Source organism: Callospermophilus lateralis, chromosome 3 (genome assembly GCF_048772815.1).
Source record: "Callospermophilus lateralis isolate mCalLat2 chromosome 3, mCalLat2.hap1, whole genome shotgun sequence".
In the NCBI taxonomy this organism is placed as follows: domain Eukaryota; kingdom Metazoa; phylum Chordata; class Mammalia; order Rodentia; family Sciuridae; genus Callospermophilus; species Callospermophilus lateralis.
In genome coordinates, this window is record NC_135307.1 from 61,439,651 (window position 1) to 61,643,900 (window position 204,250).

General features: G+C 42.2%; 1 protein-coding gene across 6 annotated transcripts; it reads left to right on the plus strand.

Annotated features, from left to right (window-relative positions):
* Window positions 1–77,576: 77,576 nt before the first annotated feature.
* On the plus strand, window positions 77,577–194,962 carry Slc8a3 (solute carrier family 8 member A3). Of its 6 annotated transcripts, none has more exons than XM_076850292.2 (7): window positions 77,577–79,400; window positions 175,645–175,751; window positions 183,187–183,204; window positions 187,198–187,322; window positions 187,867–187,966; window positions 189,681–189,956; window positions 192,948–194,962. In XM_076850292.2, exons 1-7 carry the CDS (start codon window positions 77,614–77,616, stop codon window positions 193,322–193,324), a joined length of 2,790 nt encoding a protein of 929 aa, XP_076706407.1. In that variant the 5' UTR covers window positions 77,577–77,613; the 3' UTR covers window positions 193,325–194,962. The 6 variants fall into 6 exon arrangements, with proteins under 6 accessions (XP_076706407.1, XP_076706409.1, XP_076706408.1 ...); XM_076850294.2 differs by having other exon boundaries at window positions 189,684–189,956; XM_076850293.2 differs by lacking the exon at window positions 175,645–175,751 and adding an exon at window positions 178,143–178,246.
* The last annotated feature ends 9,288 nt before the right edge of the window (window positions 194,963–204,250 follow it).

A 204,250-nucleotide genomic window follows, 5' to 3' on the forward strand; every position in this document is an offset into this window, starting at 1 on the left:
AAGATGAAAAAGAAAAAAGAAAAAAGAAAAAAAAAAGCCTTGGAATCAGCCATCCCTAAGTTGGACTACAAACAAATTTCTGTATTTGCTCTGTGAACTTAGGCAAGTTGTTGACTTTTGCAATCCTCAGTTTTCTACATTTTGGATTAAGCTTTGGAACAGGAATTAGGCCTTGCAAGTCGAAGTTCAATTGTACTGACAAGGCCAAATATAAAGGCCACTTCATTTCAAACACAAAACAGTGGTACTTTCAGAAGGATTATAAGCCTTACCTTAAGTGTCCAGTTGTTGGCACAACTGGAGTCAAGGTATACAGAAAGTGTTCAATTCAATATTCTTAAACTCCTCAGGACTTTTTGAGAGCATGAACTCAAGTAATGAGTTTTTTCCCAGGTAGGAATCTTAGGTGAAAAACAGCATATTATTGTACATAGCATAATAACAGTCACATCTTCATGTTAGACTATTTCCTTTGATAAATATTAGTAATCTTTACACAATGACATACAGAGAGAGTTTTAAAGTAACAGGTATATGCTAATAATTTTCTTATTTCCTTCTCTGATAAGTCTATTTGGAAAAAATGGATTTTCTAGTTCAGTTTCTTTCTACTCATTTCCTCAATTTCCTCAGTTAATATTATCAGTGACTCATCACTTTCTAAGTATTTTGCTCATGTTCCATCTGACTGTATTATAGTATGTGCTACCAATGTCACTTCCTGCTTTGTGAAAACCTCTGTCCTATAAAAACTGTTGTGCATCCATTGTTTTGCTAGCTTGCAGCTCTTTCTCGTTTTCATTTATGATTTTCTTTGTCCATTAACTTGTATTTTTCAGTACTCTATCCTAGGTACTTCTGATTCCACATGTATAATAACCAAACTTGGTTTCTTTTCCAAGTCCTTTATTCTTTATATCTTGCAGACACTACTGCCTAAAGTCTTAATCTGTGTCTCAAATGTCTCTGTAATGCCTATTTATTTTCCCCACTCACTCAGGCATGTCTGATCTACTCAGATCTTCATATTTTCTACTCAGTGGGTGGGAGTATTATAATAAACAGGGGCCAGAATTATCTTGAGGCAAATTTATGCACATATTTAGTTCCTAGGCTGGCACCTAATCATGGCCTCTCCAAGTGGCTTAGGCTCCTCTTAATGTTCTGGGTTTCCAGAGGAAGCATTCTGGGAAGTAATATCTAGATACTGAGTACTATATGAACCAAGTGAAAGCTTCTTTTTCTTTTTATTTATTTGTTTAAAAAATTTTTACCTGGTCTCAGAAATAATCAAGTTCATTTCTGCTGTTTTCTTTTACAAGCAAACCGTTAAGACTAGCTAAACCCAGATTTGGAAGGGAATTAAGACTCCATCTCTTAGGTTGGTGTGGTGATGCATGCCTGTAACCCCAGTGACTTGGGAGGCTGAGGCAAGAGGATCACAAGTTTGAGGCCATCCTCAGCAACTTAGCAAGGCCCTAAGCAACTTAGTGAGACCATTTTAAAATAAAAAAGGCTAGGGATATAGTTTATTGGTAAAGTATACCATTCAATCCCCAGTACAAAAAAAGAAAAAAAAAAGAAGAAGAAAAAGAAAAAATACTCATTTTTTGATGGCAGAATGGCACAGTCACCTAGCATAAGAGAAAATGGGATAGAAGATAATTTTGGAAAATACTATCTGCCACATATGTACATATGTGAGAAAATATTTGCATGTGTACATGTGGTGTACATGTGTGTTGTGTTTACACATAGAAAGATATTGTTTTTCCAAAAACCAACAATATTTGTAAATTAGTTTCAATTTCATATCTCTGCTGTTTCATAGGAATCAAGGTTTTCCCATATCAATGGTATTTCCTTTTCCTCTTCTCATTATTTTTTATAGTAGCCTACATATCAGCTATACCCCAACATAAAGACAGAGCAAATCACTGCAGGCAAAATAGCATTTGCCACTTTAAATACTTGTTAACAGTAGGTCTACTCAGCTCTTACCCTAGCAAGTGAATCTTTGAAAAAAGAAAAGTAATCTGGCTTTTCCAACTTTAACAACTAATCAGAAGATAGAACATAGCATGTCTCCTGTCTTTCTGTAATTTTGATGATACATGTAATATCAATTTATTGGCATTTCCCTGGTGTCCATTAACAGATTGCCAGTCCTTTATAAAAAGCACCCTGTTTCCTGAATTCCAACTAATAATTTTTCTATCATGCCAATATTGCTTTTCACCATTGGAAGAACATGACTATCATATAGTTGAATTTTATATTGATAGCCACATAAGATTTTTTATGTAACAAAGATTTTGGAATTGCTCTGGTGGTCTCCTAGTGTGGGACATAGGGCCAGAGAGAGAAGGTCCCTCATATTCTAGTTAACCTGAGTTTGCTATAAAGTAATTAAGAGAAAGTTTCAACTAAAGAATGGAATTCCTGATTCTTCCCACCTCTCAGTTAACCCTTCTTTCTACTGGCAACTACAACCCAAGACATACACATGTACCTTAGTATACCCTCAGCCCGCAGTGCTTCCCATATTCTGTGTCCCTTTGTTTTGCAGTATCTATGTACCACCTTACTTTATTAATTTTCAATTGCTACATCAATAAATTACCATAAACTTAGTGGTTTGAAACAACACATTATTTTACATTCTGGAAGTCAGATGTCTGACATGGGTGTCGCTGGGCTAAAGTCAAGGTATTCCCACACCTGTGCTCCTTTCAGGAGGATCTATTGGAGAATCCATTTTCTTGCCTTTTCTAGTTTCTCATTCATTATCTCGTGGCTCTCTTCTATCTTCAAGGGCATTAATGGCAGGTTGGATTGTTCTCACATCTACTCTGATCTCCACTTTTGTCTCCTTTTTCCACTTTAAAGGACCCTTGTGATAACATTGGGCCCACCGAGATAGTCCAGGACAATCTTCCTGTTTTAAGGTCAGTCATTAAGAACCTTAATTCTGCTTATGCCTCCAATCCCAGGGACTCACACTTTCAATCCCAGTGACTCAGGAGGCTGAGGCAGGAGAATAGCAAGTTCAAAAGCCAGCCTCAGCAGTTTAGCAAAGCCCTACCCAACTCAGCGAGATCCTACCTCTAAATAAAAAAATGGCCTGAGGATGTTGCCCAGTGGTTAAGCACCCTTAGGTTTAATCCCAGTACCAAAAACAAAACAAAGAAATTCTTAATTCCATCTTCAGGTTTAATTCTTTTTTGGCCATGTAAAATAACATGTTTGCTTTCCAGAGATATTTATGTTGCATGTTATATTTTATGTTATATATTGCATATATAATACATGTTATATATATTATATATTTACATTAATGGTATATATTAGCAGGACACGGTGGCGCACTCCTGTAATCCCAGCAGCTGGGGAGGCTAAGGCAGGAGGATCACAAATTCAAAGATAGCCTCAGCAAAAGCAAGTCCCTTAAGCAACTCAGTGAGACCCAGGAAACTGTTATTTTGCCTGCAGTGGTTTGTTCTAAAATACAAAATAAGGCTGGGCATTTGGCTCAGTGGTTGAGTGCCCCTGAGTTCAGCCCCCAGTACCTCCCATCAAAATAGCATATATTATATGTTTTTTATATTATATATATATATGTATATACATTTATTCACTAAATACATAAATAACAATATAAAACCATCTATAAGTTACCACTTAAACCTTAGATTCTCTTCAAATTCAATAATATCCAAATATTATTTATGTTTATGTGGTGCTGAGGATTGAATCCAGTGCCTCACACATGCTAGGCAAGTGCTCTATCACTGAGCTACAACCCTAGCAAATAATATTCTCTACAAATTATGTTGACAAAGACTAAAGTGTCTGATAATATGTAGAGTTAATGAAAATGTGCAAAAATATACATACTTATTCACTATTGGTATTAATTTGATATCAATTTAATAAATATCAAAATTTAAGACTATCCTTTTTGACTTAATATTTCCATCTCTGTAAATATCCAAATGTTCTTTACAATACTGTTTGTAATTTTTTTGAAGAAAAAAGAAGATAATCTGTACATGACTATAAAAATAACTCTGGAGTATATATATTGTGATATGTCTGTGTTAGAATAGTACCCATTCCCTTAAAAAAATGTATAAGCAGCCAAGTGTGGAGGCACATGCCGATAATCTGAGCAGCTCAGAAGGCTGAGGCAGGAGAATCACAGGTTTGAAGCCAACCTCAGCAACTTACCAAGGCTGTAAACAACCTAGTGAGACCCTGTCTCAGAATAAAAAATAAAAAGGGCTGAGGATGTGGCTCAGTGGTTAAAGAGTTTCTGGATTCAATCCCTGGAACAACAACAACAACAACAAAAAGTATAAGTAGAAGACTTCTAATCCTGGACAAAATGAAATATCCCCATTTCTGCCTACTATTTCCTCTTACAACTAAAAAATCTCTAGACATAATACAACAGACAGATGTAGGAAGACCCTGGAAGGTTCAAAGAAGGAAGACTACTTAGAGACTTCATAAAACGGACTGGTCTCTGAATAATATTTCCTTTGCTTCTTATTGTTTGTAGATCTTTAGATAAATAGCAAAGTGAGTTTTCATAAAAGAAAAAGGTCCTCAGGGATAAGTGGCAAAATCAGTCATCCTCAGGCCTCTTCAGATTTACTCCTTAGTTTTGGAGTTGATGCATTTATGAACAGATTAAAAACCTGGCTGAAAAACCAGATGACAGTCTTTGGGGAATTCCAGGCTTCTGAAGAAACATTCTTATTATAAAACTATGTCTGTGAAATTAGATGAGAAATACAATCATTTTAATTAACAATTCTCTGGTTCTACTTGAAAGGCATTGACAAAATGGCTGGTAAGACACTTGGCCCACATAGTAACTACTGAAAACATCCTTTTGTAAGTAGTAGAGTCTGAATGGCTCAGCAGATAATGACAGAGAAGGAGCACGGAGATTTTTGAAAAGAAAGGTATGTAGACTGGATCATGGTCTTCTTAAGCAGGGTATCCAGGGCAAGGAAAAAATGGGCTCACAGTACAATCTGTCTCTGGATCATTTTGTTTTCTTGTATCATCTATTCCTTGGACATGTTAAGATTCACTTTGTAATGAATCTAGAAACCCAGTTCCCAGTTCTACAGGATTTCTACTTCACTTTTTAACATTGAGAATAGATTAAATTCCCATTATCAATTCCTTCACAGAAGCAGCCTTCTCCAAAATTTATTATACCCTTATCCTGCCCTCCCTTTTTTTGCTTTCCCAGTTCTTCCTTCCATTCCTTTTCCTTTCGGTTCTGTTTAGCAGCCCAGGATTTCCACTTTGCCCAGGAGCAGATTTAACATCAATGCTTATTTTGGTGATATAAACTGCAGTGTCTGGGCCTACTGCCCATGGGCATCTGTGTCTGTCCATGACCACTTGTGGAACTTGGATTACTTCTGGATTTATAATCCCCATAATTGGCTCTTCAGCTTTCCCAGATTCTGTGAGCAGTTTAAAGTACCCAGGATCGATTCCATCTTGAAAGCAAGAAGTTAGACTGATAAAAACATTTATAAAGCATCTTTTTTTTTTTTTTTTGGAAGAGAGAGTGAGAGAGGAGAGAGAGAGAGAGAGAGAATTTTTTGATATTTATTTTTTAGTTATCGGCGGACACAACATCTTTGTTTGTACGTGGTGCTGAGAATCGAACCCGGGCCGCACGCATACCAGGCGAGCGCGCTACCACTTGAGCCACATCCCCAGCCCTATAAAGCATCTTACTGGTGTAACAAAAATGAACAAGACACAGGCCTTCCCAGGAAGGGATCTATAGTGGAGTTGGAGAAACTGGCAAGAAATGACTATAGGACTTCCACTGTCAATAGGAGATAGAGTAGGTAATGCAAATCAAATTCTTAAGAAAACTAAAAAATTAGGTAAAATTTGAATTAAAAATCTGCTTGAAGGCTACAGATACAATGAACTAGAGAATTTAAGTATCAGGTTGAGAATATAGAAAAGGAATCCCAAGAGTTGAGTGTGGAGTTTTATATTAATTTCTCCTGGAAGTGTGTCCAGTTTTGGAAGAGCGGTGCCTGAGATATTGAGAGATTGAGCAGCACTTATGACTTTGTTGCAGGTTCAAGGTGAGAAGAAAAAGTTGGGAACCCACCACAAGGAGAACATAGTAAACTATCAGGGCTTTTGATTGGAAGGCCAGAGAACTGCACATTCCTTCATGTATAATGTTATGCCACATAATGACATTTCAGTCAGTGACCTACTACATATATGATGGTGATCAGATTATAATGGAGCTGAAAAATTTCTACCTCCTAGTGAAATCATAGCTGTCAAATATTGTGGTGCAGCATACTAGTAACATGTTTATAAATAAACCTGGCCAATCAGATAAAAGCATAGCACATATGGGTATGTATACTACATAATACTTGATAATGATAATAAATGACCATGTTACTAGTTTGTATTTGCTATACTATACTTTTTATCATTAGAGTCTACTCCTACTTATTAAAAAAAATAGTTAACTCTAAAAGAGTATATTGTTCTATTCTGACAGTAGCCTTATAGATCTTTTGTCTTCCAGGTCTTTGGTTTGTATCAAAAGACCATGTTGAGTAGTTGACTTATATCACCTAGGTTTGTGTAAGTGCACCATGATGAAACAGTTAGTGATGGATTTCCCTGAATATATCACATCTTTAAGGTGCACATGACTGTATTTCCTGTGTATTAATTAGGTGGTTACTAAGTATTGGGCATTGAGCTGGGTCTCAGAACCACCGAAAATCAGACACATTTCATGCCCTCAAGGAACTGTCTTGAGGTGAAAGCACATGTATAAAGCAGTCAGTGAAACTGAACATTGTGAAACTGAACATTGTAGGGATGTGAAAGACATTAATTAGAACATGGCATAGGGAGTGCAGAGGAGGAAGTAGTTGGTTCTCTTGGGAGTTAACTTTGAAAAGGAGTAGTATTACTTTTAGAAGGTTATTTGGACAGACTTTCAGGAAGAGCAACAGTATGAACTAAGCTTAGGAGCCAAAAGTCTGTTGTGTTGGGAACTTTATTGTGACTAGCTCTTTATGGTATATTAGTAAATGGCAGACAATAGATACAAAGTGCAAAATCTATTCTTAAGATGACAACCTGGAATCAGGGTTTAGCTTAATGGTAGAATGCTTGCCTAACATGCAAGGGCACTACAGAATAAATTTTAAAATAACAAGGTGACAATCTGAATAAATATATGCTACAAAGAGGCATAAGTTAAAAAAAATCAGGATTAAAAACAATCCCACACAAAGTTTATCATGGAATGACATCATGCATGCATGTCAAGGAAATGAAATTTTTCAAGGAGAATGTGTCCACCTGTATCCCATGCTCTGAGACTATGTGAGAAGAGACAGCAGAGTGATTGTTGAATTTTGCATCATGAAGGTCATCAGGAACTTTCCTAGTCATGTCAAAGGAGGATCATGTGTTTTAAATCAGCCTCAATAGTTTAGTGAGGCCTTGGGCAACTTAGTGAGACCGTGTGTCAAAATAAAAAATAAAAAGAGCTGGGGATATAGTTTAGTGGTTAAGCACCCTGGGTTAAAACCCTGGTACCAAAATATAAAAAATAAAATTGAATTATTAAATAAATTACTATAAAGCATTTAAATATCTTAGTGTATGTAAAGAGCTAGAATACCTCTTGACACGAGTGTTTATTAAAAAGTAATTACTACTTACTTTTTAATTATAGTAAGTAATTATTATAACTATGCTAACCTGATTATTATTCATTAAACCAGATGTTGAGTTCAGCCTCTTTTTTCTTTCTTTCCACTCAAAACAGCCTTACTCTGTAGGGTGTGTGTCTAGAAGACTTTATTAAAGATTAGGGAAATAAAGGAATTTTCATTTCATTTGTGCCAACAATGTATAATTTCAGGATATATAATCCTGTTCCTAAAAGTTCCTCAGACATTTCCAGATTGAATTTACTCTCCTCTTATTCTCCATTCTCCATTTTTAATCTTTATGAATGCAAAATAATTTTGCTTTTTCTCCACCTTTAGCTCTATTAAACTCTGTTCTCAGTCTCATCGTATATTCATTTTAGTCAGCTTTTTATGACCAGAATCCCCCAACAAGAACAACTTAGAGGAGAAAACTTTATTTTGGCTCACAGTTTCAGAGGTTTGGTCCACAATAAATCAACTCCACAGCTCTGGGCCCAAGGTGAGGAAGAACATCATGGAAGAAGATTGTGGCAAAGGAAGGAAACTCAGGACAGGCAGTCAGGAAGCAGAAGAGCTACACTTAGGAACTTAATAACCCCAAACTTATGACACCAGTGACCTACTTCCTCTAGCCACCCCCTGCCTACTGTTAATCAATATTAGTGGATTAATCCATTTATTATGTTAAAGCTCTCATAACCTAATAATTTCACCTCTGAACATTCTTGTATTGTTCTACACTCAAAATTTTAAAGGATACTTCATATCTAAACTATAATATACTTGTTCATCAAGAATTTTCTTAAGCCTCAGTATTTCCTCCTGCATATATCATGCAGTAAATGGATAATTTCTAGTAGGTCTTCCAAATTCTTGACTATTAAAGTATGTTGGAAGCAATCTGATTAATTATTTTATCATTTGAACCATCACTATGACTGTGTTTTGGTTTTTTTTTTTAATAAATCCACATTTTCACACCTCAGGCTGCAAAAGTAATGCAAAAGACTGAACCCTTAAAGAGCAGAAATTGAATCCTTTACATCTTTATGTCCACATTGGTAGCTAGCAAGTGACTCAAACATTGATGGGGGAGGGGCTGGGGATATGGCTCAATGTTTGTCTCGCATGCAAAAGCCCTGGGTTCAATCCCCAGCACTACAGAAAAACAAAAATCAAAAAGTTGATGGGGTACTGGGTGCAGTGGTGCACGCCTATAATCCCAGAGGCTCAGTAGGCTGAGGCAGGAGGATTGTGAGTACAAAGCAAGCCTCAGCAAAAGTGAGGCCCTAAGCAACTTAGTGAGACCCTGTCTCTAAATAAAATACAAAATAGGGCTGGGGATGTGGCTCAGTGGCAGAAAACTTGCCTAGTATGCACAAGGCTCCAGGTTCAATCCCAACATCACAAAAAAAAAAAAAAGAAGAAGAAAATTGATAGATGCCGGGCAAGGTGGTGCACAAGACATGTAATCCCATCGACTCAGGAGGCTGAGGCAGGATGATCATAATTTCAAGGTCAGCCTAAGCAATTTAACAAGACCCTAAGTAACTTAGTGAGATCCTATCTCAAAATAAAAAGGGATTGGGATGTATGTGGCTTAGTGGTAAACTGCCCCTGGGTTCAATTCCTAGTACCAAAAAAATTTAAAATTTGGGTCAAATGGTGGTTCCATTCCTAGTTTTTTGAGGAATCTCCATACTACTTTCCAGAATGGTTGCACCAATTTTGCAGTCCCTCCAACAATGTATGAGTGTACCTTTTCCCCCACATCCTCACCAACATTTATTGTTACTTGTATTCTTGATAATTGCCATCCTGACTGATGTGAGATGAAAACTCAATATAGTTTTAATTTGCATTTCTCTAATTGCTAGAGATGTTGAATTTTTTTCATATATTTGTTGACCATTTGTATTTCTTCTTTTGAGAATTGACTGTTATGTTCCTTTGCCCATTTATTGATTGGGTTATTTGTGTCTTCAGTGTTAAGTTTTTTGTGTTCTTTGTATATCCTGGAAATTAACACCGTATCTGAGGTGTGGGTGGCAAAGATTTACTCCCATTCTGTAGACCCTCTCTTCAGGTTCCTCCTGATTGTTTCCTTTGCTGTGAAGAATCTTTTTAGTTTGATGCCATCCATTTATTGATTTAAAATTTTTTACTTATTGCCCTTTAGGAATCTTGTAAGGAAGTCAGTTCCTGAGCTGACATGTTGGAGTGTTGGGCCTACATTTTCTTCTAATAATTGCAGGGTTTCTGATCTAATTCCTAGTCTTTGATCCACTTTGAATTGAGTTTTGTGCAGGGTGAGAGATAGGGGTTAAATTTCTTTATATTACATAAGAATTTGCAGTTTTCCCGGCACCGTTTGTTGAAGATATATATATATATATATATATATATATATATATATATATATATATATATATATATATATATATATCCAAAGGACTTAAAATCATCATACTACAGTGACACAGCCACATCAAAGTTTATAGCAGCTCAATTCCCATTAGCTAAGCTATGAAGCCAAACTAGGTGCCCTTCAACAAATGAATGAAAAAGAAAACATGGTATATATACATCAGGAAGTATCACTCAGCCATTAAGAATATGACTATGATATTTGGTAGTAAATGGATGGATCTAGAGACTATCATGCCAGATGAAATAAGCCACTCCCCAAAATCCGAAGGTCAGATGCTTTTTGCTGATATGTGGATGCTAAACCACAAGAAGTGGGTGGTGAAATTCAGTAGATTAATCAAAGGGGAATGAAGTGAAGGGAAGGGAGATAGGAAAAGGAAAGACAGTGGAATGAATCTGACATGAAAATGACATACATGTACATTTTCCTATGTACATATATAGATACACAGTGAATACCACCGTTGTGTATAACCACAAGAATGGGGTTCTGATTAGAATAAAAAATATATTCATCTATATCAAAATGGATTCTACTGTCATGTATAACTAAAAAGAACCAATAAAAAAAAACTTGGTGGATACTTGTAATTTATTGTCTATATCTTTTCAGTAGGAATGAAAACCCCACCTTCTGGGAGAAGGCTTCAAAAATGGCGTTCATTTACAATTAGTGGTTTTAGAGATATATAGAATTCTTCAATTTCCATGATGGTACAGTATGGGCTCAGCTGGATAATAGTGTGGCCTGAATGACATCTATTTCATAGCATAATCCTATAAAATTTCAAAATCATAATAATTATAATTCTTTTCCCTCCACAGGACTTGATATCTGACTTTATGTTGTTATAATAATCCCTCTTTTATTACTGAGATTCTATTGTGTATATATGCCACATTTTTTTTATTCATTCTTCTACTGAAGGGCATCTAGGTTTGTTCCACAGTTTAGATGTTGTGAATTGTGCTGCTATAAACATTGATGTGTCTGTGACCCTGTAGTGTGCTGTGTTTAAGTCCTTTGGGTATAGACTGAGGAAAGGGATAGCTGGATCAAATAGTGGTTCCATTCCCAATTTTCCAAGGAATCTCCATACTGCTTTCCATATTGGCTGCACCAATTTGCAGTCCCACCAGCAGTGTATGAGTGTGCCTTTTCCCCAAATCCTCGCCAACACTAATTGTTGTTTGTCTTCATAATAGCTGCCATTCTGACTGGCGCGAGATGATATCTTAGAGTAGTTTTTATTTGTATTTCTCTAATTGCTAGAGATTATGAGCCTTTTTTTCATATGTTTGTTAGTTGATTGTATATGATCTTCTGAGAAGTGTCTGTTCAGGTCCTTGGCCCATTTATTAATTCGGTTATTTGTTTTTTTGGCGTTTAGCTTTTTGAGTTCTTTATGTATCCTAGAGATTAGTGTTCTATCTAATATATGAGGGGCAAAAATTACTCCCAAGACGTAGGCTCTCTCTTCACCTCACAGATTATTTATTTTGCTGAGAAGAAACTTTTTAGTTTGAATCCATCCCATTTATTGATTCTTGATTTTAATTCTTGTACCACAGGAATCCTATTAAGGAAGTTGGGGCCTAAACCCACATGATGGAGATTTGCAGGTAAATGGATGGAGTTAGAGAAGATAATGCTAAGTGAAGTTAGCCAGTCACAAAAAAAAAAAATGCCAAATGTTTTCTCTGATATAAGGAGGCTGATTCATAGTGGGGTAGGGAGGGGGAGCATGGGAGGAATAGACGAACTCTAGATAGGACAGAGGGATAGAGGGGAAGGGAGGGGTATGGGGTTAGAAATGATGGTGGAATGTGATGGACATCATTATCCAAAATACATGTGTAAAGACATGAATTGGTATGAATATACTTTGTAAACAACCAGAGATATGAAAAATTTGTGCTCTATATGTATAATATTAATTGTAATACATTCTGCTGTCATATATAAATAAACAAAATTAATTTAAAAATTCAAAAATAAAAAAATAATCCCTCTTGACATTTGATTTCTTATGTGTAGTAGTATATTCAATTTTCTATCATATTTAACAATTTCACTGCACTGATTCCTTTAGTGGGGTATTCCTGGAAGAAAAAAAATGAGAGAAGTGGTTTCTAAAAGGGAAAGGTGATATTCTCTTTTCTGTGGACATATTATTTCCAAAATGGGAGATGCCTCCTTTGTTTCTGACACAATTAAAAGATATATTTTTTATTTTATTACAAATATATATTATTTTATTACAAATATATATTATTTTTATTATATATAAATAATTGTGTGTATATATATATATATATATATATATATATATATATATTTGTAATAAAGAATCTCTTTATTTAGTGCTGAGGATTGAACACGGGGGTGCTTTACCACTGAGCTACATCCTTAGCCCTTTTTATTTTTTATTTTGAGTCATGGTCTTACTGAATTGCCTAGTGCCTGACTAATTTGCTGAGGCTGGCTTTGAATTTGCAACCCTCCTGCCTCAGTCTCCTGAGCTGCTGGGATTACAGATGTGCACCACAGCACCCAGCTTGATTTTATTTTTTGATGTTTGATTCTGATAGCTTTTAAATATCACCTTTTCTTCCTCCCCTTCTAACCCACATATGGGCAAGCTGATAAGAAAACCAAGGTGATCTCTTTTTGGTACTAGCCTGGAAATTCAAACAATACATGGAACCCTAAAACTAATCCCGCTTCCTAGTCACCATAAAAACCCTGAGCCAACTTTCTTTCTGTGCTTTCTCAAGCCATTTTGTAGCCTGCTTGGGAGATATTCTGTTCTCTTCAGAAAGCCTCATTTTGCACATAATAAATCTTTTTATCCCCGTGTGTTTGTGTGTGTGTGTGTGTGTGTGTGTGTGTGTGTGTGTATGTGAGAGAGAGAGAGAGAGAGAGGGAGAGAACACATCAAAACCAGATTTTGAGTTGGGAGTCCAGAGAGAGAGAGAGAGAGAGAGAGAGACCATCAAAACCAGATTTTGAGTTGGGGGTCCATACTGACTCTGCAAAGTGTTCACAACAGTTTTATTAAATATTTAGTAAATACAAAGGAATGTTCATTTGTTTAAGATAATAAAGTAGTTGTTTTGGTCTGTTCCTTCTACAATAAAATACCTTAGACTAGGTAATTTATAAACAACAGGAAATTATTTTGCACAGTAACAGAGTCTGGAGAGTCCAACATTGAGTTGCTGTCTGATGAAGAAGGCTCCTTGCCTCCTAGATGGCTCTTTGTTGCTGATTCCTTATGTGGTGGTCAGGACAAAAGCTGTGTCTTATCACAGAGATGTCATGGAGATGGCAGAAAAGATGAAAGGGCCAGGCAGCTCTCTGAAACCTCTTTTTTACAAGGATATTAATCCCATTCATGAGGACATAGTTCTTAATACTTCCCAAAGGCCCTACCTCTTAATACTACCACAATGGGAATTAAGCGTCAATGTATGGACTTGGAGGGACTAAGCAGTAACAATAAGCAAATAGCCTCAGACCTATCACCTGGACTAGGACATAGAATGTTACAAATATATTTTAAGTGCTTACCCTACCTGAATTAATCTTCCATCCCACCTCATCAAAATATTGTCTGAATTTTTATTATTTATTTACTCACTCCTCGTGCATTTCTAAATTGTATATCTCTTTTATATGTTTATAGACTTCATATAAATGAAATCATACTGTATATGCTGTTTTGGGGGGATTTTTTTCTTCCCAGCATTATATTTGAAAGTCATTCATGTTGATTTATGTAGGTTCATGTAGTCATTTTCTCTTCTATATTATATGTCCATTGTCTACAAGTAATTTATAGATTTTCCAAGTTTCTCTAGCATTCGTGTCCAAGAGTATAATTTCTAGACCATATGGCATACATAGCTAACTATTTGATCAAATAGATTTTTAAAGGAGCTGTAAAACTTCACATTCCAGTTTCATATCTAATCATTCGGATAAAGAGTTTTCCCAGTATCATTCATTGTAGCATTCTGAACCCACTGATCCTAAATATCACCTTTGTCCTAAATCAAGTTTGCAGATATATGGGATCTGTTTCTGAGTCTCTGTCCTGATGTTTATTAGTCTGTTTTCATTTGTCTACAAGTGCAAAGTACTTGTGCAAAAACTTATAATACAGCTTAGTTATAGGCCTTGATTAAGACTCCCACTTGATTCTTTTTCTTTGGGAGTATCCTAGCTTGATCTTGTTATTCTATAGCAATTTTAGAACAACGTGTTGAGCCAGTGACCAAAAAGTATACTGATTAAGGTTTCAGTTAGGATTGGATTAAATCTATAAGTCAATTTGAGAACTGGCATCTTGGTAGTATTGATTCTGCCTATATGTAAACACAGCATAACTCTCCACTCACAGAAATCTTAAAGAGTTACACTTTTCTCTAGGAAAGGCTTGCACATTTTTTGTTAGATTTTTTTCCTAACTACTTATTTTAGTCAGCTTTTTAATGGCTGTGACTAAAAGACCTGGCCAGAACAATTTTAGAGGAAAAAAGTTTATTTGAGGGCTCATGGTTTCAGAGGCCCTAGTCCATATAAGTCCAGCTGCATTCCTAGGGGCTCGAGGTGAGGCTGAACATCATGGTGGAAGAGTGGCAGAGGGATGCCACTCACATGATGATCAGAAAGCAGAGGGCTATCTCCACTTGCCAGATAAAAATATATACCCCAAAGCCATGCCCCCAATGCCCATCTCCTCCAGCTATACCCTACCCACCTTCAGTTACCACTCAGTAAATCCCTATCTGGATTAATTCATTGATTGGGTTAAGACTCTCGCAACCCAATCATTTTTCCTCTGAACCTTCTTGTACACATGAGATTTGGGGGGACTTCACATCCAAACCATAATACTACCTTATTTTTATATGCTATTGTAAATGTAATCTTGTTTTTGAGTGAGATTTTTAATGTTATTAATGCACTATAGTTCTACATAATGTGGGGATTTTCTTTTTACATAATCATACATACATGAAACGTAATTGGCTCCACTTAAGTATCCAATACATCCTCTTTTTTCCTTTTCATCTCTTCCTTTTTCCCATACCTCTACTCTATTCTCTTCTATTTATTTACAGGTTTTTTTTTAAAAATCATTGCTTTATAGGTATGTGTGTATGTGTGTATATATATATATATATATATATATATATATATATATATATATGAAGTTGAAGTTCATTGTTGTATGTTCATGTAAGTAGATAGCATTGGTCAATTTTTGTTCCATCAGTCATCTCTTTTCACATCACTCCTCCTGCTCCTTCAGTCCCCTTCCTCTGTTCCATTGGTCTCCCTTCTATTTTCATGGGATTCCCTCCCACATTTTTCCCCCCTTATTTTGTTCTAGCTTCCATATATGAGAGAACCTTCAATCCTTGACTTCCTGAGTCTGGCCAATTTCACTAAGCATAATGTTCTCCAGTTCCATCAATTTACAAGCAAATGCCATAATTTCATTCTTCTTTATGCCTGAGTAATAGTCCATTGTGTATATGTACCACGTTTTCATCTGTTAAAGGGCACCTAAGTTGGTTCCATAACTTGGCTAATGTGAATTCACTGCCTTAAGAGATTTTTTTGAAAATAATTAAAATAATATAACTGAATACAGCATAAGATTATTAGCCAAACATTTAAGAACTAAAAAGGATGAACATTTTAATGAAATATTATGCTTATAAAAATAACTCCAAATCAAGCCTGGATGAATGAATTATCATATCAGTAAAAGGACTATCTGCTACCATTATAAAGAACTACATGATTAATAATGTACTTTCATTATATTCACCATCATTATTACCTTCTTACCTCCTCCTCCTTCCACTGATCCCCTTCTCATATTAATCCCCCTTCTACTTTCACATTGTCTATTTCCCTCCTATATTCTGCATATGACGGAACATGTGATACTTATCTGAGTCTGGCTTATTTAACATGATGATCATCAGTTCCATTCATTTTCCTGTGAATGACATGGTTTCATTCTTCTTGATGACTGAATAATACTCCAATGTGTTACACATATGTGTGCATGTGTGTGTGTATGTGTGTGCACATGTACAATATTTTCTGTATCCATTTCATCCATTGATGGGCATCTGGGCTGATTCCATAACCTGGCTATTGTGAATAGTGCCATGATAAACATGGATATATAGGTATCACTTTTGTATGCTAACTTCATTTCCTTCAGGTATATACCCATGAGTGGCATAGCTAGATCAGAAAGTAGTTCTATTTTAAGTTTTTTGAGAAACCTGTGTATTGTTTTTCATACTGATTATATTAGTTTGCATTCCCACCACCAGTGTATGGGTTCCTTTTTCTCTATACCCTCATCAGCATTTATTGTTTGTTTATTTGTTTGTTTTCTTTATAATAGCCACTCTGGGATGAGATGGGATCTCAATGTAGCTTCTGATTCACATTTTCCTGATAGCTAAAGATGTTGAGCATTTTTTTCATAAATTATTGGCCATTTATTGATTAGATTACTTATTCTTTTGGTGTACAATTTTTTGTCTTTTTAATATTCCAAATATTAATCCTCTGTCAAATGAGCAGTTATCAAAGATTTTTTTCATTCATTTCATTTTTTTCATTCATTTCATTTTTTTCATTAGATTGTCTCTTCACTGAATTGATTGGTTCTTTTGAAATCCTGTTCATCAGTTCTTGCTATTATTTCCTCAGCTTTTGGAGTCCTGATCAAGAAACATTGCCTATGCCAATATCTTAAAGTTTTTACTAAGTTTTCCTCCAGTAGTTTCAAAGTTTTGGATTTTACATGAAGATCTTTGATCCATTTTGAGTTGATTTTTGTATAGGGTGTGAGAGAGGGATCTAGTTTCAATCTTCTAAATGCATATTCTTCATACATATTCAGTTTTCCCACATCATTTATTGAAGAAGCTGTCTCTTCTTCAACATGTTTTTTTCTCCTCTGCTGAGAATCCCATGGCTGTAGATGCATGGATTTATTCCTTGGTCCTCTATTCTGTTTCATTGGTCTACATGTCTATTTTTATGTCATATTACAGTGTCTTGATAGTGATAGTTTGCAATTGGATGTTGTGATGCCTTCAGCATTGTTCTTTTTGCTCAGGATTGCTTTGACTCTTCAGGTTCTTCTGTGCCTCCATATGAATTTTAGGATTATTTTTTCTAGTTCTGTGAATAATGTCTTTGGTATTTTTATGGGGATTGCACTGAATCTGTAGATTACTTTGGGTATCATGGCCTCTTAACTTTCCTAATCCATGAACACGGGAGGTCCATGAACATCTTCTAGTGTCTTCTATTGCTTTTTTCAGTGTTTATAATTTTCATTGTACAGGTCTTTCATTTCTTTGGATAGGTTTATTCTTAGGTATTTTATATTTTTTGTGATTACTGTGAATGAGATTGTTTTCCTGATTTCTTTCTCAGCAAGTTCATTCTAGATATATAGAAAAGCTACTGGTTTTTCTATGTTGATTTTGTATCCTGCTGGTTTGCTAAATTTGTCAATTCTAAGAGACTTTTAGTGGACTCTTTAGGGTTTTCTGGGTAACAAATCATATGATCTGCAAACAGGGATAAATACTTCCTTCTTTCCTATTTGTATCCCTTCTATTTCTTTCTCTTGCTTGATTGCTCTGGCTAAAGCCTCCAGTACTATATTAAATGACAATGGTGAGAGTGGATACCTTTGAATCATTCCTGACTTTAGAGGAAATGCTTTCAGCTTCCCTGTTGTTTGCTATAAGTTCATTGTGCATATCCTTTATTATGTTGAAGTATAATCCTAGTTCACCTAGTTTATTCTGGTTTCTGTCATAAAGCAATGTTGAATTTTATTAAAGGATTTTTCTCCATCAATTGATAGGATCATGTGGTTTTTATCCTTGATTCTATTTACAAAGTGATTTACATTTATTAATTAATATATATTGAACCAACCTTGCATCCACAGAATGAAACCTACTTGATCATGTTGTATGATATTTTTAATATGATGTTGAATTTGATTTTCAGGTATTTTATTTAGGATTTTTGCCTCTATGTTCATCAAGAATATTAGTGTTTTGTTTGTTTTATCAAGTTTTGGTAACAGGGCTAATACTGGCCTAGTAGAAAGTTTGGAAGACTTCCTTCCCTTTCTGTTTCATAGTATAGTTTGAAAATTGTTGGTATTTGATCTTCTTTAAAAGTCTGGTAGAATTCAGTAGTGAGTCTTTCTAGTCTTGGGCTTTTTTGGGTGGAGGAGACTTTTTATTACTGCTTCAACCTCAATGCTTGTTATTCCATCTACTTACGTTTTTATCTTCTCTGGGTCCAATTTTGGTAGGCCAGAAATATATCTATTTCTTGTATATTTTCTAATTTATTGGCATACAATTTTTCAAAATATTCCCTAATTGTCTTCTGGATTTCAGTGGTATCTGTGGTAATATCCCCTTTTCATGTCTAATTATTTTAGTTGAGTCTTTTTTTTTCCTTCTTTTGATTGGGTTGGCTAAGGGCTTTTCAATTTTGTTGGTCTTTACAAAGAACCAACTTTTAGCTTCATTGATCCTTGGGGTTTGATCCCCAGTACTGCATAAATAAATAAAATATTAAAAACTTACCTGGAATTTTAAATTGTTTTGCTGCACATGTAATCTACCATAGTTACTACAAATGTAAGTCTAGTTTCTATTTCTTATCATTTATTTTGCTATTTTTAAATAGGCACACTAGAAGGACCCTTAAGGAGGTGATATTTACTCCATAGAGCTTTAAATTACACTAAGCCTATTCAAGAATCACTGATTTTGATTCCATAAGTAGAATCTTTAGTACTTCCAATTCCAGGCAATGACCTTGACCCTCTTTTGACGCATTTTCTTCTTGAATCCTACTTGAATCCAGATTATACTCTGAATCTGACCTTTGCCTTTATTTCTCATTTGAAATCCAAAATTGACCACTTAGACTTGAATACAAATTTGGCTGTGGTGAGTTTTTATATGTGGATATTAATATTTGCCTTTGCTCATATCACTGTTCTTTCTGCTTTTTATCGCCACAACTGACATACCACCTGATCAGATCCTACACCAAGCATCCTCTTATGTTTTTAGCCACCTGACTTTTGCCATGAAAAAGCCTATCCCACTCAAAAATTGGAGAGAAATCAGAAAGATGATTACCATCAATTTCATCTGATAATAATCAAAATTTGGTATTCAGAGTAAAATATATTCTAAAAATGCTTGTGTTGGGCTTCGACTGTAGCTCAGAGGTAGAGCGCTTGCCTAGCACGTGTGAGGCACTGGGTTCAATCCTCAGCACCACATCAAAAACACCCAAAATAAAGGTCTTTTAAAAATGCTGTTTTTTACTGTTAGCAATATTGATATTAATGTTAAGGCATTTTATTATTATTACTGTGTGCCAGGTATTGATCTAACAGCATCACATTCAACAAGTGCTCTGTACTACTCAACCTACACTACTTCTTCATAGACTTCTATTTGCACAGATGTTCCATGCTTTAGTGTTGCAGCTATGTCAGAGCTCCACACATGGCACCTGGTTGCAAGAAACACCTTGTCTTTGAGTGGGCATTTTCATCTCCAAAAAAATTTCATGGAGGCAAGAATGCAGTGCTCTTATTGGCTGGGCTTATGCTGTGTGACAACTGCTGAGGCCAGGAAAGAATTTAGCTTAATGCAAGTCAAAAACCTGAGTAGAGCAGGTCATGGTACTCTTATCAGAATAAAAAGGTACAGGATAAACAAAAACAAATGTTCACTGCAATTTCTCACTGCCCTTTAGACAAAGTCCCAAAGGGTTTAGTATAAAATGTGTCCTCACCCTAAAAGCCACTACTTTTTAAACTTTTTCTGAGACCTTTAAATAATTGATGAAGTCCATCAATGTCCTCTATTCGTTGCAGTTTAGACAGCCTGGTGCAAGACATTTGAGTCTTGACACCAGTTCCTTGTAAACCTAGAAGAATTCCTACCTTTCCCGAGGCACAATTCCTATTCCTTGGGATTTGCCATTCTCTGGCCTGCCACAGAGTTCTGGAGGCCTAAACATCTGTGAGTAGAAAGAAGAAAGGCAAACCAGCAATTGATTGTATAGCCCAAGGGGATGAGATTCATTTCACCAGTCCTACCACACGGGGGCAAAAGGGAGCAAGAGGGGAGACACACATGACTTTTCTGGTATCCCAGAATTTGACAAAATATTAGCAACTTCTTAAGATTGATGAACAATGGATAGTAAAAAGGGAGAGTGGAAGAAGGGGATCAAGGTTTTCTTTTTTACTTCAAAATACATTTTTCTAAGCATAGGGGATAATATAATGCATAGTAATTTATGTTTTACTTTAGTATATTTCCCAGGTCTTTACATATTTCATAGCATGTAATTTGTTAATCACTAGATAAATTTCTAGTCAAAAGATATACTATCTTTCATCAAAACACTATATTTGGACAGTTTAGGTATTTCCAGGTTTTCTATATTGTAATTAACTTATATAGAGTTTTATCTGTACCCAAAGCCTTAGTTATTGCTTCTCTATAGTTGGAAATTCTGGATGAAAATGTATATTTTGAGGGCTGGGGTTGTGGCTCAGTGACAGAACATTTACCTAGCATGTGGAAGGCACTGGGTTTAATTCTCAGCACCTCATATAAATAAAGTCCATTGACAACTAAAAAAAAATATTTTAAAAAATCTATATTGTGTGTGTGTGTGTGTGTGTGTGTGTGTGTGTGTGACTGGGGATTGAACCCAGGTCCTTGCGCATGATAAGCAAGTGTTCTACCATTGAACTACATCCTGAACCCATGAATATAAATCTTTAAGAAGAAATACTACTAGATTCTTCAAGAAATATGTTTGAATTTTTACTCCACGAGCAACATATTAGTTGCTTATTTCTTTACCATGACAACACATGGTGATTTTTAACCTTTGACAATTTGACTCTCTGTTTACTCATATTTCTTAAATTGTAATGAGGTTGAATATTTTAATTCATGTAATTGTTTTTTATTTGTTTGGCTTTTGTGGTGCCAGATTAAACCCAGGGACTTGTGTATGTGAGGCAAGCACTATATCAACTGAGCTATAGCCCAGCCCTTTTATTTCTTCTTTAAATTTCTACCAGTAGCCTTTATTTATCCAGAAACACTTTTTCTGGATCATTTTAATCTAGTTTGGATATTTAGCATCCCTCTCACCCCCAGGACAGGAAAACACTAGCAAAGAGGAATTAGTTCATTATGTTTTTGAAAAAGTACTTCTGTTTCTTAAAAGTACATTTTGTTTAAGTTATTTTCCCCCTCCTCATAATCTCCCTGGCTCTCTTTATTTTCCCCTTCCCACAACTCCCCCTGTAAAAACTTTGCAAACATTTAGGTCAGACCCATTGAGAGTTCTCACAACAGGAAATTGAGCCCAGCACTCCATTACACCTGACAAAGCATCCTTTTCTAACCTTTCCGTGTTTGTGATGAACAGACTTTCATTTGCTTTCCTGTGCAACCTGTTTTGATGAATTTCACTTCAAGTTAATTTTACTATCATTGTATCCATCATATTAAAATGGCACTTAGGAACTGGGTGAGGAAGTGAGGAAGAGAAAAATAGAAGAGTAAGCAGAAAGAAAAGAAGGTAAGGTAGGAGCCCTGATGCTTAGGAAAAAAATTATCTAGACTGCATTAAATTAGACTCTATTATTTAGGGATCAAATAGGAGTGTTCCTATTTGATCCCTAAATAATTAGGGAGTGTTATTTCTGGAGTGTTTAACAACAGAGTTGATTCTATTATATGACTAGTGCCCTTAGGCAAATAGTAGAAACAAAGGCAAATCTCTTTTGCAGGAATGTGACATCAACCAAGCCCTAAAGATTCCAAGTAAAATAAACAGCTCTAAGGTAAACAAATTATAGGGCCAAAATAAGGCAAAGTGAGAACCAAAGAAAAAAGGGTAGCATCAGACACAAGAATATTGAAATATTCCAATTGTCAAATATTCACATTGATAGATTATAAAATGAATAATATGTTTAAAGACATTTTTGAAAGCTTAGACTAAAGAGTTTAAAGAGATCACTAAGGTTTAGAGAACAGCCAGCTAAAACTTCTAGAGATAAAAATATATATAATAATTAGACTTAAAACCTCAGTGGAACAAATAAGAACACTTGAGAGAATCAGTGAACTGAAAGGTCTATTCAAAGAAATTATCTAGAATGCAAATTATCTAGGAAAACATCAAATGGAAAAATAAAAGAAATATTAAGAGACAAGGAGGTTGGAGTGACAAAAGCTAAAAACAAATTAATAAACTAAGTATACAATTTAAGAAATCACAAAAAGGGACTGGGGTTGTGGCTCAGTGGTAGAGCATTCGCCTAGCACGTGGTGAGGCACTGGATTCCATCCTCAGCACGCCATAAAGTAAAATAAAGACATTGTGTCCACCTGTAACTAAAAAGAATAAATAAATATTTTTAAAAAAGGAATTGCAGAGCAAACCCAAAGAAAGAAGGAATGGGGGAAAATAATAAATCCATATAAAACTGAGAAACCCATTAAAGGTAAAAATATTTCTTCAAGAAGACAAATGAAATTGGTAACTCTAGCCAAGGATTCAGGGAGAATGAACAAACCATATGAGAAATAGAATTATAATTCCAGAGATCAGAAAACAATAAAATGAAAGCTTCATTAGCAGAAATAAGTTCTAATGGTCTTATGCTCAATAGGGTGACTATAGTTTGCAACAATTTATTCTACATTTTATTTAAAGAAGTTCAAGAGAGGAGTTCAGAGACTCCCAATACAAAGAAATGATGTTTAAGGACATGAAAGTGCTAATTACCTAATTTGATCTTTACTTACTGTATACATGTATGAGATTGTCACAGTGTACCCTATAAATATGCACAATTATTATGTGTCATAAAAACTTTAAAAAGCACCAAGTTTGAAAACTTGAACGAATTTAATAAACTCTAGAAAATTTAATTTACCAAAACTGACTGACAATTAAACAGAAAACGTGAATAGTTTTGCAAATGATAAAACTGAACAAGTAGGTAACTTCTGGTTCAGATGATATAAACTTGGTTCTCTCTGACCCTTCCCACTGTATGTCCTACAAATGACATAAGAAGCAACCAAAGGAGAACTCAAAAAGGCAGTAGAAAGAAGGCGAAATGATTTGGGATCCCAGTATATGATGGCAGGGTATTTTACATGCCATTCACCCAAGAGAAGGCGGCAACCCAGGTTCAGTGTTTCCCAACCCCCAAGCTAGCAAGAAAAGGCAGCCTAGATAGATTCATTCCCTGAGTCCTATCCCACCCTCACCCCCTCTGTATCAAAGAAGAAAATAGCACCAGGTGGGCCTGGCATCATTAACAAAAGTCCTGCTAACAATTAGTGGCAAGAAAAGCCCTTTTGTTTTTGGACCTGGGATCCACTTCCCTCATAAGGAATGGATAAGAAGCGCTGATTCACTGGACCCCACCACCACAAGCATCTCATGCAAGGAAGCCCTTTGTCGGTGTAGGCCTGAGCTTTTTCTCCCCCACCCCGTGACACTGAGTTGGCTAGGCCCCAGGCAGTGATCAACAGAGGGACCCCTACTACAACAAGCTGCTCAGCCTAGAAAACTCCTTTGTCCCTGAGGAACTGAGACTCCTATGTTCCCAATGGGGTCTTGATGGCCCAAGTGGAAGAAATCTTTTTTGCCCCCTTTATCACTGACAAGTGAGAGCCCCCATGGAAACAAAGTAACAAAGCCTCTGAAAACTAATCTGCCATATAAATTGCAGCCCACAATGTCATATATAAATAAGGGAGATGCCTCTGAAAATGAGATAACAGTAGACAAAATTTCTAGGATACAATAAAAAAAAATTAACCAGCATAGCAAAAATCAAGGTAATCACCAACTTGAACAACAACAACAAAAAGAATCATCTAATACCAACATGAAAATGAATCAGATGTTGGAATTATCTGCCAATTATTTTTTATGAGGTTATCATAAAATGCTTCAACCATCAACTCTAAATTCTCTTCAAATCAAAAAGGAAAATCTCAGCAAAAAAATTTAAAAAAATAGAAGTTAAAAAAAAACAGATGGAAGTTATAGATATGAAAACTATGCTAAAAGAATTTTTTAAGCTGCTGGATAGACTCAGTAGAAGTGGTTTGTTAGAGAGTAGAAACAGTGAACTTGAGCACGAAACAATAGAATGTACAGAGTAGGGCTGGGGATGTGGCTCAAGCGGTAGCGCACTCGCCTGGCATGCGTGCGGCCCGGGTTTGATCCTCAGCACCACATACAAACAAAGATGTTGTGTCCGCCAAAAACTAAAAAATAAATATTAAAATTCTCTCTCTCTCTGTCACTCTCTCTTTAAAAAAAAAAAAAAGAATTTACAGAGAATTGAACAACAGAGATAAAATAGACCTTAAAAAAATTATCAAGCCTCAGGGACTCAGGGGAGTGTGGAATAATACTAACATTTGTAACATCAGACTCTTGGAATAACCAGAGAAGGTGGGAATGCAAGAAATAATAGCTGAAAATTCTGCAAATTTGGCAAAACACAAACCTACAAATTCAAGAAGGCAAGAAAATTTCAAGCAGGAAAAAAATCCAAAGAAGTCTACTCTAACATTCTACATAATTAATTTCTGGAAACTAAATCAAAAGAAAAATATCTTAAAAATAACTAGTGAGGAATAATGCATTTCTATAAGGCAACACTAATTTGAATGACAATAGATTTTTCACCAGTAAACATGAAGTTCAGGAGGAAGTGACACATTTTTCAAGTAATGACAGAAAAGAACTATCCATGAATTTTATATTCTGTGATGCTATCCTTCAGGAGTGGAGAAAAAATAAAGACAAAGAAAGAAAAGTCTACAAGAGTTTGTAGCCAGCAAACTTAAATACAGGCTAAAATAATTTTTTGAGGGGGAGATACTTGGGATTGAAATCAGGGGCACTTGACCCCCAAGCCACATCCCCAGCCCATTTTGTATTGTATTTAGAGACGGGGTCTCACTGAGTTGCCCAGCACCTCACTTTTTTTTTTTTTTTTGCTAAGGCTGGCTTTGAACTTGCAATCCTCCTGTCTCAGCCTCCGTGAGCCGCTGGGATTACAGGTGTGCACCAGGGTACCCGGCTAAAAGAAATTCTTGAAGGAAAGAATAAAAGGAATTTCACAGCAACCGCTATGATAACTATACAAAGAGATACATTCAAAAACACTATAACTAAGTCAAGATGAAATCCTAAAGAACCTTCAAGTCACCCACACAAAGGCAAGAAAAGAGAAACAAAGAATGAGAACTAAGGGAACAAACAGAAGCAAATAATCAAATGGCAAATTTAAGCAGCAACAATTATTTCTTTCAATGTAAAAGATCTACATATTCCAGTCAAAAGAGAGATAAACGGAGTGGATTAATAAGCCTGCTATATACAAGAAACTCACTTCAAGTCAAATGAAATGGGTAGGCTGAATATAAAAGAACTGAAAAAGATTTACCATACAAATGTTTATTTTTTTTTAAAAAAAAAAAAAGGCAGAAATGGCAACATTCATAGCTGTCAAAGTAGATTTCAGAGCAAAGAATATTCCTAGAGACAAAGAGGAACATTATATAATGATAAAGAATAAATCCACTAGGAAGATGTTAGTTTCCTAGGCCAGCTGTACCAAAGTTCCACAAACTAGTTAGTACAAGCAATAGAAATTTATTGTCTCTCAGTTCTGGAGACTAGAAATCTAAAATTAAGGTGTCAGCAAGGCCATACTTGCCCCAGAAACCTGTAGGAAAGAATCTTTCCTTTTTTAAATTCTAGTTTCTGGTGTTTGCTAGCAATTCTTGGTATTCCTTAGCTTGTAGATGCATCATTCCAGTTTTTCTCTGTTGTTACAAGATGGTCTTCTCCCTCTGTGTCTAAATTTCTCTTCTTTTAAATTCATCATAATTGATAAGACTTCATCATGATCTGATTACATATAGTTCCAAATGCAGTCATTTTCACAAATACTAGGAATTAAGATTTCAACATACCATTTGGAGGGAACACAATTCAACCCTTAACAGAAAATATAAATATCCTAAATGTGTATGTGTTGGAGCAAAGAACTTCAAAGTACATGAAACAAAAACTGATCTAGTTGAAAGGAGAAGTACACAAACCACAATTACAGTTGGGGGCTTCGCACCTCCCTTTCAGAAGGAGATAGAGCTACTAAGTAGAATATCAACAGAATATAGTAAATCTAACATAGAAGCTGAGCGCAGTGGCACCAGGCCTGTAATCCTAGTGGCTTGGGAGGCTGAGACGGGAGGAGTTCAAAGTCAGCCTCGGCAATGGCAGGACACTAAGCAACTCAGACCTGATTCTAAATAAAATACAAAACAGGCTTGGGGATATGGCTCTGTAATTGAGTGCCCTTGAGATCAGTCCCTGGTACCCACCCCCCCAAAATTTTTATTCAAAAGGGACAGAATATAGATGGTGTCATGTCACTTTATGTGCCATAAAGTGGATAGTTAAAAAAAAAAAGTCTACAACTTTATGGTCAAAAACTTAGTAACTAAGAAAGACTAATTCCTTAAAAACCATAAACTACCACAGCTAAACCAAAATAAAATGGATAATCTTAAGTATCATAACAGTTAGAAAATTTGAATATGTAATTAAGAAGATCCCTTGCAAAATAAATATACAGGTTTATATAGTCTGAAATGAGAATTCTACCAAACGTTTAAAGAATAATTAACATCAGTTTAACACAATCTCTTCCAGAAAATGGAAGAGGAAGGAGTACTTCCTAACTCATTTTATGAGGCCATTAGTATCCTGAGATCAAAACTAAACACAAAATGAGAAAAATACAGACATCTCTCCAAAATGTACATACAAAAACCCTCTACAAAATATTAACAAATAAATCCCCCAAATGTATAAAAGTAATTACAACCAAGTGGGATTTATTCCAAATACTCAAGGTTAGATCAATATTTGAAAGTAATAAATGTAATCCCCCACATCATCAAAATAAAGAACAAAATTTATGTGATCATATCAGTTGACCAGAAAAGTAATGACAAAATCCAACACACATTCACGATAAGCACTCTCAGCAAGTTAGTCAGTTTTGCATTTAGGGCCAGGCAAAGGGTTACTATACTTCACACCAAAAGCATGATATCTAAAATACCTCAGTTAAAATTGAAAGTTTCGTTCTACCAAAGACCATATGAAGAATACGTAAAGACAAGTTATAGACTGGGAGACAATATTCACAAACCACGTATCCATCAAGAACTAGTATCTAGAAGATATAAAGTACTCTCAAAACTAAAAAGAAAAAGTGTCAAACAGTCCAACCAGAAAATAGACGAAAGACACGAAGAAACATTGATTGAAGAGGATAAATATATTTCAAATAAACACATAAAAAAAGATGCTCAACATTTCTGCCATCAGGGAATGCAAATAAAAGACACAATAAGATACTACTATGTACCTATTAGTATGGCAAAATTTTTTAAAAAAAGTGACACAACAAGTACTGGCAAGGATACAGAGAATTGGAATCACTCATATGTTGCAGATTGAAATTTAAATGGTAAAGTTATTCTGGTAGACAGTTTGGCAGTTTCTTTAAAAATTAGATTAAAAATTAAATGTGCAACCACTGTACAACCCAATAATTGTACTTTTTCTCTGATGGGGACACTATCTTCTCTATTGGGTAAAGGCTACATGGTATCTTTCTGTATTATTTTCTATAACTACTTGTGAATCTACAATTAATCTCAATGGAAATTTCAGTTAAAATGTGAATAAGTAGTTAAAACTCATGCAAAAATTAATTAGCTAAAGAGAAAATAAGCTTCGATGGCTTTGTAAGATAATTACCCTACCTATCAAGAAATAGATCGTTCCAATCATATACAAACTCTTCCAGAAATGTTTAAAAAGGAAAACACTCTCAACTTATTTCAAGAGAATGTTCTAATCATGATACTTAAACCTAAGAAGGAAAATACAAGAAAGAAAAGTGTCACTTGCAATAATGAACATGTATTTTAAAACTGTAAGCAAAATATTAGCATGCTGAATTTTAGCAATGAAGAAAAAGATAGTTCATTTTAACTCAATTGAATTTATTACAGTAATGCAGTGTTTTATCAACATTTGAAAATCAGCTGTTAGAATTTACTGATTAGCAAATTAAAGAATAAAGACCATAAAATGAAAAAGGGTGGGAAATAAATAAAACTGTCTAATTTACAAATGACATCATTTTCTTTGTAGAAAAAACAAAATAACTTAATTTTTTGGGTTAAGAGCGTTTAACAAGATAAAAATCCTGTTAGATAAACAATACATAAAATAATTGTATTTTTATATGACAAAAAGAAACAGTACAAATAATATTTACAGGAATATAAAAATTTAGAAAAAGCCAACAAAAGGCACCCAAGACCTTCAATGAGAAAATCATTAATCTTTAATGAGTTAGTTATTTAAATAAGAGAGAGACCATGTTCATGGATCAGAAGCCAATATTGTAAAGATACCAATTCTCTCCCAAACTTTAATTATTTAATGTAATTCCTAATAAAATCCTAACCAATGTCTTGTTGACATTAAAGATAATTCTAAAATGTCTAAAAAAAAAGAACAAAGATGCAAGAATAGTCAAGACGCTCTTGAGAAAAAGAAAAAAATAACTCAAGATGAGAGGAATTCCTACTAGGCTAGAAGAGTCTCTGGGAACCTTTTGTAATTAAGGGTGGTGTGCTACTGTTGATGAAGATGTAAACAAGTAGTCTAACAAGCCTGGAAAAAGGCCCACACAAACACTCAAACTTAGCATAGTAGGTTAATGGAAAAAGGATAATTTTTTTTTGATAAATAATACTGAGACAATTGATAATCTATATGGAGAAAATGAAATAAAATTACACCCATACCTTACAATATAAGCAAAACTAATATCTACTGGGTGGATAACAAAAATCTGAATGTCAAGACAACTCCATAAAAGTGTTTAAAGGCAGTATCAAATGCCTTTCTCACTCCGGGATCTTTATACCTGCTGGGCCTTGCATCCAGCATGGTCTGCTATCCCCCTCTGTCTGCTTCTCTCAATTCACCCTTCAGATTTCAGCTCACATGTTACTTCCTCAGAAAAGTCTTCCTTGATTACCAGGCTTACTCCGATTCCTCTGCTATAAATGTCCAAAGGTCATCCTTCTTTTTCTATTTTTAATGCTTTGGTTTCAGATATACTTTACATAAAGTGAACAGATCTTAAGTGTACAGTCTGATGGATGTTTACTTGGGCAAGTGCCTGTACAGCCCCTACTCAGTTCAGTTCATACAACATGCTTCTCCCAGGTTGAAGCAAGTGCTTCCTCCTTATTGTCAAATAAAAGGAGTGGCAGTGAGAACTAGGTGCCAGTTTTTGCTAATTGGTCCTGGAGGGGAGAAAAAAGCCTATTTCTACAACTCAAAGCAACTTCTATTTCATAAATTATGTCACTTTCTGAACTCTATTTTCTGAGCAAGTGTGTGTATGTCTATTTTTGATATGAGTTTCATTCTGATTTCATTATGTGAACTTTTAATGTATTCTTATATATGATTCTGAAGTTCCCCCTTCATGCACTTATTCATTATTAGCATTTTCTTTTGAAAATATTGTTTTCATCAATTTTTTTCCTTCTAAATGACTTTTAAAATAACTTTATCAAGTAGCCTTAAAATCATGAAACATGCTAGGAACATGCCATACCTATCATTGGTTTAAGTTTTTCATTTATGTCTTTGGTGGCAGAAACTGCTATGAGAATTATAGTTGCTAGAATGTGGATTAAGTTGATGTATGGGATTGATTACTTAATTAATGATGTATTGATTTTATCCTATAAAGTCTTCCCATTCAATGTCCTTCCATTTAAAACCTTTTATGCTCATTTTGCCATTTGCTGCAACAAAAATGGAGATTAAAAAACAACAGCAACAACAACAACACAGCAACTTTGGAAGTCATATATTGAAGATGGAGAAGCCAAAAGATGGAAATAATCTTGAGCCCTTGAATCTCATTGAAGGAGTACTGCCAACTGATCTGAGATACTCATTTTAACTGTATGTGAGAAAGAAATAAACTTTCAGTGGGCAAAACCGCTGAAATTTTGAGGCTGTGTATTATAACAGTTATCAGTTTATGACTAATGCATCCTTTAGGAGATTCTCTAGTTTTCTTATTCATCAAAACTATGCTATTTTAGTTGGGCATGTTGTTGCATGCCTATAATCCAAGCAGCTTGGGAGGCTGAAGCAGGAGGATCATGAATTCAAAGCAAGCCTCAGCAAAGGGGAGGCACTAAGTAACTCAGTGAGACCCTGTTTCTTATAAAATACAAAATAGATCTGGGGATGTGGCTCAGTGGTTGAGCGAGTACCCTTGTGTTTAATCCCTGGTACAAAAAAAAAAATAAAAAACCTATGTTATTTTAATTTATTTTACATTATATGCTAATTTAACTATATTAATTATAGTAATATGACAATGTGCAAAAACTAAAGAATTAGGAAAAGTAAAATCACTGTAATTTTATCCATTTAATGATAACCATGTTTAATATTTGATTTCTGCATTTTCAGTTGTCTATCAATTGATCACTCAATCTTGGAGATTTGCCATATTGTAATGAACAAATCAGTTTAAGGAAAACAATCAATAGAGTTAAAAAAAAAAACCTACAGAGTGGGTGAAAGTATTTGCAAACTATTCATCTTAAAAGAGATTAATATCCAGTGGGTTAGTCATCTTTTCATTACTATGACCAAAAACAACTTATGAAAACAAAAAGTATATTTGGGGCATACAATTTCAGAGGTCTCAGTTCATGATCAGCTGACTCCATTGCTTTGGGCCTGATGTTACGCAGAACCTCATGGTATAGGGTATGGCACAGGAATGCTGCTCAACTCTTGGAAGCCAGGAAGCAAAGAGAGCAAGAGAGGAGCCAGGGGCATACAGTCCAAGGGCATGCCTGTAATGACTTACTCCAGCCATGTTCTACCTACCTACAGTTACTACCCAGTAGTCCATTCAAATTATTAGTCCATCCAATTGATTAATCCTTTGATGAGGTTTCAGAGCTAATCTAATCATTCACCTCCGAACATTCCCACATTAACACATGAGCTTTTGGGGGGACAATAAGGGTCCAAGTCATAACATCCAGAATATATAATGAACTCAAAGAACTTAACACAAAAATATTAAATACTAAAATAGGCCAAAGATTTGAGTAGAAATTTCTCAAAAATAATACATATGGTTAATGAGTGTATTTTTTAAAAGCCTAATGTCACTAATCAATAAGGAAATTAAAAAAAAAAAAAAAAAAAAAAAAAAAACAGTGATCACCTCAGCCCAGTTAGAAAGCCTATCCTCAAAATATCTAATGCTACTGAGGATGTGGAGGAGGGAAAACTCTTAAACACTGCTGGTGGAAATATAAATTAGTACATTCATTATTGAAAAATGTATGAAGATAACTAAAAATATAACTACTATCTGATCTGGTAATCCCACTACTAGGTAAATATCCAAAGGAATTATATCAAAGAGATACCTGCCCTTTCATGTTTATTGCAGATTACTCATAATATCCAAGATAATGTATTAACCAAAGTGCCCAGAATGGATAAGGAAAATATCACACACACACACACACACACACACACACACACACACATCACACAATGAAATATTTTTAGCCATAAAAGAATGATATCTTGCAGGGTGTGGTGGCATATGCCTGTAATCCCAGCAGCTCAGGAGATTGAAACGGGAGATTGCAAGTTCAAAGCCAGCCTCAGCAATTTAACAAGACCCTATGCAACTTAGCGAGATCCCATCTCTTTAAATAAAAAATATAGAAGGGCTGGAGATGTAGCTCAATGTTTAAGCACCCCGGGGTTCAATCCCTGATACAAAAAAAAAAAAAAGACATTATTTGCAGTAACATAGATAGAACCAGAAGTCAAGTCATTCTATCAAGTGAAATAAAAAATCAGTCTCATAGAAGAATAGAGATGAATAGTGGTCACCAGGTGCCACAGTCTGGCTGGGCACAAAATCACGAGCCACTCACAGCTTTGTAGATTCAAACAGCAATTCTTTATTCCCGATCTCACACCGGCACTCTACACACGTTCTGGGGAAATCCACGTTCTGGGCCAAGTTCCACGTTCTGGATCCCAAAAACTCTCTGAATCCCGCGAGAACTCAACGGGAACTCCAGGAGCGGGCACTCCTGAGGCAGCAGGATATGCCCTATTCCCAGCAGGGTACACCTTAAACCTGGAACCGCCCTAAACCCAAGGAGAGCCCTAAACCCTGATCTGCCCTAAACCCGGATCCGCCCTGGTCCTTGAGCAAGGTCACCTTACATGCAATGTCACTGCAAAATGTCCAAGGCAAGTCCATTTCTACGAGTCCTTCCTCTAAGCAACATGGGGTATGCTGGCAAGGAAATTGTCATACCTACTTGGCTAATGGCTCTCAGCAACCAGGGACTGGAGAGGAAACAAGAGGAAGAAAGAAGTCAGATAAGGGCCACCAAACTACTTGGGAATCAATCTAACAAAAGAGGTAAAGGACTTTTACATGAAAACTATAAAATGCTAAAGAAAGAAATTGAAGACTTTATGGTAAGATCACCCATGTTCTTGGATAGGCAGAATTAATATTGTTAAAATGGCTATACTAGAGCCTGCCCGCTTGCCCTGCTGCACTGCGGCCTAGAGTTCTGGAGGCAGAGCCATGCCACGCCAATGCTCAGAGACATCCCGCACTGGGGTTCCTTATTCACCAAAGTGTGGCTTCACAGCCCAACTTCAGGAAACATACAGGCTTGAGACTACCACCACCAGGAAACTGGGATATTGCAGCTTCTATCAAGAGACAAAAATAAGGACCTGGTAAGAAATCACCAAGGTCCTTGTGGCCTGGCTGCACCAGGGATGCTAACAGTTATCCTGTTGCTGAAGTAACAGGGAGTCTTGCATAGGGTTGTCTATCTCTTGTTTCTCCTACTAACAGCCAACTTCCTATGATTATCCTCTCACTAGTCATATAATCTCCATATTCTCACATCCTACCTCATAAACATCTCAGCCAACCCCCTATTCCTCCCTTCCACTATCAAAAACTATAAACCATTACACAACCCTATTGATTATATGGTTGAAGATAACCAAACTCACATTTCTGTTTATAATGACAAAACTGTAAATGTAAAAACAGAAGCTAACTGATATATGGCTGCACGTTAGGTACATTGAGTGCTATATTGATCTCTCCCTTAAAAGTGAGCTATTGGTAACCTGTAGGCACACTGTAAGACAATAGGAAAGAAGCATAAAATGATTTAGGAATTAAAGAATGCCTTAAGTGAGCAGATTCAGGCAAAAATCAATCACTCCAACCAAGAGGTAAGAGAGCAAATACAGGTTGCAAGAGATTACTTAAGGAAAGAGAGATACTGATTTTAAAAAACAAGCAAAAATCCTTGAAATGAAAGAAACAATAATCTAATTTAAAAACCCAATACTAGCATCACCAAAAGACTAGACCACGTGGAAGACAGAACCTCAGACAATGAAGACAAACTATACAATCTTGAAAAATAAAGTTGACCTCACAGTAAAGATGGTAAGAAACAACAAACAGAACATCCAAGAATTATGGGATACCATCAAAAGACCGAATTTAAGATTTATTGGGATAGAGGAAGGTTCAGAAACTCAAACCAAAGGAATGCACAATCTCTTCGATAAAATAATATCAAAATTTCCCAAGCATGAAGAATGAATGGAAAAATCAAATAAAAGAGGTCTATAGGACACCAAATGTACAAAATTACATCAGATCTACACTAAGACACATTATAATGAAAATGCTAGCATACAGAATAAGGATAGAATTTTAAAGGCTTCAAGAAAGAAAAATCAGTTTCTTTAAGGTCTATAAGGGAAGACCAATTCAGATCTCAGCAGATTTTTCACCCCAGACTCTCAAAGCTAGGAGATACTGGAACGACATACACCAAGCTCTAAAAGATAATGGATGCCAACCAAGAATCTTATATCCAGCAAAATTAAGCTTCAAATTTGATGATGAAATAAAAAACTTCCATAATAAACAAAAGCTAAAAGAATTTACAGCAAGAAATCCTGCACTACAGAACATTCTTGGCAATGAAAAACAACAATGAAAATCTGCAAAGAGAAGAATGATAATAAAAGAAGAAACCAAGTGAAGCTAAATACTAAAAATAAACAAAAATGACCAGTAATACAAATCATATCTCAATAATAACCCTAAATGTTAATGGTTTAAACTCACCAATCAAAAGACATAGGCTGGATTTAAAAAAAAAAAAAAAAAGACCCAATAATATGCTGCCTTCAAGAGACTCATCTCATAGGAAAAGATGCCCACAGACTAAAGGTGAAAGGTTAGGATAAAATATCACATGGCCTACATAAGCAAGCAAGGGTTCCCATCCTCATATCAAATAAAGTAGACTTCAAGCCAAAGTTAATCAAAAGGAATAAAGATGGCCATTTTATACTGTTTAACAGAACCATTCATCAATAAGACATAACAGTTATAAATATATATGGCCCAAACAATGGAGATCTAAGTTCATCAATCAAACTCTTCTCAAGTTTAAGAGTCAAATAGATCACAACACAATAATTCTGGTTGTCTTTAACATACTTGTTTCACCAATAGATAGATCTACCAAACAAAAGCTAAACAAAGAAACTATAGAACTCAAAAATACAATAAATAACTTAGAGTTAACTGACATATATAGAGTAAATCATCCATCAACAAGCAAATACACTTTCTTCTTAGCAGCACATGGATCTTTCTACAAAATAGACCATAAGTTATGCCACATAGCAAATCTTAGTAAATACAGAAAAGTAGAGATACAACCCTACATTCTATCAGACCGCAATGGAATGAAATTAGAAATCAATGATAAAATAAAAAATAAAAGCTACTCCAACACCTGGAGACAAATAATATGCTATTGAATGAACAATGGGTTGTAAAAGATATCAAGGAGGAGATTAAAAAATTCTTAGAAGTAAATGAGAACACTGATACAATATATTGAAGTCTCTGGGACACTATAAAGGCAGTGCTAAGAGGAAAGTTAATTGCAGGGAGTTCATTCCTTCAAAGAAAAAAAAGTCAACAAATAAGTGACCTAATATTACATCTCAAAGCCAAAAAGAGAATAACAAATCAACATCAAAAGCAGTAGAACACAGGAAACAATTAAAATTAGAGCTGAAATCAATGAAATTGAAACAAAAGAAACAATTGAAAAAATTAACAAAACAAAAATTGGTTCTTTGAAAAAATAAATAAAATTGATAAACCACATAGTTCTTGAAACACTGTCCAGAGCAATTAGACAGATGAAAGAAATTAAAGGGATACACATAGGAAAAGAAGAACTCAAATTATCACTATTTGCTTATGATATGATTCTATATCTAGCAGACTCAAAATATTCCACCAGAAATCTCCTAGAACTAATAAATGAATTCAGCAAAGTAGCTGGATATAATATCAACACCCATAAATCAAAGGCATTTCTGTGCATCAGTGACAAATCCACTGAAAATGAAATTAGGAAAACTACCCCATTTATAATAGCCTCAAAAAAATACTTGGGAATAAATTTAACAAAAGAGGTGAAAGACCTCTACAATGTAAACTACAACACTCTAAAGAAAGAAGTCAAAGAAGACCTTAGAAGATGGAAAGATCTACCTTGCTCTTGGATAGGCAGAATTAATATTATCAAAATGACCATACTACCAAAAGCACTGAACAGATTCAATACAATCCCAATCAAGATCCCAATGGCATTCCTTATAGAAATAGAAAAAGTAGTCATGAAATTCATCTGGAAAAATAAGAGACCCAGAATAGCTAAAGCAATTCTTAGCAAGAAGAATGAAGCTGGTGGCATTACTATTCCAGACCTAAAGCTACACTACAGAGCAATAGTAACTACAATAACATGATATTGGCACCAAAATAGACCTATAGACCAATGGTACAGAATAGAGGACATACAGTCTAACCCACTTAACTTCAGTTATTTTATATTAGACAAAGGTGCCAAAACGTACATTGGAGAAAAGATAGCCTCTTCAACAAATGGTGCTAGGAAAACTGGAAATCCACATGTAACTAAATGAAATTAAACCTCTATCTCTCACCATGCACAAAACTCAACTCAAAGTGGATCAACAACCTAGGAATTAAACCAGAAACCTTGTACCTAATAGAAGAAAAAGTAGGCCCAAATCTCCATCATGTCAGATTAGGCCCCAACTTCCTTAATAAAACTCCTGTAACGCAATAAATGGGATGGATTCAAACTAAAAAGCTTCTTTTCAGCAAAAGAAACAATCAGTTAAGTGAATAGAGAGCCTATAGAATGGGAGCAAATCTTTACCCCAAGCACATCAGAAAGAGCACTAATCTCTAGGGTATATAAAGCACTCAAAAACATTAACACCAGAAAACCAAATAACCCAATCAATATACAGGCCAAGGAATTAAACAGACACTTCTCAGAAGAAGATAAACAATCAATCAACAAATATATGAAAAAATGTTCAACATCTCTAGCAATTAGAGAAATGCAAATCAAAACTACTCTAAGATTTCATTTCACTCCAATGGCAGCTATTATGAAGACAAACAGCAATAACTGTTTGCAAGGATGTGGGGAAAAGGCACACTCATACATTGCTGGTGGGACTGCAAATTGGTGCAGCCAATATGGAAAGCAGTACGGAGATTCCTTGGAAAAATTGGAATGGAACCACCAATTGTCCCAGCTATCCCACTCCTCAGTTTATACCCAAAGGACTTAACAACAGCATACTACAGGGACACAGCCATATCAATGTTAGTAGCAGCAGAATTCATAATAGCTAAACTGTGGAGCCAACCCAGATGCCATTCAGTAGATAAATGGATAGGGAAACTTTGGTATGTATACACAATGGAACATTACTCAGCATTAAAAGAAAATAAAATCATGGCATTTGCAGGTAAATGGATGAAGTTGGAGAATATAATGCTAAGTGAAGCAAGCCAATCCCCCCAAACCAAAGGCTGAATGTTTTCTTTGATATGAGGATGCAGATGGGTTAGGGTTAGGGTTAGGGTGTTGGGGGTGGATCATGGGAGGAATGGAGGAACTTTGAATAGGGCAAAGGGGAGGGAGAGGAAAGGAGGAGGCAAAGGGGTAGCAATGATATTGGAATGAGTTAGACATCATTACCCTAAGTACATGGTGTGAAAATACTTTGTGTACAACCAGTGTCTTGAAAAATTTTGCTCTATTCTGTCATCAAGTATAACAAATCTGGATAAATAAATAGATGGCTATACTACCAAAAGCACTATACAGATTTAATGCAATTCCCATTAGAATTTCAATGATGTTCTTCATAGAAATAGAAAAAGCATCCATGAAATTCATCTGGAAAAATAAGAGGCCCAGAATAGCTAAAGCTATTCTTAGTGAGAAAAGCAAAGCAGGAGGCATCACAATATCAGACTTTAAATTATAGTCCAGAGCTACAGTAACAAAAAAAGCAAGGTATTGGCACCAAAACAGGCATGAAGATGAATTGAATAGAATAGAAGACACAGAGACAAACCCTCATACCTACAGTTATCTGATATTAGACAAAGACACCATAAACATACATTGGAGAATAGTTTCTTCACCAGAAGGTACTGGGAAACCTAGAAATCCTTATGTAGTAGAAAGAAATTTAACTGCTATCTCTCACCCTGCACAAAACTCAACTCAAAGTGTATCAAAGACCTGGGAATTAGACCAGAAACCCTGCAACTACTAAAAGAAAATGTAGGCCCAACACTCCAACATACTGGCTCAGGAGCTGACTTCCTTAATAATTCTCCTAAAGTACAAGAAGCAAAATGAAAAATCAATAAATGGGATGGCATCAAACTAAAAAGCTTCTTCATAGCAAAAGGAACAATCAAGAGCATGAAAACAGAGCCTACAGAACTGGAGTAAATCTTTGCCACCCACACCTCAGGTAAGGTGTTAATTTCCAGGATACACAAAGAACACAAAAAGCTTAACACCAAAAAAACAAATACCCCAATCAACAAATGGGCAAAGAAACTAACTAGATAATTCTCAAAAGAAGAAATACAAATGGTCAATAAACATATGAAAAAACATTCAACCTCTATTAGAAAAATGAAAATTAAAACTACGCTGAGATTTCATCTCCCTCCAGTCAGAACGGCAATTATCAAGAATACAACCTGAATCTGATATAACTTTCCCTTGTACATAAACGAATACACCACAGTGATTGTCACCATCATATACATCCATAAGACTGGGATCCTAAGTAGAATATAATATATTCCATTCTTACGTAATTATATAAAAATGAATTCTACTGTCATTTGTAACTAAAAAGAACCTATGAAAAAATTAATTAAAAATAGAGGAAAGAATAGCAGAGTAGACAAAGGGGATTGAAGAGGAGCAACAGGGATAGGATAGGGGAAAAATAGTGGAATGAATCTGACCAAAGTTTTGTATGTACACACATGAATATTCCACAGTAAATCTCAACTCAGTGAATTTTGAAACATTACCAAAAAAAAAAATAGAGTTAGAGTGGAGAAATCAATTCTGGTTTCCTATAGCACAGTAGGGTAACTATTGTCTACAACAATCTGTGATACATTTCAAAAAGACTAAAAAAGTAGGAAATGGCCCTACACTTAGAAATGATTAGTGGTTGATGTTTGAGGAGACAAAAATGCTTATTGCCCTGATTTTATTGTTATATATTATATAATATGTAAATCAGTTACCATTTATTAAGTTCCCACTTTCCCATGCAGTAGAGTTGCCAGATTTAGAAAATAAAAATATAGGATTCCTAGGTCAACTTGAATTACAAATAATTAATGAATACTTTAGATATATATGTCTCACACCATATTTGTGATGTACTGATTATATTTTAAAATGGTATAACTATAAAGAACTAAAGATTGTTTGTTGTTTATTTGAAATTGAAATCTAACTGGATCTCCTAAATTTTATTTGTTAATCCTATCATGAGAGGCTTAACGGCGCTCAAACTCTGCCTCATTGTTTTCTGTTTTATGCATTAGGAAACAGATTCTGCCATGTGTGGAGCACAAGCCTGTAATCCCAGCCACTCAGAGGAATGAGGCAGGAGGACTGCAAGTTCGAGGCCTCTGCAACTTATTGAGACCCTCTTTCAAAATAAAAAGGTAGCACAGTGGTAGAGAGACCCTGGGTTCAATTCTCAGGAACACAACAAAAGAAAGAAAAAAACAGACAAGTCCAGTATGGTCTTTCCCTGCTGTTCATCTGCCCACTCCTATCTTCCTTGCTAATGGTCCTCATAAAAAAGCCTAACTAAACCTTTTTATGTAGCTTGTTAGAGAATCCTAGGCAATAAATAAAAAAGGGCTAAAAGCTCTCCGGAGCCCCTCACCTGCCTCCCTGTGGTAAAATGAGAGAACTCTGGGCATCTCTGTGTCCCCAAACCCAGATTCAACTTCCCAAGACCCTAATGGACACTTCTGTGCCCCAGGCATCACACTAAATGCTTTATATGCACAATCTCAGTTTATTGGCTAAAGTGACCAACCATCCTGGTTTGTCCAATACTGTCCTGGTCTAGTACTTTAAGTCCTGGTCCTAGGAAAACTTTCCCCAGGGGGAAAAAGAAAAAGTCCAAGTTTTCATAATGGTTATAAAGTTTTGAGTGAGAATACAAAATTCATACAATGTCCCAAAAAACAAAGGATAGAAACAACAGTGCTTTTTTTTTTTTTTTAATACCAGGGTTGCTTAACCGCTGAGCCACACCACTAGCCTTTTTTTATATTTTATTTAGAGACAGGGTCTCTCTAAGTTGCTCAGGGCCTCTCTAAGAGGCTGAGGCTGGCTTTCAACTCTCGATCCTTCTGCTTCAGTCTCCCAAACCACTGGGATTACAGGTGTGCACCACGATGCCCAGCACAACATTGCTTTTCATGTCAAATGGATGCATCATAAATTATCTTTTATAACCACTGTCACTGATCTCCGTTTGTCCATGATGTCAGCAACCACAGTGGATCGTGCAGTGTTGCATCACTCCAAGGGACGCAGCTTAAATGTACTGCTTTAGAACTAGAGAGGGGAGAAGTTATCATGATAGGACAGTCACATTGATCTGGCAGTACTGGGCCCACCTTCCTCCATCACAGAAGTTGCTGGACAGGATGTGCATTTCCAGTTTATCCGGTTCCCTTCTTCCTTTGCCTTACATCATGCAAGTTTCACTCACGGACATGGACATTAGACATATTTTCAAGAGGTGGCAGGCCACCATGGTTAATAACATGCCTCTGGAGCCTGGCTGGATTCAAATCCCAGCTCTACTACTTAGTGGCTGTATAATATTGGACACATGACTTCACCTCTCTGTGCATGGATTGCTTCATTTTGTGAAATTGAGCTAAAGGTAGGACTTTTTTGTAGGATTTTTATTTTTAGGATTTAAAGTAATACTTCAAGCAAACCCTTATTACACTTCTTGGTATTTATAAGTGTTTCCTATTATAATTACTTCCTGTTACAGTGCAGTCTCTTCAGTTCGAACCCCTTGCTACAACGGAAACTCCATTCCTCCCTCCTCAGGGGAATGGCCTCAGCCAGCCAGATCAGATCACCATGGCCTGGCAGCTGTGCCTTCTGCGCTACTCTGTCCTAAATAATTTCACACACGGTCATCAATCATCCAGCCCGTGTTGAACTAAGCCAGGGCCAGTCCAATTATTTTTTATAGTCTATATTCATAAGGGAAGAGCCTTCCTGCAGTTCTCAGTTTCTCAGGTCCCAATATCCTGTGCATAATTAATCACAAAGGAACACCAATAGCTTCACACACAAAAAAGAAACACTTGGCCAGGCGGTACTCTCTAAATTCACACAAGCAAGCAGCAAGATTCTAAAACTGAACCTATTGGCTTGTACTGCAGTTATTACAATGTTAATGGTGCCTTCAGAAAGTTAGATCTTCTACTAATTGGTCACCCTACATATGTATCCTTTAGGACAGGGTACCTGCAAGAAAGAGTGAGTTAAACCATAAGAAATACTCTTTTTTTCCCAAGGAAGATTTCTGAAGTAGGCTGTTCCAGAGTTTATTGGCAACTTTGAAAAGTGATCAAGAGTCTAGATACTTTTCACCCTTCAACTCCAGCATGCTTAGCTTGCTGACTTTCCTGCACATGCTTGTTACCTCATTGTCACAAGATGGCTGCCACAGCTCTAGTCATTAGGTCTTCACACTACCTTCAAAGATGAGAAAAGGCAAACAAAAGAAAAACCACTTTCCTACTCATCAGGAAGAAAAAAAAAATTCCTAGGCTTTCTTCTAAGCCCATGGTGGGAGCTGAATCACACAGTCATCTCTAATTGAAAAGTAAGTATCTGTCAAGGACGAATTAAGATTTCTATGACTGGTTAGGCCAATCACAATTTATGTTATGCAGCCTTTTCATTCTTCCCTTTTTTTGTGCCTTTTGTGGATGTTTGCTGTTGCTGTGGTCAAGGCAAAAGAAAGGGAAAATGGCTGTTAGGCAGTTAACAGAGCCTGCTACTCATATGATGCCATACCTCATACCATCCTCTGAGCTCTGATAAGCATCAAAGGGCAGTAAAGTTACCTGGATGCTGTGATTAAGGTGAGTCAAGAAGTGAGTTAGATCTGTGTTTTAGCTCCTGCTTTAGACTTGGCCACAGAATGGAAAAGATAACAAAGACACCAAAATTGTAGGAATGTGAATGCCAATTAAAATCTATAAAGTTGACTCACTACAAACACCATTAAGAGACTTTCCCTGGGCAAAAATAAGGAGGAGTCAACTGAAGTTGTGGTTCCAATCAGGTGATGAAGAGTAAATCTCTGAAAAAGATAAAGTCTTTGCCAAAGACAGCTCCCTTATCTCTAAAGGCAAAGAATCAGTCAATTCCCTGGTTAGGAAGATCAACTTAGTAGGTCTGAAGTCAGGATGCCTGGGCCATGATGGAAGTCAAAAAAAATTTAAATGCCATTTGTGTGATTGTATATTAAGCTTGTTCTTTAGAATGAATTATACACGGAAACAAGTCTAACTGACATCCACATGCCAAATACGATAACTTGATCTGAGACCCAGTCCCCAGGTTTCTGCAGGCCCCTTATGATTAATGCCTTATAAATTGGGGGGACTGCCATGATCATAACACAATGGTGTTTACCCCACAAAACAGACTTTTGCCAACTCCAGCTTCTCCCTGCATTATTTTCCTTGGTGCCACTAGAGCCCAGAGGCCAGTATGTGGGATTAAAAGGTAATGTCCATGGAAAGGGATTACTAGGTATATTATTCAGCTTTTATCGCTACAATGAAATATGACAATCCACTTTTGAAGGAAAGAGGTTTATCTGTCTCACACTTCTGGAGGTTGAAAGTCCAAAGAGCATGGTGCAGCCTTGGCTGTGTGCCCTGATGGCTCAGACAAAAATGGTAAGACCGCACATGGGAGCGAGAAAAAGATAATATCTGGACCCGGGAGTAGAAATGCGGTGTGACCGGGCTTGCCCCTTTTATAACTCTCTCAGGAGAATTCAAGGTGTCTCACTTGAGAACTACTTTCCAAGGGCACTCCCCCAATGACCTAAGGAACTCTCGATAGGCTCCACCTCTCAAAGACTCCACAGCCCCTCCCAATAGTACCACCCTGGGGACCAAACCTCCAACACATGAATTTTCCGGTAACACAACTAAACCACATCCAAACCACAGCACTATATAATCCAGCTACCAAATGACACCAGGTATATGCAAAAAAATATGTGTATAATTAAGTATAATTACAAATCTTAATAATAAGTATCTCCAGGTGTGGGTATTTGGATGATTTTTCTTTCTAATTTCCTACATGTCTAAGTTCTCAACAACAAATATGCACTAGTTTCATAATTAGGTAAAAATCATTAGTTTTTGGTTTTTTTTTCTTTCTCTTTTTCTTTTTTTCTAAATCCGTGTCATAGAAGCAGATGCTATTTAACAGCTGGCCTGAGCCCCATCTTAGGAAGGAGCAAATCTTTCAAGAGCTGTTTTCTTTTCATCAAGTAGTGCCTTTCTCTCTGGGCAAAAGGAAGAGTAATCAATGGATCAACACCAGAAGTTTTGTGATGATTTCCTCTGGGAGAGACTGCCTAGGAGCCTGAAGTCTGTTCTGTCTGGCCTGATGCTGCTCCTGGGCCACTGGGGACTTTAGCAGATTAATCACTGTGCTCCTGAACCTCCAGGTTCATTGACAATTATTATGTGTTAAGCAAAAATTTAAAAAAAATCTTTTTAAATCACCATGCCATTCGAGACTTTGCTGTGTGGGTTCTATTGCCTTCCAAACTGCCAGCAAACAAGTAATCAGCCGAGTACCTTGCAGGTAGACAGCTCAGCCCCTGTGAAGGGAAACAGCCTTCCATCAGGGAGAGGAGGAAGCAGGTGCTATCTTAAAAGAATCCAGAGAAGATAGAAGCCAGCTAAAAAATCTTAGGATTGCAGGCTGACTTCACCAGCACGTCTCCCTCCTTTACCCCCATTCCACTCTCTGTGGTGGCTGAGGCTGCAGCCAAGATGGCTGCTTCTTATACCCTGGACAGAGTCCCCGGGCCTCTGCCCTTACGCCTGCTCATGGCTCACTGCCTCATTTCTTTCCAATCACTGCTCAAATGTCACCTCCTTTGACAGACTTTCTGTCTTACTCAGTTAGGGCTGCTATCACAAGAGAACCACCGACTGGTTGGTTTAAACTACAGATAAATATTCCTCATAGTTCTGAAGGCTGGGAAGTCCAAAATCAAAGTGCTGGCCTGTGCAGTTCCTGGTGAGGCTCTCTTCCTGGTTTTCAGGGGATTGCCTTCTTGCTGTGTCCTCACATGAAGAGGAGTAAAAAAATAAAAATAAAAAATAAATAAAAGCTTGGTCCCTTCATTTCCTTAATATAAAGGCACAAATTCATCAATTTTTTTCCATGGAGGGTCCATCCCGTGTCCTCATTCAAACCTGATTACCTCCTGAAAGCCAAACCTAGAGGATTAAGTCTTTCATACGTGAGTTTGCCAGGTGTGGGGAACAGGAGGGGAGACATTCCACAGAAGTTCTCTGATATTCCAACTAAATTGCCACCAGAACAGTTACTCTCTAACCCTCACCTAGCTTGATTTTCTTCATACCACTTATTTTCATCTGAAGTTTTGTGAAAATAGACCCTAGTTCACTTGCTTATTCTCCCTCTCCTTCTCCATTATAATGGAAACACAATGGAAGCAGGAACTTTCTCGTACTGGCTGATGTATCCCAGCATGTGCAGCATGGCCATGTTCAGTCAAGCACTCACTGGAAAAGTGAACACCCTCCCTCCCTCACCTCACTCCTGAAGAGGATTTTGCGGCAGCTTTACTGCCCCTCACCCCTGTGAGGTCTCTCAGGTGAATCAAGGGGCAATCAGAGTGAACCTGGAGTTTTGAATACCTCCCTTTGCCTCTCTCCCTGTGCCAAAGAGCCTTTCTTTGTCTCACTTTCTTTTATTCTTGTCCAGTTCCCATCTTTCATCATCTCCTCTGGGGATTCATTCCATTAGAGCCTGAGCCTTTTTCTGAGTGTCCCTGAGGAGGGCTATTCTCCGAGTTCTTCATCACAACCAACCTGTGTTCTCCAGGGCGGACCTAGGCCCCTGGACCTCAGAGACTGTCACTGGGGTCTGAGGGCACTTCTGTGGGCTTTGTTCATCCCTAACATGTCCCATGGCTCTACGACAACTTTTTCTCCATAAAAAGGGAAAAGGCTGTCCTGCATTGAGACCGCTTACCACTCTTTTTCAACGAATAAAGGATACCAGAAACCGCCAAACTCCTACAGAAAGAACAGCCCTGAGCTGGAACTCAGCCAGGAGCTCTGCTCTGAACACTTCCACTAGCCACAGGCCCCTAAGCAAAGCACTTAATTATGTGTGGGTCCCTGTTTCCTCGTCTGTCAAAATGGAAAACATCATTATCAGTTTTTAAGGAGATTCTATCTACAGATATAATTTAGTAACATGCTATATAAACATTAGACACAGGTATTTTTTTAAGTAAAATTTCATGCCAGATCAGAAGCAATTTGCATCTTTCAGCTATATTCTGAGAACTTACTGACTTAATATTGAAAGTCAGAAGGGGTAATCCCAGCTTCAGAGGCTGTCAGATAGACACTAGGCCAGCAGAGCCTTAGTAGATGGAGTAGGAGCCTCACCCTCTGACTCTCCACTGAATTGGTTTGGCACAATCTAAGGAGATTATTTATTTCCCACTGGCACCTCTCTGACAATGGTGCTGCAGGTTCTGCCTTCCCAATATTACTGCTTTCCCCAGCTTCTGTCACTCTTCCTACCTAACCTAAATGAGGTCCCCTGGGGCTCTGTAGAGACAGCTGCCTGTATGTGGGGCTGCCCAAAACCAGCATCAGAGGCACTGGTCACAGCACGGGCCACTTGGGATCACCAGGAGCTTATCTAGTAAACATCCAAAGAGAGAAGGAAAACCATTTTTAGCCTTAAAAATTTCAACGATTTTAAGGACTGGACTTTAACTAAAAAAGAAAATCTAAAGAAGGAAAAGGACACAGAATACACCAAGAAAATAAGAAGCGGAAGTCACCGGGACAGCGAAGATATTTAGCAAATAAATTTAAGAGGGAAAAATATATAATAAAGTTAGTTTAATGATAAATTTTTAGTATAATTTTTGATAACAGTATAAGAGTGAATTCTGTAAATAATGATGTGTTTAAGGGTGTGTTTAAGGGAAGAAAGAATTTTCGGGCTCTAGTTGGTCTTTAGAACCCTGCAAGGGATCCACAAGGGGCATTGTTGGCCAGTTCCTGAGTGGTAACAATTTATGTCTAGGGCAGGTGGGCAAAGCATGCTTCCTCCATATTGAGAATAAAGTCCTGCTTCCTGGGAAAGGAGGAGAGGGAGGAGGAGGGGGAAGGGATGGGGAGGGGGGAAAAAGTAGGGAAGGAACTGATCACCCTGGGGTTGGGCCATCCCAGGGAGATGCTCCTGGCTGAAAACACAATTCTTTCTTCCTTCCCTTTTCCTTTTTTTTTTTTTTTTTGTACCAGGGATTGAACCCAGCGGTGCTTAACCATTAAGTAGGATGTTGCTCTAAACTAAAGTAAGTATTTTTTATTTTGAGACAGGGTCTTGCTAAGTTGCTTAGGGCTTGATAAGTTGCTGAAGCTGGCTTTGAACTTGTGATCCCCCTGCCTCAGCCTCTTGAGTTGTTTGGATTCCAGGTGTGCACCACCACAACTGGCCCTTTTCCTCTTAACTAGCAGAGACAGAAACTAAAAAAGGCAGCTAAAAGTCTAAAACAAAAGAAAAGAAAAGATTTGCCACTTTATGAGTCAAGTTCAAAGTAGGATGGAGGGGAGAAAAATATTAAGCACCTAGCAAAAGATCAGGTCTACAAAACATAATGCTTGCCCTAGATTTCTTATTGATTTATAGACAGAACCCTAAGTTCAGGGAAGAAAAAATGTAATTAAATACATTATATTTATGTATATATTTTAATATAGATTAAATAAATGAATTATGTACATGTATGTATATATGATAGTATTAAATTAAAATGAATTTCTATATTTTGATTCAATTGGATATCCAAAATCTATATGCTAAAGAATTTATAAAAGATTTTTTAAAGGATACTTATAGACTTTTATGTCTCTACAACATAGATGCTCACTTAACTTTAACATTTGCTAAAATGCACTCATGGACAAAATTCATAGACACAATAGAGGGGCTCAAATTATACTTACACCTAATAATCTCACTAAATCTAAACCTTTTGCTCCTATAATCTTGAGGTGACAACTAAAATATAAGCTAAAAACAAAAGGTATGTAGGTCTCACATTAACTGTAGCCTTTCCCCAAATTTTCTGTGGTCACATTACTCATGGCTAAAAAAGATCCTAAGTTAAGCATAGGTACGCCAATCAATAATATGTTTAACTAAAGTAACTCTTTAGTTGATAAAATGGGAGTCCATGAGCCTCAAATAGTTAGTATGGCCTAAAGAAAATTAAAATAGAGCCTTTAAGGATTAAAACTTTGTCAAAGCCTAACTAACAAAAGGCTTTTTTTTTCCCCACTGCTTCTTCATTTAGCAATTATATTTTGCTTTTTCTCAAATCTGGAAAAAATAAAGGGCACCTCGTGGATTATTACAGCCTTTGCTGTGTTCCCATTCATCAAGGACACCATGCCCAGCACCCAATATTATTAAAATTACTTATTCTATCCAACAATTTGTAAATATTTTGCTCTTGTAGATTTGGCTAACGTGTTCTGTTCAGTGCCTACCTCAGCAGCCTCTCAACAATCTGCCCCTATCTCTGAAGGGACACAATACACTATTTCCTTAAAGCCTTAAAAAGAAAGAAAGAAGAAAGTAAGAGAGGGAGTGGGAATAAAAAAGGAAAGTTTCTTTCATAGTAAAGGCTTTGACAACCTCTTCCATGCCTCTTGGGATCTCTGGACCACTTCTGATGGCCTTTAGTAGCCCCAGGGCATCATAGGAAAAAAAAAAAAAAACCCAAAACGTTGCCCCTTTCAACCTCTGGCTCTATACCCTTATTAACAATAGGTGGCTGGCTGTCTCCTGGGCTCTCTTGGAAGTAGAAACTCTCACGTCCCTGAGCCTGTGAACTTCCATACTCAGCTGCCCATTATTCATTGGGTCAAGGAAATGACATTGACCTGGCCCGTGATCTCATTGCTGGAGATGATATTGCCTCAGACAACATGGCTCCAACTCAAAACATTGCCACTGCAGATGACTTCGCCGTTGGTGCTGGAGGCAACTCTGGAGGCAACTCCACTCTTCACACTAAAGTCTCCAGTTTTCCCCGCACAGCTGCAGAAGTGTCCCTGAGACAGCACAGAGTCAAGCCTAGCCCTTTGGTATGTTCCACTTACAGGAGGAAGTGATTTCCCCCATTCTCAATCCCTTGCCAGAAGCCAGCATGCTGGAGGAGGTCAGCCCTTCACCATCTGGGGAGCCCATGGGGATTAACCAAGTACCCTGTAATAGAAGCTCATGGACTATACAAATGGCACTGCTGAGCATCGTAAGTGAGGGAGCTTAATGAAATATTGTTGCTTTCAATCCTTTAGCCAGGATATTCTTAATAAAGGACCAGACTCTCAAAACAATATGTGGTCAAACTTCAGGTATTCACACTAACCCTGGAAGCCCTGGTCAACAAATGGTCCCATCTTCATGTTTATTATAAACTATTGGGTCATTACCTAAACTTGTCCCCCTCCAGGTAAAAACATTGGGACTCTCTTGCCTCATGAATCCCCAAAATATAAATCAAAATCATTCGTGTCTCCGCATATTCTAAGTACAAAATAAAAGGCCTGGCTCGGACACTCCTAATTTCCTTCAGAGTTACAGACGTTCCTGCTTGTAACCAAGACACATATTTCACTTCTTTAAATACTTGAAAAAGGCATTCAATGAAACTTTCACATCTCTAATAGGCCCCAGATGATTCGTTTAATTAAAGACATAACGATCTCTTCAAACAACTCCTCAAATTCCAGCCCAGCAAATAAGCCCCTAAATAAGTTTCTGTTTTGCCCCAGGTCTTAACCTACTTTTTGTAAATCTTCCACCTTGTCCTCATCCCAAAAGGGCTGGAGGCCAAATCCAAGGCACATACCCTCTTGGGACTCACTAATCATAAATTGTCCCATAGTCCACACAGCTGCTCATCTGATCCAAGACTCATTTAAAACTAAAATTCCACTAGAAAATCAAACAAAAACCAAAAGTCCAACCAGGTGTAGCAGTACAGGACAGTATTCTGTTGACTGTTGGTCTTCCTAGTGGTTTGGGTACTTCCACTGGTTTACAGTCTGGCAGTCCACATCAACTCAAGTGCATACCCACTAAAAAGGGATACCCTGGTCTCGCATCCCATACAACATCAATCTAGCCAGCCGCAGATGACCTTGCCTCAGAGGACATTGGCCAACCCAAAACCTCACCTTTGGAGATGACATCTCCTCTAGTACTGGAGACTCTCCACTCCTTACATCAACGCCTCCACCCCGTGATGCCCAGAGACTGCCTCTCCTAAGACACAAAAGAGACACAAGACATTTTTTGCTTTTCTTCCTGAACTTGTCTGTTCAGCCCATGTTCCTGGTATATTTCTTCTCTGCTGAAATGTGTACCCTACACTTCCATATACCTCCATACCTAAAGGAAATTCTGATGCAAGTTACTCCAATTAATGGAGAGTACTGCTTTCCCAAGGAGGCACCCGTCCTGTGTCCATCAACCTCTTGACACTCTAGGGAGAGGCCCACCTATTCCCTGATGCCTTCTCCTGTTACCCTGCTCCGGCTTTCTATGTCCTATTACCCTGCCATGCGTCTCTGAACACGATCACCATAACTACTCAAACTACAATTGCCTTACAATTGAAAATATTATTTCTTCCATCACTCGGAATATAACTTATATAAATATAAGTTTTAGCCAAAATAATAAAAAAGAAACAATCTGTATAAATGCTGAGGCACCAAGGGGCGAACTATAGTGAATTCTTATAATTTTATGTTGTCTTGGCATCCAAGTCGGACTTTCTCATACCAAAACAGGGCTCAATTATACTTGACACTGTTTCCGTTTTACCTCCTCCCAATTCCTCAATGTGGTTGATCCATTTATCTGCCTTATATAGTAACCTCCTGGTAACATCCCACCCTGCTGTGGGACATATACACACAAGTTTCTTGCCTTACCCCTCTAACACCCACAAAATAGACAGACTACACAGACGCTGCAGTGACCACTTCTCAGAGTGTCCCTATGCAACACATCTTCTCAGTTTAAACCCACCCATTAGAACTCTTTGCATGAAAGCCACTCAGGTGACACCCAGTACTCCAGTAAAGTGAACCTATCAGTTCATTTCCACCTCTCTCACACCCATTCTCCACCTGCTGGTTGAGCACACTGCAGTCTCTAGACTTCTATTGGTCTCAGTAGGCACCTCTTGTTAAAAAAATTGAATAAAGTGACTAGATACAAAACTGGATACATCTTATTATGATATGAAGAAAATGAGATACCTAGATGGGGTGACAATTTTCTATGATAAAATGTTATGGTATCATGAAAATGTCTACACTTTCTAAATTAATTATATATTTAATAAAACTTCATCCAGAATTCTAGTTTGTGTTTTTACACAGTATAAAATAATTTCCAGGATCAATAGGAGAATAGCTGAGAGTAGTCAATAGATTTTTACAAAAAGATAAAAATAAATGATTTCCACTTCTAGCTATGGCTTGAAAATAACAAAAGCTTCAGAGACAACCTGAGGGATGAAACCCATGAGGGAGAGCGGGCACTTAGATGTGAGCTAAAATTCTTTAGTGCCTTTCTTCTTGAGTCATCTGCAGATTCACAATCTGTGGTCTACTGAAAAGGTAGGCAGAATGCAGCAAGTGAGAAACTGAGAAATTAAAGCTGGGTGTAGTGGTGCACACCTGTAATCCTAGAGCTCCAGAGGCTTAGTCAGGAAGATCGCAAGTTCAAAGCCAGCCTCAGTAATTTAGCAAGGCCCTAAGCAACTTAGCTAGAACCTGTCTCTAAATAAAATATAAAAAAGGGGCTCAGTGGTTAAGTGCCCAGGGTTCAATATCTGGTACAATAAATAAAAAAAGAAAGGAAGGAAGGAAGGAAGGAAGGAAAGGAGGGAGAGAGAGAAAGAAAATGAAGAAAAAACAAATGAGAAATTAAATAGAATTTGAAGTACTCTAATCTATGTGGAGACAACAACAACAAAAAAGGAGTTCCTGACTCGGTGTGGAAGAAAACCTTGGGACATAAGGTACAAATAGACCAATCCTCACTAAACCTGGATCACAGTCTCTAATAAGCTTTAATACATATTGAATTAGGATAATTTATCTCTGTCCTAATAGTCCACTCAAGAAAAGTCCTCTCTAGAAAAGCTAACTTTATCCAAAGACTCAAATTAATTATAGAATTTTTCTCAAATAATATTAGCAGTCCATTAAAAAATTACCAGGCACTCAGGAAAGAAGAAAATATATATATAAAATAATGCATATTATATATATATATATATATATATATATATATATATATATATATATATATATATATATAGAGAGAGAGAGAGAGAGAGAGAGAGAGAGAGAGAGAGAGAAATATGGAGGGAGGGGGAGAGAGAAAAAAAAAGGAATGGTAAATCAAACCCCATGAAATAATAATGACAGAAATAATAGAATATAAGAAATAATAAAATAAGCTACAATCATACATTAGATAAAAATCATCAGAATTAAAAGTTTCTTTGAATTTCTTAAAAAGATGATTTTGACTGATGGGTTTGTTGCTCAGTGGTAGAGCACTTGCCTAGCATGTGTGAGGTACTGGGTTCAATTCTCAGCACTGCATATAAATAAATGAAAGATCCATCAACATTAAAAAATGGTCATTACCCTAAGTACATATATGAAGACCCGAATGGTGTGAATATACTTTATATACAACCAGAGATACAAAAAATTTTCCTCTATATGTGTAAAATGAACTGTAATGCATTCTGCTGTCATATATAACAAATTAGAATAAACAATTTTAGGGCTGTGGATGTGGCTCAAGCGGTAGCACGCTCGCCTGGCATGCGTGCGGCCCGGGTTCGATCCTCAGCACCACATACAGACAAAGATGTTGTGTCCGCCGAATACTAAAAAATAAATATTAAAAAATTCTCTCTCATTCTCTCTCTCACTCTCCCCTCTCTCTTTAAAAAAAATTCTCTCTCTCTCTCTCTCTCTCTCTCTCTCAAAAAAAAGAATAAACAATTTTAAAAAGATGATTTTAAATCTTAGCAAGACTGATCAAGAAAAGAAAAATGACATACATTATTCATATAAAAAATTTAAATAGGGCTGGGGATAAGGCCCTAGGTTTAATCCCCAGAATCACACACACACATTACACATACACACACACAAAAAAAAATTAAATAAAGAAAAAATAGAATTCTGAAAGTGCTGATTTAATAGAAAGTAAAAACATTAAAGACCCTATCATGTTATTTTACCAAAAAAATTGAAAGTATACATTTGATACATGAAGTGAACAAATTCCTAGAAAAATACAATTTGACATACTGAAACATGAAAAAATAGAAAAACTGCATGTATTTGAAGATTAATTTAAATTTCAATGTGATAACCAGAATAATGGTTCCCCAAAGATGTCCATAACCTAATACCTTGAACCTGTGGATATTGTCACCTTACAAGGCAAAAGACCTTGCAGAGGTGCTTAGGGACCTCAAAATAAGAGATCATCTTGGATTATCCAGGCAGGTCCACTGTATTCACATGGGTCCTTAAAAGTGGAGAGCCTTCTCCACTCTGTACTCAGAAGATGTGACTAGAGAAGAATGGTCAGGGAGATGCAATGCTACTGAGGAAGGGAACCATGAGTCAAGTGCCTTTAGAAGCCAAGAATGACAAAGAAAAGGACTTTCCAAAAAGAAACATATTGTTGCCAATACCTTGGTTTTAGCCTAGCGAGATCTGTGGGGGATTTTCAACCTACCCAATAGTCTGATAATGAAATTGGGTTGTTTTAAACTACTCTAGTTGTGGTGATTTGTTGCGAACTAAAACTAATACAAATGATTAAAGAAATTGAATCCCTACTTTAAAAATCTTTCTACACAGAATCTCTAATTCCAGATTGGCTTCCCTACTAAAGTTATGCAAATTCCTCCAGAAAACAAAGAAATATGTCTCAACTCTCTTGATAAAGCCCGAACACCCTGACACCAAAGTCTGACAAAGACATTTTAAGAACAGAAAATTATAGATCAACCTGTATCCTGAATCTATATACAGAAATCCTTAATAAAGAACACACAAACAAAATTCAAGATACACATCAAAGGATAATACAACACAACCAACAAGACTTTGTTCCAGGAATATAGAATTTCCAACATTAGAAAATGAATCCTTATAATGTGTTATTTTAACAGATTAAGAAAAAATGCATACAATTCTTTCAATGATGCAAAGAAATTGATAATATTCAACACACATTTTCAACTAAAAACAAAGGAAATCTTAAAAAATTAGGAAAGGGCTGGGGATGTGGCTCAAGCGGTAGCCTGCTCGCCTGGCATGCGTGCGGCCCGGTTCGATCCTCAGCACTACATACAAACAAAGATGTTGTGTCCGCCGAAAACTAGAAAATAAATATTAAAATTCTTTCTCCCCCCCCCCTCTCGTGCTTTAAAAAAAAAAAAAAGAAATTAGGAAAAAAGGGAATTTCCTTAATCTGATAAGATGTTGTCCAAAGAGCATAAAGCTCACATCATTTTTTGTTTATTTGTTTTTGTTTTTGTTTATTGGTACCACGGGCACTTAACTACTGAGCCACATCCTCAGCCATTTTTATTTTTATTTTTATTTTTGGGACAAGGTCTCACTAAGTTCCTTAGGGCCTTGCTAAATTCTAAAGGCTGGCTTTGAATCTGCTATCCTCCTGCCTCAGCCTCCCAAGCCACTGGGATTACTGCACCGCCACACCTGGCTCACATATTTAATGGGAAAATATTGAAAGTGTTTCCACTGAGATCAAGAGAGAAACAGAGATACCTGCTATGCCCACTTCCATTTGTCACTGTATTGAAATCCTAGCCCATGCAAAAATAAAAGATTTGAAAGGAAGAAACTTGTAAGCATAGTTATATATTGGGGTGGGGGGAGTCTACAAATGAACTTTCAGAATTAAAAGCAAATTTAATAATGTTACCATATACAAAATCATTATTCAAATGTCAATTTTATTTTTACCATAAGAAAAACAGTTTAACATAAAATTTTGTATAACTAGAACAAAAAAAGAAGAAGAACCCATTTACCTGCATCATTCAACTCAAATTCCCAGAAATAAGACTAAAGAAATATGTGCAATGGGGCTGGGGATGTGGCTCAAGCGGTATCGCGCTCGCCTGGCATGCGTGTGGCTCAGGTTCGATCCTCAGCACCACATACATATAAAGATGTTGTGTCCGCCAAAAACTAAAAAATAAATAAATAAATATTTAAAAAAAAGAAATATGTGCAAGAACTGTACATTGAAACTTTTAGGAAAGCACTGGGAGAAATGAAAGAACTAAAGAAATTCTATGTTCATGGATCAGAAGACTCAATATTGTAAAGATTGACATTGACAATTCATTCCAAGTGGACAATAAATGTAATGCAATCTTAATGAAATTCTCAGCAGGAATTTTTGTGAATACTGACTAAATTCTAAAATTTATGCATAATTGCCAAAGGCCAAAAATAACCAAAATACTCATAAAGAACAAAGCAAAAATATTCATAGATATCAAGATGTTTTGTTATAATTGTTAAAATGGTATGATATGGGAAGTCTGAGGCAGGAGGACCACGAGTTCAAAGCCAGCAATGTCAAGGCATTTAGATACTCAGTGAGATGCTGTCTCTAAATAAAATACAAAATAGGGTTGGAGATGTGTCTCAGTGGTTGAGTGCCCCTGAGTTCAATCCCCCATATAAAAAAAAAGCATGATATAGACACAAAAGTAGGAAAATAACTGATAAAATATAGAGTTCATAATAGATATATACATATATGAACACTTGATTTATATCAAAGGTGACATTGTAAGTGAAATGATTTCATTTTGATAGATTAGACCTATCTTCAATTATTTGTGTATTCATATGGAAAAAGCAAAATTCTGCTTTACATTAAGTTAAAAAAAACTCAATTCTAGAAGGATTACACGTTTAATTAAAACTTTTTTAAAAATAAAACTCTAAAAGATAACACAGAAAAATATCTTCATGACCTTGGGTTAACAAAGGAAAAAGAAACAGAAAGCAATTAGGATGAAAAAGAAAATCAAATAAATGGATTACATTAAAAGTAAGAATTTCAGTTTCATGCAAAGATAATACAGGGAATGAGAAAGAAAGATTGGGGAAGATATTTGCAATGCATGTAATGATAGAAGACTCATTCAGAATAGGTAAAGAGTCCCAACACATCAATCAGAAAAAGAGACAATCTCACAGAAAAATGAAGCTACATCCGTGAACAAAGGAGGATATCTAAAAGCCAATGTATACATCAAAAAGTTTTCACTTCAATAGTTATTAGGAAAATGCAAATTAAAGTTCAATAAACACCACTGAAATGAATAAAATTAAGTAGACTGACGTTAACATAAATGTGACAAAATAATGCTAGGGAACAGGGGTTTAAATAAGTACAAATAACAGGAAACTGTCATTACCAATCAATGATGCATATTCACAACCCAACAAACCAGCCAGTCTATTCCTAGATACATACCCAAGAGAAGTGAGTAGTTTTCATGGCAGCATATGGAAAAGGATTAAAAAATTGGAAACAATTTAGATATATAAAGAGCAGAATTAAAATTTACAAAGTTTCAGTTAGATAGGCAGAATATGTTCTGGCATTTGATTGCACAGCATGGTGACCACAGTCAATAATAATCTGTACTGCATATCTCAAAAGAGCTAACAGGGAGGCGTTTTAAATGTTATCACAACAAAGAAATGACAAATGTTTGAGATGATAGATATGTTAATTAACCTGATTGATCTCTCCATAATGTATACATGTACTGAAACATCATATGTACCCTGTAAATATATAAAATTATTTGCCAATTAAAAAAATAAAATCAAAGTTTTTCAAGTTGTGTATTCCTTCAGTGGAAACTGTAATTAAGAATAAACAGTTGCTGCTATATGCAAAAACATGAACGAACCCTACAAAAGTCACATGCAGAAAGAATCCAGACACAATAGTTTATTCTATATGTTTCCATGAGACTAATGTAGGATTTTAGAAATCATGAGAGCAGTTCCCTTTAGATAGGAGGAGAAAGGATGGGGAGAAACATGAGGGATCCCTGAATACTGGTAATATTTATTGTTTTGGGTGACGATTAAATACTAGACATTTACTTTGTGAAAAAATCTTTGACCTTAAATTGAGGATTTGTGCATGTTTCTGTATGTAAACAATTTTGCTAAAGGCAAAAAATAATTGACAAAAGTTTGATGTGCAAGTTACAACGAAGTTAAAAATAATACAATGTATAGGAAAGAATCATACCTCAATAAACTACCCTGTTATCAAACTGCTTATTAAACATTCATCTCCCATACAGAGCTTCTCCAGGACTTACTTTAAAGATGAGTTTGATTTTCTGCTCTTGCCTCTTCTTAACTGTGGTCAGATTGTACAGTTCAAGGGCTGTGGCATCCTGGCAACTTAGGCTGCCTGTGAGCAGCAGGGCTATGCCTTGTGCCAGTTGCCAGTGATGGTTGGGGTCAGGTCTATTCCTTGGGAAGTGCCCAAGGTCCCAGTTTTGCAGAGGCAGCAACTTGTGGAGTTCTGGGGTTTGGTAGTAAATAATGGGGCATAACCAAGAAGCTTCATGGCCCTTTCCTACAATCCATCCCATCTGCCCTGTTGCATGCTGCTTAGCCTCTGGAGAAAGAAGGGCATTTGATAGCCCAAAACTATTCACCTCATAGCCAGAAAGTGAAGGAAAGAGACAGAAAGAAGGGTATTTCCTCTTCAAGGGCATGTCCTCAAGGGCATGTCCTCAATGACCTAGAGGCTTCCCTTTAGGCACCGCCTCTTAAAGATTTACCCACCTCCCAATAGTGCTTTCCTGAGGAGCAGGGCTTTACCACTTCAGATCCAAAGTATAGCGCTCATCAATATAAACATTTTAAACAGGTGTAGGCTACGAATGTAGCTCAGTGATAGAGTGCTTGCCTAGCATATGTGAAGCCCTGGATTCAACCCCCACTACTGAAAAAAAATGGTGAATTTTATTGCATGTAAATTGTGCCTCAATAACGTTGATCTAAAGAGAAAAAGAAAATCACCAGAAATCATGCCATTCGGTGATAATCATTGCCATGTGGTGTTTTCATACTGCCGGGGCATAAACACACACACACACACACACACACACACACACAGTCACACACACACAATCACACTCCATGTTCTATTTTCTTCTCTTTCAATAATATATCAGAAAAACCTTTCTATGCTAATACATAGAATGCTGAATCAGCACATAATGGTGTAGTACACTACACCATTATGTCAATGTAACATGATTTACTCTACCTATTTTCTGTTGGAAAATTAAGATGTTTCTAATTTTTCACTATTATGAATGCTTCCATGAATATCCTCATAACTAAATGCTTACACTTATCCCTAATTATTGCCATAGAATAAATTTCTGCCAGTAAAATTAAGGAGTCACATGGACTCACATTTTTTAAGGAATGATTAATCTTTCCAAATTGCCTTCCCATAGCAGTTTTCATGCCCACCAGCCATCTCTTGGTCTAAACTACAATCCAGTCAGCTGTGGTGCTCCATGGGAAGAGACACAGGTAAATCCCAATAAGAAATAGGTATTGAAATCCTATGGTCAGGAGTTCCTGAAATCTTACTAAGTCAGTGTCTCAGCCATAACTTAATGCAAGGCCCATAAAGTTTCAGAGTACTCCTAACAGGGCACATCCAAGACCCAAACTCAGGACAAAAGCCACTATATGACTTGCTAGGGCAACACTGAGTCAAGGAATCAGAAATGAACTCACTTCATCCCAAGTCCAGAGGCTCTCTAGTCCTGTACCTGCTTTGCTCCTTTGGGGAATCAAACTTTGTTGGAAAGCAGCCCCTCTGGGGAGCCTAGGATCCTGGAAATTACATGTATAGATTGTGGTTTCACCACTGTTGTGTGTCAGCACAGCCCCAGCTAGTTCCAGCTTTTTCCCATCCTGATTCTGCTGCATGTGGCTTTGGGATGCTTATTTAACCTCTCTAAGCCTCAACTGAAAAATGGGAAATAGAAGTTGTACCTATCTCACAGTCTTCAGAGGATGGCATGAGATAATAAACCAATTTTACTAGCACCACCCCTGGCTCCAAGGAGAGGCTTATATTTGGTAAGTATTATTATTGTTTATTGGTTCCATCATCCTTGTCTTCAGGCAGCAGAAGGCTGCAAAAACAACCACTGGCCTTTATATTAATATCTGTCCCCACCATCCTGGTGTTCATACAAAAGGCCACCCACTGTGCTCATTTTAGAGCTGTCTAATGCCATGATAAGCTCAGGACACGAAACTCCATTCTTAGGAGAGGCCTGCCCACCCCTCCTGCCTCCAGGACCACGCCTGACAAATATAGCAGAAATTACAGGCATCTGATTTAAGGCTATGTGTGTACACTTCACCCTAGCCAAGCCCCAAACCTTACTTCTGAGGCTGCATCAAAGAAGCATCTCTCCTCCAGTCTCCAGGCCCAAAGCAAGCCGCAATTTGGGAGGCAGCCCCCTCTTATTTTTAGCCTTAAAAAAAAAAAAAAAAAAAGCCAAAAGCCAACATACCAGCGCTCACTCAAGCGTCTCTCACAAGCTGTTGTTTGACTTGGGTTGAGAAAATGACAGGCTGAGTTCTGCACCAACAAGAGAAGAAAAAAAAACGGGGGAGAAAAGAGTTTTATTTTCCCTCCACTGCTAACCTCCGTCCCCCTCAACTCCTCCCCTAGGCCTGGGTGGACCCTGCCTGGGTAATCGTCCCCTGCTATATTTAAAAACCACAGATGTGTTCGGTGGAGACTTAATTTCGGAATTGCAGGCGGCGTCTCCTGAGGACAAGGGGAAAGCCAGAGCCGCGCGCCCGCCTGCTGCCTGGAGCTCCCAACTCCCGGGAATCCAGGTCAGGACGCGCCGATGTCTTGGAAGCGCCGCCGGCCCAGAGGCGCTGGACGCCAGGCTCCAATGGTTGGATGGGTGGGCGGGGTAGGGGTTCCGTCTGCGTTTGGTATTCCGGGGCTCTCTAGACGCGAGGTGCAGGCTCGATGTCCCCAATTCTGGCCGGGAAGTGATCTGAAAGTCTCCCTTCTGCGCACCAGGCTGAATATGCGCGGCTTGTCATTCGGTGCGGCTCTCTCTCCCAGCTGATAGGGTGACGTTCGCTTTGGAGGCTTGGAGATTGGCTTTTTGATTTGGCTTCTTGCGGCAGCTTAATGGGCAAAGCTCTCGGCTCGCCCAGAAACCAGCCCCTCCGCTCGTCCCCTCTGCGCTCAGCGAGGCCGAGACGTCTCCCGCGGTGACGGCGTTAGAGTCGGAGAGCCGGCGCGCTCCCAGTCCCGGGAAAGCCCGGCGACGCGACTGAGAGCCTGAGCCGGGTCCCTCGGAGCCGCCAGGGCGCGCCGGGCTGCTAGCCTTGCAGCCCCTCCCAGCAGGGATCCCCCGCCGGCGGCGGCCGGGACTCCGGGCCTCTCCCGCGCTGGGCGACCCGCGTCGGGGTTTTCCTGGTTGCTCGGTTCGGCGTGGAGCGCCCCCTCCTCTGTCCCCTCGCCCTGGCCTCAGCCCCGCTCCCTCCCAGTCCTCGCGCTCCAGATGCGCTGCCCCGCAGCTCCCTGACAGCTGCGAGTCCACGAGCCCCTGCGGGCGGGCGACTGAGGTGGCGGCGGACTGACATGCCCCGGACGCGGCTGCGGCCGGCGGGCAGCCCGCGGGGGCGATGAGCCGCTGCGGCCGGTAAGAAGCCCGGTGGCGGGGGCATCGCGCATCTTCCTTACCCTCTTCGCTTGCCCACTTGGCTCTAGAGGCCGAGAGGAAACGGTGAGTAATGGGGTGAGCCTCCTGCCCTTCCCCCTCAGCGGGCGACCGAGGCAGGGGAGACCGAGGCTGGGAGGCTTGGGATGCCCCAAGAAGGACCGTGGCCGTGATTAATTAATTATGGTAATTAAGCTATTTCTTATGATCATTCATAGGTATTGCCTTCTTGTGGGTTTGCTGCCAGCAGAAGTCTGTGTGTGTGGATGGTGTATGTGTGTGTGTGGGGGTGCCCTGGAAAGTATACGTCGCGTATGCGGTGTTGGAGAGGGAGGTCTGTCAGAGTGAGTGTCTACTGGGGTGCTGGGAGAAATGCCTGGGAATGCATGGACAGTCCAGTCGCGGGCTTGCTGGGTAGTGGCGAGTGCTCAGCTCATTGGGGAAATCGCTGTGTTGCGTGTTGTATGCATGTGTGTATCGCTTGTGCCAGGGCGTGTTGGGCTCTGGGGGATGAATGCCCACCGGATTTGGGGGCTAGAAGCAGAGCGCATTATTCACTCGGCGCGCGCCCGCGTGCACACAGGCACGCACGCGCGCATCCCAACCTCGGGACTCCACCGCCGCGGGTCGGGAACTGCAGCCCCAGCTCACCCTCCCACCGCCGCCAAAGGGGCGGGCGACAAGGAGGGGTTCTCCAGTCCTTGACTTTCCAGACTGGGGTGGTCTGGGCGATCCGGGCTGTGTAGAGAGAAGCGAAGTATATGATAACTAAGCCCCCTCCCCATTCTCTCCCTCCCCCCCCCCCCGACACACACACACACACACACACACACACACACACACGCCCGCATTTAGAGGTGAGCGCTGCTCGTGCAGACCCTGGCTGACCTGCCCCGAGGACCCAAGCCTTTGGGGGAGATGATGAAAGCTATTTGCTCCAGGAAAAAACGCAGTTTTTCGTCTGAATTTATTGTGTTTTATTTTTAACCATGGAGGGAGGGGGGGTTAAATAAAACAAACGCCTTTAATGCAGTGCCATAAATTTACCCGCTCGCTTCTGCCCGCCTCCTTTCCCCCTTTCCCTGTCTCTCTCTCTTTTTTTTTTCCCCTTTCTCTTTTGGCGATTAAAACACAAACCCCTGAACGTGGTGCTAAGGTTTCCCAGGCAGAAAGACTGAAATTGAGTGCAATTTATCAGAAACGCAGGCTGCAGCTGGGAGCCAGGTGCTCAGCTCCTGGGTGGTCAAGAAAGCCCTGAAGCGGGGGAGGGTGTGGGTACGTGATAGGAACACATCCGGCCTTCTGGTGCCGGCACCAAAAGGGAAGCCTCGGGCCTCCAGCGACCTGGTGACTTGCAGCCGCCTGTGATTAATCTTCCACAGCTGTTGTGCCCCGTCCACTTGAGCTCAGCTCTTGTTTACCTCGGGTTTTCAAATATAGCTGCTGCGCCATGCTCTTCCTGAAATAGGGTGATCAGTTCACTGTGTATGGGCGCTTGGCCTCCAGCCGGCCCTTTCTTTTGCTGGCTTCCCCAACTGCATCCAACTTTGAGAGGAAGCTGGCCCTTCACTCCTTGCAGTTTTCCAAATGAGGATGGTTGATGGTCAGAGCTTGTGGTGACCAGATGTGGGCTCCTCAGCCCAATCCTTCATCCCAATCTACAGTTTCCATAGTAGTTAGTTTTAACACAGTCCACTCCCTAGTCTTTTTCTTTAAATAAGTATAGATATTTGGTTGAGAAGAAACAGAAAGAACCTATAGAACTGGATTTGGTCGCAGTGGTCCTTCTTTAACTTGATGGAGATGGGAAGGCCATTCAGTTTCCTCTACCTGGAATGCTTACTTAAGTTCTCCCAACACCCCCAATGTGCTCCTACACACCCTCCAGCTCTCAGCCACTTCTCCAAGGAAGCCTTCCATGCCTTCTCTGACTAGACCAGGTTCCCTTATTTCATACACCCATAACCTATTACTTTGAAGTAATTTAAAGATGCACATTAAATTTGTTTATGATTGAGTAATGCTGGGCACAGCTCTAGACAATAAGCTCCACCAGGACAGGAAGGATGGCTGGTGTTTTTTCACATTATATCCCCAGCGCCTATCTCTGTGCCTGGCATACAGTAGACACTCAGTAAACATTGGTTGAATTAATAAATCTGAAAGGACAAGTTACAGCTTCCTCTCTCTGCTCCTGCTCCTCTGATCTCCACTTGTACTGCTCTCCACAGCCTCCTGCCCAGAAAAGGGAGTCATATGGGATCAAACTGATCCTGTCAAAAAAAAGTCCCTTTCTCCTGTGCCCCTCCGTAGGCTGGGACCCCAAAGTATTTGCCCTGGCCCCAGTCTGCTCCTTTGTAAGGCAATTCCTTATGTAGTCTCTGAACACAATTATTGGTATTGACCATGAGCACTCATTGACGGCCTTGTGCCCTGGCCTGCATGATCCATCCAGTGATTGCCCACAATCTGGATTTGAAGAATGTGTCACACATCTTGACTTCTCTTCAAACCATTAGAAGAGAGGAAAAACTTTTTTCACTCAAGTCTGGTTGTTTTCAGTATTTGGTGAGATTCAGAAATACACTGGACTCCAAAAGAGAAAGCTTTCATTTATTTGATCAGCCAGCCATTTATTTAAGGAATATTCAACAGCCACCTACCTGCCAGCTTGTGTTAGTAAGGTGCAGAGGCAAGTAAAATAGAATGGCCCCTTTCCTCATACACATAGATTCCAGCAGGGATAACCAACCAGTGAACAGGCAGTTGCCCTAGAAAGTGATTGCTCTCTCTGGAGGGTAAATCACAGGTCAGTGGAAACGCACAGGAAGAACACCCCTCCATAGGGCTTTAAGGATTTTAAGGACTTGTAGGAACAGCTAAGCCCAGAGAGGAAGGAAGGAGGTGAAAGCTGGAAGGGGAGGGCAGGGAAGGTAAGAAAGTATTGAGTGAAAAGAGGAATATGCAAAGGCTATCGTAGAGGAGACTTTTCCCAAATGGATGCAGGCAGAGTATAATGTGTGTGTGTGTGTGTGTGTGTGTGTGTGTGTGTGTGTGTATGGGGGTGGGGGTGAGTCTGGAGAAGCCATAGGTCAAATTTGAAGGGCTTTTACTCCATGCTAAGGATTTTCACCTAGTTTCCAGTGGGAACGGTCAGATTTGCATTTTAGATAGTATGCTGAAATTGGCTGAAACTGGAGTGTAGGAGGAAAGGGAGGCAGAGAAGGAAGAGGCTGTTTTAGATACTCCCGAATGTGGTCCTGGCAGCTTGTGAGGGAGGCTCTCTGTCTGCTTTAGTGTATGAACCAGAGATGCCTTTTTAGAAAGTTCCATTAATTTTCTTTAATGAGGTCGGTTTATGTTTGGTTGCTCATTTGCTTTTGGAATGGGCATTCTAAACCTAATACTGGTCAGGGTATTTTAGAGGAAAGGAAGAAGGCTATAGGAGGCATACAGTACACTAAGCAGCAGAGCAAAGCAAGCTCCCCAAGATTGGAGATGGAGAGGTCTCGGAGGCCTGGGAAAGACCCCAGGAAGGAGCCTGGAAGGGAAAGAAAGGTTTAGGTCCTTTGACACATCCATAGAGATCACAGAGCAAGACATCTAAATAAGAAGAATCACATGCGTATGTAAATGGATTTCAAAAAATAATATGGAGGGCGAATAAAGGCTAATTCCAGAATCATGTACTCAGGGTATATAGTGAGTCATGGCTACTATGAACACTGTCCTATTTCATCCTAGATATAGCTTGGAATAGGCCACGTAGCACTTATTGCCTTGATATTTGGATTGACCCATAGGGCTTCCCTGGTTGTATGCAAGAATGCTTGGTCATGTGGGGACTGGATCCGGAAGTGGGACTGGAAACTGAAAACCTGCTCTGGCTCCCATGTACTACTTTCCAAGTCACTTGAGAGGAGAGGATCTCAAAGTCCTAGAGAATGAGGCAGATAGTACAGAGCTTGATCAGTACTCTTTCTTTGCACCCTGACTTTTCCCACTTGATTTCTTATTCTTCTCTAACCTCAGAGTAGAAAATTCCTCTCCTCCTGCCCAGTGCCCAGGGAGCCACCTTTAGACTTTGCTTAGACTCTCTCTTATCGAAGTTTCTTGCTCCTTAACTCAGCATAGCAATATTATTTGTGTGTTTACTCCTTGTCACCTACTCTGTTGGAAAGTACTACACATGGGTTTTTCCCCATTCAGTCCTTGCCATAGCTGCATGAAGTAGTAACTATCATTATTACACTGTTCAAAATGGCTCTCTACCATCTTCCCAACTTCAACCTCTCACTCTTTCAAGTCTTTTTGGCCACTGCTGCAAAATTTACTTCCTAAAACACCCTCCTAAGCTCTTCATTTTCCTACACAAAAATCTGAGAAGGACACCCCATTTTTCCATATCCTCCTATTCAAGTTCCTGTGTTCTGGCTCCCCACTCCACATGTATCCATGGGGTCACCTGTGTAAAGTTGTCCTTTCTTCTCCTATGCCTTGGTTCATAGTTTACCTGCCCCTGAGGATCATACCTGCCTCCAACATTCTATTCAATTACTCTTCCTGTTGGGGAGGCTTCACCAAGTTCTCCTTTCTCCTCTGATTCTTGAGAACACAGCATCTGTTTGTCATGAGTTCCTTACACTTTCTGAAATGTAGGGGTTTTGTTCTGGCTTTTCTGCCTGTGGCTTGCCTCCCGCTCCTGGGTCGGCACTTCTCTCTCCCCCTCCCTGTCCCATGCGGCCTGAAACACAGTAGATGTTCAATGAAAAGTGAAGGAGTGAGCAAACCACCTTGCTCTCGAGGCAGGTGAAACAAGGTTGAGGAAGGGGATCCCTGCAATTTAACATAAAAGAAGCAAGCAATGGAGTAACAAATCAAGCCAGGAACAGGCAACATGTGATAATAGGAGAAGCATGGAGCTGGTGGTAAGAAGGTTAGGTTCTAGTTGTTATTCCTTCTGACAAGCACAGAAAAGAGCTGTCTCTATCCTCTGGGTCTTGGATTCCTTGTCCATTAAAAGAGTTTGGATTCGATGTGTTGACTGATAAGCTCCTCCCTGACCTGACAGCTTTGTATTCTGTGAGTTCTATTTCATAGCATATAGATTGCCTCCTGCTAAGAATACCTGAAGTGCTATAAATCTTTCCAGCTTTAACTCGAAGCCCCTAGTGTGTCTGCTTTCATGCTGGTTAAGTCAAAGGTCAGCTGCCAGTCAACTTGGCTATCTGAATGTTTGGACTTCTAGTCCCCCTGAGCTGGGTTGAATGTGCTCTGATGCCCTAGATTGGTACCAGTGTGTAGTCCCAAACAGGACCACCCCACCCTCCACCGGGCCCATGCTCCAGCCATCTTGTCTCATGCAAACCATTGATCTAGTTCAACCACTCTGCCCATCCCGGACCACATCTCCACATCACTGTCTCCCTAGTGAGACAGGAAGAACCATCTTGAGCCTTTGCCTTTCAGTCCCTCAGAAGGAACTAATAGGGAAATCAGCTTCAAGGGGAATCCTGAGGTGTTGAGGACTGAGCACAGCTGCAAAGACTGAAGTTGATCAGCAGGGAGTCTGAGAATCCATTCCTAGCTCTTCTTGTGAAAGGGGTACCTAGAGCACCCCTCGAGTTGATTGTATGAGAGAATCCTCCAGCCACGTCTGTTAGAGATGATTTTGACTACTTGCCAGACTCCATTTGTTCTTCATTCAAGCAATGAAATGATTTAATTTTGTATTTCAACATTTAAAAAATTAAGATAAATTAAATGTATTAAAATAAATCAAGCTTTGGGGCTGGGATTGTGGCTCAGCGGTAGAGTGCTTGCCTAGCACGTGTGAGGCCCTGGGTTGGATCCTCAGCACCATATAAAAATAAATAAATAAAATAAAGATATTGTGTCCAGTTACAACTAAAAAAAATAAATATTAAAAAATAAATAAATCAGGCTTCTGGAGAATGGTCTGGGGACAATGGACATACAGGAGGCTGATTACCAGCTTCACTCAATGGCTTAGCAACAGGGCAGAAGGATGTTAGCCCTCTCTCCATGAGCAACCTCAAAAAATAGAGTCAAGGTGATTGTCTCTGGGAAGCAATAAAAGGCAGGAATGAGGTCTGCCTCAGGCTGCCGGGTCTTCTCACTTCTCTGAACTCAGTCCTGTGGTCTGTTTAATTCCTGATCCAATACATGTCTGCAGCCCTGGTGGAAGGAGGCCTCTGGCAGTCAGAGTTTGGTTCTGGCTCTATACTTCACTGGCATCAAAACCCTTGGTGATTAACAGAGCCTCAATTTATTTGTACGATCATCCTCACAAGATGATCTGTATGACCTGTATCTGAATGATCATCCTTATAAGGAGGACTCAGTGAGATCAGGTGTGCAAGGAGACTTTTGTAAACTCTTGGTGCATCATAGTGCTTAATCTCTGTTTAACAGATTGATGCAGTGTAGATGCTGATTATCACTGTGGTGTACTCTGGAGGAGAAGGCAGGTGCTGATGAAGGCAGGGTAGAGGAAAGAACTGTTGACAAATAGACTCATGAGTTTTGCTCCAACACCATATGCATATGTTGGTTCTTCTGAATGAATAAAAACTACCTGCTCTCTGAGATCTTTAACTGTAACTGTGTACTTTTCTACCCCAATGCTTGCTGGGAAGTTTGAAGTCTCCCCACACATATGCCTCTTTCCCAAATCACTTAATCTTGCAGAATTATAATTCATTCATTCGTTCAGCAAATACCTATTGAGCACTCATTCTGCCAGGTTTTAGTCAAGGCCCTGAGAATCCTGTGGTGAACAGAAAGAGCAAGTTTCCGCTAGGGTGGGATTTATTTTCCTTGGTAAACCAGCAAACCAATAAACAAGAGCAATGATGACTTCAACAAGCAAAGAAACAAAAATGATTTTTCATAGCACATAAAGAAAATGGAAAGTGGTATGACAAAGGGGGTCACCTTTAGATAAGATAGATGGTATAAAAGCTTCTCACAAAAGGTGGCAGTTGAGACCTGAATGAAATTAAAAAGTGACTTATGTGGATATTTAGAGTAAGGCTATTTCAAGCAAAGGAACTAATAAATGCAAAGGCAAGCTCATGCTAGGCCTCTTCTAGAAACTTCAGAGAACTTTATCTTAGCTGACAGGATTGTGGATGGCAAAACAAAGTGGTAGGACAGCCAGGCATGGTGACACATGCCTGTAATCCTAGCAGCTGGGAGAGGCTGAGGCAGGAGGATCACGAGTTCAAAGTCAACTTCAGCAACTTAGTGAGGTCCTAAGCAACTTACTGAGACCCTGTCTCTAAATAAAATATAAAATGGCTGGGGATGTGGCTCAGTGGTTAAACACCCCTGGGTACAAAAATACCAAAGTGGTAGGACATAAAATCATCAAGTGAGAAGTTAGAAGTGAAGTCAGCCAGGGGTGGGAGGAGCTTCAGGAAGAGAGAATACACAAATAATGGCATGAACTATCTGGTTTATATTTTAAAAAGATATTTCTGGATGTTTTGTGGGTGGGTGGGGGGTGTAGATTAGAAGAGATGGGGCAGAATTGTTAGTTATTGCAAGTAGTTCAGATGAGAGAAATAATATTGAAACTCCAGTAGCTAGAACAGAGTGTGACACTTTTTTTTTTTTTTTTTTTTTTAAAGTTCACCTTCAATGAATTTATAGCTGTGGTGGGCACATAGTAAATGCTGAACAAATACTTTTTCTCCATGAATCTATGAACAGAATAAGGCTTTCTTCTGGCCACTCTAGGTTTTGAGTTAGGATCAACACTCTGGATATTTTGAAGATAGTTTTAAATTTTTCTAGCTGATGTGCTCCAAGGGTTCCTTTCCTTCTGCATGAAACTACATTCCCATTTGAGACAGAAGATGTTCCACTTTACCACTTCCTTGACGTTCTCGGTCAGTGTGATTAAGTCCCCCCAACCTTTGGCTCATATTTAGATACTGATCTGGTGAACTCTTCTGAGTTCATCCAGATACGGACCTGCCTTGCCAGTGTATCTCCAGAGCTTATTACGGTCTGGGTTGCTGAAACAACAAATGGCCACCACTTGAACTAGACAGAAGCACTCTGGTACCTCAGATGAATCTGGGGACTTCCTGCCTCACCTCCCAGAGAGCACAGAACTCTCATTGGTCTTATTTAGCCCACAGTTTAGGAAAGTCCTAAAGCTAAGCAGGTGTGTAAGTTGCATGGTTTGGGGTTGATTTCTCCCACACCTGTTTATTCGAGCCTTCGCATCTCCAGGTCAGGAGGAACTTTCCAGGGCCCATGGAATAGAGAAGGTGCCCGATGTATTTTGGTGCTTGCTAGGCCTCTTCATTTTCGTCTTTGGTGTGTATTGATCTTCATATTAGATTGTTTTTACTTTGGGTAGCTCTGAGCTTCCCATCTTCCCCAGCAGCCCTGCTCTCACTTGCTGGGTTCTTCCTACCTCTCACCCCAGGGCAAGTCTGAACCAGGTCTTTCTACACTCCAGTTTGCCCTGCTTTTGTCCATCCATCCAGTTTGCACACTGTCCTCATTGTGGTTTGCCTTTCCAAAAAGAAGAAGCATTGACCTTGTTCCTCCTGTGATTAAAAACGTTCAGCTGTATTGCTCCATATTCCCTCTGAGATTGCCCAAAATTCCTTGGTCAGGTATACAAGGCCTTTTACCAGCAATTCCTCACCCATTTCTGCAGCTCCTGTCAGGTGCCCTCTGGCCACATCACTTGTCCTTCTCTAAACACATGCTGCTGGTTCAGGCTTCCACATCCTCTGGAATAGGCCTCCTTTTGCTTTTGTTCATTCTTCAAGTCTCAGATCCAGGATTACCTGGTTTGTGGAGCTGGTCCTGATGATCTCAGGCTGTGCTAAACCTTCTTTCCTGGAGCTCTCTTGGGACATTGTATATGCTTCCAAATCTAATACTTGTTTTGTCCTAATTATTCAGTTTTCTGTCATTGTTCCCCAGTGAAATGTATGTTCTTCAGGGCGGATTATATTTTGTTCTTATTACTCAAATTCAAAAAACCTGCTCACAGCATCCCTGACAGATGGTTCTCCAAACTCCGCTTGAACACTGCCAACGGTGGGAGAAATCACTGGATATTATCCCTTCTATTTTTGCACATTCATTCAATAAATATATACTGAGCCTCTACTATATGCCAGACACTGATTTAGGCACTGGGAAGACAGAAATATCAGATAAAAATTCCTACTCTCTTGGAACTTATGCTTTTTGAGCATGTGGGCCAAAACAAAAATGAGTTTGGAACAAATCAGAGTAACTGTCTCATGATAATTCAGGGAAAGTCATCGTGTGACACAAAGCTGAGTTTTAAACAAATGCATGCATGTATGAATGAATGAGCGAGTGAGCAAAGAGGCCCTAAGAAAATGTGGAGAAGTTGACCTAAGTTGACATCACTGAAAGGGAAAATAACTAGAAACATATCTTGCTGAAAATGGATGAGTAGCATCACTTTCCTATGAAGATAAGAATTAACTCTGTGTCTTTTATGTTTCTTCAGTAGACGTGTAAGCCAAGCAATCAGCAAATTTAGGGAGAGACAAAGGGAAAACCTGCTTTTGTGGGTGAAAGAACCGATGCCGCTATATTTCGCATGGTATGAAGTAAGCAAGAGTCCAGGAGGAGGGGCTTTTGTCTAGTAAATAGGAAGACCTTGCTTGTGCATCAACTCATAGTTCTCCAAAAGTCCTTCTCTCAGTCCAGAAAAAGTTCCTAATGGTTGGAATCCCTAAAATGCAGATGACATGCTATGCTCCTTGTCCAATTTTTGCCCAGGATTCTCAACCCTAGTTATATCTTAGAATCAACTAAGGAACTTTTAAAAACATTAATATCTAGTGGGAATGGTGGCACATGCCTATAATCCCTGTGACGAGGGAGCTGAGGCAAGAGGCGCCCAAGTTCAAGGTCAGCCTTAGCAATAAATAAATAAAAAAGGGCTGGAGATGTCGCACAGTGGTGAAGGGGCCCTGGGTTCACGCTCCAGTATCAAAAAACAAACAAACAAAACACTATAAATGTCTAGCTTTACTCCCAGAGATCCCAAATCTTATATCTAAAGTAGAATTCAGATGACTATAATTTTTCTGATATACAGCCCCCCGCTATGGTTTTAGTTCCTTAAGTTGGGGGATGACTAGATATAGATCCATCGGCAGGAAAAACAGAACTTAAGCTGAGAAAAGCCTCCTCTCTTCCTCTTCCTAGGTCTTCGCCCACTCAGTGTTTATGGTACCCCAGATGAGTCAAGGCCTTGCAGAGGTCAAGATCCTCTGGCTCCTACAAGTCTGGCAGGCTTCAGAGCATCTTTGAATCATAGAAGTTTTGAGGGAGAAAGGAGATCAGAGTTCAAGTTCAACCTCTTAACCTTATCAATAGAGTTTCAGTGAGCGTGACTAGTCATTGTTACAAAAAATAAAAAAAAAAAATTCTTCCCTACAATGAGTTGAAATCCGTCTTGGAGTCTTCTGGAAGAATGAGGAAGATGAGCTTTTAAACAGATAAACCCATGATTCTGTGACAAGTACTTCTGTGGTGGTCAGAGTCTGAGAGAAACTCAAAGGAGGAAATGACTCGTTTTGAAAGTAGAGGAGGGGACATTGTCAAGGAAGCCTTCCTAGAAGGGATAGAGCTTTCTGGGGCCTTAGGTTCCTACCCTAATCATCCACCATCCCTTTCATCCCGTGGGATTTAGAAGCAAACTTTGACATTTGACATACCAAGTTTCACAGCCCAGCTGTGCCGCTTGCTCAGTCGGTAGACCTCAGGTGAACTGTCAGTCTCTGAGCCCCAGTCTCCTCATTTCTAGAACAGATAACAATATCTGTCTCACTCTGACCACAGGAGGCATGCCTAGTGCGGTGCTGGCCACAGAGCAGGGACTCCATGAATACATGTGATCATTGATGTTGTCATCCTTTTTTCTTTTTTTTTTTTTTTTTAAATCTTTGGTTCATGTGAAGCATGAGAGACTGAGCCTGCTGGTGACCTGGTCTGTTTATGAGGCTTCATCTTAGAGGAGGCAAGAATATGTCAGATGCATGTAATCAGAGAATCAGGAACAGTGTAATATCACTTCACGTACCGGAAGATTCTCCACCTTATAAAGCCCTCCTGCATTAGAGCCACTCACCCACATGGTCTGAAGAAGTTCTGGAGCCACCAGCTTGAGTACTTAGAGAAGAACAAGAAAAAGGTATTAATTACTTCTCAGAACGTAATTGTAATGGATCGTTCCTGTAATTACTGGTTTGTCTTCATCCCTCATCAGAAGATAAGCTTTACTGAATAAGGTTGAGGATGAGGTGTAGCTCATTCATGGTGGTACCCCCAATCGCTAGCATCGTGTTTGGTCCCTAAATGAGCAAAAAACCATTTCTTAAAAACTGGATTTGAATCAAGAGGCTTTTGGTAAATACAGAATGTTGGCTGTCCTTGACCTTCTCTAGACCCCCTACTTCCTACCACCTTCTCTTAGCTTACTCACTGAGACACAACTAAGAAGAAAGTTCTTGCTTCCTGCTTTCAGATCCAAGGCTTTACTTTCAGATCCAGCAGCTTGATGCTGCTTTAGAGTGCAGTCTCCAAGCTTGTGGGAAGGTCTCCACCCCCAGAAAGACTCACTCTGCTCTCCTGAGACCTTGCTCAACCGGGTCCCCAAGCCCAGGGTGCATACCCAGCCCAGTGGTTCATACCTGTGTTCAGACACAGACTATTGGAATTTCAATGCTACCTTTCTATGTGGCCTCTACTTGTGATCTTGGGCTGTGATCTGCCATCTATAAAATGGGTATGATAATGATCGCGCATGGTGGTGCACTCCTATAATACCAACTTCTTGGGAGGCTGAGGCAGGAGGATCACAAGTTCTAGGCCAGATTCCAGTCTCAGCAACTTAATGACACCCTGTCTCAAAATAAAAAAGGGTTGAGGATGTATCTCAGTGGTAGAGCACTCCTTAGTTCAATCCCCAGTACTGCCAAAAAAAAAAAAAAGATGATATTTCCTCCTTCCCTGTGGAGATCCAGAACAATAATAATGCAGGAAAAACACTTAGCATTGTTATATCTTCTTCCTTGAATCCAAGTTCCTTTGCGACAATCAAGCTACCTAAGCAGCTGTGGTCACATCCTTCCTATTCTTGAGAGGGTAGGGAGTTGACCTCCTGTGTGTTTCTTGGGGAGTATTGCCCTGGGGAGAAGGACTCTGCCCTGACTCTCCCCACTGTAGGCAGAGGAAGTTCGGAGGCGCTGCAGTGTGCTTAGAGCGGGGACGTGTCAGAGCCAGGACAGCCTGGCTGCTGCACCTAAAACTTTAATGTAAATCGGCTGTGACGCCTGTGCAGGGCCCCAGATTTAGAAGCAGAGAAGGACGACTCTACCCAGGCTGGTGACAGGCCCGGAGCAGTGTTCCCATTGGAGAAAGTGGAGGGCGTAGCAGTAGGGAGAATTTCTCAGTCTGGCCTGGTGGCCCTGTTTTATTAATGATCTGGAAGAGCAGAGGAACAGTGACTTTAATTAAATTTGCCAGTGATATTAAAAGATGTCAGGAGCCACTGCTGAGGACACAGACACCTTGCAGATGGCCCTGGGGGGGCGTTAGGAAAATAATCTAGGAAAGAGACAAGAGGTCACGGGCTCGGTCAGTGCATCCGTTTGGCTAAGGGAGAGGAGTGTGACATGCGGGCAGCGAGTTGTCCCATGCAGCATACACCCTGGGCCTCCTTATCTGCATCCGCTCTGTGTGCAATAGGTTTCTAACTGATCTTCTGTTCCAGTCTTGTCCTCCTTATAGCCGTCCTGAGTCTTTAGCGAAATTGGTTTTTCTGAAATATAAATCGGACCATGTCATTTCCTGTTTCAAATCCCATCATTGGCTTTTCTCTGCCCTTGAGATCAAATCCCATCTTCTCAGCCGGGCGCAGAAGACCTGCCATGAATCGTGTCTCCCCAGTGTCCAGCCTCATCTGCTGACCCCCCTGCCTCACGCTGAATTCCCTGTAATCCCGTGCACATCCCCTGCACACGGGGCCTCTTTTGTGTCTCCGTGTCCTTTCTGTTCGGGCTGTTCTCTTTGACTCAAATGCCCTTCCCACTTTCCTTTTTTCTTTTCTGACTAAAGCTCACTCAAGCTTGAAGACTCATTTCAGGGATCACCTCCTTCAGAATGCCTCCCCGAATCCCCACATTAGCTCAGCGCCCTCCTCGGACCCCCACAGCCTTCTGCCTGCCTCCACTTTTTGTAGTAAAATTGTCTCCGCCCCTGCTCGATGGTGCCTCTGTGGGCAAACACTATATCTCATTTTTCTTTTTACCCACGACATCGAGGACCAGGCCTGGCAAATCACAGGCTTTTGTCAAACTGAGCTGATGAAAAGAATATTCAGTTGGGAGACTGCAGCAGGCAGCCAGGACAGCCCCAGGAAGCCTGGGGACTGTGCGACTTTATCAAGTGGCTAGTCTCTCCTATGGGGAGTGTGGGACAGGCACATTGCTCCTAAGCCCACATCAGGCTGGTAAGCCGATGGATGTTCTATAACCAAATGAGATAATTTGGGGAAATTGAGTGATCAGATCCATGTGTTTTATGTCAACTGTGTGAGAGTTTGGGCTTTACTACTTCCTGGCCTTATATATTTTGAGTAAAATGACTTGACTAAGACTCACTCTTTCAAAATGGGAACATAGGGATAAAGATATTGCTAATCTCACAGGGTTGTGAAGAAAATTAAAATTTGCATTGTGTGCACAATAAATGCTAATGTATGTTCATTACTATTGTTAATATCTGTTATTTGGAGGAGTCATATCCCTGAGTCTGGGTTCCAGAGAAACTAATGAGACCCTCAGGAGTTTGTCTCAATTGGTAAGTAATGGCACACACAGAAAAAAGACCACAGGTGCCCATCAGAGCTGTGTCCTCCCCCTCTGACAATCTCAGCCAGAAGCCATTCCCTGGCAGGGCCGGAAAGCACCATGAGGCTATCAAAGAGCATTTTTCACCTTCAATTCCAAACTCCAGGGCAAGTATTTACTAGACACGCCTTACCTTCTTGCCTCGTTTTCTTTCCATTCATTCCTTTGGTTCAGTTGTTTTCGCAGGGAACTGGCCTCTGATACTGACCAGAGCATAGCATAAACCTTATAAAACCCGTCAAAGTGTCTGTGAAGTCCAGGGAGAACAAAGCCACAATCCTTCTTAATCCTCCTGGTGCATAAGATAAACAGGAGTCCATGCCCCCTGTTACCCAGGATAACTCTACCACACAGGTTCTGTGTCCTTTTTCTCCAGAAGGGCAACCCTCCTCCCTCACCTGTGGATACCCCACTCCCTTGGGGGGTACCACCTCCTGTCACCATGTTGGCTCTTGATGGAAGAGCCGCTCCAGCGGTGCCCACCCTCTGTCTCCTCCTGCAAGGGGCTTATCAGAATCCACAGAGTGTCAGGTTTTCACAGATCAAGGCAAGAAGCCAGGATCTTTGTTTATCCACACTTCCCCGGTGTGAATGAGTGTCAGACTTTGAATTGGGTGTGTGGGGGCGGAGTCTCTGCACTCATCACAGGTTGCAAGAGCTCTCTCAGTGGGTGCTGAACATCTTTGTCCAACCTGCTCTTCTGCAGTCCTCATGACCTCTTGTCCTCTGAGTGAGGTCAAAGGCAGAGGCCCCAAGCACATGTTGTGATGACCCCCAGTACCTGGACTGATGGGGAATGTGATCCTCAGCACTTGGATGCCACTCTGGGGAACATGAAACCAAGTTAATCCGCAGCTCTCTGGAAGGAAGCCTTTAGGGTTGTAGGATGTACCCTGGTGATCTGGGTCCCAGGGGGAATTTCTCTCTGAGCACAAGCTTTGGGAATTTATAGATGTCCTCCACAGCCTCTAAATCTCTAGTCAGGATTTGTCTCTGAGTTCTCTCTCTTTATTTCCAAAGCAAATGATCATAATTTAATCATAAAATGGCTACAAAGAAGGTGATGTCTTAGGAAACTTCCTTGATGGCTACCTTTATTCATTCCAAAAGTGTACATTTACAGAGCACCTACTAAATACCTAGGACACCACGATAAGCTGAAGAGATACAGCCTTATGTATTGCTCTTATTTACAGCTTTATGAATGGCTAAAACACTGATCATCTAAACACGAAGAATAAACAATAAACATGTAATTTCCATGTTTTGAAAGTGCCTTACAGAAAGGGCAAACAGTAAAATGAGAGAACCTAACAAAGGGAGTTGACCATTTTTTAGGGGTGACGAAAAGGTTGTTTTTTTTTCTTTCTTTCTTTTTAAGAGCATGACTTCAGCCGGGACCTAAAACATTATTAAGAGTTGGGGGTGCAAAGAAGAAACACTCACCTCAGGCAGGAATAAGGGCACATGCAAAGATCCTGAGGTGGCGAGTAACACCATGTCATTCAGGGGTAGAAATGAAGAGCATTGTTGAAATGTAGTAAGACGCAGAGGATGGGGTGGGAGGAGGAGAAAGGAGGTAGTTTCTACAATCCTTTGCAAATCAAGGTTAGGAATCTGGTCTTTGTATCAAGAGCAAGAGAAAACTATGAAAGAGCTTCAAATAAGGGAAGGATATATATAAGTTTGGATTTTTGGGGGGTTTTTTGGGTACCGAGGATTGAACCCAGGGGCACTTAACCACTGAGCCACATCCTCAGCCCTTTTTTATATTTTATTTAGAGACAAGGTCTTGCTGAGTTGCTTAAGGCCTCACTAAGTTGCTGAGGCTGTAGCTTGCAATCCTCCTGCCTCGTCGGCCTCCTGAGCCACTGGGATTATAGGCATGCACCACTGTGTTGGTGATTTTTTTTTAAAAGATTGTTATGGCTGTATGGGGACAGGAGAATCAAGACTCTGCTCTCTAGCAAGAGCTGGAGTGCTGGGTGCAGTTGGGAGGCTACTGGAGTAGATTCATTCCATGAGGAATGACGGTAGCTTGGGCAGTAATGGTGGCAGGAGAGTTGGAGGGAGAATTGATAAGATTTAGTCCTGGGTTGGGTAAAGAGGCAGGAGGGTCAGGAAGGCTTTCAGAATAACACCTGTCATCTAGCATGAGTAACTGGGTAAATGGAGGTGCTATTTTCAGAGATGGGAAACACTGGCCAAAGAAGCATATACAGAGGACAAGGACTTTGAATCCCTTAAGCTGCTGCACAAATGGACATCAGCATTACTCTGCTACTAGAAGGATCCCTACATGAATGTAGCAGAGGGCGGAAATGAATAGGTTGCTTTATTTATTTTTTTTTACGCTTTTGCATGGTCATTTTTATTCTTATTCCATCTCAATGAGGCAGTGAGTGGAAAGACTAAGAGGTGTTTCAACTGGGTTTCTTCCTGTTCTTCAGAACTCATGCTCACCTTTTAGGGGTTTGAGGCCAACAGATGAGGTTGCATTTCACCCCAAAATCTTGTCTCCATTTTTATAAAAGACTTACTTGAGAGCCATTTGCATGTTTTATTAATAACAATTTCTACTATGGGTCTCTTTCCATCTTTGGCTTTGGAACTTGAGTGGCTGATTGATCTTTCCCTTCCTGTAACAGGCTTCCTAACCTGTTCTTAAGTGTGTTCCACTGGAGGGTCCAGAGCTGCTGTGAACTCTACCTGGGCACACTTGACACAGCCTCGGTTTAGTGTGGTGCAGGTAGCGTTAACTAGGTGTTGACTTTCTTGGTTTTACAGGAGATCTCAGAATGATAGCTTGTCTCCAGAAGTTTTGCATTTGGGGAAGGATTTTTTTTTTAACCCAAGAGGGTTCAATTACACTTAAAGCAAGGTATTGTACGTTGGGAGACCTTTCAGTTCAGTAGTTACTCTTGCAAACCCATGTAAAGCAGGAGTCTTCAGTATGATGACAACAGAGAAAATAAGGCTAAAAGCTCTAGAAGTACAAAGATTCAGGTCGTGGGCACTCTATTTTAAGTGGAGTCTAGATCATTGGGGAGATAGGATTAGAAGGTTACTGCCTAGCTTCCCATCACCAATATTCCCGGCTATTTCAAACCATTCTTCAACTGAGTCTCCCGCCAGATGGTTCCGAGGACAGAGCAGCTATTTGTGCCTCCCATTGACATCTATTTTTCCAAGTGAGAGACTGCCCCATATGTCAGTGCAATATGTCGCCGGAGGTGAAGCATCCGTTTGTGTTGGTGGGAGCCTTCCACTTGCTGCCCCCTTTTCCTCATGCCTTTTCATGCCTCTCTGATCTTTCCTAGGTCTCTGGCCTGTCAGGAGGACCATTGGTGCTGCGGTGGAAGCTAGCGTCTAAGTCTCGTGTATGGCGTGGTTAAGGTTGCAGCCTCTCACCTCTGCCTTCCTCCATTTTGGGCTAGTTACTTTTATGCTCTTCCTGAATGGTCTTCGGGCAGAGGCTGGTGGCTCAGGAGATGCGCCCAGCACAGGGCAGAACAATGAGTCCTGTTCAGGGTCATCGGACTGCAAGGAAGGCGTCATCCTCCCAATCTGGTATCCAGAGAACCCTTCCCTGGGGGACAAGATTGCTAGGGTCATTGTCTATTTCGTGGCCCTGATATACATGTTCCTTGGGGTGTCCATCATTGCCGACCGCTTCATGGCATCTATTGAAGTCATCACCTCCCAAGAGAGGGAGGTGACCATTAAAAAGCCCAATGGGGAGACCAGCACCACTACCATCCGGGTCTGGAATGAAACTGTCTCCAACCTGACCCTTATGGCCCTCGGTTCTTCTGCTCCTGAGATTCTCCTCTCTTTAATTGAGGTGTGTGGCCACGGGTTCATTGCTGGTGATCTGGGACCTTCTACCATTGTAGGCAGTGCGGCCTTCAACATGTTCATCATCATTGGCATCTGCGTCTACGTGATCCCCGATGGAGAGACACGCAAGATCAAGCACCTAAGGGTCTTCTTTGTCACTGCTGCCTGGAGTATCTTTGCCTACATCTGGCTCTATATGATCCTGGCAGTCTTCTCTCCTGGTGTGGTCCAGGTTTGGGAAGGCCTCCTTACTCTCTTCTTCTTTCCAGTCTGTGTCCTTCTGGCCTGGGTGGCAGATAAACGACTGCTATTCTATAAATATATGCACAAAAAGTACCGCACAGATAAACACCGAGGAATTATCATAGAGACCGAGGGTGACCACCCCAAGGGCATTGAAATGGATGGGAAAATGATGAATTCCCACTTCTTAGATGGGACCCTGGTGCCCCTGGAAGGGAAGGAAGTGGATGAGTCCCGCCGGGAGATGATCCGGATTCTCAAGGATCTGAAACAAAAACACCCAGAGAAGGACTTAGACCAGCTGGTGGAGATGGCCAATTACTACGCTCTTTCCCACCAACAGAAGAGCCGCGCCTTCTACCGGATCCAAGCCACCCGCATGATGACCGGTGCAGGCAACATCCTGAAGAAACATGCCGCAGAGCAGGCCAAGAAGAGCTCTAGCATGAGCGAGGTGCACACCGAGGAGCCCGAGGACTTTGTCTCCAAGGTCTTCTTTGACCCCTGTTCCTACCAATGCCTGGAGAACTGTGGGGCCGTGCTCCTGACAGTGGTCAGGAAGGGAGGAGACATGTCCAAGACCATGTATGTGGACTACAAAACGGAGGACGGCTCTGCCAACGCGGGGGCTGACTACGAGTTCACAGAGGGCACTGTGGTTCTGAAACCAGGAGAGACCCAAAAGGAGTTCTCCGTGGGCATCATTGACGATGACATTTTTGAGGAGGATGAACACTTCTTTGTGAGGCTGAGCAATGTCCGCATCGAAGAGGAGCAGCCCGAGGAGGGGATGCCGCCGCCGGCCATCCTCAACAGTCTTCCCCTGCCTCGGGCTGTCCTAGCGTCCCCTTGTGTGGCCACAGTCACTATCTTAGACGATGATCATGCGGGCATCTTCACTTTTGAATGTGATACCATTCATGTCAGTGAAAGCATTGGTGTTATGGAAGTCAAGGTTCTGCGGACATCAGGGGCCCGGGGCACAGTCATCGTCCCTTTTAGGACAGTAGAAGGGACGGCCAAGGGTGGTGGTGAGGACTTTGAAGACACGTATGGGGAGCTGGAATTCAAGAATGATGAGACAGTGTAAGTACTTTCTTTTTCTTTTTTTTTTTTTTTTGGTATTCCAGTCCTCCCCAGCCCTCCCTTGCCATCTCTTTCTGTCCTTCTGCACCCTTCAAAACTCTTCCTTGTATTTGTGTTAATGTCAAACTTTGGTTCCATCACAGGTGTGCAGGAGCAGCCAACACTACTGAACAGGTCCTGCTTCCCAATTCTCCTTTGGTTTTCTCACTTTGTTTCTGGGCCAGGGATCCTGTGATAGGATCTAAAGGACACAGAAAGTTTTGTCTTCTTGAAACTCAAAATGATGGCTGATGGGGGAATAGGATGAAAGAAGTTTTGTAATATCAGATTTTAGAGAATTCTTGTGACTAGCAAGAGCGAGGAAACTGCTTGGGCCTCCCCTTCCTCCTCTTTTCATACAAAGGACTTATGAGCTTTGAAGCCAATCCCATACCCTTCTGGGACAGCAATAGCCCAATCAGAATAGTCTGAAAGAGGGGGGGGGACCAGCGATGGCTGTTGTATTGCACAGGCAGATTTCAGGCACTTCTCCTTCAATTTGGAAATTGAAAAATTGATTGAAACTTGGCAGAGTCTCTTTAAATGTCCATAGCCAATTTTATGGAGCAAGGCTTGCCCAGCCAGGTGAGATGAATCAATATGGCTTTGGTATTAGTGGTATCTTGGAGAAGCAGAGTTCCCATGCCTGCAAACTGCCTGTCTCTAGTCTCAGGTCTAAGCTCCAAATTCTGGCTATGCAGTGAAGGAGAAGAGACGCCTCTTAATAATTGTGGGAGAAAGCACATCTTCTGTATTCATCTCGTTTCATAAGCTAGAACTCTCCTGGAGTAATCCTCTGGTTACTGCCCCATCCAGTTCTTCAGAAGCTGTAGACACTATACTTCTGTTGTGGTGACTACCCTAAGGTCTCTGCTCATTGAACCTTCTCACAGATTGGTCATTCTGTCCTTTTCTCAGATGGATATCTTCAAAGAAGAAAGCAGAGTGGCTTTGCCTAAGATTTGCAGCTTTCTGATAGGGTGGACCTTCTGGGGAGGCCTAGAAAGATGGAGATGAGAAAACAGGAAACCTGTCTCTGAATTCCTGCTCCTGTGCACAAAAAATAAACAATAGCAGGAATTGAGGTGAAGAATAAAAGGGGGGGGATTTCAGACTGCCCCAAGAACCTGTGAATTATACTTTCAGTGGGAAATGAAACCATGCAACAATTAGGAGGGAGGGAAGCAACTCATAGAAAAGGGGAATCCATAGATCCCAGGGAAAGGTGTTTGTAGAACTGCTGCTTCCCAGGTCCAGTCTTGGGACAGTACTCCAAAAGAGTTGGGTTCTGTTGGAAAATAAGCTGAAAGACCCGGGAAACTCTACCCCTGTCCTCAATCTTTTCCTAATAACGTGACTTTGGCAAGTCATTTAGTAACTCTGGAACTAAACCTTCTCCTATTCAAAGTGGGAATAAAGATACTTTCCTTGCCTGGAAGTAGGGTCAGATTCTTTTGCAGTTCCTTCCAGCTCAAGGATTTTCTGAACCCTGGACACAAATGCTCTGTGTAGGTCGTATTTGCATGAGCCAAAAAATGGAGCAGGGGATATTGTCTTCTGAAAGGATATAGCCATTGACAAATTGATTTATTAGAGCTCTGTTTAGTCATTTTGCTGGGAAGGATAATCATTTGTTAGCATAAGTAAAAACCTGTGCCTTCCAGAGAATACTATCCATTTATATATGCTCTGGGGAGAGTGTTCATACATATAAATGAAGCCCAGGCCCTTGCTGGGAAGACAAACTTCATGAAATTTCACACATTTATGGCAATGTTGGTATGTAATAGTTTATTGTCAGGCATCAAATATCATCAAGCCTACAGAATATGCCCTAATTCTATGAACTCATAGTTTCTCTGATTTAGTACCTATCTCCCAATGGCATGGAAGGGTAGTTTATGAGGGATCACAGGGTTAGATCCCAATTTCCTCATTCTAGTAATAATCAATTATTTACCTAGAATCTCTGGATATGACTAAACCTTCCTCCAACTTATTTATGTTTGATTATATAATATCTTGGGGCAAATGAGTCCATGAACATTACTTCTGGGTGACATTTGTTCCAAATGGTGTCAACCTCTTGTCCACGTAGTCCAGGTTTGGGTAAGCAAATCTACATTCTTAATATTCATTTCATTATTTTTAAAAATTTCTGTGTGGTTTGATCCTTTCAGGTTTCTTGAAAAAAAAAAAAACCTGCTAGTCACTACCCAGAAGATCTTTTAACATGAGAGATAATACAATAATACAATGTAGCAAAAGAAGTACTAAGTACTAAGTACTCTGGGTTAGAAATCTGGCAATGCTGCTGACTTGACCATGTGGTCTGGGGAAATTTTTTTAACCTATGAGGTCATTTCCTTATGGGTAAAATGGGGATGATGATCTCTCTCTTGTAGGGCCATTAAAACTACCATATACCTGGTACAAGGTATGTGCTCGGTAAACACAGCCTTAATACTAACATTGATGAATTAGCAATATTCTTCAGAAGAGGTCACAAGGTGATCAGGTTACTTGTATCTCTGTGCAACCCTAATTAATGAGCATGCTGGTTTTCTGGTTACTATGAAGAGTCCTCACCTAAACTCATAAATGGTCAGAGCCAGAAAGGATTAGAATATCTTTTAGGGTTATGCTTCTTAAATGCTAATGTGCTTATCAGTCACCCAGGGATCTCCATAAGGTACAGATTATAATTCAGAAGGTCTAGGGTAGGGTTTAAGATTGTGCTTTTCTGACAAGCTCCTGATGCTGCTGGTCCCTGTTTGGAATGAAAAGACTATAAAAGCTCCTGACCAAACCATGAGACCCAGGAAAGAAAGTGGCTTTTCAAATGGCTTGCTTAATTGAATCATGAATGCTTTTCCTCCAGTTCCAACTTTCAACCCCAGATTTGCAAGAACACAGCTCTTACTAAGGCCCTGCTAATTGCAATACCAATCTGGGAACTGAAATTGAAACCTTCAGGATACTTGTACAGAAGCTGCGTGATACTGGAAACAATCTTGCTCTCTAACCCCTCCCTCTTTCTGGAGCTTTATTTGCCTACCAAGCTTGGGCTAGGCATTTTCACTTTTGCCTTCACCTTAGTCTTCCAGATAGAATCAAGTTATAGGCAGGCTCGTGGTCTATCAGTAACACTGGAGCCATCAATAATATTGAATTAATTTGCTTGGTTAAAGGCTTTACTTCTTAAAGTTGTCCTAAACAGCATGATAGGACAGAAAAGAATGAACTTTGGAATCTGATAAATAGATGTGAACCCCTCACTCAGGAGTTGTGTTAACTTTGAAGTAGTTCACTTCACCTGTCTGAATCCCAGACTTTTTTGCTGGAATAATAGAATAATATCTATCCTGGCAGGGAGTGATAACTAAATCCGGTGGCTGGGGAATATAGCTCACTGGTAGAGTACTTGCTTGGTGTGCACAAGGCTCTGAAAAAGAGTATCAAATAGAAATAGGAAAAAATGCCCCTTGAGCACAGTGATTCCCCATAGAAGGTGCTCAACAAACACTTATTCAACAAATACTTATTAAATATTTGCTATGTACTGGATACATGCCTTGGCACAAGGGATAAATTAATGAGTGAGACAAGCTAGCTCTTCATCTCTGAAGGATTTTACTCTCAGGAGGAGGGACTCCAGGTATATACACCAATCTAAACATGGAAGAAGGACATAGTTGAGGCAGATTCAATTAAAGAGGAACAAGAGTTCTGCTGTGTGTGTGACACCACTGTAGTGTCTAAAGTAACCTTCATTAAGAATGTAGAAGTGAAGGGGGAGGAGCAGGGGTGTATACACGATTAACATACACCCAGGTCACAATAAGCCCTTAACATTTGCAAGTGACACTGTTGACATCTTCACGATCTAGACGAATCCCTGCTTTTGTGAATGTCACTATAACTCATGGAGATATGAGTTTTGCCTGCATGGTAATTTCCCTCATTAAGCAAGTGACTGGCTCTTCTATCCCAGGCTCACAGCACGCCTCTGCAAAATAATCCATTATTGCAGCTCATGGACCTTTGGGGTCTCTGGGAATAGTCAAAGGCACAGATGTCAGCTATGCAAATGCCAAGATCTACTGCAATTAAATCGCATGGGCTTCCTTCAGAGAAGCACTCAGTATTGGCTGTGCTGCACATTTTCCAACCAAATCAAGAAAAGCTGGCAGGTATCTGACCTCCCATTTGACAAATTATGAGGCTGAGATTTAGAAAGGAAACGTGACTTGTCCAATATCAGCTAGATAGGAGAGGAAGTCAAAGTTGGAAAGAACTTTAGCATTTGCTGCATATGTACCTTTATTGGTTTGGACTTCTCCACTTTATTTTTGTTCACTAAAGTGTTAACTTCAGAAAGACTATTGCAATTCAGGGGTGGAAGGAAAAATACATACTCTAGAAGAGCAAATCAAGGAGTATCATATGACTAGTGGTTTTTAAAAAAAATTTTTTTAGTTGTCAGTGGAACCTTATTATTTGTTTGTTTATTTGTTTGTTTATGTGTGGCCCTAAGAATTGAACCCAGTGCCTCACATGTGCTAGGCAAGTGCTCTACCACTGAGCTGTAACCTCAGTCCATGACTACTGTTTTAACTAATAATAATAATATATTATGGAGTGTTTTTAATCTCTTTGTGCACTTAGAGGTTGTTTGGGATTCAGTGAGTCCACAGATTTTTTTTTTTAAGTCTTAATTTTCTCTTGAGTCCTCTGGTTCTGAAGGTCAAAGTTTCCTTATTCACTCACAAAGATGAAGGCAAGGGATGTTTGAACAAAGTGAGGCAGGTGAGTGAGGAGAAGCTTCCTGGTTGTCTAACCTGCATCAACTTCCCAGATGTGTTGCATGAGGCAGGAATACTCATTCCTTCTCTGTTGGTTATGCCCCATCAGCTTCATAAGGAAGGTATCAGAGGTTGAGCTGTGGTCTCCAACTTATTCAGGATGTTGTTTTATTATTGTTGTTTCTAAAGAGAAACTAAGCTTCACTCCCAGAATCTAAGCCTGAAGTCCTGGCGGAAAGCCCATAGCATATAATTGATTGTTGAAGAAAGAGAGCTTCTTGATCTGCAAATTGAACAAGGTCTTGATATTTAAATTCTGCACAGTGTAGAAGCATTTGCCAGAGTCAAATGCTTTGAGGATTTTGCTATATAACTATAAAGGAAAGCACCAGGTAAAGATTAGGTAAATACTAGACATGACAGTTACCACTCACATGAATTAAATTCTCATGGCTACCACCTACTGGATACCCAATTAAGAAGTTACCCATCAGTAGAGAAAAATTTAAAGTTGAAAGTGGAGCTACTTATTATGGAAAATTTTGTTATTATGAAAAATTTTGTTTTTCTGAAAACTTTTAATGATGGCTAGATATGGGCATCTATTAAGATCAACCGTTGATTTGACACCAACATCCTTAACCTCCCTAGCTGCAGGTAAGCGTGCAGAGGCCCAATTTAGCTTATCTGCCCTTGCCTAAACCCTTTCAGTTACCATTCAGTGGGTTGGATTCCTAAGAACCAGTGAGTTTTCATCCAGACAGAATTCTGTAGCAGGTTCTTGAGTTGGTACTTTCAAAATAAATGGCATCTGATTGTATCTTAATACTCCAAATATGGCAGAATACGACAGTAAAATAATTTATGGATTATGAATGACTACAACTGCCATTTTAGTATTCCATTTTTTCTCCAGACCTTTTGGCCTTGATTTATTGACCTTTTGAATTTCTCCTTGTGTTTGCCACATGACCTTCACTGACCCCACTACCATCTCTGACCTTCTTTTTTTAGATTCTGTTCATGCAGGAGGTACTCTACCACCACCATATGGGCTAATCATGACTCTGACTGCAAGTATTCATGTTCATTTACTTTATTCCCCTGCTGGTACCTTACTTTCTGCTCATACGCTATTTTCTTGCGCTCACTTTCTTTTGGAAACAGTCTCGGCTGCAGCAGTCGCTGGAGAGTGTCTGCTGTGGTCTCCGCTCCTCCCTCACTCAGGGCCTTCCTCCTCAAGGCCTTTGGCCACATCTGCTCCTCTAACACGATCCGGTTCCCAACTTTCCCTTCCTTCTCACTACTGGCCTCTGCACTTGGGTTGCCTTCTGTCCCCTGACTGATCTAGGCCTTCTTTGAGTGATCAAGAAGGAGCCAGGAAAGTATCCCTCAAGAAAGCCTGTCCTTTGCACAGCAAGAGCCAGCTTCACGATAGCACCTAGAAGATGGATATCTCCCAGGAAACAAGCCACTCCCAGTGGCGCTCCATTTTCCTCCATCATCAAGCATTTGCCTGACCCTGTGGTGATAGAAAGATTTAATTGCCAGATCCACCACAGGCTGGGACTAGCAGCGGAAAGCCGCAGAGGACAGAGGCAGCTCTGGGGACTGCCTTCTCTCTCCAGTGCGCTCCCTCCTGGGCCACATGGCCTCTGTCTCCTGGCTTTTCTCTGTGAACTTCTCCTTTAGCTTCTAGCTTGTAGTGTTAACTCACAAACCAAGTTCTCTTTCCATATGTGCTTTCAGCCCTTGTCTGGAAAGTTCTTTCTAGTTTTCTAGCTCATATTCTCAAAAGAAGGAGTCTAATTTTTTTTTTTTTCCCCAATTTGGTCACATCAAAGTCCACTGGCCAGACATGCGTTGGTCACTCTGTTGGCTGTCAAATACTTCTTCCTCCCACCCCACCCCAGCTCATCTACGTAACGGAGTGATAGAAAATGAAGTTGCTGTGAGAATTCCAAGATAAGCTATTTAAGCAGTTGTACCTAAGCACACTGGTGGGCAATGTCACTTTTGAAAGGAGTCTCAGGTGACACAGGCACCTGTCTCCCCTGAACCTGCACAGGTATGTAAGGTTTATAGAGCACTGGTTTTATAGTGGTCTGTGCTGGGACAGTAGGCTGAAAGAATAGAAGCCCCAGATCTGCCACATGCGTCACATTGCCTACAGACTCCACAGCCAGGATTAAAATGGCCTCTGCCCAGATCAACAGTGATGCTGAGTGGCATGAATCTCAAGGCTACCAGGGTCATCCCTTCCCCTTTACTCTTTGCTGGTCTGTCCTCTCCAGGACACTAGCGTCAGCAGATAATCTGCTCTCATTTTCAGGTGTGCTATTTGGGTACTGAGTCACGTTCAAAACCTCTTCCTGGGTTTGGGTTTCCAGAGCAGCCTGTGTTCCAGACGAAGACAGAACGCTTCCCTGACTCTCACGCCTGCCAAGGACAGAGTGATAGCTCTCCTGTAGCCTCTCCCTCTCTCCCCCTCCTCTGCTGGACAGCTGATCATCTGGACTCAGCTGGAGCCAGCAGGCACCCCCTCTTTATCCTAGGAGCTACAATTTGAGGCCTTTCCAGGAATTCCCTGAAGTCAGAGTACTCTTCTCTATAGGTTGCACTGTGTGTGACTCTATCAGGTGTCCATATCTTAGGACCCAGGACTGGGGTGGAAAATAAGACTCTCCTTTTATGTCAGCTCCATTCAATGAGTAGTGGCTAGCTGGGGAAACATGGTGGAGAGGATCTGTGAGGCTGTATCTGGGCTCAGTGGGAGACTTGAGATGGGAAGGTCAAATGTCTGCCAACCCTAGTGTTGGGACTAGAGGTAGAAAGAACTTCATTCAGTGGAGAAACTAGGAGGCTCTATTTCATTGGATGTGTCAGTATGAAATAGCTACTATCTCACCAATCCTGGGCCAATCCTCATACCAGAAAAACCTCTTTGAATCACTCCTGACTTTATCCTACGTCACACAGAACCTTCTTTATTCCCTAGATGAATCCACAGGGACGTACATTCCCTTTGGACACATGAAGCAGATAATTTTCTTATCTGATTAGAATCTTCCTTAGCCCCCTTCTAACCTACTGGGTTTCATAAACTAGATCAATGGTTCCCAAACCACTCCTATTACAGGTCATTTTCATTATCTGCCCCTTCCTGGGGAACCTGTGTTTTAGATTATTAGCTAATAATTAATGATTTCCATTTTTCTTGTACGATATAACAAAAGATAACTAGTGTTACCATGATGAATTAATAAAATTCTAACCAAAGCAGAGAGAAGTGACATCTTAATTAACCTTTGTGGACTGTTGAAAGAATATATACTATCTAATCTATTGGGGGGGCATTGAAGAAAGAGTAAAATAAATACAGCCAAGAGCTGACTGTCAGAGAAACTAACTGGTATAAAAAGCTTTGAAAGTACTGGTCATAATTGTATAAAGTTGTTTTGATGAGGCTAATCCTGTAGGGAAATCAGAATGTTCTGGAGAGAATGGGCACAGTGTTTGTTACAATTGGTATTCAAACCTTTGAGAAAGCTTACTATTATTGCTGTTATTTTCTTACATAATAAGACTTATAATATTTATATGAAACATAAATTTCTACTTTTAAAAGTATAAAGATTTTGTTATAATATTGGGGTTACTATCAGCACTTTGTCCAGCTTAGGTCACAGAGTCTAAGAAATACAAAATAATTGACCCCAGAACACAGGACTTTTAAGATGAAGTATACCTCCTCTGATTCTAATTGCACATTCTTTTTACCAAGTTACATGTGTCAGCTTTGGGATAAGGTCATGAAGCTAAAAACAGCAGTTTCCTTTTTTTTTTTTTTTTTTCATGCAGAAGAAGCTCAGAGTGCATCCCACATTTCTTTCTTAATAGCAAGAGTTGGCTTCTCTCATTTTAATTCAGGGACAACTGAGCCCAGGGAATTCAGAAAAGGTCAAATAAACTTAACGCCCAGCCCAGAAGTCTGTATCCATCACCCTTGACTGCTGGCTCAGACCCTCCCTTGCCAGAGCCAGTCCACAGAAGATCCTAGGTGTGCCGCTTCTTCTCCAGGAGCTGCCAACAGATGTTGCTGTGGCTGCTGTGTGGGAAAGGGGTGAGGCTGGCTTAGGACCATGCGGTCAGATTCAGGGGGCTTCTCTGATGCTATACCCATGGTGTCTGAAGGCAGCCAGGGGTAGGGGTTAGAGGGATGATGATAATGGAGAGCAGGGGGTCTCTGCTGCTGTCCCAGGAGAGCCCAAGCCAGCTCTCCACATCAGCGGGGCCAGAAGCAACAGGAGAGTAGAGAAGGTGTGTGTGTGGGAGGGTGTCTACCACTCAGTGTGCAAAATCAGACCTTTGGGGAGCGCATACTATGGGCTGAGCACAGTGAGAAGAGACACAGTCCCTGAGGGGCAAGACCAGTATGTGTGATAGTTGCTATAGAAGAAGGAACCAATGAGGATTGTGTTCACACAGAGGCAAACCTCCTCCTGCCTTTTGTTGGGGATGCAGTTTGACGTCATCATGGTGATTCACAGGAACCGTCTCCTCCAGTCCAAGCAGAAGGACTTGTTAAGACAAACGACCAGTCGGAATACACACCTGTATTCCCAGCAACTCAGGAGGCTGAGGTGGGAGGATCACAAGTTTGAGGCCAGCCTGGGCAACTTAGAAAGACCCTGTCTCAAAATAGAAATTTAAAAAGGGGCTTGGGATGTAGCTCAGCTGTAGAGTGCCCCTGGGTTTAATCACAAGTTCTGCCAAAAAAAAAAAAAAAAAAAAAAAGGAGGAGAAGGAGGAGGAAAGGAGGGGAAGGATGGCTAATGGCTTTGGCTTGAGTGGCACACAAAGATATAAGTAGAAGGTGGCCTCAGGAGTAAATGGTCCCCAGCCAGGCCACCCCAATGGTCCTCATACCAATACAGCATCCAGTTCTACCCCTCTGAATAGTGGGATGCCTCACACACAAGAGAGCTACAGTTACTGTCTGATGCATGAAAGAACAGTGAGTGAGTGAATTCCTGGCACTTCTCTGCCTGTCTACCACCTCCAGGTTGCATCAAGCATAGGGAGATCTAAGATTCAGTCATGCCTCTCAGATATCAGGACTAGAAAGGGCATACCATTCTCTCTACTCTGTCCCTTCCTCGTCTCCTTCCCCAGTTTCAGAGAGACCCACACAGCCCTCTGTGCATTGGCATCCCTGAGCCTCTGCACAGCCCAACCCCTGACTAGCACCAGTGCTTTAGAGGGGCTGTTCCCGTGCAGCTGGGCTACCTCTGAGCCTGGGCTGCCTTTGATGCTCAGGAGACACTCTGGAATTCAATTAAGCGTTTCCTCCAGGGAGCATGTAATTATGTCCTATCTGCGCCTTGTAATGACAGCCCCCTGCCACTGCACAGGGAGCTGCCCCGCTCAGCTGCCCAGAACCTTTCCCTGGGAGGGAACTAATCTGCTTAGCCCAGATTGGACACAGTTCTGTGCAGCACTTCCCCGAATGCCTCTGAAATGAGTCTGCACTAGCAGAACAGGCCTGTCTTGCAGGAACCAAGTGTCCCCTCAGTCCCGCTGTGCTCTTGGCCAGGAGCTGCTCTGTCCAGGGTTGTCCTTTATGTGTGAGAGGCCGAGAGAGCGGGAGAGTTCTACTCTCTTCTCGTGGCATATTCCCAGGGACATCCATCCCTCCTGGGAGTTGGGAAGGAGAGAAAGAAGATTGAAGGCTTTGCCTGTGTTCTGTTAGCTTGGGGATTATGTACTCATTTCTGTAGCTACTATAACAAATTACCACAAACTTGGTGGGTTAAGACAACTGAAATTTATTATCTCAAGTTTGAAAGCTGGAAATCAGACTAGCTGGGCACCGTGGCACTCACCTGTATTCCCAGCAACTCAGGAGGCCGAGGTGGGAGGATCACGAGTTTAAGGCCAGCCTGGGCAACTGTGTAAGGTTGATTGAGTCATCCACAGCATTTGGTCTGAGTAGTTCATGTGCTGAATTTGGGAGGGAGGGGTGCCTTCTCTGTCGTAAGCTGTGAGGAAAGTTGCCTTCGTTCTCTGTGTGATTCTCTTTGCTTGATTCCTGTGCAACTTTTGGGTGCATGGGGTGTGCCCCAGTCTGCTGTGACACTGCTCAGGGGTTCCTCTCCCCCACCACACTGGGAAACACAGCCCCAGGTTTATTTGACTCTTCTTCTTGAGAAACCCAAAAGGTTTTCTTACCATGAGGTAGGCTCTGCCCCAAATCCCTAAGTCAAACCGTACCATATAGAATAGTATCTGTTCTTCCCAAATTCACATTCATGACAACCTCAGAATGTGGCCTTATTTGGAAGTAGGGACCTTGCATATATAATTATTTATGATAAGGTTACACTGGATTAGGGGAGGCCTTATATCCTGTGGCTAGTGTCCTTATAAGAATGTCACGTGAAGATGCAGAGGGAGAGGGGGTCATGTGACAGCAGACAAAGATGGAAGTGATATAGCCAAGGGACCTCAAGGATTGCCAGACACTGGGAGAGAGGTGTGGAACAGATTTTCCCTCAGAATTTCTAGAAGGAATTGACCCTTCCACGGTCTTGATTTCTGATTTCCTAGCTTTTAAACTTGAGACAATAAATTTCAGTTGCCTTAACCCACCAAGTTTGTGATATAGCTTCATGATCCCTGCCCAACACTTCCTCCACACTTCACTGTGTGAGTTGGGACCTCACAGTTATGGTCCCTAAGGTCTGAGGGGGGAAAGAGCTTCCTGGGGGGTTTGTTGTCCCTCAGGACATGGATTCTTGACCCTCAAGGCAGGAGGAGGCCAGAGCTCATTGTTATATAGGTCTCTAATTGCAAACCTCTTCAATTCCTGTTTGCAAATAGATGCAGGTCCCCTCCCCCCCCACCACAAAATGAAATATTCAACCTTCTCTAAGTCACACATCAGGGTCAGTTTAGTCACTTTGATACAGCTGCTATAATGGCCTCCACTGCCATCATGCCACCTCCTCAGTCCTGGTGTCTTCACAGTTTTTAAACAACTGCCAGCTGCTCCTGCCTGAGCCCTAGGACCTGCGTTCTCATTTCTGCTCTTCCACCCTTCCAAACAGCTACTCTCTGGGCTACTGAACACAACCTCCGACAGTGAAGTTCAGATCTTTCACCTTGTGAGTGGGAAGATAAAATAAGGCCTCTTCTCTAAAGCCCCTCTCTCTTGGGAGGAGGGGGCATACCAGGGTTTGAACTCAGGGGTACTCCACTGAACGACATCCCCAGCCCTATTTTGTATTTTATTCAAAGTCAGGATCTCACTGAATTACTCAGCACCTCACATTGCTGAGGCTGGCTTTGAACTCACGATCCTCCTGTCTCAGCCTCTGGCTGCTGGGATTACAGGCCTGCGCCACCATGCCCGGTCAAAGCCCTTCTCTTTTTGCAGTTCCCAGTGCTGTGCAACTGATCTTGAACCTCGGGTGTTACCTGCTTGCCCTGAATCACAGATACGTTACCTCCTTTCCTCTGCAAAGGGAGGCAGGCCTGGCTGGGGTACAACTGAAAACGCCACGGGCAATCTAGGGGCAACTGAGGCCTCAGCCAGCCTATGATGAAAGGAGGGCATTCCTGAGAGGTGGGTAGGGGTGCTGATTGAGCATCGTGGATCCAGGAAAATTTTGCTTTATTGTCATAGTGAACTCACCAATAACAGAAGTCTAAAAGCAACTATGTGGATTGAAGCCCATATAAACGTAGGCGTTAATAGAGCAGCAGGATTAAGTGCATGGACCTTCTGTCTGAAAGAAGGAGGTGGAGTCCCAGTTCGGCTTCTTCTTGGTGGTGACCTAACCTTTCACTTGACTGGCTTGCACAGTGTGGCTACTGACGGTGCCTAACTCAGGGTTGTGGTGAAGCCTGAATACAATCATACAGTAGAAAACAACACAGCGTTTTGTCTTGGTTACTCATCGGGGTATGATATGCTAGGTATCAGTTAAGTCACTGGTAGAATCTCAGTTGTATCCCAGCCGTTCTGACCTGCCTAGACCAGCGATCGCTCTTGTTTCCCCATCAGTAATTGGATTCCCTCCTTATCCCCAAGGTTAGCTTTTAGGAAGGGACAGATGATCTAAAGATAGAAAGTCAAAGAATATTGTCTAGAGGGAGGTGGAGCAAAATGTCATCATTGGGGTTTTCTTTGACAATGTCAGGGAACATGACAGGCTGTTCCCTAAGGAGAGAGCAGCAGCCCCAGGCCAGGGCACAAGGTGACCTTGAGACTGAGTCCTCTGCATCCTGATACGGGATTTATCTGGCTTGCTTGGGAGATAATGAGAAAGTAAGAAGGAATACAGAGAGGGAAGGAGAATAAAAGGAGAGAGAGGAAGAAAGACTGGGAGGGAGGATGGGCAAAGTCTTCTCATCTCAACGATAATTACATGTGAAATCACTTGCCAGTGGGACTCTGGGGCTGGAAAAGCTACAATAATTACAGGACAAGCTCCAGAGAGCTCCCGGGCATGTCTCTGAGCAGCACCCAGGCAGTGTGGAGACCTGTCTCATTGAACCTACCTCTCAGGCCCTATGGTGGGTACACCTTCCACCTCAGAGCCCATCCATAACCAAGAGGATTCCACAGATCTACTATGGCTTCTGAGTGGAGTCACACTGATGGGCTTGTGTGTTGCAGACCTTCAGATGGAGAGGCCTGCTCTTGATGGCTAAGGGGTCCTCAGCAAGACCCTCAACCCTCTCATTGCTCTGCTGATTGGGAAGGGGGTTGGCCTCCCTCATGCACCCCCAAAGAGGAGGTTCCCTCACTAAAGAATTTATTTATCTTTCCCATCTGATTCTAGTTTTCAATAAGACAGGGGCATATGCCTTTCCTTTTCATTTTTATATTTGGAGAAGACTCACTCTTGCCTTCATCTTACCTAAGGAAGACAGTTTCCTATTGTCTTACAAAGTGTCAAATAATAATATTGCCATTCATTTAGTACTTACAGTGTGCCAGGTACTATAGCAAGAGAGTGACATATTATTTATGAACCTTACCCTAAGCCTGCAATGGAGGAACAACTTCCCAGCCCTGAGCACTCTGCCTGGGCTTCCCCTTTCACAGCACGGTCTGTCACAACATTGAAAACTGTAATTTGAAGGTTAGGTTTGGGTTTCATAGCTGTTCATCCTTCCCATGGTTGTGCAGAGCCCTTACCTGTAGCTTCCCGTGTTTGGAACTTAAAAGCAATCACTGACAAGGGTCCTCCTGGCTCTCAACACCTAGTTGTTGGATTTAGCATTGATGGTGGCCCCCTCACCTCTCTTCCCACTGAAGAAGTCCTTCCCTGCAGAACGCTTGGCTTCTGCCCTGCTGCTGGCCACTGACTTGGCCCTGGTCTAACTGCTGGGTAAAACTCGTCCCTGCACATGCTGGTTAAGTCATATGTGATTGCTATTTTTGAACATCAAAAACATAATCACATTGGCAATTTTGTGTGGTTTGTCCAACACTAGGTCCCAGTGTTCTATGAACTCTGCTGCCCCCAAACCCCACAGGCTATTCCGTAAACCAGAGGAGTTAAAATACTTGCTCACACCCACCTCTCCTTCATCAGAGAGGCCCCCCACCTTTCCCACTGGACACAGTTGCTGCCACCTCCCAAGGCCAGAAATTCCCTTTGTGTCAGTCCTTGGCTGTTATATCTGAGTGTCTTCCATTTCCCTTTCCTCAAAAGAAAAAAAAAATGATTCCCTTCCACCTTCACCACCCCTGTGCCAACCAACAAGCAAGGAAGCAAACAGACAACAAACAAAATGTGGTATTATGTGGTATGAAGGGAAAGAACATCAGTTTTGGAGGCGGGTGGACTTGCCACTTCTCAGCTGCATGTTTTGGTTTTCTATTGCTGTGTTACTAATTGCCGTGAATGAGACGATTTCTTTTCAGTCAATTTCCATAAATCAGTAGCCTGGGCATAACTTAGCTGTGGTTAAGGTGTTGGCTGGGCATGTTCTCCTATCTCAGTCTTGGAGGGTCCTTTTCCAATCTCAGGTGGTTGTTAACTAATTTCCTTGCAGATATAGGACTCATGGTTTGCTTTTTTATGGCCAGTCGGAGAGAAAATCTCTCACTTCTTTTAAATGGTTCATCTGATTAGTCCAGGCCTATTCAGGAGGTTTTCCTGAAAAACCAAGGCTTAAAAGTCATCTAGTAAGGAAACCTAATATCTGCAAAATTCCCTCACCTTTGCCATGTAACATAATCATGACATATAATCATGATCATGTTTGTAAGTCTCACTCTCACTTGAAGGAGAAGACTGATTAGACAGAGCATGGGCAGGGGAGGAGGTGAAAGAATCTCAGGGCCACATTAAGATTCTGTCTCCCATGCTGTGTGACCTAGGGTAAATTGGTTAATGTCTCTGAGATCCATTTTCCTTACCTGGACAGAAATGGGCAATAAGACCAGCCATTTAAGGCGATTACAAAGACTGAATGATATAATGTTGCAAAAGTCTAGCAGATAGTAGAAACAAGTCATGTTGGTCCGTTTTCTATTACTATAACAAAATACCTGAGGCAGACTATTAAGAAAAGACATTTATTTAGCTCACAGTTCACAGGCTGAAAGTGCAAGATGAGCTAGCCCTATTGGTTAAGCCTCTGGCAAGGGTCCAACACTAGAGATGGCAACATGGTAGGAATGTGTGGGGGAGGAAAGGTTCACATCACAAGACAGGAAGTGAGAGAGCGATTCAAGGGTCAGGATCAGGTTTTATTACAACTTGCTTTCAAGAAAACTTGGGGGTCCTAGGAGAGCTGTCTTGTTCCTTCTGAGGGTAGCTTCTTCAATAATTTCCCAGTAAATTCTATATCTCATTTATTCTCCCCCCTGCCACCCATCTCCACCACTGCTTATATTGCCACACTGGGGACCAAGCCTCCAGTGTGACCTCTGGGAGGACACAGCCAACTATATCCAAACCATGATGTGTAACAATTTTCTATCTCTTCTTCCTGTTACTATTCACCTATCCTCTAGACTCAGTGGTTTGAAATATAATACCATTTCAAGTAGCCAAGATTATGCCAAAAAGTACCGTGATTGGTAGTTATATTCCACAAAGTTATTTGGAAACACTGAGTCAGGGAGGACTGAAGCACTCTTCCTGGGAGAAATATAGGGCTAGGTCCTTGTGAGCTTCTGGCTGCAACATTTTTATCAACTGCTCAAGTTATTATCAACTGCTCCTATCTTGTCTTCTGTATGTTTCTGTTTAAAGACATTCCGTTTAATATGTATTGTTGATTTATTAACTTTTATACTCATGTGTAACCACACAATAACTCATTCCTGAGTGAAGCTTATCAAACACACGTGTTTTCTCTTACTGTTCATCACAGACGTTTTGCCCTTGGAAATGCTAGCTAGAACTTTAGCACAATACTTGAAAGATCATCTTAAACAAGAAAATCATCAACAAAAGAAACAAAAATGTGAAAAGCATGGCATTAAATAGACTCCAAAAGGACACTTCTTTATAGAAGAGCTAAAGCAAGAAGTTGGAGCATTGCCTTGGTTTTGATCTGGAACGCCTCCCAAAGGCTCATGTACTTAAAGACTTGGATTCCAATGCAGCAACACCCAGCTATAGATAACTATCTGTGCTACTGGGAGGTGGGATGTAGTTGGAGGAAGTAGGTCAACTGGAATGTGGCCTGGAAGGGTTTGTTTTTTCTCAGTCACTTCCTCTCCCTGTTTCTGCTTCTCAACTGCCATGAGCTGAGTATCTTTCCTCCACCATTCTCTTTCTCTAACATGTTCTACCTCACCTTAGGCCCAAAGTAGTGGAGTCAACCAGTCATAGACTGAAACTTCTGAAATCTTGAGCCAGAATAAATCTTTCCTCTTCTAAGTTGTTCTGGTCAGGTAGTTCAATCACAGTAATGAAAAGATAAGTAGCACAAAAATTTGGTATTGAGAAGTAGTGTTGTGGATGGGACTACACCTGACCACGTGGTTCAGAAGCCTTTAGAACTGGTTTGTAGGAGGAATTGTCAAAGTTTGGAGATTAAAGTTAGAGAAACCTTAGGATGTTGTAAGTGGAGCTTAATGGATGATTCTAGTATGAACTTGGAAGACCAGAATGCTAATAGAACTGTGGAAAGTAAAGACTGGGCTCATGAGGTTTCGGATGGGAATGAGGACTCTTTGAGGAATTGGACTAAAGGCCATTCATGTTGCATTGTGAAGTTCTTCACATTTAGTTCATGCCCTGAGATTTTGTGTGAGACTGAATTTAAAGGCAATGGACAAACTAATTTAGTGGAGAAAGTTTCAAAGCAGCATACCATTCAGGAAGTGGGTATTGCTGTCAGCATTTAGCCAGGCTTACAGTGAGAATTTGGAGCAAAAAAAAATAGTAAAAATATTTGAAAAACTTGGAGTTTGGCCAGAAAAGTGCATGTAAAATTGGAGTCTAGGAAGAGGTGGTTGCTAAACAGATGAGTGCCATTAAAGAGAAACTAAGGACTTTGTATTCAGACAATAGGAAAGATGCCTTGAGGACATCTCAGGATTGGCCAGACCCCACCCATTTCAGGCTCAAGGGTATAAAAGTGAAAACTCATTTAAGAGACTTGGCTTTGAAAAGAGAGTGTTGGAGCACTCTGCTCCCACAGGGCAATGTAGGAAGTTGTTTCCCCTGGACTGATTTCACCAGGCTCCATCATCCAGGTACCCAGAAACCACTGCAACTGTGGTTCAGGGACTTGGCTACTTCTTCTGCTGGTGGCAGACTGTGGCATCATCTGCATCGTACTGGTTTTGCAAGCATGAAGAATGCAAGAGTTATGGGGCCATGGAGAATTCCACCAGACTTTAAAGAAAAGACTTGGAGGCCAGGCAGTATGTGGCAGGGTTGGAATCCTGTGGGCATCCCATGATAGGGTGATGTGTAAAGTTGTGAGGGTAAGGACAAAGTTGCAATAGAGACCCCAGAAATTTAGAGATGCCAGGAACATGGAATGTCTGCAGAGGAAAGGTGCAGGCAGCAAGTAGAGCCAACCCTCCCCAAAAGATCATGTAGGCTGCAGCCAGCAAGGCCATAAGGGCAAGGCTGCCCCAGCCCTTTGGGATCCACATCTCCCTACCATATGCACCAGATGATAGACATGGAGCTACTGGACTTGTTTACTGAGCTGGATTTCAGTCTTGCTTTAGTCCTACCCCTTCTTTATATGCCCCCAATTCCTCCTTTTGGAATGTGAATGTTTGCTGTGGGCCATTGTATATTGAAAGCACATAACTTACTTTTTCATTGATACAGGGGATTATAGCTAAAAGATTGCCTTGAGTTCTAGAGGAGATATTGGACTTGGACCTTTGAACAATCTAGAAGTGTTAAGACTGAAGAGACTCTTGTAGACAAACTAAAGGCATTTTGCACTGTGAGATAGGCATGAGCTTTGGGAGCCAGGGTGGAATATTATTGTTTTGATCTGAAATGTTCCCCACTTAAAGCCTTGGTCCCCAATGCAGCAATATCCAAAGGCAAGACTTTTGGAAAGTGATTAGATCATGAGAGCTCTGGCCTTATCAGTGGATGAATCCATTGATTGCTGAGTGGGAGGTGGGACCTAGTTGGAAGAAATAGGTCATAGTGGGCATGCCATGGAAGGGTTTATCTCTTCTTGAACCCTTCCTCTCTTTTTCTCTGCTTTCCAGCTGCCATGAACTAAGTAGCTTTCCTTTGCCACATCCTTCCACCATGATGTTCTGCTTTACTGAGGTCCAAAGCAATGGATCTGGCTGGCCATGGACTGAGTCCTTGAAACCTTGAGCAAGAATAAATCTTTCCTCCTCTAAATTGTTCTTTTTAGGTATTTTAGTCACAGTGATGAAAAGCTAACCAACACAATTGACTTCAGGTAGGAACATGCAGTCAGGTCACTTAAAGTTTATAAATGTGTAAAAATAGTTGTTTTTCCTCCCTTAAATCTGTGTGTGTGTGTGTGTGTGTGTGTGCGTGCATGCGCACATGTGTGCATGTGTGTGTATGTATGTGCCGCAGTCTGGCTGGGCACAATTCAGGAGTCACTTATCAAGCAGAAATGAACTTTATTTTTTGAATGCACCCTTCACTGTAAGCATGGTCAAATCCATTACCAACTTGAACATGACACCAGCAGATTGGGCTAATATGTGTAAAGCTGTGCTAAATGAAGGACAATACCTGTTATGGAAGGTTGCCAATGAGGAATTTTGCAAGGAGACGGCTAGGTGAAATGCAGCAGCTGGTTATCCTCAGAGAAATTTAGATATGTTGTTAGGAAAGGGACCTTATGAGGGTCAGCAGCAACAAATTGCATATGATCCTGCCATATATTCACAAATTGCTGCAGATGCAGTTAGGGCATGGAAGACTTTACAAGGACATGGAGGTTTACAAGGTCAATTATCTAAGGTAATACAAGGAGCTAATGAACCTTATGCTGAATTTGTAGATAGGCTTATTCAAACAGCTACCAGAGTTTTGGGGAATACAGAACAAGCTAGACAAATAATAAAACAATGTCAAAATTGTGTGACCTTTTTACCACAAGTTAATCTTGGAGTCAATCCTAGAGGATTGATACCTAACCATATTTGGCAGATGGACGTCAACACTTGCCAGAATTTGGAAAATTAAAATATTTGCATGTTACGGTTGATACTTCTTCCGGATTTTTGATGGGCTCCCTTCATGTCCGAGAAAAAACTAATTATAGCTCATTGCTTACAAAATTTTGCTACTGTGGGCATTCCAAAACAGTTAAAAACCGATAATGGTCCTGGTTATACTTCTACCTCTTTTAAACAATTTTGCTCATCATTTGGCATTACTCATATAACAGAAATCCCATACAATCCACAGGGACAAGGCATAGTTGAAAGAGCTCATCAAACTATTAAAATGTACTTATTAAAGCAAAAAGAGGGAATTGGGAAGGAGTATATATATTCCCCATATGGGCCACCAAATGCCGCAGTCTGGCTGGGTACAATTCAGGAGCCACTTATCAAGCAGAAATGAACTTTATTTTTTGAACACACACGCCACACCACACGAGCTCTTCAGGAATTCCCTCAGAGCCCAACTGCCACCACCAGCTTCCCACAAGCCTCTCAACCCCCGCCCCCACTCCTCCTGCTCTTGAGGTTGATTGGCTGGGTCACGTGGGTGGAGCCAAAAAAATCCCCCAGTGAGCAGCTCCGTGGTCTGAAAGGGCGGGGAAACAGCCCAGTGAGCATCACAGCAGAGGAGCCAATAAGCTGGCAGCTGGAAGTTTGCTGGGGCCACTGTGAGCCAATCATCAGCTGGCAGCTGGAAGTTTGCTGGCAACTGGAAGTTTGCTGGGGCCCCTTGGGCTGTGGCTCTCAACATGTATGTGTGTATGTTTTCCAGTGAATGGAGAAGCTAGAGCAAGGACCTTTTCCCATGATGGGCCTCTTTGGAGACCAATCATTCCCTCAATACATTGTGCAACTCTTTTTTTTAGAGAGAGAGAGAGAATTTTTTATTTTTTATTTATTTTTATTTATATATTTTTAAATATTTATTTATTTTTTAGTTTTCGGCACACACAACATATTTGTATGTGGTGCTGAGGATCAAACCCAGGCCACACACATGCCAGGCGAGCGCGCTACCGCTTGAGCCACATCCCCAGCCCCAACTCTTTTAAGTGCCATTTAAAAGGGGAAACTGTGCCTCACCAATAAAAAGCCTCATGTGTCTGTTTTTCAATATAAGAGAGAAAATGTGCTGGGGCACCCTTTTGAAGACAGGGACACAGCACCTCCAGCTCACTGCAGACCCAGATTTCTGCCAAAGGTAATTTGGCTTGAACTTTTCAGCCATGGCACTGTCCACAGGACAGATTTTTCACTGACTGGAATGGGAAGATGTCCTCAGCAGCCACTGCACGTAGCAGAATGCTGAAGGGCAACGCACTAGCAGCTAGAGCTGTGATTTTTTCTTCCTTTCCTCTGCCTGGGGGGAAGCAACCGGTCTGGTCTGGCCGAGGCTTTGAAACTCATTCACCAAGTTCCAGAAGACATTTATCCAGAACCTCCTCACATTCTGACACGTTGGGACAAGCTGTCTCTGGGCCTTCTCTCTGGGCCTGCCTTCCTTCTGCTCATCTGCTTTACAACCAGCATCCCTGAGCCCCTATCTTTGAGCCTTCTCATTAGTGGCATTGGGAACTTTTCCCCTCCCCAGATCATTAGAGCTGAGCAGAAGCAGCAGCTGTGTGCTGGTGTGTAGAAGCCAGAGGGCCCCAAATGGGGCTGGTTTCAGTGTTGGGGACAGAGTGGAGTCAGGGGCAGGTGAGTTCATTTGTTTCTTTTGTGTGTCCCCTTCTTCCCCCACACACTTTTACTACACCAAAGGAAAACAGAAAACAGCGATGTGTTTGACAGCATTGCTATCTTTGGGTTCCAAACCTGTCATCTGTGGGGAGCCCTCCTATATAATCATTTGGCAAAACAGAGCAGAATCCTGTGCTTTGTAGCTGATACAGCAAGGCAGCATCTCTAGTGAGGGGGCTGGGGAATCTATTTCCTTTCCTAAAAAATTAAATAGCAAAGCTGATTCCATATTTAGGAAGTACACTTAGGTGCAGGTGTGGGCGTACAGGCACCAACCAAACGCAGCTGGCACCACTGTTCTCAGCAGTGATGTATCGAATTTAATAATGGAGGTATATGACATTTAGAGTGACTTAGGGACTTTGTGTAAAATGCATATGTGAAGGACTTGGAAGTGGATGAGGAAGGCCACCCCCGCCCCCATATTTTTTCAATACTGAAACCAAATAGTCAAGCATTCACAAGAAGAAAAAAAAAAAGTTGAAAGGGGTTTACTGTACGAATTTCTGTGCTTCCTATGAACCACGTCTTATCATAAGAACTATGCTTTTTCATTTCACACCCAGTCAGCAAATATGATCTGTGAGTAAATTCAGGGCAGAGGCCTAAAAGGGGTCACCAAATGTGTTCATTTAACAAAGTCCAACCAAGCACCTGCCCGTGCCAGCACCATGCCTTTGCTGTCACGTGAAGATTAATGGAAGAGAGTGCCAGGCCTGAAAGCGCTTGCAGTTTATCAGGAGACATCAAGTGAGTGAGCCAACAAAATGACGCTGCCATCGTAGATAGAGTCCCCACATTCCCAGAGTTGGCAGACTCCTTAAGAAGGTAAAACATAAACCTACGAGACCAAAAATAACCATTGAAACAATAACAGAGGAACGCAGTTGACCACTAAAAATATAGACTGTAGAGACTATAACAATTCATTTAAAGAGATCATGATGAACTGGGAGCCATCCAAGAGACTTCCTTTTGGAAGTACTTTAGGAGCCAAATATTGAAGGGTGAGTTACTTTTGTTTCTTACTTCTCATTAAAAAAAAAAAAAAAAAAAAGTATTTGTGTCAAATGGAAGTGAATGAGAAGAGGCTGTGGAACAGATGGGGGGAAAGATTTTCTGGTATAAGAATCCAACCCTTTAGGCCTGAATTTATTCTTCTAGCCCACTTTGTTTGGGTCCTTCCTATGTACTAAGCACTTCGCTGTACAGTGGGGCTATGCAGAGGAATCAGACACAGCCCTAGTCCTGTGCAGCTCAGAGTCCAGCAGGAGAAACACACTGATAGAGAAATAGGATGAGGTAAGCACTGTAGGAGGGGGTGATCATGGCCCTGGCGGACACACAAGAGGGCGTGACTAACTGACGGGGGAGGGAAAGCAAGAGGAAGAGGAAGCACAGGTGAAGGGGAAGGATTGGCAGATTCGCCCAGGATAAGCAAGCACTGGGATTCTTGTCACCAACAATAGGCAGCCATTGGCCTGGATCTGCACATCCCAGGGACAGTAGCTCCCTCTTCAGAGAGAACACTGAGGTCAGCCAGGAGAAGAGAAGGCTGATACAGGAAAGGTCCCTTGGTCGTGGAGACATGAGGAAATAGCAGGGACAGCTCTCTGGGAGAGTAATATTTCTAAAATGATAGGATTTCACCTCTGGTAGTAGACAGTAGCTGATTTTTAGTATTCAATAAGACTAGAGATTATCTCCTTGATGTCTCCTCCAAAGCCTCACCTTTCTTCTGAGGACAGCATGTTTTGTTGACAAGTATGAAAGGTTAGATGAAGGATTCACAAACTCTTTTGTCCTGTCAAAGAAGTTCATTGATTGAGGCATATGTTCACACTGCATTTATGAACTGCTGCTTTGGAGTCCTGCGTCTGCTACCATATGCGGGAACTAAGCTCTACAGCCAGAGTTTTTAAATCTCCACACTGTCATTTATTAGCTCCACTTTGGCAAATCACCTAACCCATTAGCACTGGAACACAGGGGTTAGATTATGCTTTAGAGACAAATTTCAAGGATCTGACTCTTTCATTTGCTAGCTAGGTGGCTTTGAGCAATATTTTAACCTAGCTGTGCCTCCTCTTCTGCCCACACAGTGCGTGCACGTGTCTACGTGTAGCTTGGCAGTAAGGTCTAAATGGGTTAAATGTGTTAATACAACTCAAACGTTATCCATGCAATGGTAAGCTTTTGATAAATGTTCATTAAAGCCAACCAACACACAAACTTCATAGCCAGGATTAATGGAGGGAGTCCATGAGAGAATGTATTTAAAGCACCTGGCACCATGCCTAACACAGAGTAAGTGCTCAATAAATCAGTTGTTGTTATGATCAGTGTTATCATCATCCTATTCTTCATAGACTTGAAGTTTTTCTAGCTGTTTAACAGAGAGAGGTTCTATCAGAAGCACTTGTTGATTTAACTGAGCCTCTACTGTGTATGTGTGGCTTGATTGTTATGAAGCATTCAGAGAGGTGCGAGTTTTTCCTGCCCTTGGATAGCATATAGTCCAGTTTGGGGAGATGCAATCAATTGGAGGGGGGACCTGTGGATAATCAGAGTAGTTTGTAGTCAATTCCCAATGCTGAACATAGAACGTTCTTCAAGATTTCTCTGATGCTGTAGGAGGTCCAGGGATAAGGGTACACCTTGAACCAGGTCTTTAAGAAAAGGGGTGAAAGAATTAGTAATTAATTAATGCACATCTACGTCACTTATTAGACCATAAGCAAAAGTATTATCAAATCCTCACTATACTGTGTTAGTAGTTACTCCCTCCATTTTATAGAGGAGGAAAGTAAATTTCAGACACTTTGGGTTATTTGCCCAGATCCCAAAGTGTGAGGTAGTACAAAACAGAACCTGGAGTTGGTGCCCAGAGGAGAATGTGGAAGCCTTGTTCTGTAGGAGTTAAGAACAAGGATGACCACTCCTGTGTGGTTTTTGGCAAGTTATTTTATTCTTGAACCCTCAGTTTCCTCATCTGTCTCTATATATATGTGTCTTGTAGGGCTATCTGTATGCAGTGGTATTATGTATGTGAAACTAGTTCATTAGGCAGACTGTACTCAGGGGGTCTAACAATGGGACAGCTTTATTTTTCTCTATTCACTGTCTCCAGAAGTCTTATGTTGACTTTCCCTCCCTCTCCAGAATTAAGTTCATACCTTAATGACATATTGGGCAGGACCTGTGATATACTGGCAAGTTTTTTGTTAAAATCATTCTGCCTGCTTAGTTCAAATCACCAACCTCAAAACTTATTTGAAACTCCCTCTTCGGATGTTAACCAGGTTCACAACTCCACAGATTTGCAGGCACATAAGAAACTTCAAGTCTGATCCAGTGCCTGATTTCTCCTCCTCCTCCTCACACCTCCCCCACCGTCCTTGAAGTAGCACGAAGGGGAATGGTCTGGCTCTGCGACACCACTTCCTTCTGGAGTGAAACTTCTAATTTGGGGGGGTTAGGGAGTGGGAATGAGAGAAATGTCTGGGGCTGCCACTCACTCTGTCTTCTACCCTCTGTGCACAGCTTCACCACAGCCCCTGGTCACTGCAGACCCTCTCAGAGGGAGATAAACATGGTTTCCTTAGGTCGGTTCATGCCTCCATCCCTTCTCCTATGGGTCACCACCTTCTTGGTCTAGCAGTTTCCTGGGAGGCCTCAGGGCTTCTCCCCACCCTCCAGCCTTTATGCTCTGCTCTGTAGAGCTAGGGGAATCTTGGGTTCCTCTCTCATACTCTCTGAGATCCATGCTGGGGCCAAGGGAGGGTCTTCAGCCTGCTCTGCAGGCACTTGACCTACCGCCTCTCCTCACCCATCCAGCCAGGCCTCCCGCTGGGCAAGAGGCTGCAGCCTTGAATCCCCATGATCTCATGTGCTCCCAAGCCTTGATGGAGCTCATACCAGCAGCCTTAGGGATTCTTCACTCTGCCCATTTTGATGGCGGCAGGAAAGGAAGCATGCAAAGTACCAGCTGGGAGAGAATACCAGTGTCCCCTTTTTAGAGGTACCCCAATCTAAATCCTGGTGGCCCCTTCACCAGATTTGGTAGAGGTGAGAGGAGGCATGTCTCTCTTTTTCCTTGTAAAAGGGGAGGGAAAGCTCAAAAGATCCCCACTGGTCAACAAGTCAGGCATCCCTGCCTTTCTCCTCTGTTTTATAGACTAGAAAGGGAACTGCTGGAGCAATGACTGGGGGGTGGCACAGCCAGTTCAGTGCCTTTTGCTAAGTCCTGAGAGAGGTGTCTGTCCTCAGCTGCTGGCTGCTGTCTTAAGTCTGGGGAGACTTAAGGCCTGTTTGCCTTAGCTCTGCATGCCAATTGCCAATGCTGGGAGAGCAGGAATGTTCCATCCAACGCCCTGTTAAATATGTAATACATATTAGCACAGTGCCTGGCACCGGGCAGGTGTTTCCTAAGTGCTAGCCAGTGAGAGGCCTGCTATATTATTTTCCTTTTTGCTTTGCCACCAAGGTGGCTAAGACCATGTGCTTATCCCCAAATAGCAAGATAAATAGAAGACTGAGACTGTGGTCCTCTCTGCCCTGTGTCCTTATCCCACCCAGGAGTCTGGAAGGCAGAGCTAGACATGCTCACTCCACAAACGTTTACTGAAGTCTACTTTTGTCAAGCGCCATAGAGCCATAGAGGCCATTTTTTCCAAACTCTGCATCAAGGCACATGGCTACTTAACTTTAAAGTACAGAAACCGAGGAGAGAGAAGATTGTTGTAAGTCGAACTCTAAGTCCTCACCTTCCAGGCACTTCAAGTTGATGCAGACAGAAGTCTGAATCGGGATTCAAAGTGCCTGATGCAGGTGAGGGGACCAGGGGGCTGTACTATGAGCTCAGAGCAGGAGGAAACCACTGGCTCAAAGAAGGACCAGCCACCTCTAAGCTGCTTTGTAACCTGGTGGGAATCACACATAATCATTCACTTGTTCTTTCCGTCATCCAGACAAGATGTCTTGAGCCCCTGTTAAGTGTGAAGCGCTCTTCTACATACTGAAGGTGCAGCCAGGAACAAAGCAGATAACATTCTTGCCCCATGGAACTTACATTCTGGTGACTGAAGCCCCATTCTCAGTGGCTGTTCTCCAGCAATCTTGATGCTAGGAGCTCCAGAGTTATGCAGATCCTTGGCATGCCAGCCACCCAGTCATGCAAGGTCAGAGTGCATCCATTGGTAGTAGCAGCAGGGACACCAACTCCCCTGCTGCCTTCCTTCTGAAAGCAAGAACTCAGGGAAATCTCCATCCACTTCCCCTAACTAAGGAGCACCAGGCAAGGCTGCTAGAGGGGAGGGATTGAGGGGAGTGGTGGATTGAGGGGATGTGGAAGTGAATCCTTGCCTGACACAGAGAAGCAGAAGATTTGCTTAAAAGGACAAGCCCTCCACCATTCTCCCCTAAGAAGGTGAATCAACATCACATTTTCCCCCACTCAGGGTCAAATTGGCAAGATTTTGATTTCAAAAACAAACAGAAAATCCACCCACTTCCAAATCAGGCTGATGGGTTGGTGGGTTTTGGGTTTTGGATTTTTTTTTTTTTTTTTTTGGTGCAGATCATTTTATTTGGCATCTAACCTTGAACAAGGGGTTGAGGCATAGAGTTTATATTGAAAATTCATCCACCTCTGGGCGGATGGTACAAAGAAGCACCTTGGCGTTTTCAGAACAGAAGTCATAATTATGTCTTAATACCTACTAAGTCAATAACCACAAAGCTGAGTTTTCACAAATTATGAATTAGGAGACCACTGCTCATTTTACAGATTGGCTTACCACAGGATTCTTTTTAGGTGGCCAGTTCCCTCAGTATTTTTAAAACATAATTTGGTTTATAAAAAAAAATGATATATAAACAAGATTTTAAAAATATATTCTCAGCATGAATTAACAACAACAACAAAAAAGTATGAGCCTTAAGTCTTAGAGGATGGTTTCTAATTCTATTCCTGATTCCTACCGGGTGTGTTATCACCTGCATTGATTGGTCCTTTTGTGTTTCATAGCAGGTGTTCCTGTCTGTTGCTGTCCCTCTTTCCATAAAGGAGATACAGCAGGGTGTATTTCAAGTGTAGCATTCATCCTCCATTCCTTTGCTCATTCAGGTCATCAGCATTGAGTACCTCCTATGGGCCAATCACTGTGACAAATGCCAAGGGTATTTGGGGAGCAAACTCTTTCCAGAGAGTGACTGTGAGCTTGACATAGAGCCATCTCACCCCATGCCCTTATGCCGTTTGCCTCCTAGTAGAAGAGTAAAATAAACAGAGAGCTAAAAAAAATTACACAATTTTAGGGTGTATTGGGGGCTGTGAGGGAGCTAAACGGATGTAGATATGATGGTCTGGAAGTGGTGACATTTAAAGCAAAACCAAAAAAAAAAAAAAAGATGAGAAGATGTCAACAACATGAAGAGCTAAAAGAACAATGTTCTATGGAAAAGGACAAGTCCGTGCAGCATCCTTGAAGGTCATGTGGTCTTATTGTGTTCTAGAACCCAAAGAAAAGCCAGTTGAGTGAGGCAGTAGGCAGAAGCCTCAGCACACAGGCTCTTAGAAGCCACGAGGATTAGTTTCCTCGGGCGACCATTACATAAACTGGGTGGCTTAAGCAACAGAACTATATTGTCTCTTCACTTGGAAAGCCAGACATCTGAAATCAAGGTGTTGGTAGGCCCAAGAACACTTTGCAACTTCTAGAGGAATCCTCCCTTGCCTCTTCCAGCTTTTGGTGGTTGCTGGCAATCCTCGGCATTCTGTGGCTTGCGACTGTGTAACTCCAGTCTCTGTGGCATTCTGTCTGTGGGTCTGTCTTCATGTAGCCATCTTTTTATAAGGACATCAGTCATATTGAATTAAAGGCCCACCCTATTTCAGTATAACCTCATCTTAATGATATCAGCAACAACCCTATTTCCAAATAAGATACATTCCAAGGTATCGGGGTTAGAACATCAGCTAATGAAGTGCAGTAGGATGTGTTCAGCCCATAACACTGTGAAAGGAGTTTGAACTTTGTTCTACATGCAAGTTCTGAGTGTCCTAAGCAGGTAGATGGCATGAAGTCATGAATGTTCTAAAGGCTGCCGTGTGGGGATGGCCTTTGGGTGGTGAGGATGGAAGTTGGTGAGTGGTAAGTGATTTGTGACAGGCCAGCTCAGATGTAGGGTGATGTTGATTGGACGAAGGCTGCAGCAGTTTGGAGTTTGGACATCTTTCATAGGAAGAATGACAAAACATTTCAGGAAAAGGAAGGACTCTGGGGGTGTTGTCTAGGCCTTTTACTTTAATTATGAGATTAGACAAGGTGCCACTTACCTTGTTGGGGGAACCTTGGAAAGGATCAGGTTTGGGGCTGGGAGTGGTGATAATGGGGAAGGAATGGAAAAACTCAGAGATGAAAATTAGAAGTACTCCTTTCCCATCACCACCTTCTTGCTTTCATCTGAAATATCATACATAAATTAGCATTCCTTTTTTGAAATGTTCAATCCCTTGTGCAGATACATCCTTGTAGAGGAAACAGTCACCAGAGCACCTTTTCTCAAAACAGCCAGTGCTTGGGAGATGAGGCAAAGTAGCACATGGGACATCAGAAAAAATGTGGTTAGGACAGACAGAAAATTAGGTCCCTGGCAGGACATCCTGGGTGTCATGGTTTTTCCATAGACTGGCTGTGGGTGAGAGCTTAATTTAATTCTGTCAGAGCTGGAGCAGGACCAACACCCAAGAGCAAGTCGCTCAAGGCGCCCAAATAAGAGGGTTAGAGGGTAGTGATTTCTCTCCACAGAGACCAGCTGGAAATGAAACGGGGAGCTTGGGGGGCACAGAAGCTGTGCTGAGAGGAATGCAGGGAACTGGGAAACAGGCTTGGAGGAAACCTAGGCTTACAGCTGAGGCTCTTTTTTAGACCTGTTCCCTGAGCCTCACTGACCACCATAGCTCCCTCCTGACATCCCATCTTCCTCCACATTCCTGGCCATGGCTCTCCCACACCCCAGAATTTTGCTTCTTCCAGAGCTGAGTTATCACCTCAGCAACCCCTTCAGCCTTTATTTCCATTGTCCTCCCCTTTCCTCCCCTGTCAGGCCAAGTGAGTTTGGGCATTTGGGATAATAACTTTCAAGACTGACATCCTGGCTCTGTCAATCCGCACGGTGTGACCCCACCGGTCTCTCCCATACATTTTGGTATGGATAATTGATGGATTTTGTGGAAAGACAAGCTCAATTTATCAGCTCCCCTGCAGCCTTAGGGTACCTTGTTCTGAATAGGATATTACCACTGAAGAGTGTGGTAGACTGAGCCTGTGCCTAGGTCAGAAAGGGTCCCTGGCCCTGCTATAATTTTCAACGGGTGACAGTGAAGGCAGCGGTGGCTGCAGGGCTTACCATTTTTGGATAGACCACCAGAGATGCTGTTGTCAGGACCACTTGTCCAGCCCACAGGCACATTACCTGAATCCTATTTGATTGTCTTTCTTCTCCACAACCCTGCGCCACCCCCCCCACCCTTCATTTTTTGGCTTGAACAATGTAAAGGTCATTGCATTATTAATACTGACCAAGCTTACCTTGGTTTTATTAAGGAAAAGGAAGAACGTTTCCTTTTTCTTGGTATAACTTAAAAAAAAAAAATCTGTTTGGTTTGGGAGACTGGAGGACAGGTCTGTAGCTGGAGGAAGGGAAGGTTTCTTAACTAATGTTTCCTTGGTTTCTATTGAGTATTTAACTGGCAGTAAATTAGAATCAGAAGACAACAGCCGGTGGTAAGCAGAGACGCCAAGGATGTTGCCACGGGCAGGCGAGCAGAGAGGTGAATTGGTGGCTGGCACCACAAAAGGGATTTGAAGCTCTCTTTCTGTCATTCAGTGAATCCACAGACGCCTAAGAGTGGGCTGTGAGCACCTGAGCTCCTGCATCCACCAGCTGAGATCACCTTTCTCAATGCTGACAAACACCCTCTTATTCACAGAGACCAGCAAAGCAAAGAGCTGAATTTATCTAGTTAATCTAGATGCCTACCCCTCTTTTAATACCAGTTGTCAGGATCATCACCTCAAATGGGTGACCTGAAATACAATTGGAAAATGGGACAACGGGCTTCCTGTTTCCTCCATGCATGCCTCTGAGCTACTTAGGGCAGCCAGAGTTCCACTCACCTGGCCACACGGCACACACACAATGATTTTCTTGTGGCTAGAAGCCTGAACACCTCAATTCTAGTTCCAGCTTGGCCACAGATTCCCTGTGTGCCTGGCAAATAGGTTTCTTATTTTTAAAGCACTAACATAGCATGATTCTCAAGAATAAACTAATATATATATATATATATATTGCAAGGGACGGGTTCTCAAATATTTCAGTGAAGTTTGCCACATTTCCGGACTTTCCTTACTTCTTTGATGGAGGGTTCTCATATCTTGGTTTGGTTTCCTCTCTCCTGATCTAACATGAAGAACTCACTCACCAAACCAAGATGAGCTAATTCTTCCTTTTTTTATTTTTTAGAACCAGGCATTGAACCCAAGGGTGCTTAACCACTGAGACACATCCCCAGCCCTTTTTATTTTTGAAACAGGGTCTCACCAAGTTGCTCAGGGCCTAAGTTGCTGAGGAAGCCTCTAACTTGCTATCCTCCTGCCTTAGCCACCTAAGCCTTTGGGGTTACAGGTATGTACCATCACACCTGGCCTAATTCTTCCATTTTTAATCAATTTCAGGCAGAAATCACAGAAAGAGCCAAGTGATCCAGGCTGTAGCTCCAACTCCACTGTGAGTTACATGTGTGAATTTTATATGTCAGCCTTTCTGGTCTTCAGTGTCTTCCTTGGTGAGATCAGGGGGCAGCCTGGACGAACGCTAATCACTCTTCTCCAGCCCCCTCCCATGAATGTCGGCTCATTCAGGAACTTTCCTGTGAGGATTAATACCTGAGATGTCTCTCCTATTTAAAGGCAGCCTTGACCCACCTCAACTCTCTTCTGTGTGACCTGTCCTGTGTGCCCCATTGTTTCCATCTATTCAGTTGTTCTCTCACTGTACCTATTGAAGCATAGCTCCGAACTTCCTCAGGCTAAGAATAAAAACTATGCCCTGGCCCAGCCGCATGCCAAGGAACCTGCACCTGATGTGTTCTCTGGCCAGCACAGCCCAGCTAAATCTACACATGGGTATCACCTAGCTTTTGTTTTTATAGTTGTAATTGCTTCTGTAACCAGCAGAGAAAGAATCTAGCTGCTTCTCCTTAGTTTGATCAAACTGCATATTTTTTTTTTATTTTTTGATTTTTTGGTTCTAGGGATTGAACCCAGGAGCACTCAACCACTGAGCCACATCCCCAGCCCTTTTTTTGTATTTTATTTAGAGACAGGGTCTCACTGAGTTGCTCAGGGCCTCGCTGAGTTGCTGAGGCTGGCTTTGAACTCGTGATCCTTCTACCTCAGCCTCCCAAGCCACTGTGATTACAGGCATGTGCCACTGCATCTGGCTTATTTTTTCTTTTTACATTGTTTGTTTATTTCTTATGGGGCACATGGCAAAAATCTGTCCAGAAAGTTTCTCTGGTTTGGCTACAGGTAACGCTATAACTTCTGAACTATCCTGTGATCCCCCTACGTTGATTTTTCTGAAGCCCCTGAACTTCCACCTGATTTTCAAACACATAGTGTCTTGCTAAACAGTTATAAACTCTGTCACATTCTGTAAACTGACACATTTCCCTCCTTCAGATGAAATCCAGGAAATCATCATTTCTCCCGGTGTCAGGAAGAGGAATCAGGACTACTTGAACAGCACAACTTGACACTATTAGGGCCACTGTCTGAATTTGTTCTGTCTTGTCCTGTCTGTCCCTTTCTTCAGCTTCATTTATTGGGCATCTCCTACATATGCCCCCAAACACTAGCTTTTATTATATTAAGCTCGCTGATGATGAAACAGACTTGGAGGTAGCTGTAGCCAACCCTGTCTGACTCAAACATGGCAGAAGCTCCGCCCTCTGTGCCTCCCTCCTACATCATTTCGACTTCTCCCCTCTCCCACCTCCTATTCTTATCTACTCCTCAGTGTCTCTGTGTCCCCCGCCCCCTTCTCTTTATTCCTCAGCCCCGTGCTGTCTGACCTCTACTCTGAGATCATCCAAGGCTTCTCTGCTGCACTGGGCACTGTTTCTCTCTGGCCTTCCTGAAGTGTCCTACTCCCACGCACTACAGAGTAGAGCATCTCCTTGGCTCTTCTTATTCTGCATCTGTCTCTTTCACTGGTGGCTTTTTCTCCATCCTACCCCATGAATGTTGGTGTCATGGGATCCCACCTTTGGGCGCCAGATTCCTTGCTATACAGTCTCCTTGATTATTTTCACCCACTCGAGTATTGTTCACAACTTCCATATTGACAAGATCCAAATCTCCATCTTTCCCACATGCCCAGGGCCTGCTGGATGTATCTACCTGACTGTGTCACAGGCATCTCAAACTCAGCCAGTGCAGGTCTCCTTCCTATGGAACAGAATCTCTCTTATTTGGTAGCATAACATTTTGCACAGTCACCAAAGCCAGTAACTTGGGGTTCTTTCAGGCTACCCTTCCTTTGCTCTGATTCTAATCCACCTCACATCCTTATTCCCAACAAAATTTTCTCAGATATGTTCCAAATCCATTCCCTTCTTTCCACCTACTTATCACTACCCTGTACCTTCATCTCTATTCTTTTTTTTTTTTTTTTTTTGTCCCAGGGATTGAACTCAGGGGCATTCAACCACTGAGCCACTTCCCCAGCCCTATTTCGTATTTTATTTAGAGACAGGGTCTCACTGAGTTGCTTAGCACCTCACTGTTGCTGGGGCTGGCTTTGAACTCTCAATCCTCCTGTCTCAGCCTCCTAAGCTGCTAGGATTCCAGATGAGTGCCAGGGCTCCTAGCTTCATCTCCATTCTTTTAGATTGCAATAGTTTCTTAAATGGCCTCTGTCTCTTGCCTGTCCCCTTCATATCCATCTTCACATGCCACCAAAGTAAACTTTGCTCCAAAGTGAACTTTGAGGAATTCAGTGGCTCCTTATCATCAACAGAACAGAACATAAGCTCTTCATCTTGGAGAACAATGTCCTCTATGGCTTGGGCCATCCGTCCACTTTGCCAGTCTCATTATTCTTCATCTCAGCCTCACACTTTATGCTTTAGCAGCACATCACAGCCCATGTCCATGACCTATCTGTTTCTGGTCTGTGTGTCTTGTACTGTGTGTTTTAATGCCTTGTATACTCTCCTCTTGTTCTTTGCTCAGAAACTTCTACCTAGCCTTATAAACTCATCTGAAGGTCATCTCCTCTAGGAAGTCTACACACACACACACACACACACACACACACGTAACAGGCTGCTTTAGGACTTGTTTCCTGATCTTCCTTAAAATATTTTACTTAGACCAATGTCATTCCATTCACATTACATCCTAACTCTGTTTATGTGTCTGTCATCCCTATCAGAGTATGAGGGTATATTCATTCAGCCTTGATGCATGCTCCAATACCTGAAACACAGCAGGCACTAAATAAATTTTCAGAGGATAAATGAATGGGGGCACCAGGTACAGAACACAATTTCAACTTATCTTCTAGATATGGTTTTCTTTTCCTCTCTCCTAACATTTGTTGTCTCATCAAAATTGACCCAAACATCTGAGAAAACTTGACCATGCAGGTTTTGAGAGCTAGCCTAGAGAAGAAGGGAGCTAGAAGACACCCTCGGGCATAGAAACATATGCCATCTGTCTTTCAGTGGATAACACTTCTGGATCTTAAGGTCTCTCAGTTCAGGATACATAAATGAGAGTCCACCAATAGACAGCTTCTTCAAGGTGAGATTAGTCAAGGGCAGAAGATAATAATAATAGCGTATCACCTTCGTATGAAGTAGTTACTGTGTGCCAGCCACTGTTTCAAGCATGTTGTGTAGTTAATAACAACCCAGTGTCTAAGGTTTTTTTTTTCCTTCCGCTTTTGCAGACAAGTAAACTGAGGTACAGGGATTATATAGCTTGCTCATGATGTTCAAGTGTTTAGATAGCATACAGGGCTGAGAAGACCAGTTCCCAGGTTGGATTCTCATGGGCCAATTAACCTCACCTCATTTAGGACTGTATGGCAACTTTAGAAAGTTGACAGCAAGAGAAGGGAAGAATTGGCTTTTTCGAGCACATACTATGTTTCAAGAACTGCCTTACTGTTTTTATAAAGATTGTCTTATTTGTCTTAATAGTTGATAAGATGGATGCTCCTATTTTACAAATGAAGAAACTGAGGCTCAGAGAAGCTGAGTGAGCTGTCTGAGATTGCCTCGGAAGTCACAGGCCTAGGATGCAGGCCTGTCTGATTGTGTTGATGTTGCTCTACAGTCAGGCCTCAGGCAGGGCAGGGCTAGTACATGGGGACAGGACAGGGGACATACTACCCAGCTCCAGCAAACACAGTTCCATGCAGGAGCCCCAGAGAAGGTGGCTACATTGGTCAAGATGCACTTGCAAGTACTGTAGCAATAAACTCTGAAACATCACAGGCTTAACACAATAGCTTTATATCTCATTCACAGGAATACAAAGCCATGTCACTCTCCTTCATCTCATGACTACTCTGCTTGGAATGGATGAACTCCAAGATCACCACAGTGTAGGGCAGAGAGAGAGAGAAAGAGGAAGGAGCCGGGGGAAGCCACATAGACTCTTAAGTGCTTCAGCCTTGAAATAACAACATATTGCACTTTTTTTTTTTTTTTTTGGTACCAGAGATTGAATTTGGGGGCACTCCACCACTGAGCCACATCCCGAGCCCTATTTTGTATTTAGAGACAGGGTCTCACTGAGTTGCTTAGCACCTTGCTGTTGCTAAGACTAATTTTGAACTCGTGATCCTCCTGCCTCAGCCTCCTGAGCTGCTGGGATTATACCCAGCTCATTGCACTTCTATCTAAGTCTGTCATCCAATGCCAGTCACCTGACCCCTTCCAAGGGAGGCTGGGATATGTAATGGAGTGCTGTCTCTGTCACCTTGGCATCTGTCTCCTAGCCCAGGAGCTTCCTGTTCACATATTCTTCAAAGATGTTGATAGTATGCTTCAGGTCTGCGGATGTGCCTCTAAATCTTTCCAATACTGTTCTCAGAGCTCCATCCTTCTTTATGAAAGGGAATTCTGTGTTGAGGAAAGACTAGAAAGTTCTTAGCAGAGCAAATGGACAGTTGCCCTGTGCCCTCTGGGTCTGAGAGCTGTGAAATTCAACTCTATCCCTTTGCCCTCCCAGGAGATAAAAATCCACTGCTACAGATCCCACCTCGCCAGCTCCTCATCTGCCAGAGGCAGGAAAGAGTAGGCCTGAGGCTGCACGGGGGAGATTGAGATGGGTGGAAATGAGGATGGGGGACGCCAGGGGCTCTCTCTGTGCTGCTACGTCAGGCTCCTCAGCAGAAAGCAATCCTTTTTTTTTTTTTTTTTTATTAAGGCATGGTGCCTCTTTCAAAATAATTTACAGCACACAACCAAGCCTGCTGTGCAGCATTACAATCTGTCATTAAAACTCTATCCCTCTTGCCAGAGTAAATGAGCCATTTACAGCCAGGGCGCCAAGATGGACTGTTGTTATTTTTTCTGCCTTTGCATTATGAGTGTTCATGGCTCTCCCCAGACCAGCCCCTGGGGATTCCCAGAGGAGTTCTCCTGCCATGCAGGTCAATTTCCCAAGCTTGAGTGTGGTTTCCTGGGTACTGTTATTCCCCTTGCATAGAACTGCAGGAAAGCTGACTTGGGTTCCCCCAAAGTGCATGGTGATCCTGAAAATGATCACTTGTACCTGCTTGTGCCTTCTCTCTCCCTCCCCCCCCTTATGCATGCATGCACAAGTGTACAATGCGCATGCACGGGACGAAAGCAAACCTGGGAAACCCAGCATCTCCACACTTCCCAGTTATGAGCATTGCACCGCCACAGGGGATGGGGACATGTCAATGATCAGGTGAACTTCAGGTGGGTTGAGTATCATATAAGGAAGGTTATTAAATCTCCTCTAAAACACACGCATACACAGGCTTAGTAGGTAATAGCCAAATGTTTAGGGCATAAAGTTCTTTCCCATAATCTTTTAGATCTCAGAATTGCAGCCCCTGGTGCTGTTCTGGAATGTCTGAGCCAGAAGAAGCAAAGGAAAATAAAATAAGTAAGTTGGTCAAATATTCATTGACCAACTCCTCATACACACACCAGCCTGGCAGGCACATAAAAGGTGCTTGATAAGTGTCTTTTTTAATTGATCTTTGCATGAAAGACTAGGTTTTTCCCTCAAGGAGTTTGCAGTTTAATTTCACTGGAAGCACATGCCTTCCTATCTCTGCCTTCTAAAGTCCAACTGTCTTTCAAGGCCACTGAGCCAAATTCTTTTTTTTCTAAATAAGGCTGCTGAATCTGTGGCAATATCTCTCCCATCTAATAATTTCTGATTTACTTGAATACATAACTGTCTTCCTCACTGGCATGTGAACATATCAGATTTCTCCTTGAAGCTCCTTTAGTACCTGACATAAAATACCCAACAAATGAATTAAAACTTTCATGAAGCTTACTCAACACTCTGTTTTGTGAAACACAGACCCAAAGTTCTCTAAACTATAATTAAGGATAATAACAACAATACCCACATAGGATCACTGATGGTATTAAGTGAGATAATGTATGTAAAATTCTTAGCACAGACATCTGTCTCACAGGATAGTAGCTACTATTGTCATAGTACCCTCTGAGGCACCCTCAGCATTATTTATCTTTCCTTTGCTCTATAGGAGTCCAGATCAGAATAAGCAGATTCCAAGATAACATGTTTTCTGTGGTAGCTTTTCTGGGAGGATAAATACAGTTATTCTGGTTCATCTCAGGCTTTTTTGCATTCCTTTCCTCCAATTAGGCAATAAGTATGGCTTTCTCAAGCTTAAGAAGCGTACAATCTAAGATGGAATTGAGTGTAGTAGGGAATTACGTTTAAATCTACCCTACACAGAAAAAACATGTCTTCCCAAGGTATGGCCTAGGGTATCGGATTTATGCATTGGTATCAAGGCCCAGAGCCCAAGCCAATAATGAGGCCTACTTCAAACACGAGCTTTTCAACTGGTAGGGGAGAAAAAGTTTTCTATCCACACCTATCATGGAAGTACAAGGTACAAAGACAGGAGAGAAGATTGCTTCGTGGAGAGGAAACATGTTAAAAGAGGCCACCCTCTCCATCTTCTCCAGGTTTCTCCTGGTTTTTCTTTCCCTAACATCCTATCATAGTCTTAAATAATCATCATGCCATCAAGTTAATTTGGAAATGTTAAAGTGCCACCCCTCTGGAAGAATATGTGGATGGGAGATGCTTCATTGAAGAAGAAGTAAGGGCTTTATCAAGGTAGAACAAGAGGAAGGACGTCTCTGATAAGTAGGGCTTTATCAAAGTAGAACAAGAGGAAGGACATTTCTGGTCAAGATAAGGAAGTATATGGCCTATGGAGACAGGGGCGAATCGTAAAATGTGGTAGGAACAGGACAGAGAGGGAAGGAACTTCAGAATCTGACCAAACCTAGAGAGCCTGGATCGGCAGGCTGAGGGGAACGACTTGCTAGAGGCAGTAAAACAACCCAGAAGTTTTTGAGCAAAGGAATGACATCAGAGATCCGTGTTTGGGAAGTTAGTCTGGCACCAATATGGAGGAGGGTAAGCGGCAGACGGAGGGAACCCAAGGAAGAAGGCCCAAATTGTCATATTGGGCTGGGGATGTGGCTCAAGTGGTAGCGCGCTTGCCTGGCGTGTGAGGGGCACTGGGTTTGATCCTCAGCACCACATAAAAATAAAATAAAGATGTTGTGTCCATCGAAAACTGAAAAATAAATATTTAAAAAATTCTCTCTCTCTCTCTCTTTAAAAAAGAAATTGTCATAGTTTTGCCAGTGAGAGATGGGGATGGATTATGTCCATTGAAAGGAACAGGGAAGTAGAGAAGAAGGCATTCTATGATGAGAAATAGATCTGGAGAATGAATGGCACCGTGGAGGGAAAGTGAAAGGAAAAGATTGAAGACGACTCCCTGATTTCAATCCAGCACAACGGGATGGATGGAATTGCCCTTAAATAGGAAGGAGAATCTAAGATGGGTAATAAGTTAGTATTTTGGGGTCAATGATGATTCCACTTGGGACATTTATTTTTGAGATAATAATGGCAATTAGAAATACCCTTGAAGTTCAGGATGGGATATGGGTGAGAGATCCAGATTAAAAAGTCATCAAAATGTTATAGAAGCAATGGGGAGAGATGAGATCACCCAAGGGGAGAATTCAAATCAAAAGAAAAAGCCAAAGGCTAAGCTTGTGGTGTCCTCTCTCCTCACAGTACTCTTCAGTCCTGGGCACAAACCCTCAGAGGGTTGTAAAGATAACTACCTAGTGTTTGACCATGCACAAGTCCCCTCTCTAGAAGGGCCTAATTTCTGCATCTGTATCATCAGGAGTTCGACAGGATGGTCCACATTCTGTGAAGCTGTTTAGACAGCATGTAACAAACTGGCTGCTTTCAGGTGGGGACATTCTGAGATGGAACTAAGCAAAGAAAGTCCAGCACAAGGAAGACACTTTCTGGTGCTGGTCCCAGGTAGGCAGAACTCAGCTACCTGAGTTGCCCACTGCATTACATCACTAGCCTTCAGCTAATTATAGCTCACACTCAACAAATTATTAAAGCTGAGAGCTAACTGTTTGGAGATGACCAAAGAACACTGGTATTAAAGCTTGGATCTTAAATGTCCCCAAAGCCTCATACATCAAAGTCTTGTTCTTCAGTATTGGAGGTAGTAGAAACTTTAAAGAAGTTAAAACTTTAAAGAAGTTCCAAAGTTATTGGAACCCAATAAGAAGTCTTTAGGTCATTGCAGGTATGTCCTGGAAGGGAATTGTGAGACTCCATGTCTTCCCCTTTTTCTCTTTTACTTCCTGGCTATGAGGTGACAGTTTTGCCCTGCCATGCACTCCTGTCATGATATGCCTTCAGATAGGCAAAGAATGAAACCTCTAGACCTGTGAACCAAAACTTTTCTCTTCATAAGTTGATTATGTCCCTTATTTATTATAGTAATGGAAAACTCACCAACACAATTGTTCTACAAGATGGTCAATAAGCCATTAAGTAAGAAGTTGGGCAGGTTCAAAATGTCTACCTGCTCAGCACACAAGACCCAAGTTTGACCTTTGTCAAGCCTGGACTCACCCAGTCCTCTATAGATCTTGTGTCTGCATCACCCTGACTCTGTTTTCAAGTGACAGAACATTTAGCTCTCAATTTTAAGTGCTTCCAAGTGGTGTACTTTCTCCCACCCCACCCCAAACTTCTCGGCCTCCTTCTAGTCTAATTTGCAAGTAAATTACGTAGGAATGATTTTGGGAGCCTTTACTAGGGGAATAGAAGGCAGACATGGTGGGAAGGGTAGAAGATGCTTTTGTTACTTCCTGCTGTGCTCAACAATTATAAGACATTGTGGGAGTCCTTGCCAGGGGCAGGGAATTGGCCATAGCCTGAATAAACTTGATAGTAAGTTTGGGATGATATCAACACTTAAGTCAAAGAGAACTACCTGGGAATGGAGGGGGGAACATGGACCTTTTCCTTCCCTGGGTGCCACGTGAATACTCTTATTTGTCAGGGCCTATATTTAGTTCTAAATTGTGTGTGTGTGTGTGTGTGTGTGTGTGTAATGTGTTAATTTTCTTTCTTCAGTTGTATTCCAAGCTCCTCAGAACAAAATTTTGCATTCGTTTGTATTCTCCCCACAGCCCCTTGCATGTTCTAAGCAATAACAGGAATTCATTAAGTCTTTGATTTCAAGCAGCTCCCAATTTTTTATTGTAGGAGGAGCCTCGAAGGCAGCAGTCTGATTTTGAGAGAATTCTTGGGTCTTTTCTTAAAACACATTTCATAAATGTGAGAAAATGAAGCTGCATATTTAAGAACGGGCTGGGAGGGGCTTCATGACTTCCTACTCAAGTCACTCCTTATTTATCATCCTTTGATTGGCTGAAGAAACAATACTTCCAATGGTTAGAGCTGGCTGGAAAAAAAAAGGCAAAAAAAATAAAATATATTTCTTCTAATTCTTGAAACATCTAATAAAAATCTTTGGATCCTCCAGGGCTGAACTCTGCTGGTAGAAATACTTCAAGAAAAAATAATAGAATATTGTTAGAACTTACAGCACCCTAGAAATAAAGCAGAACAACTTTATTTTCTAAAAGGTAAAATGGAAACCCAGTGAAGTTAAGTGGTCTATTCATGATAATATAGTTGGCTATTCCGTAAAACCAGGATGTCTGAGATTCATTGCCTTTTCCTTTCTTTCTTTCTTTTTTTTTTTTTTGTGGGGGGTGGGGAATTGGAGATTGAACTCAGGGGCACTCGACCACTGAGCCATATCCCCAGCCCTATTGTATTTTATTAAAGACAGGGTCTCACTGAATTGCTTAGCGCCTCACTAAATTGCTGAGCCTGGCTTTGAACTCTTGATCCTCCTGCTTCCATCTCCTGAGCCACTGGGATTACAGATGTGAGCCACTGGGCCAAACGAATTTTTTTTTTTTTTTTTTTTAGTTGTCAAAGGACGTTTCTTTCTTTCTTTCTTTTTTTTTTAATATTTATTTTTTTTTAGTTATCGGCGGACACAACATCTTTGTATGTGGTGCTGAGGATCGAACCCAGGCCGCATGCATGCCAGATGAGCGCGCTACTGCTTGAGCCACATCCCCAGCCCCAAAGGGCGTTTCTTTCTTTCTTTCTTTCTTTTTTTTTTTTTTGCAGTGCTGAGAATCTAACCCACACATACTAGGCAGTGCTCTACCACTGAGCTACAGTGCCAGTCCACTGGCTTTTTCTTAAAGCAATGTTCTCAACCTTGGAGAGATTCAAAAACTACTAGTGCCAGATCTATCCCAGATCAATTAAATCAGAACCTATGGGACTCAGACATTAATGCTTTTAAACAAAACACAACAACAAAACTCCCTAGGGTTGACAACTACTGCTCTGTCCTGTAGGATCTCTGCTCAAAATGAGTTTAGGACATTTTAGAGAGCAATTTACAAATATTTATTGAGTACCTACTGTGTGCAAGGTGTTAGGCTATATAGAAATTAGTTCGGGGGAGAAGGTAAGGTCTAGGTTTCAAGCTAATAAAAGAAACACAAGAAAAGATAAAGGAAAGGCATCTTCTTCCAATACTCACTCCATCCTCTTGATAATGGCAGACGTTAGTAATTCATATTTGTTGTCCTTTTCCTTTGAACTAAATATGATCTTATAAATGTTTTCAACCCTGGGCTCCAGGCAGATGTTATCTTTTGGTCTCTTGGTACCCACTTGCTGTTCTTAAGACAGGCCATACACATGTGACTGGAGTTGAATGAATGAATAGGGGAATGATGTAGTTTAGATTGGGAATATCTCTCAAAATCCCGTGTTCAAGGTTTACTCTCCAAAGTGGTGCAGTTGGGAGATGGTGGAGCCTTTAAGGGGTGGGGCCTAGTGGGAGGTCTTCTGGTCATTGGGGATATAGCCTTGAAGAGGATGGTGGGACCCCAGCCTCTTCCTCTTTCTCTTTTTCACATCATAGCCATGAGGCAATTGGTTTTACTCTACCATGAGCTTCTGCATTGATGTGCCCAGAGAAATTGGGCCAGTTGATCATAGACTGAAACTTCCAAAAAAATGTGATCCAAAATGGAACTTTTCTTATTGTAAGTTGATTTTTCTCAGGCATTAGTTATAGTAATGGAAAACTGATTAACACATAAAGTAATAAGAGCTAAAGCAAGAAAGACAGGTTTGCAGGACATCAAGGCAGGTCTTGTCTGTCAGGCAGTGATTTCAAATTTTATTCTGAAGGCAATCAAGAGCTATTGAAGTTTTTTTTTCCCACAAGAGACTATAAATAAGATTAACCTGGTTACTGTAAAGGATAAAGAGATTGAAGTGAGGACAGTTGCATAGTTGAATCATCAGAAGATGAGGTGACAAAAACCTGAATATGAGCACACAGAACCACAGTGGGAAATGGGGACAACCTGAGGCATTGAAAGAGAAGAATTCACAGGACTTCATGATGGATTGAGCAACATATTAGAGAAGAGACAGAGAGAAGTCAAATGACTGCTAGGTTTGGGGATGAGATGAGAGAAAGAGAGGCAAGTGGAGTCGCTAAATTTAGTGAATAGAGAATTAACTTGGGGTATCCAGACCTTCTCCTCGGGGAAAACTGTTCTGAAGTGGCATGATCAGCACACCTGGGCTCAGGTAACTAGTTCCACCATTGATGTACTGACTGAAACGGAATAGGCCAGCCCTTTGATTTGTCTCGGTTGCCTCTTCTTTGAAACGGGGAGGATGATACCAATAGTCTTATCCCAGGGTTATTTGGGGGATTAAACGAGACAAGTGTGGCAGGGCTTTGTAATCAGTAACACACCATGTGCAATTGGTTAATTATGGTTTCTTCTGGCTCCTCCTGGTGGATGTCTGCTGGCCCTGGGGAAGAGAGCCTGGGAAGGAGGCCAAGCCTGGAGATGGAGACTTGAAAATATTTTATGTGGAAAAGATAATTAAAGTTGGGAATTGTGAAGATCTCTTAAATAGATGTCCAAAAGAGAATGGAGATCACACAAACAGGACTGTTGGATAACACCACCCTTGAAAACATTTTTCCATGATAAAAGGGAAAAAAGAACCCACATAATCTCCTACCATCAAACACACTGTTAACATTTTATTGTATTTCTCTATGCCATATTCTTTGTTCTTACCATAAGTAATTATTTCTTAAGGAAGAATATGCAAAGGAGAGAGTAAATAAGATTTTTTTTTAATTTTTTTTTAAATAACCATAGAGGGTGAACATTATACATTTTTTAGAGAAGTGAGAATAGAAATCAGTCTCCTATAAGTGGGAAATTTATAAAGGTCATTCTAAACTTTAATTTTTTTGCTACATTTATTAAATACCCATTATGTCCCTGGGCTAAATGTTAACCGTGCAGTATATGATATAATATGCCCCCCAATCCTGTGAGGTAGATATTATTGTGACCCATTTTACAGATGAAGAAACTGAGACTCTGAGGTTTAGTGGCCTGGCCCAGTTACAGAGCCAGGAAGTGGCAGAGCCAGGAAGTGGCAGAGCCAGGAAGTGGCAGAGCCAGGAAGTGGCAGAGCCAGGAAGTGGCAGAGCCAGGAAGTGGCAGAGCCAGGAAAGGCCAAATCCTTCTGACATCAGAGCTCCTGCTGTTCACTGCCATACCATCAGAGGTCTTCCTCCTGTCCTTGGCCTAGGAAAGCTGGAGCACTTCAACAGGGATGGTTGGGGGACACGCCCCTGGCAGTGTGTCTGAGTCAGCAACAGCTGGGAGTGGGCTGAGGAATGAGTCTCTGTGAAACAGAGCAAAAGAAAAAAAATGGGTCAGGAGGCAATGATCATTGCTAATCTTCATTTGAATGTGTAGTGTGGGGCGGGGCAATAAAAAATCCCAAAGTCACATAGAAGAGACTCTGGCTCCTTCAGACTAGGGGTGTCCAGTCATCTTATCCTGGTGGGAGAGGAATAGAGTGTAGCAGTGGAGAGGAAGAAGCTCTCCTCTTCTCTATGAGTCTGAGCCCTTAAAAAAAGAACCCTATTCCATAATGATTTGGAATGAACCTTGGACCGTAGCCCCTTTTCTTGCCAACTGGATAATACTATGAAAGAAAGATGCTATGAGGTCAGGGGCTGTAGGACCCCTCCCAGCCCCTGCAGGAATCTGAAGAGCCCACAAGATTGCTTTTTTAGGACTTCCTGCCTCTTTGGAGAGAAAGCCCTCTCCCCAGCTCTGTTCCAAGGCAGCCTCCTGCAGAGCATCCTCAGCATTGCTGGCTGTTCCTATGGCAACAGAGTAAGGGGCTTTTTGTTTTCCTCAGAAGGTTGAATCTTTTCAAACAGAAGGTAGCTGTTGACTCTTCCCCACAATCCACTCTCCTGCCCCTTGTCTTATGCATTTTTAAGTTGTGCATCTTAAAACATTAGTGGGAGAGGTACAGAAATGGAAACTGAGGCTGAAGGGCAGAAGGAGGCACTAGTCCAGAGGTACCTGGACTGATCAGAGCTGAGGATGTTAGTCCTGGTTAGAGATTTGTAAGACTCTGGAGGGAGCATCAAGAGTCTCCCAGCTCAATAACATCCACGAAAGAAATGCAGAGGTTTCCGAAGTGAGAGATCTGGGTTGCCCTGCCATGGAAAACACCAGGCCTCTCCCTGGAGCACAGAGGAGCGGTGCTTTTCCAAAGCTCCCTTCCTTTCCAAGGCCATGACAGCATGACTGGCATAGGAATCCTGAACTTGACCTACTCTCAGGTGAGCTGTTTAATATCTCTGGGCCTCAAAATTAGGGAGTATATGATATGGGCTCTCTTTAGGGTCTAAAGTGCAGTATTTTTGAGAGTCGAAAAGGGGTGAAACAAAAACAAAAAAAAAATTAGGCCTTTTCTGAATTGTGGCCATGTTGCAGATTCCAGGATGAGCACATTTCTTAGAGTTTTCTTGGTCTTGTGAAGTGGTCCTTCTCTTCTTCCTCCTCTATTTTACGTCAAGGTAAGTGAAGCCTTTAAGTGGCTGCATGGGCAGAGAACACTGCATAAAGACCACTTTCATCACGCCGGACTCCAGGACAGGCAAATCCTCTCTAGACCACGAGTGTCTTGGGGTCAGAGGCCACCTCTTAAAGATCTTTGAACCTCCAGCAGCCAGAATAGTGCTCAATAAATGTTCGTTGAATGAGTGAACTCTTAAAAATCCCAAACCATTAGAGCTGAAGGATGCTCTCAGATCCTTCTGGCCCTCATTTTACAGATGAGGAAGCAAAGACTCAAGACATTATGCAGCTTGGCCAAGGGCATGCAGCTGCAGGCAGAGGGAGGGCCATGGCCCCGCCGTCACCCTTCTGTAATGGCTCTAATGCTTTTGCCATTCTTGCATGAGATGTTACAGGAACATACCACCAGGGCTGAAATCATTTAGCATCTTCTTACCACTCATCAGGAAAGCTGTGTCAGCCCCTAGGGGGGACAGAGATAGCCTGGCCTCTGCCTCTTTGTCCTCTACCATTAAAATAGAGAGGAACAAAAGTCTTGAGACTTTTGTTGGCTCAAATACACACCTTTCCCACCTTCAGACTGAGAAGTTGTGGCCAGGAGTCATATGCGCTAGCATCTCTAATTTTCTCTTTTGCTTTCTCAACATATGTTCTATTTTCAGAATAATTGCAATTGTATGTTAGTCGGGGCATCTCATGCTACAGGAGCATTGTGGTTTCCATGGAGAAGGGACAGGTGGAGTAAGAAGGTTTAGAATTGTCTAGTTTGAACAAATTCATTGTGTTTTAGGGTACAGAGACGGTCTATCACCCAGTACCTGGCCCTGAGTGATGAGGGCCGGTGAATCCTAGCCTAGAGTGTGAGAACTCACTAAAAGGGTGGTGTGAGGTGGGGGCTTTGAATTGGTTGATTTGTATATGAGAGGTGCATGTATAGGACGTCCTTTACTATCTGTAGAAATTGGCTAGCCCTGGGAGGGGCAATCCATCCAGGGACAGCATGGGCTCAGATGTCAAAGTATCAGAAAATAATGTTTTAAAAAAGATTCATTCATACCCACAAGAGGTCTCATTTATGTGTAGTTAAGAGCAAAGGAAGAGAGTTGCTAGTTGGCGTGGGTTACTCAGGTTCCCCAGAAATCAATTCTGAGATGGAGATTTGCATGAAGGGAAGTTAATGGTCTAGCCAAGTTCCTAAGGAGTTCCTAAGGCACCCCGCCTCCCGTACCTGAGGAGGAAGTGAAGGAACCGACAGGGTGCAGGAGGGGCTAGACAGCATGCCAGTCACACACTGGCCTTGGCTAATCCTGCTCCACAGGGAGCTGCAGAGCCCAGAGGGCCCTTCAGAAATGTCCCCAAATGGGACAAAGAGTGAGACCTGTCACTGGATGCGGGTTTCCTGTCCTGGGAAAAGCCTTTCCCGCCTCCTGTAGTGTCCACTACTGCTGGGCCAGTCTCCCTGCTCCTCATGTGGAGGCTCAGGAGCAATAACAGTCTTTGAACTCTCTATACCCGGAGTACCCTACGAGGGGAAATTGGTCACCAATACTCAGCAGCTGGAGGAAGGAATCTGGCAGTCCTGAAGGGGGAACTGGGTGGCACACCTCCGCAGGCACTAGAGTTGGGACAGAGATTCAATCTCAGAAATTATGCCTGATAATTTTTAATTTTTTTTTTTAATAAGCTGTGTGGTAAGACATCCCAATTTGCTGCTAGGAAGAAGTCACCAAACCAAACTGGCTTATTCGTGTTGAAAAATCCGTGAATCGCATTCAGATTTTTTTTTGACAATTCTGTTCAGATAAAATTTATCTATTGGCATGCTTGTGGTATAGCAGTATTGTTGCTAAAAATTCCATGAAGAGAATCCAATCCATAGCATTTTCTTTCTCGTGAATTTGTTTTGAAAGGCAGAAGTTCATCTTAGGCCTCCTCTGGATTTCTAAGGGAGCATCAGCCTCTTCTTTAAAATGAAGCAACAGCCCTACCAGAAAGGGTGGCTGGAGTTCCCCTTTTGTGAGAGGAAGACTTAGTGGAAATACTTGTTTGGGAGCCACAGGTAAAAGCAGACCACTGCTTTCTTTGTCTTCCTGTACCTGTAAATCACAGGCTCATAGGTTCACCTGGGAAGTGGTGATGAAGTAGTGACGTGTCTCTCCACCTGGAAAGGCCTGGGTCAGCTGATCTTCTTGGGAACATGGCCCACTGTGTGGCATTAGCCACCTGCCACTACCTCTGGGAAGCTCCACACTTTATAAAGTCCTCAATCTGCTCTTCCTGCTGGGTTCCAATCCCCCTGACCCCATCCCACAAACAAGTGTTTTGAGTGCTCATTAATTTTCTTAGTATGCACCAAATGTGCGTGTGGCATCTGATTCTTTCCTGGTCTCTGGAAAATTATTTTTGAGAGATTGGAGAAGGGTCCAGAAGATCCAAGTACCATGTATAATCCCCAAGCTTCCACTACGCAGACTGTGTCAAAGTTTCCAAGTCCGGCTCCACTCTTTGACCTTTCAGCAGGACTTGCTGTTGGGGAGCCCTGCTTCTCTTTCTTGACATTATTCCTGTTGTCAAATAAATATAAGCCTGGGCATTCTTTTGGGAAACTTAGACCTGACACTGGAAGATGTCTGATATATGCTTTGTTAAAGGAGTCGAGCTGGGGGAGGGTCTGGGAAATGCTTTGCAAGTGGAAAAGGCCCCTGCTTCTTCCCTTCTAAACCTGGGAAAGAAGATTTTCATGAAACTCTACAGTGTGAGGGCTGCAAGGCACTAAGATGTCACCTGGTCAACCCCAACGTTTTGTAGATCTGAAGCCAAAAGGTTTCACAACCTGCACATGTCACAGTTCACAGAGTTGCTAAGTGGAAAAGCCAGGAGTAGAAACTGAAGCCCACCTGACCACTCGCTGTGTGCTCAGCCAGCAAGTCGCTCCTCTTCATTTGTACCACCTGTCATTGTGTTCCCTCCAGGAGCCTTTCCCGCCTCCTGTGGTGCCCACTGCTGCTGGGCCAGTCTCCCTGCTCCTCATGTGCAGGCTCAAGAGCAAAAACAGCAACTTGTGCGCATCAGTACCTCCTGCATGCCTGGAATGGTGCCAAATGCTTCCCATGAGTTAACTGTATTTATTTCTTAGAGTAACTTTGTAAAGGAAGAGCCATTGTTGCACCTATTTTGCAGAAGGGCAAACCGAGGCAGTGGGGTTCAAACCAAAATATACAGCACATCATCTCAGATAAGTAGCCATCACTGAAAAGGCTTATATCTGGATTCATCTTTGGAAAAAAAAAATGTTTTTAGTGCCTTATCAGAGGAAGGGGTGTTTCTCAAATGTTGGAGGTGGGAGAGTCGGGAAAGAGATGGCATAGCCTGAAGGCTGGTAGGAGGAAAGCTCATTGGACATGGAGTTAAGTGTCCTGGGGTCTGGTCCTGACCGCCACTGCCTTTCTGAGGGTTTCCTGTAAGTCACGTAGGGAGAGGGAGATAGACAAGATGATCTTTAAGTGTTCACAGAGCAAAGCCTTTTAGAACCTGTGATCCTTTATCCTTCAAGTCATCTCTGTGGAGGGAATTCCTGGTCACATCTCCAGCCATCAGCTCCACCTGGGTCTGCGAAGTCCACTTTGCATCCATCCTGCCTGGTCCTGATGCATAGGGAGATGCCGAGCAAGGAGGCACTGCCTCCTGGACTCTTTGGAGCACCCCCACCCCCACCCCACCTTCAACACACACACACACACACACCTCAGTGCACACGCACTCCAGCTCAGGTAAGAAGCATCTGCATGTCTGAGTTCTCAGAGCATCTGCAGATTCCCAGCAGGGATCTGGCGTTCCTCTCAGGCCGCCCAGCCCCAGCAAACACCCGACTGGGTTGTGCTTGGTATGATAATACGCTCAGTTGAGAGGTTATGTAATTGCAGAGTTGATGATGATCTCCAGGCCAATTTTGAGTCAAAGCTATTTTTAATGGAATTGCCAGAGGATGGTAGGAATGGGGGCAGGGAGAAGAGGTGTTTAGAGAGTACTTTTTTAAGAGCCAATAAATCTTTGAAAATTTTAGCCTTTGCATTTCCAAACCTGAATTTTCCACCAGTGGTGGGGTGGGGGGTGGAGAATTCCAATTAAAACAGCAGGTGTAAGGAGGAGCTAAGTTCACTTTTTGTTTTGGATGGTGTTGCATATAGTGAAAAGATGACTGGGCCAAGAATCAAGAGACCGGAATCTATTCCCAGCATAGCCCAAAGCTCTCAGTGTGTCCTTGAGCAAGTAACATTCCCTATCAGTTTCATCAGCTGTAAATGAGAAGGTTGAACTAAATGAGCCCAATGTCCCTTCCAGCTCTAAAATCCTAGTTGAGCCTCCTGTGTCGGCAGTGCTAAAGGCCAGCACCGTGAGATGTCATGTAGTCCACAAAGAGCTGGGTCCCTCCTGTTTAAAATTCTCCCCTCCATTCAAGGCTTCTCAGTTACCTCTATTGATCCTAAGAAAGAACTTAGGGCTTTATTTTACAAACTTTCTAAGGGGAAAGGTACCTACCTTTCAGGTTATGAATGTCATCTAAGAAGGGCATGTCTTGAATTATTCCCAGCACTGGAAGTTCATGAGGCTTATTCTCAAATCTTCAGAGAAAATCCCACACACACATAAGCAATTCCAGAGAAATAAAAAGTCCCCTATGTCATGGTGGGGTGAGGCGGCTGAATTCTGATTTGACTCTGAATTTGCTATCGCTGCACAAGATAGGCAAGTGAGTTCATGAAACAATGACAGGACAGTGACTTAAAGCTTTAAAATATGTTGCTTCCTCTAGCACAGATGTGGCTCTCTGGACCAATTTTCAGCGATGCTGGCTCTGTCTGAGCATGTTGAATTAGCCTGTGGTTATAGTGTAAACAATTTAGTGATTCACCTCGTTTTTACTCTCCCTTTCCCTTTGGCAGGATCATTTTCTGCATGGTGAGGGGTCAGCATTAAGGCAGAATGGCTAAATAACAGCTTTTTCTGGAACACAGATGACTTAATGAATAAAATAAGATAAAAGGAAAAAGAGGAGAGTTTTTGGCTTCAGTGCAGCTGATCAATGTCATTCCACTTCCCCGCACACTGCTCACGCCAGCCACTGCACTGGGAGTCCAGTTCTAGACACGGACCACCCTTCTAAGCTTAAGTCCCCATTGGGCACAAAGATCAGGGTGCCTTGTTGAGTGGCATCCCACGAAAGTTCATGTCCACCCAGCACCTCGGAATATAACCTTATTTAGAAATAAAGTTTTTATAGATGTAATAAGTTAATGTGAAGTCATATCAGAGTAGAGTGGGACCTAAATTCCTTTTTGGTACCCAGGGACTGAACCCAGGTGTGCTTTACCACTGAGCTATGTCCCCAACCCTTTTTGTTTTTATTTATTTATTTATTTTTTAATTTTGAGAAAGGGTCTCACCAAGTTGCTTAGAGCCTTGTTAAGCTGCTAAGGCTGGCTTCAATTTTACAATCCTCCTGCCTCAGCCTCCTGAGCCACTGGGATTACACAGGCCACAGCTCCTGGAGTGGGACCTGAATTCTACTAATTGTAGTCTTTATAAGAAGAGGAAAACACACAGACACACACAGAGACAAGGGAGGTGGCCACATGAGGACAAAGGCAAAGACTGGAACAATGGCTGGGTGTGGTCACGCATGCCTATAATCAATCCCAGCTTCTCGGGAGGCTGAGGCAGGAGGATCTCAAGTTCAAAGCCAGGCTCAGCAACATATGGAGGCCCTAAGCAACTTAGCAAGATCCTGTCTCAAGATATAAAAATAAAAAGGGCTGGGATGTGGCTCAGTGATTCAGTGCCCCTGGGTTCAATATCTGGTGCCAAAATAAGAAAGAAAGAAAAGAAAAGAAGAAAAGACTAGTCTACAAGCCAAGGAACACCAGATATTGCCCTAAACCATCAGAAGCCAGGAAAGGCAAGGAAGGGTCCTCCCCTACAGCCTTCAGAGAGAGCATGGCACTACAGGCACCTTCATTTCAGACTTCTGGCCTCCAGAACTGTGAGGGAACACATTTCTGTCACCTCTTTTTTTCATGGTAGCCTTAGGAAACTCGTCCAATTAAGATGGAGAGGTGTCTAGGACACACATGAGAACAAATAGCAATAGCCAGAAACCCCCAGCCTGGGCTTGTCCACTGCCCCCCGCTCTTCATCCATGTCCAGGCTTTGAGACAACAGGAAGTGGTGAAGCAGGATGATTGTCTCCCCCACACATGCTCTCCCCAGTCACGGGCGTGTGGTGACCCTTCCACTCTTCCCTTGCTAATGCCCTATCCCAGCCCCTCAGTGACTGTTCCAGACCTTTATTCCCTTTCTCAAGGTCCCGAGCCTACTCCTCCCTCCCTGCCTGCAATATATGACGTGTTCTCAAACATGGATGCAATTGATTTTCTGGCCTTACTTCAGAACACCCCCACACCCGCTGTGTCTGATGAGGGCAAGAACGAGGCGCTTGCTTACCTGAACAGGTGCCCTAGATCCAACCCTCTCTGCAACCTCAGGAGCCTGCTCTGCCAGCTCGTCTCACCTAGCGGCCGTCTCAGTCTCTCCCCTACCTGCTTCTCTCCCCATTCTCAGCAGGCCCCCTGTCTCTTAAAACCAAACTGCAAATGCATTCATCAAACCACCTCTTGATCTTTCCCTTTCCTTTCTAATTTCTTTACAGCACTGTTAACCATCTCTTCTTCCACTCCAGAAAACACTTAGAGACACACTTCTGCCCTCACCCCCAACTGAGATGCTCTCTCAAAAGCCACCAGACACTTTCCAAATCAACAAGCCCCATGATCTTCTCTCCTAACATTAAAGGTATTTCAGACATCTTAGTCATTGTAAGCATCACACAGAATCTCACAACTGAACATAAAACTTTCTAGTTTTTGCAATTTGCCTTTCATACAGGTGTTATTTGCATGGGGGTATCATGGCTTTGACGTACTCTGTGGCATTTATCACACTTGACCACTCTGCTCTTGAAACTCTTGCACCACTTAGTCCCTGGTTTCCCTCCTGCCCCTCTGCTCCTTCTTTCTCTGGCTCCTCTTCCTGACCCTCTATCTGTTCTCATTCTACTAACCTCATTGGCTCACCTCATTGCTTGGATAATCTCAGTTAACACCTGCCTACCAATGGCTCTGTTTCCTATTCTTGGTCTAGACCTGCCTGCTCATCTTCTGACTGCCACCCTGATGTGCAACAGAAACCTCACTCTCAGTATTCCTAAAGTTGGATTTGTTATCTCTCCCCCCAACATACTCCTCTTGTTCTCTGTCCTCAGCCTCTTCACCCACCCTCCTGAGTCATCTCAGGCTCTCTGTTCACCATCTCCCACTTTGACCCCCTCTTTCTCTGTGCTCCTGCACAGAAGTACACAGCCACACTACTTTCTACTCTGAAGCCATTTTTTTGTTCTTTCATCTCTACTACTCCTCAAATCTAGTAGATGATTTAATTTTGAGAGTCTAACCCCATGCTATCCCTCAAAATGTAATTGTTGGGTGTTTTTAAAGGCCTAGTACCACCAGAGAGGCCCTCATTACATTCTATCTAAATAATTGCCCGTGAATTACTAACTAGTCTTCGGACCTGAGTTTCCCTCTGAGTCAATGTCAACTTACATGATAGGAAAATATTTAAAATGCTGCTTGAAGTCTGAGTTGCAGGAGTGTGACTCAATTCTACTAAAAAGTGGGGGAGATATTCTGTAGCAGAAGACTCAGGCTGCACCTCCTCTCCTGCTCAGATGCCCGGCATTCCTGATGACTTCAGCCTGCTTCCTTTGCCCGCGGCCTCCTCCCTCCCTGGAGCACTACCTGTCAAAATCCAGGACCTACTTCAAAATTTATCCCAAATCATCTTTGCCGTCCTTGCCACAGTAACCTTACCCTATTTTGAATAGAGTTTCACATTCCTAAGATGTTTTCACTTTCACTTTCCCAACAGAGCCTCACAATAACCTGAACCTGGGAAGAGCAAGAGTTCCTTGGTCCTTTGGCAATGTAGACACCAAGGTCAGAAAAGAGTAGGGGGCTAGCCAGCAAATGACTGCCTTTGGACCCCTCTGCCTGGGTCTCTTGCCTCCCGCCATGTTCTGCCTCCTGTTGTGATTATTTCCACATCCTTACCTATTGGAACTTGCTTATGATAATAAGTAAGAAGAGGAGGTTTGCCTCTCTATGATATTGGATGGTTTAAAAAATACTTTCAAATGAAGCCTGGCCCTTAATCCTCAAGATAATCATCACTTAAGAATCATTATCCCCATTTTGATATACAGGTGTGTTCCTTGGGCTAAATTCCCTTGTGATAGTTAAAACAGTGCCACATCCATCAGGTGAACGTTGTGTTTGTGGACCGTCACAGCCGCTTGAAAATCAGACACTTGAAAATGTCACCTGCAGAAGAGTGAGGACAGATTGAGTCTCCATACTATAAAACTAAAACTGGTCAGTGGATATTAGAGGATGAGTGTTGTGGACTTGATATAGAAGCAACTGGAGAACGCTCAGAGCATCCCAACCCTGTCTCAGGATGTGGTGAGCCCTTTGTTTTTACAGCAGGGCTATTGTAGGGGTGGTTTCTGTGTGGAAGAGACACGGAGCAGGGCGGGGGGTGGCTACAGAGGAGATATTCTTTAATTATTCCTTGATTTTAAATATTTGCTAAGAAGGCTTTATGTGACAGTGAATGTGTTCCACGATTAAGATGCAGTGGTAAGAAAAACAGTCCTTCTCCTTAAGGAATTTTCAGCTTAGTGGGAAAAACTGGTTTAAATAGCAAAATACATGTAAATGGTAATAGGTGAAAAGTGCTGTAGGTGACACAAAGGGTGTTAAGATTGAGAAAGATGAATGAACCTTAGACTGCAAGGGCCTCTTGACGAGGAAGCACTTAGGGTGAAACATGGAAGGAGTAGCAGTGGCAGTTAGTGGGGAAAGAGCAACCCAGGCAGAGAGAACCTCAGAGGCCCAAGGCAGAGAAACGCCTGGTGAAGAAATGTCAATGAAGGCCAGGGTGGCAGGACAATGGCCAGAGTGGAGAGGCAGGGAGGGCCTTGTAGGCCTCACCGAGAAGCTCAGACTATCTTCTCAGCACAATTGGAAACGTGGAAGATTTAAGATAGGTCTGCCTTCTAGAATAATATTATGGCTTTTGGAAAGCTAATTTATCTAAGGATGGCAGAGTCTTAAATAAACTCTTGTACACTTGGACCACACCACCATGAGCAGCAGCTGCTCTAATTCAGAGCCGGTCCTCCTGCCAAGCGCTGGGTGGACAAAGCTCTGATTCATAAAGCAGCCATTTTTCTCAAGGAGGAACCCAGGAACAATCCAACTGGAGAGGTACCTGAGTCTAGGAGGAGACAAGGCAGCAATAGAAGTCAGCCTGCTGGGACAGGGGCATCTTGAAGGTGAAAAGAGGGAAAGGGGTGCGGAGGCCTCTTCCCCAACCCACAGGGCAGGCTGAGTCGGGTCACACAGAGAAACCTGTGTTCCCTGTTTCCTCTCAATGGCCGGAGGGAACTGGGACGAGAGTCTCAGGAATAACTCCGGCTGCTCCTCTAGTTGTTCAGTGAATTGGGGCAAGGAGGCTCTACTTTGTTCCTGGCTCTACGGGGCACTCAGGGCACTGGGATATGGCAGTAAATGACACAGGCAAAATCCTGGCTATGAGGAAGCATACATTTCAGTGGGCATGAGGGAGTTGAAAGCCAGCCTTGTAGGAAGTCAGCATGAACACATCCAAAAGAAGAAAGACAAAGGACGGACACATCCATGGATGCCAAACATCTATCAGAGGCAAGAGAGAGGAATTTTAGGACCTGCCCTGAATAATAAAGGGGGACTTTTGGAAAGGAAGATAGAGAAGAAGGACAAGGGAAATTATCTGGCTGGCAAAATTTATTTGCTATGATAAATCATTCATTCATTCTCCTTCTCCCTGCCACCCACCTCTCACCTCCTTCTCTCCTCCAAACCCCAATTTAAAAGGCTTTCCAGGGAGCTGCTGCTAGAGTCACTTCTGACATAAGGTACAGAAAGAAAGACTTCTGTCCTGGGTTTGTAGAATTCCCATGTCTCATCCGTGAAGGCAGCTTAAATAAAAGGCTGAGCCGTGGCCCTCTGGGCTGCTGTGATTGTGTGGGGACGCCCCTGGACAGTACTGGCATGAATTAATCTACTGCAGCATCTCTCCATGTCTGGAGGTTGGCTTCTCCTGGAAATCTCCCAAGGCTGTGTGCACAGGGCAAGCCAACTGTCTCCTCACTCAGAGGCTGAAATGCCTCCGGTGCCCTTGTGATAGGATCTGATGTATAGATTCGTGTCTACAAGCACACAGTGGACTGCTGGCAACGTTTATTACAACCTGAATGTGAACTGTACTATTCTGTTCAAGCATTCTGATAAAAAAAAAAAAAAAATTATCAACCATAGTAGATCTTTAAGGAACCTGATTCCACCATGACCAACTAGTTATCATGTTTTCCTATTCCTGTTTCACCTTTATTTTCTTAATTTGTACTCACTAGTTATACATGATAAGAGAATATATTTTTTAAACAATTTTTTTAAATATTTATTTTTTGGTTCAACACAATAGCTTTATTTTGTTTATTTACTTACATGTGGCATTGAGGATCAAACCCAGGGCCTCGGCATGCTAAGCAAGTGCTCAACCGCTGAGCCACAACCCCAGCCCACAAGACTACATTTTTTTTAATGAAGTATAACCTCTCCTTTTTCTGGTTGTACATGATATAGATTCACACCAGTCGCATAGTCATATATGCACATAGGGTAATGATGTCTTATTCATTCTACCCTCCTTCCTACCCTTGTGTCCCCTCCTCTCCCTTCACTCCCCTCTGCCTAATCCAAAATACCTTTATTCTTCCCTAGACAACCCTCTTATTATACGTTAGCATCCGCATATCAAACAAAACATTTGACCTTTGGTTTTGGGGGGATTGGCTTACTTCACTTAGCATGATGTTCTTCAGCTCCATCCATTTACCGGCAAATGCCATAATTTCATTCTTCATTCAAGCTGAGTAATATTCCATTGTGTGTATATACCACTCCCCTTTAGCCTGGTAAGCAAGCAGGAAGTTTCTCACCACATGCTGCCCTTCCCAGTCCTCAGGTGTGGTTTATTTGCTTTGTCTATAGATAAGCCAATCAGTTTAAATCATACTCTGTGGATATCAAAACCAGTCTGGCCCCACTCGGCCTTTCCAGCTTTCACTCCCACCTGTTCTTTTGTCACCAAGCTCCTCCAAGTTATTTGTGGTATCCTGAACTTGACCTCTGCTCAGACAGGTTCTTTTGCTCTCCTCCACCAGGGGAGTTTTTCTTTCTTTTCTTTTTCTTCCTTCCTTCCTTTCTTTGTATTTAGTTATTTATTTTGTGGTCCAACTAACACTTCAGTGCCTCTGAAAACTCTCCCTGCCTCTACCAAAGTGTGCTTTCTTTCAGGATTCCATAGATCAGGTCCTGTGCTTGGCCCTGGGGGCAGGATACCAAGTCAAGTAAGGTAGCATCTGTGACCTCGATCCTCACCATCTGTGCGGAGCAGACCTCAGTAGATGCTCCCTGTGCAACTTCCCACAACAAAGGTAAAAAAGAAGGATGGGGTAAAGAATTGAATCGAATCAAGTTGAACGGGGGCCCCAGCTCTGAGATATTCCATATGATGGAATTCCTGATTTGCTCTTGTGATATCACAACCCCATCCTGGTATCATTTTAAGCACATTGGCCTCCATTCCATTCTTAAAAGTAATCACCATTCTCATTACCATAAGCATCAACATGACCACCACCATCATTACAAAATCACTAAGACAGAGTCACTCATGCGTGAACTTTCCACACCAACATTGTATAAGGCGATTATTCATATTATAAAAATGATGCTTTTCTTTCTTAAGGCACTTTTAAATACTAAGATTTCTGTCACAATAAAACTTGGGTCCTATTTACAGCTATTAAACTTATCCTTTTTTTCAAGAATATTTCCTTTTTAATAAAGTGAAATATAAAGCAACAACAGAATGTTAGCACACAGTGCTGACCAAATAAATCACATTTAATCAGACGTGAAGTAAGATACATATGATTTAAGAATAAGAACAGTGGTGGTCAGTGCCACATCCATAACATTGATATAACTTTAAATTGATGTTTGTATTTTTTATAGTTTTAGAATTACTATTAGTGCGTAGAGTACCAACTGTTCTCATGCTCTGTTTTGGAGAGTTTTCTTTGTGTACTTCAGGTAACCTAATTTTCTTCAAAAAACTTAGGCTCACATTTTATCAAATTGTCCTTACAGACAACTAAAAACTCACTCTTCTATTACATTAATCTATCCTTTTGCCAATACTATACTAACTTGATTGCAATGTCACTTTAAAAAAATTTTTTTTGGATACCAGGGATTGAACTCAGGGGCCCTTGACCACTGAGCCACATCCCCAGCCCTATTTTGTATTTTATTTAGAGACAGGGTCTCACTGAGTTGCTAAGTGCCTCATTTTTGCTGATACTGGCTTTGAACTCCCGATCCTCCTATCTCAGCCTCGAAGCTCCTGGGATTTCAGGCATGTGCCACAGTGCCTCGTGCAATGTCATTTTAATAAGAAATATGAGCCCCCCAACTTTCTTCTCCTTGTTCAAAGATTATTCTAGTTCATTTGAATCTCTATGTACATTTTTGAATTAGCTTTTCCGTTTATATATTAGAAACTGGCTGTGATTGTGATTGGAAATATGTTGTTGATTAATAAGTCAGTTTAGCTAGAATTAAAATATTAATAACATGGCAGCTTTCAATCCACAAACACAATGTATCTCTTTTTACTTAGATCTTCTCAATAATGTTTTGTAGTTTTCAATGTAGAGCCTTGCACATATTTTGTTAAATTTGTTTCAAAGTATTTTATGTTCTTGATGTTTGCTGCATAGAAATATAATTAGTGTCTTGTTCTTTGACTTTGTGTCCTGTGACCTTGCAAAATTCACTTAGCAATGAGTGGTTGATTTATATTTTCCTTAGGGTTTTAAACAGGCGATTATGTTGTGGTCATATAGTTTTACTTTTTCCTTGTCTTTATGTCTCTGACTTCTTTTTCTTTGTTTTATTGCACTGGTTAGGATTGAACATTTGTATTTCTATTCCTGTTTCCTTATAATTTTTTTTTTTTGCCATGACTACATACTGAATTTTGTCATTTTTTTCCTATATCTATTGAGAGGATCTATAATTTTGCTTTTTAAAGCTGATAATATGGTTTAATTACATTTACTGATTCATAAGCTTCCATTAGTGGCATCAACCCTACTTGGTCAATGATGTGTTATCCCTTTTATATTCTGCTGGATTTAATCTGAAGCTATTTTGTTAAGCATTTTTGTATCTATTTTCATTAAAAATATAAGCCTAGGGGCTGGGGCTGTAGCTCAGTGGTACAGTGCTTGCCTCGCAGATGTGAGGCCTTGGGTTCGATGTTCAGCACCACATAAAAAATAAATAAATAAATAAATAAACAAATAAATATATTGTGTCCATCTACAACAACAACAAAGAATATTTTTTAATAATCAGCCTGCTGCTTTATTTTCTTATAAACTTTCTGTAAGGGTTTAGGGTAGCAAATTTATACAGGCCTCACAAAATAAATTAAGAATCACTCTCTGTTTTATTTTCTGAGAGAATTTGGGTTACATTTTAGTTAGTTCTTCCTTTATTGGTTTCTAATTGAATTCTGCCGTGATCGGAGTATGATGTACTCTATAAAGTTGCAATCCTTTGAAATTTATTAAGAATATGTTCTGGCCTGTAGGTGGTTAATCTTGTGCTTTTCAAAAGGAAGTGTGGTTTTAAATTATTGGGTATAGAGTTTTATAAATGACAATAAAGTGACTGGTAATGTTATTTAGATCATCAATCTCCTTCCTGAATTTTTGTTTAATTATTTCATGAATTACTCAGATCAGAGTGTTAACATTTTTTATCTGTGATTATAGATTTGGCCATTTCTCTTTTTAAATCCTGTCAATTGTGTTTCATGTAATTTGAATCTCTGTTATTAGATATGCTCATTTATGATTGACATATCTTCCTGATGAATTGATTCTTTTATCATTGATGAAATGGCCTTCTTTATCTCTGGGAACATCCCCTGTCTATAAGTCTTTTTTGACAGATATTAATATGGCCACTTCATCTTTTTTGGTGCTTACTATTTATATTTTTCCATTATTTTACTTTTAATCCATTTATACTTTTATATTTAAAGTATGTATTTTGTAGATAGTATATAGTTCATGTTCTTGATTGATTTTACTCCTCTGACGACTTTTTTATTTTATTTTATTTTTTTTGGTACTGGGATTGAACTCAGGAGCAATCTACCACTGAGCCACATCTCCAACCCTATTTTGTACCTCATTTACAGACAGGGTCTCACTGAGTTACTTAGTGGCTCACTTTTGCTGAGGTTGGCTTTGAACTCTTGATCCTCCTGCCTCAGCCTCCTGAGCTGCTGGGATTACAGGTATGCACCACTGTGCCAGCCTCTTTGATGATTTTGACTTTCTCACTTAATATGCTTATTAATATAGTTGCATTTAAGTTTATCATTTATTTGTAACATCTTCCATCTCTTGTTGTTATTCCTCAATTCCTTATTTATTGTTTCTTTTAATTTTTTAATATTCCATTTTAATTCCTCTGTTGACTTTATAGCTCTACCTCTTTGAATTATTTTTTATTGGTTACTCCGTGGATAATAATATGAACACTTAACTTATCACTGTCAACTTAGAAATAACATTATGCTCCTTTGCATAAATATAAAAACCTTGCATATGTCTAGGCTCTTTTATACCCCAACCTTTGTACTGTTGCTGTCTTACATATCATAGCCACATGCATTGTAAAAGTCACAATACAGTCTTGTAACTTTTGCTTCAACCCCTCATGTGAGTTATAAAATTTTATGGGCAGAAAAAAATATATAGTTTTTTTATGTTTATCTACATATTTACCATATCTGTTGTTTTTTTTTTTTTTTCATTCTTATCTGTAGTTTTTTAGCCTTAGCTTTAGACCTATTTCCATTTGGTGTCATTTCTGTTAGCATTTTTAGTGCAGGACTTCTAACAATACTTTATCTATTTTAATTTATCTTCAAATGGCTTTATTTTATCATTTTAAGTGCATTTTTATTACATCAAAATCTAGGTTGCTAATTTTTCCCTCTTATTCTTTAAAAACAATTTTTTTTTAGTTGTTGTTGGATCTTTGTTTTATTTATTTATTTATATGTGGTGCTGAGAATCGAACCCAGTGCCTCACACATGCTAGGCAAGCACTCTACCACTGAGCCACAACCCCAGCCCTCCCCCTTATTCTTAAGTTCCATTATCTTCTGGTTCTGTTGTTTATGAAGAAAAATCATCTATTATTTGTTCTTTCCCAGAATATGTTATCTTTCTTTTGTTGATTTTTCTTTTTATTTGTGGTTATTAACACATTGAATGTGATGGCCAAAAATGTTGTTGCTGTTATTTTGTATCCATCCTACTTGATGTTCCCTCAGCATCTAGGCTTTGTAAGATTTTTTTGTTGTTGTTTATTTGTTTTCAGCAAATCTGGGGAATTCTAAACCATTTTTTTTCTTTTTTCTTTCCTATTCTTTCTCTTCTCTTCCTGGGACTCTAAGTACATGTAGGTTAAGCTGCTTGATGTCCCAGAGATCACTGAAGGTCTGTTCATTTTTTTTCAAAAATTTTCTTCAAAAATCTCTGTTCTTCAGATTGAATCCTCTCACTTGGTCTACTAAAGTTCACTTATCCTTTATTATGCCACTTCCAATCTCATATTAAACCCATCAAGACCTGGCATTTCTAGAGTTGTTGGTGGTTGGTTGGTACTGGGGATTGAACCCAGGGCTTTATGCATGCTAAGTATACCCTCTACTACTGAGCTCACCCCAGCCCACAGATTTTTCGGGGGAGGTGTGCTGGGAATTGAACCCAGGGCCTTGTGCATGGGAGGCAAGCACTCTACCAACTGAGCTATATCCCTATCCCTTCACAGATTTTTGATAATAGTTTCCATTTCTTGGCTAAGATTCTTCATCTGTTTTCATCCATTATGACTGTTTCTCTTACAGTCCTTAAACATATTTATAATAGCTGATTTTAAGTTCTTGTTAGTTAATTCTATTAACTGGGCCAGGTTGGGATCATTTTTATTGAGTGGTTTTTGTCTTGTCCATTGGGCACATTTCCCTATTTTTTATATGTCTAGTAATTATTTATTTTGGTTTGCAAGACATTGAGATGAAATATTGCAAATAGGGGTTGGGGTTGTGGCTCAGTGGTAGAGCGCTCACCTAGCACCTGTGAGGCCCTTGGTTCGATCCTCAGCACCACACAAAAATAAGTAAAATAAAGGTATTGTGTCCAACCAACTACAACTAAAAAACAAATATTAAAAAAGAGAAATATTGCAAATAGTATCAATTGTATCATCTTCCTTTAAAGGGTGTTGAGTTTTTGTTCTGAAAGTCTTTAAATTACTTGTAGAGACTTTTGTTCTTGCCACATACACCTGGTTTTATTCTTTGTTAGAATGAGTTTGTTCTAGTTTTAAACTCAAGCTCTTGCTTGATGATATGATCCTTACTTTTATTACACAATTTTCTATCACCTGAAATAATCAGTTAAATCTCATCACTTTGGTTGGGATGGAACTGCGGTGTTTTCCAGCCTGACCTCTGTGTTCATTCAGCTTGGGGACCTGCAGGAAGAGACCTCTGCCCGCCCTTAGAGAACCTTGCCTACACTCGTGCAGCCCAGCACTCAGCCAAAGACCTCTAGGAAAGCCCCCCTTGCAAACGTCTGGGCCTTCGCTCCTTGAATAGTTTCCTCTTTTAAGGAAGACTACCCTGCAAATTCCATCCACCTCAATAACCCAGAACTCTTTCTCTGCCTCCTCAGTGTAGCCAAACTGCCACTCTTTTTCGTCTTCATCTTCCTGCTCCCAAACAGGGAGTTATCTCTAGGAAGAAAGATGGAACAATTATGAGATAATCGTGGTCTACTTTATGTATTTCCTTTTTCACAAGGATCATAGTTTTTTCACAGTTTGTTGTTCAGTACCCAAGAGAGATTCTTCCAATATTTTTTCTCCAGTGTTAAAGTTGTCTTCTATGAAGGTCAATTCTACTATCAGTTACTCTGTCCCAAGGTCACAAGTTCCTCGGGTTGTTTTCCTTTGCTCTTAGGATAACTTTGTGACCCACAACACAATCTTCAAGGCCCTACAGTGATGCAGACCCTGACAACTTTTCTCATTTCTATTGTACCAACTTTTCACTTCACGTTCTACTTTCTTTTTATTCTCCTCTCTTTACTTAAACCTCTATCTCCCACAAGATGTTTTTCATGATTTTTCTTTCCACTATGAAAATGCTCCATCTTCTTTTTCCTCCTTCATTGCTATTCATCCTATGTGTCTATTTTTTTTTTAATTTATTTTTTAGTTTTCGGTGGAAACAACATCTTTGTTTTTTGTATATGGTGCTGAAGATCGAACCCAGTCCGCATGCATGCAAGTCAAGCCCGCTAACGCTTGAGCCACATCCCCAGCCCCCTATGTGTCTATTGAAAGGTCATTTCCTGAGGATGGCCATTCCTGGCACAAATAGTCTAGGTCACATGCATCTCCCCCCACCCATTATATGCTCTTGTTTTACCCTATATTTTTCCTTCATAGCACTTATTTACATTGTAATTATATGGTTTCATTTGATGTCTGTCTTTCCCTCTGGAATACACAATCCAGAACAGAAATCCTGCCTCTTATTTATACCACATCTCCAGTTTAGTGCCTGATGCCCAGTAGGTAAAGATCTCTAATTGAATAAGTGATTCAACTTCTATCTTTTAGATCTTCTCATTTATCATTGATAATAAACATAATACCTTACATTCATAGAGACTTTTTTTTTAACTTTTCAAAGAGGATTCCCTGAATAGCTCCTCTGAGCTTCACAAAACCCTGTTAAAAAAAAAAAAGATTATGAATAAATATTATTAGATGAAGATTTCTAGACACAGAAAAGTCACATGATTTGCCAGAGCCCATGCTGCCAGAGGCAGATAGAGCAGTCTCCAGACATCTGATCAGGAGTTCTTTCTAGAAGGCCCCTGATCTCCCATTCTCTTGATATTTTCTACACTTACTTTGTAAGGCAAAAATGTACAAAAATTAAAATCCTCTTTTGAAGCAGGTGTTTACTTATTCAGATTGAAATCATGTTGGCTGTGAAGCTCTTAAAACTATCAGTGAAGACAGTGAAACCCTGTGGGCTTACAATCATTTTGCTCCTGTCAACTCCCGTGAACAGAGCATCCCCATTTCCATTCTTGGCCTTGGTCGGGGGGTGTTCGGCAGGGATCCTTTGTCATTCTGTCAAATTTTAAAGTTGCTTGAGCCTCTATTTTTGTTGTAAAAATATACCCCAAACATTCCAGTAACATTTTTAAAAAAAAATTTAAGTTGTAAATGGACACAATACCTTTAGTTTATTTATTTATTTTATGTGGTGCTGAGAATGGAGCTTAGTGCCTCACGTGTGCTAGGCAAGTGCTCTACCACTGAGCCACAACCCCAGACCCAATAATTTTTTTTTTAATTAATTTTTATTGTAGGTTGTTCAAAACATTACATAGTTCTTGATATATTATATTTCACACTTTGATTCAAGTGGAATATGAACTCCCATTTTTACCCCATATACAGATTGCAGAATCACATCAGTTGCACAACCATTGATTTACATATTGCCATTCTGGTGTCTGTTGTATTCTGCTGCCTTTCCTATCCTCTACTATCCCCCCTCCCCCATCCCCTCCCCTCTTCTCTCTCTACCCCCTCTACTGTAATACCAATAATTTTTTAAGTCAATAAAGACTATGCCAAAAATCAGCCATAAATCTAGAAACCCTGCAGTCCTTTGTGTGCTATTGTCCCTGGGTAGAAGTGAATTTGCTGAGCTCAATGCTCTCCACCTAAGCTCCTCAGGACAACTGGCTGGGGCTGGGAACACCAGCTGAAATTTTGGCCACACAAAGCTGAGTGGCTGACCCAGGTTTAACCTTGACTTTATCAGGACTACCTTCTCAGCTGCCCCTTGGTTCAGCAGCTTAGCTGTTTATTCCAAGGGCTGATTGAACATCGTGTTAGTGTCTCTTTGGGGTGTTTGATCTCACTTATTTTTCCTAGTTACTTATAAAGTCTAGTCATTTTTAAAAAGAGGGGGAAAGGTAGGCCCAAGGGGTTTTGTACTATTAAAGATTGTCTGGATTCTAACCACAAGTTCTTTGCCACTTTTCTGCTGTGCTGCGTGCTAAAGACCACAGGTGAGTCAGTGTAGGGTTCCTAACATAACATTGGTTTTAGAAGCTCTGGTGCATAAGGAACTTAGAGCACAATGCTGTAAAGTTGTGATTTGCGTGAGCAGCATATTCTGGCTTCAGAGGCTTTGCCAAGCTCATTGTAGCCCAGGGCCCCTGCATGGATGAAACCCAGTAGTCTTAGAACTCTGGGAATTCTAATTCCCGAATTAATCATGAGGATGCATGTCTGAGGTTTAGTCCAAACCAAGGAGTAGAATATTTGTCATTGGAATAATCCTTTAGAAAATCTAGATCATTCCTGCCACACTTCAAATTTACTTCCCCATTCTTCCCAATGGTAATGCTAACTAGCTCTTATAGAGCATCTGGGTGACCAAAATGGAACTAAGCTCTTTGCTTCATTCTCTGTGAGATGGATGCTCTTAGCCCAGTTTTGCAGTTGGGAAAACTGAGAATGAAAATGATTAAGTAATTCTATCAAGTCATTGAGCCAGTCCAGGGAAGAGCTGGAATTCAAACCTAAATCTATCTGATTTCATAGTCTTTGCTCATAACCAAGGATCAGCAACCTATTTCTGTAAAGAGGGTTAGTAAATATCTTTTGTTTTCTTTGTGGTCAATATTCAGTCTCTGTTGTATATTCATCTTCTTGTGTGACTATTTTTAAAACTGTAAAAACCATTTTAGAATTACAAACCTTACAAGAGCAGCTTACGGGCCAGGTTGGTACATACTCTGCTGGACTCGCTCTTTACCCAGTACATATACTTCTTCTTGGGGTGTGAAATTTCAGTGCATTTGTAGTAAAAAGTTGCAAGAAAATGGTAAGGGCTGGAAGAGGTAGTAGGATTCCAGTAGATGCCACCTCTGCCCTGGTGAGATAAAACCAGGCATCAGGTGACCAGTTGTGCCAACAAAGTCTTCAGATTCCCCTTAGAGATTCTTTCAGGAACCATGCCTCCAGCCGCCCTGAGAAACACGAGGCTGGAGGGAAGAGACTCCTCAAGGGAGTAGGGAAACTGCAGGGCAGAAACTGTCTTTGCATCTGGCTGGCCTTTCTCAACCTTTCTCCTCTGCACTTTCTTGATCATCATCAAAGTAGAAACTTTCAAGTCAGCAGCTTTTTATTTTTATACTTTAATTTTTTTTTCCAGTGGCTAAGTGTTTGACTATTTGAGAGACTCCACTGGTAAATATTTATCTCTAGCCTGGAAGAAGCTGCTGTTCCCCTTGCTAATATCACATACACACACACACAGTGTGGCTCTCAGAGTGCAGCTGACCAAGACAATTGACTGTCTCTAGTGGGTACAGTCCAAAGCTTCCAGAAAAAGTTTCTAGGCCAAGAGGCTTTCTGTGAGTCCACTGCCCCCATCTAAGTAACACCTCCACCTCCTCCTGCCCTCTCCTCTTCCCTGGCACAGACAGTCTTCTGCCTGGCAAAAGAAATCTTGTTTCCATGGAAGCCTCATTAAATCTGCATCTTGCTCAGTTTGGGTTGGATCACGGCTGCCAGAAGTATTTTTAGCCCGTGCAGTTGCGTAATGAGATGGGAATTGGAGAGGGAGGAGGGGACTGTACGGACAGAGAGAAGATTAAAAAAGAAAAAAAAAAAGAGGTAAGAAGAGAAGGAAAACCTCAGAAGGAAAGGGTTTCACAAAAAGTTGAAGAATGGAACACTTCTCTTCAGCAGCTTCTCCCTAACTGGCTCCTTCCTGCCGGAAGCCCATAGATGCTTGCAGTGACAACTGTCCTGGGTCACATGTCCGGGGAACCTCTGATCTACCTTTCCATGAGCTCAGTCAGCTCCAGCCAGGGTGACACTTAAGCCTGGGGGTGTGATTGATGCTGCTGTTCATGGGTTTCCCTCCCAGGGGCTGAGGGGGGCAGGGCAGGAGTAGTGGCAAAGCAGCAAGCTGGTGCTCTGGGAACCTGCAGTGTGTACTATCAGCACAACATGAAAGGAAGAGAGGATAGTCTTAAGACAATAGAGGTTACGTCCAAAGGCAGGATGTGGGGATCAGAGAGGGCCTACAGAGTGATGGGTGCTAGACCCCAGTGCCAAGCACATTCCTTGGCTGCTTAGATTCTGAGAACTCTCACTTTAGCTCTTCAGCCAAACTCTGGCCTCACCCTGGCCCTGCACTATGGAGAGTTCATGAAGCTGGCTCAGTTGTTTGCACCAGAGTTGTTGGAGCATGGATGGGTGTGTACGCACGTACCTCACACAAAGAAATAAAAACCACAGGCGGAGATAATAGCTAATGCTTATTGGCCTTTGCCATGCCATTGTGTGTTGTAGGCATTCTACGTATGTTAACCTATTTTCCTTTCCCTAACTCTATGGACTAGGGGACTAGGTGCTTACCATCTCCATTGGGCCCACAAGGAAACTGAGGCACAGAGAAGTTGAGGACTTACTCAGAATCACCTAGCTCATTCACGTGGAGCCAGGTTTGTTACCCAAGCAAACTGATTTGAGACCCGGCAAAGCTAAATCAGTACCTCACGTTGGCCTGTCATACATTTTAGACAACATTCTGTGCACAGAACCATTTATAGTAACTTTGTATTGATGAGCTGAAAGTAGTCTGCAGATGTGCTGCTGGGATTTCATTCATCCTCAAAGAGGTGGGGGTTTTTTGTGTGTTTTTTTTTTAAGAGGTTTTCTGAGGGCGGTATCTAAATTCATGAAAGTCTTTACGATTGAGATTCTGGCGAGTTCCATTCCGGCTCTCCTGCACTGCGGTTCTCCTCAGACTTTTCATCAGGTTTCATTGCCTTGTTCCTCCTGAGCCCCATGGCTTCCCCAGCCTTGCAGGACTGCACTCTGTCCAACCATTCTCACAGTGCGAGTCTCTCTCCTGGTCCTTCTGCTCCTTTCTCAGGACGGCACTTAATTTTCCCACATTCACCATTTCCCAAAGTGTAACGGATGGAATCAAAACTTATTCACAGCCCCACTTGCCACAGCCTCTCCTCTAGATTCTGTTGGGGCATGAAAATAAACGGGGGACACGTGTTGAGTGTTCATGATGCTACGCATCCCCCTCTCTACAATATCCCTATGAGCGAAATACCATAAATGTCCCCATTTGACAGATGAATAAACCAAGACACAAAGAGTTAGAGTAACTTGCTAAAGCTCACACAGCTTGTGAGTGGCTGCAACTGTGGTGCAAAGCTGGGCCTGTGCCCTTGGCCATGGATCTCTGTTGCCTCCCACTTGAAAACATCTGAGGAAAACGTTTGAGATATGGCAGCTGCAATATTCTTGCATAATAAATCAGAGGTCAGCTGCCCTGGAGCTGCACTGACCTTATTGTCCATTATCAGTGGCTTCAGTTAAATGAGGGCCTCAAGACCAAGGACTTGCCTGGATGCCGTGACAACCAGATAGCCCTAAGAACACATCCCACTGTGTGGTTTCATCAGGGATGAGGCCCATCTGAAGGCAGGGTAGGAAGAGCACACAGGTTTATGTTTGACACCCTCCTGGTTCCAAGAGCAGGAACCCACTAAAGGTAGCTTTGGAAAAAAACAAAAGCTACGTGTGTAAGATATAAGGGTAGCTTACAGAACTCAAAGAAGGGCTAACAGGCCTTACAAGGTGCTACAAACAGAAACTGGGCAGTCGCTAGTGCCTCCCTATCTTTCCCCTGGAAACCAATGGTTTCTTAACTGCTTCTCTGTCTCTCTCTCTCCGTCTCTCTCTCCAGACTTTCATTGCTTCATTGTGTACATTGAAAATCTTGCATCAATGACTCCCATTTATCTATGCTCATTTCAGCATTTCAGACAGCCAGAGTGTCCTTAAAACTCCACATTGTGAGGAGAAAGCTTGTTCCAGGGTTCAGCTGAAGGGCAAGAAACTAAGTAAAGATACGGCTGTCAGGTCCATGAGCAACAGGGAGGCCAGGAAGGAAGCTGTTTTCATGGTCCTCATGACAGTTCAAAAGATCAAGGAGCCATGTCCTTGTCACAGAGGAAAAAAATGAGGCATAGAAGGAACCTGGCAGAGATCCAGTCCCAGAACTTTGTATCCGTGCTGGGTCCCCTGGACACGGTATCTGATCTCTAAAGGAAGTGTGGCTTCTCTACTGTGCCACATGCCTTCTACAGAGCACCAACTAGTCAGGGAGAATTGGGCCCTCCCTAAGATAGACTCAGGTCAAAGTCCCAAGTACAAAAGCTTCCAGAGTGAAGTTTTGGAAGTTCTGGCTCTGAAAAAAGGAGCAGCTCTTTACTAATTTTGTTGTGACCTTATGTTGCTAAGATTGAATTCACCTGGATTTGAATTTGAGTCTCTAAAGTCTCTGTTCTTTTTACCTTGGGACAAACCCTCATAAACCTCCCAATGTCCCTATGAGGATGGATGCTTTCAGATAAAATTGCAGGTAAGCAAACCGAGGCTCAGAGGACAAGCAGCAAGTTCAAGGTTAGACAGCGGAGCCAGGATGTGGACACAGCTCTGTGTCTGATTCCTGAGAGCCGTGCGCTTGCCACTTGCAATTCTCCTGCTCTCTGCTTCATTTCCTCATCTGTCAGATGGGAACGATAATACCCATCTCACATGGATATTGTAGAGGAAAAAACAGATAAAAGAAGAGAAAGTGCTTTGAAAATGAATGCAGCCCCTGCAGATGGGAATTATTTCTGTTTCTGTCACACACCACCAGCCCCTGGGGCTTTGCTGAGCTGTTCCCAGCTCAGAGCTCTGGAGCTGCCTCCTCCCCATCAGCAGCAGGGGGGACCGTCTGTCTTCCTCCTAAGCGAGGCTGACAAACTGAGTCCTACTCTTCCCCCATGTCCCCCTGCCGGGAAGGAGTGTAGCTCACGCTGCGTCCTCCTTTGTTGCTGAGGGAAAGCAGAACCCAGAATGTGGTCCCAGCAGGTTGGGGAGATAAGGAAGTGTATTTCCCCCCCAGATTTCTTTTTTAAATACTTTCATTTGTAGATTGGAATTGTGAATCCAAGTTCCTTCTAGAAATACAAGATATTCCAGTGATGGGGATTTTTTTGTCTTATAATTGAGGGATGGAAGGGAAACTGACATTTATTAAGCTCCTACTGTGGGCTGGAAAGCTAAGTGAGTGTTGGCCATTCTTGCAGTGTAATGTGGCTTTGTTATCCCCATGTCACAGATGGGACTCTAACCCAGCAAGATTGTGTTGCATGTGCTGGTTCCCACAGACAGGTGGCTGCGGGGATGGGACTTGAACCCAAGTCCCGAGAGCCTCCACCTTTCTACCACTGCCTCCCACTGGAGGAGAGGCCCTGGACTGGATGTCAGAGATGTCTCTTTCCAGTCTAGCAGCCTGGGAAGCTGCTGGAAGAACCCAGGCCAAGTCCAGCAGGCAGGAAGCAGAGTCGGAACTATATGGGGCACCCCCAGGCAACTTGCCCATGCCAGCCCACACTGTCCAGCCAGCTGTCCTCATCAGGTCTTATACAAGGCTGGCTGTGCTCTTCAGGGACACCCTGGATATTGCATAAGCTGTTGGGGGCCTGTGAAGGAACAGGCTTTCGGCTTCACTGAGGTTTTAACCTAGCTGTATTAACTAGGGCAGGTACCAGAGGGTGTTTCCAGAGATGGAGCAGATAGGCAGGAGACTGGGGTTGCATTTCCCTGACCAAAAGCTGAACAGAGAGGCTTTCAAAGCAATGGCAGAGTAGGAAGTATCCAGAAGCTTTGGTTGACAATCAAGCCAGATGGACAGGAGAGAAAGTAACTGTCAGGCTTGGGGAGACTCACCTCCGTCCTTGATGGAAGTGCACCAGGCCAGCTCTTGCCGCAGTGACCCTGCCTTAGGCCATGTGTTTATCAAAGCAAATCTGTCAGCCCTACAGTGGCCTCTGTGTTTAAAGAAGGCCCTAACGTGATTCTCTGAGAAAGCAGTTGCCAACATCAACAAAGTGCCACCTTTGTGTGTTTCTGTCTCATCATCTCCATAGCCCCGTAAGGCATAGGAGACATTGTTACTCTCTTCACTTGGCAGATGGTGAGAGCAGAGCCCAGAGAGGGAAACTTGCTTCCCAGGACCACACAGCTGGTAAACAGTGTCCATCTCAGCTGTTCCATTTCCTACATGGAGTACTCTGTGAATCATGCAAATAGGAAACCACTGGACCATCCAATAGCCCACCGTTGAGTTTGTAGGCTGCATTTTGTCCCTCATTTTTGTCTTTCAGGACTATCTATACCCTACGAGACCTAATTATTCTTGGTTAGATAAGAAATAGCCAACATTGGTCAAGGATGTTTGACCCAATACCAACAGAATAAACTCAGACTCCAGTAGCTCTAACGTGTGATCCCCATGCACCTGTCACAGTATGACACAAGTTCACTCTTACCTCAATCCTGATTCCACTTCACCACAAATATTATTTCAGGCTTTAAAGTAACAATGGCCCTGTTTATGGAGTCCCTACTGAACACCAAATACTGAGTCACCTGCTGGAGGTGGAGATATAAGATGGTTGACATTACCATTCAGTTCGCTTTGGAGAAAGAGGGACTTGTTGGCTTCCATAAGCAAAGCATAAGAAGGAAAGTTCTTGGGATGATCACAGCCAGAATTCAGATGTCTCCAGGAGTCTTCATGCTCATTTTGTGCCTGCTTTTTTTCTCTCAGACTGGCTCCCTCCACCAGGCTGGAGACCCAGCCATAAGCAGCCACCAGGCCCTTATTTTCAGCTTAAACACCAAAGATGGATCATCTCTTTTGTGACAGAGATTGCTTAGACCATCTCCCTTGCAAAAGATGTAGGTTGGGTATAAAGATGGCAGCACCCATTGGAAGCACATGGTTAGAGTTAGAAGAATAAACACCCAAATCAGGGGGAGTGGAGGAAGGAGTCTGAGTCTCAAGGTGATAAGCAATTCCCAGCTCCTGACCTTAAGGAGCTTTTGGTCTAGCAGAGGGAATGGGCCTGGGCAAGTCAGTCAACAGCTGTAGAACAGCATCATTAGCTCTGCAACACAAGAGCCCCGAGAGTCTGCAGGAGGGGTGTCGTGTGAGTCTGGGTGTGCTGAGGACAGGTATCACGAAAGCATTAAGAGGAGCCTGAGGGACACTGGAGCATTCCCTCAAAAGTTGCCTTGGAACTACGAAGTACCCTGGGAGGGAAAGAAATCCAAACAAAAATAAAAATACCAGCAGAAACAGAGAAGGGCTGGGTTGTGGCTCAGTGGTAGAGCACTCGACTGGCACATGTGAGGCACTGGGTTCGATCCTCAGCACCACATTAACAAATAATAATAAATAGAGTAAATGTACTGTGTCCATCTACAACTGAAGAAAAAAAATATGTGTATATATACTTAAACACACACACACACACACACACACACACACACACACACACAGCAGTTTGAGCATCCAGGAAAGGCAAGTAGATCAGTCGTGTCAGATGTCAAGGTGCAGAAGAGAAGGTTGATGAGGCCCTGAGGTTAAGGAGAGAAAAATGAAAGTCCTTGGAAAATACTTGAGTTAGAATCTCACACACCATGAAAGGATTTACTTAGAATAGAATCAAAGAGCAACCTGAAAGAGGTATACAGGCTGTGAAGATGGGTCAGCAAGTGACATGGCAGAAATGTTGGCTGAAAAACTGGGCGTCCATGATGTGATGGAGTTTTAAGGGCCTTTTCTTTGGGAAGGGAGGAAAGAATCTCAAATTGTGCCAATAATTAATGAGCTTTCCTGTACACACAAAATGTTAATAAGTACTGTTAGGAGGATGATAGTGAGATAGACAAAATAGATCACAGTGCTGTTTGTAATTCATGGTTATTAAGTTGGCCCTTCCTTCAAGTCACGCTTTTTATGCGTGACTTTGAAAAAATCAAAGGTCAGTTAAGTTTGAAAAAACTATAGAAAAAGGGAGATTGTGTTGCCTCAAGTTAAAAAAAAAAAAAAAAAGAGCATAAGAGATGGTGATTCAAATGATCAAAAGCACCAAGCTGCCCGCTAGGATTCAAGGGAATGAATGGTGTGCGGCTCTGAAATCAGATATGTGTGAAGCAGTATGGAAAGAGATTAATACTAGACGTTTGAAAGATTGGAACTGATATAGGATTTTCAGACTCCAGCTTCAAGAAAATGAAATGAGACCTAATAAAGGAGAGTGGGAGTCTAGGGAGTTTGAAATATTGGAGAAAGTGAAAAGCTAAGGTTGGCTTGGAAGGAAGAGCACAAGAGGCAAAAAGAGTAGCCCTTTGCACACAGGAGGTTCCCCCACTTTTCTCCCTCCCCCCAACCCTGCTTTAAAAAAATAACACAAAAACTGGTTTGCTTTAGCTAAAATGATTGTAAGGCAAATTTTCATTTTTTAAAAAAATAAGGAGCTGTTTTGTGCTGGCTCCCATTATAAAATCAAAGCTCTGATGTTATGAAATAAAAATCTCATAATAGAATGGGCAGAAAACTTGATACCCTGCAGAAGGAAAGATGGCAGACCACTCAACGCCATGCTGGGCTTGATTGTGCACAAGCCCTGATTCTCCTGCTGGAGGCTGTAGCTACTGCCCAGCAGTTCACATTTTCATTACAGCCATTATCTGCATATTTCGAGGTTTGTGAAATTCCTTACCCATCAACAATTGATCTTTACCTCTTAGTCCAGGGGCTATTAGCCTGGAATCTATGGAACTCTAGGGGTTCCATGAGCCCTCTGAAATCATACACAAAATATTATGTATGAGCATGTGCATTTTTCTGGTAAAAGGCACCTGAATGATCAAAACAGCTCATGATCCGCCAAAAGGCTAAGAAACACTTCTTAGAGCAAAGGTTGAACCAGAGGTAACCAGGGCATGTCACCCAATAGGGATGCCGTTTTGCATTTCAATATCAAGTCTACTTCAGCTATACAGATGCATCAAGGATGTATTACAGTCATTCTGTAAGAATCAGACATTCAGTATTATTATTTGAGAATAAGAATCATTATGTACAGTTTCCTCCAAAACATAAAACATTCTGCCTTTGGCAGGAAAGAACATTATTGGACTCACGAAGTGCCCTCATGTTTATATTTCAACCCTGAAAGGTAATTGTGATTTCACTAAATCAAACCTTTATACCTCAATTAGGAAAATGCTGTCTGATTGGGGCTTTTAGGGGTGAAATGTAACCCTTGCAAAATGCCAGTGCTGTGGTGCTGTGTACTTTTATCTACTAACAGGCACCGAGCTTTTGAACTTGACAAGCAAGCAGCAGGACGGCACATATTATGCAATATGTTTAAAGACTCACGAACAGTCAGTTGGAATGGAGAAGAAGATAGTTCAGGACACAGAAACGTTACAGAAATATTAGAGAGGATATCAGGAGAGAAAGTAAGCAAGACTATTTCTGGTGAAATAGATAAATCAATAGCCAGTCAATGCACTGATCAGAGAAATTATCTTCTAGGGGAAAACAATACCAGTCGATTGAAAAACAAGCATCACGCTGCACCATAACAGCAAACAGGAGTCAAAATGGCTTGATTGTGTGGTGAGGTAATTAACAGCTGGAGTTAGCAAAATAGGTCCAAAAAAAGAGAGTAGTTAGAGGAAAAACCATTCCAGCAGATCTCTTCAAAATCAAAAACAATGCAGACTGTAGTCAATGAAAATTTATTGTATATTCCAAAACAGCGAGAAGATTTTGAATGTTCCCAACACAAAGAAATGATAAATATTTGAGGTGACGGATATGCAAATAACCCTCATTTGACCATTGTGCTATACACATGTGTTGAAATATCACGCTGTACTCCATCAATATGTCCAATTGTTATAGATGTAAAAACAACAACAACAAATGGAGACAGTTATCTAGAAAAGTAAGGGGAAAAAAATCTCATTTAGGCCTGAATTATCTGGATAGCTGCTGAAACTTCTTCCACATAGCAGCCTTGGTCCACTGCTCCCCTCTCTAAAATTCTATGTTGAAGAAATCATCTAAGTAGATGGATTTAAAGGTATTTTCTTTGTGTGAATGTCCCAAATATGTGCCTCCTGTCTTTTGTTTCCTCATGTCTAGCCTTTCTCCAAGTTGGCATGCCCAACTTGAAAGGATCACTTTCAAAACTGGCTCCTTCTCTTCCAATAGTCCCCGTCCCTGTTCACTGCTCCATGACCTCTTTCACTCAGTGTGACACCTGAAATTTATCTTTTGCTTTGCCTTACCCACCTTTTCTTCATTTAAAACACCTCTCTCTTACATTGTTTTTCATACATTCATTCCTTAAGTGTTCATGAGTCCTGGCTATGTTCTGGAATCTGTTCAAGGTGCTGGGAATAGTGTCCTTAACAATAATTTCAATTGAGCATGGCAAGTGTCATCATAGAGACACAGGGTGCTGTGGGGGGACCTGGGGCAGGAGTCACCACACCCATCTAAGGAAGTTGGAAAAACCTTCTCCAAGAAGGAGTCTGAGATCTGGAGATCCTATGGGAACTGAGCAAGAAAGAGTTCAAGTGACGGTATTCCAGGAAAATAAAATTAGAAAGCTTTTTTACAACATGCTAACAAGTTTGGAGGGCAATGAAAAACCATCAAAAAGTTTAGAGGGAAGAAAAGGCAGAAGGAGACTTGTGACTTAAACAGAAGGGGAGAATGAAGTTGGGTGGAACAGGGAGATGGGTCAGGAGACAGTTAACCAGAATCTGGGCCAGAGGTAATAGTGATCAACCCATCAGAGTTTTAGCAGGGAAGGAAAAGGAGACAGTGTTTTCCCAAGACATAAGTAAGTAGAAGCAGCGGAATCGGGTGCCTGATTGGAAGTGAGGTAGTACAGAGAGAGGACCAGGATGCAAGAATGAATGAATAGTGGACCAACTAGCAGGGAGCATGAAGAAGGAGAAGCAGCTCTGGTGGAGAAGATGGTAAGTTCAGCTATGGGCTGTTTGCATTTGATATCCTGAAGGTGGGGCAGTTGTAGGTGATAAGGCGTAAGGTGTGGACTTGAGAGTGGGTGGCTGAGGTGGAGGTGAAAGTCATTCATGAGGGGACTGAAGGCCAAGGAGTTTCAATGAGTCATCTTGGGCACTAACATCATCCAGGATGCTGGCAGAAGGACTGTGAGCCAGGTACCAAAGTCATCACGGTTGAGGCAAGTGACTCAGATGTCAGAGAGTGGCCGAAAGCAGCAGGAGAAGAGTTCATTGTCTGATGGGGAAAGAGCCACTAACCGGAAGACAGCAGGGAGGACAGAACTGTCCCCAGCTGACACAGCTCTGAGGGATCTGCTTCTAAACCAATCTTGAGGGAAGAAACTTCAGCATCCATAGGAGATGGCTGGGCAGGGGCTTCCCCAAAACACCTATGTAGAGAAACTCGGATCCCAAGGGACTCTTATCTGGTTAAGAGGCTTTGTTAGGTCTCAGCATCACCAACCAGATGAACATCTCGTTGTTTGCCCCCACAGCCCTCCTGCTCTGGTCTGTCTGCTGAGTGCTCTTAGGAAGGACACTCCTTCCTGAGCAGGCTCTCTGTTTCCGCCTTGGTGTCATAACCTTCTGCCCATCTCAACTACCTGAACCTTTCATATTCTTAATGATCAGTCCCGTCCCAGCTCTTCCAAGAACACTTTAATATCTATCAAGTGATCATTGCTTCCACTCACTCTGCACTTTCACCCCCGTCTTCTGTAACTATCAGATGAAATGCTACTGTGCACCTGTGTTGGCTGAGGATGTAGCTCAGTGGTGGAGTGTTTGCCTAGCATCCAGGAGGCCCTGGGTTCCATTCCCAGCACCACAAGGCACAAAATAATATTATGCATTAATGTTGCAATCTTGATGGACAGAGAATCCAATTTATACTTCATCAGTTTCTAGTACATTTCCTTACATATTTAGATGCGCCATGAATATTTAGAAGACTGGTTCATTGATTTCCTATTTGACATGGGCTTCAAAGTTCTGGTCCATGTGTATCTTTTATAAAGTGGAAATGACAGATGGTACATGGAGCTCAAATCCCACAAAGCAAAGCGAATATAAGAGAAGGTACGGATTTTTTTTCCCCTTTTAGTTCTTGAAGCAATTGTTTTGAATTTGTTTGATTTACCTAAGAATTGAAATTGTTGAATGGCAGCTCAAGTGATTTTTCAGTACAACTAGAAACTGGAATTGAATATTTGATACAGAGTAATTGCTTAAGACAGGAAAAGGGGAAGAGAGTAGAGCTCTCAAGACTTTTTTTTAAACAGCAAAATACAAAAAAAAAAAAAAAGAAAAAGTGAAGATAAATGAGATCAAGTGGAAAATGTTTAAACCTGTTGGACACAAGCCACTGTAGTCTTTGATGGATAATGTTTACATGACTGTCGAGGCATCAGTAGATAATGTGTGTCAATGGCCAATGTTCTGGGAAGTTGTTTGTTTTGTTTTGTTTTGTTTTGTTTTTAAACAAGGAATTGAACCAGGGGCACTTAACCACTGAGCCACATCCCCAGCCCTTTTTCGTATTTTATTTAGAGACAGGGCTCACAAGCTTGGCATCTTGCTTTTGTTGAGGCTGGCTTTGAACTCTTGATCCTCCTGCCTCAGCCTCCTGAGCCACTAGCATTACAGGCATTCTGGGAAGTCTGAGGAGATGTGGGAGTTGCCCAGCGACCCAAGAGCCTCCTTAGAAGCCTGTCCTCCTGAGCACCACCTGCCTGGCCACCTCCTCCTTATTCTCCACATTAAGCTCTCATTCTTTTCTCATTTGTATGATGGTTGTCCAATAACTCTAGCCTGACATTTGGAGACAGGAACCATCCTGAAATATTTTTCCCTTTGGTCAATTTTAGTAATTACAAAAAATATGTTAGACCCCTGGAGATTCTTGGAGAAATTCTGTTTCCTTGAATAAGCATCAAAGCCCGTGAGACCCATGTTTTGGGTAATGGTACCTGTGCAAAGTTGTGTCATCAGGGGTCCCTGGCTGCGGTTGGTCCCAGCCCTTGGAGCTGAAGTGTCTCATCTTCCAATACCTCTAACTTCTTCCCTGGGGCACCCCCCTCTCAATGCTGGCTCTGGGTAGTAGATGGACTGATTTATGGAATTTGATCCATCTCAGCAAAACGTGGACACAAACGTATTCCCAGAGCAAAGAGGTTGGCACATCTTGGAGTAGGCTGAGGGAACCAAAGATACTAATCCTACTGTTCTTGAGATTCCAGCCAAAGAGAACCCATTGCCCAGGAAGAAGAAATGCAGGTTCAAGGAAAGGTTTGGGCCTCAAGTCAGACTAAGCTGGACTGAAATCCTGGATTCTTTTCACTTCTTTGTGCAACCTTGGAAATATTACTGAATTTCCCTGATTCTCAGTTCCCTTCTCTATAAAATAGAGGTAACATTAGCACCTGCCTCGTAGACAATTGTAAAAAGAATTAAATGAGATGGGTTGGAAGAATCTAGCGGTGTCTGGCACCAAAGGAACCTCGATCAATGCCAGAGAGACCTAGAGGTTATAATGGAGGCCACAACCTCCTTTTGTTTCATCTAGCATTCTATCATCTACTAACTGTGTGACCTTTATCAAGTGACTTATCCTCCCTGGGCCTTAGTTTTATAATCTGTAAAAGATGGATAACAGTAGTTCCTAGCCTATTGGTTGTGGAGTCTTGATGAATCAATACATGAAAAGCACTATAATAGTTGCTGGAAATATTGAATGACATGCAAGTATTAGCCATTGTTATTATTGACAGATATGTGGCAAATGACATTTAGGAATTTCAGTCCTTCCCAGTTTCATAAATCAGACTTGAGTTTTCAGTATAAATATTCGCTTACGTCTGCCTTTCCCATTGGACTGTGAGTTCTTGAAAAGCAGGAAAGTGTTTTATTCTCTGTGGAGAGCATAGCCTCCTATTAGGTAGGATGCCTGATATTTACCAGGGATCACGCACAGCACTGGGCATACTGTAGGTATTCAGCCAATGAGGGTCAAAATAGGAGGGAGGTGGGTCAGGTAAAAGAGAGAGGAAGGACCCCAGAGGCATCACACTACAGATAACCATGAACTATCAACATTGCTGTCTAAAAGCTGGTCCATGTTTCTCCCTCATGTCAACACCAGCAGAGTCCAAGGAGAATATGTGGAAGGAAAGAGGAAATTGTAATCTTCCCATGTGTATATTATTATTTATGTATTGTGTGTGTGGGGGGGGTGTTTTGTTTTAGTCTGCAGGCAAATGGGGTACCACCAATCCATTCTTCTTTCCAGACTAGGGATCAGGGAGGAATTGTCATAAACAGCCTATGAATTTGGCCAAAAGGTCACTATTTCTCAATATTTATAATCCTTGTCATGCCAAAGTCTTTGGCGTGAAGAACGATATCTTATTCCTCTTTTTAACTCCTTCAGTTTCTAATGCTTAACACATATTCTGCCCACAGAAATGCAATAACAATATGCAAATGGAATTGAATTTCTGAAGTCCAGAAAGTCATTCACCTTTTTCTATCCCTGTCCAACTAGCTCATGTAGCCAGGTCTTTCCTTCCAATGTCCACTGTATAAATAGCATGTAAATTTTCCCCAATGATCTTTCTCCTCCATCATTGCTCTTGACCCCTCCACCACTCTGTCTCCCATATCAAAAATTTAAGTGCCATTGTGGAAATGGAATTCTAGGAATCTGAAGATCTGAGCTGAGGCAGGTCCTGAATTTCTCTCCCCAATTCCATGTCTGCCCTCCCTCTGAATATTTTCTGGTTCTCCATTAGGCATACAGCAATTCCAGAGAGTGTTCCATTTTCTCCTGTCTTAATGCTGTGCTCCTGGACACCACACTGCCCCTAGAGATTGCATGTTGGAGAGAGATGGAAAAGTACTTTGAAAGCGTGCACATGTGAGGAAAATGCTAAGTATTATGTCTGATCGCTTCAATGACACGTTTGCTTCTTTAGAAACTTGACTAGACAGAGTGTGAGGAAAAAATGAAAAGATGAAAATATGTTAGGCTTGGCTGAATAATGACCAGCAGGGTGAAAAGATAAGATAACCACCCACTTACAGGATTTCTCTCCTCAAGCCCAGGAAGTTTGACAACAGAAAGCACTGAAACTACTCTTAATGGAGGGCATGCTAAAAAAGCAACCATATGGCAACTTTCAGGAAATAGAAAAGTTTACTACATAGAGGCAGTGTCTGAGCCAATAGGACACAGCCTCCATCTTGGAAAATAACCAAGAGGATGCACTCTTACTTGGGATCTTTTAATTATAACAGATTCAGTGATTAATACCAATGTTGTCAACAACCAAGTAGCAAGGAGTAGACATTGAGTGATTTATGCCAAACAATTTGCAGGAAGGTGTCTCACTTCACCCTCACATCATCCTTTCATAGATCAGAAAATAGAGGCTTGAAATAGGGATTCCCTACCCAGGCACGGAGGCACGTGCCTATAATCCCAGTAGCTCGGGAGGCTGAGGCAGGAGGGTTACAAGTTCAAAGCCAGCCTCAGCAACTTATCAAGGCCCTAAACAACTCAGTGAGACCCTGCCTCTAAATAAAATACAAAAATGGGCTGGGGATGTGGCTCAATGGTCAAGTGCCCTGGGTTCAATTGCCAGTACCAAAACAAAAACAAAAAAAAAAAGAAAGAAAGAAAGAAAAAAAGAAAAAAGAAAGGAAAGAAATAGTGATCCACCCCCCACCACACACACAATCACAATATTATCTAGCTATAAGTGGCAGAGCCATGACTCAGAGATGAATCTGTCTACAAGAGCTCTGCTTCTACCTTCACTCCTACACAGTGATACACCTGGTCCACTGAAATGGACCATCTTCTTACATTTATTTTGCTATCTTCAGAATGCCTGGGTATAGTGGGATGAGGCTTGTAGGCAGGGAGGCCTCATTATCTGAAGACATGGGCCTAATCTGAGCTGTGCCACGTACCAGCTGTGTGAGTTTAGGCAGATTCCTTGACACCTCTGGGTCTCAATTATCACACCTCTCAACTGGGAGTGAGTATAACTCCATTGACATCTCTGAGCTGTTGTGAAGACAAAACGGAAGTAACTCGGCAACCAGAAGAGCCCAGAGCAAATACAAAGGATTATTGACCTCCTTTGATTTCATTTTCCCTTTGGCTCCACTTCCTGTTCCCAGGTGGAGAGCTCAGTGGCTTGAGCTAGCCACACTCTGACAAGTTCTGGAGAAGCAAACAGGTGTGTTCCTTGGCCAGGCCCCTGGGGGGCCCACAGGATGGTGAGCAAGAGAGAGGAAAGGAGTCGTGGGATGCTGGGTGCAAGTGGTAGTAGCTACAGACTAGAAATGAGACCAGGTTTGGAGGAGGTAGAAGGCCCACAGGCAGAGGCACAGGGGAAGGCTTCTAGGGGAGGTGGGATCCCAGCTCCACCTTGGAGGCAGGGCTTACATCATAAATCCACTGTAGTCCTTAGTTGTTGTTTTAATAAAACTTGATTTAAAAAAAACAACTTTGAAAAAATGTGAACTGATGAGAGAGTAGGAAGAATAGCAAAGGAAAAAAATGGGGGAAAATAGCTCTCTTGGAGACTCCCTTCAACTCCCTGCAGCTGGATTACCCAAAAGCATCCTAAGCAGAGTCATTTCCCCCTCCCAAAATTAGGGGGGGGAATAGAAAGAATTCAATAGTTTAGAATTTTTCATCATAGGAACTTGTTTGAACTATCTACACTTATTTTATGGATTAGTTTAAAGTCAGAGTATTCTGAACCTGGAATCAGATCCCTGAAATCAAATCCTCCTTCTCTCACTTTCTAGCTGGGTGATATTGGGCAAAATTATTTAATTTCCAATAGCCTCACTCTCCTTGCCTCCAACATAGGAGTGCTTATAGTACCTTCTTTGGTTTGGGGGAGGATTAAATGAGTTATTTGTGTAAAGCACAGGAAGCTACTGCTTATAAGAGAGGGAATCAACATAAAGTTTTCAGAATTTAGAGGAGCTCAAAATTGTGGTCCATCCCTGACTGCTACCTTCAACAGAAATACCAAAACCTCCTTTCTTTAACATATAGGGACTTTCAACCCTTCAGTGAATAAGAAATCAAGCACACATTTCCCTGCATATCTTTCTGGACTTTGTGCTTGGCCAATGAATATATTTTCAGCCTAAACCTCACCCTTTCCTTTAGGACTTTTCACCTGATAAATGCCCCCTTTGATGCTTCTGAGTATGACACCCGCCCCTCTACCCTCGCGCAGGGCCTCCTCCCATGGACATTGCCCCATTAGGAACAATGATGACTCCACCAAGTCCAGAAAATGGTTGTGGCCTCCTTGGACCCTGATAAGCCCCTAGATAGGAGGCCCAGAGGACAGTTCAAAATCCTTACCCAACAGTCCAGCCAGATTGCTTTGCCAGGCATGATCTCAGGCTGCTGGAAATGAGCCTGAGAAATCAGATAGGAAAAGAAATAGGTGATGTGATTATGTTCAGTCTCCCGGTTTTCTGGCCCAGTATTGCTAGGTTACCCCCAATTAAATTCGTATTTATCAAAATCTCCTAGTTTCCTGTACCCTAAATCTACTGTATTGGAATCTGGGCCTGTGACCTGGGAATGAGCGTTTCACAGTCACCCCAGCTGTTTCTAATATGGGTGCTTCAACAGCCAGCCTTTGAAGAGTGCTGCCAAGAACCCTCTTCACACAGGTGAGGTGGGAGGAGGAATTGTCTTAGCTGGACCCTCCACATCAGTTGCAGCCACTGTTTTGATCTGCTTTATTGGTTATATGTCACTATAGACTTCTTCACGTAAATTATCTTTAGCTTTAAAAAAAAAAAATTGGTTTTGGTAGCGACTGGTATACTGGAAAGAACATTGGATTTTCAGTCCAGGTGGCCTGAGTTCAATTCTCAGCTATTTACCAGCTGTGTGACATTGGGTGAGTTGCCAACTCTGTGTCATTTCCTCATGAAAAGATAATCCTGCTTCACCAAGCCATTCTGAGGACTTGACAAAATGATGTCTAACAGCCTTAGGAACACAGGATCATTTTACAGTGAGGGCTTTTGCCATCAGCAAGGAGCCTGCCTGCCCACATTCAAATCCAGCAAGTACACAATTAAAGGAACCTTTTCCTTTCTGCCCTTGTGTGACTTTGGTCATCCCTGTGGACTGAATCCATGACAAGTCTGTACCCTGGTGCAGGGATGTGACTTTCTTCATGAGGACTCTGATCTGAACATCTTCTGAACTCCAATATAACTAATGCCATTTTTCCATCCAACCCCATTTGCTGTCTGTTGACTTGATGGATAGAGAAGCCATTGGAGAAGGACTCCAGGGGATAAGGCTGTGTCCGGGCCAGTGGAGTGAGCGGTTTTCAGCAGTCTGTCCTCTTTATCTTCCCTCTTCTTAAGCGCTTTTGCCAGGCAGAACCTCCTCCTTTCTCCTTGCGGCATCTCTTGATGGAATGCACAGGTAAGGATCTTGAAGAGTACCAGCTCACTAGAACAGTCCACAGTCAGAGCCACTGATCTCCACGGCTGAGCTCCATCCTTACTTTCAAGCTGTCCTCCCCCTTCCCACTCCACCATCACCATAGCAACACAGTGGTGTAAAAAAATAAAAGAACTAAGGCATCTAAATATAGTCTGAGTCTCTCAACACTTCCAGCATGGAGCCTAAAACCTATGGGGTGACAGCTAGACGCATCCAAAGGATAACTGGCCACCAGAAGGGAGGATGAGTCAAAGAAAGGGGTCAAGGATAGAAGGAAGGAAAGGAACAGTCATTTACCAAGCCTGCTGCCTGCACTTTCTCATTTAACCTCCACCACCCCCCAATGTGGATGTTATCTTCTCCACATTACTGCGAAGAGAAAGCTGCCGTAAGAGGTTAGGAACGCAGCCAAGTTCACACAGCTGTAAGCAGTAGAGCTAAGACTTTAACTCAAGCTTCTCTTACCCCCAGAGTTTCTGTGTTTTTGCCCCTCGTACCCTATAGACAGGTGCAGGTGACATCTTTTGCTGGGAACACTGGGCTTTTGGGGCAGATCATAAAAACAATTTGAGTTTAGAGCTCCACTAAATTATGAGATGATACTAGACTATGTACCTAAACCGCCCCCTGTATTTCCTGGGGCTGGGGAGAATGAGGGTTGTTGAAGCTACAGTTCCCAGGGTGTGCCAGGGCATGAGGTGGCATTATCATGCACTAAAGTGAAACTTATAGCTATGCATAAAGGTGTGATTAGAAGCCCTAACAGAAGAGAATGCTCCTTGTGATTTCCACCATCATTTCTTCCCTCATTCATTCATTCAGCAAGTGTTTTTATTAAGCATCAGACATGTGTTCAACTCCGGAGATATAGAGAGCCCTCTGCCCCCCACAGAGCCTAGAACAGTGGAGAAGACAACTAAGAAAATGATCACACAATTGATGGATTCCTTACAATGTGACATACCCTGTAAAGTCCACACCAGAAGAATACCACCAGCCTGAGGCTATCAGTGGAAAGGACATACAAAGCTCTTACAAACAAAAGAAACCCATTGGGGGTCAGTTTTCAAGATGATGTGCATTTTCAAGGTGAACAGGGACTAGTACTAGCAGCTGAACCTCAGCCATGGGCTCCTGTGATCAGTGATTGCTGTGGATCCATCCCCACCCCGTATCTTTGTAATATCACGGAGTCCATCAGATAGGCGCACAAGTGAGGCTTTGAAATCCAACAAACTAGATCCAGTAAGGAAATTTATTATGTCATTTTCTTTCAGTCATTGGTGTCACTGACATGAAATTGAGTGTGCGTGCCGAGGGTGATTGTGTCATGGTGGTATCTGGACGGGGTGGCTGTTTAAGGACAGCAAGAGTAGCAGTGGAAGTGCTTGTGAATTAGGCAGGAGTGGGAGGAAGAGAGTAGGCCACAGAGTTGTGAATTTCTGTCGGATCCAAAGCTTTCCAAACTACCTGCAAGGCAGCAAATATGGGGGCCGTCGTATGAATGAGTTAGAATTAGATAATATAACGTGTGTGGAGCTCTTGAGCTCTTCAGAGAAAATGCTGTCTAAATACATAGTGTTCACATCAAAGATAATGATACAGTACTCTATTTATAGTGCTGTGCTACCTGCCTGCCAGCTATTTCCTGGGGATGTGGGAAAGATGAATGGGCAAGATCTCAGGAAAGTGCTTTGAAATCCTTGATTAAGGGCCCTCCAGGCAAGTGCAGAGTTTAAAATGTATTATATTATTGTCACTGTCGTTATGTTGTTGTTGTTGTTGTTGTTTTTTTATCACCCCAGAGAGTCACTGCGTTTCTTCCTCAGGTGAATGACTCTGTCTGACTGTTCCATGCCTTGAATGTCATCAGAAAGACAGCCACCCCCAGATGTGTAGTATAAGCAAACATGATTTTAACTGGGCTGCCTCCTACCAGCTGATCCTCACCTGTCTCTAAACCCAAGCTTCTTTTCATTACTCCAATAAGACTGGACTCGGTAAATGTCCTGCTTGAAATGAGTAGTAACTGCCCATCTTCTGCCCCTGGACAGAGTGGAGAGGTAGAAACAGGAGGAGGGACAGCCCCCACGCCCTCACTCTGTCCAGCAGAGTAAGGAGCAGATCTTGGGAAGATTTGTTAAAGTCAAGGCAGCGTGGGAAAGGACATTGACAACTTGGAACCGGTACTACAAAATCAGATTCTGGTATCTCCAAAAAAAGAAAAGGGCATGGGTGGGGGCTTAGGTGTCAGTAAGAGCATCGACCGTCCAGGCATGAACTAACTCTCCTTATCCAAGGCTGAAAAGCCCTCAAGAGTACAAATTGAGCCAGGTGCAGTGGCACACACCTGTAATCCCAGCTGCTCAGGAGGCTGAGGCAGGAGGATCTTGAGTTCAAGCCAACCTCAGCAAATGCAAGGTGCCAAGCAACTCAGTGAGACCCTGTCTCTAAATAAAATACAACATAGGGCTGGGGATGGGGATCAGTGGTTGAGTTCCCCTGAGTTCAATTCCTGGTCTCCCCCTTGCCCACCAAAAAGAGTATGAATTGATCCCATTGGTTCTCCACACATACCCCAGGGAGATAAACCTGGACCTTGAAGGTCTATCTCTAACCAATGGGATTTAGGTATGCAAATGAACTGCCTCTGCACTAAGACCTAGGAGAAAACAGTGTTGGGTACCAGGAAAGGTTGACCTTTAAAAGGCATTTGGTTCACATTAGGGCAGTGGTGCAGGGGAATAATGACCTCCATTTCCAAACTTCCTAAAATAGGGTAAGGCCAATATGCAGTGCTATGAGAATGAAGAATGGTGTTGAGGAAACACAAGACCTCTCAAGGCATACCCTCCTTTGTCAGCAATTCATCCTCAGACCAGACCACTGAGTTCAGGAAATACCCTGCCTGGTCCCAAATCAGCACTTGTCAAACTGCCAGTTATCTCAACCTCTTCTGATCCTGTCCTAGGAACTAGGGGAAGCATAATCCTTTTCTTGCTTGCTCCAGTTATAACTTAAACAGATCATCACCAGATTAAGTGACATTTATGACTGCTTACTCCTTGCTAGTTACCATGCTACAAATTTTCCTTGTATTACCATGTTGAGTCCTCTCAAAAACCCCATGGGTAGGTTTTATAATTGCACACATCTTCAGATAAGGAAACTGAGGCTTATAGAGTCTCATTCAGTAATTTGCCAAAACTTGTGAGGACAGCACGTGGATATCTCTGATTCTAAGGCCCATGTTCTTAACCACTGAAGGATGGAGTGGATGATCATTTGCATAGCATCAGTCACAGGAAGGAACAATGGAGGATGCTCTGAACTAAAGTCATTACCGAATAATTGAAGTGACAGCTGAGGCAGAATTCTAGCCAAGATGTCTCCTCCCATGCATGTTTTGAAGGCCAGGAAAAGGAGGTTAGACTCTTTTTGGGGAAATGAAAGGGAACTATTAAATTGGTCAATACAGTGCTCACAACAGAGTAGTATGTACAAAAACAGAATCAGTGAGACCAGCCAATAGCTGGTCCTCCATATCCCTCTCAGTGTAACTTGGTGACTGTAAAGCATGGGCTCTGTGGTCAGACAGTCCTGGGTTCATGGTCTACCACAATTCACTCATTCATTCAACAGATATATACTGGGTACTATCTGTATCCCAGAGACTATTCTAGGTGCTGATAAATTAGACAGAAAAGGTTTCTGCTGTCTGGGAGATTTTGTTCTAATGGAGGATACCAACCATACATAGATAAACAAACAAGATAAAAGTTAAACAGGGTGATTTCATGAAGAACTTCTGGAGCACCAATCAGATTGGGTAGACAAGGAAGTGGCATGTAAGCTGGGACATTTAAAAATAATCTGGTTATGGGAATGTCTGGAAAAGAAAAGTTCCAGGGACTAGGGAGAGCTAGTGCAAAGGCCCTGGGGTAAGAATGAGGTTGACAAATTCAAGAAAATAGAAAGAAGGCAACTATGGCTAGGGCAAAGTAGATGGAGAAAGATGGTAGAAGGTGTTCTGAAGGCAAGAAAGGTTGATCTTTGAGGGCTTGATCAGGAGCTGTCAGTGTGAGCCTGGAGCCAGCAGCGGCCTACCCTGGGAACCTGGTAGAAATGCACATTTTCAGGTCCCACCCAGACAGACCTGCTGAATCAAGAACTCTGGGAATGCAACCCAGCATTCTGTGTTTCATCAAGCCTTCCAGATGATTCTGAGTAGGCCAAAATCAAATTTCAGAATTTCTGGATTATACAGTTTTAATTGTATCCCAAGCACAGCGGGAACCTGTCCATGTTTTAAGGACAGTGCATGTTGGGGTTTACTTTTAAAAATCAAAAGAGTCCTCTGGCTGCTGAAAGGAGAGTGGACAGTAACAGAATGAGAGGAACGGACACAGGAAAGCAGGTGAGGTGGCCAGTATGAGTCCAGGCAAGTGGCGACAGTGGTTTGAGTAGGGACCAGAGGAGGGGTCCCAGCAGAGAGGGACCATGCCAAGGAGTGGAGGGAGTGTGGCTCACACTGGTCTGACAAGGGGGGGCGTGCAGAAGGAAGAGCATGGAGACCCGCTGCCATCTGTTCAGAAGCACAGTTCAAAGTCAGCAGCCTCAAAGAGGCCACCCACCTCCAGCCATCCCCCCGGCCCACTGCCTACAAGTAAGAAGCACAGTGGAGAGCCGGCCTGGGGCAACCTGGGCTGGGTGCCCAGAACTGGACTCCTAGCAGAGGGCAGGCACCTCCTCTGGGGGGGGGGGGGGGGAGGAAGAAGAGGAGCCAGTGAAGATGACAGCCTGCAAGGCTGAGGTCTTGTTGGTCTGATTTCCTGAAAGACTTAGTTAGAGGTTAGCTCTAGAGTGTGACATAGGAGCCCTCTTTATGTCACACACACACAAACACAGACACACACTGTTGAATGAGACCTGCAATTTCCAAAAACTAGCGTTGTAGGGTTTGCTCCTATCATGACCAATAAAAATTCCAAGAGAGAAACAGGCTTCCTGTTCTCATATAAGTTCAGTGAGGGTAGGTGGCTTAGGAGAACCCGCGGCAAGTAAGGAGCCGCGCATCTTTGGCACATGTCTGCCCTTCTCCCCAGTCTCACCTTCACCCTGGCCTTGGATCTGTTACTGTCTGTTCTCTGGAACAGCCTGTGTGGACCCTCAGGACGTCAAACCCTTCAACGTAAAGGTCTCGTGATTTCCATCCTCACTTCCCTGCCTTGTGAAAATTCTCCACTTCTGCTTTTAGACTCTATTTCCCAAAAAGTTTGCCTACTGTGCTCCTCCCAAGAGCATCCAAAGCAAGTAAAACCAGCCGTGGACTCGATTCTCCTATTAGAGCAGAAGCTACACCGCTTCTTTAGCTGAACTGAGATTAGGACTTGAGCCCTCTGGCTCCCACTCTGTGACAGCCTGGGCCCCATTTTGTGTCTAGGTCATCCAAAAACATAATGATAATAAGCATCAGCCATTTGACTAGAGGAAGGGAAGAGCTATGGATTGGAAGACAGGTCGTTTAGAAGGCTCACAGAAGGAAACTTCTGACAACCCCTTTGTGACCCAAAACTCAATACACCTCAAATGACTGACATGCCGGCTGTACACAGTTCTCGCACCCAGGGCCGCTATGGGCCATGGTATTGTACTACCCCCGGGGACAGCATTCCCCTTCACTCCTATGTACATGGGGTGCAGGGCAGGTGCTCAATGCTGCAGCTCTGCTTCAGATTGGCCCCTGCTTGGTGCAGTCAAGAAAACGTCTATAGAATTAGCTGATCGTCTACAGAGTTAAGTCTCTAATTGAAGAACCAGCCCAGGCACAGCCATGTTTCTGAATTTACTACTCACTGGGATCTCTAGAAATTACCCACCAGAAATAGGAACTTTGTAAATGCTCCAGTGGACAGGGAACTAAGGTGGAAAGCAGAAAGAAATGGCCAAATTTGACCCAGGCCCTGTGGAGCCAGCTCCTCTCTCTCCCCAAGGATTAGAAGGTTTTTCTTGGGTCGGAAGTTTTATGTCTCTACAACACAAGCTTTCTCTTTTTTGTTCAGATCAAAATCATTCTTTAAAAATGAGTTCCCCAGCAGGAGACAAAGCAAAACAGAGGGACCCAACATCTGTAAAGCCATGAATCAGATAACCAGCCACTTGTTCCCTTCAGTGCTGGGAGCAGACACACTGTTAAATAAATTATTTCATGGATTATTTTCACTGCCTTTCCGAGAAGGGGATTTATCAATTTCAGGACACAGCAACCATTTATTCTCAGATCACTTGTGTTTTTTACTTCCCCTCTTGACTTAGAAGAGGGAGAGAATTGGAGCTGTCAATCTTTCTGTCTTCCCCCACACATTTAAGGTGAGCCAGGGCAAACTTGGGGCTCAAATAGGGCTATAAATAGCAACATTTGGACCCAAATAAGGATGTACAAAAGTCATATACAGAGCTGAAACCTAGATAGGTTTACAGCTATGAAAATTAAGGATTTAATTCCCCTTTGAGATTAACTAGCAAGACCACTACAGAGATTACCTTTAAGAAGGCCTAATTCTCCTTCTAATTCTAGTGGATTGTTCCTAACCCTCACCCCACCATACCCCATTCACATACACACACTCATGATCAGAAATACAAAGCATTTCCACCATGAGACAGCAAAGAGGGAGAAAATCTTTACAGTAGCTCAAAGAGATAAGAGCGCTCTTGTCCTAGCAGAGAAAATGCTATGAGGCAGTGAGTGGGCCCCTTCCCTTCCCGTGTGTGCGCGTGCACAGGCACAGACACCTGCTTGATCTTTGCTTAGTAGCCAAAAGAAATAATCAAGCTTAGGAGCCGCCTTTAAATTTGTTGTATACTTAAATCAAGACTTACTTGAACTCTCTGAGAAATGTGAATAAGTTGGTTTCCTCCACAGAGACACTGAATTTTTAATATTTTAATAATAATAAATTTAAAATATTTTTAATAATAATGAGTTCAATAGTGACCTCTGCTCTATGGAAATTTCATATAAACAAACAAAGGGGAAATAAAAAAGGTATACACACTCATACATACATATATATGTATTGTTTATTTATTTATTTATTTATTTATTTATTTATTTCAGCACTGGAGATCAAACTCAAATCAAACTGGGGATCAATTTGCCAATTCTGGGCAAGCACACTGCCACTGATCTATACCCCCAGCACCAAAGGAAACCTTTTCGTTGTATATGATAACCCTTTACCCACCGTTAGACTATACACTCCGTGAAAGCAGGAGCTTGTCTTTGAGAAGTAGCAAGAGGGTGGGAGATGAATGGATGAACAGCGGATGGATGATTCAGAGACCAAGTATCTAGTAGGTGTCACTGAAGAGAAACCAAAGAGTATAGGAGTAAGACATCTTCCTTGCCCCTGAAATGCAACTTATTTCAAGAGGCGAGATAATTACACATGAAACAAACAGAAAATGCTTCAGACAGTACATGATTAACTTAGAGCAACAATAAGAATATAGAAAATCCTTATTTTAATTCTCAACAAGTGTGGGCTTGCTGTGCAGGAGCATCCTCTGAGACCTAGGTGATTCCTTGGCTCTATCTTAGATTTGCTAGTGGACCTGAAGAGTAGAGGACAGAGCAGGACACCCCTAACTCCTGGGTATGGCTTACAGTCATAACACTGTGGCCAACCCAGACTCATGTCACTCCCTTGAAACCATCATGTTTTTTCTCACCAGCAAGTACACACCATCCCCTCATAAGGCTTTCCTCCTTATGGCCAAACCAACTCCACTCATCAATCATCCCTGATTAATATCCCATGCCCTGGAAAAGCTACACTGATCTGATTTTAGGCCAAGTGCTTCCTCAGCCCTGCTCTGACCCTATCATCATACGTACCACATCTTACAATTATTACTTAATTAATTGTCTGCCTCCTCACTACATGAAAGACTCTAAAGACAAAATAGATCTTTTTTCTTGATAATTACACGTGACATGCACTAAGTGCTTAATAAATTATTTGTTGAGTGAAAGGGATAGATGGGTGGATGGATTAACCAGTGGAGGATTAACCAGTGGAGGAAATTAAGGAGAGAAGGAAGGAAGGAAGGAAGGAAGGAAGGACGGACGGACCTCCAAAGTGAGCAGAGATATGACATGGTGAAGCACAATGAGAAGAATTTAAGTATAGCATTTGTGTGGACAAATTTGAAAGAATAAGTTCACAGAGATGGATGGATAGATGGATGGTGGATAGAAGAATGAATGGATGGGTATGAAGGGTGGCTGGGTGGGTGGATGGATGGATGGGTGGGTGGATGGATGAGGGGAGTATCAGCATTGAGCTGCAGGGATTGATGAGGTGAGGGACCCTGCCCAGGCTTGAAGAGTCAGAAAACTGACTGGGGAAGAGAGGGGCGCTGCTGGGGCTCAACCAGGAAGATGAAAGAGACAGAAAAAAAGAATCTAGCATGGAGACATGAGGTTTCTAGAAGCTTCTTGGAAAGGCTCACAGGCATATCCCCCATCCTGCTGCCTCAGGTCCAAGAAGCTTTGTGAGCATCCAGGGACCTGGAGCAGCAAGACACATTTACAAGTGATAAGAGGGGGCCAGGCTGATATACAGAAGAGTCATTTAGAAGGAGTCATGAGGGAAGAGGTCTCAGACTCCAAAGTTCATCCTGTGTTTAGAGATTATTTCAAACACGGTAGGACGAAAGTGTTAGGAAGCCTCCGCCTCACAGTCCAACTCAGAACAGATCCACTTATTCCTGCCTGGGCAGGCTGAACCTCAGTGGGAGAACTAACTCCGAGGTTCCCTAGGGCGGCTGCATCTTGGGAATGGCACTCAGCGCTTACTTACCTCCTTGTGGGGAATAAGTTATAGGAGTAATAAGGAACATATGCTAAAACCCCAACTCCGCCGCTGACTAGCTGTGTGACTCTGGGTGAGTTACTTAACCTGTCTGAACGTTTTTCTCATCTTTAAAATGGAAGTAATAATAATACCCATATTGACATGGCAAAATAAGAATAAAATTAAAAAGTTATTCTCATGGAGCCAGACGCTATATATCCATCTATGATTTTTTTCCAGATTTCTTCCTTTCCATAAATGGTGAAATTCAAGGGTCCTCCTCTGATGTATTATTCATTTATTCAATGGATAGATGCTGCTTCCTCTCCCTTTCACTCTGAAGGAACTCAACGGTTAAAGAGAACTGTTCCCTTTGCAGCACACTGAGGATCAGGGGCCCAATGCGATGGGGTGTCTCACTGCAAGGAATGCTCTGCGAGGCCAGCCAGCAGCCTGCAGCGTTTCCCCCAATCTCTCTGGGTTGTTGGTGGGAGATCTCCTGGGGCTTCCCGTCCAAGAGGCACAGCCAGGTCTGAGCTGGAGTTGCTGGAGGCAGGTGTGGGTGAGCCCTGCAGCCGCTGACAAATTGCGGACTCCAGGAGCAGCTGCCCAGGAGAGCCTGTCCCCTGGACCATTTAGTTAGACCACTGAGCCGGATGGAGGAACTGGGATGAAGGATCCAAATATCCCCTTCTGACCCCATGAGTTAGAGCCCTGTCGTTGGAAAGATCTTCTGCAGAGTGGACAAATGTCGTAGGTTAAATTAACTGAGCATCCAGGGTGATGACTCTGACCTTCCAGCTGATTGTCCCAATGAGAATCCTTAGGCATGTCATCAAAGTAGCCTTCAAAATGATTTTTGTCCCTCATACATATTCTTACTGCAAAAAGCAGAATGGATGCATTCCATGAGAACCCAGATGTGCTAAAACCCACCATGGCACTCAGTCCTGAGGGGGGCCTCCCAACATGCCAGGCATTGCCAGGTGCTGGAGCTACAGTGACACATAAGACAGTCAGGTCCCCTGTCTTCACAGAGCTCACACTCAGATGGGGACAGAGAGACGGTACCCACGTAACATCAGCTAACTTTGGGTTGCGATCAGTGCCTTGAAAGGAACCAACGGGGTATCACGAGGGAACAGACCTTCGCAGGGAGGGTGTGTCCATGAGGTAAAGTGGCCACACAGGGCCCCTCTGAAGAGGTGGCGTCTGCAAGGAGACTCAAGGGATGAGAGTGAGCCCAGACCTGATCCGAGAAACAGGGAAGCCCCGGGAGGGGCCAGACCCGATTTGCGGAGTGGGAAGATCAGTGCCCCGGGGACCCCGGAAGGGTAGCTGCTGCTGTGAAGTCCGGGGGCTCCGCAGCTCCCTCTGGGCCATGGTAGGGCTCTGTGCTAACTCCAGCTACAGGGGCCACCGTGGGACCTGGGCTGATTGCAATCCATGACACTGATTGTAATCGAGGAACGGATTGAAGAAAGCAAGCAAGGGCAGGGCAGGAAGCCCAGGAGGGCCAGGTGATGGTCCACGTGTTGGGGGCCAGAGGCATGAGCAAAAGAAGGAGACGGGGTGGGGGTGGGGGTGGGGGGTGATGCCAGGCTCGGGGCCTGAGTCACTTGGTAGACGATGGTGCCACGGACCGAAGTGGGAGAAGAAGTTTGGAAACAGAACTCGAGACCTGGCTGGTGACTCTTGTTAGATTTAAATGTTTTGTTTTGTTCTGTTGACCTGGTTGTGTGAGAAGCGAGAACTTCCTCAGAGCTGGAAGGGCTCTCTGTGGCCTCTGGGCAGAGTAACACCTTCTATCAGAACAGATGTGCCGCTGTCCCCGTGAAGGATCTCAGCCCAGGAATCCCACAGCCTGCCCCCTCCACTCATCCCACCCTCCACCTGGCGCTTCCTCCAGCGGGCCGAAATTCCTGACTGCCCTGTTTCCCTGTCCTCGACTAAGAAGTCAGTAGTGGCTGCTTTTCTGTTATCTGTTCACCCCAAATTAAAACAAGCACCAGTCACGCAGTATTGGGTGACACGAGGTCTGCCCTGCCCAGACCCTGTCGCTGCAGGGGGCCAGAGGCCGGATTTTGAGAGAACATGAGAGGTGCTCTCTGTTACCGTTGTCACACTCCAAACCCCTCTAATAACCCATTTGGGATCTCTCCTCCTGTTCTTTCCAACCTTTGTGGACCTGACTTCTATTTACAGCCTGTACCACCTCTTGGGTCACCAATTCTTTGTTGATGTACCCTTATTTTCTGACTTAATGGCTGGAAGCTGTTAAGATCCTCTTCGATATTACTCTCCAACTACCAAACTGAGGTCATTATTACTCTTAGTAATGATGGTTGCTATTTATTAAACAGAACACACATTCTGCCAAGAACTTCCTGTGCATTATCTCATTTAATAACCCGGAGAAGTAGGGATTGTTATTCCATTTCACACATGAGTCGTGGAGAACTTTGACAAGATGCCCAAGGTCTCCCTGCCAGTGATGGAGGAAGGAGGGATTTCAACGCAGACCTTCAGTCTCCACATCCTGGGGGGAAGGAGGACCAAGTGTTGCGGCTTTCACAGGCTGCTAGTGGTGGCTCATTGGGTTTGTCAGTACCAGGCCTGGCAAGAGATGAGGGCTTAGAGTCTGCTTTTGTGGAAGTTCAGTTGGCAGGGCTCAGGGCAGTAATTGCTGTTGCATTCACCCCGGGGAGTGATGGACCCGGATCTCAGTCGGCAGGATCAACATGGTAACCAGCAGAGACTCTGTAGACATCCAGCCGCCGTGCTCATGGTGACTTGGGAATGCTCAGGAAAGCAAAGAGGTTGACCCAAGTTAGACTGTAAAGATATTCCTACTTTAATAAAAAGGAAGGGAGGAGCCGAAGGCTTCCACTTTCCAACAAAGGCCACGCAGGCCTCAGGGCAGCAGAGCCTGGAAGGGGAAGCACCCTGGGAGCAGGCCAGGGCTCCTGTGGGGGTCTCTCCACTGCCCACTCCATCAGCTATGCCTCACATCCTCCAGGGGAGGCCATGACTGGGGTCTGGTCCCGAAATGTCCTCTCATGAGGCTACAATGGGGGAGAGGCCCAGGTCTGCCTCTTTTTTTTTTTTTTTTTTTTTTTAAGCAACCAGTATTTTTTTAAAAAAGAAGAAGAAATGTAAAAACTTATATTTTTAAATGTTCACATTAACAAAACACCACTTTTCAACACACAGAGCAGTGTAATTGGTGAGTCACAAGATCCCTGTAGAATCTGGGGTGCCCTAGAGTTAAGGGTCCCACCTCTGTGTCCCTCCTGTGCCTGCTGGAGCTCCTTTGGAGATGGACTCAGTGGTCTTTGAGGCCTGCCATGAACCACCAGGATGCACGACACGTGTGGAACAGCCCCCAGCCCTACAGGCCCCTCCCTGATTGTCATGGCCACACAGAAAGGGTGAAGTAGCTGGACTTTTTAGGCCTAGATTCCCAAGGCCATTTGGGGTCTGGGGTCTGGTCCTGGAATGTTCTCTCTTCCTGCTCTTTCTATAAAATAAATCTTTTAAATTAGTATCAGCTGGTTTTGAAAGTAAAAAAACAAACACAAAACAAACAAACAAACAAAAAACTCCCTAGTTCCAAAAGCAAGAGGGATAAGGAAACCAACATTATGGGAAGGTGCTAATGCCCGAGCCTTTATACAGTAGTCCCTGATCCTTATCTACAGAAAACTCTAGAAAAGAAAAACAACTCATAAGTTTTAAATGCCTTTTATTATATTGTTATAATTATTCTGTTTTATTAATAGTTCTTGTTAACCTCTTGTTGTGCCTAATTTATAAATTAAACTTTGTCATAGGTATGCATAAGGGGGAAAAAAGCATAGCATGTGGAGGATTCAGTACAATCTGTGGTTGCAGGTCACTACTGGGGTTAGAAGGTATCTCCTGTGTATTATTCAGTTGCTCACAGTTGCCCAAGGATGGTATAAGCATTGTTATCCTGTTTGTGTATCAGTTAAATTATTCATCTGAGCTAGGCTTGGTGGTGCACACCTGTAATCCCAGTGGCTAGGGTAGCTGAGGCAGGAGGATCTCGAGTTCAAAGTCAGCCTCAGCAATTTAGCAAGGACCTAAGCAATTTAGCAAGCCCTGGTCTCAAAATTTAAAAATAAAAAGGGCTGGGATGTGGCTCAGTGGTTAAGTGCCCCTGGGTTCAATCCCTGGTACAAAAAAAAAAAAAAAAAAAAAAGTCTGAGATCACACAGCACATTCGTAATTAGAACACAGAGCCTTTGACCATAAAGCCCGAGCTCCCTCCAGTCTTTGAGTATGGTCACATAGTGTAGCTACGTGAAGCACATGAGCAACCCACTGAGTCTGGAGGGGGCCCTGGGCAGTCACTCTCCCCCATGCCACCGCCTCTGTGGTGTTGGGGCAGACTTGAACTTCTCTGCATCTTTTTGCTGTTTCCTTCTCTTCCTGTTTTTTCTCCTGGTTGGTTTGCCCTCACTCAGCTCCTGGCTTATGATACTTATTTTTCCATCCACAGCAAAACGATTCACATCAAGGTAATTGATGATGAGGCGTATGAGAAAAACAAGAATTACTTCATTCAGATGATGGGCCCCCGCATGGTGGATATGAGTTTTCAGAAAGGTGTAGTACCCTGTCCTCCACACTAACATTAACATTCTTCTCTCCTTTCTTCCTTTCTACAACCCCTCTCTCTCCTCCTCCTTCTGTTTCTTCTACCTGAGTCTCTCTCCCTGTTTCTTCCTCTCCTGTTCTCTGTTCACTTTTCCCCCTCCTCTGTCCTCTCTCTGTTCCCAGCTCTCTCCTAACACCTGCCAACTTGTCACATGGTATCCAGAAAAGGGATGCTCGAGAACCAATGGCAATTTTTCTGGGATGAGGAGGGGGAGGGAGGGAGAGAGAGAGAGAGAGAGAGAGACCCCTGCCCAAGCCCCAGAAGTATGGAATGTGGATTCTCAGCTTCTCTTGGATGACTTAGAGCACAGGAAAGAGAAAGGACAGCAGCACAGAGGCGGACAAGAGGCAGCACGAGGAAAGAGACTCAGCACAGATTGATGGGGACAGTTATTCCCAGGGCTGAGCTTAGAGTCCTCAAAAGTTGAGAATCTGTGTTTTGGGGGTCATGGTTCATTCCACTCCCAAAGCAGGCCTCAGAAGCCGTCTGACCTGCCACATCCCTACTATTGAGACTTAGTTCTCTCCCTGACCTTGACTGAGCTGGAAATACCAGTCAAAGATCTGCCTGTCTTACTCAGTATTTTCCCATTCAGAGCAGCTAGGTGTGCAGGCAGATTTGGAGTGTGGGCAAGAGGATTCTAATCTTCAGGGAAGCTTCTCCAACAAGTTCATAGAACTGCTCAGAGTGGATGGAGTCCTTTGCCTTCAACTTACACAACCCTGTACATCCCATGGCCTCCACTAAGCAGGTCAGGAAATCCTTTCCATCTAGATCATACCATGGAGGAGGCAACTACTAGATTTGGGGGGCAATGTTCTTTGGCCAAGTCATCAATCATGTCCCTCTGGGCCAGGCTCATGGGTGCAGAGCTCTGGATTCCTGTTGCATAGCAAAGTCTCTGTGGCAGAAAAACAGTCTCACTCACATCTTATAGATAACCCAGGACCCCATATCTAAGGAGAAGAAATCACCCCCAAATGGCTCAACAATCAGTGAGTGTTGTCTTTGGTTCATGGAGCGAAGTATGAAATGGTGTCCAAGAAAGGGCCCCAAAGGTCACCAAAGATGTACTTTTGAAACACATGCATGCATGCACACGCATCAAGTCCTGTGCCCCCCCCCCAAAAAAAAACCAGCTCAGATCATTTTACTACTTTACTGGAAGCAAAGCAGAGCATGTCTTTAGAATATCACAGGAATATCAGAGGATTTGAGGACACATCTAAGCTGTCATTCATTCATTCTCTTTGCACTTTGAGAGAATTTAGGTCCCAGCCAACTGCTCCTCTCAACCCCCCCCAAAAAACCCAGAAAATAATAATTCCAGCTCACTAATTGGGCCTGCTAACCACCATTGTGGTTCCATGAAGGACCAGGAGACAGACATGCCCAACCTCTCCAGGTGACAGTGAGCCTGAGCTAGCCTCCAGCCAGTCTTTGTAGGGTAATGACTTTCAAGAAATTTTGCTTCCCTGAATGATATGCTTGTAAAAGACACCATGCCTCTTTAAGATAGCCAGAGATGAACAGAAATCTCACTACCTTGTGCCCCAAACCCAAGTTAATCAGCTTTTATGAAGGCAGACTTAGGACCAACACCCCATGCAATAGAGGTAGTAATACAATGGATTCTTGTATCATATTGTGGTTAGTATTTGTTCATTCTGGTTCCCACCTGATAGCACAAGTCCACTATCAAAGAAAGAATGAGAAAGACAGTAGACTTCTGCTGCCCGTTCTTTCCCACTGCTCTCTCTCTCTACCTTTCTCATAAATACTTTTCCTTTTAAATTTTTCTTTAAGAGACTCATGTGAGAAGTGGGTACAGACACACAAAAAAGGGATACAAGTCCTGGGTTCCACGGATGTATTTGCTATGGTAGAAGGTTCTGGGTCATCCCAATAGGCAGGTAGTTGACCTGCAGCCTAAAAGAAATGGCACTGTTACCATGTGACACCCTGTGGAATGTGCTGCCCCACTCACCTCCTACTAACCCTTGGCAGGACCTAAAAGGACTCCTCCCACCATCATCCCCAATCTCCCTCCCCGTTTCCTTCCTGTCCTCCTGGCCCCTCCCTTTGCCCACCTGTCCTGGCCTCCTGGCTCCCTTTCCCTCTCACCCACAAGAACAACTGTGATCAAGGAGACAAGAAAAGCCGAGACCATTTTTTATATGAGAACATCACAATCCACCATAGTCCTATCTAAGGCCACCGTGGTGGGACAGGGCTGCATGTGCCAAGAGTGACGGGGAATGATTTTAAAGGCTATGCTCCAGGTGACCGACCAACCTGCCCACCCAGTCGACACACTCTCTCTCTTGTTGTCCCTACAGGAAAACCATAAGGGTTAAAATAGTAGATGAGGAGGAATACGAAAGGCAAGAGAATTTCTTCATTGCCCTTGGTGAACCGAAATGGATGGAACGTGGAATATCAGGTGTGAGATTCTTTAAAAACAAAACAACAACAACAAACCAAAAAAAGCAAGAATTTTTTTAAACAATCCAAAAGAAAAAAGCAACTCTATTTTTTTTTTCTCCCCTCCACCCCGTTTCTTCCCTCCTCCTCCTCCTCCTTTCTCCTTTTGGCCAGTGGACTTTTTAATTCTTTTTCCCTCCTGTATTCTCGCTCTCACCCTGTTTCGGTCTCATCTCTGCCTTCTTAGCCATAGTTTATTTCCAAAGTCCTCCTTTCCCGCCTTCTGGGCAGCACCGGGGCCTCAACTCCTCATGACCCTGATGAGTTACTTCAATGTGTTGCTACACTTATCCAGTTACCGCTGTCCCCTGCACCCCACCCCATACCGTAGCCTGTGATTGGGAAGACTCCTTGATGGGTGGGGAGGAGAAGAAAAAGAAAGGAATGTGATGTGCTGCATGCCTGTGCCCCTTCCCTGCCTCTTACCCTGCCACCCCTCACTCTCTAGCCAGGATTGAATATGGGAGGGTGGGGGATGGGGGTGGGGGCTCACGTTGCCATGATGCTTTGACAGTTTTCTGCTGCATCCTTCGACCTCTAATGAATGCTTGGCAGGCTATTCACTTGCAAGAGTGGCCCATGGGCCCCTCTGCCCTTCATGGAGGTAAGTGTGTCATCTGGCTATTTCCCAGTTGGGTCAACGGTGGCATGGGGAGGTATACCAGTTGTCAGAGGCTTCTGGAGCTCTCTGAGAGGGAGCTGGTTCCTGAGGCAGTCCTGCAACCTGGAGTCCTGAGCTGCTCTTCCTCCCCCCAGCATCCTATCCACCCCATTCTACCCCTCTTTGAAGCCCAAGGTAGGGTGATTTATTCAAGCTACTTTGGGATAATCCAAGCTTTAAAGCAAAAAACTGATAGTCTTTAAGAGAAAAGAAGTAAGTTCAGGTGTGAAAATTCCCCTAGCCAGCAAGCCCTGGAAATAAACTGACTCTAAGTAGGCCCAGAGGATTGCTTATGGGTTTACCAATGGAAGGGACTCTAAATGGTGTAGTCTCTACTGCTGGTTTCTGAGGGTAGCTATTGAAGACAGCTAATGGATGGTTCATGTACACCTACCTTAGCTTGGCATCCACAAGTGAGGATATTGCCTAAATCCCTCAAATAACCTTTATCCCACACTAGAGAAGTGGCCCCTCCTCCTCCTCAGGACATGCATCTCAGCATACCTGCCAGTGGTTTATCCCTAAGGGGCTGATTATGTTGCAACCAGGGTAAAAGGAAGGAAGCGTTTCTCCCCTTGAAGAAAATGATTGAAGCTACCCCTTTGAAAGAGTCAGAGAAATGGATGTGGGAATGAGTAAGCGTGCTCTAGGGAAATACCAAGAGGAGGACCTTGGTACTCCCCTTAAGGGAAGAGATGATGCTGGGAGCCTCATGGAGAACCGAGCAGTGAAATTCACCTGTTGTTCAAAAAGGACAATCATTTTGCAACCACTTCATATTCATGTAACAAGGAACAGCAAGAAGCCAACAGACCCAAAGGATTAGGCAGCAGCACTTCCCAAGGCTCCTCTATAGCTCTTCTCAGACCTGTTTGTTTGATCAGTTCTTTCCATCCTCTGGGGACTACCTGAAGAGCTAAACCAATTCTGTGCCATAATGGCTTGGACACATCTGGTGGTGTACGGGTAGACACCCTCTGGATCTTCCATAGCTCACCTTCTTCTTGATCACCTAATAAGGTGCTGCCATCAGCTGACTGCCAAAGGGAGAGAAAGCACCTCTCGTGCCATTCCACTGAATTCCAGCTAATCATCCAGTTCCTGCCACTAAGGAGATTCTCAGAGTTGTGTCAGCACCTTCCCTACTTCTTCTCACCTCCCTTGTGCATTTATTCCACCTCTTCATGATTAGTTGAAATTAGCAAATACCTGAGGCCATTGTAAGCTAGTATCATCAATTTCCACAGTTCCAGCTACTTAGGTGCAAGTCAAAACAGCCCAAAGGATCATACAGGGGAGCTGGAAGGAAGGCAGAGGCTCCAGTCAGGAGAGAATTGAACGCCATCTATGCCTTTATTCCAACAGTAAATAAAGTCTTCTCTTCTCCCTCCCCTAAAACCTCTACCAACTGCAGGACAGAAAGTGACCTAAGAAAGTGACCTTCCTGGATCTCACAGAGACCTGGCCAAATGCAAATACCTATAGCTACTCCCCATTTGAGGACACCTTTCCTTTTTACACTGGATTTTTTGTCAGTTATCAGCAAAGCCCTGGTGAAATCTAGTCTTGAGGGAGAGTATAGGTGAGAAGGCAAAGATTTCAGCGAGCTCTCTGCGGGATATACCTCCATATCTTCCCAGTGACTAAGATCCTAAGATGGAAGCAGAATAAAAAATTTGTCAATTTCTCAGCCTCCTGTCCTATGGCCTAGGGAGTTGATTTTCAGGTTTGGGTTTTTTTGGTTGTTTTTTTTTTTTTTTTTTTCAGTTCTTCTTATATATTGGCATCAGGCCACCATAAGGTGAAAGGTCATAAAACCAGATTGTCTAGACTCAGAATCAAATGAAAACCCATACTGATTTGCAGAATTCCCTGCTGCTCTCGGAGTGAGAGACAGTACAGTGGAAATTGCTTTTCATTATCACTGTTGTATGGGAGAGTCCTAGGCATTTAGAATGACATACTCTCTGCATGGTCAAGATGACAATTGCATTTTTTTAAAATAAAGGACAGGATTTGAAATAGAAGACTATATTCTTGGCAAACAAAACAGACTTCTGAAGTGATATTAAAAGCTCTGAACAATCTGTGGTAGCGAAAAAAGGAAAGATAAATAGTAAACATGGTTGCCCTAGAGTGGAGTAAGTCCTGGAGTCTACAAAACCGGCTTCTGAGAGCAGCAGTGAGCAGCTTCTTCAGGGCTGTTGGGTCTGGACCTGGACACCGGAAGTCTCAGGAGGAGAAGGAAAACACTACCCTCCAATACTGGGCCTATTTGTTCCTCCTCTTCCCACATGTAGGGGCACCCAGACAAATACCCCAGCTGCTTCCTAATTACTCACAGAGCTATACTCTTTTCTGTTTGTGCCTGGAGTGTATGAGCAGGGTTAAATGACTCTCAAGCTGACCCTGGTGGCCAATACAGGAGAAAGTTCCACTCCAGCTTCTCTCATCAGCAGCAACAGGAAAAACACCCTCAAAGCATTGCATCACTCAAAGTTGGCCTTCCTGGATCTCACAGACCCATCTGTAACTGTTTAATGGGAAGTCTCAGATTCCTGCCGACAATGGCCAGAGAATGATGCAATTCCAGCTGATGGCAGGCCTTCTCTGTGCTCTAGGAATGAGCCTGGGTTGGAATGGACATCTGAGTGAAAACCAGAGCACTAGGACCGTTTTAGAAGAACTTCCTTGGTGTGTCCTGCCTGGGTACACCCATGTATTGGGATCTCCAGCCTTCACTGGAACTCGGAGACCAGGAGATGCTGTCCCAGGCAAACCCATGGAAGGAGCAGAATAAACAAGCTCTCTTGTTCTCTATCTCAATGTAGTGAAGATAGGCATCTATCCATTACTTCTTTAGAATTCTAAATGGAAGATATCAGGAAGAATCAATTGCTGTTTATATGGTGTGCAGATTCTGGGTCCACATGTCTTCAGTGGCTATGTATATGGGATAATAGATCCCAGGCCTGAGTTGCATTCCTAGAGATTCCTAGAAAAAATAAGTCACAACTGCCTTCCACCACACATACACATATTCCTTCCACCAATCATGGAAGGGTGTTTCCAGACTTATCTGACAAGCACCAAGTAGTGAGGGGCTTTATACTAAGACACTATCAGAATAAAACATGGTACGTCATAAGTTTTTTTTTTTTTTTTTTTTGGAGGAATGTTGAAGTCTAAAAGAGTTTAGCATAAGTACCATGCTATAAATTCAGATAAATGCTATAAATTCAAGGTTTATAAATTCAGAGACTAGGGACAACTTGTGTTGGTTTTATCTTGGTTCAAGGTCCCAGTCCATCTAAGGAACTTTCATTTGTCACCTCCCTTCTCTGACAGTCTCTCTTCTCCAGAATACATGGACTCTGATTTCATCTGCCTTTTCTGGAAAAAAGAAGACCACCTCCCATAGATGCAGCATCCATGGAAAAGATGATTGCAAAAATAGATGGTGAAAAACAAAACTTTACTGAACACTATTAGATGCAGGGACTTAATGGACCCAGGTGACACAAAATGATAGGAGTCCATGTCCATGACCCTAAACTCCAGGATATATCTATAAAAAAGACAAATCATTTCAGGAAAACATTCTGAAGGACTTATCTTTTTCACTAACTCATTCTTTTAGAAGAAATAAACGTGGTAGCTCAGATGCATTTCGTGGCCATAGAAACCTATGGGCACTGGAGAGCAGATCATAGATAGTCTGATTGTCAGGTTAGGAATAGATCTCATAAAATCGGGCACCATTGCACTCTTGCACACTACTACCTGGTTCCCTGAGGTCCCACTCAAGCCGTATGGACACACTCACCACTGATGAGCCAGCTCCTCTAGCAGGTTGCAATCCACCTAGTTTCCATGATAACTGGATTCTCACTTCTTCTTTTCAGACTGGATCACGAGTAACCTACTCAGTCTCTGTTCCTCTCATTTGGTTCCCCCCTTCCTCCATCCCTAGCTCTCCAAGGTTGCAGGGAAGGTGTGGGGATAACTCTCTTAACTTCTCGGCAGCCTTTGCAGCTGCTCACACCTCTTGCTGCTGCTACTGCTGCGCATGCTCCAAGTGCTGCTTTCTTTGCATGCATCCCTCAGCTCTCACCTACTAAGCTCATTGCTTTTCTTATGCTGCCAGCCACAACAAAGTCTGGGGATACTTTCAAGATGGGACCTTAATGTTCTTTCCTTTTCTTTCTTCCCTTTGTCTGGTACCTATTTGCAAACAGCGCTCCTGTTATCTCCAGGTAAGAGGTGTCCTTCCCCTCTTTCTCAGTTCTTGCCAGTGCCCTTGCTTGGTTTAAGATCAGTGTTCTTTGATTTATTTAATAGGAACTACAGGCTCAAGTGAATCTGACCGGTTCTCCTAAGGAATGAGAGATTTATTTCCCCACATGAAATAATTGTGAGGAAGTAAACAATTCCATGAGTATCATTTCTGTCCGTGCATGTGGGTAGAGGCATAGCTGATCCTCTCTGGGACCAGGAAGAGAAACTTACCAAGGAGATGGTGGATAGTAGACTTTTACACCTGAATTCATCTGTAACTCAGGTTGTTGGGGGAAGAGAGGGTGAAAGTCAAACCTGGAACCTCCTAATAAGATTGTAATGAGATTTAAAAGAAAATACTGATCCCAGGGATCCAAGAGGAAATAATCAAAAGTAGCTGTGAGAGCATAAAAAGCAATTTTTTTTATAAATAACTTGAAATTTTACTGATTCTGGAGATCTTCTATCTCATCACAGATGAAACCTAAATTACTAGAATTTTTATCCATTTGTCATTGACCCTTAAAGTGACATGTGCTGTGAACAACGGGCAGAGGAGTGGGCACAGTGTTCTGGCTGGACATAGACATTTTAGAAAATTTATTTTGTGGAGATTCTCTTGGAGAATCTAGATTCTGTGTAGGATGTACACCTACTTTGAGAGTGGGCTGGTGTGACTAGAAACCATTCACAAACATCCAACGTTATGAGCAGATAGGAAAGCATTTCCCCATATCTGGCAATGCCATAACTCTCGATGCAGGCAGAATGGGCTCCACAAACAGTTCCAATGTATTTTTAAAGAATGTCTTATCTCTCATCCATTCTTTGAACACAGAAAATTTTAAGGTCATTTAAGAGGAAAAGCATCTTACAGAGTTCATAGTCATACTCACCTACCGGCTATACTCTGGGCTTAGGAGGAGGCCATGGACATAGTGAGGACATTTGCCTCCTTGGAGCCTAAACAAACAAAAAAAATGTAGATTATGCTTATACTTTACTTTTGTGGGGAAAAAAAAAAAAAACATTGTTCTAGTTTCCTTGGCTTCTTGCTATACCGACAGGACAAGGGCCATACCCATACCCAAAAGTATTTTTCATGCTTCTCCTGGGGGATTGATCTCATAACATTGGGTCTTCTCCATTTCATTCATCCTCTTGCATGAGAAAATATTTGGATTCGTCTGTTCCAGCTTTTGCCTCTACCTCATACATATATGCATACAACAAAGATTGGGATTGACCTTAAGTTTCTTTATACTTTTAACATACTTTCAAATATCACTAGAAACTAAAAATTGGGGGGCGGGGAACGACACTTTTTCTAGATATTTCAATCCATAGACCTTTAATTTAGAAGGCTTTGATTAGGCTTTAAATTCACTGGGAAACTCAAATTCTTATTCCTGGGAGGATAGACTGAAGTGGTTAAAATGCCTGGTGGCATTAGACACAGAAAGTAAATATGTTCATCCTGAGCTACCCACCAAGCTCAAGGGCCTGGGAGTGACAGCCCCGGCTGCATCACCCCACTTCTTGGTAAGGATACTTGCAGAGTATTCACAGCCTTGTCTGGCTTGGCAAGTTCTTTGTTCTTCCAGTACTTGTTCAATCTTCCATCTTATTCATATTCTTTCCCTCCCTTTCTTTTTGCTCCCACCTATCTTTTTTCCTATTCCTAGAACTGAGAGTTTGTTTAGTCAGCCTGCATATCAGGATCACCTGTTATTTATTCTCTTTACTTGAAGTTCTGAGGAGTTTCATCAACAAGTGATCAGACTCACTATAATATTTTAAGCTGGAGACTTAACATTCTCTCAAGAAATTAACTTGATCTGAATTGAAAGCAATGCGTATTACTAAAATAGGAAAAGGCAGGAATTGCTGCCAAACCAAGATGCTAAATCAGAGTTTATATAGAGGCATGTGAATCAATCAATTAACAGATAAATACAGAGTGCCTCATGTGAGGTTGTAGGAGACCTAAAGATAGAGCATTGGTTATTTGTCAAAAAGATTTTTTTGCTGAAAGCTAAATGGAAAAACTGGCTGTCACCACAGGGGTGGACATGTCAGTAGGTAGATGAATATCATGCCAGATGGATACAGGGATAGATTGATAGCTAGACAAGGGGTTAGACAGGTACATTTCTATGTCACTGGAGAGCTCATTATATTGGTCTAAAGTTCTTATGGGCACATGTAAAAGTAAGACATAGGGGAACTGGCGGGGAGGGGTGGAATAACACTGTCACTGCTAAGACAGGCATCCTGATATGGTGCCAAACCCTGAAAGAAGAGGAAAGAACTATTCCATTCTTTGAAGGGATCTGTATGTCTTTTTCTAAGGGCTTTTTTCCAGAGTGACATGCAGACCGATTTCTAGGATTTCTGGCCTTGTGCATAGCCAGAACCCTAGATGCACACAGATATACCTTCAGAATTAACTAACCAGAGAACCAGAATAAATGAATTAAATGAAGTTAGGTTGCTAGCAGGTGTCTTCTGACTTGAAAATATATAGAAGGGCATACATCCTTGAGAAAGAATTGTTTCCAAAAGTGGCCACCAGCACTAGAGGGGGGTTAGGACCATGGACAGCTCCCACAAAGTTTTGGGATTGCTTTTTATATTTGATGCCAGGGACAGTAGTAAAACAGCAAGTGCAGAAATCAGAGACTGTGAACATTCATACCATGTCAACCAAAAAAAAAAAAAAAAAGAAAGAAAGAAAAGAAGCAAAAGAAACAAAATAAACGTTATATAAAAATCCAAGGCTCTCTCTTTAGTAACTTACATTCTTGGTTTATGGTCTTTTCCATGAATTCTTTTCATTGCAACCTCAAGGACTTAAGCCTCGCCCCTCTCCTTACTTCACCAATTCCCCAGTGAGAGAGAGAGAAAAAAAGATCTTCCTGGCCTCTGACCCACCTCGTCCTTGAGATTATCCAAGGACTAGCGAATTCCCCTGGGAGGTTTACTGTGTGGAATGAAAGCAATTAAGGAGCCGAATAAAAGAATTAATTGCATGTGAGAATGTGGACTTGGATGGGAAGATGTTTAAATGAGCTTTGAAAGAAACAGGCCGCCAAGAGCGATTTTCTAATCAAAGGGGAATAAAAAGATTCAATCTCTATTTCACTCTAATCCAGAAAACATGTCTTCATGGTGAAGTGGTCTTAAAATGGACTCACCAGATGAAGCAGAAAAAATGTCTAACCGTACAACACGAGAATGGTAAATGAGTCAAGATGCTGAGGGACACAGAGAATGCCTCCAAAGAAAGTAAAGGAAGAACTTTATTTTATTTTATGTTTGAATAAGTATTTGTGTTCCAGAAGAAATATGCCTGATTTGTATGGAAACACTGGGGATCATTCATTGGAACACCATGAAATTTGGGGGGAAATCTTCCAAGTGTGTCACCATGAGGACAATAGTCTCTTGTACAAAATGTAGACATCCTGGAAACCCCCTTTCTCCTTTCCAGAGGGGAGAGAACCTGCAATGTTGGAAACAGATGTTGATGTGGACCAGCTGTTCCCTTTGGATAATTGTGCCTCCAAGAACTCTAACATGAAGTTAAACAGGCCCAACTGTTCGAAATAGTCAAATGTCAAGAGTTCAACTTTCCTTACTAGCTCCCCACATCACACTGAATGATTTGGGGGACTTTACTTGGTGCTATTTCTCAGAAGGTCTTTGAGTCATGTTGCCCACAAAGGTATACAAACAGGACTTCTTATCCAAGCCTACAAGAACCCTCTCCTGGCCCAATGGTCATAAAGTGTCTAGCATGACATAGAAAGGGCACTAAAGTGCACAAAGTCCCCATTCCCAAGAGCTATTTGTTTTGTACCTATCGCGCATGTCTGATATGCTGAGCTTTAAATTGCCAGGACATGGAAAAGGTTCTAAAGCTTGCTTGATTTTCTTTCTTTTTTTTTTTTTTTTTTTTTTTTTTGCAGAGGTGACAGACAGGAAGCTGACTATGGAGGAAGAGGAAGCCAAGAGGATAGCAGAGATGGGAAAGCCAATATTGGGTGAACACCCCAAACTAGAGGTCATCATTGAAGAGTCCTATGAGTTCAAGGTCAGGCCATCAGTGAGGTCTAATTCAATAATAGATTAATCAGGATGGGGGCAGAAAACCTGGGGTTCTGCTCCAGTTTCACCACTGAATATGTGAAGTTGAAGCTGAACAAATCACTTACTCACGCCAGGTCTCTCTTTCCCCATTTGTAACCTGAAACAACAGTGCTGGAAATATCGTGAGAAAAAAGAAATAATACAGAAAATGGAATGAATAGCTAGAAAGACGGTAGATGTATCATCACAATTGTTTAATTGTATCTTTAAAACAAAGATACTAAAACTCAGTGGTGTAGGGCAAGGTTTATTGACATCAGACCCTATTCTCTATTGTATCACTCCAAATATCCAATGTCAGGAGTCATAACAAAAAAAAAAGGCAAGTAGAAGATTGCCCCAGAGGATTTAAACCAAGGTGGCTGCTCCATCCATAACTTCCAGAACCCCCAGGATGCAGGGCATCTTTCACTCCTCTAAAGCAGCAGGCTCCTTCTTGGTTCTGGGCACTCTAACCTCATGAGTTCAAGTTTTTCTCTCCCTGACAGACTACAGTGGACAAACTGATCAAGAAGACAAACCTGGCCTTGGTCGTGGGGACCCACTCCTGGAGGGACCAGTTCATGGAGGCCATCACTGTCAGTGCAGGTAAGAAGGGTCTAAATGTGGCCTTGCTGGGAGAAGCAGAGAGCCCAGGAGAAGCGAGAGCACGGCACCGTCAGTGGCTCACCAGTTTTGGGGGGGGGGGTCAGGGAGGGGGGGCGGCTGCATTCCATCTTCCTAGTCCTGGTGCTCGGTATTCAGCTGCTTCACTGGGTCACTTTGGAAGAGGATGGTGGGGTGACTAAAAAGAGTCTGGCTATGTCTGGCCTCAGATCCTGGTCGTCCTATGTGGACCAGAGCAAGTATCCTCTTTGTCCTCAATGTCCTCATCCCCAAAAGGAACTATCACTACATTTCTCAGAAAAGCAGAAAGGTACAGAGTCAGGTACAAAACAAGTACACCACAAATTGTTGTTTTTGTCATTCCTTCTTCTCATGAACTTGATCTTCCTTTTCTATGAAATGAGGGATGATTCTGATCTAGCAAGATAGGGGTCAGGAGTTTTCAAAACGCTTTACATTGACTCTTGAACAAATCTCCTCCCTGGATGACTCCAAACCTCTACTTCAGCATTTACTGACAGATCCCTGTGCAGTGACCCACAGCCCAGCCAGGAGTCCCAGAGGCCTGCAGGTACATTAGAATGGGAATGAACAGAGTCTCCCAACCACCCCACATTGCCTCTCAGCATCACTGGGGCCTCTTTGTACTGCTGAGCACTACTGGCCTTGTCTTTTTTCAGGAGGTTTTGTTGTCATAGCAACTCACAGGGTCACATCCCCAAGGCCCCAGAGCCAGAGCAAAAGTACAGCCAGGAAGAAAGATTTGCTGCTGCTGCTGCTGCTTCTGTCCTACTTTCACATGGATCCTTCCATTGCCCCCTCTGATGACCTGACAGTGCCCCTCAAGAGACAGTAAACAGAATGTAGTCCCCAGAATCTACCCTTCTCCTTTTACCAAGGCAGGAACTGAGCCTCAAAAAACAATAGATAATGTACCCTAGTTACAGATTTTCTTTATGGCAAAACTGGAATCGGAACCCGGTTCCTGATTGCTGCTCTTTAGAAACTCAGCTTCTACCCATTATGCCCAAACGTGATGAGCTGATCTTGACCAGGAACTGAGAGGCAACAGCACATCTCTTCTGAGATGCTGAATGGGCAACTCTGCTCATGTTTCCTGGCAAGGACAATCGGGCCCATCCCCGCTCTGTCCCATGGGGTACTTGGAAAATGGCACTGGCTCTCTGGTATACCTGCATGATCTGGAATGACAGCCATCTGAGGATGGATAATGACCAGACATACGATGTTTATCAGAGAAGCCGGTCCAGATAATCCGAGGGGAGCCTCATTGGCATCCAGTGAAGAGTGAGCACAGAGTGCATTTTCTTTTTCTGGGCCTCCGAGTCAAATGCAGCCTGCTCCATCCTCCCTTCCTCCTCTTCCATGACCTTGCTCTTCTTGTGTTCTGCCACCCTGTCGACCTCTTTGTCTCTTCTCTTCCTTGTTCCCTTGCTCTTTCTCCCAGTCTCATTTTGTGCCTGCATCCAAATTGACAACCAAATGACCAAATTGTTTCCCATTTCCTGGCTGTTTTCCAATGACCACACCCTGTGTGGGTCACCAGATGCCCAGAGAGAGCTGTAGACCCCCTCTGGTCAATGATGCCTGCGATGTGGGATGGACTTGATTTTCCATGAATGAGGATCTGATCTCACTCACTGTCCTTTCTGGGACCTGCTTATCTTGTCTCCAGCAGGGGATGAGGATGAGGATGAGTCAGGGGAGGAGAGGCTGCCATCCTGCTTTGACTACGTCATGCACTTCCTGACGGTCTTCTGGAAGGTGCTGTTTGCCTGCGTGCCCCCCACGGAGTACTGCCACGGCTGGGCCTGCTTCGTGGTCTCCATCCTCATCATCGGCATGCTCACCGCCATCATCGGGGACCTGGCCTCCCACTTCGGCTGCACAATTGGTCTCAAGGATTCAGTCACAGCTGTTGTTTTTGTGGCATTTGGTACCTCTGTGCCAGGTGAGAGAGAGGGGTTTGAGTCTGCAAAGGGGAATGGCCTGGTTCCCATGATCCCTGTGCTCTGCCTCATCTTTTTTGGCATCTCAGATCTCAGTGTAACAGAGCCTCTGTGCTTACAATGCACAAAAGTCAATCAAGGAGATGAATGACAATATTAATAAGGATGTTCTAACATTTATGGAGCACTTTTGATGTGACAGGCACTATGGATGCTAAAAAAATCTACATTCCTGCCATACTCACCAAGACCTTATTAAATAGGGAAAGTTATTATCCCCACATAACAGATGAGAAAACTGAGGTCCACAGAGGTTAAGCTACCTGCCCAAGTAAGTAGCCCAAATTTCTTAATCTCTATATTACATTAACAGGGCACACAAACAATGTCATTCAAAGAAGGTAGACACTGTTCTTCCATTTACCCCTGGCAGTCTATGAGAGACGAAAGATCAACCTGCCTGAAAATGTCACAACAGAAATGTCCACAAGCATTCTTGGCCTCTTCTATTTGTAAGGACACCTGTGAATACAAAGTGTCCCCTAGCAGGACAGGCAAAGAAAGCTTAGTGAGATTTGCCCTTTCATATGATGAATTGCATACTATTTATTTTCTTCTAAATACTCAATGACTAACAGGAATAGGTCACTAATTCATTAATTAGACAAATATTTACTGAGCTTCTATTATGCCTGATACAGTAGAGTGCTAGTTGCTGGGGCTGTTAGGAGAGACTACAGATGTTGTTTTAGTCAGCTTTTTTGCTGCGGTAACAAAAAGATCTAACCAACACAATTGTAGAGGACGAAATGTTTATCTGGGGGCTCACGGTTTCAGAGGTCTCAGTTTGTAGACGGCTGACTCCATTCCTTGGGGCTCAAGATGAGGCAGAACAACATGGCAAGAGAGTATAGAGGGAAGTGGCTCTCATGATGATCAGGAAGCAGAGACTCCACTTGCCAGATACAAATATATACCCCAAAGCCACGCCCACGATGCCCCACCTCCTCCAGCCACATCCCACCTGCCTCCAGCCATCACTTAGATAATCCCATCAGGGATCAATTTACTGATTAGTTTAAGGCTCTCACAACTTAACATCCCCTCCTCCACCAACCCTCTCACATTGTCTCACATGTGAGCTTTTGGAGGACATATCACGTATGTAATAATAAAAATGTGTTTCCTTTCCCAACCCAAGTTTATAATCCAGGTAAAGGAGAAAGACTTCATTCAAATGCTATGATTAAAATCATCTCAATGAGTGCTATAAAGAGAAAGATATAAACCAGTGAGACTTGGGCTAGGCTGGGTCAGGGATGGCTTCCAAGGGAAATCATATGGAAGCTGGGCCTGAATGAGAAGCAGGAATTAACTAGTGCAGCCTTATACAATTAACCAAAAGCCTTATACAATGTGGTTGGGACCTCCAGGGCATCTGAACCCTGAACTCCTCCCAGCTTCAACTGCCCTAGGGAGAAGCAGAAGATATCCTCCTATTTGAGGGGTGAGGCTGAATCTCACTGGGCAGGAATCTGCTGGCTGAACCAAGGGAAGCCCTCTCTGAACCAAGAAAATTCACCCTCCTGGAGAGTAACTAAATCTAAGTCACACTTTAGGAAAACCTTTTCCCCAAACCTCAGCACAGACTGTGGGATTATTAGTGATGCAAGAGGGTTGGTTATCATGGAAATACATTGAGTTATAAGAAATTAGAGCCAGGCACAGTGGTGCACATCCACAATGCCAGCGGCTCAGGAGGGTAAGGCAAGAGGAACACAAGTTCAAAGCCGGCCTCAGCAACTTAGCAAGGTCTAGGCAACTTAGCAAGAACCTGTCTCAAAATAAAAAATAAAGAAAAGGACTGGGGATGTGGCTCAGTGGCTAAGTACTTCTGGGTTCAATTCTTGGCACCAAAAAGAGAAAGAAAGAAAGAGAGAGGGGGGGGAGGGAGGAAGGAAGGAAGGAAGGAAGGGAAATCAGATGGATGATACAAGCAAGATTTAGTATATGAGATGCCCACTGATCACTGTTCTCCAGGCATTGAGAGACCCAAGCCATCAGAGGAAAAGGAGCAGATATGGGGAAAAGAATAGATGTGGGAATAAATAATAGAGGATTGCATACAAGGTCACAGGCAAGAAAGGGCAAGAGGTTTTCTCCAGGAGATCTGAGAAAACTGACAACGTTGAGGTAAGTCGGGAGAAACCAGCCAGGGAGGTGTCTTGAGGTATTTCCAAGTCCTGGCAATTGGTCCAAAAAATAGCTGACAGCCCTTGGAGCATTGGGAAGTTGATGCTATGGTCCATACATCTGATTCACAGCTGGCTGGTGCTCTTTGGTTGAAGGTCAATGGTAGGAACCTTACATGAAGATCAAGTTTTTTGCTAACTTCCTTTGTGACCTTGGGTAGATCCTTGACCCTTATTTTTCTTACCTACAAAATAAAAGTAATGGGCTAGATGTCCCTGGCGATCCTCCCTGGGCCTACAACCTGTGCCAAGATCCAAAGTCAAATATCCTTCAAGTCTTTGTGATCCATATACTAACAGCAAAGAGACAACCCCATCTTCCTTGAGTCCACAGCTCACCCTGCTTGTCCTTGGTGCCTGAAAATCAATGCCCACCCCCGAGCCTATAGGCATTGCTCAGACAATTATAATCAGGCATCCACATTAAGCAGCTTCCCAGGATGTCAAAGTTCCCTGGGAAGACATTCTAAAATGGTGAACTCTCCTTAATGAAAAAGTAATCAAAGGAGAACAATAAATCCTTTTGGTGAATATCAGGACTGGGTGGCTCTTAGTAATCTTTCAGTACTAGGAAGCCCAAATCAGCAGTGGGACCTGCCCAAGGCCACACAGCTCATTAACGGACAGAGTGGGCAGTGTCCCCTTAGCTCCTGCTGCCAGGGTGCCCTGGGGCATACTTGAAGAAAGGCCCTCCACATCTCAGACTCCCACCAGCTCCCGTTTGTCTGTGTCCTTTTCCAGATACATTTGCCAGCAAAGCCGCCGCCCTCCAGGACGTGTACGCAGACGCCTCCATCGGCAACGTTACTGGCAGCAACGCCGTCAATGTCTTCCTGGGTATTGGCCTGGCCTGGTCCGTGGCCGCCATCTACTGGGCCCTGCAGGGACAGGAGTTCCACGTGTCCGCAGGCACACTGGCCTTCTCCGTCACCCTTTTCACCATCTTTGCATTTGTCTGCATTAGTGTGCTCTTGTACCGACGGCGGCCCCACCTGGGTGGGGAGCTCGGTGGCCCCCGCGGCTGCAAGCTGGCCACGACGTGGCTCTTTGTGAGCCTGTGGCTCCTCTACATACTCTTTGCCACATTGGAGGCCTACTGCTACATCAAGGGGTTCTGAGCCCCAGAACCAGGCCTCCGGCAGGGCAGGCCAAGGACTTTCTTCCAAGAGAAGGGCACTTTCCCAACAGTGACCTTCCCAGGCTGAGCAGCCCTGCAGAGGCAGCATCAAGGCCAAGCCCCAGGAACCTCACCTGACCTAGGCCCTGGCCGCACTCTGAAAGGGCCAAGTCATCATCAGATAGAACGGAGGAGACACCCACTTTCCAAAGTATTTCATTAAATACAAACCAACAACAGCAACAGATCCACCTCTGTCTTGTCACTCCCATTCCTGTCCCTGACCCAACAAAGGGCAGACCCTGTGTCCTTCTGGTCCACCTTCGAATGATTCCTTTGCCTCGAGTTTCTTTGAGGACAGGGTTTCTCCTGTCGCTCCACTGGGATATGTCACGATTCTCCCATCCAGCTGGTGAGGCGTGAACATGAACCAAACCTGGTTCTGGGTTCTCTTTTCGTCCCAATCATTATGGTGGTTGTTATCATTTCTCCCCATTGGGCTTTGCTGGTTGTTCTGTCTTGTCTTTTCTTTCTGAAGTTAGTGACAAAGTGCCGTGAAAGAATCCCAGGTCCAAGTCGACAGATGGAGGTATGAATTTCCAGAAACGCACCTCCCGCTTTCACAGGGTCACAGAGGTCCCGCGGCTCCAGCAAGGTCCTGTCTCCCATCTCCTTTTTTCCTCTGTGTTGTCTGGAGGACTGGGTGGCGTGAGCGGAAATGAGCTCGCCCACCAACGTGGAGAGCGGGTGGGGCTTTATTTGCTTGCGTTGAAATCAAATCCAAACCAAAAAGCAATTGTCCTCTTCCCTGTTCACATCTCTCCAGTTCTATATTTCACTGTGTCCGTGTCTGTATATGGATCCTCCTACAAGAAAATCCACCGAGGGGGTGATGGGACAAAAATAGAAATCGTACATGATGACAAAGGGCAGCTGAGGAGACAAAAGGGGCGCATGCCTTCTGGAACATCTCTGACTTTGTATCTGAAGCAGGAGAGAAGAGGTGTCCAACCAATGAGATCTTTAAAGAAAAAGACGACATTTAAAATGTCAGCCTTCTGAGAAATGTGGGCTACACCAGCCCCTCACCTCCTAATGTGCCATACATAGAGAGCTGCCTAGATTTCTTCAAGTGATGCAAGTTTGAGGGTTATAAGACAGCAAGGGGCTCCTTCCACCTCTCCTGGCCCTCGAGCCACATTTGAAAATTTTTGCACAGGATGGGAACTGGAATTCCTCATTTCTCCCATGTTCCTGCTTGTTTTTAAGACCTCATGAAGCTTTTTTCCAGCCTGTGGGGTGTTTCTTGCCCCCTAAGAGAGCCTCAGTCTCCCTAATCCCGTGGAGCCTGGGATGGTAGAAAAAGAGATGGACATGCCCCAAGGAACTTTTCCTAATGACCTTTGAGAGGACCTGGCTTTACAAACACACACACACCAGTGAACACACAGACATCGCCACAGAACTGCCCACAGATCTTTAGGCTTTCTGCATTGACATAAATACATTTTCTAAAGGGGGAGGGATAAATTAAAAAAAAAAAACACCTGTTTAGTTTTAAACACTTTTTTTAAGAAAAAAATAACTAAAAAAGAAACAGTGCTCATGTCATAAGCTATGTTGACAGTTGCCAGTGGAAATGTTGGGTTGGTTAAAAAAAAATAAATAAAAGCTCTACTTATATCTCTACATATAACTGGCTTCTCCCTGTGTTTCTTCAGCAAATGGTCCAGGGGTCACCCTGGATTTCTTCTGAAGCGGGTGCAACTGAGGTGAGGTGAAAATGTCATTTCCCGTCACAGTCAGGTGCCAATGTGCCAGACTCGGCACTTTTTTAAGCACAAAAATTTTAGGGAAATGCCAGCTGTCACAGCCTGGACTTCAAGAAGCTGGAGGACACATGGACGGAGAGCTGTGGGGATAGAGGGGAGGGCACAGTGGGGGAGGATCCCAGTTAGGAAACCAGGGCCCCATATTGATTTCCAAGACACACATACTCCGCATTCATGCACTCACCATTCATTCAACCAAAAGCACTTTGGACGCCCTCCACAAGTTGAGATATGTTCTGGTGACGCAAAGAAGAGTAAGAGATCTGACCACAAGAAACTCACAGTCTAGAGGGGGAAGTAAAAGTCCTTTTAATAAAGGCTGTTTGGGTTAAAAGCAGCAGAAAACCATTAAAATAAGTTCAGAGAAATAGACAAGGACATGGGAAGGCCAGGTAGGGTGATCCTGTAGAACTCAAAGCAGGAGCACAGCCAGGCCTCAGGGGCCTGAAAGCCCTCAGGAACCCAGACAACTGACCCCCCCCAAAAAAACTACAAGGTCTCTCCCATCCTTGTTTCCCTGATTTTTGGGCCCCTCCTCTTCCTCTGCCTCACAAAGAGCTTCCTGGTTTGCTTGTCTGACACACGGTCCAGCACAGTCACCAGCCCTGATGGCATTTCATGACCTCGCTCACAGCTTCACTCCCACAGCTAACTGGAACATCCCCTTTTCTCATCTGAGCCCAAATTCTCAATTAAGAGAATACAGCTCATTCCCAGAAGTCCATTTCCGGAAGGCAGACCTCTTTGTAGGAGGCTGCGGTGGCGGACGGGGCCCCTGTGGAGTGACTGTTGTGCATCAGATTTCCATTCCTGGTCCAAATGATTCAGGTAAGGACAGGAGGGTGGGGATCCCTATTGCCCCTTCCAAAAGCTGCAGGATGGGAAAGAGCTTATGAAGCCCGGGAACACCAAGGTACAAAGGAAAAATGGCTGTAAGAGGGGCCGAGCCGGAGTCCTGTGGGAACACACTGGAAAGAAACACTAACTCAGCCCAGAGGAGCCGGGAAAGGCCTCACAGAGAGCGTGACCTTCACGAAGGATCTTGAAGGAAGAACAAATAGTGAGTCACTCCCGTGAGAGGGCTTGGTATTGACGGACAGACACAAAAGGAACAGGATGCTCACAGGCACAGGATGAAACAGAATAGGGTGTGGTCACAGAGTGGCAAGAGCTGGTGGGGGTGGAGGAAAGGCAGGTGGGTCCTGGCTGTGGCCCGTGGGTATGTCTGAGAAAGTTTTAGGCCCAGAAGTGGTCATGAGTTGGTGATGAAGGCTCTTCTCTACCCTCTTTCTCTGGATTGAGGGTTCTTAGCCTTTGCCTAAGTTTAAACTTCTGGCTCGGAAAAAGCTGCATCAGGAGCACAAATCCTGTTGTGGAAGCAATAACTAGGGGACAGTGGGATCTGTAAGACAATGGCATTAAAAAAGCAGACAGAGAGACAGTCTTGGCTAAAAGGCTCGTTCGGTTTTTTTTCCATGCCACCCAGTTGAAAATGAATAAAAACCTTTGAGCAGATTAAATGATAGATGCAAAATCATGAAATCCATTTGTGTCCATCTCTTGCCTTTTTTGGAGTCCTTTCTGGATTATCCAGATGCTAGGCTTTGTCAAGAGGGAAGCTGGGATAAACCACAGCGGATGGGGCTGAAAGGAGCAGCCCAGGAACCTGAAGTTGCTCACTGAGGATGCTGGTGCCAGTCTAGATGCCACCAGCATCAACAGTGTTGTCAACTCTGAGGACTTGAGTCAACACTTCTCCTGTCCCATCACAGTAACAGAGGACCACTGAAGTCAATTGCTTCCAGGTTTAACATTGAGATTCTAGAAAATATCCAGAAGCTCTGTGTGCATGTCTGTGTGTATATGTGTGTGTATGTGTGCACGTGCATGCATGTGTGTGTGCACATATATGAACAAGCACACATGCACCAAGGCCCTGGCAACTTTGATTGACAACAGCACTATACACGTCCCTTTGCAACACCCTGGTCCTGCGGCCTGTGCGTTATTCCGTCCCACACACTATCGTCGTCAGCACCTTTTACTGAACTAGCCACATCATCCCCACCCCTTAGTCTCACTTATTTTCAGGGCACTGTTAGCTGATGTAATAAATCAACTCCAGTATTTCAGGGGCTTAGCAAAAGGAAAGTTTATTTCTCCCTCATGTGATAATCCAGTGAGGATGGCTTTTGATCAGCCAGTGGCTTTCTTCCACATGATGATTCAGGGACTCCGTTTCCTCTTCTGTTGTAACTCTGCCAGTCTCTGGGGCCTTGGAGTCTTCTTCAGCAGCAGATGGGAAGAAAATTAGAGACGGTGCATACACTCCGAACTGCCTTGGCTCTGAAGGAAGGCTCATCACTTTTGCTCGTGTTCTATTAGTAAAAGAACCCATTTTAACCCAAATGCCAAGGAGATTGAGAAGCATGGTCCTTGGCTAGGCAGCCGCTTCCCAATGACATGTTATGCCATGGAAGGATGAATGGCTGATGAATGTTGGTCCCACTCTGTGGTTAAAGATAAATATTTTTATCTCCAGGGCCAAGAGAAAGCTGATATTTGTCTTTGTGGTTTCTAAAAACCTTTCATAAGCTGGGCATGGTGGCACATGCTTGCAATCCCAACAGCCCAGGAGGCTGAGGCAGGAGGATCGCAAGTTCAAAGCCAGCTTCAGCAACTTAGTGAGGCCCTAAGCATGATCTCTTCTGAAAGACATCAGAACAAAGAATGAGAGAAAGCTGGAATTTGGGGACACTGGATCTAGGCAAAGAAGCCCACAGAGAGGCAGGCTGTGTCCAAGGAGGGAAAGCAGGAGAAGCCAGCCAGCAACTGTTCCCTCGTCTTCCATGGCCCCCTTCTCTGCTTAGTCTCCATCCTTACTGAGGAGCTTCCTCTAGGGGCACCTGGATGGACCATCTGAGGGCAGATGGGAAATCTGATAATTACTGATAATTAATGAGGGAGTGTCATCTGACCCCAGAGAAAGATGATTCAAAAAAACACCTTCTTAGGAAAGTGTATCCAAAAAATACTCCTGGGAAACTGCACTGGTCTGTATGATAGGTGGTACTTCCTGCATTTTCAGAAGGGAACAGGGAAATAGAATCCTGATCTATAATAACATACCTCAGACTGGGTACTTTATATTTTAAAAAGGTTTGTTTAGCTCATAGTTCTGAAGGTCCAAGTCTATGGCACTTGTATCTACTCAGATTCCCGTAAGAGACTTGGGCATCACAACATGGCCAAGAAATGAAAGCGGAAACCCAGGGTCACTTTACCACTGATCTATAAACCCAGCCCTTTTTATTTTTTTATTTTGAGACAGGCCTCGCTAAGTTTCTGAGGCTGGCCCCAAACTTTCAATCCTCCTGACTCAGCCTCCCAAGTTGCTGTGATTATAGGCATGCACCACCACAATGGCTTAATTGCCCTTTTTGTGTGATAAGAATGGTAGAGATCTACTCTCTTAGCAAATTTCAAGCATGTATTCCATACATTTTAACCACAGTCTTCATGCTGCACATTAGATATCTAGAACCTATTCATTTGATAACTACAAGTTTGTATCCTTTAGACAATGACTCCCCATTTCCCTCACCCAACCCCCGGTGATCATCCTTCGAGTCTCTGTGTCATGAATTTGACTTTGGTGAATTCCACATATAAGTGAGATCATGTGACATTTATCTTTCTCTGCCTGGCTTATTTCACTTATTGTGTCTTCTAGGTTCACCCACAATATACAAATGACAGGATTTCCTTCTTTTTTAAGGCTGAGTAATATTCCATTTATATATGTACCACTATTTATCCATTCATCTGTCAACAGACATTTGGGTTGTTTCCATACTTTGACTATTCAATGAACATGGGTACAAAGATATATCTTTGGGATACTAATTTCATTTTCTTTTTTTGTAATGATAATATTCAGTCATTTTAAAAATTTGTTCTGATTAGGTATATATGACAGCAGAATGCATTTTGATTCATTGTACACAAATGGAGCACAACTTTTCATTTCTCTGTACACGATGTATAGTTACACCATATGTGCAGTCATACATGTACTGAGGGTAATAATGTCCATCTCATTCCACCATCTTTTCAGCCCCCATGAACACCCCCCTCCTCTCACTCGTCTTTGCCCAATCAAAATTCCTCCATTCTTCCCATGCTCCCCCATTTATAGACTAGCATCCACTTATCAGAGAGAACTTTCTGCCTTTGTTTTTTTGGGAATGGTTTAATTCATTTAGCATGATATTCTCCAACTCCATCCATTTGCCTGAAAATGCCATAATTTTATTCTCTTTTATTGCTGAGTAATATTCCATATACCACAGTTTCTTTATCCATTCATCTATTGAAGGGCATCTAGGTTGGTTCCACAGTTTAGCTATCATGAATTGAGCTGCTATAAACATTGATGTGGCTGCATCACTATAGCATGCTGATTTTAAGTCCTTTGGGTAAAGACTGAGAAGTGGGATAGCTGGGTCAAATGGTGGTTCCATTCCAAGTTTCCTAAGGAATCTCCACACTGCTCTCCAGAGTGGTCGCACCAATTTGCAGTTCCACCAGCAATGTATGAGTGTGCCTTTCCCCCACATCCTCGCCAGTGCTTATTATTGCTACAGACAGTTCTCAGAAGAAGATATACAATCGACCAGCAAACATATGAAAAAGTGTTCAACTGATTTCATTTTCCAATGGATTAATCTACTAATGAGACTAGCACTCTAGTGATTCAAGCACTTTCCAAAGACCCACCTCAGGTCATTGCTGTGTTGGGGACTATTATGATTTGAATAAGAGGTGTCCCCTCAAAGCTCCTATATGACTGAAGGAGTATTCAGAGATAAAATGGTTGGATTATGAGAGCTATAACCAGTTCATCTTAGTTTGAATGGACTAACTGGGTGGTAAACTGTAGGTAGATGGAGCATGGCTGAAGGAGGTGGGTCACTGGGGATATGCCCTGGAAGGGTTCATTTTCCCTGCAGTCCCTTCCCCTTGACCCTGCGGCTTCCTGGCTGCCATGAATAGAAGAGCCCCCCGACCCCCATGCCCTTCTGCCATTGATGTCCTGTCTTACCTTGGACTCGGAGCAGAAGAGTCAACCCACCATGGACTAAACCTCTGAAATGGTGAGCTCAAAATAAACTTTTCCTTCCCTAAATTATTCTTGTTGGTGTTTTGGTCACAGTGACAAAACAAAACAACAACAACAAAAACAAAACCTGACTAACACATACCTAGAAATAGGGCTGCATTTTTCTGAAAAATCTAGGAAGAAGTTGACTCAAGGTGGACTATTCTGGTGCCTCAAAATTCTCAGATTCTATTTTCTACTCTTGGTCCTTTCTGCTCATCTCAAGTTCTTCCTTACTTCTACCTGAGTGGAACACAATGGAAGCCGGTCCTCACCCTGCCATCTTTATTACAAACGGACCATTACGTGAATGGAATTTTTTCCACACTATGTGGTAAATATTCATTCTCTTCCCATGATCAGTACCTCTAACTCATTTAATCAATTTCTTTTTTTGTGATGGTGGGGCAGCAGTTAAAATCTTGTGGCCAGCAGGCTTGAAGAGCTTGATCCACGCAGTGCTTTGTTAAAAACTGGAAGAGTTGTTAATACTTAAAAACTGAAATATTTTGTACAAAATCTGTATCTGGGCTTTTCTGATCACACTGAGTGTTAATGATTTTATATGCTAATAAGTAGCCACCCCACGTACACAGGGTCTACCTCCTCAGTTCCCCAGATTTCCTACCCAACCCATCTCTCTCATTTAAGTGACCATCCTGACACTGCAGCTATTTGTGTGACACCTGCTGTGGGCCCAAGGCATATAGAATTACATTTTGGCCTTTCACATGCTGGTGCTTGCCCTCAGCACTCTGTAGGGTTTGAGTCCCAAGTCTACCTTTTTTATCCATTGTGAAATTTTAAACAGGTGATGACTTCCCTGGTTCTCATTTTTCTCAATCAAAAAATGCAGGGTTGCAAAAATTAAACGAATCATTATCAAGTCAATTACCATGGTACAGAGTATATACATACCTTAGAAGTGTTAGACTTGTAAATTAATACCTGGAGAGATGACCAGTGGTCACCAGGACTTCCAAGTCAGGCTAACCCTAGGTCATAGTGAAAAATTATGACAGACAAGCTTGATATCAATGAAAGAGCAACCCAGAAAGGGCCAGAAGGCCACATCAGGTCTTGCATGCTAATAAGTAAGGCAGATAATGGTAAGCAAAAGCGACTTATGGACTTCAAGAAAGAAGGGAGACCCCGGGAGAAGTTGAGGAATCTGTCCAAGGACATTCCACAAGTGGCACTTCATGTCTAGGTCTACTGAGATCCAAGATATAGGTCTACTGAGATCCAAGATCCAACCATCTTCACATACTCTTATTGGGTATGAAATGAAGTCATTATTTAGAGAAGAAAAAAAAAGATCATAACAGTATGCTCTGTCTTGATTTTCCCAGGACTTTCACAATTTTAGCACTGAAAGTCTTGTGTCCCAGGAAATCCCCCAGTCCTGGGAAACTGGGATGGTTGGTTAACCTCAAATATTATGATTCTTACAGAGCTACAAAATGGCGGACTCTATACATTCACCTTCTGCTATGTCATGCTGTCCCCTTTCCCAATGATTCCATGTGCTATTATTCTCACCCAGCATCTAAACTGGGCAAAGTTCTTTACTTGGTAGGATCATGAAAACCTTCATGGTTCTTGGCATGTTGCTCAGTTTTTCATTGACCAGTGCTTTTGAGTAAGAGAGTTTGAAAATACTAAACAAATCCCCAAGTTTCAAACGCAGTTCTTCTTAATCTCATTGTGTAACTGAAAGAATGAACAAGGCTTGTCGTCGGAGCAAATGCCCATTTATTGAGGAACAGCTCTGCATATTTATAGAGCCAGGGGTGGTTTGACAGTTGGCATGGGGTGTCTTTTGATTGGAGGGTAAGGATCAGGTGAGCCAGCAGGGCTAGTCTGATTGGTGGGTAGGATCAGGTGAGCCAGCAGGGCTCTGATTAGTGGGTAAGGATCATGTAAGCCAGCAGGGCTCTGATTGGTGGGTAAGGATCATGTGAGCCAACAGGGCTCTGATTGGTGGGTAAGGATCATGTGAGCCAGCAGGGCTGACCATTGGACGGCTCTTCTTGGGGGATGGGAAGTTAGTCTTTGGAGCCAGGGCGACTCCCAACAGTAACAGCAACCCAATTTCCTGCGAGTAATTAGGACAATCACCCTACCCACTTCAGTGAATCCAAAATGGCTAAGCAGCAGGCTCAACTTCTTTTTCATCAGAACCATAACTATGGTTCTTGATGGAAGCATTTATCCCTTGACATTGGTACCTATAAACTTACTAAACCCAAGACTTAGAAACAGAAATCAAAAATTTGTAAGTAGATTATTAGATTCAGAAAATGATCCTATCCCTTTCCCCTTGATGTCAAGACCTATGAATCCTATGTAAAGGCAGACAACACTAAATATTAAAGAATGTAAATTAGAACATATACAGTAAGATAGCACAATAATATCACAAGGTATTATCTCCTAGCTTGTGTTGTAATTGAGTCTGCATCAAGCCATTCCCACCCAAGGTCAAGCCTCCTTTGGATAATGGAAAATATGGTCAGACCAGCACCTCTGGTTAGAGACATTGTGGAAGATACCATAGCTATGGATAAGGCATTCTGAGTCCATAAAGCAGATGATAGCAGAAACACTATGGGCAAGAAAGGCTAATCCATACCAAGAATATGGATACTCTGTAAAGGCTAACTTCTGCCTCATCCACAATGATAGGAGTAGTCCAATGTAATTAACCTGACACCAGGCAACCAGCTGGTCTTCCTGGGAGATATTGCCATATCAATGGCTCATCTGTTGCTTTTGCTATTAGCAGCTCATACACTCTTTAGTGACAATAGCCAAATGAAACTTGATGAGGAGACACATGTGTTGTTGAGCCCAAGTATAGACTCCATTCCTGCTGCCATATCATACATAGATCCATGGAACAAATGTCAGAAAGAGAGAGGCCAACTAATATGCATAGTATAGAGTCCATCTGATTATTGAGAACACTGGCCACCATGGTTGTTCTCTCTGGTAGACATTTATGTGGGACACGAACATCTTCACAGTGTGTACCTCATTCCACACCTTCCCCAGATTTCCTTGTGTTAGTCTATTTCCTGTTGCTATAACTGAATATCATATATTGGGTAATTTATAAAGAAAAGAAGCTTATTTCTCACAGTTAAGGAAACTGGGAAGTCCACATTTAAGGGACCACATCTGGGGAGAGCCTTCTTGCTGGTGGGGACATACTGCAGAGTCCCAAAGTGGCACAAGACATCACGTGGTGAAACACAGAAAGCTTACCAACTCAGGTCTCTCCTTCTCTTCTTATAAGGCCACTAATGCAATCACAGGGCTCCATCCTCTTATTTCATCTAATCCTGATTACCTCCCAAAGGACACCCCTCCAAATACCACTAAGATATGACTCTGGGGATTAAGATTCAACATGAGCTTTGGAGAGGACAAACCACCCAGTATTTTGCTCCTAGTTGGCTTCCTTTCAAGTCTTCAGTGTGAGCCAATGTAGATTAATAATTCAGATCAAACTGAACATGTAAATACACTGCCTGAAATTCTGCCCACTGGGAGGAATTCAGTACAGTCCATCTTTGAGGGCCACACCTGAGTAGGATTAGAGCATGATGTTGTCCACCTCTGGATGGTGCTGGCACACCATGCAAATGCATAATTAAGTTCTTTTTTTTTTTTTTTTTTTTTTTTTTGCTTTCTTAAATTATAAACTGATCACAGGTAATTCTCTGGGAAGCCAAAGTGTGGTGGAGAGAGAGGTAGCAAAGCTGTAGCCAGAGTTACAGCAGGAGTCTAAACCACCTGTTCCTACAGCCTTGCAGTAGGATGACCTAATTGGCCTGGGTTTTTATATACCATTTCTATTTTATGATGGAGTACTGCCATGTACAGCCAACTTTATAATTGTGTTGGATGAGGCACCCAGTTCTGCATG

Coding starts and splice junctions, on each gene's coding strand:
- Slc8a3 (XM_076850292.2), top strand. CDS start 77,614: ATGGCGTGGTTAAGGTTGCAGCCTCTCACCTCTGCCTTCCTCCATTTT. Junction 187,323..187,866: donor AAGAGTCCTATGAGTTCAAG/GTCAGGCCATCA, acceptor TCTCCCTGACAG/ACTACAGTGGACAAACTGAT. Junction 187,967..189,680: donor GGCCATCACTGTCAGTGCAG/GTAAGAAGGGTC, acceptor TCTTGTCTCCAG/CAGGGGATGAGGATGAGGAT.